Here is a 242,012-nt window from a genome sequence, read left to right as displayed (position 1 = left end):
ATCTTACTTTCTCTAAAGTTTCATGTCAATTTCCATAAGAGAACATTTTAAAACAAATGTTGAGTTTACTTATTGTAGTAACACATAACTTGAATAATCAAGCTAAAATGCCTTTCTTCTTCCTTCCATGGAAATTGATTTGCTTTCTATTTCTAGTCAGTTATTAAAATAGAAAGGAAAATTCAATCAAATTTAAGCTTACAGAAAAGTTGCAATAATAGTACCAACAACGCACATTCCCTTTACCCTGTGTATTAGTTATCTATAGCAGTGGACCAAATTACCCCAAGGTTTAGTGGCTTAAAACAAGTACTTTTTTATCTTACAGTTTCTGAGAGTCAGGAAACTGGGAGTGGCTAAGCTGGGTGGTCCTAGCTCAGGGTTTCCTGAAGTCAGTCAGGATGCTGGCAGGGGTTCTTATTGTTCTGTCACTCAGTCCTGTCTGACTCTTTGTGACCCCATGGACTGCAGCATGCCAGGCTTCCCTGTCCTTCACAGTCTCCTGGAGTTTGCTCAGACTCATGTCCATTGAGTCAGTGATGCCATCCAGCCATCTCATCTTCTGCCACCACGTTCTCCTGTCCTCAACCTTTCCCAGCATCAGGGTCTTTTCCAGTGAGTCGGCTCTTCACATCAGGTGGCTAAGGTATTGCAGCTGCAGCTTCAGCATCATTCCTTTTAATGGATATTAAGGGTTGATTTCCTTTAGGACTGACTGGCAGGGGCTGCTGTCAGTCAAAGCCTTGATCAGGACTGGAGGAATGGCTCCAAGATGACTCAGTCACGTATCTGTTGATAGGGGGCCTCAGTTCCTGGATACCAGGATGTCCCTACAGGCTGCTTAAGTGTCTTCATGACATGGCAGCTGGTTTCCACTAAACTTGTGTTCTGAGTGAATGAAAAAGAGCTAGCAGGAAGATCGGAGAAGGCAATGGCACCCCACTCCAGTACTCTTGCCTGGAAAATCCCATGGATGGAGGAGTCTGGTAGGCTGCAGTCCATGGGGTCGCTAAGAGTTGGACACAGCTGAGTGACTTCACTTTCACTTTTCACTTTCATGCATTGGAGAAGGAAATGGCAACCCACTCCAGTGTTCTTGCCTGGAGAATCCCAGGGACGGGGGAGCCTGGTGGGCTGCCGTCCATGGGGTTGCACAGAGTTGGACACTACTGAAGCGACTTAGCAGCAGCAGCAGCAGGAAGATGCAGAGCCTTTTATGACCTAAGTATTACTTTGCCAACAAAGGTTCATCTAGTCAAAGCTATGGTTTTTCCAGTAGTCAAATGTATGGATGTGAGAATTGGACCATAAAGTTGAGCACAGAAAAACTGATGCTTTTGGAACTGTGGTGTTGGAGAAGACTCTCAAGATTCCCTTGGACTGCAAGGAGATCAAGCCAGTCAATGGTAAAAGAAACTCCTATGAATCAGTCAGTTCAGTTCAGTTCAGTCCCTCAGTCATGTCCAACTCTTTGTGACCCCATGAATGGCAGCAGGCCAGGCCTCCCTGTCCATCACCAACTCCCAGAGTTCACTCAGACTCACGTCCATCGAGTCAGTGATGCCATCCAGCCATCTCATCCTCTGTCATCCCCTTCTCCTCCTGCCCCCAATCCCTCCCAGCATCAGAGTCTTTTCCAATGAGTCAACTCTTCGCATGAGGTGGCCAAAGTACTGGAGTTTCAGCTTCAGCATCATTCCTTCCAAAGAAATCCCAGGGATAATCTCCTTCAGAATGGACTGGTTGGATCTCCTTGCAGTCCAAGGGACTCTCAAGAGTCTTCTCCAACACCACAGTTCAAAAGCATCAATACTTTGGTGCTCAGCCTTCTTCACAGTCCAACTCTCACATCCATACATGACCACTGGAAAAACCATAGCCTTGACTAGACGAACCTTTGTTGGCAAAGTAATGTCTCTGCTTTTCAATATGCTATCTAGGTTGGTCATAACTTTTCTTCAAGGAGTAAGCATCTTTTAATTTCATGGCTGCAGTCACCATCTGCAGTGATTTTGGAGCCCCCCAAAATAAAGTCTGACACTGTTTCCACTGTTTCCCCATCTATTTCCCATGAAGTGATGGGACCAGATGCCATGATCTTCGTTTTCTGAATGTTGAGCTTTACGCCAACTCTTTCACTCTCTTTGACTTTCATCAAGAGGCTTTTTAGTTCTTCACTTTCTGCCATAAGGGTGGTGTCATCTGCATATCTGAGGTTATTGATGTTTCTCCCAGAAGTCTTGATTCCAGCTTGTGCTTCCTCTAGCCCAGCGTTTCTCATGATGTACTCTGCATATAAGTTAAATGAGCAGGGTGACAATATACAGCCTTGACGTACTCCTTTCCCTATTTGGAACCAGTCTGTTGTTCCATGTCCAGTTCTAACTGTTGCTTCCTCACCTGCATATAGGTTTCTCAAGAGGCAGGTCAGGTGGTCTGGTATTCCCATCTCTTTCAGAATTTTCCACAGTTTATTGTGATCCACACAGTCAAAGGCTTTGGCATAGTCAATAAAGCAGAAATAGATGTTTTTCTGGAACTCTCTTGCTTTTTCCATGATCCAGCAGATGTTGGCAATTTTATCTCTGGTTCCTCTGCCTTTTCTAAAACCTGCTTGAACATCTGGAAGTTCATGGTTCACGTATTGCTGAAGCCTGGCTTGGAGAATTTTGAGCATTACTTTACTACCATGTGAGATGAGTGCAATTGTGTGGTAGTTTGAGCATTCTTTGGCATTGCCTTTCTTTGGGTTTGGAATGAAAACTGACTTTTTCCAGTCCTGTGGCCACTGCTGAGTTTTCCAAATTTGCTGGTATAGACTTCCTTATATGTGCACACATGTTAGTTCCTAACTATTTAAGAGTAGGTAGCATGCATCCCACTCCAGTACTCTTGCCTGGAAAATCCCATGGGCGGAGGAGCCTGGTAGGCTGCAGTCCATGGGGTCGCTAAAAGTCGGACACGACTGAGCGACTTCGCTTTCACTTTTCACTTTCATGCATTGGAGAAGGAAATGGCAACCCACTCCAGTGTTCTTACCTGGAGAATCCCAGGGACGAGGGAGCTTGTTGGGCTGCCGTCTATGGGGTTGCACAGAATCGGACACGACTGAAGTGACTTGGCAGCAGCAGCAGCATGCATCACCGGGCTTCCCAGGTGGCACTAGTGGTAAAGAACCCACCTGCCAGTGCAGAAGACATGAGACCCAGGATCGATCAGTGGATCCGAAGATTCCCTGGAGGCATGACAGCCCACCTCATTCTTGCCTGGAGAATCTCATGGACAGAGGAGCCTGTGGGACTACAGTCCATACTGGTCTCAAAGAACCAGACGACTAAAGTGACTTAGCATGCACACACGCAGCATAGCATGCATCACATTCCTTCACTCGTTAAGACTTCAGTGTATATTTAAGGAAAATAATATTCTTTTATATAACAGTACAGTCACCACAGTCAAATTTAACATCGTGATACTTTAATCTGAAGTCCATAGTCCACTTGTGATAGCTATCCTTTTTCGCAATTTCTGTCAAATTGATTTTTAAACAACCGGGTAAAACAAGTAGTGGGCTACAAAGGGTGCCTTCAATTCAGTTCAGTCGTGTCTGACTCTTTGCGACCCCACGGACTGCAGCACGCCAGGCTTCCCTGTTCACCAACTCCCGGAGTTTACTCAAACTCATGTCCACTGAGTCGGTGATGCCATCCAACCATCTCATCCTCTGTCGTCCCCTTCTCCTCCCTAGGTTCTATCAGTTTTTACTGGCAGGGAATAAAGAAAAGGTCCCATCTGGGGCCAGGGTGCTGCTGGAAATAGGCTTGCTTCAGTAGAGCTCCCGGTATCCCTCAGCCGCCGCCCGTGCCACCCAAATGAAAACTCATTTTATCTCCACTCTTTCAGTTACCCACAATTTATGGAAAACGATTTCAACGTCTCCTTCGGTTCCAGTGTTTGTCAGAACACAGCGGGAGTCAGCCCTGATAGCTGAGGACGCCTGGTTGAAATTCCAGTATAACCGTATATCAGCAGTATTTCCTCGAGTATCTAACATTCAGAAACTTAAAATTCTTCCTCGGTTAAGGGCTCTATCACGGCCCCCCAGCGCCCCGGGTTGCGGTGAGGCCTGAACGAGTGAAGGGCAGAGGGCTCCCTACACAGGCAGCCCGCCCGCAGGTGGCCCCTTCCGCGCGCCGCCCGCTTCCCTCCCGGCCTCCCTCCCGGCACCGACCGCCCGGCGGCCGAGCAGGCGGGGCGCGTCACGTGGGCGGGGCGGGGCGCACTCGTCGGCCGATCGCACGATGTGACGCGCCGCCGGAGGCAGGCCGGGCCCTCAAGATGGCGGCGGGTGCCCCGAGCGGCTCGGCCCGGCAGTAGTAGCGGGACGGCACTCGCCGCTGGGGCCGGCCGCCCCGGGAGTGGCTGCAGCAGCACCAGGAATCGAGGATGGTAAAATGACCCAGGGGAAGAAGAAGAAAAGGGCCGCGAACCGCAGTATCATGCTGGCCAAAAAGATCATCATTAAGGACGGAGGCACGGTGAGCTGGGTACCGAGCCGGGGAGTGTCGGGCCGGATCTCTTTTCTGCTCCCGACGCGGCCGTCTACAGTCGCCCCTGACTGCCCCACCGCTCCCGGGGGGCCAGTATCTCGGGCTCCCGAGTCTTTCCTCTCTCGCCCCGGCCTACGACCTCCGGGGCACATCCTCCCGGATGGGGAAGGCTCCCGCCTCTCCCGCACCTGCCGCCCTGCCCTCCGGCCGCCGCTGGAGGCCCTGCGGCCTCGAGCCTACGCGCGCCGCCGCCGCGGGCAGGAATCGACGCCGGGCTCCGCCGCCCGCCGCGCCCCTCGCCTTCGCAGCCTCGTCAGCGCCGTCCAGGCCCCGCGAGGCGGTGGCCGCTCTCTGGAAGCGGCCGGCAGCGACCCTGCCCTCCCGTATGCTGCTCCCGGGGTGGCATCTGGCGCTGCGACCCCACTGGGGCCCCGTAATGCGCTCGCCCCCTTTCTCCACGCCGTTCGGGATCAGTGCTTCTGCTCTCGGCTGCGTCCGGTGCGGTAAACACTGTCCGAAGGTGGGCTCTGCTCCTCACCGTCCTCTGTCGGGACTGTGCCGGAGGACACCCGGGGCCTAGACTTAAGTGTGTAGTTTTCAAAGAAGAGTTACCACCCTCTTGTTTTAAAATCACCTGGTGTATTTTAAAACAAGAATACTCGATAGAGTTGATCATGGCCTGAGCGTTAGAAGACCTTAAAAAGGAAGACAGATTGAGGACGAGAAAAATTTTTTTTTTGCTTTTTAGAAATAGTGTCATCAAAATCAACTTTAGGCATTATGCTGCTGTTAACCGGCAGGGGAGATAGGCCTTTTAATTGAAAATAACTCACTTTTTTTTTTTTTTAATGCTGAAAATTCCTCGTTGCTCCTCTCTGGTCTTTGCTGCATTCTTTAATATCAAGTTCTGAACTAGAATAGAAAAGTGAAAGTCATTTCACTTTTTCGAGAAATGTGCAGGAATGGTTCCTTTTATTCCATGTTTGTTTGGAGCCCTCCATTGCTAGCACAGTGCTAAATGTGTAATTAGGCCACCATTGAGGATTTGCTAAATTAATTTGAAATCATTGACAACTTGGTTTGGACATTTCAGAATATGGCCCAGTCAGTATGCTAAAATTTAGAAAGCCTGGGACATATGTAGCAATTACATTATATACCTTTGAAGGTGAAAGTGAAGTTGCTCAGTAGTCTCCAACTCTTTGTGACCCCTATGGGCTGTAGCCTACCAGGCTCCTCCGTCCATGGGATTTTCCAGGCAAGAGTACTGGAGTGGGTTGCCACTCCAGGGGATCTTCCCGACTCATGGGATCGAGCCCTGGTCTCCCGCATTGTAGGCAGACACTTCACCGCTGAGCCACGAGGGAAGTCTGTATACCTTTAGTAACTGTCAAATCTATAGATGTCGTAGCTTTGACATTTGGTGAAAAAAGAACCTTTGAAATTCAAGTCCTCAGATCTCATGTTTTAATTAAACATTAAAAACATTTGATTACATCAGTTATGAATTGTCAAACTTGGTTAGAACTTCATTGATGGGAGAGAAATAGCTTGAAAAAACACTGGTGCCTTTACCAGTCATAAGGACTTAATATTTTAATTTCTTCATACAATCAACAAAATAGAAGCAGCAAAGAATTGTATTTTGTAAAAGCAATTAATATTTAAGATTAATATTGTTTCTAAAAGAGAAGCTGTGTTCAGGAAGCATACCTCCTTTTTCCTTGTTAAGTTCTATTTTGTTACCTCTCAAGTTTTTTTTTAACTCACTTTATAGCAATTAAATCTTGTGAGATTTAGAACAGGTTTTTGGAACAGGTTTTTGTTTTTAATCTTGGTATTTATTAAAGTTGTGAATTTATAGTTTCCTTTTGGACACAAAACACAATTTTTACCCCAGCAGTAGGTTTTTAAGAGGGCATAGAGAATAAATGAATGTTTCTTTTGAGGGATGTGTGCATGGGGGTGTCATCATTTGTCATTTTTGTGCCCTTATGCTGCACTTTCCATTCTCAGAGCACTGGACACCTCTTTAGAATAGGGACTTCGTTTATGCATCGTTTAATGCCACAGGGCCTACTGTGTGAATTTAAAGTGATAAAAACACATTTAGAGTGATTTTTAAAAATGAGTAGCACATTATAAAGATCATTTTTTAGTGTAACTTTATTCATTCCTATATATAATTAGGGGATATTTCTGTTTCTGGACGTGCCAGGGTAATTTTTTTACACTGTTTGTGTTTTAACCTACTCTAGCCATAAGTGAAAATGCATATAATTATTATAGTCATAAAAATTGTTTTTAAATCACATTTGTTTTTCTTCTCTACTTAAAATTGATCAGATTACTGTTATGAACACCTTGGTGTCTGAGGCTGTATGGTCATACATGACAATCTCTGAACAGTGTTTCACATCCCTGGCCAATGGTACTGACCTGATCCCCTTCCATTTTCTTCCTAGTGTTCAACAATGTTAAGATTATTTTGCTTTGTCCCCTGCAAATGGCATCTTTTTAAGCTGGATCAGCCAGTTGTAATGTTCGTAAAGCAAAATTAGTAATGAGTTGTTAATGATTTATCAAAAACTTAGCACATGTTTGTTGTAGTTTTTAACAGTTGAAGAAGTGAACCTTTCTAAACAAGCCAGGTTAATCATAAGTTACTAAATGTTTTTCTTTTCTTGAAATTGTATTTCAGTTGGCTCTGAAGCCTAGGTAAGACTAATATGTTGTCTATTTGAGTAGTACGCAATTAAGGTACATCATATGAGTGTGTGATTCTGTATCAGGAGTTCTTAACTTGGGTTTGTTTACCCTGAAGTTATTTGTAAAATTTTCTTTGTACATCTCTCTAGGGAAATTCCATAAAGGTTTCATACTTCCTGAAAGTTTAAGAACAGTTGTTTTGTATGAAAACAACGTAAGTAACTAAAGAATAGTTTCACAGGTTAAATTAAATAAATATTTACTGGGCTTCTCTGGTGGCTCAATTGGTAAAGAATCCTCCAGCAATGCAGGAGACATGGGTTTGATCCTAGATTGGGAAGATCCCCTGGATGAGGGCTTGGCAACCCCCTCCAGTATCTACCTGGAGAATCACCATGAACAGAGGAACCTGGGGGAGCTACAGTCCATGGGGTCGCAAAGAGTCAGCTACGACTGAGCGACTTTAACTGTCGGTTATCTAGTGAATACCATTTTACTGATGAAAGTAACTGTGATGTTATTGGTGAATTTGCTTTTGGAAGCATTTACACGTAGAATTGGGCTTCCCAGGTGGTTCAGTGGGCGAGGAATCTGCCTACTATGCAGGAGATGCAGGAGACATGGGTTCGCTTCCTGGGTTGGGAAGATCCCTTGGAGGAGGGCATGGCAACCCACTCCAGTATTCTTGCTGGACTATGCCATGGACAAGAGGAGCCTGGTGGGCTCCATGAGGTCGAAAGAGTCGGACACTACTGAAGCAATTGAGCAGGCACACATAGGATTACTGGGTTTAGTTATGTTTTAATGTATGTAACATTTTGCTACATCTCTTATTCATTGCAGACCACTGAGGAGAGTTAAATTAAAACTGCATTCTGACATTTTAGAATGCTTCCAGTTTTGTTGTTAAATCATTACTATGTTTTGTTGTTAGTCACTAAGTTGTGTCAGACTCTTTGCAACCCCATGGACTGTACATCACCCCACCCCACCCCCAGGCTCCTTTGTCCGTGGGATTCCCCAGGGATGGAACCGTGTCTCCTACATTGGCAGGCGGATTCTTTACCACAGAGCCTCCAGTTTGTTTATAGGTATTCTTGGTAGAGCCTAAGAGTTATTTACGTGAGTTATTTGTATTAGCAAAGATAGAAATTTTCCTTATGATTTTTGAAGTTTGCTTGTTTTTTATTCTGATTTTTATTGTTTTGTGAATACAGAGACTACATCTCTGATAAAGTGAAAATATGTAGATTTTTTTCACAAGTGAATTGGTAAAATGACTTTAAAGATCAGATAGAAAGTAAAGCACATGTGAATTGATTTATTAGAAGTACCTGACAAAAGTAGAATTGACATTTCAAATATGCCCAGAGATGCAGAGTACCAGATTTTTATTCCTGATTTCTCTGATTTTAATCACAATAAATAGGAGTCAAAAACCATTTCAGAAGTCTGGCCCTAAGCTCTGATCCTTTGCACTCTTTACCTGCTAGGGTGACTGAAGGAGTTGCAGAATAGCTCTCTGAACCCCCAGAGAGCAGCCACTGGTTTCTAGAGTGCAGGTAAGCCAGGAAGGGGGCCATGGTGCCTTTCAAAAAGCAGTTGTTCTTTGATATCACTAGCCTTTGCCTAGAATCTTCAGGTTGTACACATGTCCATGGCAAGCTTGTGGCAGGCAGAACCATGGATGATTTACCTGTCTACCTCTGTGAGTCAACACTTGCTTTAGGGTAGTAAATGAGTAAGCAGTTTTCTCCATTTGTATTTCCAGTTTGTCTTACTATAGTTTGAAAACCTGCTTCCCATTATCATCTGTGGAAATTCACTTATAGTTGAAGTGTTGAAGTTTAGGAAAAAGAATAGTTTTTCTCCAAAATCATTCTGACAAGTATATATGATTTAAATTTTCAATTATTTAAAAGCTCAAGTTGTCTTTTAGCATTATTTTGAATTGGAAGTGTCAGTTAAAGTAACAGTTGACCATTTCAGCCAGGGTACATATATCAGGATCCCTAAAATGGGTTCATCTCTTTCAGTGCCAGATCACAGTAGCTTGTTCTTAATAATGGCTCTATTTTCTCAATAGTGTATAAATACAGTTATGAATTCTACCACAGGAAATACTTATTAGGGAGTCTTTAGCAAGAGGTGGTCAATATTTCGTCACTTAGCTATATAAATTGAGTAATCAGAGATCACACTAGGACCATTCTTGAGCTCTGTCCTAGACATTGGTGACAGTTTGAGTTTTGTGTTAATGGTTTTGTGTTTTGTTTTGTTTGTTTTTAATTTTATTTTACCTTTTTAGTGAACTTTGTAGTTATTTCAACTGTGTAACCCATTCCGTGTTCATGAGGATAAGCATTTAATGTAATGATTATTTATCTTGATTTAGCAGCCAGCCACATATTTTCCTCTTAAGAATAGAGAGTGCTGCAATGGATTGTCATGTTACTTATCTTTTCAAAATTTATCTCAAAACAGTACAATCATGGGACTTCCTCTGGTGGTCCAGTTGTTAAGATTCCGTGCCAGTACAAAGGCTGTGGATTGGATCCCTAATTGGAGAACTAAGTTCCGTGTGCCATGTGGTGTGGCCAAAAAAATAAAAAGCATATGTAGCAATAACAATCTTAAGCTTTAGATCTTTTTTAATTTTTTTAAGAGTAAAACTTGATCTCACTATATTCTTGTCGAATATTTATAAGTGTATTTCATTCTATTTAGGAGCAGTCTAACCCATACCTCTTCACTTCTCTGATAATATACAAATATTGAATAGCTCTTTAAAATTGATCATAACATGTCAGTAAGTAATTTTAAAGTCTCACTGCAAATTAAGCCAAAGTGAGTTAATTAGTATTCATGCTTGCCAAGTCACTTCAGTCATGTCCCACTCCTTGCAACCCTATAAACTGTAGCCTGCCAGGCTTCTCTGTCCATGGGATTCTCCAGGCAAGAAAACTGGAGTGGGTTGCCAGGCCTCCTTCAGGGGACCTTCCTGACCCAGGGATCCATCAAACCCACATCTTTTCTGTCTCCTGCATTGGCAGAAGGGTTCTGTACCATTAGCACCACCTGAGAAGTCCCTTAATTAGTATAATAGTGTCTTTACATGTTTACAATGATTTATACCTTGAGGAAATTAAGGATCAGTTTTCTTTTTGTGACAGATGTAGTGAAACTTACCTTGCCTGATTAAAGTCACAGAAAATAAGAAAACACACACAACATGATACCAGATACTAGCAGTAAAGTCTTATTTCCTCCGGTTATTCCAAATGTGCCAGGATCCTATGAGAGCATAGGATTACAGTTACAGTATTCTCTTTAGGAATTGTTTTTTTTAGTATTCGTCCATGAAAAGTTCCAGGTCTTAGATGTCTGTGATTAAGCATTTTTGTGTGTATGTGTACACACAAGATTTTTACATTATTTTAGTTATGTTTCGTTTTATTGTCAAGTTAGTTATGTTTTGCTCAGAGAAAATGCAGGATTTCTTTCTGAAGATTTGTTTTATCCTTATTATTGTTTGTTTTTGTTTGTTGTTGTGGCCACACTTCGAGGCATGCAGGATCTTAGTTCCCCAACCAGGGATCGAACCCATGCCCTCTGCAGTGGAAACACGGTGTTGTAACTACTGGTCCTCCAGGGAATTCCCATCTTCCTCATTCTTGATTAGTAGCTTCTCAGTATTAAATTTTAAGTTCAAAATTATTCTTCTTCATACTTTATTTTGTTTTTTGTCATTTTTTTCCAACTTTTGAGAATTTTCAAAACTACAGAAAAGTTGCAAAAATAACATAATGAATATTTATTTGGCTATCCCAGAGATTCATGATTCAACAGTTGTTCACATTTTGCCGCATTTGTTTTTCCTTTCTCTGTGCGTGTTTTTTTCTTTTTTTTCTGAACCATTTGAATTAGTGGTAGACATCATGATACTTTATCCCTAAAAGGATCACCTGAGAATAAGGATATTTTTCCAGTAGTCATGAATGGATGTGAGAGTTGGACTTAAAGAAATCTGAGTGCCGAAGAATTGATGCCTCTGAACTGTGGTGTTGGAGAAGACTCTTGAGAGTCCCATGGACTGCAAGGAGATCCAACCAGTCCATCCTAAAGGAAACCAATCCTGAGTATTCACTGGAAGGACTTATGCTGAAGCTGAAACCCCAATACTTTGCCCACCTGATGTGAAGAACTGTCTCATTTGAAAAGAGCCTGATGATGGGGAAGATTGAAGGTGGGAGGAGAAGGGGATGACAGAGGATGAGATGGTTGGATGGCATCACTGACTCAATGGACATGAGTTGAGTAAACTCCAGGAGTTGGTGATGGACAAGGAGGCCTGGCGTGCTATAGTCCATGGGGTCACAAAGAGTCGGACACAACTGAGTGACTGAACTGAACTGAGTTGAACCACATAACTACAATATAATCACCACGTTCAGAAATTTAACATTGATAAAATACTCTTGGGTAGTATATAGTCCATAGTCACCTTTCCCCAATAGTCCTAATAACTACGTTATAGTCTTTCTTTGGATGTAGAATTATTACGTTTAGTTGCCATGTATCTTCTGTCTAGATTAGCTTTTTGTTTGGTTTTTAAGCTTAAAATATATCAATTGATTTTTTTTTTAAATAGACCATTTTGAAAAAAGAGCCTCAGTTTTGCTTATTCTTATGCTTTTCTCACATGGTAATATCCATTTAACAAGTAGGATTATAATGCCCAGTTACTAGTGGACTTAGTTCTTTCTCCTGGCCAAAAACCTGTATAAGTCCCTGATTCATTGATAGGACTGTAACATAAGTTATTACAGTCAATATTCTCCATAACAACTGCTGGATTCATAAACTCGTATTTATTGGGCAATTATAGACTTGGAATTTGAGAATTAGATGAGGATTTAGGTAGGAAATTAATAGTTTACCCCCTAATTGGTAAGAGAGGTAAAGTGACTTACTTAAGTCATCTGATAGCTTAATGACTCTCTTGATAAGGGTTATCTAATCCATGAGCATGAAATACCCTTTCCATCTTAGGCATTGGGCTATGCAGAGAGATACTAAAATGGTTAAAATTGGATCCCTACTCCTAGATGAATAACAGTTTGTGATGATAATACATGCGTCCATAACCACCGAAACTAGTGTAGCTCCAGACTTGAGCTCTGCAGTTGCCTGGATTGACCGCTCCATCTCTTACTTGCTATATTGGACTCTAAAGTGGAGATAGTAATATGTAACTTGAAAGGATAGGAGGGGTAAATAAGACTATGAATGTAAATCATTATAAGTCTTCAGTGATTTTTATTATTTTAATCTCATGTGTATGTACAGTAAACCCATGTGAGAGATGATACAGTATTGAACAGTGGGATATCAGAGGATGTGTGTGTGCGTGCACTCAGTCACTCAGTTGTGTCCGACTTTGTGACCCTATGGGCTGTAGCCCGCCAGGCTCCTTTGTTCATGGGATTCTCCAGGCAAGAATACTGGAGTGGGTTGCCATGCCCTCCTTCAGGGGATCTTCCTATTCCAGGGATCCAACCCACGTCTCAGGCATCTCCTGCATTGACAAGCGGATTCTTTACCTCTACGCCACTTGGAAGCCCCATCAGAGGATAGAGGATGGGGAGAAGTTGCAAATTTCATTAATGGATGTATTGCCCTTTTAACAGTGTTTAAATACAGTAACCTTATACTGAATACCTAAAGTAATAGGAAGAGGAGACTTACAGAGTAATTCATTTCTGCAGACACTTACTAAGCACTTTTGTGCTGTACATGTATTGCATGCTCTAGATTGTAGAAGAATAAAGCGTAGGGCCTGCCTCAGAGAGCTGAGCACGAGAAAGGTAAAGTTTAGGTTAGATAAAATGAAACAGATACTTTACAAAGCAAAATGCAACTGTAAAAGTTATCAAGTGTTAAAGGATAGAAGAATAAGTAGATTTTTAAAAGGCTTAGCCAAAAGCTTACGTGATGAAATGAAATATGAAAGTATGCTTTGAGAAATGGGAATTAGATTGGAGAGTGGATTCAGGGTTAAAGGGGTTTGTCCCCTGACTTCTGAGTTGAAGTTAGAGGTGACTACCATGGAACCATGTCTCATGCCTCCATAAGAAAGAAGTTACTCAGCTGAATGGACTTTTGATACAGTAATAATTATGTTTTTAGGTGGAATATCTTAGCATTTGGGGTTGGGTATGTGTTAGTTTATCCAGAATTTTTCACATTGTACCTCTTTAATTCTGTCAAGAATCCTCAAATATCTGTTGATATGATCTCATTATACTGAACCTTGTACTCTTGATGCTATAAAGATAGTCAAATATTTTCCCTCTAACCTGGCTGTTAACCCTCTTGCCCTGGTCTTTCTCCTCAGGCCATGACCTTTGTATTCGTTCCAAATTGTCCTGGAATTTTGATTATGGATTGCCATGCCATTAAACCTACCAGCCTTATGTCAAAAGTCCTACCTCGAACTTTATGTAATTCCAGACTAGCAAAATATTTTAAAAATTTGTCAATTTTATTAAGATCTTATATTACTTTTGAATTTATTTAAAACAGGATAGATAGATATGTATATAATAACAGCTCTCAAAATTACCAGTCCCTTGGGGCAAGGAACTGTCTCTCCCCCTGCCCTGCTTTAAAATATTGGATTAATCAAGAAGTTTCTCCAGTTTTTTCCATACCATCTTACACATACACCAACACACACTTTTTTCTCCCCCCTCTGGGGACATATGAGTGAATGGCTTAGGAGGGCCAAGCATATACAACTACCTATCTTTTTCCATTCTAGTTTTACACAGTAGTTTTTCTCTTAGATAAATAAAACATTTTCCTCTTATTTAAAGTACAATCATGCCTATTAGAAAAGATTTAGAAAACTCAGAACAATAAATAATTTTATGTCACTTAAAATCACTACCTAATATAAACACTATTAACGTTGAGGTTTTTATTTTGTTTTTCATAGTTGAAATTATTCTACATACACAATTTTATATCCTGCTTTGATTTTTTTTTAATTTAACATTGTCATAAACATGTTTACATGTCATTATAGATTATCCATAAACAGTTTTTGGCTACATATTATTCTATGATTTATATACCATGATTTGATTATAGGGTGTATAATTAGGTTGAACATTTAGATTTATATATTTCCTCCTATAAGTGACGCTGCTATGAACATCTTTATGGTGAAACTTTTTCTGAGTGGTTATTTCCGTGATAGAATTTTATGAGCTGTTTTATAAATTGTTTATATATTTTATAGTGTCTTAAGTGCTTTTGTATTGGTTTTCATGAATGCTTTACCTAGTTAAGATATTAATCTTTTGCTGTTTCTCGCATCTTACTTTGTTTTCTTTAAATTCAGCTAATGCTGTCCACTGGAGAAGGCAATGGCACCCCACTCCAGTACTGTTGCCTGGAAAATCCCATGGATGGAGGAGCCTGGTAGGCTGCAGTCCATGGGGTCGCTAAGAGTCGGACACGACTGAGCGACTTCACTTTCACTTTCCACTTTCATGCCTTGGAGAAGGAAATGGCAACCCACTCCAGTGTTCTTGCCTGGAGAATCCCAGGGACGGGGGAGCCTGGTAGGCTGCAGTCCATGGGGTCTCACAGAGTCGGACACGACTGAAGAGGCTTAGCAGCAGCAGTAGCAGCAATGCTGTCCACAGTTTATTGTGATCCATATAGTCAAAGGCTTGGGCGTAGTCGATAAAGCAGAGATAGATGTTTTTCTAGAACTCTCTTGCTTTTCCCATGATCCAGCATATGTTGGTAATTTGATCTCTGGTTCCTCTGCCTTTTCTAAAACCAGCTTGAACATCTGGAAGTTCACGGTTCACATATTGCTGAAGCCTGGCTTGGAGAATTTTGGGTATTACTTTACTAGCGTGTGAGATGAGTGCAATTGTGTGGTAGTTTGAGCATTCTTTGGCATTACCTTTCTTTGGGACTGGAATGAACACTGACCTTTTCCAGTCCTGTGACCACTGCTGAGTTTTCCAAATTTGCTGGCATATTGAACGCAGCACTTTTACAGCATCATCTTTCAGGATTTGAAATAGCTCAACTGGAATTCCATCACCTCCACTAGCTTTGTTCATAGTGATGCTTTCTAAGGCCCACTTGACTTCACATTCCAGGATGTCTGGCTCTAGATCAGTGATCACACCATCGTGGTTATCTGGGTCGTGAAGATCTTTTTGGTACAGTTCTTCTGTGTATTCCTGCCACCTCTTCTTAATATCTTCTGCTTCTGTTAGGTCTATACCATTTCTGTCCTTTATCGAGCCCATCTTTGCATGAAATGTTCCCTTGGTATCTCTAATTTTCTTGAAGAGATCTCTAGTCTTTCCCATTCTGTTGTTTTCCTCTATTTCTTTGCATTGATCGCTGAAGAAGGCTTTCGTGTCTCTCCTTGCTATTCTTTGGAACTCTGCATTCAGATGCTTATATCTTTCCTTTTCTCCTTTGCTTTTCGCTTCTCTTCTTTTCATAGCCTTTGTAAGGCTTCCCCAGACAGCCATTTTGCTTTTTTGCATTTCTTTTCCATGAGGATGGTCTTGATCCCTGTCTCCTGTACAGTGTCACAAACCTCATACCATAGTTAATCAGGCACTCTATCTATCAGATCTAGGCCCTTAAATCTATTTCTCACTTCTACTGTATAATTGTAAGGGATTTGATTTAGGTCATACCTGAATGGTCTAGTGGTTTTCTCCACTTTGTTCAATTTAAGTCTGAATTTGGCAATAAGGAGTTCATGATCTCAGCCACAGTCAGCTCCTGGTATTGTTTTTGCTGACTGGATAGAGCTTCTCCATCCTTGGCTGCAAAGAATATAATTAATCTGATTTCGGTGTTGACCATCTGGTGATGTCCATGTGTAGAGTCTTCTCTTGTGTTGTTGGAAGAGGGTGTTTGCTATGACCAGTGCATTTTCTTGGCAAAACTCTATTAGTCTTTGCCCTGCTTCATTCCATATTCCAAGGCCAAATTTGCCTGTTACTCCAGGTATTTCTTGAATTCCTACTTTTGCATTCCAGTCCCCTATAATGAAAAGGACATCTTTTTTGGGGTTAGTTCTAAAAGGTCTTGTAGGTCTTCACAGAACCGTTCAACTTCAGCTTCTTCAGCGTTACTGGTTGGGGCATAGACTTGGATTACTGTGATATTGAATAGTTTGCCTTGGAAACGAACAGAGATCATTCTGTCGTTTTTGAGATTGCATCCAAGTACTGCATTACAGACTCTTGTTGACCATGATGGCTACTCCATTTCTTCTGAGGAATTCCTGCCCGCAGTAGTAGATACAATGGTCGTTTGAGTTAAATTCACCCATTCCAGTCCATTTGAGTTCGCTGATTCCTAGAATGTTGACATTCACTCTTGCCATCTCTTGTTTGACCACTTCCAATTTGCCTTGATTCATGGACCTGACATTCCAGGTTCCTATGCAATATTGCTCTTTATAGCATCGGACCTTGCTTCTATCACCAGTCACATCCACAGCTGGGTATTGTTTTTGCTTTGGCTCCATCCCTTCATTCTTTCTGGAGTTATTTCTCCACTGATCTCCGGTAGCATATTGGGCACCTACTGACCTGGGGAGTTCCTCTTTCAGTATCCTATCATTTTGCCTTTTCATACTGTTCATGGGGTTCTCAAGGCAAGAATACTGAAGTAGTTTGCCATTCCCTTCTCCAGTGGACCACATTCTGTCAGATCTCTCCACCATGACCCGCCGGTCTTGGGTTGCCCCACAGTCATGGCTTCCTTTCATTGAGTTAGACAAGGCTGTGGTCCTAGTGTGATTAGATTGACTAGTTTTCTCTGAGTATGGTTTCAGTGTGTCTGCCCTCTGATGACCTCTTGCAACACCTACTGTCTTACTTGGGTTTCTCTTACCTTGGGCATGGGGTATCTCTTTGTGGCTGCTCCAGCAAAGTGCAGCCGCTGCTCCTTACCTTGGACGAGGGGTATCTCCTCACTGCCGCCCTTCCTGACCTTCAACGTGGGATAGCTCCTCTAGGCCCTCCTGCGCCTGCGCAGCCACTGCTCCTTAGACATGGGGTTGGTCCTCTAGGCTGCTGCCCCGGCCTCGGGCGTGGGGTAGCTCCTCCCGGCCGCCGCCCCTGGCCTCAGACGCGGGGTAGCTCTTCTCGGTGGTTCCTGTGCGGTCGCAGCCTGGCAGTCTCGCCGCTGCCCCTGACCTCTGACGTGTGGTAACTCCTCTTGGCCGCCGCCCTTCGGGCATGGGGTCCTCGCGGCTTCTGCCCCTGATCTAGGACATGGGGTAGCTCCTCTCTGCTGTATTTAGTGCACCGGTCGCAGCTGCCCGCGCTTCTGTGGATCACAATAAATTGTGGAAAATTCTGAAAGAGATGGGAATACCAGACCACCTGACCTGCCTCTTGAGAAATCTGTATGCAGGTCAGGAAGCAACAGTTAGAACTGGACATGGAACAACAGACTGGTTCCAAATAGGAAAAGGAGTACGTCAAGGCTGTATATTGTTACCCTGCTTATTTAACTTCTATGCATAGTACATCATGAGAAACTCTGGGCTGGAAGAAGCACAAGCTGGAATCAAGATTGCTGGGAGAAATATCAGTAACCTCAGATATGCAGATGACACCGCCTTTATGGCAGAAAGTGAAGAGGACCCAAAAAGCCTCTTGATGAAAGTCAAAGCGGAGAGTGAAAAAGTTGTCTTAAAGCTCAACATTGAGAAAACGAAGATCATGGCATCTGGTCCCATCACTTCATGGGAAATAGATGGGGAAACAGTGGAAACAGTGTCAGACTTTATTTTTGTGGGCTCCAAAATCACTGCAGATGGTGACTGCAGCCATGAAATTAAAAGACGCTTACTCCTTGGAAGGAAAGTTATGACCAACCTAGATAGCATATTGAAAAGCAGAGACAGTACTTTGCCAACAAAGGTCCGTCTAGTCAAGGCTATGGTTTTTCCTGTGGTCATGTATGGATGTGACAGTTGGACTGTGAAGAAGGCTGAGCACCGAAGAATTGATGCTTTTGAACTGTGGTGTTGGAGAAGACTCTTGAGAGTCCCTTGGACTGCAAGGAGATCCAACCAGTCCATTCTGAAGGAGATCACCCCTGGGATTTTTTGGAAGGAATGATGCTGAAGCTGAAACTCCAGTACTTTGGCCACCTCATGTGAAGAGTTGACTCATTGGAAAAGACTCTGATGCTGGGAGGGATTGGGGGCAGGAGGAGAAGGGGACGACAGAGGATGAGATGGCTGGATGGCATCACTGACTCGATGGATGTGAGTCTGAGTGAACTCTGGGAGTTGGTGATGGACAGGGAGGCCCGGTGTGCTGCGATTCATGGGGTCGCAAAGAGTCGGACATGACTGAGCGACTGTACTGAACTGAACTGAATTCTGTCCATGTTTTTTCTGAAATCAATATGCCTAAAACGAATTAATGTTTTATTCTTTCCCCTCTCCTCACTGTCCAGCTGACCAGGCAGAAACTGAAATCTTTCATCTTCGATCTTCTCTACCCTCTTCTGCTACATCTAGTCATCCCCAAACTGAGTCCTTATACTTTCTCAAATATTTTTTGTATCTATACAGTTCACTCCATCCCCACTACCTCTGTCTTATTTGTCTGATAAGTTTTCCCAGCACTGTCCTTGAGTGATTAAGTATGCTTCACTTGAAGCAGCCACTTTTAACACACTTATTTTCTTCTAGGCTTTTGGGTCCATGTGTATATTTATACACATTGTCATGTAATTATCATCTTACTTTTTATTATCATTTCCCAGTTTTCTAAGAAACTCAGGTGTTCTTGAGATATGTCTTTTATATGACAGAAGGATTTCATGGTCACATTTGGAAAACAGTGCATACTGTAGCTTTCTGGAGATTCATAATATGCATTAGTGTGTTAAAGGCCCTCAGAAGTTCTATGTATTCTAATAGGTATTGAATATATGTGATGAACAAAACTAGTTTGGAGCTTATGAAATCCTACGGAGTTTTTTCCTAACCTTGTCTTACTATCCTTGCTGTGTTTGGTACTGGGCATTATTCTTTCCTCTCTAAAACTGCTCCTTTGTCACCTGTGACACTGAATTCTCTTGATTCTCCTGATAGTTCTTTCATGGCTCCTTCTTTATTTTAATGAGTTCCTTTTCCTCTGCGCTATACAGTAGACCCATGAATGTGGGTTTGAACTGTGTGGGTTCACTTATATATGGACTTTTTTTAATAAATACATACTACATGGTCTGCAGTTGGTTGAATCTGCAGATGGGAGAGCCTGGATACAGAGGGCTGGCTGTAAATTTATACTTGGGTTTCTGACTGTATGAGGCCTAATGCCCCTAACCACTGTACTTGGTGATTCTTGACTAAGCTAGTCCACCTGTCATTTCACACTTTGTCTCACCTACTCTGGTGGTTTCAAACGTCATATTTGCTAATGACTAATTGTTTTAATCAGCCCTCAAAGGACAATAGAAATGTTTTAAGTACAAGGGCTATCTCTTATATAGAATCTGAAGTAATTTTGAGCCTTCTGGGGAAGACAAGCTAGGAAGCTACCAGCCTCCACTAGTAGACAACCAAGCTAAAAACAAGTCGTCTTGACTCTCCCTCTCACATTTGTCAGATTCTCTCAGTTTCAAATCCTGAATTCTCATATCCATTTCCTCCCCTCCAGCATCCATGCCTCACCCCTATTTCATGCCTTCATCATCTCTTGTGTGAACTGACTCAAATAGCTTGCTTCTGCATGCAGTTTGCTGTTCAGTTACATCCTTTAGAAAAAAAATCACCATGTTGTATTGAAAAATGCCAGTCTCATCACACAATTCTCTTGCTTAAATACCCTTAAGTGGTTTTCCTGTATCTCTAGAGTGAAGACAAGAACCTCCTTAACAAAGGATAGAGCGGTCTCTTCTGTCTTCCCTTTACCTTTAACTGCCATGGCTGTTGTTTACTTCATCTGCATTTTTTCCTCTAATGTAATTGTCCACACTACTTCATTGTCTTGCAATAACCTTTTCTTGGTTCCTAACTTGTATGAATTAACATCGCTTTTATTGCAGTTTTGTATAAGCAGATGATTATAATGAGACTTCTTCCTCTCTAGACTGAACTCCTTGAGATCAAGGAGTATGTTTTACTTCTAGCATCTCTGGTACTCTGTGTTTGTTGAATGAGTCTTGTACAAACTCATTCCTCGTCATGGTCCTTCAACACTTATGTCTCCCAACTCCCACCCCACCTCTGTTGAATCTAATTCCTCAGCTGCAGGTTCTACTAAGGGAGTTTCCAGGTACCTAAATTCTGCAGGTTGGGAGAGACGTCTACTTTTTTCAAATGATGTAGCACCATTTGAGTACAGAGTACAGAGAAATCCAAACCAGAGTACAGAGTACAGTGTACAGAGAAAGCCAAACAGTGTTAATATTTTGCACATAAGACTGAATATGTTGAATATGTTGCAGGAAGAGGGACCCCTTCTAGGGTCCAAGAGTGTATGTTCTTGTCTAACACTGGAAATGAATTCTCTGAGGAGACACACGTGGTGACAAAGTAAGAGATTTTATTGGGAAGGGGTGCCTAGGCAGAGACCAGCAGGGTCCGAGAACCCAAGAAAATTGCTTTGCCACCTGGCTTTCGGTCTTGGGTTGTTATGGTGATGGGGTTTGTTTTCGGGTCATCTCTGGCCAGCCATTCTGACTCAGGGTCCTTCCTGGTGGTCATGCATCGCTCAGCCAAGGTGGATTCTAGTGAGAAGGACTCTCAGGTTGGTAGGAATCAGGGGCTGGTGTCTCCGTTCTTCTTTTGACTTCTTGCAAATTCTTTTGATTGGTGATAACTTGTTAGTTTGCATTCCTTACCAGGACCTCTTTGTTAAGACAACTCATGCAAGTGACTGCTATCTTGCCTGGCCAGGGTGGCTGGTGTCAGTCAGTGTTTCCTCTAACAAATATATTTTTAAAACTTACATATGATATTGTTATATGTATTGATTAAACTTGTTTTTCTGTTACACAAACTTGTCAGTGGAGACCGAGTTAATGTTACAGGTCATTTGCATTTCTATCAATTTAATATTGTCTTTAGAAATACAAAATCCAACAATTGAAGTAATTTTTTTAATGTAATTTTATGTACTTATTTTTGGCTGTGCTGAGTCTTAGTTGCTGTGCAGGCTTTTCTCTAGTTGCTGCACGAGGGGGCTACTCTCTCTAGTTGCAGTTGACAGGTTCTCATTGCAGTAGCTTTTCTTGTTGTGGAGCATGGGCTTTAGGGCATGCATGCTTCAGCAGTTGTTGCTCCTGGGCTCCAGAGAACACACTCAGTATTTGAGATACATGGGCTTAGCTGCTTCACAGCATGTGGGATCTTCACAGATCAGGGATCAAACTGTTTTCTTCTGCATTGACAGGCAGATTCTTTACCACTGAGCCCCTAGGGAAGCCCTGAAGTAATCCTTAAGATACCTCTAAGCCGCAGTGTAAAATACTGCTAGCAGAAGCAAAAGGCAAAGGAGAAAAGGAAAGATACACTCATCTGAATGCAGAACTCCAAAGAATAACGAGAGAGAAGAAAGCCTTCATCAGTGATCAGTGCAAAGAAATAGAGGAAAACAATAGAATGGGAAAGACTAGAGATTTCTTCAAGAAAATTAGAGATATCAAGGGAATGTTTCATGCAAAGATGGACACAATAAAGGACAGAAACTGTATGGACATAACAGAAGCAGAAGATAATAAGAAGAGGTGGCAAGAATACACAGAAAAACTATATAAAAAAGATCTTAATGACCCAGATAACCATGATGGTGTGATCACTCACCTAGAGCCAGACATCCTGGAGTGCGAAGTCAAGTGGGCCTTAGGAAGCATCACTAGGAAGAAAGTTAGTGGGGGTGCTGGAATTCCAACTGATTTATTTCAAATCCTATAAGATGATGCTGTGAAAGTGCTGCGTTCAATATGCCAGCAAATTTGGAAAACTCAGCAGTGGCCACAGGACTGGAAAAGGTCAGTTTTCATTCCAATCCTAAAGAAAGGCAATGCCAAAGAACGTTCAAACTACTGCACAATTGCACTCATCTCACACACTAGCAAAATAATGCTCAAAATTCTCCAATCCAGGCTTCAACAGTATGTGAACTGAGGACTTCAGATGTTCAAACTGGATTTAGAAAAGACAGAGAAACCAGAGATCAAATTGCCAACATCCATTGGATCATTGAAAAAGCAAGAGAGTTCCAGGAAAACATCTACTTCTGCTTTATTGACTACGCCAAAGCCTTTGACTATGTGGATCACAACAAACTGTGGAAAATTCTGAAAGAGATGGGAGTACCAGACCACCTTACAAGCCTCCTGAGAAATCTCTATGCAGGTCAGGAAGCAACAGTTAGAACTGGACATGGAACAGCGGACTGGTTCCAAATTGGGAAAGGAGTACATCAAGGCTGTATACTGTCAACCTAATTGTTTAACTTATATGCAGAGTGCATCATGCGAAATGCTGAACTGGATAAAGCAAAAGCTGGAATCAAGATTGCCGGGAGAAAAAACAATAACCTCAGATACGCAGATGACACCACCCTTATGGCAGAAAGTGAAGAGGAACGAAAGAGCCTCTTGATGAAAGTGAAGGAAGAGAATGAAAAAGCTGTACTGAAACTCAACATTCAAAAAGCTAAGATCATGGCATCTGGTCCCATCACTTCATGGCAAATAGATACGGAAAGAATGGAAACAGTGACAGACTTATTTTCTTGGGCTCCAAAATCACTGCAGATGATGACTGCAGCCATGAACTTAAAGACACTTGCTCCTTGGAAGAAAAGCTATGACCATCTAGATAGCGTATTAAAAAGCGGAGACATTACTTTGCCAACAAAGGTCCATGTAGTCAGAGCTCTGATTTATCCAGTAGTCATGTATGGATGTGAGAGTCGGATCATTAAGAAAGCTGAGCACTGAAGAATTGATGCTTTTGAACTATGGTGTTGGAGAAGAGTCCCTTGGACTGCCAGGAGATGCAACCACTCCATCCTAAAGGGAATCAGTCCTGAATATTCATTGGAAGGACTGATGCTAAAGCTGAAGCTCCAATACTTTAGGCATCTGATGCAAAGAACTGACCCATTGGAAAAGACCGTGATGCTGGGAAAGATTGAAGGCAGGAAAAGAAGGGGAGACAGAGGATGAGATGGTTGGGTGGCATCACAAACTCGATGGACATGAGTTTGAGCAAGCTCCAGGAGTTTGTGATGCACAGGGAAGCCTGGTGTGCTGCAGTCCATGGAGTCGAAGAGTTGGACATGACTGAGCAACTGAACTGAACTGAAGTGTAAAGCTGATTTTGTATTGTCTTTCTTGTGTGTATCAAACCCAAGATCTCTCACATACTGCTCAGAACTTTTCTGCTTTTGAATCATGTTGGTATCTGTTATGATTCTTGCAACATAATTCATTTATGTTTTGGAATCAGTGCAGTAGTCTCATAACTTTCCTTAGTTTTGCCCCCTTTTAATCTATCTGTTACACCTTGCCAGGATGATATTTTCTGAAAACTTTGATCTGATCATGAGCCTTACTTAACATCTTTTAGTGGCTCCCCATTGCCTTCAGAATTGAGCAGACTCCTTAGCCTGGAAGTTAGCCCTGTGTGCCTCTAGCTGGTCTCTCAGTACTCTGAGTACACAGCCCATGCTCTGGGTGTACTGAACAGTAGAGTCCTGTGATTCCCGCTCTCAGGCATTACCACCATTGCACAAAAAGCTTCCTTGACTGCTGCTCTCCTCCTGCCCACTCCTACTCCTCACCTACTTCCTTTCCATCCTTTCAGCCTTCCTCCTGGAATGTTCTGACATTCCCATCCCCACCCTGGACTTCTGTTCCCATTGCACATGGTGTTTAAATAATGTATTTATTTGTTTCTTTGTCTGCCTCCATCATCTTGAGGACAGGGATAGTGAACGTCCCGATGTTTGGCAGAGTACCTATTGCATGTATGTTCTCCATGGATATTTGTCGACTGTTTGTCTACTGTTGGTAATTCTGGAGTACACTGTTAACTTTTCAAACTCTTGTTTTTGTAGCCTCAAGGAATAGGTTCTCCTAGTGTTTATCATGCAGTTATCGTCATCTTTTTGGAGTTTTTCGCTTGGGGATTATTGACAGCACCCACCTTGGTGGTAAGTAATCCTTTAACTTATTTTTCACTGACTTTAAAATCTTTTTTCTTCAATTTGGTGGGTGGGGAATGGCTTTTTTACCTTTCCGAGGTTAATTCTCCCCCCAGTGTCATCAGCCCTTTAGTGTACTGTATTTTACTGCTTTAGTTGTCTTTTCCAGCTTTCACTTCTCCCTTTTTCATAGGGCTTAGGTGGGTGTGATTCGTCTGATGAATACTGGACAAATTTAAGCGGGGGCTCAGTCCCCACTCTGTGTAGAGTGGAAATGATTCTTATACAGGCTTAGGAAAAATGATGTTTAGCCCTGAATCACTCAGCATTATCATTTTGAGATTCATATCTCTAGTTACATTTTCAAAATATAAGTTTCTTTTAGTTTAGGCCAAGTATCTAGAGGTGGCCATCTAGGAAGGTCATTCTTTCTATATCCCTAAGCTGATTTTGCTCAAATATTCCCAGGTTTAGAATCGTAGAAAAAACTTCTCTGTAAGATTGAACATCTTAGGTAATAGCTAGTTTTCTCCTATCAGTATAGAGGAGAGGAATGGAATGAAGGAAGAAGTAGTTACAGTAGAACTCTGTAACATCTTGAAAAGTGTAATCACAGCTTGCCAAATCCCAGAAGAACAGATTTTTAAGATAACTTTAAAGAGATACTTTCTTATATTTTCAAGAACTTGTGTGTAGATAACCAAAAAAGACGTTTATAAAAAGTTTATTATAAATAAATTGAATGATCATATAAGGATAGTTTAAACTAGTCTAAGAAAATTTATGTTCCATATTTCTTGACATGTTTATTTTATGGTTATATAATCATTACTGTATCTACATAAAACACTGATGTCTAACAGTTACTTTGAATATACAAGGCATATTTATAAATACTGCTAAAACAAGTTTCAAAAGAAAATGAAATCTCAAATAAATATAATTCCTTTTGTAATAAACCATGCTTTGCAAGTTATGGCAGTTCCCTGAATGAATGACAGTTCCCTGACATATAATTTTAGGAATTCTGATTTGATTATGTTTTGAAATCCTTTCTTTTTTAAAAATGAAACAACTCATTTACCTGTAATGGGCGATCAGTTTTACATAAATGAATTTTCAAACTCATTGATATGTGACATTTAAATGTCTGACTTTTTTTTAATTTAATAATTTCTGATGGGAATTTTTCAAATAATTTACACATTTCCTGCTGTCATAATCCATGAGCACTGATTTGAAGCTTAATCATATGATGCAGGTTCATTATGACATTTGTATGTACATTATACTGTAATAACCTGATGTCAAGTGCTACTGGGGTGCTATAATAACTGTTCTCTCACAGTGTTTAAATGTTTGTTTATTTGGTTGCACTGGGTCTTTGTTCCTATGTGTGGGCTTTCTCTGTTTGTGGCGAGCAGGGGCTACTCTTGGTTGTGGTGCCTGGGCTTCCCATTTTGGTGGCTTCTCTTGCTGCGGAGTGCAGGCTCTAGATACACAGACTTAAGTAGTTGTGGTTCGAGGGCTCTAGAGCAAGGGATTGTAGTTATGGCACACAGGCTTGGTTGCTCCACAGACTCTGGAATCTTCCCAGGCTACAGATCGAACCCATATCCCCTGCACTGGCAATTAGATTCTCATCCACTGTACTATATTAGCTTTCTAATATTACAGTGTGCTTATTTATAATCTACCAATTTAGCACATCAGTCTCTCTGGCTGGTGTTTAGTTTAAAGGACTTGAGCTTTGTAATAGCAAGCAGTTTGTATATATTTATATTATGATGAGTCCAGGCACAGTCTTAAGCACTATAAATACATTTTTATTATTAATCCTTAAAGGATTTCTTTGCAGCTGAAGATGGCGAAGCTCTACACAGTCAGCAAAAACAAGACCAGGAGCTGCCTGTAGCTCAGATCATGAACCTTCTTATTGCAAAATTCAGACTTAGATTGAAGAAAATAGGGAAAACCACTAGACCATTCAGGTATGACCTAAATCAAATCCCTTACAATTATACCATGTAAGTGAGAAACAGATTCAATGGATTAGATCTGATAGGCAGACTGCCTGAAGAGCTATGGATGGAGGTTTCTGAAATTGTACAAGAGGCAGTGATCAAGACCATCCCCAAGAAAAAGAAATGCAAAAAGGCAAAATGGTTGTCTAAGGAGGCCTTACAAATAGCTGTCAAAAGAAGAGAAGCGAAAGGCAAAGGTGAAAAGGAAGGATATAACCATCTGAGTGCTGAGTTCCAAAGAATAGCAAGGAAAGATAAAGCCTTCATCAGTGACCAATGCAAAGAAATAGAGGAAAACAATAGAATGGGAAAGACTAGAGATCTCTTCAAGAAAATTAGAGATACCAAGGGAAGAAATTTCACGCAGAGATGGGAACAATAAAGGACAGAAACAGTATGGACCTAACAGAAGCAGAAGGTATTAAGAAGAGGTGGCAAGAATTCACAGAAAAACTATACAAAAAAGATCTTAATGACCCAGATAACCATGATGGTGTGATCACTCACCTCAGTTCAGTTCAGTCTCTCAGTCATTTCCGACTTTTTGCGACCCCATGAATCGCAGCACGCCAGGCCTCCCTGTCCCTCACCAGCTCCCAGAGTTCACTCAGACTCACGTCCATCGAGTCAGTGATGCCATCCAGCCATCTCATCCTCTGTCGTCCCCTTCTCCTCTTGCCCCCAATCCCTCCCAGCATCAGAGTCTTTTCCAATGAGTCAACTCTTCACATGAGGTGGCCAAAGTACTGGAGTTTCAGCTTCAGCATCATTCCTTCCAAAGAAATCCCAGGGCTGATCTCCTTCAGAATGGACTGGTTGGATCTCCTTGCAGTCCAAGGGACTCTCAAGAGTCTTCTCCAACACCACAGTTCAAAAGCATCAATTCTTCGGTGCTCAGCCTTCTTCACAGTCCATCTCTCACATCCATACATGACCACAGGAAAAACCATAGCCTTGACTAGACGAACCTTTGTTGGCAAAGTAACGTCTCTGCTTTTGAATACGCTATCTAGGTTGGTCATAACTTTCCTTCCAAGGAGTAAGCGTCTTTTAATTTCATGGCTGCAGTCACCATCTGTAGTGATTTTGGAGCCCCCCAAAATAAAGTCTGACACTGTTTCCACTGTTTCCCCATCTATTTGCCATGAAGTGATGGAACCAGATGCCATGATCTTCGTTTTCTCAATGTTGAGCTTTAAGCCAACTTTTTCACTCTCCACTTTCACTTTCATCAAGAGGCTTTTGAGTTCCTCTTCACTTTCTGGCCTAAGGGTGGTGTCATCTGCATATCTGAGGTTATTGATATTTCTCCCGGCAATCTTGATTCCAGCTTGTGTTTCTTCCAGTCCAGCGTTTCTCGTGATGTACTATGCATAGAAGTTAAATAAGCAGGGTGACAATATACAGCCTTGACGTACTCCTTTTCCTATTTGGAACCAGTCTGTTGTTCCATGCCCAGTTCTAACTGTTGCTTCCTGACCTGCATACAGATTTCTCAAGAGGCAGGTCAGGTGATCTGGTATTCCTATCTCTTTCAGAATTTTCCACAGTTTCTTGTGATCCACACAGTCAAAGGCTTTGGCATAGTCAATAAAGCAGAAATAGATGTTTTTCTGGAACTCTCTTGCTTTTTCCATGATCCAGCTGATGTTGGCAATTTTATCTCTGGTTCCTCTGCCTTTTCTAAAACCAGCTTCAAATCAGGAAGTTCACGGTTCATGTATTACTGATGCCTGGCTTGGAGAATTTTGAGCATTACTTTACTAGCATGTGAGATGTGTACAATTGTGTGGTAGTTTGAGCATTCTTTGGCATTGCCTTTCTTTGGGATTGGAATGAAAACTGACCTTTTCCAGCACTGTTGAGTTTTCCAAATTTGCTGGCATATTGAGTTTAGCACTTTCACAGCATCATCTTTCAGGATTTGAAATAGCTCAACTGGAATTCCATCACCTCCACTAGCTTTGTTTGTAGTGATGCTTTCTAAGGCCCACTTGACTTCACATTCCAGGATGTCTGGTTCTAGGTCAGTGATCACATCATCATGATTATCTGGGTCGTGAAGATATTTTTGGTACAGTTCTTCTTTTTGGTACAGTTCTTCAGCGGTTAAAGCGTCTGCCTGGAAGGTGGGAGACCCGGGTCAATCGTTGGGTCGGGAAGATTCCCCTGGAGAAGGAAATGGCAACCCACTCCAATACTCTTGCCTGGAGAATCCCATGGATGGAGGAGTCTGGTAGGCTACAGTTCATGGGGTCGCAAAGAGTTGGACAGGACTGAGCAACTTCACTTTCACTTTCACTTTCACTCAAGGGTGGGGTTGCTGATAACATTAGGACCTGTACTCCTTTAATCTCATCCAGGGTAAGTTTCTTGATGAGTTTATCGGGTTCCTTTTGTCTGGCCTCAGGTGGTCTGTGCTATGGAGAATGCTGACATCTTCCATTTGTTGGGTTTTAAATCTATAAAATGACTTCCCTGGTGGCTCAGACAGTAAAGCATCTGCCTACAATGAAGGACACCTGGGTTCAATCCCTGGGTCAGGAAGATCTGGAGAAGAAAATGGCAACCCACTCCAGTATTCTTGCCTGGAAAATCCCATGGACGGAGGAGCCTGGTAGGCTACAGTCCATGCCATTGCAAAGAGTCAGACACACTGAGTGACTTCACTTCACTTCAAATCTATAAAAGAACTTAAAGATATTAATTTGTGTGTCTATAAAAGAGCTTAAAGATATTATTACTGATTTGGAACCAGAACCCTGCTCCAAGGCTTACTATTGTTTTCTGGTTTTTGGTCCCTTAACTCTGCATCCCTTCCCTTCCTGGATTGGCAGCTGTTTGAATTCACCCCATGGAACTCAGGAAAGGTCATGAAGACTGAGCAGAAAGGCTCCCCAGGTCCAGGAGCCTGTACACTGTCCTGCTTGGTTTCAGTAGTACAAATGAGGAAATTAAAGATTACAAGAGTTAAGCAGCTTGTTGTGTTCCAGTTCTCAGTCTTGGAGAACACTGGCAGTAAGTGTTCTACCTAAAACCCATGTTTTAGGTAGCTGAGGTTATTGGCAGCCCAACCACTAACTAAGTAGAGAGATTTAAATATTGACTAAACTATGCAAGCCATCAAAAAAGTTTTTTGTGATGATCCCATAATTTGTGTAGCTGTTTTTTAAATTCGTTTCTGGTTTATATTTTTTTCAATATCTCAACTTTTTGTCTAATTTTGATATCATTTCTTTTCTAATTAGAAAGAGATTGTCTTCTTTAAGAACAAGGAAGAAGTCCAGTTATTTAATATAAATAACTTACACGTTTTTTCATAGCTGTGGGAAAACTGTGCTTAATATATTCTTAACTGTTTTTGTTAATTAAAACATGGAAAGTACCTTTGATTTTGATTTTCCTGTTGCTTTCTCTTTCTTTCACTTTTTTGAATTCTAGTCAGGAAAATGAAAAGTGCTGTTTTGAGACTTAATGAATTATTTTTCCTTTGCCAGCATAAATATACTTCTCAGAATTACTGCTCTTCTCCCCCCCATCAGTATTGTAATAGTTACTGTTAATTCTCATTTGTTTTTCGTACTTGAATTTTTTAAGATGGTGAAATGATGAGTTGTGGTTACGTGGGACAGTTGTCCATATTATCATAGTCATAATTCTTTACCTTTTTCAATTTTTTACTTTATTTTTTCAAATCAAGCATTCTCTCAGAAAAAATAAGTTTCAAATATTATTGACTGTTAAGGTCAGAGTTTTATCTTTCTAATTCTTCTTTCATCTTTAACGTACATACATTTTTTAAATTGGAAGTTTTTATGCTCTTTGTTTTTTAGTTGTTTGATGGGGTAAACCTTGGCTGAAGAGATTTAGGCAAACCAGAGATTGAGTTGTAGAGATTCGATGTTTGTAAATTGGCAGAGATTGTTAAACACCAGGTATTGAATTCTTCCTGGTGTTTTGGCCTTTGGGCCTTGGAACTGCAAGAATCTTTGAAATATCGCTGAAGAAATTGTACACAAGAAATCTATATATACACAAACCTCTATATATTATATCAATGTATATATGTACTTTTTTTTTTTTTTTGCTGTGCCACGCAGCTTGAGGGATCCTAATTCCCCCACCAGGGATTGAACCTGTGCTCCCTGCAATGGAAAACGCAGAATTCCAACCAATAGACCGCCAGGGAATTACCTATATGTTACTTTTTTAATAATCAGTAATGTGTGCCTGTTGTAACCCTTAAGCAATATATAAACATGTCAGGACAGGAAAGTTCTCCTGAAGTCCTATTTATCCCTCCAGGCACCCTTCAGTTAGGCAATTTTAGCTTCAGGTTGTGCTTTACCAGCCCCAGTGAGACAGATTGGCCAACTGGAGGTAAAGATTTCAGCTTTTACAATGTTGTTGTTGTTCAGTCGCTCAGTCAAGACCCCATGGACTGCAGCATGCCAGGCTTCCCTGTCCTTCACTGTCTCCTGGGCTTGCTACTCATGACCAGGGGTAGGCTCAGGCATATGTATTTTTTAGAAGTGATTCTCATATATCTAGTATACATCACTAATTAAGAACCAATATAGTAATTCAGTGTGGGCTTTTAAAAAAGATTTTGCTCATTTTGAGACTTTCTTTGCAATTTTTTGCTGTTGACTTTATTAGCAGTCCTCTTTTCTCTGTTCTGGACTTCTACACTCACCAGTGTTGGGGTGTGGGGAGAAGTGAGTTCTGGGGTAGAAGGCACCAAGCTGTAGCACTTTGTTCTTTTTTCCAAAAATCTGTTAGCCTTTAAACATTTTACTCTGCCTCATGAGTTTTGAAACTGATCGTACATGGTGCCTGCTGGAATAGCTCTTAATGTACATCTAAAAAGGGAAGATGAGAGTGAAGATATAAATGAGTTTATTTGTATTTTATGTTCATCTCTCTTCCCATACAGAACTCTCAAAAATTACAGAGCTTAAGTATTTCAGTTTTCAAAGATACTCTTTGAATTAACTCATTTAACAAATAACCAAACTTAAGATGTATTAGTTGTAATAAATATTTGGTTTTGGATTTATAATAGCCTTTGTTTTAAAAAGTAAGGTGAAGTTAAAAGAATTAAAAAAATATTTTCATGTGTTTGCAGTTATCTTTGAGTTTGAAGCTCATAGAGCTTATAGAGTGTTGTTCTAGAATACAGTCGAAGAACACAGAATACAGTCAAAGAACAAAAGCTGTGTTCTATGTGGCGGGCCTCTGCAGGAGAGGATGGTGAAGTCTCCATGAAGGGGATGTATGTTAATTACATAGGAGAATTTTATACTGACAAATACTTTTAAGAACTGTAATCTTAACACTTTGAGAGGTTATGACTATATGGTTCATTCATCAGATCAGATCAGTCGCTCAGTCGTGTCCGACTCTTTGCGACCCCATGAATCGCAGCACGCCAGGCCTCCCTGTCCATCACCAACTCCCAGAGTTCACTCAGACTCACGTCCATCGAGTCAGTGATGCCATCCAGCCATCTCATCCTCTGTCGTCCCCTTCCCCTCCTGCCCCCAATCCCTCCCAGCATCAGAGTCTTTTCCAGTGAGTCAACTCTTCGCATGAGGTGGCCAAAGTACTGGAGTTTCAGCTTCAGCATCATTCCTTCCAAAGAAATCCCAGGGCTGATCTCCTTCAGAATGGACTGGTTGGATCTCCTTGCAGTCCAAGGGACTCTCAAGAGTCTTCTCCAACACCACAGTTCAAAAGCATCAATTCTTCGGTGCTCAGCCTTCTTCACAGTCCATCTCTCACATCCATACATGACCACAGGAAAAACCATAGCCTTGACTAGACGAACCTTTGTTGGCAAAGTAACGTCTCTGGTTTTGAATACGCTATCTAGGTTGGTCATAACTTTCCTTCCAAGGAGTAAGCGTCTTTTAATTTCATGGCTGCAGTCACCATCTGTAGTGATTTTGGAGCCCACAAAAATAAAGTCTGACACTGTTTCCACTGTTTCCCCATCTATTTGCCATGAAGTGATGGGACCGGATGCCATGATCTTCGTTTTCTGAACGTTGAGCTTTAAGCCAACTTTTTCACTCTCCACTTTCACTTTCATCAAGAGGCTTTTGAGTTCCTCTTCCCTTTCTGCCCTAAGGGTGGTGTCATCTGCATATCCGAGGTTATTGATATTTCTCCTGGCAATCTTGATTCCAGCTTGTGTTTCTTCCAGTCCAGCGTTTCTCATGATGTACTCTGCATATAAGTTAAATAAACAGGGTGACAATATACAGCCTTGACGAACTCCTTTTGGTTGGTCCATAATGGTATTCAAATAGTGATTGTTGGTTGACTAAATAATATACATTTAGGTTAAAAGAATTAACGACAGCAGGATCTATAATGCTAAGAAGTGGCTTCACTTTTTCAGTGGATTGATGGCTCTAGAAATATTTGATGTTTCAAACTGCTAGATGCACAGTCTGTTAAGGAGCAAGACCCTGGACTCCAGACCTCCTGCGTCTCTTCTGTATAAATGTCTTAGTATTCTTTGCTGAGAGTTTCTATTTTTTTAAATTGGTTAAGTCAGTTTGCATGTTATATTAAGTCATTTTGAAGGCAGAATTTTTAACCTGTTAATTATGAATGTTTAGTGAACAGTTACTATATAAAGGCACTATCTCTGAGGTACCAATAGAGATAAAAATATATTAGATACAAGGCATATATAGTAGGTATAGTGCCTTTCTATCCTTAATAAGTTTGAAATATAATTGAAATATTTATTAAATACCTTGAGAGAAAAAGTATAAGAACGAACTAACACAGAAGTGTAAGTTGATCAGTTGTGTCCAACTCTTTGCTACCTCATGGACTGTAACCCACTAGGCTCGTCTGTCCATGGGATTCTCCAGGCAAGAATACTGGAGTAGGTGGCCATTTCCTTCTCCGGGGGATCTTCCTGACCCAGGAATCCAACCTTTGTCTCCTTGTATCTCCTGCGTTGGCAGATGGATTCTTTACCTCTAGTGCCACAGGCGAAACCCCTTACAAAGCTGTATGTGAGAGTATTGTAACTGCCTATTATATGGTCCTAAAGGAGAAATAGATTGTTTTGGATAGGAAAGTTCGGTAGCAATGTGGAAGATTTGGAGGAAGACTCATTGGAAGAGACCCTGATGCTGGGAAAAATTGAGGGCAAGAGAAGGGGGTGACAGAAGATGAGATGGTTGGATGGTATCAGTGACTCAATGAACATGAGTTTGAGCTGTCCATTTAAGATGGACAGCATATCATGTATAAAAGTATGAATATTGGAAAGCACAGGAATATTCTAAAAACAGTAAAGAGACCAGATTGATTAGAATGAAAGATAGCTTGGCAAAGTGAATTGTTATCAATAGGATTGAGCATATTATAAAGTTTCTTGTAGGTATTCATTATGTCTTTCGGTCTTTGTAATACCAAACCCTTTCTTGTCCCTAAAAAAAAACTGGCTGTTAGTAGTAACTGGAAGAAAAGCAGATTTGAGTTATGAAAGGTTTGGGGAAGCTATGGCCAGAGCAAATACTGCTAGCCTGTTTTTTTGTAAATAGAGTTTGATTGGAACACAGCCATGCCTATTCATTTACATATAGTCTGTGGCTGCTTTTATTGAGTTGAGCGTTTATGACAGAGGCTGTGTGGCCTGCAGAGTTAGAACAAACTGAAAATACTTACTCTCTGGTCCTTCACAGAAAAAGTTTGCAGACACCTTCTTTAGATCCATGAGTCTTTACTATAAATAACAAGTAATAGTATTTCTAAACTACTAAGATTTCGGGCCACATGATTATTTGTCGTGGAGGGTGGGACAAGGGGAGCTGACTTGTGTACTGTAGGATGTTCAGCAGCCTTCCTAACCTCTACCCAGTAAATGCCGGTAACACCTTTCCTCTCCCTCTCCACTGCCACCCTCCTCCATCCCTCAGGTTGTGACAGAAATGTCTCTGACGTTGCCAGGTGTCCTTTGAGGATCAAAATCCCCCTCGGTTGAGAATCACAAAATATCTGAATACCATAAATGTGATTTTTTCCATGTTAGTGATTTTGAGTAATATTTCTTAATTTTATTTTTGTGTGCTTTGTTGCTTAGTCATGTCTGACTCTTTGTGATCCCATGGACTGTAGCCCACCAGGCTCCTCTTGTCATGAGATTGTCTAGGCAAGAATACTGGAGTGGGTTGCCATTTCCTTCTCCAGGGCATCTTCCCGACCCAGGGATTGAACCCAGGTCTCCTGCATTACAGGCCGATTATTTACCTTCTGAGCCACCTGGGAAGCCCAGTTTTATCTCTAGGTCTGCTTTTGGCAATTAAAATTTCTCTATTTATTCTCCTAGTCTTCTATCTTAGATAATACACCTATCTGTAAAGGGAGTTGTAAGTCAGTTATATGTAGGAAGCAGGATAGCATAGTGAATAAAGCATGGACCTTCAAGCTTGACTTCCTGCCTTACTGTGATGTTGGGTAAGATATTTAACCTCTGTATGTATCAGTTTTCCAATAGGGCTGTTATGAAGAATTAAAGGAGATAATGTGCTACAATGTGCAATTTAATGCCTTGTGATATAGTAAATGCCATGTAAATGTTTAGTATTATTAGTATTTACTCATACTCATAGTGTCATACAAACCTAAAAATGATATGAAATAAAATTCGATTGTATTATGAAGAGGCAGTTTAACTTTTACTAGGACTGAAATGTAGCATGAGCTTTTTATTGTGTTTTTATTTTTTAGGTATTACATGAAACCTTCCCTAAACATACATTTCTGATGAATGGCCTAATTCAAGGAGTAAAGGTAAGATCAGTCCTGTGTATATACATACGTATATGCATGTACACAAACATGCACACGTACACTTAGATATGTGTAATTCTGCCAGTCCCTTATGCTATTAGATCATCTGCTAAGTGTTAATTTTTACAATTGGAGTATATACCTCAGAGGATTGCTTAACACTTTTTAAATGAACTGTTTTAAATCGATTTGGCTCAGATATAGACAACTATGTATAATAATGATAAGCCACATCATAACATACTTCCCCTGTGTTTTATGTGTTGGCATTTTCATTATGGAGATCTGAACACTTCTGTAAACTAGCAACAAGCATATATATTGAAGAGAAAAGAACTATTTAAAAAATACACGAATATGAAATATATTGTTATGGTAAAGTTTGATTATTCTACATTTTCTTTACTGTTGATTCCCTGTGATCAACAGGTTTATAAACAGAAAATAAGCATCTAATATTCCTTCTAGAATTGCTAGTGTAGAGTTGTAGTCAAAAATTCATTAGAACATTTAGTATTTAATGTGCTACCAAAGCCCTGCTGATGATTCTGGACAGTCTTGGGAATTTTCAGTTATATACAGACAAGAAATAAGCTTCTTATCTAAAATTTGGTGATGTACTTCTTTTAGAAATACACTTGTTTAAAATTCTTCTTTAAAATGATTTATTTTTGGCTCATCAGTATACATAGTATATGTATTTTCTTCATTTAACTTTTTTTTAGGGTTTGTTGTCATTCCTCAGTGCCCCTCTTATTGGTGCTCTTTCTGATGTTTGGGGCCGAAAATCCTTCTTGCTGCTAACAGTATTTTTCACGTGTGCCCCAATTCCTTTAATGAAAATCAGCCCATGGTATGTACACATTCAGATTATAGCAATTAAATATTAACTGTTAATTGTTTTCTGAATATTCCCTCATTTCTTTCACTTTTTTCCATCTTATTTATGTAGGTTTTAAATATATTTTTCTAATATATTTATTCTTTGATACAGATAAAATACAGTAGCTGAATAATACAGCTAATTAAAAATATAGTAATAAGTAATAAAATATTTTGAACTTGTTGCCACTATAGAAAGCATGTAGACAACTAGCTAATCTGCTTTTGGATTTCATAGCCCAAATTTCAAAATGGTATTTTAGGGATTGGATAGAGTTGGTAACTTCTAATTTTCTTAAGTAGAATGTTTTAAAAAAAACAACACAGTTTATCATCATTATCTGTATTAATTAGGAAGAGATCTAGTTATATATCAGTTCCAAATAGTACTTTCCTAAAATCAGGGAAATTCATTGCTAATTTCTCTCTCCATGTGAAAGAAGTCTGGAGTTGAGCAGTTCAGAGCTGATATGGCAGGTCCTGGAAACTAAATTTTTTTCGTCTTCACGCTCTGCCATCCTCTGCTGTCACCTTGCTGTCCAGGATGGTTGCTTATGTGAGTTCCAGCTTGTTGTCACCTTCAGGCAGCAAGGTGGAAGGAGTGGCTTAAGAAGAGCACATTGCCTTCTTTTAGGAAAACTTTAGAATTTTCACCCAACCTCTGCTTGCGTCTTTTTGGTCAGATTTCAGGCACATCTTAGTTAAGAGAGACTGGGCTTCTTGCCACCTTGATTAGAATCAAAAGTCTTTCACTGGGGAAGAAGGGAGGGAAAACTCACAATGAGAATGATTTTCCCAAGATAATAGAGCCCAGTTTAGTTGTAGATAACTGTGTTAATTCTTTGACTAATGTTCTTCGCCACTTGAGTGTTAATGTTAGTTACTTCTACATCATAGATGGGCTGTATTTCCATGGTGTATCTAGAACCAGGGGTATTTATGGGGCAGAATCTTCCTTTCGCATAGGTGAGATATTGCCCTAAAGGCCAAACCCCTGACGAATGCTAATCATGTAAATGAAATCTTACTGAACAAATCTAGGACATGAACAAATTATTGGCTGTGAAAAGCAGCATGTTAGAAAAAAATCTAGTAAGCAGTAAAGTACTTGTGGCATGGTATTTTGAAAGTGAAGTGTAATTATACTTGACTTTAAAAACCGAAAGTCATCATTACAGCAGAAACTTCTTATTCTCAGCAAGGGATGTTTGAATCATGAATAGCAAAATGTAGTTTGCTTTTTAAAATGGCTTTTGTTCATTTCATAGTATTTATATTGGACACTGCCATATAGGTTTCTTCTATATATATGGAAACTGAATTCTTTGTTTTGGCAACATTTGAAGAGCTAAAGATAACTTATGGAAAAACGTCTAGTTTTTTATATATAAACTTAAGGTAATAGAAACTGAGGAACTAACTTGCCCCCTCAGTTTTATTTACTAAATTTTGTTTTTTTGTGTAGTACTGTGATGGGAAATGAGATGAATTACAATAAACTCTAGGTTTTTGCTATTTTTAGTAGAAACAACAACAAAGCCACTTACCCAACAGCTGGGTAAAAAATTGACCTGAAAACATTATCTAATTTTAAATATTCCTGCATAGTGGCTGAGCTGCTATTGAAGGCCCACTTCTAGCCCAATGTTTTTGTAATATCTGGAGCTTATGATTTATAGAAGGATTAATCTATGAATTGTCTACTAGCTGTTGACTGAAATTAGCTGTTCTTACATTAGTTCACTTATAAAATGAAGGTAGATCAAGGTAATGGTAATTGTTCTAACCTTTTCTTGTCAATTGTCTTTTAATCCTAGGTGGTACTTTGCTGTTATCTCTGTTTCTGGGGTTTTTGCAGTGACTTTCTCCGTGGTATTTGCATATGTAGCAGATATAACCCAAGAACATGAAAGAAGTATGGCGTATGGCCTGGTATGTTTAGTCTAATACCTTTATTTGCTGAAAAACACCCCATATTGTCTCTTATTACAAGGAGTACAGCCTTTGCATTATAAGATTTTTTTGCATAAATACATTTTATAAAAATCATCCATTAGATTACATTAAAAATTTTTTTCAGTACAAAAGCCATGTAAGTTCTGTTATTTTCATACAGAATTTGTCAGAACTGTCAGATTTGAAATTATAGTGAAATATTTTTACCTTATAGAAGTTCTTTTTAATAAACTACTAAAGGAACTATTTAATATGTAATAAGACTAAAAATTACTAATATTTAGTGGCTCATCTAAAAGATAATAGGTTAATATCCATTTCCAGGATCCCAAACCTTTTCTGTGGCTTTGTGGGCCACATATAGTCTCTCTCTCATATTCAACTTTTTAAAATTAATTTTTATTGAATAAATCTGATATACATTATTTAACTTTGAAGTACACAAAGTGTTACTTTGATACATTAATATATTGTAATATAATTGCTGTTGTATATTTATCATACTACGTAATTGTAGTACAGTATTGTTGTCTGTATTCATTTTACCTTGCATTGGTGCTCTCTGGCCTATTTACTAGTCCTTGCACGTTTGTCTCCCGTATTCTTTTGTTTTTCCTTGTGGGCATGTGTTTACATCACTTTTAATGTGAAAGAACCATTTATAGGTAGATTTAGCCCACAGGTGGTAGTTTGCCAGACACTGAACATTGTTTTGGTAAACTAAATACTTAGTGTTGGTAGAGTCTGTTGTCTGTCAAATCAAGTTAACAGATCATGATTAGATAGCCAGAAATGGGATGAGTTTCAGCAGATACGCGGCAAGCATCTCCTGTTAAATAAGCACTAGAATATCGTGTCAGGCTGAATCTTACTTTTATGAGAGACTGTTTTATCTTTGATTCAGAGGTCAAAAAGAATATTTAAAAAATCATGGAATTAAGAGGATTTTGAGAGAAATACAGTAAGAAACTTAGAAAAAACTAATCCGCTGTAAACTCAAGAGTAAATGATAAAAGGTTGATGATAGCCAGGATGTTTTTAAGCAGCTTCCCGGGTGCCGCAGTTGGTAAAGAATCTGCCTGCTCAATACAGGAGACAGAAGAGATGCCAGTTTAGTCCCTGGGTTGGGAAGATCCCCTGGAGGAGGAAATGGCAACCCACTCCGGTATTCTTGCCTAGAAAATCCCATGGACAAAGGAGCCTAGTGGCTACAGTCCATGGGGTCACAAAGAGTCAGACGTGACTGAGCATGCACACATACGTACTATAAAATTATCCATTTTATGTGGATAGATAAATCAGTTTTGTGGCCATAGTCCAGATTGTTTCTGTTTTTGCTAAAGTAATTTATTTTGTCTTAGCTAAATCCTTGAAATTAATAATTTTCAGCCTGGAAGCTTTATGTTTTAAAGGCACAACTAGGAAACGACAACTTCAGTCTCTCAAAGTTATATGGATGCAGATAAAAGAGGTTAATGTGGTCTTTGTGGCCCTCCTTCTGTTCGGTCAGGAACAAATGGCCACCAGGTGGGAAGAACTGAGGAGAAGAGAAGTGACCTGAAATAACCTACACTCTGATTAGGCCTTTTCACTCTGCCTTTGCACTGTGATCCTGAGAATATTCATTGACTTTCACAATGAGAGCCATTGCCCCTTTCCCAGCTCAGTGCCAGAGCTCTGCTTATACCCAGGTCCCTCTGAGACCACAGCCCACTACAATTAATTTCTAGAGTTACTGAAACAAAGTACTACCAGAATCCAGTTTTAAAACATTTCTATCAGCCTGAAAAGTTCCCTTGGGCACATCTGGCATCCATCTCCACTTCACCCCTGACCTCAGGCAGCTACTTTCTGTCTCTGTAGTTTTGCTTTCAATAGAAATTTCATATAAAGAAATAATGTAAACTGTAGTCTTTTGTGTCTACACTTAGCATAATCTTAGGAGGTTTATCTATGCTGATATATAGATCAGTAGTTCCTTTTTATTGTCGTATAGTATTCCACTGTGTGGGACGTACCACATTTTGTTTAGCCATTTACTAGTTGATGAATGTTTGGGTTGATAGCTAGATTGTTGATAGTTATTAGAATTTTATGTATTTGTCAGAGCTGACCACTGACAATCGAATTGCTTATCCTGAACGTGTATGATTAATAAACAGCTATAGGAACTTGCCCAGGCGGTCCAGTGCCCGAGCCCCTGCGCTTACAAGCAGAGGGCCCAGATCGGACCTCTGGGGAGGGAGCTAGATCCTGTATGCCACAGCTAAGTGTGCGTGCTGCAGCTAGAAATCCCGCATGCTGCCGCCAAGACCAGGGCCACCAAGTACATAAATCATAAATATTAAAGAAAGACTAAGCAGCTATAAATAAGCACTCCTGTGCAGGTTAAATGCTCCATGCAAAAGTCAGAAAGAGCATAGAAACAATAAAGCGCAGAGTAGTGAGCAGGAACTCATGGACCTTCAGCATTAATTTCTAACTGCCCTCTGAAGAGTGTGGTCTCTCTCAGGTGTTACGTGCCGTCACATCTACTGTTGGTTTGCAGAACACTTTGTGCAGTAGGGCAGATATGTCTGCGATTAGCGGTTTTTCTCCACCTGTGTCTCCTCTACTTTAATCTGCATCTTCAACCAGACATGTATGGACTTCCTCAGAATTTGAGAGAGACATGGTTAGAGATGTGCTCAATGTCAAGGATCAAAGCTCTCATTCTTCCTAACCCTACCACCTAATGAAGACCAAGCTCAGTTTTATGTTGTGGCTTAATACTGTTACTGCTGAAGAGATAAACTTTAAAGTCTTTCAGCTGTATTTCAGCCAGTAAAAATTCATCTAACTTTAGTATTGGGGGAGAAGCCCCAGTGGTATTGAATTTCCATAGAGTATCATTTTAGACTCTTTCCACAGAGCACCATGGGACTGTGGAGGCACCTGGGAACCAGCATGCCTGGCAGCTGGGGTTAGGGTGGGTATTTGGACAGTAATCCAGGCCCCCAACCCTTCTTCAACTAAAACAATTCTTGTTTATTTTTTAATACATTTTTACTTATAACTTTGTCAGCAGGATTTATTTAAACAGAGGGTGCCAAGGCTTAAAAGAAAGTTTGAAGCCACTATCTTAGAGGTTATTACATATTTTTAGTTAAGAATCTAATTCTTTTCTCCTCCTGCAAAAGAAGAATGTATAAGAAAACCGGCACAGGGAGGAGGAAAGGGAGCAGTAGGAGGACTGACGTCAGTCAGAGTCTCCCTGGTGTGGAAGGAATGGAGCCAGGATGTCCTTACTGATCTCTTTCTGTTGATACCGATTTGCTGCAGGTTTCGGCAACATTTGCTGCAAGTTTGGTAACCAGCCCTGCAATTGGCGCTTATCTTGGACGAGTGTATGGGGACAGCTTGGTGGTGGTCCTGGCGACAGCAATAGCTTTGCTAGATATTTGTTTTATCCTGGTTGCCGTGCCGGAGTCATTACCTGAGAAGATGCGGCCTGCGTCGTGGGGAGCACCCATTTCCTGGGAACAGGCCGACCCCTTTGCGGTAATTTTATACATTTTGGCAAAAACATGAATGTGTGATTCAGTGCAGCATTAATGTTTTGTTGCAGATGTTTCTTTGGGGAAAACTTCGTGATGGATTTTTAAAACTACTTTGGAAACTTCAGAATAGTTTTGGGGAGGATGAGAATAAACTGGGGAAAAAAAATGACAACTAGGTGTCTGTATGTACACTGCCAGAAGATACCTCTGCCTGTTCTTAAGCATAGTTCAGTGTTTTGATATAAAACCTTATACCGGTCTTTTTCTTGTTCTAGTCCTTAAAAAAGGTGGGCCAAGACTCCATCGTGCTGCTCATCTGCATTACCGTGTTTCTCTCCTACTTACCAGAGGCAGGCCAATATTCCAGCTTTTTTTTATACCTCAGACAGGTAAAATTCTTTTCTGCTAAAGTGGACTTTTCTTTCATTGTTTAGTGCCTTAATAAAAAAATTTAATCTTGATAGAGCTATTAGAGACTTTTTCAAATGACTATCATTTTAGAAATAACGGCTCACTAGAATTAACTTCCTAGTTAGTGTGACCGATGCATTTCTATTAAGACTCTTGGCTTAGGCAAAAAGAGATAATCTTCCTGTCATTGTGTGTGGTTTGAGTTTATGTGTTCCTTACAGAGGTGACGGAATGCTTTAATCCATTTACCTGCCCCAGACAGTCTCTCTGGAGAAGGAAATGGCAACCCACTCCAGTGTTCTTGCCTGGAGAATCCCAGGGACTGGGGAGCCTGGTGGGCTGCTCTGTGAGCCTGGGTCTCACAGAGTCGGACACGACTGAAGCGACAAAGCAGCAGCAGCAGCAACAGTCTCTTTGTGATTTAGAGCATATACTAATAAAGCAGCTAGCCAGAATGAGAGCATTAGTTTTTTTCTTCTTGACACTAATCTTACTTGGCAGAGATTCAGCCTTTATCAATATGCATGAAAATTACAAAGTGGTATGATATTTATTTGTAAAATAGATTTTAAATGCTTGATAGCAGTCTCCAATTTAGGAAATCAAAATTAAGGGATCAGGATTTAAATTTACTTAATCTGAGTTAAGTAGCTGTTATTTTCATCATCTTACCTTGTTATAATTTTGGTTCTCAGTGAATGCCAGATTCTTCCTTTGAGGAGTTCTTTGATTATGAATGAATTGCATTTTCTTTTCTTGGCCTATTTAATGTTAATATACAGGTAGTTATGTTAGTATGGTATTTATTCTGCTTTTATATTTATTAACGTTACTCTTTTGGAAATCCTCTAGATAATGAAATTTTCACCAGAAAGTGTTGCAGCATTTATAGCAGTCCTTGGCATTCTTTCTATTATTGCACAGGTGAGTTTCTTTTTCATTAGAGGGAGAGATACTTGAAGGTTCACAGATAACAATTCTGTTAGTATAGGTTGACACATACTAATCAACATATGATGTGTAAACAAGAAAGACAGTTTATTGATTTACACTAGAATATAGTCACCTGCATAAAATCAGAAGTTTTATGTTAGTCTTGTTCTACTGTTGAATGATTCATTCAGTAAATGTTTATTGAATATCTGTCATGAGTCAGGCTCTTGTGATATAGCACTGAACTTAACTAAATCCCTGCCATTGTAAACTTAGCATTCTTGTGGGATAAGAAAATGAATAAAGGTGTCGGTGTAAACATATCTGGTGTAATGAAAACTAGAGAAAAAGTGTATAAAAGGGATACGGCACGTGGCTAGGATAGCGTGTTATTTTATCTGGGAGAGTGAGAAGGCTTTGCTGATGTGACATTTGAGCCCAGACCCAAAGGAATGAGGAACGACCCACTAGAATACCTGGAGGAGGAGGATTCTGAACCACCAGCACAGATCTACACCTCTGGAGACCATTCCTAGATGTGTGATAAACAGCTAGGGGACAGGATGGCTCTGGTGGAGTGAACAAGGGAGAGTGTCAGGAAATTAAATCCAAGAGTTAGAGAGGGACCAGATTTGTGTGGGATCTTCCAGGTCTCCATAAGACTTGGCAAGAAGGTAGGAAGCCATGGGAGCGTTGTGAACAGAGAAGTGACATGAAGGTATTTTTATCTTGGAAACCCAGTTGGGAGCCAGTGGTTGTTTGAAGAATAAGATATTAATTAACACAAGAATCTGGATTTCCTTAGATAGTTCATCCTGACCTTTGCATTATCTCTGTTCCATACTTTCCCCAAGGTGGAAAAGATTCTCCCTTTTCTTCCTGTTTGGCTTTGATTTTCTAGATTCTGTAAGAGAGCGCACGCACATACATACATACACGCACACACACACACACACACACTTTCCCATCTGAAATCCAGCCTCCTGGTTGCAGCTTTGTCTTACTGTACTCTTAAAATGGTAAGTGAGCTCTATTTGATAGTATTAATGGATAGTTCACCATCTCCTAGGTAGGACTGCTTCTGCAGATCTCATCATTTATGAATTTCTGGTAGGTTTAGTTAAAAACTTTAAATTGTGTAATACACTTCCCCCATGACCTCACACATGCATACATATGGCACTAATTATTAGTCCTATTTTTAACCTCAGTTTTATCCTAAGAATCCTTGATCTGGAAAAACACTGCATTCCTTGCTACCAGAAATGTGTTCTTTATCTTTGGAGGAAAATACAGTATTGCTGGTATATACAAATAGCTTTAAAAAAAACACCTTTCTGAACATGAAGTAAAGTGTACTAAGACTAAAGCTTGATGAGTTATCAAATGTTAACTGACCTTGAATCCTGAGATAAATCTAGCCTGATAGTTACATCTTTTTTTTTTCATATATTGCTGTGATTAGATTTGCTACTATTTTATTTGATTTGGATCTTAAAGAGAACAGGCTAACAGTTCCTATAATGACACTTAAGAGGTTAGTAGCTGTATGGTCGTAAGTTCTGTTTCATACTTAACTGAGCATGGAAGCTGTAGGTGGGCACCTGGTAAATTTGGGCACACTGTGGACTGCTTGAATGTGTAACTGAAGGTGCTTTAGAGGAAGTTTTCCCTTTGCTCAGTAGATGGTATCAGGTACAAAGGATACAAAATTGAAAACAGCCCTACGAAGAGCTCAGAATCAGGGTGGGCAGACACGTGAACCCAGGAGACAGCCTGGTTGGGTTTGCCTTAGAAAGAGTCCTGCAGTAGCAGGTTCATGAGGGCTGGGACTCTGGGAAGGAGCACGCCTCGGCCCCGCCGGCGGTGACAGCACAACAGACACTGTATACAGAAACATGGTCCACAAAGAATGCAGTACTTAACTGACCAGTCACCTTTGGGGGCCTACGTAGGGATGTAGTGTTTGAGATGTAAAATCACATTTCTGAAAGTGAGAAAATTAGTTAAATTTCAAAAACAGGTGAATAGGAGTATGTAGATCAGTCCTGGGTGTTCATTGGAGGGACTGATGTTGAAGCTGAAACTCCAATACTTTGGCCACCTGATGTGAAGAGCTGACTCATTTGAAAAGACCCTGATGCTGGGAAAGACTGAGGGCAGGAGGAGAAGGGGACGACAGAGGATGAGATGGTTGGATGGCATCACTGACTCAATGGACATGCGTTTGGGTGGACTCCAGGTGTTGGTGATGGACAGGGAGGCCTGGTGTGCTGCGGTTCATGGGGTCGCAAAGAGTCGGACACGATTGAGCGACTGAACTGAACTGAACTGAGCCTGCATGTAAATATTGATAATTATAGTTTGTCATTATATGAATTAAAATATCAAGTATAGTTTATAGCCCTACAGGTAGAAGCATTATGTTATGTTTTCATTTCTGGCAGGTGTACAATTGAGAATGACTTCTCCCCTGTTGACCTCTCAAGGCAGTGAAAACTAGTGTCTTTGTGTCTCTCCAGCAGCACAGAGCTGCTTGCAGCTCCCCATTGGTGCCTCCCTTTGTTTATTTTCTTGCTTGCCCTTGTCCCTCTGTTCCTGCCGTGCTTACTGCCTCCCCCTTTTACAACTTGAGTGTTCCTTCTCTGCGTTCTCATATTAAGTTGCCTATATCTCTATCATGGTACAAAATGCACTGTATTATGAATTTTACCTATTTATTTCTGATTATTTTCACCTCAGTGGATCATGGATTCTAGTAGAGCTCTTAGAAGATGTGAGGTCAGAATTATATCGTAATTTGTTTTTGTCACTCTAGCACCTTAAACTGCACCTGCAGCCCCACGGGTGCTAAATCAGAGGTCACTTTTTTCCCCATAGTAAATATAGAAATGTAGCTTCTCACCCAAAATTATGAGATCTAATAACATGGTACAGCCTTTCAATAGAAGCCACGTGGTTGCCATCCCCTTGGGGGCCTTTACTCTGGTTTGCCATAGGCCCATCACTTCCATGGCGCCAGTATGCAGGAGTTCATTACATTTGCACTAAATATTTACATGAGTGCATGAATACAGTTAGTTCTGCACATTTCTCTTCCTTGGTGCTGTCATCTGGTCACCTGTGTTCTGGTGACATCCAAATTTACCAAGCCAGTGCTGTCAGACACATCTGCTGGACATCTCAAACCTGATATGGCCATGACTGCAGGCTGGCTCCCTTCCCCCCGCACTGCGCATCTCACTCAGTCCCATCAGCGCTCTCCCAGTTGTTGAGGCCAGGAACCTTGGCACCATTCTTGATTCCTTTCTTTCTCCTTCTCCTACATCCGGCCCATCAGATGGCATCTCCTTTTACCTCTCTCTCCAAAACATATTTTGGGTATTTTTGTTTGTGTGTTTGTTTTTAGACTTTTAACTTGTGTTTGTTTTTGCTTTAAACTTTTAATTCCGTATTGGAGTCCAGCTGTTTAACAATGCTGTGGTGGTTGCAGGTGCACAGCAGGGTGGCTCCGCCACACGTAGGCATGTATCCATTCTCCCCCAAACTCCTTTCCCATCCAGGATGCCACACAGCCTGTGCTGTACAGGACAGTTCCCTTGTATAATTTCTTTTTAGATTCTTCATATAAGCAATATCATACGGTATTTCTGTTTCTCTGACTTACTTCACTACGTATGATAATCTCCAGGTCCATCCATGTTGCTGCAAATGACGTTATTTCATTCTTGCAATGGCAGAGTAATACTCCATTGTGTATACGTACCACATCATCTTCATTCATTCACCTGTCGATGGGCTTTTTAGGTTGCTTCCGTGTCTTGACTGTTGTGAACAGTGTTACAGTGAGTTCAAGTGCATGTATCCTTTCAGACCTTGTTTTTCTCCAGATCCATGCCCAGGAGTGGGATTGCAGGGTCATGCAGTGGCTGTTTTTATTTTGAGGAACCTCCATACTGTTTTCTGTAAAGGCTGTACCAATTTACATTCTCATCAATAGAGTAGGAAGGTTCCTTTCTCCCCTCACCCTCTCCAGCATTTATTGTTTGTAGATTTTTTTTCATGATAGCCATTTTGACTGGTGTAAGATGATACCTCATTGTAGTTTTGATTTGCATTTCTCTAGTAATTTGTGATGCTGAACATCTTTTCATGGGCCTGTTGGCCATCTGAGGTGGATTTCTTTTAGACATCATATATATGGGTCTTGTTCTTGCATCCATTCAGCCACTCTATGTCTTTTGGTAGTGCATTTAATCCATTTGTTTACATTTAAGGTTAAGAATAGATGTAAATATCCTTATACATTTAAGGATAAGTATTGTGTTCCTATTGCTATTTTTTTAATTGTTTTCAGTTTGTTTTTGTAGGTATTTTTTCTTCCCTTCTCTTTCATTCTCTTCTTTCGTGGTTTGATGACTAACTTTGGTGTTGGGTTTGGTTGCTTTTTCTCTTCTGTGTGTTTATCTATTGTAGTTTTTGGGTTTGCTGTTCCCCTGAGGTTTCAGTATAGCAGTTTGTATATGTACCAGATTGTTTTAAGTTGCTTGTTTCTTTCTCGCCTAGAGCAGTTTCTTTAGCATTTGTTGCAAAGCTGGTCTGGTGGTGCTAAATTCTGTTAGCTTTTACTTGTCCGTAAAACTTGATTTCTCTGTCAAGTCTGAATGAGAGCCTCACTGGACAGAGTATTCTTGGTTGTAGGTTCTTCCCTTTCATCATTTTAAATATATCATGCCATTCCCTTTTGGCTTTCAGAATTTCTGCTGAGAAATCAGCTGAAAACCTTATGGGAGTTCCCTTGTATGTTATTTGTAGTTTTTGTCTTGTTGCTGTTAATATTTTTTTGTCTTTAATTTTTGTCAGTTTGATTACCATGTGTCTCAGTGTGTTCATCGTCGGGTTTTAAAAAAAAAAAGCCTGGGACTCTGCGCTTCCTGGACTTGGTTGACTGTTTCCTTTCCCATGTTAGGGAATTTTTCAGCTGTTATCTCTCCAAATATTTTCTTGGGTCCTTTTGCTCTCTTCTTCTGGGACCCATATAATGCAACGGTTGGTGCATTTAATGTTGTCCCAGAGGTCTCTTAGGCTCTCTTCATTTCATTTTTTTCTTTATTCTGTTTGTCAGGAGTGATTTCCATCACTCTGTGTTCCAGGTCACTTATCCATTCTTCTGCCTTCGTTTTTCTGCTATTGATTGCTTCTTGTGTGTTTTTCATTTCAGTTATTGTATTGTTATCTCTGTTTAGTTCTTCTAGGTCTTTGTTAAACATTTCTTGCATCTTTTCGATCCTTCCCTCCATTCTTTTTTCAAGATCCTGGATCATCTTCAATATCATTATTCTGAATTCTTTTTCAGGAAGGTTGCCTGCCTCCACTTCATTTGTGTTTGTAGGGTTTTATTTTGTCCCTTTACCTAGGACATAACCCTCTTCCTTTTCATTTCATCTAACTTTTTGTGATTGTGGTTTTCATTCTGCAGGCTGCAGGATTGTAGCTCTTCTTGCTTCTGCTGTCTGCCCTCTGGTGGATGATGCAAGAGGCTTGTGCAAGCTTCCTGATGGGAGGGATTGATGGTGGGTGTAGCTGGGTCTTGCTCAGCAAAACTTTGTTTGCTAACAGGTGGGGCTTCTGTTGGTTGGTTGGCCTGAGGTGAGCCAGCACTGGAGCTTACAGACTGTTTGTTGGGGCTGACGTTGGGGCCTCTTTAGAACTTAAGCCATTGAGTACTTCCAAGAACTGCTGCTCCTTGTCCCTGTGGTGAGCCACAGCCACCACCACTGCCCCTTACCACCACCTCTGCAAGAGGCCGTCCAACACTAGCAGGTAGGTCTGGTTCAGGCTCCTATGCGGTTACTGCTCCTTTTCCCTAGGTCCTGGTGTGCACAAGACCATGTGTGTGCCCTCCAGGAGTGGTGTCTCTGTTTCCCCCAGTCCTGCAGAAGTCCTGCAATCATCCTGCTGGCCTTCAGTTTCTCTGGGGATTCCTCCTTCTGTTGCTGGATAGCCAGGTTGGGAAGGTTGATGTGTGGCTCAGAATCTTCAGCCCAGTGGGAAAACTTCTGTAGTATAATTGCTCTCTAGTTTGTGAGTCGTGAGTCACCCACCCAACAGTTACAGAATTTTATTTCATCATGATTGCATCCCTCTTAACATCTCGTTGTGGCTTCTCCTTTGTCTTTAGATGTGGGGTGTCTTTATTGGTGGGCTCCAGCGTCTTCCTGTTCAATCACTGTTCAGCAGTTATTTGTGATTCCAGTGCTCTCTCAAGAACTGGGTGAGGGCGTGTCCTTCTACTCCACCATCTTGAACCTGTCTCCCCCAAACCTATTTTAAATCGAAGTGTTTATCACCATCTCCATTACGAGGAACCTTGGCTAAACCATGACAGTAGCCTCCATCTGGTCTACTTCCATCCCCGTCTCCCTACTGTTTGCCACTTGACAGAGGGATTTTTGTAAAGTTGAAATTGAGTCTTGTTTAACATTCTCTTTCTGTCACAATCAGAATAACATCTAGGCTCTTGACAAAACCTCATTTTCCTCTTTTCTCCATATACACTTGAATTGGAGTGCCCTTTTCCCCTGGGTACTCATATAACTACGCCCTCCTCTCATTCAGCTGTCACCTCAGAAAGGCCTTTCCTGCACGTCCTGGTTTGAGCAGCACCTCTATCACACTACCTTATTTTATTTTTTTCATAGCAGCTACAACCTCAAATTTGACTATTTTCTCTCTACTTGGAGGTGATCTAGTGGATTGGCCAAAAAGTCCGTTTGGGTTTTTCCATCTTATGGAACAAGTATTTCCATCTATGGAACAAGTATTTTGACTAACCAAACATTTTCTTTGTACTTTGTACTTAGTACTTAGTACAAATTACTTAGTTCTTTGGTCTATTCACTGTTCCCAAGTTGGTGCCCTCATTCCTAAAATCGCATATTGTATGAACTAGGCAAATATTTGTTGACTGAGTGACAAGTTGATGTCAGTTAACTGTTAATTAGCTGTGTCATCTTGGTTAAGTCATAAGTCATTTTAACTTTTGGGACTTGCTTCTTTTGGTTCTCTTGAAAATGAGAATTACATTGAATTCAATTCAGTTCAGTTCAGTCACTCAGTCGTGTCCAATTCTTTGCGACCCTGTGAATCGCAGCAGGCCTCCCTGTCCATCACCAACTCCCGGAGTTCACTCAGACTCACGTCCATCGAGTCAGTGATGCCATCCAGCCATCTCATCCTCTTTCGTCCCCTTCTCCTCCTGCCCCCAATCCCTCCCAGCATCAGAGTCTTTTCCAATGAGTCAACTCTTCGCATGAGGTGGCCAAAGTACTGGAGTTTCAGCTTTAGCATCATTCCTTCCAAAGAAATCCCAGGGCTTATCTCCTTCAGAATGGACTGGTTGGATCTTCTTGCAGCCCAAGGGACTAAAGAGTCTTCTCCAACACCACAGTTCAAAAGCATCAATTCTTTGGTTCTCAGCCTTCTTCACAGTCCAACTCTCACATCCATACATGACCACTGGAAAAACCACAGCCTTGACTAGACGAACCTTTGTTGGCAAAGTAATGTCTCTGCTTTTCAATATGCTATCTAGGTTGGTCATAACTTTTCTTCAAGGAGTAAGCATCTTTTAATTTCATGGCTGCAGTCACCATCTGCATTGATTTTGGAGCCCAAAAAAATAAAGTCTGACACTGTTTCCATTGTTTCCTCATCTATTTCCCATGAAGTGATGGGACCAGATGCCATGATCTTCGTTTTCTGAATGTTGAGCTTTAAGCCAACTTTTTCACTCTCTTTCACTTGCATCAATAGGCTTTTTATTGAATTAAGGGATACCAATTTTTTTCCCACCTAGCTCAGTCTAGATAATATAAGAAATTTCTTCCTTTATATTATTAAGAATATTGTAACATTTAAAATCATGCATGCTTTCTAAAACACTTATTAAGAACTTATACTAGGTACTGGGGATACAGAGAAAAAAATCCTTGCCTTTGGGAGAAAATGTTAAGAGTATCATATACAAAGGAAATTTTTCTTTTCTAACTGATTGCTCTGAGTGCTCTGATTGCTCCCTTTTGTGGCTGTGGTTTTTGAAGAATGTAATCCAACAAGGTTTCATGCTTTGTGGAATTCAAGTTTATGTTCAGTTGATTTAAGGGAAAATCTCAGAGAAGAAAGCTGTGAGTATTTATTGGTTCAAGAATCATGAAAAGAATACATTTACTACCCACTGGCTTATTTGAATCTGATTAAACTCTTAAATGATTGTCTCAATTTAATGAATTTTAAACTTATACTTGATAATTTTGAGTTGAATGCATCAGCCAGTCATCTAATAGTGATTTCCTGAATTATTTTCACTTCTTCCTCTATGGACTTACCAGCTATCTAACGGGGTGTAATTAACACTAAGGTACCCAAATCATTGCTGAATTTTTCTTTGAAAGAAAAGCAAGAAAATCTATAATATTGTTTATTAAATGTGCTGGGCACAATGGTAAGTTTATCATTTCATCTAACTCATATGACAAAGTTTTGAAGTGGATACTATTTTAGTGATCTTGTGAGAGACAAGATTGAGTTTCAGAGTGAAGTGACTTGCCCAGGGTCACATGATTAGAGCCAAGATTATGATTAAGGCTGCTTTTCCCAAAGCTATATTCTTATTTATTATCCTACACTACTCCCAAGTCATACTTGTTAAACTGATTTACTGTTCATAAAAGCATCATGGTTTCAACAATAGGTTAATTTAATGAAGGATATATAAGTTACTGTTCCAGTTTTCTTTAGTCAGGAGAGTAAGCATTTTGGATTAATTTGGACCTGTAAAAAATTTTTTTAAGCTATTATGTAAGAGGAAATCTCCAAACCATGAGTTAGAACCTTTCATTCCTCCTATTTACAATTTCTGATTTTAAATAGTCCTCAGTAGAAATACACTGAACACAAAGTTCAGCTTTCTATTTTCAGTTTTCTGACTTTTCCCCTGAATCTGGATCTGTCAGCAGAGGAACCTTTCATCTGCTTATTTCACCTGGTATAATTTCAAGTCTATTCAGGGTAATTGTTGCTGAAAAACCAAAATGTAGAAATAGTCTACATTTCTAAAACCAAAATGTGGTAACAGTCCTTTTATATTAGATACTGAAATAAGTAAATAAGTTACCATGTATTTTTTTTTTCTTTTCAGTGTTAAAAAGCTTATTCTGTTCTAATAAACCATTTTGATTTTTCTTATTTTCCAGACCATAGTCTTGAGTTTACTTATGAGGTCAATTGGAAATAAGAACACCATTTTATTGGGTCTGGGATTTCAAATATTACAACTGGCATGGTATGGCTTCGGTTCAGAACCTTGGTATGTACAAATCTTTTAATTTTCTTAATTGTGGTGTTTGCCTTGTTCTTATTTTTCACCTTTTTTGGGGTATAACTGACAAATTTTTTATATTTCTTAAATTGCTTCTCAAATAAGGATTAGACTTTAATCTGTCTTTTGGTATGCTCTTTTTTTTCCCCCCTCAAAATGTATATAAACAGATTTCTCACTTGTGTATTCTTTAGTGGCTTGAGGACAGTGGAGTGACATTTTATATCTAAGCAATAGATTGGGTTTTTTTTTAATGAGATTACTGAGTTTTTCAGTCCCCAATGAGCATTTAGTCCAGTTTAATTTGTTAGGAAGTAACATGTAATCCCAGAACAGCAAGGTTAGGAAAGAAAAAGTGGAGTAATACCACTTTTTTGATCATTACTGATGGCAAACCAGAAATCCAGTTGTTCTGGTTCTGGCTTCATGCCCGGAAGGCTCTCTGCTTTTCTTGCCAGTTTGGTTTCCTGCAGGGAGGTGATGGTCGTGGTGCTGCTGCGGTCAGGCTGCCCATGTACACTTCTGTGCTCAGATACGACAGGACTGAATTCCATAGTGTTTGCAGTAGTGTTTCCTTCAACTGAACACATCATCTGTTTGGGCGTGGATATGAGTAAGCACCCAAGAGTGTGTTCTGATGGACGTTGTAGTTTTCAGTCTAGCTTGTAAAAGAGATGCTCACAACTTAGTGAAAACATTTCTTTTTTAAACATCAAGCCAGAAGCACATTGAGATCAAATTAGTGCTTTTTTTTTTTCACACTGAATCACAAATCTCTGGGAACCTTGCCATAAGTTACAAGCAAACATTTGGAAACATTTAATGTTTCATTCTGTGTACTATACAGGATTCCAACATTCTCCACCCACCCCCAGTCCTGCAGAAATAATACCCAACACACTTTACCGTTTAGATGTGATATGTGATATCCCAACTCTACATTAATACCCACAGCATTCTTGTGAATAAGCGACTGTATTTCTGCTTTCTAGAAGCGTAAATAGGGTTAGACTTTTAAGTGACTTGCCCAGAGTCAGAGGAAAGAAGAGCTAGATCTCCTTTCTCCTGTACCACAGCTGTTTCTCAGTAAGAGTTACTTGATTTTAAATATGTATTTACACACAGGTACAGTGGAGAATAACAACAATGTGCTATTTTTGTCTTGCTGCTGTTGACTGCAGGATGATGTGGGCTGCTGGGGCAGTGGCCGCCATGTCTAGTATTACCTTTCCGGCTGTCAGTGCACTGGTTTCACGAACCGCTGATGCTGATCAACAAGGTGGGTTGATAGGAACCAATGATAATTACTTTAAAATACAGGATATTCTAATTCTCTGTTCTCTTTCCTAAGTACTGAAGCATATGCATATCTTCAGAGTAGAGAGTTTTAAATTGCTTCATTGTACTAAGTACTCTATTGTGATCTATATGGGAGAATCCAAAAAAGAGTGGATGTATGTATATGTATAACTGACTCACTTTGCTATACAACTGAAACACTGTAAATCAACTGCAGTCCAATAAAATTTAAAAAATAAGTTGCTTTCATTGTAAAGAGGAAAAGCAGATTCTAGGATATTATCCTTAGGTGGATATCCTTGTCTCTCAATGTGAATATGTGGCCCTATCTGTTTTAGTGATGAAGGTTGACAACCTTATTTCACTAACAGTTATTACACATTTGCTGTCATGTGTTAGATGTCTCAGGGGCACATACACTGATGAAGTGAAGTGAAATCGCTCTGTCATGTCACTCTGTAACCCCATGGACTGTAACCTGCAAGGCTCCTCCATCCATGGGATTCTCCAGGCAAGAATCCTGGAGTGGGTTGCCATCTCCTTATCCGTACCCTTTCATTAATATTGTATGTTTGTTATCTAAAGAACATAAAGAACTTATTTTTATTGTCTTATGTTTTTGTGGCAGGAACTCTTTAATTCTTAAAATTCTAATAGATGAGGAATAATTCTTTGAAAAGCTTGTTTATGTCAAAAGGAAAAAAAGGGGGCATTACAAAAGAGTAGCAGAAGTCACTTGGCTGATAAATAAGGAAAGGACCCTGGCCAAATCAAGTTGCTTTTTAAATTTAGGAGATCCCAGAGATAAAACAAAAATCAGACTATAAAAGGGGGCTTAGGGACTTATCTGGTGGTCCAGTGGTTAAGAATTAACCTTGCAGTGTAGGGGATGCAGGTTAAATCCCTGGTCAGGGAACTAAGATCCCACATGCCACAGAGCAACCAAGTCTGCATGCCACAACTAAGACCCAAGGTTGCCAAATAAATAAGTCTTTTTTTTTTTTTTTCTAATTTCATTTTATTTTTAAACTTTACATAATTGTATTAGTTTTGCCAAATATCAAAATGAATCTGCCACAGGTATACATGTGTTCCCCATCCCGAACCCTCCTCCCTCCTCCCTCCCCATACCATCCCTCTGGGCCGTCCAGTGCACCAGCCCCAAGCATCCAGCATCGTGCATCGAACCTGGACTGGCAACTCGTTTCCTACATGATATTTTACATGTTTCAATGCCATTCTCCCAAATCTTCCCACCCTCTCCCTCTCCCACAGAGTCCATAAGACTGTTCTATACATCAGTGTCTCTTTTGCTGTCTCGTATACAGAGTTATTGTTACCATCTTTCTAAATTCCATATATATGTGTTAGTATACTGTATTTATGTTTTTCCTTCTGGCTTACTTCACTCTGTATAATAAGTCTTTTTTTAAAAGGAGGGAGAGTGCTATATTTGACCAAGTGAGATCTTAAGGAGCTGCTTGGGGACAGGTTTTTTAGTATCTGTGCTTATGATGCTTATGAACCAATGCCTGATTTTGAGCCAGATTTTTTTTAGGGAAATAAATAATTCTGCTCACTTGTTTCTAAATTAGACCTATATCTCGGTATACCTGAGCTTACATTTGTATCAAGACAGCTCACTGTACTTTGTAGAGCTTATAGCGTCAAAGTAATCTTGATGCCACTGCAGTAAGTTGCCAGTGTCTGTTAAAAGCTTTGCCTTTAGAATAAGTGATTCCAGGTCTTATACAGTAGGAACAACTAAGTGGTACACTAATTTGTTTAAACAATTCAGGTGTCGTTCAAGGAATGATAACAGGAATTCGAGGATTATGCAATGGTCTGGGACCAGCTCTTTATGGATTTATTTTCTACATATTCCATGTGGAACTTAAAGAACTGCCAATGACAGGAACAGACTTGGGAACAAACACAAGCCCACAGCACCACTTTGAACAGGTAATTATAAGAAGTCCATTTGTTTGGCTGGACTGAAAGATATTTTTTGGTCATTTTATAAAAGCATTTGAGATTCTTAGATTGAATAAAAACACTTAAAACCAAAGCCCAAGGGACCATATCCTTCTATACACACATTTCTTTATAAAACTGGCTGTGTATTCCTTTCTTCCCTGGATAATTTTTTTTATTATTATATATTAATTTCTAGTTTGTCTTACTGTACCTAGTGGCATAGGTAACGGCCATTTGTGTAAACTATTTGTCTTTCATGTAAGGCTTCTGGAATGTTTGAGTGCCCTGTATCAGACCTGCCTTTCTATAGAAGTCAGTTAGGTGCTGGTAAACATCTTTGTTCACTAAAGTTCCCTCCTTAAAACTGAAATATTAACTGTGAAACATATTATCATTTTAGCCAATACAAACAACTCACTAGTTTCTGTGTATTTAGCAGAGTTCTACATTCCTCTTCTAACCAGCTAAGACTGCTTTTAAATAAAAAAGCATGCTTGTTTGTGGGCTCTACACAAGCCCACAGGTAGGTAAAACTGGCAGTGCAGGTTTTTGCTTAGGATGAATGTAATTTGGGACTAAAACACAAGTCTGTTTGATTCTTCTCATAGTAACAGCATTATCTGTTTTTCTCACTTTCAGTCACTAAAGAATATAACCACCTTTTAAAGAAAATGGTCAGTCATTCTGCTACGGCAGTTAATATTATGTATTACTTGATTTCACTTTTGACATGTCCCTGTTTTCTTCTTAAACTAAAGTGAAAGTTCATAGACTGTGTTCATATCTTATGCTCTAAGTGACAATATATTTTTGCATGTGTTGTTTTTTAAAAAAATTGGGGCTATTTCTTGGGTCAGCAATAGTGTTTCTTTTCCCTTTGAAAACTTTTTTTTTCTAACTGTGGCTTTAATGAAGAATCATTGCCTTATAATTCACAGCTATCAGTTATTCTAAAAGATAAGCAATTTCTTATGAGCAAAGAAGTCTGTGCAAAGATCTTAATTATCTTTTTCTTCCTCAGAATTCCATCATCCCTGGCCCCCCCTTCCTCTTTGGAGCCTGTTCAGTACTGCTGGCTCTGCTTGTTGCCTTGTTTATTCCAGAACATACCAATTTAAGCTTACGGTCCAGCAGTTGGAGAAAGCACTGTGGTAGTCACAGCCATCCTCACAGTACACAAGCGCCAGGAGAGGCCAAAGAACCTTTACTCCAGGACACAAACGTGTGACAACTGAAATCAGGAAGACTTTTCTATCAGTACCCAGGTCTTAGTTTTCACCTGTAGTTCTGGATGTACATTCCATTTCCATCCACAATGTACTTTTAATAAGATTGTCTTAAGAAATGTATCTGCATGAACTGCGTGGGAACTAAAGAAAAGAAAAAGAACCGGACAGTTTTCCAAAGATGTTACAATTTCTTTTGAAAAGAAATCGTTTATTAGCACCAGTTTCTTGCCACTAAGCTGTTTATTATACATCCTTTAATTAAAATTTAAAACTATATATGTAACTTCTTTAGATACTAGCAATGTCTCTGCTACCATTTCCTTCAGGTGTTGAGCTTTAACTCTATTTATGCTGACTCAACAGTGAGACAGAGTAGGTAGTATAGTGTGGACCTGTTCATTTTACCATGGTAAAATCCTGAGTCAGATTTTAATATTGTAAAATCTTGGGTCAAATAATTCAAAGCCTTAATGCAGATGCACTAAAGAAATGGTAAATGTTTGCATTTAAAAAACAAAATTCTTAAGAAAACTATACTAAATCTGAATCATGTTTCAAGCTTGTTTTTAGTAATTTTATTTTAAACATTATTCACTACTGTTTTTGAAATGAGAAAAGATCAGCCATTTAGAATTTAAATTGGGGTGTCTGGAGCCTGTAAATCTAAATGCTGGCTCGAATTTGTTTCCCAGCTACTTATACCACTATCTTTTAATGTTTGCATAATCATAAGGACCTCAACACTTGAATACATAATCTAAAAATTATATAGTAAAGCTGGTAGCCTTGAAAAATGTCAATGTGATATCTATATGTAGATAAATATATATAGTGGCCTTTCAGGACTGTCACAGTAACACTTTATTTACAGAGCTAATGTTTGTCCTAAATTTTCAGGACCCTAGAAGAGAGCTTTATACAATTACTGATGTGAATTTCTCTATAGTGTATATTTTTGTGTCCAGTTATATTATTTAAAAAAGTGTTACTTTGTAAAAATTGTACATAAAGTACTGTATAGTTTACACTGTTTTCATCTTGTGTGTGGTTATTGCTTAATGCTTTTTAAACTTGGAACATTCACTATGGTTAAATAAGGTCTTAAAAGAAATGTAAATATTCTGTTAATAAAATTAAATATTTTAATGATTTTTTTTTAAAGAAAGTCTTGATCTGTGATTCCCTTATAAGGCCTGTTTTGGCTTTGTTACTGTACTTTTACAGTAACAATATCTTCTCCCTTTGAATCCATTTCATTTCCCTCAATACTGTTGTTATAGGAAGCAAAGCAATGAAAACTTAGTCCATAAATTAACTGAAAATAATTTTCTAAGCACAGGTGCAGGTGTTATAGGTCGGTCCTATTTCTGTTTTTATACACATTTAAGTATGTCATATTCCCAAAATATTAATACTTTATTAAAACAAAGCTCAGTTTACAGAAATACATTAAATGCAGTATTTTGATTATTAACACATGTACAATTGTACACAGCAGAACAATTTCAAATAAAAGTTTAAGAGGTAGAGAAAATAATTAGCACACTCAGAAGTCTGTACTTAATACCAAAAAGTCTTTACGAAGTTGACATCAAAATGATCTCTATCCTAGCTGTTGTATCCTTATGTCATATATCCTATCTAAACCCTTGTCACAACGTTTTATATTACACAGTATTTACAATGTAGAGTCCAATATTGCCGAGAAGTTGCTTTCCAAATTAGTGTTTTCAAGTTACTGTAACTGAGTATTCTTACTAATCTAGTATATCTAAATGACACACACCAAAAAACTGTATAAAAACTAATAATGGTTACTAAGCTTTTTTTTTTTTTTACAATAGATCCCTATTTTAAGACAGTTTGCAATTCCCAGCAGTTTCAAAGTGTGAAAAGACTCAATATTGTGGCTTCACAAAAGAATTAGCAAAGATTCTCTAGTTTACTATGGAGCTAATAACATTGGTGGGTTGTCAGTATCCTGAAATGTCTCTTTGCCTCATCTGTGTAATAACATTCTTGAAAATATTTTGAAAAAGTATCACAAGAGCATTAACACTCTATAAACAAAAAATGCTTTAAAGGTTTCTTAAGAGAATGCTACTCTACTGGATGGCTGTTAAGAAAACAAAATGGAGCCCTGTGATTGTGATAAGTTTTTTTTAAATCACCTCATTTTTTCCAAGGAACAAATTCTTACCTGAAACTTTTAATTATAGGGAAGAAAAGAAAGCTGTCACTTCTAAAATTATTCACCTTGCCTACTTTACTAAGCCAACATGAAAATGAACCTATTTTGATATTATAAAAATTAATATTCATTATGCTCTTGTAAATATTTTGTGTAAGTACTAATTTTTAAAACAATATTCCACTAATACAGATTTAAGTGAATAACAAAACTTCAAATGAAAGAGAACAACTGGATGACTACAGGCTTCCAGGAAGTATTAAAATCCTATTAACTGGCTCAAATGACTTAAAGCACTTTGTACCTAATCTGGTCATGTAATTAGACTGTCCAAAATTGTTTGTATAATATATTAAAATTATAGACTTACTCAAAAGATAATTTAAAGGGTTCAAGGAAAATATTTACTTGCTATGAAGAATTTCATTCATTTAAGGTAATTTCAGGATTTTTCCCTTTAAATATCATCAATAATATATTTCAAGAGATAATCATTTTCCTTCATAATTCTCAGGTGGAAAATTTAAAATTTTATTGTACTAATGAAAATGATAAAGTGAACTGATAGCATTCTTTGGCTTCATTAAAATATTAATATGTCTGAGCAGGTTTTAATGAACTAAGATACTCAATGATCAGGCTCTCCCTTACAAGGATCAATTCTTTCCTTAGAAATTCTCAGAAGTTCTAAGGATTAGTTTAATAAAATTCATATTATTCTATAAAACACCACATTCCAAACTAAAAAGTGTCATTTGTTCAGAATCTTCACCAATTTCCAAGTACAGATTTGCTCCTCTAAACTGCATAAATGATGGCAGTAAAGGATCCAATCTAATACAGCAGTAACTCAAGTAAACCCTGAAACCTGCGTGTTCAGAATTTGAGCTATATGCTGTTACCATATTTTTAAGCCATGTCAATTTCTAAAATTTCAAAAAAAAACAACAGACGACACTAGGATTAACTGTTCTGTAGCTGCCCGGGAAAGTAAGCTGAAGATGCAGAAGGGAGCACTGTGAGTTTTGAAGATGTCTGTAATGCTCCTAAAGTGCCATCTTTCTGATGGTCTGCAAATGAGGACAAAAAAATTATTTGTATTTATGTTAGTCCTTATATAATACACTTAATTAAACCACAGTATACAATCCACACTACTTCAGAAATGTCTTCTCACCTGGATTATTAAATAGATTTTGGCTGAGTCCACGCAAAGGAATGCTATCTTCCCTTTTCTTCAGATATATGGATTCCAGTCCTAAATTTTCACCACTTGAAAGGAAAACAGTAATTATGAACTTAATTTAACAAAGTCTTATTTTCTCTACAGTAAGGTCTGAATGTTTATATACAAATAAATATATCACAATATAACTAACATTTATAGCTTTGTTCAAACCAAATCATGCTTTTCAGTGGTTTCTTAAGCAAATAATTTATCCATAAGCCAAAGTATACATCTTCTCAGTAAAAAAATTAAGATTTTCCTTTGACCAAAAGCCCCTCAAAATTTTGTGGTGCTTCAAAGTGGTCATTATTAACTGTTAATACTTACTACACTAATAAATTCTGGTCAGATGAATAAAAACATGAAATCTTGAAAAAAACAAAGGAGGGGGTATTCTGTAGTTGTACTTTCCCTCTTTCAACCACTATATTCCTTCCTTTTAAATCTGTCCACTGTTAACATTTTCTCTAATAGTACACTTGTAAGAAGTTAAAAGATCTTGTAAAGCAATGACATTTTATCTTTAAAATTAAATGATGGTCTTTTCTCAATTTTCAGAAAAAAATGGGTGAATAGGTGTTTTTTCAATTTTAATATTTTTCTTTAACCTTTGCCACTTATTACTAGCAGACTACAAATAAATTCTAAACAACTCAAAACAGCACAACAGTCCTAATTTTATAGACACGTGATTATATTGACTTTGTACCACAAATATCATTTTTTTCTGTTAAGTAAAATTGTTCTTGGTGTACATGATAAAGTTAAACATAAACATCATGGTGTTCTATTAATTCCAGGTGTTCTGGCACTTTAACAACTATGAGCTTCAGTACAGCAAACATGAACATTTCAGGACCTGAAAGAATTCTCACCTTTTTAAAAAATGGAGGCTCACAAACATTAACTATTATAATACTCATCTTGGTGCTAATTTTAGAGGAGCCAATGAATAAAGGCCAGAGACCTGGAATAAGAAGCCTCTTGGAGCCATGTCAGTAATTTAGTTTGCAACATATTGGGGATGGTGATGGCTCAAGATAATGAGTACCAGCAGACAAACCTTAAAGCAATTAAATTTTAAGTAAATAAACATAATGGTAAGAAAACAGTATTACAAACATAAATACTAATCAGACAGACAAATTTGCATCTATAAATTGTTTACTTTAGCCACAACTCACTGATTCAACAAACTTCACTATGCAAAACCACCTTAACTAAAAAATAGGCAAGGAATCTGAGTAGGCAAAATTGGCATTAAAGCTTATTTATGTTAGCTTGGCTAGGGTGCAACCTCAAAAGCCTTTTCACTCTTATTTACCACAGAATTTTAATTCTCAGAGTACACTGGAAGCAATTACTTGGACAAAGAGCTTCCAAGGGTAGACATAGCCATATAGGAAAATAAAAAAAAAAACCCGCCAACTCTGATGAATTAAAGATTTCTATCTAATTGCCCAAGAATATCTGAAAGGGTATTCTTCAGTTATGTAGGGAAATCCCTTTTAAAAAAATAAATTTTACTGCTGCTGCTGCTAAGTCGCTTCAGTCGTGTCCGACTCTTTGCGACCCCACAGACGGTAGCCCACCAGGCTCCCCCGTCCCTGGGATTCTCCAGGCAAGAACACTGGAGTGGGTTGCCATTTCCTTCTCCAATGCATGAAAGTGAAAAGTGAAAGTGAAGTCGCTCAGTCGTGTCCGACTCTTAGCGACCCCATGGACTGCAGCCTACCAGGCTCCTCCGTCCATAGTTTTAAAAAAATGAGAAACCACTTTCTTACAGATTAAAGTGACTAACTTAATCCCACTGCTCAGCAACTTAACACATCACATAAATAAGTGGTCATCACAGCTTTCAAACACTGTTAAAAACTCCTTAAGATGACTCTCAGAATTACAAACATTAAATTTTATGTCAAGAACTTACTTTTCCTTATCAGTTGAGCAGGGCATACTAATAGTTGTTCCTGACTGAACATCTCCTAGTGATGGATTTGGTTTTGTAAACTGCAAGTTAAACTGAACCTGTGAAGAGGGAAAACATCATATAACTGATTAGTAAGAACTGAGACTAAACAGGAGTAACCGAGACAGTTCTATATACAGATAGGTGGCTAAATTTTTTCTCTAATAAATCTAGACCACAGAAGTTCAACCTATATTTTATAACACAAGCACATTTTATTGAGAAGGTTTAATTTTAAAATCCTATTTCTCCTTACCCAAAAGTTCCCATTATATAAGCAAGAGTAATAGCACAAATTATTTATTTTGAAATGAAAACATGAACATTATACATTTAAGTATAATACATTATACACTGCTTTAATGTTAAAAGTAACCAAGAACCACAATGATGCATTTATTTACCACATGCATTCTGAAAATTCCCTTTCAAGAATTTAAACTCTTATCATATTGAAGAATTCTAAATGAGTGCTAGGAATCTAAACTTTGAAATAATCAAAAACAATCCAAGAATCTATACAAAAGTCCAAAATAAAATATCAAGCATATGGGATGTAGTAGCTTATTTAAAATAATAATGACTATGACTGAGGGGGTTTCATACCAAAAATATACATATGGGCTTTATGTTATGGAAATCCATAAACGTAAGTCACCATACTAATAAATCAAAAAAAAAAGTTATGATGACTTGAATCCAAAAAAAAGGCATAAGGAGATAAACACCTATTTTTTTGTTAAAAATCATAATAAAATATAGATACTAGCTTAATAGGAAAAAATTATAAATCAGAAAGGTATATGCTGCTTTCCTCAGCTATCAAGGCTTAACATTCTAAAGATAACAATTCTCCCTATATTAATCTACACATTTAACAAGATCACAAAAAATACAAGTACAGGACTTTTAAAAAGTGAAGTAAGGTGATTCGCATAGTCCTTATAGAAAACATGCAAGAGGGAAGAAAATTTTAAAAGAGCCTAACATCTTTATACATAATACAGTTTCCAGACACCAATGATAAATAATTAGAAAACTGGACAAAATAAACAAAAGAATGGTCCCCCAAACTAGCCAACAGGTAGTGCAGGACTGTGATCTCTGAGAGAAGCTGTGATCCATACGACTGACCCAGCTTTCTAATCAGAGGCACTTCCTGCCTCACTACAGTACAGACAAAGGAGGTACTGCTAAATGGAGAAGATCATCAGTTTAGGGAGGATGAGGTAGGTACCTGGAAGCTGCAAGGCAGAATTCCGATGAAAAGTGAGGTATAAAGAGAACAAGTGCCAGAAATCAACACGTGAATCCCCTTGAGTCTTTTCTGAATACTAGGCACATGCATGGGGCTGCCCATGTGGTTCAGTGGTAAAGACGGTGAAGTGGTAAAGGCGGTTTGCCTGCCAATGTGGGAAATGGAAGAGCCCCGGGTTCAATCCCTGGGTCAGGAAGATCCCCTGGAGGAGTAAATGGCAACTCACTCCAGGATTCTTGTGTGGAAAATCCCATGGACAGAGGAGCCTAGTGGGCTACAGTCCATGGGGGTCACAAGGAGTCGAACATGACTGAGCACATACGCACAGCACAGGTACATGATAGAGTAAAACTCCACAATGCTGCGCAAATAAACACAGCAGAGCTTTTAGCTGAACATTTTCCAAGATTCAAAATCATGAAGATAAAGTGGACACTCTTGGTGATCATTTAGGACATTCAGTAGGGAGCATTTGTAAGAGGGCTGAACTATCCCTTGAGTAAAAGCTACTGCAAATGCATCCGAGGCACAATTCTAAGCAAATGCATCAACTCAAGGTTCACAGAAATTCAGTAAGATAAAATTACTGCTCCACTTTACAAATGGAGAAACTGAAGCAGGACAACTAGATATTTTTGTTTGTTACTGGCTTGCCCAACTTCATACTGATAAGAGGCAAGATTTAAACTCCAAAATCTGATTCCATATTTTAACCATTATAATTGAGCAGTATATGCATTCAATTTACAAATAAATATTCAATTAGAGATTCAAGTTCAAAGTGTACTGTTAGTATTAGGGCTGTTTGGTTGCTTTCGTGAGGGATGCATACCAAAAGACTATGGAGGCCAATAATATAGGAAACACTAGAAGTCTGGCTTTGATATTTAAGAACAGGATTGTTATCATAATTCCTCCGATTCCAGAAGAGCTATAAGAAAGGTAATCTTATTATAAGTCATATTTAGTCCTACCAACTAAACAATTATCTGCAGTAGTTCTCATCTTCATTTTGAACATTATATATATATTGCTGGAAAGCTGTTTAAAAGCAATTTTGAATTTAATTATAATCCTCAAGAAAAAACTGATACCAATATGTAAGCGCACTTGAGCATACTGATATTTATGAAAAAACAACAGTATTCATTTGATTACATGTATCTAGTTTTCAATAAGCAATATAAGAAAAGCCAATTAAATGCATCTAAATACTCTTTACATAATAATATTCTACATATAAAAACTCAGGCTTAATTCTCGATTCACTGAGAATTCTCAATAGTTCCAAATAATAATAAGGCTATTTAATAAGACTATTGTAAAAAAATATCAATAACCTCAGATATGCAGATGACACCACCCTTATGGCAGAGAGTGAAGAGGAACTCAAAAGCCTCTTGATGAAAGTAAAAGTGGAGAGTGAAAAAGTTGGCTTAAAGCTCAACATTCAGAAAACGAAGATCATGGCATCCAGTCCCATCACTTCATGGAAAATAGATGGGGAAACAGTGCAAACAGTGTCAGCCTTTATTTTTCTGGGCTCCAAAATCACTGCAGATGGTGACTGCAGCCATGAAATTAAAAGAGGCTTACTCCTTGGAAGGAAAGTTATGACCAACCTAGACAGTACAATCAAAAGCAGAGACATCACTTTGCCAACAAAGGTTCGTCTAGTCAAGGCTATGGTTTTTTCTGTGGTCGTGTATGGATGTGAGAACTGGACTGTCAAGAAGGCTGAGCGCCGAAGAATTGATGCTTTTGAACTGTGGTGTTGGAGAAGACTCTTGAGAGTCCCTTGGACTGCAAGGAGATCCAACCAGTCCATTCTGAAGGAGATCAGCCCTGGGATTTCTTTGGAAGGAATGATTCTAAAGCTGAAACTCCAGTACTTTGGCCACCTCATGTGAAGAGTTGACTGATTGGAAAAGACTCTGATGCTGGGAGGGATTGGGGGCAAGAGGAGAAGGGGACGACAGAGGATGAGATGGCTGGATGGCATCACTGACTCGATGGATGTGAGTCTGAGTGAACTCCGGGAGTTGGTGATGGACAGGGAGGCCTGGCGTGCTGCAATTCATGGGGTCGCAAAGAGTCGGACACGACTGAGCGACTGATCTGATCTGATTGTAAAAAAAGAAGTATATGCCTAAACAACATAGCCAACTTATTTTTAGGTCAGCCCCAAACTAATTTGATAAAGAGTTTATAATAGCAGTTTCAAAGTCCTCAATTCTACCTTTCATAAAACAGTCTTCTCAAAAATGAAAACAGAATCAGTGGCTCATCTGGGTGGAAAATTACTGTGAAAACAATTATAATACATGTGAAAACAATGTATAAATCTAAAATATTAGTAATAATGATGATGATGAAAAACTCAAGCAGGCAGAAAAAAGCAAATGAATCAAGGTTTGGAGAGATTGCTAAGTATATGCTATTCGAGATAATGTTGTCAGAACTACATTTTATAATTTATTATAATCCTGCCAATCAGACCGTTAAATCCTAACAATGGAATCCAAAAATTTCACTACCACTAATATACCAGCAGCATGAAACTGGTAATCCTAGGTTAGGTTTGAGAGTTGTAGGAGATACAGGTAGAAGAATGAATTAAAAAATGGAGAGATAAAGAGGAATAAAAATAAGTTTAAACATACTGGTATCTAGGTTATTATAAATTATAGTGACTCAAAAAAATCATATAGTGCATTTAATATTTCCTGTAAGCATAACACACTAGACATTCATAAATATATTCAGAATTATATTCATTTAATACTAAGCAACTGATCAAAAAATAGATGTTTTAAATAAAGTAATAAATTGCTATTTTCTTTTTTTTTTTTTTAAGTGTTAAGTTATTTTGCCTACCTTTGGTCCTGAAACTGTGTGGATGCTATTTTTGGCAGATATAGGATGAGAAAAGGTATTCTGGAATGCAAACGCAGAGGAGACAGGATAACCAATCCCACAAGCTGGGTAAGTCAGTCTACCCTCAACCTAAAAATAAAAGCATAAAAAAGGCTGAGGATGAGAAATTTGTTCTAAATAGTATTTGGCGATGCAGGAGGCATTAGCATCTGCCATAATAACTAAGAGTTAAGAACACTCTCTCAGAGGCCAAACTTGCCTACCATGACACCAAACTCTGTTTCATTACATATTATGAAACTGGAATATCTTTGGCCCAGACGGCTTTTCAGAGTGGCTGTGTAAGCTTAGACCAAAACAAACAAAACAAAACAAAAACCCACTGGACCTGATTTTGAACTGAAGTAAAACAAAGACCTCTGAATCATCTTGGTTCCCTCTAGGCCCTGAATTCCTGAAAATGGAGTTCGGGGGTAGTCCTAGACCAAAAAGCCAATAAGGGATAAAATAAAAATAATCGGGCAATACCTTTCACACAGCTATTTATCATTAGTCGGTAAGATTAAGCCTGTCGTCTTTTCATGTTTTTAATTCAGTACCAGTAAGGACCACTTAAAAATGTAAGTACCACTTAACTCTGTACTTTTTCCCAAGTTAGCAGAAATCCTTACCCTTCTTTAAACATCAAGTACTATCTCATTTACTAGAGTAGATTAAAAATTCTACTATGGATTTGCACTTTAAATCCTCTGCCAATGCCCTCCAGTCAAAGACTTGGACCAGAAATACATCTATAGGTGTACACACTCTTTGCAACAAGGAAGACTGAAGACCAGGTGGAACCTAGAAAGAGACGTGTCTCTGTAAGACAATGTTAAAAAGGACTATTTATTGGACTTTGTCATGTGTTAGATGAATCAAGGAACAGTTTAAGAATGTGGGGCTATACTGTGGACTGGATGCTATCAAGAAATGGGGATAACTATATGACTAGGTATATGAATAGATTTTATCCAGTAAGGTAGGATGAATGCACTAAGACCAAAGTTATAACTGGTAATGAGCAGCAGTCACTCACTTTAGCCGGATCGGAGGATACTTGCCCATTTTTATGGTTTGGCAATGTCCTATTTTTGTCTGTGTTCAAACATGACTATGAAGTGGTCTTATTTTTGTCTTGATCCATCACAGTCAGAGAATGGCCTTACCTGGTATTGATATTCTGTGAATTTGATTATGTTCAACAGGAGAGCCTCAAAACCTAGCTGTGAGTGCAAGGCCAATTCCTAGCCAGGCCCAGGCCTAGCTGATAGTACCAAGCCAGATCCAGGTACTCAAAGCTAAAAAGCTTAACACTTGTAAATCGTTTCTTCCAGAATCTAGAGCTGACAAGCTTGGTAATAGGGTTTCTCTTTCTCTCTTTTTTTCCCAATAGAATTCAGATTAGGCTCCTCCAGTATAGTGCCAGAGCTGAGCCCATATCCTGCTCGCCCTTACTGAGGCCTCCTAAATACTTTCTGTGTTTGTTAACAGTTTTCAGCATATTTGGCCTTACTTCAGTCAATACTGAGTGATTTCTGTATCCATTAAAATGTTACAAAGTAGTGCACCCTTAAAATAGAGCCTCTTTGTTAAGAGTAAGTATACCTTTATGTCCCTCTTCCAAAGGTAAAACTACTTCAGTGCTAAAAATTGTAATAGGACTCTAGTCATATTAGGTACCAGCACCTAACAATCTGAGAATATTTTTGTTTTAGAAAATTTACCAAGACCATTCACAACATCTTAATTTAAATCTTACCACATTTGAGGTAGGAGAAATTCCACTTCTGATGGTGTTGCTACTGGAATGTACAGGTGGAGTGGTAGAAGGTCCCAATACATCTTGCTTTCTCACTAGCTGATTTTCATTTAATTCTTTATTTAACCATGTGATTACTTAAATAAAAGAACAAGAAGAAACTTAATACTTCAATTTTTCTACTAATTTTAAGTATTTTAAAATTATATTAATTTTTAAAATTTTACATTTTTAAAACTGTTATATCATAGGAAAACAACATAAGTTCATCTAAATATTTGTCACTAAATATTTTTATTTTACAACTGCCACAAGGACTCTTTATCCTTTTACTGTCTATCAGAAGCACGTATTTCTGCAAGTCAAGGATCTCTTTGAAATCTCTTTTGATTTCATTTCTAGAATATCTTCCAGTTTATTTAAATTCAAACTCTTAGTTCTCAAAATCAGTATTACAAACTGAGAAAAATGTAGAAGACTTAATCTCATATTTTTGTTTTAAATATTTGTATTATTATCAGTAGGTAAATACAGCAATTATAGCAAGTAGTAGGAAAGAATGTAAATTACAGTCAATATTTTCAACATTTACTTCTGGGTACTGACACATGTGATAGGGTTTCTTTTAATGATGGTAACTGTTTTACAGGATAGTTGATTTTAATTTACTACAGCAAAGACATTAAGATGGTATGTTTAAAGCAGATTATATGTATACAGCAATACCTTGATTTAGCTAGACTTATAAATTCAGTAAAAATTGCAGGTTAAGAATAAAACTAAAAACCTCATTTAAATGAAAAGGTAAAATACTTACACTTTTCATTATTTTTTAGAAGTTGTTTGCTTTCTTCAAGTTTTTGAACTGTAGCTTCTAATTGTTCTTGTAATTTGCATACCTAAAATACATTAATCCTTAAAGTAAGTATAATAAAGGCTAAAATAAAAACTGAAGAGATATATTACTATTCATTAAATAATTACTATTAAATATGAAAGGAATTAGCTCAGCTGTGTAATAAAATATATGTGCACATAATTATATATACACACACATATATGAACACTCAACGTATTTGAGTCATAATAACTAATTTTTCAAACTGAAATAGTTTATTAAATTCTGTTGATTGTAGTCATGTTTTCTTGGGGGAAAAAGCCAAAACTTTCTCTAATGTAACAAAGTAGAAATGTTTAAAATAAATGAGGAAATACATTAAGCTTTGCAAATAGTCAACACATACTAAATATAAAATATTAACTACCTCTTGTTCTTTAATTCGGAGAGACTGTCCAACATCTTGTAATTCTTTTTGTTCCTTTTGTAATTTTTCTTCCTTTTCAGCCAAGAGTTTCTCTTGCTGAATAGTTACTGTATTCTTCAATTTCAACTTACCCATTAAAGTCTTCAGATCCCCTTGCAGTTTTTTGATAATTTCATTTGCCTATAGAAGAGTTTCACATGAATGTCTCTACATAGTCCAATGAAACATCTCTACATAATCCAATGAAATATTCTATTGTTTTAAAAAAACAAACCTTAAGAAGTTCAGCTGATAATGATTTTATTGTAGCTTCAAGTTTTCCTAGTTGTACCTGATTTTTCTCACCATTTTCTTCCAGAGCCACCTGATATATATTTTTAAAAATGTGAACAATTAGGAAGTCTGTGTTTATTTAGGAAAAACATCATATATGTATGTGATCATCAATTTGTTTAGAAAATTTTAAAATAGACCTTTTGTTCCTGGATTGTATCAAACGCTTCTTTTGTTCTTAAAACAAGCTGGTCCTTATCCTTGATTTCCTGTTCTAAAACAGCCACTTTTGTTTGTAGCTGATTAATATGCTTTTCTTTTTCATGGCATTCAGCATCGAGTGTAGAATTTTCTCTTCTCAAAGAGAGGACTTCTTGCTTAGCCCGCTGGAGCTCCTAGACAAGGGGGAAAAAAAAGGAAAGTTGGCTGGTCTGATAATTTATAATTAAGATATTTAAAACAGGAAAAAGTCTTTCATAACTTTGAAGTTCCAGTACCAATGCTCTTTTAAAGAAATGACGGTCTCTCTAAAGGTATATGTAACTCAGATTTGAAACATAACTGTAAAATACACTAATATCTAATTCAATCACAGTAAGGGAAAATTAAACAATCCTTATGAATTACTGAAACTTTTAAAACCTAGTAACAAGAATTTTCTGCTGTCTTGAAATTTACAAATTCAAAAAATTACTTAGGTAATAAACGCTCAGGTATAACAGAATTTCAAAATATATACAATACATAAATAAAAAGAAAGTCCTATCATTCTACCACTAAAGCAGTGATCCTCTATCTAGTCTGCATAATGAAATCACCTGGAAAGCTTTAACTACTACTGATGCCTGGTATCCTGCCCAAGAGATTTTTATTTCATTCGTATGAGGTATGACCTGAGCTCTTCAACCTGTTTCTCAGGGCAGCCAAGAAATCATGAGATATTGTTAATTAATAATAAGTCAGAAAGACAAATACTACATAATATCACTTAGATGTGAAATCCAAAATATGACAAAAATGAACATATTTACAAAACAGAAACAGACTCATATAGAAAACAAGCTTATAGCTACCAAAGGGGAAGAAGGGGGATATAAATGAGGAGTTTGAGATTAGCAGATACAAACCACTATATAAAATAAATAACAAGGTCCTACTGCAGAGTACAGAGAACTATATTCAATAATACAAACCACAGTGAAAACACGAAAAAATATTTTAAATAATTTTTTTAATAGATCTGCCTTCCAATGCAGGAGACACCAAGAGAGACAGGTTTGATCCCTGGTCAGGAAAATCTTCTGGAGTAGGAAATGGCAATCACTCCAGTATTCTTGGCTGGGAAATCCCATCAACAGAGGAGTCTTGTGGACTACAGTCCACCGGGGTCGCAGAGAGTCAGACATGACTGAGCACACACACATACTAAATAACACCTCAATCATCTAGTATCAGTCCAAATGTTGCCAGTACACTAAAGTACAGTACGTAATAGTATTCCTAGTTTTCAATTTTAACAATAACTATATAAAATAATTTTCTAGTATATACCCTAGTGGTTTTAGAAGCACAGACTCTGCTATCAAGCACTGCATGAGTGCATGCTAACTTGCTTCAGTCATGTCTGACTTTTTACGACCCTACGGACTTTAGCCAGCCAGACTCTTCTGGCCATGGGAGTCTCCAGGCAAGAATACTGGAATGCCTTGCCAGACCCTCCTCCAGGGTATCTTCCCAACCCAGGGCTCAAACCCGCTGTCTCTTATGTCTCCTGCATTGGCAGGCAGGTTCTTTACCACCACAGCCACCTGGGAAGTCTACTGTGCCACCTCGAGTATTACTTAACCTCAGTAATTTCAGTTCTCTCATTTGTAAAAGAGAAACCATACCATAAATTATTTCACCTCTGCAAAAACCCTTATACAAACTCTGTTTTACGTGTTAGATGCTCAGTCATCTCTCTCTGTGACCTCATGGACTGTAGCCTGCCAGGCTCCTCTGTCCATGGGATTCTCCAAGCAAGACTAGAGCAGGTTGTCATTCCCTTCTCCAGGGGTCCTTCCTGACCCAGAGATGGAACCCAGGTCTCCTGCAGTGCAGGCAAATTCTTTACTGTCTGAACCACCAGGGAAGTTCAAATGCTTAATAAATGGTAGTAACTATTAATTTTAGGATACTAATCTCTAAAAGGTATAATTTAACATAATTACGTAAAAATACTGAAGTTTAAAAAAAGTTTTCAGGACTCAAAATTTCCAAGTCCTATGCAAACCTTGCAAGAAATATTTTGATTACATTATATGGCACCCCACTGCAGTAGTCTCGCCTGAGAAATCCTAGGGACAAAGGAGGCTATTTAGTCACAAAGAGTTGGACACAACTGAGTGACTGATCATACACACACACATGAAAATCAACATAACAAAGCACAGTTTATACACTGGCCAGTGTCAGGGCTAAAACAGAAGAAACCACATAGGATTATAATGAAGTACTCATCCAATGTGCAGGGTGAAATGTTTCACCAACTGGTGTGAAAGGTGAAGAGGGTATCGAGAAGGACTGAAGCATCTAATAGGGCAGAATGCGATGAGGATCTGAACATAAAATCAGTCAGGCTTTATTCAGAATTGGAGGTCTTGTGAGCTAGAATAACACTGTTTATTTGAACATGATAGGTTTAACAAAATCTACATACGTTTTCTAATAACTCATATGACAATAACGTATAATAGTTATCATAGGAAGGAGCTTATCATCACTGCCAAAGTATCAACAAAAGTACTACTACAGCAATATTTTTTAAATGTCTCTGTTGCCTGAAAGAACAAGACAGTATTAGAGACAGGCCAATAATAGAGAATTTCAATGGCCAGGCTTACTTGGGTAAATTACTTAAGCTCTCAGTGCCTTAGTTTCATCATCTTTAAATGGGGTAATAATAATACCTTCTTTAAAATAACTGCTATAAGAATTAAATGAGTTAATATAGGCAAAGCACTTAAAACAGTGTTATAGTTATCATCATTACTTTTATTATTATTACTAGACACGAAACTTCACACAGTTGTTTGCCATGCTGAGTAGACTGGAAGATCAGCCTGCCAATACCCTGAGCCACAACACTGGACTGATATTAAAAGTACACTGGCAAATCTGAGGGCTATGCCAAAGGGCTACTCAAGACCCTAACTAAAAGTAACCAAGTTTACTTTAGCTCTGTTTTGAATCAGCCCATTTTATTAGATTTTAGTTTCTCAATTATTTTGGGTATTCTCTGAGCTGATTATCTAAAGAGATCCTTGCAAAGCATCCAGAAGAATACTACCCATAGAAGTAATAAAGTAACCAAATTCAAATCAAGTTACCAAATTAGACCTTGCTTTTAAACTGGGCAGGGAGGGGAACCAACTCCAAGATTTGATACCTCTTCAACACCAGACAGCTTTGCTTTAAGTTCTCTGATGGTGGAGTCTCCTTTGTATTTCCTTTCAGTGAGGTCTTTATTAGCCGTTTCTAACTCAGACAATCTGTTCTGTAGCTGCTGCATGTTCCGTTGATGAAGGATTTCTAAATCTTTCTTCTGTTGTTCATGTTGCTGTTGGTATTGAACCTGGGCCTATTACATAATAAAATACAGTACCAAAATTCAAAGAAAAAAATACAAATATGAGAAGATTTGAGTAAAAAAAATCTTAATTATTCTTCTTTGTAAGATTTCCCTGCTTTTAAGAGATTCTATTTTCAATTATGGATTTTATGAAAAAGAAAGGTTAACAAAACAAAGGCAAATTTACCACTGTGATCTTGTTCATAATTTCTTCTTCTCCTAAACCCACCTGTTTAGAAGTAATGGCCTTCAATTTAAGGGAAGAATGGTATGTGTTAAGGGGGGAAAAAAGCAAATTGCAAACACTATGTATAGTGTCAAACTACCCCCATGAAAAGAAAAATGAGCAGGTACATAAGGAACTTTCAGTATTTGCTTTAAACCACACTATTCTGTTTCCGTTTTTTACAACTAGTATAAATGTTTTCTAATTAAAAAAAAAATCTAAACTTACAGTAAAATTGACAAGGTACTGCTCAGTCTTACATTTAGTTGTTAAATTTCACTATCAACAATAAATTTCACTATCAAAAATAAAAACAATACAACAAGAACATGGTTGTAACTCTGAAATCTTTGTTTACCTGTTTGTATCATATCAAAAATCTATCTTAATAATTTCTGTCATGAGACATAGACGGCATTATGTTAAGTGAAATAAGTTACAGTAAGACAAATACTGTATGATATCACTTATACGTGTAATCTAAAAAACTACAACGAACTAGTGAATAAAACAAAAAAGAAGCAGACTCACAAACAGAACAAACTAGTGGCTATCAGTTCGGAGAGAGGGAAAGTCTAGGGGCTACACAGCATTAGAGGATTAAAAACAGGATTATTATGGGATTATATAAAATTGTGTGTGTGAAACGTTTCAAAATTATAAAGCGCAATAGAATTTAAAGACTTTCATTCAATAAAAAAAATTTTAAATAATTTCTGTTGATGAACACTGCTGCTGCTGCTAAGCTACCTCAGTCGTGTCCGACTCTGTGCGACCCCTTAGACGGCAGCCCACCAGGCTCCCCCGTCCCCAGGCAAGAACACTGGAGTGGGTTGCCATTTCCTTCTCCAATGCATGAAAGTGAAAAGTCAAAGTGAAGTTGCTCAGTCGTGTCCGACTCTTAGCGACCCCATGGACTGCAGCCCACCAGGCTCCTCCGTCCATGGGATTTTCCAGGCAAGAGTACTGGAGTCGGGTGCCATTGCCTTCTCCATGATGAACACTAACAAGCCTAAATACATTTTAAAAATAAAAAATATTTTTCTAATTATGCAAGCTATACATTCTTTTAAAAGGCATAAAGAAAGAATCACAAATCCAGGGAGTCATTATAAATATTTAGGAATATTCCTTTCCAGCTATTTATATACTTAAAACTGACATCATACAAATACACATAACACATAGCTAAATTTAACAAATTGAGACCAAGCACTTTACACAATTATGCTTTTTAATCCTTTAGCACTTGCACTTCCTCATATCGATAAAAACTCTTTGTAAATACTTTCAATATCCACACAGTACCCCAATCCATGGCTATACCATAATGCAATTAACCCCTGCCCTACTATGGATACTGAGTTTCCAATTTTTCACTATTACAAATAAAACCATGGTTAAAATTTTTCTTCATAAGCATAAATCCAAATTCAGATTATATGTAAATAAATATAAAGCTTGGTACTAGTTACAAATACCACATTCCAGAAAAGTTGTATTCATTCAAAAATTCCTAACACAAAAGCAGGGGAGTGTCTCTCATAAAATACTTAGGATATTTTCCATGATTATTTTAGGACTTTCCTCATTTTTGGAAAACTGAAATGGAGAGAAGAAAGAAGCACAAGAAATAAAATAGGAAAGAGTCCATATAAAACTGAAAATGCAACCATGGAAGAAAACACTGAAGGAGCAATCAAGGGAGAAAAGCAACAATGAACAAACTGGTTTATGATGCTAACTGTAACTGTCTAAGAGGGTAACCAAACACACTGAAGGCAACAAGAGGCCAAAGACTGCAAAAATAAAGAACTGGCTTTATCCCTGTGATGATCAGAATTTCAGAACTTTTGTTTAAAAAAAAAAAAGTGTAATGGATAGAATTTCAACATTTACATTTTCTGCTTTGTTTATTTCAGGTGATTCTGATGCACACTAAAGCCTTACAATCACTGCCCTATAGAGTATCTATCAGCAGGAAGAGAGGAGCAGCTTGCTTGGTTTTAAAGTCTCAAAGCACTGATTCACAAGCCTATTAGAAAAATGCAGTAAGGAATGCAAACAAATCCTTCAGTCGTTTTTGTGTTATACACAAATATACTTAATGATGAGACTTTCAGAACCTAACCTGTTTGAAAATAGAGGCAAAAAATACTTAACAAACAATAGAAATTAATGAAATCAGATGGGAGCGTAGAGACAGTGCAGAACTAATTAATGAAACAAAGAACTGCTTCTTTAAAAATACTAAAGAAAACAAACTATCAACTCTCATTAAAAAAAGACAATTAAGAACATAGGAGAAATGGTATGGAGATTTTAAAAACTGTAAGACTGCTTATAAGATATTTTACTAATTAAATACAAACATGAAATAAATGGATTTTTAATGAAATATAAACTAACATAACTCAAGGAAAAACAGAAAATCCAACAGGACCGATAGGGACTTCCCTGGTGATCCAGCTGTTATAAGACTCCAAGCTCCCAAAGCAGCAAGCTCGAGTTCAATGCCTGACTGGAGAACTATGATCCCTCATGTCAAAACTACTGAGCCCACACGTTCCAGAGCCAACGTGCTGCAAGCAGAGACCTGCACCTACAACAAAAACCCGCCAAAGCCCCCAAAAATACACACACACAAAAAACAAAACAAAAAAGAAAAGAATAAAAAATCATGAAGGAAACGGGAAAGAATCTAAAGAAAAATGCCTTAAGAAGGCATCATACCCAAATGGTAAAAGGCTAATTCTATCAGGCCTTCAAGGAACAGATAATTCTTCATTTGACTGTTTCAAAGCATAAAGAAAACCAGAAAATGTTTTCATACCTTTCATGACACTAGCATAATTCTAATACCACAGTGCAAAACCTATCACTGTAATTAGCAGACTAAGATAGGAAAAGAGTAAACTCAAACCAATCTCACCTATGAATATATACACAAATGTTCTAAATTAAATATTAGCAAATTCATTCAACAGGATATTAAAAATCTCTGAATACATATTATTCAATGAATTCAAAGATGGTTCCACTTTTAGAAATCTATCATTATCATTAATATATTAGAAAAGTGAAAAAAACGATATTATTTGGTTCAATCTCCAAAAGTCACTCCGTCTGACCTAGCTAGCATTCTTTGGATGCCAGACAGAAGAAAATTTTCTCAAACACAGAGTAAATATCACATATAATGGAAAGATAATTTAGTTATTTATCAAAAAACATTACCAAAGTTAATATACATAAATCTCTTGCATTTCTATACAGTAACAATGAAAGATCAGAAAGAGAAATTAAAGAAACAATCTCATTTACTATCTCATCAAGAAAAATAATTATTCTACACAAGGAGGAAAAAGATCTATACTCTGAAAACTATAAGATGCTGATGAAAGAATCAAATATGACACAAACAGATGAAAAGATATACCATGTTCTTGGATTTGAAGAATCAGTACTGGCAAAAATGACTAGCCAAGGCAATCTACAGTTTCAATACAATACCTATAAAATCACAAATATCATCTTTCACAGAACTAGAACAAAATTTTTTTTAGTTTGTATGGAAACACAAAAGACCCTGAGTAGCCTAAGCAATCCTAAAAAAGAAAAACAGAGATGGAGGAATCAGGCTTTCTAACTTCAGACAATACAGCAAAGCTACAGTCATCAAAACCATATGGTACTGGCACAAAAACAGAAATATCTATCGATGGAACAAGATAGAAAGCCCCAAAATACACCCATGCACCTATGGTCAATTAAACTACAGCAAAGGAGGCAAGAATATACAAATAGAATGAAACCAGAACATTCTCTAACACCATACACAAAAATGAACTTACAATGGATTAGACCTAAATGTAAGACCAGATACTATAAAGCTCTTAGAGGTAAACATAAGCAGAGCACTCACTGACATAAATTGAAGCAACATCTTTTTGGATCCACCTCCCAAATTAATGAAAGCAAAAAGCAAGGTAAACAAATGGGACCTAATTAAAGATTCTGCATAGCAAAGAAAACCATAAACAAAATTAAAAAATAACCCAAGTGAGAGAAAGTATTTGCAAATGAAGCAGACTGTTACGGAATTTATCTCCAAATGACACGAACAGTTTATACAGCTCAACATACTAAAAACAAAAAAAATCAAAAAATGACAGAAGATCTAAGTAGATATTTCTTCAAAGAAGACACACAGATGGCCAAAAAGCACATAAAAAGATGTTCAACGTTGCTAATTATTAGAGAAATGCAAATCAAAACTATAATGAGGTATCACCCACACCAATAAGAATGGCCATCATCAAAAAGTCTACAAACAATAAATGCTGGAGAGGTATGGAGAAAAGGGAACACTGTTGCTAAGAATGTAAACTGGTATAACTGCTACAGAGAACAGTATGAGTTTCTTTAAAAAACTAAAAATACAGAACTACCATATGACTCAGCAATCCCACTCCTAGACGTATATCCAAGGAAAACCATAATTTGAAAACATACATGTACCCCAATATTCACTGTAACACTATTTACAATAGCCAGGACATGGAAGCAACCTAAATGTCCATCACAGAGAAATGGATAAAGAAGATGTGTTACACATATACAACGGATTCTTCAGTTCAGTTCAGTTGCTCAGTCGTGTCCAACTCTTCTCGACCCCATGAAGGAGCAGGCCAGGCCTCCTTGTCCATCACCAACTCCCAGAGTGCACTCAGACTCACGTCCATCGAGTCAGTGATGCCATCCAGCCATCTCATCCTCTGTCGTCCCCTTCTCCTCCTGCCCCCAATCCCTCCCAGCATCAGAGTCTTTTCCAATGAGTCAACTCTTCGCATGAAGTGGCCAAAGTACTGGAGTTTCAGCTTTAGCATCATTCCTTCCAAAGAAATCCCAGGGCTGATCTCCTTCAGAATGGACTGGTTGGATCTCCTTGCAGTCCAAGGGACTCTCAAGAGTCTTCTCCAACACCACAGTTCAAAAGCATCAACTCTTCAGTGCTCAGCCTTCTTCACAGTCCAACTCTCACATCTATACGTGACCACAGGAAAAACCACAGCCTTGACTAGACGGACCTTTGTTGGCAAAGTAATGTCTCTGCTTTTCAATATGCTATCTAGGTTGGTCATAATTTTCCTTCCAAGGAGTAAGCGTCTTTTAATTTCACGGCTGCAGTCACCATCTGCAGTGATTTTGGAGCCCCAAAAAATAAAGTCTGACACTGTTTCCACTGTTTCCCCATCTATTTTCCCATGAAGTGATGGGACCGGATACCATGATCTTCGTTTTCTGAATGTTGAACTTTAACGGAATCTTAGTTAACCATTAAAAAGAATGAATGTCATTTGCAACAACATGGATGGATCTAGAAATTATCATACTAAATGAAATAAGTCAAAGACAAATAGCATATATCACCTATATGTAGAATCTAAAAAAATGATACAAATGAACTTACAAAACAGAAACAGAAACGATTCTGAAAACAAACTTATGGTTACTAAAGAGGAAAGCTGGAGGAGAGATAAATTAGAGGAGTTTGGGATTAACAAATATACACTATTACATATAAACAGATAATAAACAAGGATCTACTGTATAGCTCAGAGACCTGTACTTAATGTTGTGTAATAACCTATGTGGGAAAAGACTCTGAAAAAGAATGGATATACACAAACGTTTAACTGAAATCCTTAGTGGCTCAGATGGTAAAGAATCTGCCTGCAACACAGGAGACCGGGGTTCTATCCCTGGGTTGGGAGGATTCCCTGGAGAAGGGAATGGCAACCCACTCCAATATTCTTGCCTGGGAAATCCATGGACAGAGGAGCCTGGTGGGCTGCAGTCCTAGGGGTCGCAAAGAGATGGACATGACTGAGCAACTAACACTTTCATTTTTTTCATAACTGAAATCACCTTGCTATATACCTGAAACTAACACTAACATTAAATCGACTATACTCCAATACAAAATAAAAAATTTTTTAAAAGACTAGATCAAGATAAGGATTCCACCATTACCACTTTCTGTATAAGGGAAAAAGGCAAACCTTCAGAAGAAACAAATTACCATTTTTTATAGTTTATCTATTTGAAAAATCTAAGACAATTAACTCCAAAACTACTAGGTTGGCCAAAAAGTTCCTTTGATTTTTAAGTAACAATAAAAGACACATTTTTCGTTTTCACCAAGAATGTTATAGAACAATGTATTCACCATTTTGTTGCACTATCTTCTGCCATTTTTCAGGCAACTTCGTAATTCCATCTTCCCAAAACCTTTTATCTTTTTGAGTAAAGAACTGATCAAGGTATCTTTTACAATCTCCCAGGGAATGGAAAATTTCTTCCATTAAGATAATTTTATAAAGACCAAAATATCATGTTGATGTTTGGTAGAAACTAATGCAATACTGTAAAGCAATTATCCTCCAATTAAACATAAATAAAGACCAAAATAAACAGAAATCTGAAGTTACAATGTCTGGTGAATACAGCAAATGAGTCAGAATTTTCCAGCCAAACTGCAAGTTTTTGCCTGGTAATCAAAGAAACATGCAGTCTTGTGGTATCCTGATGGTAGATTGTGTGTTTTCCATTGACTGATTCTGGACAGTTTTGTCGAGTGCTGCTTTCAGTTGGTCTAACTGAGAACAGTACTTGTTGGAATTAATCCAACAAGTGTGGTTTCCAGGAAGGAGCTCATAATAGATAATTCCCTTCCAATTCCATCATATTCATAACATCACCTTCTTTGGATGAAGATCAGCCTTCATGTGGTTGGTGGTGGTTCCTTTACATTGCCCCGCGATCTCTTCCATTCCACATTATTGCACAATATCCACTTTTCACTGCCTGTCACAACTGGCTTTAAAAAGAACTTTCTCATTATGCTTAAGTAGGGAATTGCATGTGGAAATATGGTCAAAAAGGTTTTTTTTTCACTTAACCCAAACAAAGTGATTAACATAACCAAGCTGATGCAAATGATTTTCAACACTTGATTTGAATATTTTGAATATGTCAGCTGTCTCCTCGTGGTATAGTGCTGACTGATCTCAAATAATGTCTTGATTTGATTGCTATAAATTTCAAGTGGAGCCTGAATGAGGGCATGGCAACCCACTCCAGTATTCTTGCCTGGAGAATCCCCATGGACGGAGGAGCCTAGTGGTCTACAGTCCACAGGTTCACAAAGAATTGGACATGACTGAGCAACTAAGCACATAATATCCTTACTTTGCACCAGAAATGAAAAGGCAAGCCATAGACAAAAAATATTCACAATGCATATATCTGACAAAGGATTCATGTTCAGAATATACAAAGAACTCTTATAAATCAATAAGGAAAACCATTAACTGCCCAATTAAAAATGGGCTGAAGGACTTCCCTGGTGGTCCAGTGGTTAAGAATCCATCTGCCAATGCAGAGGACACGGGTACGATCACTAGGACAGGAAGACTGCACACGCCACAGGGCAACTGAGCACATGAACCACAGCTACTGAGTCTCCACTCAGCCCACAGGCTCCAACCACTGAAGCCCACACACCCTAGAGCCCGTGCTCCGCAACAAGAGATGCCGTCAACCACAGTGAGAAGACCAGCACTGCAACCAGGGTAGCCCCTGCTCGCCACAACTAAAGAAAGCCGGCACAGAGCAATAACCCAGCACAGCCAAAAATAAATAAATAAAACTTTAAAAAAATGGGCTAAAGACACGAATGGGCACTTCTCAAGAAAACAGCCAAAAGATCAATATGCATACAAAAAAAAAATGTTCATTATTATGAGGTACCACTATACACCCACTGAATGGCAGTGTGACCTAAATATCCACTTTGGAAAATTGTGACAGTTTCTACGAAAGCTAAACATATGCCTACGCTAGAACCTAGCCATTCTAGTCCTAAATATTGTATATACCCAAGTAAAATGAGTACATATGTTCACAAAGACACTACAAGAAAGTTCGTAACAGTTTAATTAATAATAGCAGAATGTCAGAAACAATTCAAATGTCTACCAAGAGGAAAACAGATAAATTATGGGATATTCATAGAATAGAATCCTACACAACAACAAAAAGAACACAAGAACATAATCTCAGAGACACTATGTTACTGAGTAAAGTAAGCCACACACAAATTAGAATATACAGCATGTGTCCATTTATCTAAAGTTAAAGAACAAGCAAAACTAATCAATGATAACCAAAGTGATACGCCTTCTGTGAGAGTAAAATGGATTGGGAAGGCACAAGGGACCAGAGAGGAGTGATACAATTTTCTGAATCTTAATTTAGGTGAAAAGTAGACATAAACTGTTACCAAGTTGTACCCTTAAAAGCAAACCTTAAGTAAAGCGCATAAAAATAAAAATAAAATTTAATGTTAAGTAACAATTTAACATTAAAGAAATTAATGATATAAAAGGTATAAAATAAATCCACACTACAAAGCAGTAAAAAAAAGTCACACAGAAAAAGCAAAAGATTTAAAATATAATCCACGGAAGAAATACAAGGGGCTAAAGTCATATTAAAAGATACTTATCTTCACTAAAAAAAATCTAAGAAATGTAAATTAAAACTAACACTACTACAATACCTATCATGTAGCAGATACTGAGAAGGCTGACAGCATCAGGAATACATGAAAGTATGGCCATACGCTATCTTTGGGGTTCTATTTGGTACAGCCTTTTTGGGTGGCAAGTTTGCAATATCCATTAATATTTTATATGGATATATTGTACTCACTTCTAGGAATAAAAATGTTCACTGCAGTACTATTTGCAATAACCAAAATTTAAAGCATTTCAATCTCCACCAGTTAGGTAAGTTCTTAAATAATTTCCTCTTCTTGAGCCATTTCCAAACTGATAAAAAATGGTATCTATGATATTGTAAGGATAAAAAAAATTACAATCACTGTATCCAGTTGACCTCATTGTTGCTGTTCAGTCGCTAAGTCTACCTGACCCTGCGACCCCATGAACTGCAGCAAGCCAGGTTTTCCCATCCTTCACCATCTCCCTGAGTTTGCTCAAACTCATCTCCATTGAGTAAGGGATGCCATCCAACCATCTCATCCTCTGTTCCCCCCTTCTCCTCTTGCCCTCAATCTTTCCCAGGTTCAGGGTCTTTTTCAATGAGTTGGCTCTTCACTTCAGGTGGCCAAAGTATTGGAGCTTCAGCTTCAGCACCAGTCCTTCCAATGAATATTCAGGGTTGATTTCCTTTAGGATTGACTGGTTTGCTCTCCCTGCTGTCCAAGGGACTCTCAAGAGTCTTCTCCAGCACCACAGTACAAAAGCGAAAATTCTTCAGTGCTCAGCCTTCTTTATGGTTAAACTCTCACATACATGGGCTTCCCTGGTAGCTCAGCTGGTAAAGAATCTGCCTGCAATGCAGGAGACCCTGTTTCAATTCTTGGGTCAGGAAGATCCCCTGGAGAAGGGATAGGCTACCCCACTCCAGTATTCTTGGGCTTCTCTCTTGGCTCAGCTGGTAAAGAATCTGCCTGCAATGTGGGAGACCTGGGTTGGGAAGATCCCCTGGAAAAGGGAACCCACTCCAGTATTCTGGCCTGGAGAATTTCATAGACTGTATTATATGTAGTCCATGGCATTGCAAAGAGTTGGACATGACTGAGTGGCTTTCACTTTCGACTATATGGACCTTTGTCTGTAAAGTGATGTCTCTGCTTTTTAATACACTATCTAGGTTTGTCGTAGCTTTTCTTCCAAGGAGCAAGCATCTTTTAATTTCGTGGCTGCAGTCACTGTCTGCAGTTATTCTGGAGCCCAAGAAAATGATATCTGACACTGTTTCCACTTTTCCCCCATCTATTTGCCATGAAGTGATGGGAACCTCGTTAGCTTAGTGAGTGAAGTCGCTCAGTCATGTCTGACTCTTTGCGACCCCATGGACTGTAGCCTACCAGGCTCCTCTGTCCATGGGATTTTCCAGGCAATAGTCCTGGAGTGGATTGCCATTTCCTTCTCCAGGGGATCTTCCCAACCCAGGGATCGAACCCGGGTCTCCCACATTGTAGACAGACACTTTACCATCTGAGCCACCAGGGACAAATCTCCCAATTTATATATTTCTAAATTTATAAATATAAACAAGTATTTATAAATTATATACTATTCACATATAGAGAGAAAAATTTGGGAAAACAAACATCAGAATGTTTAGAAGTTATCTCTGGGTAGTTAAGATTTTTAAGGAGAGACAATTTTTACATACTTTTGTACTGTTTGAAAATTATTAACAAAATGACTAACAACAGTAACAAAATATTTTTCCATTTTTTAATATTCATACCTGCAAAGCTTTTTCCTTCTCATTCGTTAGTTCCTGAGAATGCTTATTTGACAATGTTGCTGTGTGCGACGCCCATTCATTCCGTAACTTATCTAATTCTTGGATCTTTTCTGATAATGTCTATAGTAGAGTTCAGTACAAAATATTAAAATTCTTGAATATGTTATTAGATTGGAACATGATCATATTTGCAAAGCATATAAAAGAAAATGAAATCACACCTTTTCTTACATTCAAAGTCTTTTCTTACATAGATTTCTCTGTATTTAAAGAAATTAAGATTAGAATAAAAGCAATTTTAGAGTTAACACAGCCCACAGTATACTATCACTAACCTTTTAGTTAAATCTGGCTCTTCACCACTCAATCCTCTCCTCTGGCATTAAGAAATAAAGCAACCCAGGGTAGAGCAAGTCAGTCATAAGTAGTACAGATGACCCTTAAACAATACACAGGTTTGAAATGTATAGATACATTTATACTCAGTTTTTTTTCCAATAAATACGTACTACAGTACTACACAATCCATGGTTGGCTGAACCTGAGGACGTGGAAACACAGGTATGGAGAACTGACTACAGACTTATACAAGGACTTTCAACTGTGCAAAGGGCTGATGTCCCTAACCCCTGCGTTGTTCAAAGGTCAACTGTAGTTTACTTATACACCTAAAAACCAGTAACACAGGTTCCCAAGATGGTCCATATGGTGCAGAAAAATTTTCTACCTGAAGCCATGCAGCTTATCAGATACTTTTATCCTCAATTTCAAGGAGAAGCTATTATTGAAATGATGATTAATCTATCAGAATTAATTCTAAACAGAAGGAAGGAAAGATTTAGAAGACAGGAACTAAAATGCCATTTAGACAAGAAGAATGAGGTGAAAAAAAGAGGAGCAGAACATGTGACAAATACTATACATTATTTAATGAAGACTTGGAGAGAATGTGTCATATACTGGGGATAACAGAAATGTTTGGAGAGAATAAGAAGAAGCACAGATTAAGACAATTAACTGGTAGGCGAAGGGTGACAAAAAGGATGAATTCAACAGTAGCATGCTTTGAAAATAAAAATACATAAAAGCCTAGACTTGATTTAAGAAGCAATTCAGAGCCCATGTTTGGATGACTTACAAAGAAAAAATCAAACTTGAATTACCTTTTGGGTGAAATTCAGTTGCCTGGTAACATCATCCAGCGATTGTGTTAATGATAATTTTTCTTCCTATTTATAAAAATAATAAAATTATGCAGCTTACAATTTAATCATCTGTAGCTGGGCTACACAAAGTACAATGAAGTATACAGCATCAGCACCAGCCTGGGCGTTTGTTAGAAAGACAGAATCTCAGGCTCCACCTCAGACCTTCTGAGTTAGAATCTGCACTGGCAAGACCTCTGGATTTGCCTAACCTTAAATCCAGAGATGTCCTGATTCATAGTATTTGACTTTCTAAAAATTCTCAAGAGGCATCCCAATGTTGTTTTCTTGAGCGTGTATTTTATATAGTTATAGAGCACTTTGTAATCTTCAAGATACTTTCATATATTTTATCTCATTTAAGATAGCTCAGAGGGTAAATATTTCCATACATATCCACAAGCTAATGAAACCAAGACACCATGAGCTTAAGTGACCTGCTCAAGGTCACAGAAAATTAGTAAAAACCCTGGGACCTAAGTTTCTTAATTCCTGATCTGTTTTATCTTCTAGTACTGTGCCTAACTAAAACAATAAAATAAAGTCACTGTGTGTTATAAAAATTTCTTGGATACCTTTAAAAAGACTTTATTCAGAAAATAAAATCTAGTAGCAATATAGCTTTTCAGTGGATTACCAGAGAGCTTTGGGACTTATTTTAAGAAAACAATTTAAATTTAAATCTTACCTTACTACATTTCAAACAGTCTGCTAGAAACTTCTTTATTTCCACATCATTTCCAGGTAAAAGTTTTAGTGAGAGGTGTGTCAGATGCTTAAAAGGATTTGTCTCTACCACATTTAAAAGAGCAGGTGAGTTATCCAAAATAGCTTCTGTAGAAACTAACTGCAGCAAAAACCTTTGAAGAGAAAGTATCACATAACACATTTATGAGACAGTGACAACTCTCCCATTGAATAATGAGCCCCACTGGATTATCAGTGATTAAAAGGATCAGCAAAGGGAGCATGCTGGAATCATAGGGGCCAACATGAAAGGACTCCCAACAGTAAAACTGGATTAGTGTAAATAGCAAAATGGATACTTATCTACTGATTGAAAACAGTGAATATATAAATCTCCATGAGTTCATAATGAGAAACAGATAAGGAGAGAAAGCAAAAGACTTAACACAAAAACAAATCAAAACCCACTGAAACCAGAAAACTAACTAGAGTAACAATCCTCACTCTGAAAACCGACAATTTAAAAATAAGAACTGAGCATTTATCCCTTTCTCTAAGAGTTTTCATAGTAATCAAATAGCTCTTACTGATGAAGGAAGTTATTTTTCATAGAAGAATTATACCTAATAAATACAGAAAGATGGAATTGGAAAAACATAATTTTGTACTTACTAATGAAATAATTCATTCAAACAAGAATCACCAACTGATGAAACTTATAGATAAAAGGTTGGAAAGCTTTACAAAGAAAGGATCAGGTGTTAGCACTAAACAAATATGGATACACTTGGACCCAAAATCTTCTTTGTCCAAGTTCATCAGAAAAACATATACTTGAACACTAACAACAAACTATCAAAAAGAGAAACTACGGGAACAATTCCACTTACAACTGCAGCAAAAAGGATAAAATGTCTAGGAATAAACCTACCTAAAGGAGAAGGCAGACCTGTAATCTGCGAACTGTAACACAAGACACTGATGAAAGAAATCAAAGACAATAGAGATGGAAAGATATACCATGGATTAATTAGTGTAAATAGTGAAATGGATTGAAAGAATATTGTTAAAATAACCACACTACCCAAGGCAACTGACAGATTCAGGGCAATCCCCATCCATTCTCCAAGGGCATTTTTCACAAAACTAGACCAAAAAATTTTTTAATTTGTATGGAGAAGGAAATAGCAACCCACTCCAGTATTCTTGCCTAGAGAATCCTGTGGACAGAGGAGCCTGGTGGGCTGCCATCTATGGGGTCACACAGAGTCAGACACGACTGAAGCTCCTTAGCATGCATGCATGCTTTGGAGAAGGAAATGGCAACCCACTCCAGTGTTCTTGCCTAGAGAATCCCAGGGACGGAGGAGCCTGGTGGGCTGCAGTCTATGGGGTCGCACAGAGTCGGACACGACTGAAGCTCCTTAGCATGCATGCATGCATTGGAGAAGGAAATGGCAACCCACTCCAGTGTTCTTGCCTAGAGAATCCCAGGGACGGAGGAGCCTGGTGGGCTGCAGTCTATGGGGTCGCACAGAGTCAGACACGACTGAAGCTCCGTAGCATGCATGCACGCATTGGAGAAGGAAATGGCAACCCACTCCAGTGTTCTTGCCTAGAGAATCCCAGGGACGGAGGAGCCTGGTGGGCTGCAGTCTATGGGGTCGCACAGAGTCGGACACGACTGAAGCGACTTAGCAGCAGCAGTGGCATGGAAACATAAAAGACCTCGAATAGGCAAAACAATCTTGAGAAAGAAGAACAGACTACTTAGACAAATCATGCTTCCTATCTTCAGACCTTACTAAAAGCTTTGAAGTCAGAACAGTCTGGTTTGGCATACTGGCACATAAACAGTCACTGATCAATAGAACAGAACAGAACCCAGAAATAAACCCACACACTTATTATTAACTAACATACCACAGAGAAGGCAAGAATACACAATGGGGAAAGACAGTCTCTTCAGTAAGTAGTGCTGGAAAACTGGACAGCTACATGTAAAAGAACAATATAGAACATTCTCTAACATCATACATAAAAATAAAACTCGGATTTCCCCAGTGGTCCCTGGAGCTCAAACAGTAAAGAATTTGCCTGCGATGCAGGAGACCAGGGTTCAATCCCTGGGTTGGGAAGTTCCTCTGGAGAAGTGAATGGCAATCCACTCCAGTATTCTTGCCTGGAGAACACCATGGACAGAGAAGCCTGGGGGGCTACAGTACGTGGGGTTGCAAAAAGTTGGACACAACTGAGCAACTAACACACACCCACCAATGATTAAGAATCTCCTTGCCAATGCGGACATGGGTTCAATCTCTGCTCTGGGAAGACTGCACATGCTGTGGGCGACTAAGGCCCTGCACCACAACCACTGATTCTGCTCTAGAGCTCACACACTGCAACTACGAAGACTGCGCCCTAGAGCCATGCTCAGTAAGAGAAGGCACCTCAATGAGAAGCCCACACACCACAACCAGAGAAAGTGCAGCAACGAAGACCCAGCGCAGCCAAATATAAATAAATAAATAGAGCTTTTAAAAATAAACTCAAAATGGATTAAAGACCAAAAGGTAAGACCAGAAATCATAAAACTCCTAGAAGAGAACATAGGTGGAACACTCTCTAACATAAATTGTAGCATTTTTTTTAATTTGTCTCCTAAAACAGAAGTAAATAAAAGTAAAAATAAACAAATGGGACCTAATCAAACTTAAAAAGCTTCTGCACAGCAAAGGAAAACACCAACAAAAGAGACAATCTACTGAACGGGAGAAGATACTTGCAAATGATATGACCAATAAGGGGTTAATATCCAAACTATATAAACAGCTTACACAACTCAATGTGAAAAAAATAAACAAACTGACTAAAAAATGGTCAGAAGACCTGAAAAGACATTTTTCAAAGACATACAGATAGCCAACAGGTACATGAAAAGATACTCGACATGGCTTATCATCAAGGAAATGCAAATCAAAACCACAATGAGATATTACATCTGTCAGAATGGCTATCATCAAAAAGAACACAAATAATGAATGCTGACAAGCATGTGGAAAAAAGGGAACTTTCCAACACCGCTGGACTGTGAAAAACAGTAGGGAGGTTTCTCAAAAAACTAAAAATAGAACTGTCATATGACCTAGCAATTCCATTCCTGGGTTCATATTTGAAATAAAAACACTAATTCAAAAAGATACATGAACCCCAATATTCATAGCAGTATTACGAAGCTTGGCTTAAAACTCAACAATCAGAAAACTAAGATCATGGCATCCAGTCCCATCACTTCATGGCAAATTCATGGGGAAACAAAGGAAACAATGACAGACTTTATTTTGGGGGGTTCCAAAATCACTGCAGATGGTGACTGCAGCCATGAAATTAAAAGATGCTTACTCCTTGGAAGAAAAATTATGACCAACCAAGACAGCAAATTAAAAAGCAGAGATACTTTGCCAACAAAGGTCCGTCTAGTCAAAGCGATGGTTTTTCCAGTAGTCATGTATGGATGTGAGAGTTGGACTATAAAGAAAGCTGAGAGCTGAAGAATTGATGCTTTTGAACTGTGGTGTTGAAGAAGACTCCTGAGAGTCCCTTGGACTGCAAGGAGATCCAACCAGTCCATCTTAAAGCAAAGCAGTCCTGAATATTCATTGGAAGGACTGATGCTGAAGCTGAAACTCTAATACTTTGGCCACCTGATGCAAAGAGCTGACTCACTGGAAAAGACCCTGATGCTGGGAAAGATTGAAGGCAGGAGGAGAAGGGGACAACAGAGGATGAGATGGTTGGATGGCATTGCCGACTCAATGGACATGACTTTGGGTAAACTCCAGGAGTTGGTGATGGACAGGGAGGCCTGGCGTGCTGCAGTCCATGAGGTCGAAAAAGTAGGACACAACTGAGCGACTGAACTGAACTGAAGATATGAAGGCAACCCAAGTGTCCATCAACAGATGAATGAATCAAGAAGATGTGGAATACACATATTCTTGATATGTATGCGTATATATATAGATACACACAGTAGAATACTACTCAGCTATTAAAAAAGAATGAAATTTTGCCATTTACAACAACATGAATAGACCTAGAGGATATTATGCTAAAGTGAAATAAGTCAGGAAAGACAAATACTACATATCGCTTATATGAGAAATCTAAAAAATACAATAAACTAGTAAATATAACAAAAAGAAACAGAGATAGAGAACTAGTGGTTACTAGCAGGCAGAGGGAATGAGGAGGCAATTCAGGGATTGAGAATTAAGAGGTACAAACTGCAATGTATAAAATAAATAAGCTATTAGGATATATTGTAAAACACAGGGAACATGGCCAATATTTTGTAATAACTATAAATAGAATATAACCTTGGGAAAAAACACATACTTGATGCTATTAAATACTTCAGGTAACTTTAATGGCTTTGTCAAGATATGAAAATTAGGGGGTAAATATTTCTGGTTTTATAAATTTGAAATTTATGAAGCTCTTTGCACAGCTTTGAAAAGAGACACAGATACTCAAAATACATAAATATTTTGCCGTCTTCTTACAAAGACTCTTCTTACAAAGAAGAGTCTTTCTTGAGAAAAGTTTAATGATAATAGTGCTCTCCTGAGACTTACCTTGGAATTTCTTTCGCGTATTCTTGAGTACACTGCTGGAGGAGATCTATGAATTTTTGTGGGAAAGCTAAGAAGTCTACCAGAAGACCTTGCTGGAATTTTAAACTACACAGAAGACAGGAAAAGAAATTTTTTTTTTAGAATTTTAATTACTGTATGTAGTTATAAATAACATCCTGAAAGGTTATTTTTTTATTTACTGAACACCCATCATAGTCAAGAACTAAGCTAGGAAACTTTGATTTTTATAGAGCTTATTCAGTGGGAGGGAAAAGGTCAATAAATCTAGATAAAGCTCCAAATTTCTGAGCTGTTTTAAACAGAATGCTAATAATCTATGAAATATGTATTTTCAAAAACAGCCTGAAACATTACAGTATAAATAGTCCAGTGATCCCCAAATACTTAATTGTTCCTAATGAGTACGTGTTTCAAAGGAATAGCACTGATACATACATAAAACTTAAAAACTTACTTATTCTTAGATTAAATATAAGATCAGAAAAATAAATTTAGTTACCTCTGAAAATCTTCCTCTGAAATAACAAGGTTATACAGAAAAAATGGATCCGCATCATCAGTCAGACGGATAACTAAATCCTAAAAGAAAGACTGTTATTTTTGATGTTTTCAGTAGATCTGGCTTTCAGAGTAGTTTCTTCCTCCATGGAAGTGAAATCATAATAGCATCAATGTATCTCTGTTATAGCTCAGAGGGCTCTGCTTTCTGGTGCTGCTGGGTTTTAATGTCTTTGGGGATTTTAGCATCTTAAACAGCAATGGATACTCTGCTCCTTGAGAGCCACATGGGGTGCAAGGTGAGAAGTGATGGGGTCTATACTAGTTAATTAAATGCTAGGAGTTGAAAGCTGACGAGTATCATTCTATCAGAGGCTTAGGAAAGTTCAGACCTACCTCTTGCTCTACTAAGATAATATGACAAAAATATTTTTTACCACTGATGTCACATTCAAGTATATTTTCAGTTTCCCTCAAGTTAATTGTCTGGTATTTCCAAAATGGCAAATACATCAGCAGAAATGATAGTCATCTACCCAGGTAAGAAAGGAGCGTTTGTTTCTCAGGCAGAGGACAGGGGTATCAGGTGACAGGTTGCCAGGGTTTCTTCCTAGAAGCATATTCTCTACCACTCCAGGTGGCCACTGATGTGGAACCCCCATCTGTTTTCAAGTTTCAAACGAAGTGAATACCTTTCACAAAGACCACTTTTCAAGTAGTTAAATTTACTGTATGGCAGATCATCACAGCATCTAAAGCCAACAGGAAAGTCCTATACTTCAGAAAACACTGGCAGAAGGAAAACAGGACTAGCGAGATGTCAGAGCACTAATAAAGCATAAGCATTCAGGTTAAGAATAAGTTTCTGCCTTGAAATAAAATCTACTTGTGGCTACTGAGGAATTGCTAAGGTCCTAGAAAAATCTAAACCACTTATGAGTAGAGCTAGAAAATAAAGAGGTACAGCAGGCATAAGGAAAAATGTAAGAATATATACTCTCTTTCCCAGAAAATTTGTGGCTCAGCTGGTAAAGAATCCATCTGCAATGCAGGAGACCTGGGTTCGATCCCTGGGTTGGGAAGAGCCCCTGGAAAAGGGAAAGGCTACCCATTTCAGTATTCTGGCCTGGAGAATTCCATGGACTGTATAATCCACGGGGGTCAGTCCATGGGGTCTCAAAGAGTCGGACACGACTGATCGACTTTCACTCTCTCTTTTTCACCCTGGAAGATTAGCAATCTAGGTATTTGCTCTGTCTCAGAAGGCCCTGTTCTTAAAGCAGCTTTATTTAAATATTTTTTTAAACCCACCCCAAGATGCTTTTATAAAAAAAAACTGAAGCTGTCACTATTAGATCCTTGAATATGTTAAGGGAAAGCTATAACACAGAGAAAACAGATGTATTTCTTCACCCTCCTTTCTGTATCACATCTCTGTTAATGACTCACACTTTTAAATCAGATAAGACTGATGCTCTTAACAACTATTGTCAAAAGGCAAAAAGATTCAAGAATATCTCCCTGCAGTGCTTCAATTCATTCTATACTCACATTTATATGAAATACCAGTTCTACAGGATAGCAATATATATTTGAGTAACTTTAAAAAGTGCAATGAGGGAATTCCCAAGCAGTTAGGGACTCCAAGCTTCCACGGAAGGGATATGGGTGTGATCCCTGGACTGGGAACTAAGATCCCTCAAGCTATGTGATGCAGCCAAAAAACTGCAACGGGCAAAACCTAAGGAGACTGTTGTCCCAATCTCCAACTCTCGCATGCTTTAGAAATATATGGTATATCATCTCTCAGTTGTTGTCTTAGATTTTACCATCCCAGATCTGCAAGTTATTAAATGGCCCAAAATTAAAAAGCAAGATGATATTAACAAAAGATCTCACATTCTTAAAGAATTAAAACAACTATAATGTACTAAATTACCATTTTTCAGAAAAAGAAAAATATTTATTTCAAAATATATAATACCAACCTTTCTGTGAACGGGGTTAGAAACTGATTGTAGTTCAATGCTCAGTCTAATACTCACTCTCCTGTATGAAAAGATATGCCCAACTATCAGAAACATTCACATGCAGTAAATTATTACTACCATTTGTAGAGCTAACATTTTCCATTTTAAGCCACAAGATCCTCCACAGGTTGTCCCTAACTTATGAATACATGTTTGGAAAACTCGATGGATTTGAAATTTAACTTCCTGTTTTTCCACAAGTCATCAGGTTTTTAACCTGATGCTAAATTTTTTCTCTCCTGTAAAAAGAGGATGTTGTGAGGATTAAATGAGATAAATGATGTGGAATGCCTATTATTAGCTTGGTATACAACCTCACTGTACTGATTTTCAAATAGCATCTACTGAAAAGCAAACCATCAGGTTTACAACGATTTTTCACATAAAAATATGAACTGAAAATAAATAAAAAATAAAAAACTGAAATGACCAAATTAATTTGAGAATTAGAATACTCTGAATGTCTACAACCAAGGAAATAAGATAACATATTCACTTTCCTTATGTACACACACACACACACACACACTTTTCAGATCCACAAACTACATTGCTCAACGGACTCTCCATACAATGTAAGTACTATCAACAATTATCTATCTAATCCTAGAGTAACTCTAAACCCTAAAAGAAAAAAAAGAAAAAACACAGCTTTTTGCTCATTCTATACTGCATCTTAGAAAATTCAGTATCAAACAGAGGCATATAAATAAAGGTGTTCATAAACATTAATCAAACTGAGCAAAAATGTTAAAAAAAAAAAAACCTCAGGAAATAAAGGGGTAATGGTGAAAATACATCTCTGCACAAGTGGTTCTCAAACTATTCTGCTAGAATTAAATAATAATGGTCTTTTCCTGATGTGCAGGGAAAATAAACTGAATTTGTTCAATATTAAGTTATTTTTTTAAAGATGTATTTTAAACTTTTTTCACATTCTACCACAGAAGTACAGACATAACAACTGAGTGTTGATGGAAAAACCTGGTAATAGCTGACTCAGGCTAGATTCAATAGTTTAGTCTTTTATGCTCTGACTTGCAGTTTACATTGGTTCAATCCATGTCATTTTAGTTAAATTTCTTATTGAACATATGACTGGATGTTAAATTTTAGTTCACATGATGCGATTACCATAATTTGTATATTAATATCTAAAAAAGAACAGTACCGGTAAACAGCACAAAGACAGGAAGAATTATCTTTAAGTAAGAAAATGTTTCATTTCTATTTTTCTAGTATCTAAAGCAATATATGTGAAAATATTGAATTCCTACTCCAATTCCATTTACGTATTCTTAGGCAGTGGTGGGCAGGGGGGCGGAGGGGAGGAACACAACAACTTTCAATTTCCTAACTTATAAGAAAAGTGAATCGAGTCAGGTTTGTGAGGGCCATTCAGCTCTACAATGTCATTATGTTTGGTTTTCATCTTCTGAAGTTTTTCCTAGTACATACTGCCATAATGATATGACACTGTGGTTGATAACTTTACACTTTTTAAAATGTGTGGGTTTCTCAGGTAGCTCGGTGGTAAAGAATCCGCCTGCCAATGCAAGAGATGCAGGAAGATCCCCTGGAGTAGGAAATGGCAACCCACTCCAGTATTCTTGCCTACAGAATTCCATGGACAGAGGAGCCTGGCAGGCTACAGTCCATGGGGTCACAAAAAGTAGGATATGACTGAGCGAGTAACACACACATTTCAAAAGCCTATATGCATTAGATGACAGGAAGAAAAAGAGGAGAACCCCATAAGTTAAAACTATTTCCCATATTCAGTTCAAAAACCTCCAGAGCAATAACTTATAGGAAAATGTGAGCTTTCAGAGGATCTGAAATCAGAAATCTTTCTCCACTGTAATGGTGAACATCATAGGAACAGTATAAAACAAGTTTAAAAAACAATTTTTAAAGTGCTGTTTCTCAAAATAAATGTCATAAATCTGCTTAACATCCTTCCTGTCAGTTAGATTTCGCATTAGGAGAACTGGATCCTAGCCACCTCTGCCACCTAATAGTTCTGACCTTAAACTCTCAATTCAAACAAAAGCTGCTCTACGCCAGGTACTATGCTGGGTGCCAGGGATACAAACAGAAATAAACATGGTTCATGACCTCATATTGAGATGATATTAAATGACTTTATCCTAGATTTGCTTCTGATGGTATTCTAAGGCTTTAATACATACACTATTAAGTGTCTGCCAGGCACCCTGCTTATATCAACTTATTTAACAACAATGTTGTTAAGTAAATATTATCTCCATCATTCAAAGAAAGAACCTGAGATGCACAGAGTTGCAAATTTGGGTAAGGTCACACTACAGAGCCCAAATCTGAACTCAAATCTTTCTCTTTTACCATGCTATCTAACAAACAAATAAGGACAATTAATTTCAACTTAGGCAACTTTGAAAACGTCCTTATAAAGAAAGAATTTAAGACAGACATAGAAGTCGTGGAGAAAAAAGCATCTGAGGTAGAAGGGAGAGCTGGAGTAAAGGTAGAGTATTAATAGAGTATCAGGTGCACTCAGAGGATAGCACGTAGCCCTGCATGACTGCTATATTGGGAAGAGGAGCTTAGGGGAAAAATAAAATGAAAAAGCAGGCTGGTGTCAAACCATGGGCTTCAAAATTTTGTACCACTTTTCTCCAGACATAGTTCTCTGAGCCCTACCACTGTCTTCAACTGAAGTTCCTTTTTCTCTATGACTTTAGTTCCTTTACTTTACTTCATGCATTAATCACTCTTCAATAATAGCTAATGGTTAGTGAATGCTCTTATGTGGGGAGCGAGCTCCACCCGTGGCAAAGGTCATGAGGAAGGAGGCTTGACATACGCAAAGGCGGGATCAAGCCTCAGGAGTCTCCCTGGAAATTCTCGAGCCATCTACCCCCAAAACCAGAATCTGCCTACTTTCTGCTTTGTGCTTTCACCTACACCTCTGACTTTACGGGGGGCTGTCCCCCACTACCTCTCTGAAAAAAGAGTTAGCTTACAGCTCCAGTTAATAATTCCTGGGTGTGACAGTGTTTCAACCTACAAACTCCCTTGGAAGTCCTCTAGCCTGCCTGAATAGGTTTTTCCAGCCACATGTGATTGCTCAGAGCCTCCAAACTGTGAGAGGCATGAGATGTTCTAAACTGTCTAAATACAGATTCCTTTGAGCAGTCAAAAGATTGATTAGAAATTGTATTGGTGAAGGGATTTTCACTTGTTGGGCCAATGTTTGCTGCTAAGTCTCCATATCCCTTACCTGCTGTGTCCCTGGCAGTGTATTGATTAATATAGTTGGTGTAAGTAGTAGCTTTAATGTTTGTAACCTGGGACCCTTGAGTTAATTCTTTTTCTTGTTATAGCCCACCACACGTTTGCTCTGTAGGAATGCAACTTTATCTAATGCTTTTTGGAGGCTGGTGCCTGACTTGAGAATAATCACCTTTAGAGAAAAAGGCCTCCGGGCCAGAAGATGATGCAAATCACCTAAACTTTTGCATATGATAAGTTTGCAGGAAGAAAGCCTGGCTTACTGCATGACTCTACCCCTTCCCCCATTATCCTCTATGCATAATTTAAGGTATAAAAACTACTTTGGAAAATAAAGTGCGGGCCTTGTTCACCGAAACTTGGTCTCACCATGTCGTTCTTTCTCTTACCTTCTGGCTGAATTATTCAGCCTCTTTTCTCCACTGAATTTCTTCACTGAGCTATCCTCATTCTATTACTCTTTATATCCTTAATTAACGTTTAATTAAGCAGTTGTTTCCTGATCCTCGCCGACGCCGTCCCCGCTTCGAATACCCTGGATCAGCCGGGGCTGGTCCCCGGCACTCTTAAGTTCCAGGCACTGTTCTAAGTACTTCATATGTATTATTTTATGCTTATAATAATCCCACAAACAGGTACTTTATTTTTATCAATTATAAGGATGAGGCACAGAGAAGTAAGAAAAACTGTACAGAATCAAGCAGTAACTGGTAAAGTAGAACCTCAACAGTGTGGCTCCATAGCCTATTTTTTTTAATGTAGAAAACAGAGGGATTATAAACCCTTTTTTTTTTTAAGTACAGTTGATTTACAATGTTGTATTAATTTCTACTCTACAGCAAAGTGACTCAGTCATACATACATTTTCTTTTGCATATTTTTCCATTATGGTTTATCACAGGATATTAAATATAGTCCCAGACCTTGTTTATCAGAGCCTGAACTCCTAACCTATGCTATACTACCTCTAAATGGAAGAACTTTTTGTTTCCTCTATTAAAGTGAGTTCCTTGAGAGCTAGAATGAAAATAGTTTTGTTGCTGTTGCTGTCATTGGAGGAAGATGCTAAGGAGAAGAGCTTTATATTCTCAGCACCTAGGACAGTGCCAGGTACACAGCAGGCTTTCATAAATACTTGAGCTGAACTGGCCTTGACTACTTAAGTCTGGACTATTTTTCCCATAAGAGGTTGGCAAACTTTATCTGTAAAGGGTCAGATAGTAAATATTTTCGGCTTTGCCAGCCATAAGGTCTCTGTCACATTTATTCATTTCTCCTCCTATACCACAGAAGGAGCAATAGACAATTCTTAAACGAATGAGAATGGCTGACTTTAATAAAACTTTGTCTACAAAAAAAGGCAATGGGCTAAGGAGCCTCGATACTGGAATTAGAAATTATGCCCCCCACCTTTCTTTCTTCTTTCTATAATCATTCTAGAACAGGGCTATCCAATAGAGATACAATGGAGCCACAAATATAAGGCACATATATAATTTTTAATTTTCTGGAAGTCACATTAAAAAAACATAAAAGAAACAGATAAATTTGTTATATATTAAATTAACCCTACATATCAAAATATTGTCATCTTAACACATAATCAATATAAAAATTGAAATGTTTTCCATTCCTTTGTTTCTCATAGTAAGTCTTCAGTCTAGTGTGCATTTTACTCTTATGTACCTTAGCTCACTTTACATCCATTTCAAATGTCAACTATAGTTGCTCCCATATTGGGCAACACAAAAGAACCACCAACTAACCTATAAATCTCCACTTACCAGCTGCTGTTCTTGGTACCATCTACTTGCCTGGCCTGCCAGTTGATTTTGAACCTAATTCTGAACTATACACCAGTTTCACATTATTGGTAGCTCAATATACCAAAGTCTTCATTTTTAGTCACATTTCCACACCTGATCCTCCTAACAAACAACCATGTAGGTAGGCATGTTATATCAGTTTTACAAATGAGACAGCTGCCACTCTGGTGGAATTGAGACAAAATTGAAGTCTCCTGACTTCTCGCCAGAAGAAGAGGAGAAGGGGACGACAGAGCTTGAGATGGCTGGATGGCATCACTGACTCGCTGGACATGAGTCTGAGTGAACTCCAGGAGTTGGTGATGGACAGGGAGGCCTGGCGTGCTGCGATTCACGGGGTCGCAAAGAGTCGGACACGACTGAGCGACTGATCTGGTCTGATCTGACTTCTCGCCAAGATCTCTCTACTTAAGCCTCAACAGCACCACCTCATTTGTCAAAGTTGTAATTCTGCATTTATCTGTGCGACTATTTCCTACCCCAATAGAATGTGAACTCCACGAACGCAAGGACTTTTTCCTGACCATTGCATCCCCAGTGCCTAGCAGGTGTTTTGCAAATATGCAATATTTGTTTAATGGATAAATGAATTTACGGTGTTCCCCAATCGTCTTTAGTCTATTAAAAGTAATTTATCTTATCTCTAGTAACTAATGTGAAAAAGAAGCAATATACCACATAGTTCATTAAATCGAAGCTTAACTTACTTCCAATATAACGCAAAAAAGAGTGGAAAAATGGCTGGGAACCAAGGCCTGAGTTCTAGTGCCCGCCCTGCGTTGAACTCGTAAGCCCTCGAGTAAATTAATTTTCTCAGCAGGAGTTCTTATCTGTCAAAAAGCAAAGGGCTATAATGTCCACGATAACGTTCAGAGATAAGTTTTTCTTTAAATTAATTTGATGCAGGTCAGCGTCCCATTCCTCACACACTTCCCTTCTCGGCGACGGAGAACTTACTTAGTGAGAGAGAGCCAGGTCCCAGATAGGTCTCTTCCCGGGGACTCCGGCTGGATACCCTCCCGCAGGCCGCTGCGCACTGGCGGGGGCCGCCATCTTTCCCCTTGGCCCAACCCCAACCGCCACCCACGGGCACGGGGTAACGCGAACCTCACCTCTCCTCGCAGTCTCTGCATTTCACCTGCAACGGGACGAGTTGCTGGAACAAAATCTGGCTCATGCTGAACCGCTGCCCTGGCCGGTGTGCGAAAAAATAAAACACAACAGGCCCGGCCCGCGATATTAGGCTGAAAGACTTCCGGGTCCTGTAAAGTTTGAGTTTGCCGCTCTGCTTCCGCGGAGGAGGCGGAGAAAGCGGAGAAAGAGAAACAGAGGAAATACAAAGGAGGTTTGGACCTCGCCGGCCACCATCAACTTCTTCCGGTTTTACGAAGCTGGGATGGTAAAGTTCCGGGTATGGCATTCTCCTGCGTGGAAGGACCTGACGCAGCCATATTTGTTACGGGAACGGGACAGGAGTGAATCTGAGAACTTTTCGTCTCTTCAGCTGATCAATGCTTGCCACCCGGAGTGAGCCCTGAATTATGGCGGCCGCTGCGCTGACGCCGCATGGAACTGTCTTTCCAGAAGAGGGGCGATGCGGTTATTTTGTGGAAAAGAAGAAGCGGTTCTGCAGGATGGTGGTGGCAGCCGGAAAAAGGTTCTGTGGTGAACACGCTGGAGCCTCGGAGGTCTGGTATCGCCTTACCCTCTCGAGGGTCGGAAATAAGTTTCCTGGTCCGGCACCTCCCCTCTGACAGATTTCTGCTTCAGCCCCCTGGATTTTGCAGCTTTTCCTGTGATAAACGCAATACTGGCCTCCCTAGGGAGAGATGATGAGCCGTAGTGAAGTGCATTGTTTTATTTAAGTAAAGCGCCAGCAGTGACCCGTTTATCTTGATACCAGCTCATGGTAATGCTAGATTTTAGTTTTACTGCAGACTACCGCTTCTTGCGCTCGGCTCACTCTCCGCCTTCCTGATGGGAAATGGTGGTTTAGAAAGAAGAGTGATCAATGAAAGAATCCAAGGTTTCACTAATTGTGTTTTCATTGTTTCGTGAACGATAATCACGTCTTGTGAATGCGGTTGAGAGAAACTTCCAAAAATTTTTTATTTAGACGTACAATCTTTTGAAAGCAACTAGTAACTACTTTGCTGAAAAGGGGAAGGAAAGATTTAAAAAACACGTAAGAATGAATTCTTTTAAAATTGAGAAGAGAAAGTGTACAGTTTTGCTCGGTTGTACATATGATTGTATTGTCAAGCAGCCTATATTTTTATGTATGTGTATTTCTTTAGGGTATATATGACAGGGCATTTAAAAACAAGATCAGCATAATGCTTATAGAAAAAGATCATGTTTCATAGGTTTTAGGAAGGTTAAGCCATAGAGAAAACCATTTGATTTCCTGCCTTCTGAATATCCAGTATTATTTACATTATTTTTCTTTGTTAGATGGTTTATCCTCCTAGGCAATATCCAGTACCAGTACCGCTGTAGAACCCTTTCATCTGCTACTGATCCCTCATAGCTATAGCTCTAACTCATATTTTGATTTAACTGATACTTGGCTGGAATGAAGTGTACTGAAACAAGCTTATTCTTTTTTTGACCTGTGACTTACAGGAACTCTGAAGTACACTTTCTGTTGTATTTTGAGAGGACCAGCAAACATCCCCTGACTGAAAAATGAATTTTATGATTGCAGAAGGATTTTGTTCTCCCTGTTATAAGGCCTGGTATTTCACCTTAACCAGACGTCCAGAAGATGACAGCAGATGCAAACAGTAGTAGAGTATGACTAGATCCTTACAGGGTAATCCATATTCCTGGAGAGGAATGACATCATGTTATTAATCTCTTGAAAAAAGACTGAAAAGCTCCAAGTGGAAACACTTTCAGTGACTAGTTTGGTTTTCAGTTTGGGGTATCCTGGGCTTGCCTGGTTGCTGAGACAGTAAAGAGTTTGCTTGCAATGCTGGAGACCCAGGTTCAATCCATGGGTTGGAAAGTTCCCTTGGAGAAAGGCATGGCCACCCACTCCAGTATTCTTGCCTGAAAAATTCCACGGACAGAGGAGCTTGGTGGGTTACACAGTGGGACACACTGAGCAACTAACACTTTCACTGAATCTTTAATTTTTGTTATGATTGAGTATATTGTTCCCATCTCTTTTTTGAAGTGTCATATATGGCTGAGTTATAAGTACAAGTATAACTTGTACTTATTTTTACCCAGTGTTTCTAATGTGGGGATGATTTAGCGTCCCCAAACAATGTTTGAAGACATTTTGGTCGTCGCAGCTGAAGACTGTTTCTTGCATCTAGTGGCTAGAGGCCAGAGATGCTGCTAAACATCCTACAGTGGGCAGGACAGCCCCCACAAAAAAGAATTATCCAGCCCCAAATATCAGTACTGCCAAGGTTGAGAAGCCTTGTTTCTAACAAATAACAAATTCTAAAAGTACTTTCTTCTTGTACTCATCATTCATTATACTTTGGGACGTTGACATAGAGTCTTCTCCTTCATGGAGTTTAGACTTTAAAGTCAGCAAATAGGGAAGAATATGTGCTATATCTTCAAAAGATATTGAAAAGTCTCTTAACTTGTTCAAGAAGTTCAGTGAACATCGTTTTGTGGATACACTAGGAGGCAGAACAGAACTGAAATAGACTGAAAAAGAAATTGTTAACACTAGTTATGAACACAGCATTTGCTGTATGAACAGCACTGTGCTAACATTTCTTTTGAAACCTATTAGCTCAATTTTTACAACACTTGAGAAGATACCTTATTCTTGTCTTTCATATGAGGCAGTAAGACTTCAGATCGTAAAGTTAGGAGCTGATAGCTAGGAACTAATAGAAAAATTAGGAATCTAAGCAGTCTGACCTCTGGTTTTGACTGTTACACTATACAGACTTGCCAACACTATTAACTATTAACTCCTTTATTTTTTCTGAGTACTTGTAGTTAAATCAATGTAACTTAGAAATGAATAGGATGTTATTATTCTGTACCAAAAGCTGCAAAGCCAGCAGAGTATGATCACGTACCAAGTGCTTAAAAGACCATATAGACGTCCCTAACTGACTGTGGTTCAACTTATGATTCTTTGGCTTTATGATACTGCAAAAGCAGTGAGTGTTCAGTAGAGAGCATACTTTGAATTTTGAATTTTTCATCTTTTCTGGGGCTAGTGATACGCAGTACTGGGCAGTGTCAGGAGTAAGGGCTCCAAGTCAGCCATAGTATCACAAGGGTAAACAACTAATATGCTAACTGTCATTCTGTACCCACACAACCATCTGTTTTTCACTTTCAGTACAGTAGTCAATAAAATACATAAGATATTCAACACTTTATTATGAAATAGGCTTTTAGATGATTTTGCCCAACTGTAGACTTTTGATAAATGTTCTGATCACATTTGAGATAGACTAGATTATGCTATAATGCTCGGTAGGTTAGATGTATTAAATGCATTTTTGAGAATATGTCAGCTTAGGATGGGTTTGCTGCTGCTGCTGCTAAGTCACGACAGTCGTGTCCGACTCTGTGAGACCCCATAGATGGCAGCCCATCAAGCTCCACCATCCCTGGGATTCTCCAGGGGAGAACACTGGAGCGGGTTTCCATTTCCTTCTCCAATGCATGACAGTGAAAAGTGAAAGTGAAGTCGCTCAGTCGTGTCCAACTCTTAGCCACCCCATGGACTGCAGCCTACCAGGTTCCTCCGTCCATGGGATTTTCCAGGCAAGAGTACTGGAGTGGGGTGCCATTGCCTTCTCCATACAATGGGTTTATCAGAATGTAATTCCATCATAAGTTGAGGAAGATCTATCTTTAGTTGTGTCTGAGACACAATTTTCCCACACATTTTAACATCTCTAAAATCAGAATATTTTTTAATATCAATGATATTATGATTACGTAATATAATCGATATGTCGTAATTTAAACCGGCAGCATTTTTTTCCTTGGTGTCCCTAGAATAAGAGCGTATATCTAGTCAGTGCTGTCATAGATTGAAAATTACATATGTAGGATTTCTCTATAACCTGTTTGAAGCTGTAGATCAATGTTATCCAAAGCAATATTTGCTCATATATGCCTAAACGAGCTACACTAAAGGTTTTTTTTTTAATTGAAGTATAGATGAAGTGAAAATTTAGTCGCTCAGTCATGTCTGACTTTTTGCAACCCCATGGACTGTAGCCTACCAGGCTTCTCCGTCCATGGGATTTTCCAGGCAAGAGTACTGGAGTGGGTTGCCATTTCCTTCTCCAGAGGAACTTCCCGACACATGGATCAAACCTGGGTGTCCCACATTGTAGGCAGACGTTTTACCATCTGAGCCACCAGGGTACAGATGTACAATACAGTGATTCACAATTTTAAAGGTTATACTCCATTTACAATGGTTATAAAATACTGGCTATATTCCATGTGTTGTACAATATATCTTTGTAGTTTATTTTATACATAATGGTTTGTACCTCTTAATCCTCTGCCCCTATAATGCTCCTCTCCCCTTTCCTCTCTGCACTAGTTTGTTCTGTATATTTGTGAGTCTGTTGCTTTTTTCCCTTATTTTCGCTAGGAGTATTATTTTTTTAGAGTCCACATATAAGTGATATCATATAGTATTTGTCTTTCCCTGTCTGACTTATTTCTCTGACCATGTCCTCCAAGTCTATCCATTTTGTTGCAAATGGCAGAATTCCAGTCTTTTTAAAGGCTGAATACTATTCCATAGGGGGTATGTGTGTGTGTTTACCACATCATCTTAATCCATTCATCTGTTGATGAATATTTACGTTGCTTCTATATCTTGGCAATTATAAGTAATGCTATTGTGAACATTGGGGTACACATCTTTTTGAATTAGTGTTTTTATGGATATGTACCCAGAGGTGGAATTGCTGGGTCATACAGTAGTTGTATTTTTTGTTTTTTGAAAACCCTCCTTACTGTTTTCCACAGTGACTGTACCAATTTACATTCCTACCAACAGTGAATGAGGATTTCCTTTTTTCCACATGACTGTCAGTATTTGTTATTTATGTTCTTTTTAATGATAGCCATTCTGACAGGTATGAGGTGATATCTCATTACACTAGAGATTTGTGTTTTAAACTCGATGATCTGATTTTGGGAGTGTTTTGTTAATGTGCCTTTAAGGTTTCCTTAATCTTGTTTTGGGATAGCATAAGCTTATGATTATACTGAAGCTGTATCTAGTATCTGTAAGCAATAAACTTGATATATTGTTAGAATAAATATGTTCTTTTTTCGTTGTTGTTTTTAGGAAGAAAATGCTCGGAAAAGAATTCTGTGTCCTTTAGATCCAAAACAGTAAGTATGGGTTGGAGAAGGGTTTTTCTGTGCTAGAAACAGTGATTATCACAGTCTTATTTTAAATAATTTTCTCTTTAAATTTAGCACAGTATATGAAGATCGACTAGCAAAGCATCTGAAAAAGTGTAACTCAAGAGAGAAGCCAAAACCTGTAAGTGTTTGGTCAGTAAAATGGAATGGTAAAATAGGTGCTATGTAATATTTATATATACTTAGTAGATTACAAATATGAGCTTTTAACAAAGCTCTTGCTTCAAGAGACTGAAATACGGTAAATACATCTGAGTGTATATAGGACATTAGACTGTGAATCCACTAAGAGTCCTAATTTAGGTAACAGATGATTTTGCAACAAAAATAGTATTCAGAGAGTAATTCCACAGTTTACTTATTCAAAAATACTTACTTAGTGCCAACGCTAGTGGTAAAGAAACCACCTGCCAGTGCAGGAGACCTAAGAGACACAGGTTCATTCCCTGGGTCAGGAAGATCCCCTGGAGGAGGGCACGGCAACCCACTCCAGCATTCTTGCCTGGAGAATCCCATGGACAGAGGAGTCTAGGGGCTATAGTCCATAGGGTAAAAAAGACTCAGACACAACTGAAGCAACTTAGCACATTAGCATACAAGTTTATTTCAATAAAATATGATCCCAGTCTTCAGTGAACTCTTAAGTTCAATGAAAGAAGTAAGTGTACATGTGATAAGAGCACATACTTGCATTAAAATTAAATCTAAGGGATCAAGAAAGACTTTCCAGAGAGAGTAACACTTGAACTGAGTCCTTTTTTTAAATATATACTTCTTTTTTTTTTTCTTTTCTGGCTCTGCTGGGTCTTCGTTGCTGTGTGGGGTTTTTTCTAATTGTGGAGAGCAGGGTCTACTCTCCAGTTGCAATATGCCAGCTTCTCATTCCGGTGGCTTCTCGTTGCAGAGCATGGGCTTTAGGGTGCGCAGGCTTCAGTAGTTGTGGCACATAGGCTTAGTAGTTGCTGCTCCTAGGCTCTAGAGCACAGGTCCAGTAGTTATGGGCATAAGTGCACCTAGATAATAATCTTCCTGGATCAGGGATCAAATCTGTCTCCTGCATTAGCAGACAGATTCTCAACCACTGGACGACCAGGGAAGTCCCAACAGCACTGTCGTTTGACAACAAATTATCCCCATACATTTCCAAATGCCTCCTAATTGAAAACCAGTAAGCCAAATGGCATAAGTTTAAAAAGAAAAAAATTTTACATTAAGATGTGTAGTAGAAAAGTGATGACTATCCCTAGTTAGTCTTTTAGTAAAAAGAATATTGCCTTTATTTTCAAGTATGCATGGAGATTATCTGGCTTCCCTGGTGGCTCAGACAGGTTCTTTAGAACCTGTCTGCAATGCAGGAGTGTTAGTGTTAGTCACTCAGTAGTGTCTGACTCTTTGCAACCCCATGGACTACATGTAGCCATCAGGCTCCTCTGTCCATGGAATTCTCCAGGCAAGCATACTTGAATGGGTTGCCATTTCCTTCTCCAAGGGATCTTCCCAACCCAGGGATTGAACCTGGGTCTCCTGCATTACAGGCAGATTCTTTACCATCTGAGCCACAAAAGAACCTGGGTTCAGTCCCTGGATTGGGAAGATCACCTGGAGAAGGGAATGGCTACCCACTCCAGCATTCTATCCTAGAGAATTCAATGGACAGAGCCTGGCAGGCTACATTCCATGGGGTTGCAAAGAGTCGGACACAACTGAGCAACTAACATTTTCACTTTCACAGGCATGGAGGTTCTCTTCCTTACCTAACTGTTAGGCTTTAGTTAAAGCAAGCAGATTGAATATGTGTTCTGAGAACAGTTTGAGAGACAAAGTGAATTTATTAAAACTGGAATACCCCTGTGAATTTCCTGGTGATCCAGTGATTGGGACTCCATGATTTCACTGCTGAAGAACCAGGTTCAGTTCCTGGTTGGGGAACTAAGATCCCACAGGCTGAGTGGCACTGGGCCCCCCCAAAAATGGAATACCCATGCACAGATTTCATTGCATGCTAGGGACACAGTGAAAAGGAAAGGGAGAAAAGCAGTGGGGTGACGAGATAGAGAAAAGAAATATAGAACAGTTTTTGTCTAGTACACTATGTATAACATGAAACCCAGGTTTTGCTTTACTAATAGTTGTAGCTGTTAATAATTTTCTGTTATAGTTTTGTCAGTTATCCAACAAAACACTCTAATACTCACTTTCTAACCTGTTCCACTTAATCAGTAGTTTCTCTTATTACCCATATAAGTAAAAGTAGCAACCCACAATTCATACATTACTTTTCTGCCATTTGTATAACTAAAGCCTGTGCATTAATGTCTAATGCATAACTAAATTACTTTACATAATGTCTCAGGAGTTGTTTTCACCTTCAAAAGAGAATTTGTAAAAAATTACACTATTTGATTCATTTATGTCTACATGGTCTAATACGTAGCCACTGCTGTTGCTGCTGCTAAGTCGTGTCAGTTGTGTCCGACTCTGTGCAACCCCATAGACAGCAGCCCACCAGGCTCCACCATCTCTGGGATTCTCCAGGCAAAAACACTGGAGTGGGTTGCCATTTCCTTCTCCAATACATGAAAGTGAAAAGTGAAAGTGAAGTCACTCAGTCGTGTCCAACTCTTCACGATTCCATGGATTGTAGCCTACCAGGCTCCTCCATCCATGGGATTTTCCAGGCAAGAGTACTGGAGTGGGTTGCCATTGGCTTCTCCAATGTAGCCACTAGCCATGTGTAACTATTTAAATTTGAGTTAATTAAAATTAAGCAAAATGAAAGTCCGGTTCCTCAGTCACACTAGCCATATTTCAAGGCTGTAGCTACCATGTTAGCTAGGGCAGATATAGAACATTTTCATTATTGAACATGTTGAATTAGATCCTTACTTAGAGTCTTTCTGTCTCTGAAAATGGACTAGAAATATCTCACTATGTTAATTTACACAACATAGTATCACAGGACATTTCTGTATTCTGTTTTAATTAGTATTTTAAAATAGAAGAAATCAGACCTAAACCATTGTAATATTTTTTCATATGTGTTTGTGGCCATGCTACCTATCTGATAAACAGCCATTTGTAGTTGGGCCTTTGTTTTTGCTTTAACAGTTAGCAAAAGTAACATCCTCAGTCTATGCTAGAGATAGGTAAAAATGTTAATAGAAATTACGAATGAATTTCTTTAGACTATAAATGTCTATTCAGATAGCCACCTCACTAGAATGTAAGATCCAGCAACACAGAGGTTTTTGTCTGTTCTGTTCACTCTGGTGAATCCTCAGCAACTAAAGCAAGTTAAGGACCAGAGTAGTCATTCAGTAATTATTTATGAATAATTTTTTCATGAATAAATGAATGGAAGAAAGAGAAGATGGCTGGTGCAGAGTATTAGAAGGAATGAATCAGTTTTTCACCTTAATTTTTGTGAACTCTTCACATTAATAACGTTTGTTATTTTGTTTTTGTTAAGGACTTCTTTATTCAAGATATTAATGCAGGTTTAAAAGATGAAACCGAAATACCAGATCAATTGGTAAGTACTTGACTTTTTAATTTTATGAGGTGTTCTAGAGTATCTCCACACTGTAAATAAGCTTACAATTATTGTTCCAATTTTTGAAATAAATTAACTATTTTGATGTAAAGTGCATTTTCTTATAGAATCAATGTTATCAGTTCCCAGACCAGCTCATGTCCCATTTTTGTATATAGGTTCCAATTTCGTCTCTCTCTGAAGAGCAGCTGGAAAACTTAATTAAGAAATTGAGAAAAGCAAGTGAAGGTAAGTCTGCCTAAATTTACAAGTTAAATTTTATTAGAACAATGAGGTAGTATATGAGTTGAACTTGCGTGGTAGCTCAGACAGTCAAGAGTCTGCCTGCAATGCAAGAGACCCAGATTCGATCCCTGGGTTGGGAAGATCCCCTGGAGAAGGGAAATTTCTCTGTGGTTTAATATTACTACCATTGCTTAGAACACTACAGTTTCACACTTGATTGTTTAGGCTTGTGTGCTTTTATTTGGCACAGGTTTGAACTGCACACTTAAAGATCAAATTATGTCCCATCCAGCATTGCATGATGCCCTTAATGACCCTAAAAATGGTGATTCTGCAGCCAAACATCTGAAACAGCAGGTATGTTTAAGCCATAGTAACTCTACTAAAAATGGCCTTTTTGTTCATTTGTCAGAAGCTAACATTCTATTTTTTCTAAAATAGTATTAATGAAATTTTGTTTAGATTATCTTTCATGGTACAGAATCTCCATTTCAAATAAGGTTGTTCAAACATATATAGAAAGTCCTTGGCATAGATAGGGTTCTGAGTACTGCATGTTAACTATTTAAAAGCAGGAGAAAAACTTTAAAGCCAAACAAAAATTACCATTGTGAACATGGTGCCCTATACAGAAATTGTCTTGCTGTTTTTCCATTTGAGCCACATGTTTTTTGTTCTAGTTTATAAAATAATCTCGTGAAGTTTGCAGGCTTCTATTTTAGGTAACATTGAAAATTTAAAGTTACTTGGTCCAAGAAGATGCTTTGTTGAATTTGGAGCAGGAAAGGGAAAATTATCTCATTGGGTTGATATTGCCTTAAAAGATGCTGAAAAAGTTCACTTCATCCTAGTAGAAAAGGTGACCACAAGATTCAAGGTAAGTGAAATCCACACTGTGGTATATTTGTAGCCAGATTTTGTTTGCACTTAAAAAGCCTCTAAAAGAAAATGAGTTTTTTGTGTTTATTTGATTATAGTTTTTTATTCTAATTATATTGGTGACTTAAAGGTAATTTTTTAATCTAAATTTCTGAGTTCTTAAAATAATAACAAAAACAAGGAGATATGTGAAAAGAGCCAAGCTCAAGCTAGCAGTTAAAAGTCTTGAGTCCTTACCTACCTCTGAAACTTACTGTTTGTTCAGTAAACATTTATTGAGCATACCACCAGAACCATGACAGATACTAAGTAGATAAAGTCAAATAATACAAGAGTCCCTATGTTCTATTATGTTCAGAGTGAAAGTGAAAGTCAGTCGTGTCCGACTCTTTGCGACCCCATGGACTATACAGTCCATGGAATTCTCTAGGCCAGAATACTGGAGTGAGTAGCCTTTCCCTTCTCTAGGGGATCTTCTCAACCCAAGAATCAAACCCAAGTCTCCAGCATTGCAGGCAGAGTCTACCAGCTGAGCCATAAGGGAAGCCCACTTATATTTAGAAAGAAGAGACAAATAGATAAATGATTATTTTTTTAATGGTGTTAAAATACGAAGGAAAAAAAAAGATGCTGCACAGAATACAGTGTGGGTTCAAAGGAGGGAGTGACAAGTTTTACTGCAGGGAAGGGATGATAAATGGCTACATAGAAAAAGTGATGTTTGAGGTCTGTCTTGAAAAGTGAGTATTTGCTAGGTACAGGGTTTGAGAAGCATTCTAGGAAGCAAGAACAGTGTAACCAAATGCCTGAAAAGACAGGGGAACACAGAAACATTTCTGTGTGATGGAAGTAATGATGTGAAGTAGAGTTCAACAGTGAGATGGGAGAGGTGGGACAGATTCTGGAAGGGGTCATATTTTATGCTATGGAAGGAGTTTGACTTTATCCTGTTACATGCTGGGGATACAGTGGAAACAAGATTTAATTCTTGTCTTCAAGAAGCTTACATCTAATGGGACAGTATTGGTTTAGTACGCTAAGTGATAAGTACCAGATATGTAAGAGTTCTACCAGAAGATGAAACACCAGCCTCAGGTTTCCTGAGGAGAAGGAAGCAGCAAAGAAGAGATTTAAGGAGTATATAAGGATTGGTGAAGTAAATAGAGTTTTAAAAGTTCCTTTTAGCAGTACCATTAAAGCTGTATCAGAAGAGTATGAAACTTGAACTAGGGAGATTAATAATAAGATACTACCCTATGATCCCAGAGAAGGCCCTGGCACCCCACTCCAGTACTCTTGCCTGGAAAATCCCATGGACGGAGGAGCCTGGTAGGCTGCAGTCCATGGGATCGCTGGGAGTTGGATACGACTGAGCGACTTCGCTTTCACTTTTCACTTTCATGCATTGGAGAAGGAAATGGCAACCCACTCCAGTGTTCTTGCCTGGAGAATCCCAGGGACGGTGGAGCCTGGTGGGCTGCCGTCTATGGGATCGCACAGAGTCGGACACGACTGAAGTGACTTAGCAGCAGCAGCAGCAGCATCCTATGATCCAGGTAAGAAATGGGCCAGAGCTAAGGATGTTGCAGTGAGACAGAGAGGAGGGAAAGAGTATGAGAAATGTAATGATAGTGGGAGCCATGAGACTTGATTAAGTAAGACGGAGGAGTTAATTCTGGTGACCTTTTGTGCCTTAAATGATTTAAGTGGTGTTCTTCCCTCAGACAGGGAATGTGCCAGGATGAAGGGGAAGAATAGTTCAGAGGGAGAAATAATGAGTTCAGTTTTAGGTGAGTTTGCTGTTGAAGTAGAACTTTCTGTTTGACAATTGGATTTGTGTGTACTCATCAGAACGGTCCGGGCCACCATGTAGATTTATCAATCATAGGTTTATGGATATAGATGAGAATGGTTGTGATCTTTCAGGGAGAGTAAGAAGAGAAGCAAGCCACAAATAGTGTATTAGGGCCTGATAAAGATAAAGGAACTGGCAAATAATCTTAGGTAAGTCAGTTAACATCTGTGAACATTAATGCCTTCATCAGTGAATTGGGAATTTTTAGAATTAAAGGAAATAATGTGTACATTATAATTTGTGAAATGTTCAAGGCTTATAAAAATGTGAGGGCTTCCCTGGTAGCTCAGCTGGTAAAGAATTCACCTGCAATGCAGGAGACCCCGGTTCAATTCCTGGGTTGGGAAGATCCGCTGGAGAAGGGATAGCATACCCACTCCAGTATTCTTTGGCTTCCTTGGTGGCTCTGTTGGTGAAGAATAACCTGCAATGCAGGAGACCTGGGTTCGATCCCTGGGTTGGGAGGATCCCTTGGAAAAGGGAAAGGCTACCCACTATAGTATTCTGGCCTGGAGAATCCAATGGACTTGTTATTTTCTGTCACAGAATATACAATTAACAATTCTACTTTTTAAATACTAAAAAATAAAATGGAAAATTATTAGCTCTGACTTTTGAAAATAAATAGAAATCTTTTTATTTTCATAAAGCTTTTTTTTCCCTTACGTGAAACCCATTGTTATAATAATGTTCTATTTGTACAGGTAGATGGCAAACACAGAAAGAAAAATTCAGTGTTTGAAAGACTTCAAATCGATATTCAACATTTGTGTTTGAGTAAGTTGCATAACTTTCAGTTTCTCTTCCATAAATCAAAGAACTTTCAAACTCTTGAGGGTTGCTTAGAAATCCAATCAGGCAGAACAGTGCTTCAGGAAAAACAAAGATTAATCCATTTTTAATGTAGAATTTTATATCTAACATTTAGATACATATAAATGGGATGAGGGTTGACACTCTAAGAAATTGTTTTTCAGGATCAGCTAGACATGAAATGTCATACTAGAGAATAGTTTAAAAATTTTGATAATATGCCCTTATCTTGCTTATTTGTGCTGTTATTACTGAGTTTGTTCATGCCGTACATTAGCCTTCTGCCCATTGTTAACATGACTTTACCAAAACTGTTATGGAAATGAGCTAGTTCTCTGCCTAACTAATTTGTGAAAGATACTCCCACAATTTTAAATTGTACCAAAGAAAATAACCCATCTCTATGGAACTTATTTCATACACACACACATACCCATGAATCATACTTTTTAATGCCCTTTTTGTACCTTTTTTAGTTTTTCACATTATTTACAATGAAAATAATACAAACATATACCAGCAACCTCTTCTGCTAATTTTAATTCAACCCTGTAATGCAACCCACCATTGGCCCATATAGTAAATAAAATTTGTTCATTGAGTTAGTAGATAATTTATAATTTTTTTTACTTGGTCTTTTAAAAATGTATTTAAGGTCCTATGTATAGCACAGGGAACTATATTCAATGTCCCCTGACAAACCATATTGGAAAAGAATATGAAGAAGAATATATGTATATATATGTTTATATAACTGATCACTTTGGTGTACAGTAGAAATTAACACATCATTGTAAATGGACTATACTTCAATTTTTTAAAAGAGGTATAACTTTAAAAATTGCACTTTAATTATCTTAAATTGTTCTAATACATTTATCAAGTATTCTGTTAGTTGCCATCTTCCTGAAAAATTCTCTCCTGGATCCTTCAGACCTGTTCCAGTCTAGACTGGGCATGCTGTCTTCTGTTCCTGGGGCACAACTGTCAACCTTAAAACTCATCATTCTCATACTGGGGATTCCCTTCACTCTTGTAGGTTGAAATTTATTTTTCCACATTTTCTTTTTCTCTTTTGGTCATCCTGGGCGGCTTTTGGGATCTTAGTTCCCCAACCAGGGATCGAACCCTCAGCAGTGAAAGTGCGAAGTCCTAACCACTGGACCCTCAGGGAATTCCCTATTTATCTACATCTTATCCCACATCTTCCTCTGTTGATTTACTCTTCTTGGGCAAAGACCTCCTCTGTAGCTTCCTGAGAAACACTTGAATTAGAGAGAAATGTGATGCCTTGCATTGTCTGAAAATATCTTTAACTTTACCCTTACACTTGATTTGGCTGGGTCTTTTCTGTTTCTGGGGCTTCCCTTGTGGCTCATCTGGTAAAGAATCTGCCTGCAATGCAAGAAACCTGGGTTTGATCTCTGGGTTGGAAACATCCCCCGGAGAAGGGAAAGGTTACCTACTCCATTATTCTGGCCTGGAGAATTCCATGGACTGTATAGTCCATGGGTTCACAGAGTTGGACACGACTGAGTGACTTTCTATTTCTAAGAATTTTGAAACTATTACTCCATTAGTATTGTTGTTCAAAAGTTCAGTGCTGTTCTGAGTCCTGACCCCTTGTATATCATCTCCTTTTTTCTTTCTAGAAATTTATAGGCTCTTTTCTTTGTCCTCAGAGTTTTAAATTTTCACAGTAATGTGTCTTGTAGTCATATTTTTACCTATTGTGTTAGGCACTTGGTATGCTGTTCTGTTTATACCAGTGGTTCTCAACTAAAGACAGTTTTGGCCATCAGGGAAAATTGACAATGTCTGAGATATTTTTTGTTGTCAAAAGATTAGACATGTTGCTGGCTAGATGGATACAGACCCGAGCTCTGCTAAATATCCTTTAAGGTACAGTACAGTTCTCCACAACAATGAATTATTGGAGCCAACAGTTAATAATGCCAAGGGTGAGAAATCCTGATTTAGAGATTCCAGTATTCTCAGCTTTCTGGGAAATTTTCTTGCATTCTGAGTAATTTCTTTGCGTTCTTTCTTTCTTAATTTTCTCTACTTCAATTTTTATTTTCTCCCTTAATGAGAGAACTTTTATGATTTAGTTATTAGACCTCCTGGAATAGTTCTCTACTTTTCTTGACTTTACTTCTCTGTTCTGTATCTTTTATCTTTTTTTTTTATACTTTCACAAATTTCTTCAACTTAATTTCTTCTATCATAGTTTTAATTTCTAAGATCTTTTTCTCTGAATTTATCTTTGTTATTTTAACTGTTCTTTTTTTCATAATGCAGTATCTTTGTGAGGATATTAACAGTACGTTTTTTAAGAAGTATTCTCCCTTTAGAGTCTGTTTGCACTCAGTTGCTCTTTTCCATTTGTTTTGGTCTGTCTTTTTCAACTTAGAGGCTCTGCTCAAACATCTGTGCTTTTTGATGGTGTGTTCATAGTAAGGATCAAGGGACTATGAACTCTTGAGTCTTTAAGTGGAATTGTTGACTTCAATTTCCAGTTTGAAGTAACTTGTTTAAAACATGACCTTTCCTCTTGGACTGATCAGGTTCCCCAAATAACACTTTTTGATCACCTGCCTAGAGGGTCAGAGTCTAGTTACTAATGTTGTGGGACCCAGTGAGAAGTAAAAGCTTCATCCATATGCATACTCACTTAATCCTGCTATTTTACCACACATCAACTTTCTGCTTCGGGCTTCCCTCATGGCTCAGACAGTAAAGAATCTGCCTGCAATGTGGGAGGCCCAGGTTCGATCCCTGGGTTGGGAAGATCCCCTGGAAACGGGAATGGCAACTCACTCCAGTATTCTTGCCTGGAGAATTCCATGGACAGATGAGCTTGTCAGGCTACAATCCACGGGGTCACAGAGTCAGACACGACTGAGCGACTAACACACACACACACACACAACTTTCCACTTCTTAGCGTCCATCAGTCCAGTGACCTCCTGTCTTAATTGCTTCAGAGGATTATCTAGTTGTCCACCAGTTGGTAAAGAGGTAATCATCAAGTGGCTATGAGATGTGGATCTGACTACTTCTTAAACAGACTTTCTGCCAGTGCACTGTTATTTATAACATAACGGTCTCAGCTCTTCTTCCAAAATTCCTGATGCCCCCAGTTCCATAAGGGCTTGCTTAGACAACCTTTCTCTTCACTCTGATATATAAGTTTCTTAAGTCACTTTACATGGGCAAACTGTTCCACTTGTTAGCAATTTCTTCTAGCATGTGATACCATCTGAAAGCAAGCAACAGAAAATTTGAAATACTTACTAAGGACCTCCATTGGACAAATAACTGTGCTGGGTGCTGTAGCTGAATTTGTAGGGGGAAACATACTTTTCATTTCAGAAACTTAGAAAAAGGAAAATGAATTGGATGGTGGGGGGGTGGGGGTGTTGGGAAAGGAAGCCATAACTGTGTGTGATGTTCTGCATTTTGCTACATTACCTTGTAGATGTCTTTTTTTTTATATATACTAATATTATGACTCTTTTATTCAGAACAGTGTGAAAAACTAAAATAATGTCTTATTCTTATATAAGATTATATCTTATTCAAGATACAATAAAAGCTATATTTTTAGTTTGATAATTTTGAGTATATAATATTGTGTAATGTAAAATGTTGGTTGTATTATTCATGTGTATTTGTCACATATATTAGTTATGAAAAATAAACCTTGTAGGGAAATTTTTTAGTCCTTTTATCAATCGGTAGTAATATTTAGCTAAATAAGGCTTCAACAGGGTAAAGTCCTGAGTCAGTATGGAATAGCACTGGCCTAAAAAATCAAGAAGCTTTAAATTAGGAGTAAAGGACCTGCTGGGGATGAGGTGAGAAGAAAAGGAAAACAAAGAACTTTTTAACTACTTCTCTCCATATCAGTAGTCATCTGTTACTTATCAAGTCACTACATCTTTGAGCCCCTTATTTCTAAGCTATAAAGTGAGAATTTTTTTGTTTGTGCCTCTTTTGGCCCTAAAATTCAAAGATTCTAGTTAGTTCTCTTTGGAAGCCCACTTAATGCCTTATCTCACAAGAGAACTAACAGTTCTTGTTTCATTTCAGACAAGATTCCTTTGCTAAGCAAAGAAAAACTACCTATTGTAGGAATTGGAAAGCATCTGTGTGGTGTGGCAACAGGTATGTAAACATATGAGTAATGTTGAGATGAACACATTAAGTTTTAGCATGAAAGCATCTCTCTTCAGTAGCTTTAATCCCTTGTTTGTAACTCATTATCTTGTTAGTAGCATTCGCCCTGTATTATATCCAGTTTTAGAGCTTTCCTATTTAGTTGCTCATTTTGGCCACTTTGCAGGATAAATTAGGAGTTTTTGTAAATGCTGTATCATAAAGGCTTCCCTGGTGGCTCAGACGGTAAAGCGTCTGTCTGCAATGCAGGAGACCTGGGTTTGATCCCTGGGTCGGAAAGATGCCCTGGGGAAGGAAATGGCAACCCACTCAAGTACTCTTGCCTGGAAAATCCCATGGACAGAGGAGCCTGGTAGGCTTCAGACCATGGGGTCGCTAAGAGTCAGATACAACTGAGTGATGTTAAAAAAGGGTGGGGGTGGGGGGAACCTTAAAGTTCTTTGGGTTATATTTCATCCAAAAAGGAAATCAGTAATTTACAGAAGCTATTATGGTTCTTTTCCTGAAGCTACTCATTTTTTTAGAATTGCTTAGGAAGGACTCTCCCACTAGAAGATGATTATTTATCAAAGTTCTAGGGGAAACAAAAAAAGAAATGTTAAGATGTGTTGTCTTAAACTTGGATCCATCAGATGTAGTATGATAAAGTAGACAGAACATGGGCTTTGAAATCAAACAGTACAGGGTTCAGCTTTGTTGTGTAACTCTGGCAGATTAAACTTTGAGCCTCCGTGAGGCCTACTTTCCACATTCTGACCCTCTTCTTCTTAACTCTTCACTGTTTCTGTGAATATCTTACATTTCAAGACTGACTCTGAACGTCACCTTCAGCAGATGCTTAGCTGATGCCTTTCTTCTTTCTTTTTTTGGGTTTTTAAGCTCAAAACTTCCCTGGAATATATATGTAGAAAACATAATTTTTTTCTTTGCAAGTCATTTCCTCAAAAGGGTAGGAAACATGAGAGCCAGTTTGAGTAGCTGGACTACAGTTTTTCAAATTTTAGATCTTAAGCTTCACATAGTTTTTTGGGGGTGGGGGGAGTTGACTTTTTGCAGAATAAATCATTAGAGAAAATTATTCAGTAATGAGAAAAGAGCAAATATGAACAAAGTTGATATTAGCACAAGTATAAAGCTAAGTAAGCTTTTGTTGTTGGGCTTTTAAAAACCATACTGCCTAATAAATGTAAAAATTACTTATTTTTAAAGATGATGTGGTTTGGGGGGGCCACATAATTGTGTTTGCAGATCTTGCATTACGATGTTTGGTTGAAACCTATGCTGCCAGTTGTGAGGAAAGGAATGAAGAACCTTTAGCCAAACGCATAAAGAATGATAAAACAGAAAAAGAAATTAACACTTTGGCCAAGGAAGGAAATGAAAAAAATATCCCAGAGAAGTGGACCCCTGTGGCTGGCATTGTTATTGCACTCTGTTGTCACCACAGGTGTGATTGGAGACATTATGTGGGCAAAGAATATTTCAGGGCTCTGGGCCTTGGAGCAGTGGATTTCCACTATTTCCAGCGAATGAGTAGTTGGGCGACTTGTGGGATGCGAAAAACGACTTTGGAAGCTTCAAATAGTTCCACAAAAAGAAGAGATAAACAGAATGATGGCAGTGAAGAGCATGATGATGGAGGATGCAGAATCACTGATGACAGCCCTGAGAGTTTGCCTGGGTGAGTGACTACTTTGAAGCGCACAGCACTAAGGCAGAAATACTTTATTATTACTGTACTTTATTTTTAGATGAATACTGCCAAAAATTCATTCATGAAAATATATTTTACCATCTAATTTTAGAATAAGTTAAAATACACACACTTTTATTATGGCATTAACAAAACGTATCTTTGAAGCATACCTATAACATACTGTGGGTTATTTAGCAGTTTGTAAATAAATAGGAATAGCTAAAATAATTTTATAAGGTTTTACAGAATTTTAATAATGTGTTTTATGTGTTTATTCAATTTAGGTTTCTTACTGGTGAAGAAAAGAAGAAAATAGGGCATCTTTGTAAATTGCTGATTGACCAAGGCCGAATCAAGTACTTACAGCAGAAAGGCTTCAGTCCCGCTTTACAGTACTATACAGACCCTCTGGTGTCTTTGGAAAATGTATTGTTAACTGCTTTACCAAATCATTCTTCATCACCAGAAACAAGTGCTTAACAGGAAAGAAATTTTGAACAACATCTGTCTTCCACCAAAAAAAAATTTTTTTAATTGTATTTTTATATTCATGGAAATACCATTTAAATAGCAGATAATGTGAACTTTAAAAATGTTTTGGCCTCGTTGAACCTAGGTAATGGCTTTGTTTTTTACTGTAGAAATCCAAACAGTAGAGAATTCACCAAATTCCCAAAGCAATCTTCTTCAACAGGGCATCTTGAATTATACTATCCATCAGCATCTATGGAGTTTGGGGAAGTAGTCGAGCAGTTGACTTGGTTACCTGAAACACATACCATGCCAACATGTAACTAGTACATTCACTTTCTATTTGCATTAATTTTAGAAACTTATTTTCCTTTGGTTTTATTTAATACTTTTTATTTTTCAAGTTCAAGATGTAATGATCAATTATCAGTTTACAACAAGGACCAATCTGAGAATTTGGTTTATGTATGGATTTTTTGTCCAGGCAGATCTGGAAAGAATAATTAATTGTGATTATTTGTTTCTATTACAAATAAATACAGAAATGTTCTCAATCAATTAATGAATTTATCTTCAGATTGCAAGAGCCATACCTGTATTTATATATTATCAAAATTTATCCATGACAGACACTAAAACTAAAGAGGTAATTGGATAATTACCTCTTGGATAATAACTAATTGGATAATTATCTAGTTAAAACTTCAAAAAGGATACTTATAAGCCTAATTCACAAATTAAATTGAAATTTGTAAATAACTTCTGAAGTTAATTAGGCATCAGTATCTTTTAATGGGTCATTTTTACATATATAAGGACAATTGCATGTATATTCTCTCCTGTTTGGGAAGATAATTTGGAATAAAGTAGAAATTAGATAGTGATACCAAAAACCTCACTTTTGGGCCTCAGCTCATAAGCAGTTTCTATGCACAAGTAAACATTAAACCAAACATATGGTAGGACTGTTAGTCTTTTCCTCATCTCATCCTTGGTTTTTTTCTGCTTTATTTGTAAAAATTGTCTTAATCATTGTACATTTGCCAAGATAAAGATCCAGAATTACTAATTTAGATATTATAATGATATTCTTAAATAACTAGTATTTGTAGGTCTGTGAGTATGTTAATTATAAAGTCTAGCACATTTTTACTTTCTGACCTTTCTACTTAGGTCTTACATATATCTCATGAGACTGCCTAGGTTCAGATCCTTACTACTTGATCTCTTTGTGCCTCAATTCCCCTCTTGAAATGGGGATGACAAAGATAATAATACCTCACAGGGTTGTCATATGAGCATTAAGTGATATAGCATATTAAAATGCTTAGAACAGTTCTAAGTACAGAGTAAGTACTTAATAAATATTATGTTTTAATAGTACTAATTCATAAAAATATTTTTAATGACAGACTTGGTTTTATTATCTCTGTTTAAGTTGTAACCTTTTTTCTCTTGTTGTAAGTTCTATGTCAAATATTAAAGTAGTTGGATTATTTTTAAAATTAGCTATTCATGCCTGCAAATTGAGACCATAAAGGAAGATGATAATACATCGTAATAATTAACCCCAATTTTGCTGAGTTAGGCAATGCTAATTTGTGTCATACAGTCTGTTTTACTTTATTCAACAATTTATGCCTGGAAATAAAAAGATATTCTACAACAGACATTATCTCTGTTATATTTCATAAAACATACATACGCACACAAGAATTACACTGATGAAGTCCTGTGGACCATTTAGCTTAATGAATGTTTCTGACAATAATACCAGGTACTCTGTGGGAAGATAAGCCATAGAGTACTTGCTGTAGATCAACATGCCAGCTGTAGGTAAAGATTATTGTTTTCCCCAACCTTGCTTATTTCCCTTAAGATAACATGAGACAGTGAATATGTGGGATATACATAGGAGCTATTTCTTGACCGGCAAAATTTGCAGGTTCAGTAAACTCCTTAAACTTTAGATTGATCTACACAACTACCTCTTCCTGCATGTCCCACAGGTACATCACATACACTGTGTTGAAACTTAAGTTCATGTTCCACTTCTACCACCAAACCAGCTTCATTTCCCCATCTCAGCATCACCAGTCATCTAGTTCCAGCCAAAACCAGATTCATCCTGGACTCCTCCTTTTTCTCATTTTCATTCAGTCATCAATTCTGTCTCCTACCTGTCTTTTATATATTTATACTCTGCTATCCAAACCTAGGCCCCAAACTATTACAAATTTTTTACATATCTTCCTCCAGTCTGTCCTCCATGTTACTGTTTATGCAACCTTGCTACAACAGATCTAATGACCTTCCTTGGATGTTGGTAAAAATATTTTTTCCAGCTGAAAATACTCTTTACCTTTTGCTTGGATTATACCTGCTCTTCAAAGTAACTGAAGATGTAACTAAATTCTGTCTTTTAACTAAAAAATTCTTCACATTTTAGTGAATTATAAAACAACGTTTTCTATTACTATCGCTTATTTTTTATTAATAGATAATTATGCCCTTTGTCCTCTTCCCCTTGGGTTAAGTCATTCTATTCATAGTTAAAAAAAAGCAACAAAAAGGTTTTAATTCTAAATTATCAGTGATCAAAATCTGTACATCAAAAACTCACATTGTAACTATTGGCTAAAATCTATGTTCTTTTGATACATTTCACTCCTAGGGACAGTAGCAAAATGTTTTTTCTTTAGTCAATTTTTTCTATTTGTGGATTATTGCAGAAAAGGGAAACAGTAGGGAAAGTAGTGTTTAATGAGTAAACTGACATAACAAACAGAATGAGGCAGTGAAGCTTTAAGAATTACATCTTCATTCACTTGGTTGTGCTTCAAGTTCTTGACCAAAGAAATTTATTTCCTGACTCTACTTGAAAGACTTCTTAACATTTTTACAACCTTTCTCTCCAAGGCTTTATCAAAATTGTGAACACATTTGAATTTCACTTTTTTTTTCCTTCAACAATATTTACTAAGAGACTAGGATTTGACAGAAAAGGTAAGATGGAATGAAACGTCTATAAAGGAGTTCATATATATATATATATATATATATATACACACACACACACACATACACACATTACTAAAAAGAATTTTTAACCTGTGTTATATACAGATCTCATACCTGCTCTCCGTGACTCCTGTATATATGTGTGCATAAACTGAAGGCCGAATAATTCCCGTTCCTCTTCCTCTTCTATGTTTTCACTGGGAGGAAGTGTTACTTCCAGTTTCAATGGGTTGTCTCGGAAGTTGACAAACCTAGCAGTTCACCAAAAAACAGTATTTTTATAGGTGCCATAGAAGTGTACATTTATTTTCCTGGAGAAAGATCAAATGATAATATACTAAATTACTCTTTTTTAACTGGTTTCAATAACTGAACATCTTGGTGAGATGTGATATATCCCAAGAATCTTTAAGTTTCTTTCCTAGAAGAAAAAAATATTAGCTTTAGACAACTTATTTTTCAAGCTTGTAAAAGCAATTATTAGTCCATAGCATATGTTTAATGTGGTATAAGTTAACTTGCAAGAGCAATCCCAATGCATCTCAAAAGTACAGTTAATGCTATGAACTTAAATTTTCTGCATATTTTTAAAAGTATGTCTTATCTATCGTATTTTCACCACCGGGTACAGGGCAATAGTTGCTAAATAAATGATTCTGTTGAAAGTTGCGGGATTTGTTGTGAATTCTAATGTCTTCTGCTCACTGTCAGGAAATTAAATTTTGGAAGATACTTGAGGAAGATCTGTTAGTAATTAACTTAGTAAAAAGTTATATTTAACATTACCTGTGTCCATTTGTAGTTATTTAGAAGGAAAATAATCACTGTTCTTACAGTTTTGGTGTTTATATCATGGATAAAGTTAGCAATTATAAAGACGATTTTTAGGAAGATGTCACTAACAGATGGCATTCCTTAAAGCTGATAAATCCCACTACTGTTTTAGTTTCAAGGATTCTTGAGTAATTTAGGCCAGTATTGTATGAATCCTATTTATAAATTATAGCACTTCAAAGTTGGAAGAGATTTTTAAACGTATGTGAATGAGAACTCAAATCTATTCATAACAGTTTCTTCATATTACTTTGTTCTGCAGCCAGAAAGGAACATGTGAGTTCCGTGTCTACAAGTTTTACCTTAGATTGGTCATCTTTTCCATACACACTGGAATATCTTGCAGTTTATTGTTGCTGAGAACAAGAGTACTCAGATTTTTCATACTGCTGATTGTTTCTGGCAAGCATGTTATTTCATTCCGTTGCAGCCATAATGTATGTAGATTTTGCATTCTGAAGAATTAAGAGGTTTCTGTGATTAATCACATATAATATGAAAACCCTGGTTCTTATTAACTTAAAAAAATTTAATGTCATACTATATAACATCTTGTTTAACCAGTCTATCTGAGTTAACCGACTTAACATTACCTGATTTTAGGGAAACTGGATCAGGGAGCTAATCTCCATCGACAGTACAACTCCCATGTAGTAGTAGAAATGAAGTCAAGGTATTCTACAATTCTTCACTATTTCATAGGATTTCTTGCAGAAGAACTGCTAAAATGTTATCTAACCTTAGTTAGAATCTTAAAAGCAAACTCAGAAATTATTAATTTGCCCATTTAGAGCAAGGCAAGTATGCATATTGTTTAACAGTGTGGGCTCAGGCCAGGGTGCAGGTGTTGATTAGTCACTAAGTCATATCTGATGCTTTTGAGACCCCAGGGGACTATAGCCCACCAGGCTCCTCTGTCCATGAGATTTCCCAGGCAAGAATCCTGGGGTCGGTTGCCATTTCCCTCCAGACCCAGGGATCGATCCCCACATCACTTGCATTGCAAGTGGATTTTTTACAGCTGAGCCACTGGAGGTTGTGGGTGCCTGGGTTCAAATCGTAGCTGTCACACTTACTGTGATCTTCAGCAATTCACTAACATCTCTACATCACTTTTCTCAATCGGTTTTTAAACTGCACGGAGCAAGCCCTAAGCAATGTTGTTATTGTGGCATATTCTTGTCAATTTGTTCATGTCAGAAAGTCCATTTTTCTGTTCCAAACCTCATGCCCCCTCCTTTTTTTTTTGTCTGCACCACATGGTTTGTGGGATTTTAGTTCCCTGGACCAGAGATGGAATCTGAAGTAGCACTAAACAATCTATTGTGAGTGATTATCTCTGGGGTCTCCTTTGTTTTGTTTGCTTTTCTTATTTGTCATAGATGGCTTCAACACATCTCTTGGTAGCAAAAAAAAAAGTTTTTTTACCTTTCTATAGTGTCAGGAAGTTGTTCAAGTCTGTTGCTTCCCATATCAAGCCACTCAAGGGCAGGCATGTTCAACACAGCAGGAGGGATTGTAGTAAAGAGGTTCATACTCAAATCAAGGTGAGTAAGCTTTAACAAATTGCTGAGCTGAAGAGGAAGGCAAAGTTTTTCAAACTGTCCACAATGTAACTACTACAACACTCACATTGGTAAAGGAGATATTTCATGTCAAGGAGTGTTTGCGTTATGCTTGGGCTTTATTTACTCATAGAAATCCATAGCAAATTTGAGAGAACAATAAAGCTAAATAACCTCCAGATAAATGAAAAGTTCTCACAGAAAGTTCATCTATTCAAAGAAAACATATCTTCCAAAATCACCAAGCTCCAGGGTTTAGAGCACCCACCTGGCAGAAGCTTTTGTTTTTCTTCCTGTGAGTAAATATGTTTTCCTTTTATCTAGTAGTCGAGATTTTTCTTGGGAACACCCAAAGTTCAGAATAATATTTATCTTTGTTAAACCCTCTTTTTTGTGCCTGATGCTTTACACATGTTATCTCAGTCATAGAATTTACTGTTTGGTAAATTCTGTTTTTTAAATTAAAATATTAATAAAAAATTGATTAAGACTAGCAGCACCAGTGTGCTCAGCTTAAGAAAGCAAATATATTGATATCACTGTCTTCTATATACATCTCCCTTCTTCCTCTTGAACGATAACTCTATCCTGAATCTGGTATCTATTATTCCCATGCATTTTCAAATGTTTTTATTACTATACATAAATGTATGTTTTCTATGTTTTTCTCTCTATATATTACTATTATGTGTATTTTTTCAGAAACAAAATTATCTTTTTATATGTTTTAAAGATGATACTAATCTTTCTTTAACTTGATTTTATCTCTCAGTGTCAGTCTTTATATGAATCCTATTGATGCATACAGCTCGAGTTTAGTCATTAACTTTACAAAGTCAGTACCTTTTTTCCCTTTTACGGACAAAATGGTTTAGAGAGACCATGGGACTAGAAATCATGGAGCTATGATGTGCACTCAAGTTTTCATGGACCTAAAGTCACAAAATTTCTAAATTTCTCTTTCTTCTGTAGTGAAAATTTCAAAATGTAAGAATTTAGTTAAGTTTTATAAAAGATTCTCCATTTAGTTAGGCAACTCTATGTTTTCTTTCTGTCTCAGGGCACATTCAGATTCATTCCACAACTTTAACTAAAACTTCAAAAAGTGCAGAGATACAGTGATTATGGGTAATGCAAAAAGGCAGTTTTCCATTTAGTAGTGATATTCCTCCAACTTTAGAATTCAAGTGATGAAAAAAAAACTTTTTCAAAACCTGTCATTAGATTTTAAATTTTTCAGATGGTTCAGAATTGTATATAAAAAGATTACTTTTGCATTAGCATAATTATGTTTGTGTGTTACAGTGTTGCATCTTAATGGCTTAGAGATACATTTCCTGTAACAGGATTTCTCAATGGTACTAAGATCCTTTGGTTCTAGAAGAATGAAGAAAGATATTACAACTATTATAATCTAAATCTTCATTTTGCATATGTGAAAACTGAGACCTAACTTAGGTAAAATGGCATGTTCAAGGCCACACAGCTACTTAAAGGCCACACTTATGGGGAGGGAGGAGGGAGGAGGGTTCAGGATGGGGAGCACGGATATACCTGTGGCAGATTCATTTCGATGTTTGGCAAAACTAATACAATATTGTAAAGTTTAAAAATAAAATTAAATAAAAAAAAAGAAAAATAATTCCAGGCTCATGATCTCAGTTCAGTATTTGTTCCTATAAAACCTTTAAGTAAAGACATTAAGGTTAAGATAGGTTATTAGACATGCCCAAATTCACTTTTTACTGACCGAACCAAAGCTAAAAACAAAATCACAATAATTAGGAATTAGAAATGAAATATTTATTGGCCTTCTCTTAGATAAAAAGAAATTGTCCCTATGATCATGATTTTCATCATAATCAAGTATGATAACCAAGATGAAGTGAATTTTATTCTTTTATATAACTCTTATCCTGCAAAATCATTGTTTTCTAGGCAAAGCACCATGGAAATTTCCTTTGCTAATTCATAAGAGCCTTAAATATGCTTGAAAAATAATACAAGAATCTGTATCTCTATGATCAGTTTACCAATAAGATATACCGATGAAAGTTTGAAGGCTTCACAAGCTCATTGCCTTGGCTTTTCCTCAGTAGAGCCTGGGAAGCTAGCAAATATACTTCCTAATCGGAAGAATTCATGTCTTTTCACTTCACCTGTATCTCAAAAGCTGATCACCTATAAAACCAACAGATAAAAAGAGTTTTTCTGTCACCACACTGCCTGTGCTTTATGATAAGGACATTCATTCAGTATTACGTAATGACTTCATACTGAGCTGAGCCTTCAATTCTGGGAATAGAAACACGATTCTCACCCTGGCCTTCAAGGAGATCACAGTCTAGTCAACAAATAATGTCGGTACTGTGCCAATAATAGAAATATCTTTTATGCTAACTAGGTCTTTCTCTAATTAAAAACATGCTTTAAAATAATAAATTGTTTTCTCTAAATATTTTCCGAAATAAAATTTATAGCACTTTTTCATTAGTATTATTTTTAGTGATCATACAGGGGAGAAATAAATCACTATTAGATGGAAAATATAATCATAGGCATTTACATCATTCTGACCTCTTGTGGAAGATCACTTATGTCTCTGTTAACAGCAAGTTCAAGTTTCTCCAAGCTGGCACAGTAACTTAGTTCCATGGGGACAGTTTTGATTCTATTGTAACTAAGAATCAGTTCCTGAAGTCTAGTGAGCAGTCCTATGGAAAAATAATACACAATAAATAGCAGAGGGATATAAAATACTGTTTCCAGTTATTAAGTATTACAGCATAACTTACTTTCCAGGTTCAAATTGGGAAATTCACATTTGGGCTCTTCCCTTTTCCTGGTATGTGTCCTGCCCCTTCTTCAGAAAAGCAGCAGATGATTTATCAGTCCATGCAAAAAATTTTTTTTGTTCTGGTTTATCTGTACTATATCCTGACCAGTTTTCCATTTGGGGATTTTTTCCCCCTCTTTTAAAGAATTTTATCTAATTTTTCTTTCTTGTCTTCAATCAGTTCCCTTGTAGAAGGAATAACTGAACTAACAATATTGTTTCCAGAATCAATACAATATTATTTCCAAAGAGACTTTTCTTGCATTAAAACCTCATCTTGAATCACCTCAGTAAACCCAGAAGCTTGGACCCCCTGGAAGCTTCAACTCAGATGTTTAGAGTTTTCTCAAGATATAGGGCAATATAAAGATGAGATCTTTATTCCATGTATCAAAAAAAAATTCTCAATAAAAAACACAAGAATAGAAGCAATCTTCCTTACCAATTCCTCGAGGTATCTCAGTAATTGTGTTTCGAGATAAATCTAACACAATAAGGTTCTGGAACCTTCCAATGAATTCAGGAATTTTCAGCAAGCCAATTCTATGAAGTTGCCATTCCTGTAGCTGATTCAGTTTTAGTAGAGAAGAAGGGAGAGTCTAAACTCAAGGAAAAGAAATGACAGGGTTACTATATTACTTAAATTATTTCAGTATCATGCCACATTGAAATGTGATTGTAGAGATATTACTTGATTTGTAAAAGAAATTAGGAATATTTTTTCTTTAATGAGTTACATTTCCAAGTGCTTTGTGCTACTTCTAAGTTTTAAGAACTTTACTTTCCAGGGGGGATGCTAAACCTTCAAACCCCAGTCAGAATAACATAAACAAAAATAAGGTATTTTAGTCAATATTGCTCACACATAGAGCTGTGTTCTAAAGATTCTTCATTAGGCTTAATGAGAGTACACATGGTATTGAAAATGAGAATATGGTGATTAATTGAAATTATAGAAGAAAAGATCATTTTAATCAGTAATTCAAACTTCTCTTCCCTTTCTTTTTTTAAAATTATTTATTTTTGGCTGCTCTGAGTCTTTATTGCTGCGTGAAGGCTTTCTCTAGTTGCAGTGAGTGGGGGCTAGTCTCTAGTTGCTGTGGCCTCTCTTGTTGAGAAGCACAGGCTCTAAGCAGGCAAGCTTCAATAGTCGCAGCACACAGAGTCAGGTGCCCCATGGCATATGGCATCTTCCAGGACAAGGGATAGAACACATGTCCCCTACATTGGCATGTGGATTCTTAACCACTGGACCACCAGGAAAGTCCCTTTCCTTTCTGTTTTGAAATAGTATAGTGTTTTAAAGACGATTTTCTTTTAAATTAAGAGTTTTAAAGTTTCAACTGTTCTGAACTTTTTGCCTTTTCTCTATCAGCCTAAAGTAGCCAAAAGACAAAATAAAGGTGGTAACCACCTAGCTAAATATACCAATGTGTATGAAGACAAACACTGAGTTAAGGGATAAAGTTGGCCCTTGTTAAAATTATACTAGGCCTAACATACAATAATTAAACAGATATCTGTTTGTATATGTGTATGTGTGAAAGAGAAAGAGAGAGGGAGGAAAGGAGAGAAAGAGAAGATAATATGAATCCGATTGTGGACCTAAGAAAAATTAATATACATTTCCATTTTATGAACTTTTAACTGAGCATTAGCTTTGGAAAGCAATATGATTTTCATTAAACAGACAGTCTTTATGAAAAATGAGGAAATGCTTATTAGAAGGATTAGTGGAGAAAATATTACAAAGGACTGAAATTTAGGCAGCATTAAAGCACACTGGTTGAATTTTTGCACAAAAAAGTTGGGAAGTTATGTTCATTTTCAGTTCCTGTTGCCCAAATTCATTTGGTATTAAACACTATTAAAATCAGAATTCCTAACTATTTCAGGCTTAAGCACACAGTCTAAGAATCATTCTCTCAACTCTCCCACACAATGCAAAATATTAAAAATATTGCTTCTATAAAGCTTACCTTCCATTCCTCTTTTTCTATCTTTAAAATGACTCTTCCATCTTCCTTGGTGACCTTTTCTCTTAGCTTGGTTAAGCATACTCGTTCTTCCCAGATTCGCACTAGCCTAGGAGACCAAGAAATCATTTTAGGTCGCAGGTAGTAAAATAGGTAGCATTCACTTTTGTATGAAAAAGTAACCCATTAAAAACAAACATTTGATTGACAGTATCTGGAAATCAGACAAGAATTATTTTGTAAGACATTTAATTTGATTAATATGATAGATGCCCTCTTTTTAAGTTTCTGAAAAGTATTATACCTCTCCTTAGATTTTTTGTACAGATTTGTTAAGATATAATTCATATACTGTAAAAATCTGACACAATTTGGTGTTTTCTGGTATATCTGCAGAGCTGTGCAACCATAACCACTGTCTGATCCAAACATTTTTAGCACTCAAGAAAGAACCCATGCCTGAGCAGTCACTCCCTATTCCTCCCTCCTTCAGCCCGTGGCAGCCAATAACCTCCTTTCTATATCTATGTATTTGCCTATACTAGATATTTCATATAAAAGGTATTCTATAATATGTGGTCTTTTGTGTAGCAGAGTTTTATCCAAAATTTGCGCATGTGTGTATCAGTACGGATTTCCTTTTTATAGAAGAAGAATATTCTACTGCATCAGTTAAGTTCAGTTCAGTCACTCAGTTATTCCAACTCTTTGCAACCCCAAGGACTGCAGCACGCCAGGCCCCCCTGTCCATCATCAGCTCCCAGAGCCTACCCAAACTCAAGTCCACTGAGTCAGTGATGCCATCCAACCATCTCATCCTCTGTTGTCCCCTTCTCCTCCTGCCTTCAATCTTTCCCAGCATCAGGGTCTTTTCAAATGAGTCAGCTCTTCACATCAGTACTAGAGTTTCAGGTTCAACATCAGTCCTTCCAATGAACACTCAGGACTGATCTCCTTTAGGATGGACTGGTTGGATCTCCTTGAAGTCCAAGGGACTCTCAAGAGTCTTCTCCAACACCACAGTTCAAAAGCATCAATTCTTTGGTGCTCAGCTTTCTTTATAGTCCAACTCTCACATCCATACATGACTACTGGAAAAACCATAGCCTTGATTAGATGGACCTTTGTTGACAAAGTAATGTCTCTGCTTTTTAATATGCTGTCTACGTTGGTCATAACTTTCCTTCCAAGGAGTGAGCATCTTTTAATTTCATGGCTGCAGTCATCATCTGCAGTGATTTTGGAGCCCAAAAAAATAAAGTCTGACACTGTTTCCACTGTTTCCCCATCTATTTGCCATTAAGTGATGGGACCGGATGCTATGATCTTAGTTTTCTGAATGTTGAGCTTTAAGCCAACTTTTTCACTCTCCTCTTTCACCTTCATCAAGAAACTCTTTAGTTCTTCGCTTTCTGCCATAAGGGTGGTGTCATCTGCATATCTGAGGTTATTGGTATTTCTTCCAGCAATCTTGATTCCAGCTTGTGGTTCATCTATCCCAGCGTTTCTCATGATGTACTCTGCATAATAAGTTAAATAAGCAGAGTGACAATATGCAGCCTTGATGTACTCCTTTCCCAGTCTGGAACCAGTCTGATGTTTCATGTCCAGTTCTAACTGTTGCTTCCTGACCTGCATACAGATTTCTCAAGAGGTAGATCAGGTGGTCTGGTATTCCTATCTCTTTTAGAATTTTCCACAGTTTATTGTGATCCACATGGTCAAAGGCTTTGGCATAGTCAATAAAGCAGAAATCGATGTTTTACTGAAACTCTCTTGTTTTTTCAATGATCCAACGATGTTGGCAATTTGATCTTTGGTTCCTCTGCCTTTTCTAAATTTAGCTTGAACATCTGGAATTTCACAGTTCATGTATTGCTGAAGCCTGGCTTGGAGAATTTTGAGTATTACTTTACTAGTATGTGAGATGAGTGCAATTGTGCAGTAATTTGAGCATTTTTTGGCATTGCCTTTCTTTGGGATTGGAATGAAAACTGACCTTTTCCAGTCCTGTGGCCACTGCTGAGTTTCCCAAATTTGCTGGCACATTGAGTGCAGCACTTTCACAGCATCATCTTTTAGGATTGAGATAGCTCAACTGGAATTCCATCACCTCCACTAGCTTTGTTCGTAGTGATGCTTCCTAAGACCCACTTGACCTCGCATTCCAGGATGTCCACTCTAGGTTGGTGATCACACCATTGTGATTATCTGGGTTGTGAAGATCTTTTTTGTATAGTTCTTCTGTGTATTCTTGCCACCTCTTCTTAATATCTTCTGCTTCTGTTAGGTCCATACCATTTCTGTCCTTTATTGTGCCCATCTTTGCATAAAATGTTCCCTTGGTATCTCTAATTTTCTTGAAGAGATCTCTAGTCTTTCCCATTCTGTTGTTTTCCTCTATTTCTTTGCATTGATCGCTGAGGAAGGCTTTCTTATCTCTCCTTGCTATTCTTTGGAACTCTGCATTCAAATGGGAATATTTTTCCTTTTCTCGTTTGCTTTTCACTTCTCTTCTTTTCACAGCTATTTGTAAGGCTTCCTCAGACAGCCATTTTGCTTTTTTGCATTTCCTTTCCATGGGGATGGTTTTGATCCCTGTCTCCTGTACAATGTCACAAACCTCTGTCCATAGTTCATCAGGCACTCTGTCTATCAGATCTAGTCCCTTAAATTCTACTGCATGGATATACCAAAGTTGTTGACCCATTCATCAGTTGATGGACATTTTTAACTATTATAAATAATGCTTCTATGAATATTCATGTAAAACTTTCAGGTAGATCTATGTTTTCATTTCTCTTGAGTGTGTGTATATTCCTAGGAGTGGAATTGCTGGATCATTTCATAAATCTACTTTTAACTTTTTTAAGCCAAACTGTGCCCAAATTGCTTGCATCATTTTCCCTTCCCACCAGCAATGTATGAGGGCTCTAGTTGCTCCATAGCTTTGCCAACAGTTCTTAGTGTCCATCTTCTTGATCATAGCTATCCTAGTGGGTGTGAAGTGGTACCTCATTGTTGTTTTGATTGGCATTTATTAAATATCTAATCTATAGATATCTCGTTTAAAAGTTTTTAAAAGGCTTGCAAATGATATAGTTCAACTTCAGAGTTAAATTATATATTACTATATTCCATTTTATCCAGATTTAGTTTTCCAGATATAAAAATGCACAAAATTCTGGAATACATCCTATTGAATTTTGGTTCATAACAAAAATACATAATGTCAAGCTATAAAAATGACTAACAAAGGTTGCAGAAGGTTACCTATTCCTATACTAGAAATTTTTCACGTATGAAAAATAAAGAATGAGTTTAGAATTGAAAAATTTACACTTTTAGCCTATTAGAATGATACAGAATAAACAAAATATAAGCAATCATCAAAGAAAAAAGGTTTAATCAATTTGAATATTTATTTACCAAAATTCTCTTGACAATCTGAGAGTTAATATATATTCTTAGCAATTTTACATACTAACTGATCTTCAGGGAGGGTTTTATTTTAATGAACAGAAAACCAAACATCTCTAAAAGTGTAATATTTGCTATCTCTGTATGTTTGTGTTTGCAAAATATTTCTATGGAGCCTGCATATTTTCATCCACTACTTTTCTGAAAATTAACTGATTTGCTAACAATTGCACTGCGGCCATGACCGTGTGTGGCCTTCCAGACTCAACAGTCGCTCACTCACGCCCAACTCTTCACGGCCCCATGGACTGTAGCCCACCAGAATCCTCTGTCCATGGAATTTTCCAGGCAAGAATACTGGAGTGGGTTGCCATGCCCTCCTCCAGGGGCTCTTCCCAACCCAGGGACTGAACCCAGGTCTCCTGCATTGCAGGTGGATGCTTTACCGCCTGAGCTACGAGGGAAGCCCTAGTAGGGAAGCTTCCAATACATGTGATTAAGTGAGACAAAATATATGATGCCTTATATTCAATTATACCATGTTTTATAAAAATAGAATTATTCAAATGGTAGACATAATGATTATTAATTACTATACTACTCACTGAGATATACACATTCCAGAGTAAGATATAATGTTGAGCAATGAGGTGTCTTACTCCCTATACTCTAACTTCAATTAAAGATCTCCATCAAGCACCTATTATATGCCAAATATTATGTTAGACTTTGTGGATACAAAAACCTCCGTCCTTAATGAGTTTATAGTGAGGGTAACTATTACCAGATAAGTTTATTTCCATTTCTTTAATGATTCACTTATTCTTTCTGGCTCTGTGTGATCTAAATCCAGAATGTATCACTTAATTCAGAGATCACAGACAAGACATCTCACTTCCAAGGATTTTGCCAATAATATATGGGGTTTGGATTAAATAATATCTAGTGTTTCTTCTAGCTCTAATATTCTGTAATTCCTACACTGCTTATTTTAAGCTTGAGGCTCTTTCAAGTTTTGAATAGAAATTTTCTACCTCCTCTAAAATCCTTTTATTATACTCTAAAGCGTTTGATGCTTTTGAAACTGTGGTGTTGGAGAAGACTCTTGAGAGTCCCTTGGACTGCAAGGAGATCTAAACAGTCCATTCTGAAGGAGATCAGCCCTGGGTGTTCTTTGGAAGGAATGATGCTAAAGCTGAAAGTCCAGTACTTTGGCCACCTCATGCGAAGAGTTGACTGATTAGAAAAGACTCCGATGCTGGGAGGGATTGGAGGCAGGAGGAAAAGGGGATGACAGAGGATGAGATGGCTGGATGGCATCACCGACTCGATGAACGTAAATTTGAGTGAACTCCAGGAGATGGTGATGGACAGGGAGGCCTGGCGGGCTGCGATTCATGGGGTCGCAAAGAGTTGGACACGACTGAGCGACTGAACTGAACTGAACTGAAAGCCTTTGTCAAATGTCGTTATATCAACTCTTACCCAAGTGCTTAATTTTTTTCCAGGCCACCTTGTATCAAAAGACAGAACAATTTATGTTTACATGTAAGGCTTGGGGGACTTCCCTGGTGGTACATGGTTAAGACTTCATGCTTCCACTGCAGGAAGCATGGGTCAGATTCCTGGTGGGGGAACTTAAGATCCCATGGTGCAAGCAAAAAAAAAAAAGTTAAACTTAAGGGTTTTTAGTTAAATCTTTAGCCACTTTTAGCTGAGAAAAGAGCATTAGATTACATTCTTATCTTTTTTTGGCCCTTGCCTGTTTTGTGCAGAGAAAATTGAAGCTGCTGAAATTAAATGATTCTTAGCCAGACATGTTTAATATTAATAGGTGAAAGTCAGGAGTAAAGAAATAACTCATGATTTCTGACCACTGTTTTTTAAAAAGTTGGATAGGATTTATTTATTAAGCGTTACTTGAGTTAAAAGAGAACAGTCTTATGGTTGCCAAGGATGGGAGTGTTGGAGGGGGGAGGTTTGGGAGTTTGGGATTAGGAGATATAAAGTAGTATATATAGGATGGATAAACAACAAGGAACTATATTCAATAGCCTGTGATAAACCATAATGGAAAAGAATATGAAAAAGGATATATATATATGTGTGTGTGTGTGTGTAACTGAGTCACTTTGCTATACAGCAGTAATTAATATGACATTGTAAATCAACTATATTTCAGTAAAATTTTTAAAAAAGAGTACTCAAGTTTGTCATAATTGTATAATATAAACATAATAGGTTTTGTAAGAGTAGTTTTACTGTAAAGGGTCAATCTAGGGAAATTTAAGACCTGAGGTTAATATAATGCTTACTGAGTCAGATTGCTTAGGTATGAATACTAGTAAATACCAGTTCCACATTTATTAGCAGTATGATCTTTGACAAGTTACCTAGGCCTATCCTTCAGGTTTTCCAACTTTAAAATGGAGAAAATAACATCACCCATGTGTCACAGAGATTGCTTATCATTCTCCAATATGTTATTCCTCTTCTTCCTCATAATAGATCCTCTAAATATAACTGGGCACAAGACTTCATTTAGCCATCCTCCCCTGCAGTTAGGAATGGGTCATGTGAAGCTTTGGCTAGTGAGATGTTAGCAGAAATAGTAATGTGTGCAACTTCCGGCTGGCTGGAATCAAGTACGTTGGCCACAATTGGTCTATCTATGTATTTCGGGCCATGAAGTAACTAAAGTCCTAAAGGAATGGAAACCATGCCCAGTTGAGCAACATGATAAAAAGCCTGAATGTCTGACGCAGTGGAGTGCTATGCCAGTCCTCTTCTTTTCTGGGAGAATACCAGTTATTTCCAAGTTTTTACACTCCCTCCAAGTTACCCAAGTATAAATCTTCATTTGTCTAAACCAGTCATACAATCTCATTCCCCTAAAAGGTTACTGGATTAAGGGTATAAAAATGACCTGATTCTGGCCCATGAGAGGTGAAGGAGAGGTTAGCTAGGGGACCTCAGAAAGGTATTTTCATTCTTAAATAAGAAACAGAAATAAATATAATTGTTCCCACTCTTCCAATAACATAATGATGTCTGGCTGCGATGCCTGAAAGTGTACCAGCCACCCTGCAACACTGAGAGAAGCTAACCTGAGGACCAAACTGGCATACCAAAATTAGCTGTGAAGGTGGAAGAAACAGAGTCCAAAAAATTGTGGAAGCTTTGGAATCGCCTAAACTCAGGACTTCCCTATTGTTTAAGCCATTTTTAGTCACGTTTTCTTTTATTAGCTGACACAAGACCATTTTTTAAAATGAGATATAATTGGCATATAACATTATATTAAGTCTAATACAACATAATGGTGCAAGTCTAATGGTACAAGTCTAATGTTCAATGGTACGACAATTCAAGTCTAGTACAACATAATGGCTTGATATGTGTACATATTGCAAAACACTAAACATTGCCATTCAATGTTTAGAAAGAGATCTAATGAGTGATAACTGTAGGGAGCTATATGGGATCTATGAGGACAGGGGCTATCCTTGTAAAAGTAATGCGATACGTTGGAAACATCCAGTGAGGAAAGTAGGTAGGTATCAATAAGGCAGAGGAAATGAGAGTCAAACTATAATCCAAAGAGAGGACTCAGGTGATCTACAGTGGCCCTGGCTGGAACTCACAGCTATTTAGTTAGGTGAGAATCAACTGAACTTTCTAATGCAAGATGTTGTTTTAACTCCTAGGGAATATAATGTTGAACAAACAATCTCTGAAAAGTAGACTGCTGCTGCTGCTGCTGCTAAGTCGCTTCAGTTGTGTCCGACTCTGTGCGACCCCATAGACGGCAGCCCACCAGGCTCCCCCATCCCTGGGATTCTCCAGGCAAGACTGGAGTGGGTTGCCATTTCCTTCTCCAGTGAAAAGTAGACTAAATGATACTAATCGAACTTTGATGAATGTTGAACAGACTCCTAGGATAATTACTAAATCCATTTGTATTTTTTGTGGCTAGAATCATATGGCCACACTTCATTGTCAGGTGCTTCCTTTAGTTATATTTTCAGTTTTCTGTAAATAAAAACTTCTATAAAATTCAATAATAAGGCAATTAATAAATACTACTTTAATAATGAAGATGTTATAAATTTTTGTTAATTCAAAATAATAAACATGTTTTAGCATACTTTTGTTGGAATTCCTTCTCTCGCTTCAGGTCTTCATTGAGTTTCTTTATTCTTTTTTCCCAAACTTCCTTTACAGCATTGACAGCCCCAGTACTAACCACATTTTCTGACATGATTTCTCCACATTGTCACAGGGTCACCAACTTCATTAAATTTTGAGTAACTGAATCACAGATGCCATCTCAAAAAGGACCTGATTGAACCAGAGAAGGTGGGGGGAAATGTGTTTCAGAATGTTTATTGAGTGCCATAATGAACAAAATAGCTTATATTTATTGAGCACATTCTATGTTTCCAAGACTATTTAATGTACTTTACATGCCATATTTCACTTAATAATTCTCATAAAAATGTCATGACATGGGTACTTTTATTGTCTTTGTATAAAGAGGAGAAAATCAAGCCCTAGAAAAGGTGGCTAAGTGGTTTACATCCTGTTTCTAATAAGTGACAGAGGGTGGAACTGATGCCAAGTCTACTTCCTTTGTTACTATTAATTCACAGTAATGAAACACTGCAACCGCTTTACATGTCCAATTATAGGGAAATATGCAGTAATGGATATACAAGATGAGCAGGCATCTTGACAGAGCTACTTAATCTAGACCCTATATACACAAGCTGGGATTCAGTTAAGTGGTAATATAGTGGGGTTGTTTGCCCTTGTGGAAAATAAATTGCAAATGGACTCATCTAACATTGAGGATTGTGACCTGAATCTTGGAAAAGAGAGGCAAACAATAATAGGGGAATGGTTATGTAAGTCACGGTAGATCTATTTGATGAGATGTTCTCTGCCTCTCATGTAGTGGTATTGATTTTTCACCAAATTAACTAGCAATAATGAAAGAGTTTGATTCACAATTAATTTAATTATGTCTTCAAAATTCAAGGAGTAAAAGATGTCCACAACTACCACTTCTATTCAACATTGTATTGAAATGCAATAGAGCAATATCGTGAATAAAATAGACAGATATACAGTTTGGAAAGGAGAAGTAAAATTTGCAACAGCATAGAAAAAAAGGTGCTCTCATACACCACATGTGACAGCGCACATTGTTACAGTCTCTATGGAGAGAATTTTGGTAATGTCTATCAAACTTAAAAGTCACACCAACACTTGTAGGAATTTACACTGAAAATATTTTCGATTTGAAAATGACACATACAAAATTATTCACTGTAGGGTTTTTCATGACAGCAAAAGGTTGGAAACAACAATAACTTTCTACCAGTAAATTACAGTAGATGCATATTATGAGAAATTATATAGCTCCATAAAGAAGGAAAAGCATGTTATAAACTGACAAAGCATGATATCCAAAATGACACAATTTATCCATTCTAATTAATGTGGATATTTAGATCCCAAATTTTTGCTCTAATGAGCAAAACTGTTTCTGAAATTCCTGTTCTTATCTTCTTGCTGCTCAAGTGGTATTATTTCTATTGAGTATACCCAGAATTAGAATTGTTAGATCACTATGTTCAAATTGATAAGATAGAGGCCAATTGTTTTCCAAATTGATAAGATAGAGGCCGATTGTTTTCCTTGTAGTTGTAGTAAGTAATTTCCAATGGAAAACAAATGGCCTCTACCTTAATTATAGGAACAGTTTCCATTGGAAATTGTTTCCCCATTGATGTATATCCTCACCCCATATTACTGCATAAAATGATATCATGATCATAATTTATGGTTTTTGAATAATTAACTGCTCCAGGCTAATAAAGATTGCCCGACTAAATGAAAGACAAAATCCTGTGTATTATTTACAAGGTCATACCTAAAACATGAAAATAGAAAAAATGGAAGGCACAAAATAGAAAAAGATCAATCTAGGTTTATACCCAAGAGAAATTAAAATATATGTTCACACAAAAACTTGTACATGAATTTTGATAATAGTATTATTCACAATGGCCCCAAAGTGGAAAACAAGTAGCTGACAAGTGTAAACAAATGGCCGTTAACTAACAAATGGCTATTAATGAACAAAATGTGACATATCCATACAATGGAATGTTACTCTGGCATGAAAAGGAACCTAAACACTGCAACATCATGGGGAAACTTTGAGTAAAATGATGTTGATAGAAGACACAAAACACCAAAAATTGTATTATCCCATTTATATGAAATGTCCAGAATAGGCAAATCCATGAAGAAAGAATGTAGATCAATGATAACCACGGGGCTTTGCTAAGGGTACAAAGTTTCTTTTCTGAGTGATGAAAATCAACTTTTGAAATAAATCGACCTATGAAAAAGCAAAGAGTATTTGTGGCTAAAAAAAACAGAATGTAATACATCTTCAAAATATAAAAATAAAAGTCCTTTTAATAGGGTGTAGAAGGATATGAGATAATAGAGGGTGAGGGAGATAAGAGATATAGTCTATACTTTATGGAATGAGAGAGATTTAAGTATTGAAGCTATAAGGCAACAAAAAAGAAATTAAAAGAGATATAACTCTATGGGAGTGCAGGTGAATTTAAGCATCATCTTTCATAATGAGACAATAGATAATGTCTAAAGCTGAGAAGACACAGCATACTGCCTTGAAAAAGAAAAAAAGTATTAAGGAGGTAACCACTGAAAACTAAATATTGAAGTAGTTAAAATGGTTACTTTTAGGGTGATAAAAAGGGTACAAAACATTGCTTTTTCACTATTAATCTCCTCTAAATTACTGATTTCTTTAAACTAAAACTATGATTTGTGTGTGAGAGACAGAAAGGCAGAGACAGAGAGAGGAAGAAAAATGTATTAAAAAAGGGAAAAGTTTAACATTTGAGGATGAATATATAATTACTGATATGCAGGAAATTATTAGGAGGAGGTCCTTACTTAAAGCAATAAATGCAGCATTCAAATGGGAACAGATTTGCAAGATCTTTCTCCCATCAAGAAACTAGGAGTATTTATGCTGATAATCCAGTCCTCTGGGTATTAATATCACTGTCCAGTTATAATTTATTGTCTCAGATGTAAGCAGGTTTGAAGCATGCATTTTATCAGATAATAAAGAATTAAAATCTCAAGTACCTACATGTAAATGTGTATTTTACTAGACATGTATAACTTCATGTGCCAATTCATTTCCCCATTTCCCATTAAACTTTGATCAACCATCAATTTTCCTATAACAGTAACCAATGTCCCTTTGAGGAAAACAAGTCAGTAGTGATATATGTATTTCTGCCTCCCACGTGGGATTGTGTTCTCTACCTTGGTTATTACAACAGAAAAACAGAAACCATGGCAGTAAAGTAAGCATGGTTGTGACATGACTGAAGAGTCAACTCCCCAGAGTCAAAAGAAAACAAAAGAACTATAATCTCTGAAGAAACACTTCTTGATTTCTGGGGAAGTCAGTTTTCCAGAGGAGGACAACTAGATGAATGACTATGAACCTCCAAAGAGACTTTTAAATTCAATTCCAACTTTAGTTGTACCTTCCAGCAAACACAGACGCAGTAAAAACATCAACAGCTATCTATTTATAAGTCAAGAGTAGGAAAAAAAATGTTTTTGAAAAATACGTACCGCGGTCAGTGCATACAGGAGCTGACATGTCCAAAGTTAGTGTATCAACTAGGAGTGGACTGAAGGCAGAATTGTTTTCAATGTGACTCCCAGTGATGAAAATCCTCAGACTGTAGCTGGGTGAAATTTAATGTCAGCCTAATTCTAATTTTAGTTCATGGACAAAGCTGAGAATAGCAAAAATCACATGGAGCTTCTGTGCAAAGGACCAACTGATAACACATGTGAGTGCATTCCGTGTACTGCAAAATGCGGTGCTGCAGGTATTATAAAACTATCTCCAGCATGCATGCTAAGTTGCTTCAGTCATGTCCGGCTCTTTGTGAGCCTATGGACTGTAGCCCACCAGGCTCCTCTGTCCATGGAATTTTCCAGACAAAAATACTTGAGTGAGTTGCCATTTCCTACTCCAGAGGATCTTCTTGACCCAGGGATTGAACACATATCTCCTGCGTCTCCTGCATTGGTTGGCAGATTCTTTATCACTAGCAACATCTGGGAAGCCCCAATTATTTCACAGAAATTCTCTAATGCCTCTATAGTGAATAAGTTCAGAGAGTTGTGGGGTTTCTCAAGATCACAGAAACAGTAAAGGAGATCACAGAACCTAAACTCTATAATCTCCCTGTCCAGAGAACTGGCACCATTCCACACACAGCTGCCTTGAATACATTCATAAGTCAACACCGAAGTTCAGGGAGGAGCTTTTTTTCCATTAAAAAGAAGACTAAATTGTCCCCTTGGAAACAATTTAGATTTATTTCTGCGTTTGGCACTGTCTACAATTAAATTTTAATTTGACCATATTTATAGGAAATCCACAAATTTCAAAGTTTCTCTTCTCTTATCTAGCCTCTTATTTTCCATAATGCAGATCCAGGAGGCAACAGGGCAGGGAGTGAGACAAGTTGAGAAGTTGTTAAACTGACCTACACTAGAGAAATGGCAGGGAGAGTGGGAAAAAAGTGAACAGATTTATGAGCTATTTATGAGGAGATTAGACAATTTTGGTTATTTGAAGACAATAAGGGATTCGAAAGGGTTTCTCTGGTAGCTCAGCTGGTAAAGAATCTGCCTGCAATGCAGGAGACCCCAGTTCAATTCCTGGTTGGGAAAATCCCCTGGTGAAGGGAAACGCTGGGGCTCCCCTTGTGGCTCAGACTGTAAAGAATCTGCCTGCAATACAGGAAACCTGGGTTTGATCCCTCGGTTGGGAAGATCCCCTGGAGGTGGCATAGCAACCCACTCCATATTCTTGCCTGGAGAATCCCATGGACAGAGGAGCTTGGCAGACTACAGTCCATGGGGTCGCAAAGAGTCAGACACGACTGAGCAACCAAGCATGCACACAAGGGATTAGAAAGAAGAGATAAGGCATGTATAGTGACTATCTGTCATTCATGGCTGCCCATATCTTCCAAACACCCTCTCCATAGCTTGATAACCCTTCCCCCCCCGCCCCCCATTGTGAATTTACTCTACCAAGATAGAATTAGGGGGAAATATCCCAATCTCCCTTGCTACTGGATTAGGGATGTGACTAAGATTTTGCTAATCATCTACTTTGATTTAGAGGCAAAGTAGGTGAAGACACAGGCTGAGTGACCAGAGTCCATTTTTGCTGGTGTGGGTACAGCAGAGAAAATATATTCAAGAGTTAGTTTGGGCAGCAAGAGTTTCTAGAACACAGTAGATGAAGCTGGTTCTGGGGACAGCCTCAACAGCCCCCTCACCAGGCCAGTTCCGTAATGTAGTTCCAGGAGTTGTTTTGTGAACTAACATCGCTTCCTTAAATCTGCTTGGGAGAATTTTGTTATCTGCATTTGAAAAACTGACACAAGTATTGTAACTATGTCTTGTTAGATTTCCAAAAATATTCTTATTCTGCTATTTATTCATTTACCAATTTCAGAATCACCTATTGACTTTGTACCATGAAAGATGAGTATTCTGTTGTCTTAAACCACCCATCATTATCCTACAGTTCCCCTTCTCCTGTCCTCTCCTAGTTCTACTATAATTTTTGTTAAATCAGTAGTGATCATTATTATTATGAAAATATTATTCATAGATGAACTAAATAGTAGATATGATTACATTTCTTTGTTTTGGTACTTTCTGTGTTTTCTGGAGTTAAGTGTACTTTTTAAACTTTTTAAATTTCCTGTGTATGTTTACCATATCTTTATACACTTGAATGTCCCAATTCCCACTGTATGTAGCTCAGACAAGTTACTTAATCTCCCTGTGCCTCAGCTCCTTATTGGTAAAATGTAGATAAAAATAAGAGCTGCTCATGGGTTTTCATGAGGATTAAGTGAGTTAAGATATGAAAGAGCTTGCTACTGCTAAGTCACTTCAGTTGTGTCCGACTCTGTGCGACCCCATAGACAGCAGCCACCAGGCTCCCTATCCCTGGGATTCTCCAGGCAAGAACACTGGAGTGGGTTGCCATTTCCTTCTCCAATGCATGAAAGTGAAAAGTGAAAGGGAAGTCGCTCAGTCGTGTCCGACTCTTAGCGACCCCATGGACTGCAGCCTACCAGGCTCCTATATCCATGGGATATTCCAGGCAAGAGTACTGGAGTGGGGTGCCATCGCCTTCTCTGATGAAAGAGCTTGGACAATGCCTGAAGATAATAAGTCTTCAATGAGGGTTTGTTATTTTTTCCACCCTCCAACAGTGGAGCCAATGGAAGAGCTGGGTGTGGATGTCAGTGCTGAAGATTGTCTAAGTTTAAAAGAATTTTCCTCTGAGTCTGAGATAAAACAATTTTTTTAAAGCCTTGATTGAATTTGTTATAACATTGCTTTGGTTTTTGGTGGCACAGCATGTGGGATCTTAGTTTCTCAACCAGGAATTAAACCTGCACCCCCTGCATTGGAAAGTGAAGTCTTAGCCAGTGGACCACCAGGGAAACCCTAAACTGAGATAAAATTAAGAAGACAGCTTCACAGTGGAGGGGAGATAAATGAGCTCATCTAGCTTAGCTGGTAAAGAATACACCTGCAAGACAGGAGACCCCAGTTCAATTCCTGGGTCACGAAGATCCCTGGAGAAGGGATAGGCTACCCACTCCAGTATTCTTGGTGGCTCAGATGGTAAAGGATCTGCCTGCATTGTGGGAGACCTGGGTTCAATCCTTGGGTTGGGAAGATCCCCTGGAGGAGGGCATGGCAACCCACTCCAGGATTCTTGCCTGGAGAATCCCCATGGACAGAGGAGCTAGGTGGGTTACAGTCCATGGGGTCGCAAAGTCAGACACGACTGAGCTGTGCTTAATAGCTAAATGGCTCCACTCTTCACACAAAGTTAGTATCTCATTTTAATGTTAAACACATTGGTCTATCCTCTCCTCTCATTGTGTGTTTCCAGCTGCTTGTTACCCAGGTTTGCATTCTGAGGTCCCTCAGGGATACGTTTCATTAGGATCCATGGCCCTGACTGTGTTCAACTGTGATGCTTGTGTTTAGAAAAAGACCATCTAGAAGAGGGACAAGTGGGATGGCCAGTTGAGAGAGGGAATAAAACACAATAAAAATACAGCTCCTTGGAAGGAAAGTTATGACAAACTTAGACAGCATATTAAAAAGCAGAGACATTACTTTGCCAACAAAGGTCTGTCTAATCAAGGCTAAGGTTTTTCCAGTAGTCATGTATGGATGTGAGAGTTGGACTATAAAGAAAGCTGAGCACTGAAGAATTGATGCCTTTGAACTGTGGTGTTAGAGAAGACTCTTGAGAGTCCCTTGGACTGCAAGGAGATCCAACCAGTCCATCCTAAAGAAGATCAGTCCTGGGTGTTCAATGGAAGGACTGATGTTGAAGCTGAAACTCCAATACTTTGGCCACCTGACGCAAAGAACTGACTCATTTGAAAAGACCCTGATGCTGGGAAAGATTGAGGGCAGGAGGAGAAGGGAACGACAGAGGATGAGATGGTCGGATGGCATCACTGATTCAATGGACATGAGTTTGGGTAGGTTCCAGGAGTTGGTGATGGACAGGGAGGCCTGGTGTGCTGCAGTCCTTGGGGTAACAAAGAGTTGGACATGACTGAGCGTCTGAACTGAACTCAAAAATATAGCATCATCCAAAAGGACTCAAAGCGAGATCATGAAGAGATATTCATACACCCCATGTTCATCATAGCATTATTCATAATATCCAGAGGTAGAAGCAACCCAAGTATCCATTGACAGATGACTGGATGAAGAAATTGTGTTCTATGCCTACAACAGAATATCACATACTACAACATGGATGAAACTTGAAAACATGATACTAAATGAAAAAACAAAGTCACAAAAGAACAAATCATCTATCATTCTACTCCCATGAAGTATCTAAAGTAGTCAAAATAACAAAAACAGAAAGTAGAAAGGTAATTAATAATATGAGGAAATGTTCATGATACTAGTTACAAGAAAGAAACAGTTACAGACGTTTTGTTCAATTCAGTTCTTCACCTGATTAGATGAGGTCCACCACACTAAGAATTACAATCTGCTTTACTCTGTCTACAGATTCAAATGTTAACATCATCAGAAACACCCTCACAGATATACCCGGAATAATGTTTGACGAGTGTCTGGGCATCCTTTGGCTGAGCCAAGTTAAAACATAAATTAGCCATCAGAGTAGGCATCCTTATTGTATGTACAAAGAAACCAAGATTAAAGAGAGTAAAGGACTTGTCAAAGACAAAGCTGGAAAACAGCTGAGCTAAATTCCAACTCAAATGGATCTGGCCCCTAAACTTTGACCATTGGGCTATTCTACTTCCTTTTAAAGACAAGTTTATGGAAGTTACACAGAATTGTGTTGGTAGGTAGATACCCATAACATCAAAACAACGTTTTAATTACTGCTTAATTTGTCTATTGAAAGGCAGTGAAAATGAAGATGGGGGAACAAATAAATGTAAAAGCAACAAGGGGGCTGAGAATAGTTCATGATACATAGTTCCATTATTTTCCACTCTATGCCATCATAACCTGTGTTAATAAATAGGTAGAAATTTACAGAAAGACTATAATGTTTTTAAACATAAAACACTAAAATAGCTACTACCTTGTTTTTCTTAGGTTGGTTTTATGAAACCTAGAGTGTTTTCCTTTAAAAAATTGTAATAAAACAAAAGGATTAACAGTCATTAGTCAAATTTCTTTCCACAAATTCTGACAAGACTACAGTACTGTAAGTAGTCATATCAAGCATGTGCCGCTGCTGCTGCTGCTAAGTCGTTTCAGTCGTGTCTGACTCTGTGGGACCCCATGGACTGCAGCCTACCAGGCTCCTCCTTCCATGGGATTTTCCAGGCGAGAGTACTGGAGTGGGGTGCCATTGCCTTCTCCAAGCATGTGCTATGCTGTCCTTAGTCGCTCAGTCGTGTTTGACTCTCTTTATCCCATGGACTGTAGCCTTCCAAGATCCTCTGTCCATGGGGATTCTCAAGGCAAGAATAAAGGAGTGGGTTGCCATGCCCTCCTCTGGATCTTCCCAACCCATGGATCGAACCAGGTCTCCTGCATTGCAGGCGGATTCTCTACCGTCTGAACCACCAGCATACAAGCATATATTTCATGTGTGACCCATTCTTTCAAATAAGAACAAGAAAAAATAATGAAACAGGGAAAAATGGAAAAAAAATAAGTATATTATCTAGGGATTTTGGACTATATCACTTTTTATGACTTTAATAAAACAAGTAAACTAGCAATTTGTCAGTATTTAGGGCTTCGAAGAAGAAACAAAATATAACTCTAGAGGACTGAGAAAAATAAATATATCAGACTTGCTCTCATTGATCAGATCAATAATTTTACAATGCTAAGAATTCTGTCTTACAAAGATAGAATTTGAAGACTCTATAATTGCACTTCAAATATTTGAAAGACAAACAAGAATACTTTTAAAGCTTTTTGTTCAGCTCTAGAACTTTCAAAAATACTGATATATATATATATATATTTTTTGGCTGCACCACATGGAATATGGAACTTCCCTGCCCAAGGATCAAACCCATGCCTCCTACGTTGGACGCATGAAGTCTTAACTTCTGGACCACCAAGGAAGTCCAACACTGGTATTCTTTAATGTGGAAATGTTCCAGGTTAAAAAAGGCTGGGTGAATGTGTGTGTATATGTGTACACAAAGTCCTAGATAACAGATCACATACTTGCCAAATATTAAGGAGTCATCTCTTCTCCACATTTTGATACCTATATTAGAAAGTTATAACTACATGCTAACTCATTTCACTTTGTTTAACAAAACAGAGCTATTTCCTGAGGAGATGGTAGGAAATTTATTAGGCACCAAACGTCTCTCCTCTGGAGCTTGAGCTCCTAGATTCCGGTCAGTCTCACATGACTTCTGCCACATGACTCTACAGAGTTGCAATCATTAATAATGAGGTTATTAAAATGGCTGGGAAAAGCATTTCATTAAAAATGTTAATTATTCCCTTTTTCTCCTATTATTAAATATGTGTTTTATAATAAAAAGTTAATGTATTTAACCAGGAATGTACTTAAAATGTAGGTGGCTTAGTTGTAAAGAACTGGCCTGCCAATCCAGGAGACACAGGTGATGCGGTTCAGTCCCCGGGTTGGGAAGATCCCCTGGAGGAGGAAATGGCAACGCACACCAGTATTCTTGCCTGGAGAATTCCATGGATAGAGAAGCCTCGAGGTCTGAGTCCATAGGGTTGTGAAGGGTTGGACATGACTTAGGGACTGAGCACACATGCACATACTTAAAATGTACTTGTGACTTTGGATTTTTGTGCTGGCTGTCATTTTTGATAGATATACACATACAAACACAAACACATCATTTCCCTAAGTCAATCAATAGTGGAGACACAAGAAAATATTATGTGAAAATAATTTATTATGGAAACAGTGAGAGACTTTATTTCTGGGGCTCCAAAATCATTGTAGATGGTAACTGCAGCCATGAAATTAAAAGATGCTTGCTCCATGGAAGAAAAGCTAGGACCAACCTAGATAGCATATTAAAAACCAGAGACATTACTTTGCCAACAAAGGTCCATCTAGTTAAAGCTATGGTTTTTCCAGCAGTCATGTATGGATGTGAGAGTTGGACTATAAAGAAAGCTGAGCACCAAAGAACTGATGCTTTTGAACTATTGTGTTGGAGAAGACTCTTGAGAGTCCTTTGGACTGCAAGGAGATCCAACCAGTCCATCCTAAAGGAGACCAGTCCTGAATAGTCATTGGAAGACTGATGCTGAAGCTGAAACGCCAACATTTTGGTCACCTGATGTGAAGAACTGACTCAATAGAAAAGACCCTGATGCTTGAAAAGATTGAAGGCAGGAGGAGAAGGGGATGACAGAGGATGAGATAGTTGGATGACATCACCGACTCAATGGACATGAATTTGAGCAATCTCTGGGAGTTGGTGATGAACAGGAGGCCTGGCGTGCTGCACTCCATGGGGTTGCAAAGTATTGGATGTGACTGAGTCACTGAACTGAACTGGAAATGGGTCAAAAATTAGAAAGTCATGGAAATGATTTAATCCTCATTTGTGTTAATTATGCTGTGAGTCTCTATAAACAATATGTTATTCAGCAAACAAAATACAAGTGAACAAAACATAATTTCTCTTATGGATGAAGTGGTTTGCCAAGGTCTTTCCCTTAAACTATCTTTCTTATGCAAGGATAATTCTCATATGAAATATAGAGCCTAAGCAGTAATAATCAATATTATTCAACTTCCTTGGGCAATTTAAACCTAACATCAGATGAACAGAGAATAAAAACTATTATAGTCTTTTTTCAAAGAAACAAAAAAAGAGAAAAAACAATAGCCCTTCCATATCTGCCAAATATTGACCCCCAAATTACACTAGTTTCTTATGTTAAGGTATTTTTAACCTCATAATACTGAAAAGATATGTTCCTTCTGCTTTTATTTTTATGCACTACTCTTTATTTCTATAGAAATGTTAAACTTTTACTGGATAATTTTATATGAATTACATAATACTTTGTTTCTAGGATATTAATCCAACTTTTGAAACTTGGTATACATTTCAATAAGCAACCACGAAAATGATTTTTTCATATGTCCACAAATACTTCACAGAACATTTAACAGCTCATAAAGATGGGAGCTATGAGAATTTTTGTTGTATTAAGAAAGTATTACAAACTGAAAAGAAACATCTTATGGAAATAACAGCATTTTATTGAAATTGGAAAGCAGGCACAAACCCGGCAGTGGCCGGGAGCCAGCAGCGTGCAGCTCCTGGCCTGGGCTGGAGGCCAGGCGTGGGGCATGTGCCCCAGAGCGGGCCCTGAGCCCCGCCCAGCGTCCCCGCGCGGTGAGGCTGGGGCAGTTGGTTTCTGTACACACGTGATTGAGCCACCTGCCAGCTGGCGCCACCTGCCTTCCCACCCGCCTCCCTGGTGCCCAGTGTGAGAAAGGAGGTGTCGCCCACCGGCCACTGGCATGCCCAGCCAGCCCTCAGCCTGAGCCCAGCGGCGCCTGCCCCTGCCCCCTGCCACTCTGTACTGCCTTGGCTCCCCCGCGGCCCCCACACTGCAGTGCAGCCAGGCCCTCTCCCCACATGGGCCACCCCCATGGCCCCCTCCTGGTGCCCAGGGCGGCCCGGCCTGCAGGGCCATGAAGCTGCAGGCTGTGATGGAAATGCTACCGCTGTGGTAGCAGCAGGCACACCAAGAACTGGAGGCCCGGCAGCCACCGCCGCCCCCTGAACCCCCAGCCCGCACCAGGGTCACTCCGGAAGAGGACAGGGAGCCTGAAAGCGCCTGGATGCAGTGGGTGCAGATGGCCGCCCTGGCCGCCATGCGCCCAGTCCCAGCTCGGAGGACGCCCCTCACCCACCCCCCCAGCTCAAAGGATGAGGATGTGGTCCTGGAGGGGGCAACGGGCTCACCCACCCGACCCAGCCGAGGCAGGGAGGCAGCCAGCCTCCCCGGGGGCAATGGCCGCTTTGAGGATGCAGGCTTCGACGATGACCTGAAGCCAAAATGGGAGGAGGAGGAGCTGGAGGAAGACCTGAGGGACGACAAAGAGGACGAGGAGGATGAGGACTATGAGGATGAGGAGGGGCTTGGGCCCCGGGGCACCGCCAGCCTGGGCCCCTCAGCCCTGTTCCCCCACAAGGCTCAGCTGCTCCAAGCCTTCCGCCCGGACAGTGGATCCCGGCACTGGGTGGCCAGGAGCACCCGGGAACTGGCCCGGCTGTCCCCGGAGGGGTTGCCCGTCCTGCACCTCAGCTGCAGCCACCAGACCACGGGGACTGGACATATGAGGAGCAGTTCAAGCAGCTGTATAAACTGGACGCAAACCACAAGAGGAAGGAGTTCCTGGATGACTTGTTCAGTTTCATGCAGAAGCGAGGGACACCTGTGAACCGCATCCCATCGTGGCAAAGCAGGTGCTCGACCTGTTCATGTTGTATGTGCCGGTGATGGAGAAGGGCAACCTGGTGGAGGTCATCAACAAGAAGCCGTGGCGGGAGATTACCAAAGGACTGAACCTGCCCACATCCATCACCAGTGCTGCCTTCATGCTGCGAACCCAGTATATGAAGTACCTGTACCCCTAGGAGTGTGAGAAGAGTGGCCTCAGCAACCCCAACCAGCTCCAGGCAGCCATCGGCAGCAATCGGAGGGAGGGCCAGCACCAGAGCTTTGGGGGCTCCCTCTTTGCCTACTTGCCGGCCGGGGCCCACAGCATGCGGTCCTCGCCCAAGCTGCCTGTGTCCTCCCTGGGCCTGGCCACCAGCACCAATGGCAGCTCCATCACCCCAGCCCCCAAGGTCAAGAAAGAGGAGGATGTGGCCATCCCCATCACAGTCCCCAGCTGCCTGCCAGTCTCCCTGGTCACCCAGTGGTGGTGGCCCAGGCAGCAGCAGCCCAAGCGGCCGTAGCAGCACAGGTGGCTGCCTTGGAGCAGCTTCAGGAGAAACTGGAGTATGGGGAACCTCCTGAGAAGAAAATGGCCCTAGTGGCAGAGGAGCAGCAGCAGCTGATGCAGCAGGCACTTCAGCAGAACTTCCTGGCCATGACGGCACAGCTGCCCATGAGCGTCCATGAGATCAACAGCCAAGCCTCTGAGAGCAACCAGGACTCAGCTACGAACCTGACCAGCACCAACGACAGCAAGAGTATTGACATGTCAGGAGAGATTAACGGAATCATGTACACAGGAGTGCTGTTCGACCAGCTGCCGGCCTCCACGCCACGCTCCGCTCCCAGCAAAGGTGGAGGCGGCAGCAGCCGGGGAGGAAACAGCGGGACCCACAGCAGCAGCAGCCGTGCAGGCAGCTAGGCAGGGCCAGCAGGGATGTCTGCACTCCCGACAGCCACCTCAAACACTCTCCATCCTGGGAACCTGCCAGACTGGGCAGGGGGGTCCAGGTGGGCCAAGCAGGGGCTGGGATGGAGGAAGATACTGGTGGGGAGGGGAGGTATCCACAGAGGAGCAACAGCTTAACACCAAAAGGAGAAGAAAAATATGTATACATATATAAAGAAAATTTAATAAAATGGGAAAACCAAGGAACACTTGAATTACTCAGGTTTCGGACATTCAGAGATGAATTGTGAGAATATCAAAGGAAATTAGAAATGAGAGAGGCAAATGTCTACTAGGGCCTGCAGCCCTGGTGAACCCATGTGGGCTGGTGTCTGGTTTCAACAGGCCAGTCCTGTTTACCTCATACATCCCTGCACTGTGTTTTTTCATTTTTATCTGGTTTTTTTCTTTGCCTTTGTTTTTTTTTTGGGGGGGTCCATTTGTCACACACTCACCACACCCAGCTCCTTGTGTTGAATGAAACCCCTGAGCCAAGATCAGTTGAATTTTTTTGTTATTGTTGCTTTCGGGAACTTTGTTGTTGTTTTTTTAAAAGAAATAGTGAAATTCAAACTCTATAGGGTTTTTAAGAGGTTTTCGGGGTTTTGTTTTGTAAATATTCTATTTTATTCTTGGGGGAGGAATCAAACCTAGGAAAAGGGTATATGTATATCTATATATTTGTATTCATTCAGGGCAACTGGACTTGAAAAAGAAAGAAAGGCAAAAAAAAAAAAAAACAAGTTAAAAAAAAAGAAATTGGAAAGCATAGCATTTATATATCAATATTTTTAATATCCACAAACTTATTTGAGGAAGTGCAGTCAGTGACAGTGGTCGTTTTAAAACATTACACCAACTCTCTGACAGTTTATCCTGCTCTGTCCACAGAACGCTTGAACCAAGGCCCTTCTCATCTTATGCCAGAAACAAAATAGGACTAAGGCCAGGTTCTGGTGCAATTTGTGAGGCACTGGTTTGCAGAGTTGTTGGTGTGATGGCTTAGCCTGTGGACTCCTCTCTGTCACATTTGAACATTTATTATGTTTCAAATTGTCAGTCATGTTCAAATGTATATTCATGCCTGCAGTTTCCAATTACTTAATTATACCTGCCATCAACCTAGTTAATCTGCCTTGGTTACTGCAGTCTAAACTCTGGTTGCATTTTTCAAGGAAATTAAATTGCTAGGTTGTTCCAGATGATTAGACTTCTGTACTGGCTTATAACTTTTGTTTTTTACTTTCCATTCTTACCATGTTTTTAGAACTATCTACATATTTTGGGCTTCCCTTGTGGCTCAGCTGGTAAAGAATCCGCCTGCAATGCAGTTTGATCCTGGGGTTGGGAGGATCCCTTGGAGAAGGGAAAGGTTACCCACTCCAGTATTCTGGCCTAGAGAATCCCATGGACTGTATGGATTCGCAGAGTCAGACACGACTGAGCAACTGTACAGTCCAGGGGGTGAGAAAGAGTTGTACATGACTGAGCAACTTGCACTTGGCACCACATATTTAGAAGCTTCTTGCAGCAAACTTCAAGTTACATAGTTTACTGCAAGTTTAATCCTGTCAGATGGCTCCCTGGGAATGCGGGCAGGCAGGAGCCCTGTGCTACCTGTGGGGGGAGGCTGCCCCCTCCTCAGCTGAGATGCAGGTAAGCCTATCTTTAACCTCCCTGACTTCCCCCCTAACTCAGACCTAATTCTTGATCTCCCACCTGTTCTAATTTCTTCTGCCGTCTCTTGTTAGGATCCACAGCAGCTTTCCCCCATGCTTTGCCTTGTAACATTCCACATGGTACTCAGTAAAAGCCTGATATAGATGGCCTCTTTCTAATAGGACTGCAATTATTCTTGTCATGCTTTGGCTTTTTCTGTGGCTCTCCTCTGGACTGTCTCCAAATTCTTCTGCTCAGTTTAGCAAGCTGGCAGAGAGTTCTCTCAGAGGACTCTGACTTGCATACAAATTAGCTTGTGGTTAGAGCCCTTCTGCTCAGTACTGGGACTGCCTCCTAATGAATTTATTTTTCTTTAATTTGGAGCTTGAGCACAAAGATTCATGTTACCTTCAATATTTGCCTACATAGGAATGCCTTCTGTCACATGAAAAAGCCTGTGGTTATTTTGATGGGACAACAATGGTAACATGACTGATCTCAGGTTCAGCATAAATAGTTCAGAGGTGACCTGGTCTGTCCGGTGAGATGTCGCTGAAACGTGTGGCAACCTTGAGTTGCTAAAGAGTGAAAACAAGCTCAGGAGAAAGGTAGATCCAGAGAGAACTATTTAGTAGACACTAGGAAGAGAGATGTGGCTGGACCTCTTGCCAAGCACACCATGATTACAGGCAAGTAGTGGGGAAGAAAGTCAGACTGCAAGGAGTTCAAGTTCACTGGTTCATCCTAATTAATTGAACTCAAGTGAGGCAAAGGCAGGAAGGAGCAGGACGGGAAGCTTGTCCCTGCAATGGCAGGTAGAGGTAACAATGCAAGAAAGAAGTGTTTCAAGTCTGCTTTTTCTGGGATTTTTAGTTCCCCAACCAGGGATTGAACCCAGGCCCTTGGCAATAAGAGTTCACAGTCCTAACCATATGGACCACTAGGGAATTCCCTGAGTCTTCTTTTAGACAGAGGGAAATTAGCTATTAAAGAGGTAGAGAGGTTTTCTGTTTGTTTTTGTTTTGATCATGAGGGGGCTTTATTTTAAAAATAAGTTTTCTCAATAACTATTAACTAGAGCAGCCCTATCCAACAGAATTTTCTGTGTTGATGGACATATTCTGTACCTACAATGTCCAATATGGTAGCCACTAGCCACATGTGGCTCTTTAAATTTATTAAAAGTTAAATAAAATTAAAATCAGCTTCTCAGTTACACTAGTCACATATCAATTGCACAATAGCCATAATAATTAAAACTTAAATTTAAATAGTCATATTTGGCTGTGGGTATTGCACTGGATAGCTTAGAGTATTATTTTGAGATTAGTCTCAAAATAAGGGTCTTCAAACAATACCAGTTTATTTTTCACCTGCACAGATCCAACCAGTCCATCCTAAAGGAAATCAGTCCAGAATATTCATTGGAAGGACTGATGTTGGAGCTGAAGCTCCAATACTTTGGCCACCTGATGTGAAGAGCTGACTCATTTGAAAAAACCCTGATGCTGGTAAAGATTGAAGGCGGGAGGAGAAGGGAACAACAGAGGACGAAATGGTTGGATGGCATCAAGGGCTCAATGGACATGAGTTTGAGCAAGCTCTGGGAATTGATGGACAGGGAAACCTGGTGTGCTGCAGTCCATGGGGTCGCAGAGTCGGACATGACTGAGTGACTGAACTGAATATGTAAACCAATTAGTGCCAGAATATGGGGTGGTGGGGGTTTCTCCACCTGTTCTGTGCTTAGTCATGTCCTACTCTTTGTGACCTGTGGACTGTAGGCTATCAGGCTCCTCTGTCCATGGGGATTCTCCAGGCAAGAATCCTGGAGTGGGTGCCATGCCCTCCTCCAGAGGATCTTCCCAACCCCAGGATTGAACCGAGGTCTCCTGCATTACAGGCGGATATTTTACCATCTGAGCCACCAGGAAAGCTCAAGAATACTGAGTGGGTAGCCTATCTTTTCTCCAGGGGATCTTCCTGACCCAGGAATTGAACTGGGATCTCCTGCATTGCCAGCAGATTCTTTACCAGCTGAGCTACCAGGGAAGCCCTTGCTCCACCTAGTCATTTGGAAATATTGGTGCTTCCCACCTTGTATGTCTGTCATTTCCAACATGCAGGCTTCGGGGCTGTAGAGGGGAAGGAAAGAGAGTATGGAGGAGCTCTTGGGAGGTTTAATGGGCCACATCTGGAAATGGTCTACATCATCTCTACCCATATTCTAATGGCTAGAAATAATCACATGGCCCTATCTGTCTGCAGGCTAAGCTGTAAAAATGTAACTGTGTGCCCAGAAGGAAAAGGAAATGGTTCTATGGACATTCAACACTGAACTTCCACATTTATCAACAATACAATTTTTTAAATTTAGAGAGTTCTGAGTCTCCAATAACTTCACCACAAAGAACTGGAAATCAATCTTAACTAGTGTGCCAAGGGACGGTAAAGCATCTGCCTGCGATGCAGGAGACCCCGGTTCAATCCCTGGGTTGGGAAGATCCCCTGGAGAAGGAAATGGCAACCCACTCCAGTACTCTTGCCTGGAAAATCCCATGGACAGAGGAACCTGGTAGGCTAGAGTCCATGGAGTCACAAAGAGTCAGACATGACTAAGAGACTTCACTTCAGTGTGCCAAGGGAATGTTAACTAGTTTTGGATACAAGGAAGACACTGATTGATCAAAATGGAATTAAATGTGGAGCAAAGGTCAGGAGAAAGGGCATTTTATTTGATAATGTTTCAACCCATCTGTTAATCTCTGTTGTTGATTAACCTAAGCCAGAGCACTTGTTCTGTTTAAGAGATAATACAATGCAGCAGCAAGCAGACTTACCTGGGTTGAGCACCAGCTTGCACTTTAGTGGCTATATGACATCACTTTACATTTTGTAGTTTTCTCTAACCTAAAATGAAGAAAATATCTTCTATGACACAATCTGGCAATTGTCCCCTAATATCCATTTTCTTCACGTGTAGTAACATAATACTTAGCTAAGTGTAAAGCCACTTATTTCCCAGCCTCCCTTGCAGCTAGGTGTGGCCCTATGACAAAAAGTTAATAGTCAGTGGGATGTAAGGGTGGTGTCCAGAGCTGTTTCTAGGAATCTTCCCTAAGAGATAACTTCTCTTTTTCCTCCATCCTGCTGTGTGGAATGTAGATGTGATGGCTGAAGGATTGTTCTGGACAGTTGAAGACAAGTATGACAAAGGAATGGCAGAACAGAAAACTAGAAGAAGTCTGATCTATAAGGACTTAATAGGGAAGAGACACCATTCCAGCTAAGGGCCTTAGAGAGAGATAAGAATTTTCTTGTTGCTTAGCCATCATTTTTGGGGTCCCTCTTAATATAGCCAAACCTACTTCTGATATACTTTCTGTGAAGTGGTGTTATGAAGACTGAGACAGACAGAGTTGAGCATGGTTCTTGGTGCATAGTAAACATTCAGCAACACGGGTTTCCTCTCTCCCTTTTCTACCTAAAGAGGAAACATGGCTGAGTGACTAACACACACTCTGGAGACAGAAACCTATGCTGGCGTCAGATTCGCTCTATACCATCAATGTTAAAGTAAAATTACAGGAAATTTTTTTTTCTAGGATAATTGAGACCCGTAGAAGATTTTCTTCCATTTTCCCTTGTCTTGGGCAGCTCAGAAAACAGCCAATCTAATGGAATAACTTTGCTTAAATACAAATTTAGGGAACTGGGAGAGTATATTCCACGGCATTAATCATACTAGGTTGGGCAGAAGTATGATGAAGTACTTAAGAGTCTTTGTTTTATGAAATGATGTTTTATGACTTTGCTTTATGAAATGATGGATGCTCACTAAACTTACTGTGGTAATCATTTCATGGTGTATGTAAGTCCAATCATAAAATAAAACTGGGGGGAAAAGAAAGAGGTTGATTTTAAAGACAGGTCTGCTTGTGTTTCCCCTCTCCACCACTTACTATGGGGACATGGGCAAGTTATCCTTTCTGAGGCTTTGCTTCCTCATCATTAAAGTGAAAAGATGACATTATGTAAGGTTGTTGTTAGGATTAAATAAAATAATGTATTAAGATGCTTAATTTAAAATGTTTCATAAAGGTAGCTATAAATGACAATACAACAATGACAATCATAATATTCTCAAATGTGGTGATTATGACTATGGACACAGTTATTTTCTTAAATTTTTTTCTGAAAGTGGCAGGGCATAAATCAGTAAATCAGTAATTCCCATATAAATAATATTGGGAAACTTGGCTGTGTTATTTCCTCCTTGACATTAGATAAATCATTGCTTTGTTTAATCACATGGTAGAGTGGCATATGATTAAACAAAGCAATGATTTATCTAATGTCAAGCAGGAAATAACACAACCAAGTTTCCCAACATTATTTATATGGGAAAACATTACCTACACTATAGATGCATTTACTATGTCAAAAAGGAGAAACTACCTAGTTTATTAACTTACTGATTTACTGATTTAATCACATAGTATAGTGACATACAGGCTTCCCTTTGTGGCTCAGCTGGTAAAGAATCTGCCTCCAATGCAGGAGACCTGGGTTCAATCCCTGGGTTGGGAAGATCCCCTGGAGAAGGGAAAGGCTACACACTCCAGTATTCTGGCCTGGAGAATTCCAAGGACTGTATAGTCCATGGGATTGCAAAGAGTCAGACATGACTGAGCAACTTTCACTTCACTTCATAGTGGCATACATGAATTATTTGTAAAAAGGCATTTTAAATAGCAAAATGCTGATCCGAGTTTTATAAAATTTAAAATGAGCTTGAAAGCACTAAACTTCCTGATTAAATGAGGAATTGCAATGAACTATGAAATAGACATACAACACAAAAATTTAAAACAAATGCCTCCTTACCAATTGTAAGATTTGAATAGATTCATTTTCCTCTAGATACTTCTCTCCTTGTAGCAAGCCATTCAGAGCCATTCCATAGATACAAGAGTCACTTTGTAGCCGTGGTTGCTTCCAATTATACTTTTCTGGGTCATTGGCGATCTTTATGCTACATTAGGACTTCATAAAAAAACATAATCTCATCCAGGACACAGATTTCTTTTTAAGTCAACCAGCACATACTGAGTACCAGACCAACTGAGCCATTGAGAGGGTTCACAGGCCAGCAGTGAAGACAGACGAACTCATCCAGCTACATCACTGAATGAGTCCTGCTGGAGTTGTGAGGAGAGAGAGAAGAAGAGAGATACTGATTCAGACCTAGGGAGGCACAGTCAGAGGAGGTCTAAAAGAGGAAGTCACTTTTGTTCTGGATTTTCTTTTTGTGGAGAAATAAGCCCAGCCAAGGCATGGAAAATAAACTGTATGTTGTTTTCAGGGAATGGGACTTGTTCATTGTGATGGGAGCTTAAGACCGCAAAGGGCCAATGTGTGTGTGCTCAGTTGCTCAGTCACATCTGGCTCTTTGCAACCCCATGGGCTGTAGCCCTGCCAGGCCCCTCTAATAAACTACTGCTACAGAGAATTCCTAATGCTCCAAACCCCTTCCTTTGGTACCAGGAGCACATAAGGCCTTTGGGCAGCATTTCAAACTGCTAAGACCCCTAAGACAAACTTTCTTCCTTTTAGCCCAATAATACCAATTGCTCAGTGAAGTGAAGTTGCTCAGTCATGTCCGACTCTTTGCAACCCCATGGACGGTAGCCTACCAGGCTTCTGTGTCCATGGGATTTTCCAGGCAAGAGTACTGGAGTAGGTTGCCATTTCCTTCTCCAGGGGATCTTCCCGACCCAGGGATTAAACCCAGGTCTCCCGCATTGCAGGCAGACGCTTTACCATCTGAGCCACCAGGGAAGCCCACAATTGCTCAAATAGCATAAAATTATGGACCATCCTGGCATTTGGAACATGAAGTGGCATATACTCATTAGCTTGTTACACTTTTAGAGTATGTTAATCCACATACATCTAAGTACAAAAACTCTGTTTCCTCATCTTTCAAACAGGGGAAATCATTGTACTTAGCTGATGCTTCCCTGGTGGCTCAGTGGTAAAGAATCTGCCTGCAGTGCAGGGGCCACAGGAAACTTGGGTTTGATCCTTAGATCAGGAAGATCCCCTGGAGGAGGGCATGGCAACCCACTCCAGTATTCTTGCCTGGAGAATCCTATGGACAGAGAAGCCTGGGGCTAAGGTCTGTAGGGTCACAAACAGTCAGACATGACTGAAGTGACTTAGCACGCACACAGTATTGCTGGAGGGATGAAATTAATTAATATATGTAAAGCATTAATGATGCCTGACACTATCATAATTATTGTCTCGAATTTTACTCAATTTTCCCCTCTCTATCAATATGAGGTGAGCATAGAGGCTAGATGACTCACTGATGTTACTTTAATCAGAAGCTATTTTATATGCTCTGAAAATACAGTGCTCAGATGGTACAACTCTCATGTATTGCTCCTAAATGAATGTCTAGGGTCATGTAGGTGTCCCCTCTGCTGCTTGCCTCATGAAAAGCAACCTTTAAAAAAAATTATTTATTTGGCTGCACTGGGTCTTAGTTGCAGCACACAGGATCTTTAGTTGTGGAATGCAAATTGTTCATTGTGGCCTGTGAGATCTAGTTCCCCGACCAGGGATTGAACCCTGGTCCCCTGCATCGGGGAGATTGGAATCTTAGCCACTGGACCACCAGGGAAGCCCCCAAACTATAACCTTCTGAAGAGCGTGAATGGCCTGTGTGGCCTAAGGATAGAGTCTATCTTACAATTATGTGTATGGTTTGTGAGGCAGAATTGATGAGGCATGGCTACTGTGTTAAGGAGACACAATGATCCAGTCTTGGTGAGAAAACAGTTTATAGGGAAGAACAAAACCACCACTAAGAACTGACCAAAAATACAACTCAACTCTGGAAACACTGCTCTTCTCTGTGTTACTGGCACAGACCCACTTCTGGTGAAGACATTAATTGCCAGCCAGAGCTCTCGTTGTGAGGGGAGAAACATCATCTATCTTCTCCATCTTTATCCATAATGTCTATCCCAGGGCCTGGAACTGAATACATATTCAGTAATCAATGTGTGCAAAGTAATTAATCAATTACAGGGTGAATGTTAAAGAATTCTGAAGACTTCAAGGAAAGGTTTTATACTTTTAGTGCTGCAGGATAGTGCTAAGCGAGTGCCATCTATTTCTTAGACTATAGTTTACTTATAAATCAGCAAAGAAACCCATCAAGTGATCTTTGGGACCCGCTTTGACTGGAAGCCACAGGAAATGCCGAAACAGGCCTTTGGGCTCTCTTCCTACATAACCACTTCTTGGAATGTTTCAGGATTTGGTACATTTTGATTTCTAAAATGAAAATTAATACCACTTGAGCTTCTGACCTGCAAACTTCCTTCCTTATTGTGCTTCTTTTTCAGAATCAGTGGAATGTGCTACATAATGAATGGAACCTTGATTTTCTTGTTGGGCACTCCCAACAATAATTTGGGGCCAATAACTTTGGCTTCTCCCCCATGGACATCTTGTATCTCCCAACCGCCCAACATGCTAGTGAAGAACTTGAATCTCCTGAATTCTCCCCTTAAATTTCAACCTTTAGGAAAATGGTCAAGGCCCTGTTCTACCTAACTCCCACCCTATGACGTGTGGAGCTCCGTGGATCAGCACTGCTGCTAGGACTGTGCCCCTGGCCCCCTCCTCCCTTCCAGGGGATCCTCTTATCTTAAAGGTTGCACACACAATGGGAAGCCAATCCTTTACCGAATTCTCAAAGGATGAGACAAGAGAGAAGGTGGTAATGGCAGGGATTTGTGATAGAATAGATAGCTCAAGTATTTATTCTGAGCCAATGATGCTGGACTGTTAGGGGAACTTATTACATACTCAGGCTTCCCTGACGGTTCAGTGGTAAAGAATCCACTTCCAGTGTAGGAGACACGGGTTTGATCTCTGGGTTGAGAAGGTCCCCTGAAGAAGGGAACAGCTACCCACTCCAGCATTCTTGCCCAGAGAGTTCCATGGACAGAGGAGCCTGGAAAGCTACAGTCCATGGGTCACAAAGAGTTGGACACAACTGAAGTGACTGAGCTGCTGCTGCTAAGTTGCTTCAGTCGTGTCCGACTCTGTATGACCCCATAGACAGCAGCCCACCAGGCTCCCCCGTCCCTGGGATTCTCCAGGCAAGAACCCTGGAGTGGGTTGCCATTTCCTTCTCCAATGCATGAAAGTGAAAAAATAAAGTGAAGTCGCTCAGTTGTGTCTGACTCCTAGTGACCCCATGGACTGCAGCCCACCAGGCCCCTCTGTCCATGGGATTTTCCAGGCAAGAGTACTGGAGTGGGGTGCCATCGCCTTCTCCGAGTGACTGAGCACACATTACATATTCACTTCAAAACTCCTATTCTCCTAGTTTTCACATTTCTTAAGTGAAGGAGAAATTTTTACTGATCATGCCTTTCTTCACTTAAAATTCTGTAAATGCCATCAATACAGAATTGGTTAACTTATGGTACACCCCCTCCTGAGTTTCCCAGATGAGATCAATAACCTCTACTAGATGCTCTCATAGCACTCTGTTTTCTCTTCTTAGAGGTTAACTATATCCTTATTTTTATGATTATTAAGTATCTGTCTCCACCCCAGACTGTAAGCCCAGTGAAGGCAAGAACTATGAGGATAGGCATTGTATACCCACTACTTAGCACCACACTTAGTATACAGTTAATATTTAGATGTATAACAAATGTAAATAATAGAATACTATGCAGCCATTTAAAAGGATTATAATATAATATGGAATCGTTTATTGACTGATAATATAATGTTAAATTAAAAATCAAATTATAAAATAATAGATCCAGCACGATCTCATTTTCATAAAAAGAACAGCCATGTATACAGATACCTTGATCTAACTGTTAATAGTGGTAGGATTATGGATGATTTTATTTTCTTTGCAAGTCTTCATATTATCTGAATTTTAAAAAGAATAACATTCATTAGACCCATTATTTTGTGACTTACACATGATTTCCATTTTGAAAAAAATCAAAAAGACATTAAAACAACTTTTTCTGTCACAAAACTTCACTTGAACAACAGGATTCACTTAGATAATATCAGAAACAACCTGACTTTCTGATTCAAGTGGGCTTCTTAAAAAATGATCATGAGGATACCTTTATTTCTGTGCAAAATTTATTATTTTATTTTAATGTCCATAATTACCCATTAGTCTTCTCTCTCCCCTGATTCAAATTCCTTCTCAGGATATGGAGAACGGAACAGACTCTAATTTCTTAGTCTATCCTTTTTAGCTGAAGACCAAGAAATTTACTTTAACTTTTACTTTAATTATAAAATAAAAATATAATTTTATTTATAAAAATAAAATTAAAAGGTAATGGATTTCTCAATGTAAGACAATGTCAGTGACTGGTACATTTCAAGTACCTTCCTCACATTGAAGCAAGGTTGTAAAAGTGAAATTTCTCCCAATAAAACACTAAAACATTACCAAAATTCTAAAAGTTTATCCACTTTAAACAAATACTTTCAATGGCCTTATAGGTTACAAAACTATAATTGGACATTTTAAGATGAGCTTATAATTTTCACTTTTAAAAGACATTACTTTATACAAATAAGACATTTACAGATGATAATAGCTACAGAACAACAGACTCCTGGGTATCTTAAAAGGTTAATGTAATTGCACTTACTTCATAAAATAATTTGCATTATTGTGGGGAAATAGAAAATATATTTGCATATAAATTCCTTTTCCCAACTAAGTGTAATGAAACTCTCTAAGTTTCATTAAGAGTCAGTTTAAAATAAAATTTAAAAATAGAGAGAGAGAGAGAAAACAGGGCAAATACTGTATATGGCTGTCTGTCTCAGTAATATTCACTGTGTTGTTCCTGCCAGTTTCAATCCATGGACACAAAGACCTCAGCACCATATTAAGAAGTTATACTGTGACCTATAAAATGTGACAGACCTGGGAGAACTAGTACACCATTATTCCTTTTCAGTAAAAGCCTAACACAACAATTGATCCACTTTGTGCCTCGGAACCATAATCATATGTTACAAGTCATTTACAATACAAACTGCAATGAGGAACGTGTGCTGCACAGCTGGGCTCTTCGCGTTCTTTGGAAGCTCAGAAAGTTCAAGGATGTCTGATCAATCTTCATTTCAGATCTAGTAGCATAAAAGCTGGGTTTTCTAAGTAGGATTTCCACAAATTAGAGAAGCGTGACACTGTAGCGCCATCGATAATTCTGTGATCAGCCGACCAGCTCACATTCATTATCTGGGCCTTACAGACTTCCCCTTTCTCGTTAAATCGGGGAAGGGCCTACAAATAAGGAAAATAACAAAGAGTCAGCCTTCACTTGCACAAAGTAAGCTCTAGCAATAGCAATGCTGAAAGATTAGGCAAATCTCCCTCCCTATAACAGAGAAGAAGTGGGCATCCCAACTAACTTTTGAAAATGCTGACTCCTACCTTTCCCATCTTTGTGAGTGTGTGCTTCAAGCTTTCAGAGTTTCTCCAAGGAATTTCCTGTCCCCTGTATAATTTCTACATGTACGGTATATTTCATTTCAGATTTCTCAATTATTTAACAACTATTTACCAAGTACCTACTATGTACCAGGTACTTTCTAGACTCTGGGGATAAAGCAATGAATAAAACAAATAACAATCCTCACCCTCTTGGAGCTAACATTTTATTACATAATGTTAAATAGCGAAAAGTGCAAAGGAAAGTAAAGCACTTTGGAACAGAGAGAGAGATTGTAGGCAGGAGGTGGGAATAGGGGAGAAGGTATATATATATATATATATTTTTTTTTTTTTGACAGGCAGGCAGGGAAAGCTTCACTAAGAAGGAGTCCTCACTGTAAGCAGTGGGGAAGCTAGCCATCTGGACACCTGGACAGACAGAAGGGAAGCTTGGCTGGAGCACTAGAGGACCAGCAGAATCAGCGAGTCAGCTGCAGTGGAGGGGCCGGGTGAGAGACGGGAGGTGAGGTCACAGAGGGAGCAGGCTCAAAGTGGGGCATGTTGTAAGACAACAGTGATGGCTCCCAGTCTGTCTTTGATTTTTTAAAAAACAGATTAAAAAAACTCTAATTCATTGTAAGTATTTTAAAATATATATTAAAATGAATTACTAAAATAAATATAAAGGTATACAAAATACAAGACCCATTTTTTATTGATAGGTTCACTAGACATAAAACCACTCTGTCGAAAGGCAGTGATTTTTTTTTAAATGCTAGGCTATCTACCAGCTAATACAGACTTCTGTGATGGCTGCATTCCTCATGGAATATTTAAAATTAAATATTAAAGCTGGAATGTTTAAAAGCTTTCCATCTTTTTCCCATTTTAACATTACCTAATAAGCAGACAACTTTCTGAAAAAAACTGGAGATCATTCTTTCCTGGTCAGTTATTCTTGGCTGTGGTGATGATTAATCCCTGGAAATTTGCCCCATTCCCAAATCACAATTAAAGAAGTGATCTGTTTTTGTAAGTAGCTTGTTATTCTTGATAATGTAAGTCTCCACACCCTACTGTTGAACCTGGCATGCTCCATAGAAATAAACCTAAAAAGATGCCTCTGGCACATTTGATGGACCTGAGTATTTAAGACTCACACTGGGGACTTCCTCGGTGGTCCAGTGGTCAAGACTCTGAGCTTCCAATGCAGGGAGTGCGGGTTTGATCTCTGGTCAGGGAACTAAGATCTCATATGCTGCATACCTCAGCCAAAAAAAGAAAGACCCACATTGGAAGAATTCTCCAAAAATAAGCCTATCTTTCCACTGTGATTTGTCAGTGTAATTCTAACATTCCTGGGAAAAGTATATAAGAATCTCATGGGCATAAATACTGTCCATTTATATACTTCATGCCTATCATCTGAATTTACTAAAAATGAATCAAATTAATTTATAACCATTCTGCCTTTTCTACCTAAGCTAACAAACTTCTTACTGTGTTTTATTCGGGGAAAAAGGCGAGAGCTGGCAATGAAAATTTCTAAGCCCTACCCTTTTTCTATAATTAGTGGTAGTTTAGTTGCCAAGTCGTATCTGACTCTTGCCACCCCATGGACTGTAGCCTGCCAGGCTCCTCTGTCCATGGGATTCTCCAGGCAAGAATACCCAGGAGTTGAACCTGGGTCTCCTGCGTTGCACGCAGATTCTTTGCCTACCCTCTTTCTGTAATTATCTCTTCATAGCCCGGATATGACAGTCACGGCCTGACACGGGTCCCCCTCACACTGAGTGGCACCAGCCTAGGGCCATGCAGGCCACTGCAGCTATTTTCCCTTCCCTTTGGAGTGAGGTGAGAAGCCATTGGAAGTTTCTGAGCACAAGGGCCAGTCATTGAAAGGGGACAACTTCAGGAGGAGCATGTGTGAGGATGGGTGGTAAGGGAAGAAGCAGGAAACTGGAGACGCTTTACTAGACTTCGAAGCAGGAAAGATGAGTCTGGCGTTCAAAGGAGAGATCTGGTCTGGAGATCTAAACTTGGAAACCATCAGCATCTAAATGGTATTTAAAGCCACTGGGACTGGATCAGACAAAGAAAAGGGCTGAAACTGAGCCCAGGGGTACTCCAGCGTTTAGAAATCGGGAGATGAGGAGGTATGGGCAAAGGAAACTCAGAGAGAATAGGCACTAGACAGGGAGAGAAGAGACCAGCAAGGTTTTCCTCATGTTACAATGAAGAAGGTTCTCCAAAGAGGTGGTACTGATCAACTTAAGTGTAGCTAATAGGTCAAGAAAAATAAGGACTGAGAACTGAGAAATGTGGAGGATTTCATGTTTTAAGATTATTTAGTGACCGTTTGAAATTTACACTGAAAACAGAAAATAGCAAAGGAGAGATGACACAAAGGGAGAAAAAAATGAAATATTATTTGTCCCTACCCAACAAAGATTAGTAGCTCTATTAAGTTGCTATGAAGATTTATCCTCTAAGAGATATACTTCATAGCCTGAGAACACCTTGGGTAAGATGATTCTGGAAAAAATACATCTCACACAGATCACTGTACACCAATGTTCATAGCAGCGTTATTCACAATTGCTGAAAAAGTGGAAAAAGCCCAAATATTCACTAGAGATGAATAGATTAACAAAATGTAGTATATGCATACAGAATTTCAGTTTGGGATGATAAACGTAGCTCTGCAGATGAACAGTGGTGATGACTGCAAACAATGTGAATGTAACTGTTGCTGCGACCATATACTTAAAAATGATTAAAATGGTAAACTTTGTTATGTATAGCTTACCACAAGAATATATCTATGTGTATAGTTCAGAAGAAAACAAATCACTTTCAGAGGAGATGGGAAAATAAAACTTTGTCAAATAGGTATGATGGCTTGTTTATAAACTGAAAAAGGTCAGAAATTAGTGAGAAACAAATGCTGAATTCTTGCTGGAGGGAAAGTGAGTAACTGAAATTATCCCTTAGAGAAACTCCTGATTTGGATGGAACAGTGTCATGTATGTGTTCTTATTTTTTCTTCCCCATCTCCTCTGTGTGCCAGAGGGGAAAACAGAGCTAGAAGAGGGAGCAACTTCGCAGCCAAAGTACCACCTGCTAGAAAACAAATCAAAGGCTGACTGCGAGTTTCTGTGAATGTTTTGGATGCCGACATGAAAGTAATAAACTCATGAAAAACAAGTCTAAGAGATGCTCCATGTGGAAGCATTACAAATACAGAGAAGAAAGGTTTTTCTGAAAACATGAAGATCAAAATCAAGGTTAATGTAGTGACAATGACATTTAATAATGGAAGCATTGAAATGGTATCTATGAGCTTATTTATTTAACTCTGGTGGTTCTCAACCCTGAATTAATGGGGATACCCAAGCCCAAGGCCCCCAAATTCTGGTGCAGTTGGTATAGGGTGAGCTTGGGCATTTTTTTCACACCTTCCAGATGATTCTAATGTGTAACCAGGGTTAAGAATCATTGTAATTCTTATTCTAAGTCAGTCTCCTATAACAGGGCCATAGTTCACTCATGCTGGAACCACCTGTGTTCTTGTTTAATATGTAAGTTTTGGAGGCTCTGTCCCCAAGGCCAAGAAATCTGCATTCTTAACTAACATTGCCAATGATTCTTGAACAGAGCAAAGTTTGAGAAAATTGCTCTCAGTGGTGTCTCATCACTATAAATAATAATTTGGATTGGCTTACTGTTATTCTTTGGCATTATGAAATTAAGATATTTTGATAGACTCAGACTGGCTACATTTGTGATTACTCATAAACACACACATTTGTGCCTGGCATAATCCACAATGGTTGATCCGTACAGAAATGATCCAGATCACGAGTATTTACTCTACAGAGCAGTGTAGGCCTACTGCTTCTGAAGAAATAACTGGCTTATTAAGCCCAATACCATACTTGAACCTATAAAGTGAGGGGGAAAACCTCAGATATAGTTACTCTTTGTTTTCACTTTCTCAATTTGCTTAAACTCTTCTGTCAACTATTTAACAAACATACCTTAATTGTTCCCAGGGCCCCAATTGCCACTTCAGGTGGAAGTATCACTGGTTTGGCATAGGTACCACCGATCTAAAAAAAGAAAAAAAGTAAGAGTAGAGAAATTAAGCTTTTGAGGAACAAATGGCAAATGAAAGTTTCTATTTTTAACTAAGCATATGATCACAATTCTTAAGTTCTGGTTTATGTACTTCAACACTGCTACTACTCACTGATCCAATGTTGGAAAGAGTGAACGTTCCTCCTATAAGGTCATTAGTGCTGAGCTGACCCGCAGAGCCCAGTTTCTGGAGGCGGTTCAATTCAGTGGCAATCTCAAATATGGAGCGGATCTGAACATTTTTCACATTAGGTACAATCAAGCCCTGCTCTGTATCCATCGCTATTCCAATGTTATGAGAAGCCTAAAAACAAGCAAACAATTATATAGTAGCCGTTTCACAGGCTAACAGAAAAGAAAGGCTCAATCCTCACTGCCTTATGAACTTAACTATCAAAACCTATTTTCACTAGATTGATGGTAATTTTTTAAAACTTTTCATTTATTTTTATTTATTCATTTTTGGCTGTGTTAGGTCTTCACTGGCACACGCAGGCTTTCTCTAGTTGCAGTGAGCATGGGAGCTACTCTCCAGGAGTGGTGAATGGGCTTCTCATTGTGGCGGCTTCTCTTGCAGAGCACAGGCTCTAGGGCACATGGGCTTCAGTAGTTGCTGCTAGCAGGCTCTGGAGTGTGAGCTCAATAGTTGTGATACACGGGCTTAGGTTGCCCTGTGGCGCATGGAATCAGGGATTGAACCCATGTCCCCTGCACTGGTTCATTGATTTTCAAAAATAAATGAAAAGTTTTAAAAAATTACCATCAATCTAGTTTTTAGGTGGATTCTTATCCCTTGGACCACCAGGGAAGTCCAGTGATGACTTAAAAGAAATGATTTTAAAAGGTTTTTTTGAAAAAGATAAACTAGGGCAACAGATTATTTTTACACATTATTAGTGGAAGTGTAAGCTGGCACAGACTTCAGGGAGAACATACAACATTAGGTACCAACATTTACAAAAATGTGTGCTAAGGGGATAAATGCTGAAGTATGTAGAGATGCACAGAGATGTTGAGTCAGATTATTTCTAAGATGGAGAAACTGCACATGATCAAAATGTTTGTCAGTAAGTCACTGGCTAAACAGATGATAAAGCTGTATTTATTGACATACAATGATGTCTAAAATATATTATATGGAAAAGAAAATAGTTAAAAGAAAATTTTAATTAAAAAACTATAATATTACATATATATTATATATAGAATTCCATATCTTTTTTAACTGTATAAAAATAAAATCCTAGATAGACATACATCTCAGCATAAACAGCTATCTTAGGGTCACGGGACTGAAGGTGAATATCAATATTTTTTGGTTTGAATTATTTGCAACAAGTATATAGTTAATGAGAAAACTGTATTAATCATATGGAAAGATTTTAGATTCAACCCCTCCTCCCCGCCCCCCTGAATATAAAGCTCACTTCTTGGTTGTATATTTCTAATAAGAATAATAAGTAAGAGCCAACATCCTCAAAAGAGTTCTCAGTCTTCATAAACTTTGACTTCAAACAGAAGAGTTCACTCAACGGAATTTAAACTTTCATTAATTTGCAAGTTTAAATTGGTCTTGCTTTTTAAAACTGCAGGAATTCCACTTCAAGCTCTCTTCTGTTTGAGGGGAGTGTGTGTAGTGTGAAAAATGTAACCCACTGCCTCATAGCTGTGTATTTCTAATATTCTAACCAGAAAACCAAAAGGGGTTAAAAATGGAAATCTGCATATCTGAAGAGTGTTGTTAATTATTAACCTACAAGCACATTTGCACTTTTATTTAAACAAAATATTTTCACAAAACATAGCCAACCTTGTATGTTATGTTCTGGCAGTTTTCATCCACAGAAGCATTAAGAATAGGAAACTGTAGTAATCCCAAGGAAGCAGCCTGTTTAAGAGGGAGAAAATGCAACATTAACACTTCTGACTCTGAAAGGATAGGAGATTTGAAGTGTTAAGAGGTGAAAGATGGAGGGAGAGAACTCTTCTGTAAATTGAGTTTAATCTCAAATCTACAGGTACCAGGCATATTACTCCTAACTTATCGTTCAGAAATGTGGAACTAGGTTATCCTTACCAATTAAGAATAAAAGATAAAAGTAGTCAAGGTAGCTTGTACATGCTAAGGAGATTTTCAAAATAACTATGAAGATTGACCAAAACACCAAAAGTCAAGTCTAAATTCTAGTGTTTTCCGAGTGTTAAGATTCCCATGAGAAGAAAACCTGCAGTTCAAAGAAACATTGTTAATTAAAACCTCAAAAAGCAGTTAATTATTCCCCTGTGTAGAAAGAACACGTGACGAGGATTTGAGAAGCTGGGGTTGTAGCTGGTGTCCCTGGCCAAGAAAAGGGCAGAGCTGATGCAATCACTGACTTTAGAGCTCGTCTCCCCAAACTGATGGCATTTCTGTCTTCCCATTCTGTCTTTCCCTGCTTTAATCTCTCTCCTTTGTTCTCTTCTGTCCATATTCAGATTTCCCTGTCTCCAAAATGTTCTCTATAGCCGTTTCTCTGCCCATTCGGGATATAATAAAGTCAGACATCGCATTTGGTTGTCATGCCTTGCAATCAGTTTAAAAACTAAAAAACTAAAAATGCTTAAGATTGACGGTAAAAAGAATTCCTTCCCCCACCACCTTCATCTTGTCCAATTAACGGTCCATTATATGCATTGTGCTGTGTTATTTTTGTCTGTGGGTGGGTGGTCTTGACAAAGAAAAAGAAGTCATATCCCTGAACTGGAAAGTTAAGGAGTTTTATAAAGCATTTTATTTGATAACTTTAATCTTCTTTATTTAAAAAAATTCATTTAGTTCAGTCAGTTCAGTCACTCAGTCATGTCCGACTCTTTGTGACCCCATGGACTGCAGCACGCCAGGCTTCCCGGTCCATCACCAACTCCTGGAACTTGTTCAAACTCATGTCCATCACGTTGGTGATGCCATCCAACCATCTTATCCTCTGTCGTCCCCTTCTCCTCCTGCCTTCAATCTTTCCCAGCATCAGGGTCTTTTCCAATGAGCCGGTTCTTTGCATCAGGTGGCCAAAGTATTGGAGTTTCAGCTTCAGCATCAGTCCTTTCAATGAATATGCACGACTGATTTCCTTTAGGATGGACTGGTTGGATTTCCTTGCAGTCCAAGGGACTCTCAAGAGTCTTCTCCAACACTACAGTTCAAAAGCATCAATTCTTTGGTGCTCAGTTTTCTTTATAGTCCAACTCTCACATCCATACATGACTACTGGAAAAACCATAGCTTTGACTAGACAGACCTTTGTCGGTAAAGTAATGTCTCTGCTTTTTAATATGCTGTCTAGGTTAGTCATAGCTTTTCTTCCAAGGAGCAAGTGTCTTTTAATTTTATGGCTGCAGTCATCATCTGCAGTGATTCTGGAGCCCCCCAAAATAAAATCTCTCACTGTTTTATTTCCCCATCTACTTGCCATGAAGTGATGGGACCAGATGCCATGATCTTAGTTTTCTGAATGTTGAGTTTTAAACCAACTTTTCACTCTCCTCTTTCACTTTCATCAAGAGGCTCTTTAGTTCTTCTTCGCTTATAAATTATTTTGAGTATAATCCAAATTTTGTAAAAGGAAAAACAAGGTATGTGTTCATAGATATGAGGTCATTTTTTCTCCTGAACAATACTTTAACCATCATTTGTATCTATGCCCTGTCTGCCTTAACATATTTTTTCAGGTTTTCCTCTTCCTCAATTTCTTTCATTCCCCAAACCCAACTAACAGCAACCAAGATTCAACCTCAGCAATCCTTTATTTAGTAAGTTCTGGTTAACCTTTTCTTCTCTCTTGGTGTGGGAGGCTGAATCAAAAGCCCCAGTCTTGCACGCCTCCGTATACAAATCCTTTGGCAGTGCTCTTGCAAGCTGATTCTGAGCTAAGTTATATGACTCGCTTTGGTCAGTGAATTAAAAACAAACTAGGTGCAGTGCAGCTTGGGGAAAGTGCTTACATTCTGCTTCCTCTCTTCATCTGCCAGTACTGAGCCCATGTGTAGGCTGGTATACTGGGCAGATAGGAGAGACATGGGAAGAGAAATGAGTCAAGCTCACTGAGGTCATCCCACAGCAGCTGGTCCCTTGGCCAACCTACTAGCTGTCTGTAGACATATGAGTGGGCTCTGCCAAGATCAGCAGACTGGCTGTGCTCATGAGAAAGAATAAATGTAGATTGTAGACTACAGAGAAATAGACTGTAGACCCATGAGCAATAATAAATGGCTAACTGTTTCAAACCATCAAATCTGGGGGTGCTTTGTCATTCAGCAATAGACACACTTGGCTTTTAAGTGACTTCTTGGTTCTGCCATCATCAAACCACTGACCCTACTCACCCTCTGCCACCGCCTAGGCAACTCAACTTCTATCTACCTCTTAAACACTGATGGAAAACCCTGAGCCTTCTTTTCTTCTCCTTTGCACATAATTTGAGTGATTTCATCCATGAGTTTCAACTGCTGTGCCTCTACAGATGACCCTCAGAGCTGTAATATAGTCTAGATCCCTCATTATCGGACCCTACTACATCTCATGTTTATACAGCATCTCTTTCCTTGTTAGGGTAGTTGTTAAAAAGATGGAGATACAGGAGAACAGCTTCTGTCTTACAAGACTCAGCATCAGTGAAGAGACAACTGAGGATAAATACTTTCAGTACACTGAGGTAAGCTGCAATGTGAAACAAAAAGCTTGTTTAATTCAGACTATGATAACCACCAGCTTTTGTAGGAAGCTACACTGGAACAAAATTTGGTGTTTAGGATGTACACACATTTGATCAAAGGAGGAGGCAGTACTTCAGGTAGAGTTGTATATTCCAGGAGCTACACATAGCTTAATCTGACTATAGCGGGGGGGCTGGAGGGGGGGGTGACTGAGAGAAGACATGAAAAGTGGGCAGCAAAGGCACATAGAAATATTCTATTATGCCACAATAAGGCATTTACAAACTATCCGGAAGGCAATCCTGAAAGGGAACCACTGAAAAGAAACAGGGGATAATACAGTAACTTGATTTACAGGGGAACAGTCTTGGTGGAGTGTGCCAAGTGCTTGTGGGAAGCCGCACTGGAGTTAGAGACAACAGTATACACTTTTTAAGAAAAATGGACCAGAATGAAAACTTAACTTCTCCACTTGTTATATAAATCCTTGACAAGTTTGTCAACTTCTCTGAGTGCCAGTTTCCTTAAACGGAAAGAGGGCATAGCAATTATTTACACATTAGCATTATTCTGATAGTTAAAAGAGATCATATATGTAGCATGCTTCGTACAGAGTTAGGCAGAAGGCAGCTGCTTCCTGAATAGTGGTTAGTGAGCTATGCAAGCTCAGCTGATGGTCTTATTCTTTTTATATTGGTCCCAAGGTCCTAGAAATGATTCCTAGAAGCCTCATATGTTCCTTGAAAAGTGAAAAATCAATCCTGAGTCTCACCTTTGTTCAAATCAGGACTTTGCTGTCATGATTCTTTCTGAATTAAAGGCTTTACCTACCTGGCAGGACAATCCCAACCTAGTTCAAAGAGATAAGTAGATAAAAATCTGACACAAAAAATTTCAATTTTATAAACTTCTGTGAAACAAAGAGAGTATATCTGTACATTTTTCTAACTATGTGATATCATGAGAAATATTACTTTTATTCAAACCCATAGTTAACACACTGGATATCTGCAAAACAAAATTTATATGTCTAACTCAAGCCTTGCTTGAAATGAATGAAATCTTACTTTTAAGAAGAAGGGCATAAAGGAAAGTTTAATTCCACGAGCAAAAGCAATGGGTTTTAATTCTTCTCGTAGCTTAACCAGTTCAGTAAGGTCAACCTCATCACAATACCCAAAATGAGGTATCTTCAGCGCTGCAGACATGGTCTTGACCATTGCTTTGTGAAAGCCTAGAAAAAACATACATATTTGTCTTTATTCTTAAAACCTTTGATCCCTTCAACAACTATAATAGAAGGTTCTCTAACGTCACTTCAGTTCAGTCAGTTCAGTTCAGTCGCTCAGTCATGTCCGACTCTTTGCGACCCCATGAATCGCTGCGCGCTAGGCCTCCCTGTCCATCACCAGCTCCTGGAGTTCACTCAAACGCATGTCCATCGAGTTGGTAATGCCATCCAGTCATCTCATCCTCTGTCGTCCCCTTCTCCTCCTGCCCTAAATCCCTCCCAGCATCAGTTTTTTCCAATGAGTCAGCTCTTCGCATGAGGTGGCCAAGGTATTGGAGTTTCAGCTTTAGCATCAGTCCTTCCAAAGAAATCCCAGGGCTGATCTCCTTTAGAATGGACTGGTTGGATCTCCTTGCAGTCCAAGGGACTCTCCAGAGTCTTCTCCAACACCACAATTCAAAAGCATCAATTTTTTGGTGCTCAGCTTTCTTCACAGTGCAACTCTAACACCCATACATGATCATAGGAAAAACCATAGCCTTGACTAGATGGACCTTTGTTGGCAAAGTAATGTCTCTGCTTTTTAATATGCTGTCTAGGTTGGTCGTAACTTTCCTTCCCAGGAGTAAGCATCCTTTAATTTAATGGCTGCATTCACCATCTGCAGAGATTTTCGAGCCCCCAAAAATAAAGTCTGACACTGTTTAGCCATCTATTTCCCATGAAGTGATGGGACCAGATGCCATGATCTTCGTTTTCTGAATGTTGAGCTTTAAGCCAACTTTTTCACTCTCCCCTTTCACTTTCATCAAGAGGCTTTTGAGTTCCTTTTCACTTTCTGCCATAAGGGTGGTGTCATCTGCATATCTGAGGTGATTGATATTTCTCCCGGCAATCTTGATTCCAGCTTGTGCTTCTTCCAGCCCAGCGTTTCTCATGATGTACTCTGCATAGAAGTTAAATAAGCAGGGTGACAATATACAGCCTTGACGTACTCATTTTCCTATTTGGAACCAGTCTGTTGTTCCATGTCAAGTTCTAACTGTTGCTTTCTGACTTGCATATAGGTTTCTCAAGAGGCCGGTCAGATGGTCTGGTATTCCTATCTCTTTCAGAATTTTCCACACTTCATTGTGATCCACACAGTCAAAGGCTTTGGCATAGTCAATAAAGCAGAAATAGATGTTTTTCTGGAACTCTCTTGCTTTTTCGATGATCCAGCGGATGTTGGCAATTTGATATCTGGTTCCTCCGCCTTTTCTAAAACCAGCTTGAACATCTGGAAGTTCAAGATTCACGTATTGCTGAAGCCTGGCTTGGAGACTTTTGAGCATTACTTTACTAGCATGTGAGATGAGTACAATTGTGCAGTAGTTTGAGCATTTTTTGGCATTGCCTTTCTTTGGGATTGGAATGAAAACTGACCTTTTCTAGTCCTGTGGCCAGTGCTGAGTTTTCCAAATTTGCTGGCATATTGAGTGCAGCAACTTTCACAGCATCATCTTTCAGGATTTGAAATAGCTCAACTGGAATTTTATCACCTCCACTAGCTTTGTTCATAGTGATACTTTTTTCCAAGGCCCACTTGACTTCACATTCCAGGATGTCTGGCTCTAGGTGAGTGATCACACCATCATGATTATCTTGGTCGTGAAGATCTTTTTGGTACAGTTCTTCTGTGTATTCTTGCCACCTCGTCTTAATATCTTCTGCTTCTGTTAGGTCCATACTATTTCTGTCCTTTATTGAGCCCATCTTTGCATGAAATGTTCCCTTGGTATCTCTGATTTTCTTGAAGAGATCTCTAGTCTTTCCCATTCTGTTGTTTTCCTCTATTTCTTTGCACTGATTGCTGAGGAAGGCTTTCTTATCTCTTATTGCTATTCTTTGGAACTCTGCATTCAGATGCTTGTATCTTTTCTTTTCTCCTTTGCTTTTCACTTATCTTCTTTTCACAGTTATTTGTAAGGCCTCCTCAGACAGCCATTTTGCTTTTTTCCATTTCTTTTCCTTTGGAATGGTCTTGATCCCTGTCTCCTGTACAATGTCATGAACCTCTGTCCATAGTTCATCAGGCACTCTGTCTATCAGATCTAGTCCCTTAAATCTATTTCTCACTTCCACTGTATGACCATAAGGGATTTGATTTAGGTCATACCTGAATGGTCTAGTGGGTTTCCCTACTTTCTTCAATTTAAGTCCGAATTTGGCAATAAGGAGTTCATGATCTGAGCCACAGTCAGCTCCCGGTCTTGTTTTTGCTGACTATATAGAGCTTCTCCATCTTTGACTGCAAAGAATATAATCAATCTGATTTCGGTGTTGACCATCTGGTGATGTCCAGGTGTAGAGTCTTCTCTTGTGTTGTTGGAAGAGGGTGTTTGCTATGACCAGTGTGTTGTCTTGGCAAAATTCTATTAGTCTTTGCCCTGCTTCATTCCATATTCCAAGGCCAAATTTGCCTGTTACTCCAGGTGTTTCTTGACTTCTTACTTTTGCATTCCAGTCCCCTATAATGAAAAGGACATCTTTTTTGGGTGTTAGTTCTAAAAGGTCTTGTAGGTCTTCATAGAACCGTTCAACTTCAGCTTCTTCAGCGTTACTGGTTTGGGCATAGGTTTGGATTACCGTGATATTGAATGGTTTGCCTTGGAAACAAACAGAAATCATTCTGTCATTTTTGAGATTGCATCCAAGTACTGCATTTCAGACTCTTATTGACCATGATGGCTACTCCATTTCTTCTAAGGGATTCCTGCCTGCAGTAGTAGATATAATGGTCATCTGAGTTAAATTCATCCATTCCAGTTCATTTTAGTTTGCTGATTCCTAGAATGTTGACGTTCACTCTTGCCATCTCCTATTTGACCACTTCCAATTTGCCTTGATTCATGGACCTAACATTCCAGGTTCCTATGCAATATTACTCTTTACAGCGTTGGACCTTGCTTCTATCATCAGTCACATCCACAACTGGGTATTGTTTTTGCTTTGGCTCCATCCCGTCATTCTTTCTGGAGTTATTTCTCCACTGATCTCCAGTAGCATATTAGGCACTTACCGACCTGGGGAGTTCCTCTTTCAGAATCCTATCATTTTGCCTTTTCATACTGTTCATGGGGTACTCTCAATTAAACTCTTTCTCTTGGACCTACCATCTTCATTACATATATTACATAGCTTGAAAGCCACTAATTTCAATGCTGAAGCGTGGACTGTAGCACAACACCAGTGTCAAGTGTAATATATAATAGGTGAGTGTTGCTAAGTCACTTCAGTCACGTCTGACTCTTTGCAATTCTATGGACTGTAGACTGCCAGGCTCCTCTGTTCATGGGATTTTCCAGGCAAGAATGCTGGAGTGTGTTGCCATTCCCTCCTCCAGGGGATCTTCCCTACCCAGGGATTGAGCCTGTGTCTCTTATGTCTCCTGCACTGGCAGATTCTTTACCAGTAGCACCACCTGGAAAGCCCAGTAGAATAGGTAACTGCTTTCCAAGCTGTAGTGTATAAAAAATTCAAAAGGATGCAAGCCACGTATTTACACAATGGCTTTCTTGCAAAGTCACTTCTGGAAGTTAATCATCCTAAGAGTTTGTACATAAATCAGAAGTACTTGTTTTGAAATCTAACAAAAAAATAATAAATATTTAAAATACTCTTAACAAGTCTTCAAATAGAAAAATTATCTCCAAAATCATTGCAGATGGTGACTGCAGCCATGAAATTAAAAGAAGCTTGCGCCTTGAAAGAAAAGCTATGACCAACCTAAACAGCATATTAAAAAGCAGAGATATTACTTTGCCAACAAAGGTCTGTCTCGTCAAAGCTATGGTTTTTCCAGTAGTCATGTATGGATGTGAGAGTTGGACTATAAAGAAAGCTGAGCACCGAAGAATTGATGCTTTTGAACTGTGGTGTTGGAGAAGACTCTTGAGAGTCCTTTGGACTGAAAGGAGATCAAACCAGTCATTCCTAAAGGAAATCAGTCCTGAATATTCATTGGAAGGACTGATGCTGAAGCTCAACACTTTGGGCACCTGATGCGAAGAACTGACTCATTTGAAAAGACCCTGATGCTGGGAAAGATTGAAGGCAGGAGGAGAACGGGACGACAGAGGATGAGATGGTTGGATGGCGTCACCAATTCAATGATCATGAGTTTGAGCAAGCTCCAGCAGTTGGTGATGGATCGGGAAGCCTGGCACATGCTGCAGTCCATGGGGTTGCAAAGAGTTGCACACTACCGTGCGACTGAGCTGAACTGAGCAAGTCTTGAAACATAGAAATTATCTGTAGACAAGTTTATATGCTAAGAAACCTGCTAACATATTACTCCTCAAAAATTATCAGTATATATTAAAGCTTTTCCTAGAAAAATGATAATTTCATAATGCTGAAGCAACTTCCCCCCAAATAAATGGCACTATTCCTTTACATTACTGTTATTATTACCTTTCACGGGTTCGGTTCTGTCTTTGCCTATGAACACTGGAGGCTTTGATATTGGAATAGGAATAGTTCTGTCTTTTGGTTTTGGTGGAGGTGGCATAATTTCAGCTTTTGGTGAAGGAGGAAGTATAGCTCCTGTTTGCTTTTCCAGATAGTTGAGAATATCTTCTTTAAGTATTCTGCCATCTTTTCCTGAGCCAATAACTTCACTCAGCTTAATCTAAAAAAAAGGATACCTTTTTAATGCTAAAAATAAAACTACCTAAAAATGAATAAATCCATCATATGGTCTCTAAGTGGAATTAAATGAGCTGAAGGTAAAGTATCTCTGACCAATAAATTAATATAAGGAAATAACACTTTCTTTATCCTAACAGAACACTATAAACTATAACATTTTCATCATCTCAATAGAATACTAGAAACTACAGCTACACTGGTCATTTGTTACTTTTCTACATACTGTTCATTTACCCATGTAGTAACAATGTAATATCTACATTGTATATAGCTACTTTTGAAAATATATTTTTAAACAACTATTTCTAAATGTCTTGCATAATTCTTATTGGATTTTTTTTTTTCCTTTTCCTGATGACTACATAAGAAGAACTGAGCATTTAAAGGAGAGTTAAACACTGTAACAAATGCAGACCAATGTTTCTGACCCTGGCTACCAGTATACACACAATGACTAAAATAATCATCCAATAAAAGCTCTCTGTAACAGCTACACTCTGCTATATTTAAAATGGATAATCAACGAAGACCTAATACATAGCTCAGAGAACTCTGCTCAATGATATGTGGAAGCCTAGATGGGAGGGAGTTTGGGGGAGAATGAATACATGTATATGTGTGGCTGACTCTCTGCTGTCCACCTATATCTACCATAACATCATTAATTGGCCATACTCCAATATAAAATAAAAAGTTTAAAACAAAAAAGTCTGTCAATTAGTTTTTTCCTGATGGTTCTTTTAGAAAGATCAGTACAAAACACTGAAATGAACTTTATTGAGGCATATTTGGAATGTGACTTCCTCAGCCCAAGTTAAGGATCAACACCTAAGTTTTATTAAGGTATTCCACAGAATAAACAATAGATGATGTAATTCCACTTTCTACTAGTTACTCATGATACTTTTTGGAAACATTTATGATCTGGCTTTATTTAATCACTTCCTATGTTTGGTTACAGAGATAAAATATTTTCACTAAATTGAATTCTACATAAAAAGACATATAAGCTTGGATGATACCCTCCTGCATAGTGTATATTAATCTCTCAAGGCTACGTCCTGCTTTATTTATATTAGTGTTTCTCTAAGAATGATTTCAAAATAATAAAGGACTTTATCACATCAAACATTTAGTTTATAACAAGTAAACTCTAAGAATTTAAATAATTTTTAGGTAATTACAAACTCTGAGTGCCACTGGTTTTAAACTCTATTTATTAATATGCCAATGTCAAAAAAAGGCGGGGGGGAGAAGAGTTGTTTTGTAATAATAAATCTGCTATATAATTTCTAGTAATTATACAAATGCCCTAATTATATACATATATATATATCTTTAGAAAGACACAGGAAAGCAACATCATACATTTCTATAGGTAGTCCTTCTATATAATTTTTTAAAATGGTAAAATGTTTATGGCTTTCAAAGCAATATAGAAGATCATTATTTCATCTAATACCTTAACAATCTAGTATTCCATAATACTATTTCTATTTCTCTATTTCAACAAATCATCTTCATATCTCAACACATTTAATGGCTAATAAATTTTCATTAAAGGTAGAGAACATAATTTTCCTAAGCATTTCCCTGATTTTGACCACATATGTGCCTTCTAGTTTCTGGCTATACAGAACACTTGGAAGAATATATCCTAGATGACCTTCCCCAGTGGTAGGATAACTAGCTGAAGAGATATGAACATTTTAATGACTCTTACTACATATTCCCAAAATGTAGACATTTTTTCCCACTGTAACTAAACTACTTCTCTCAAAAAGAGACAAAAACCCTGCACTGTGGGGCACAGTGGAAAGAACTCAGGCTTTGGGACCAGAAAGATCTGTGCTCACATCCCCAGTTGAGCTATTTATTTGATTGTAGGCAACCCAATCAACTTCTCTTCCCTTTCTCATCTCATCAGAGAGAGGATAATCCAAACCAGCTTGCAGGGATACTGTGAGGATTAGTTGTAACGTTATGTATGGCGTCTGGCTAAGAAGTGCTCAAACGATAGAGGCAACCATTGTTGAGGCAGTATTAATAATTGAGAGCACTGGTTTTAGAGTCATGGAGATTCACTTTGGAATCCTAGTTCTACTATTGTGTTAGCTATGTGACCTTGGACCAGTTATTTGACCTCTCCAAGTCTTATAAAAGTCTGTTATTTCACAGAGTTGTGAAGATTAAAAACAAGATGACATATGAATTATTAGCACAATGCCTAGGAGCCATCTTGCTTTGAAGATTAAGCATCAGTGACTGGCAAGTAAGAGGGAACACAAAAGACCAGCCTCCATGACTGAAGTCAATACTATGGTGTTTTCCATCTCCCTGGGATCCAGCAGACCCTTGAGACCATAACCGTGCCTGGACCATTTCCCATTCCTTCCCTGCCCTGCTTCCTTTCTTCCTAGTAAAGATGATCACTCTTTCAATTAATCAATCACATGTTCCCAAACCCCTGTCTCAAGCTATGCTTCTAGGGTATCTGATCTATGACTCTAGTATTTATAAGTATTCAATAATCAGTAGCCCTGACTTTTATTAGGCTCTCAGAAAAAACAAAAAACCCACACTTCTCACTTAATATGAATAATAAGTTCACAATTTTCTTCTCATTTCTCATAAAGACTAACCTTTTAGTAACTTGAGCTGTGTTTTCTTTAATCCCAACTTGAACCAACTCATTATGCAATATCTGGGCAATTCTTCATAGATACACATGGAGACCTTCTATGTGATCTCACACTTAAATATTAAGAAAACTTACATTGTTTTCCATTGCAAGGCGACGAACTGCAGGAGTCGCCAGTGTTTTCTGGCCCTTTATCTCTTGGTGTGTGTGTTCATCATGGGACACAGCAGGGGTTTCAACAACATCTTCTTCTGAATCTGGAAACAAGGTAAAATATTACTGTTTAGTAGAAAATATTAAAACAACAAGCTTGTTGTTCAGTCCTTAAGTTGTGTCCGACCCTTTGCAACCCCATGGACTGCAGCATGCCAGCATGTCCTTCACTATCTCCCTGAGTTTGCTCAAACTCATGTCCATCAAGTCAGTGATGCCATTCAACATCTCATCCTCTGTTGCCCCCTTCTCCTTTTGTCCTCAATCTTTCCGAACTTCAGGGTCTTTTCCAATGAGTCAGTTCTTCATGTCAGGAAGCCAAAGTATTAGAGCTTCAGCTTTAGCATCAGTCCTTCCAATGAACGTTCAGGATTGATTTCCTTATTGACTGGTTGGATCTCCTTGCAGTCCAAGGGACTCTCAAGAGTCTTCTCCAACACCACGGTTAAAAAGCATCAATTCTTGAGCACTCAGCCTTCTTTATGGTCCATCTCTCACATCCATACATGACTACTGGAAAAACCATGGCTTTGACTAGACAGACCTTTGTCGGCAAAGCGACATCTCTGCTTTTTAATATGCTGTTTAGGTTTGTCACAGCTTTTCTTATAAAGAGCAAGCATCTTTTAATTTCATGGCTGCAGTCACCACCTGCAGTGATTTTGGAGCTTAGTGTCTTATAATATACAAATAAATTTCATTTAAAATATATAGTCAAAAAGTATGATAGATGAGCTACTTCAGAATGGAAAAGCACAACTTTAAAATAGAAAAACAAATAAGGGTACTAGAGTGAGTGAGAGGGGTGTACTAGTACCAGGTACTGTTTAATGATTATGATTATCTTCTACTTACATCACTTCTGTTAAAATTATGTAGCAGCTACAAGTTAAAAAATGAGTTTCTTTCATAAATTTTAAAACATGTAAACATTTTCTTAATAAATTTCTCACATTCATATATATGTACACTATATATACATTTGTATATATACAAACATATGTATATATAGCATGAATTAAGAATCAAATGTGAGGTAAATTACATGAATCATGTAAAATCTGTGAGAATCTTAAATGCTTTCCTAAGATAATTCAGCATTTAAATTTTTTTCTCTGCTTTGAATGCAACAAAGAATGCTTGGAAGGTTTTATTTTCATGGCTAATACTAATTTGGTAGTTTTGTTCTCTGCTAATACTAATTTGGTAGTTTTATTCTCTAACTCTAGAGTAGTGGTATAAGAAAAATAATCTTGGGCTATTAGCATTCATTTTTGCAACCAAAAAAGCTTCTGAGAGCATTTAATTGTCAAGGTTGGATGCTAGCAAATCAATACTGAGTACAGCAGAATCTCTGTGGGAATAAGGAAATTAGAGACAGTCTCTGAACATCAGCAGGCAACTGAGTTATCTTTGACATTAAATTCTAAGCAAATAAATTTCCACTGCTGCAACTGTGGAAAGACATTCTATTCATTCACCCCCCTCACTAATCTATGAACTGGCCCAGTGGAGCTCTCAAAGTTCCCCATATGGGTAAAGAAGAGAAAAAAGAAACAAACAAAAGCTTTGTATTGAACGTGAAGGGTAGTAGAAAATGTGACGGTTGGAGTTCAGGACATACTGCCCCAAAATATGCCACTCTGGTGTACTGATTATTTTGAGCTGCATGCAATTGGAAAACATCAAACGCAAGGAGAGGTTAACTGAACTCTCATTTACCTGAAGACATCCAAAAGGAACTCAAGTGCCATAAGCTCCCTCCCCAGAAGACAGTCTGAGTTCTAGAGAAGATTGACTCTTATCACAGAAGTGAAGTGAAGTGAAGTGGTGCAGTCATGTCCGACTCTTTGCGACCCCATGGGCTGTAGCCCACCAGGCTCCTCAGTCCATGGGATTTTCCAAGCGTGAATACTGGAGTGGGTAATTCGTAACACGGACAGACAAACTTTTGTCACAAACTATCATCAGTCAGTCAGTCCAGTCGGTCAGCTGTGTCTTGCTCTTTGCGGCCCCATGGACTGCAGCACGCCGGGCTTCCTTGTCCATCACCAACTCCTGGAGTTTACTCAAACTCATGTCCATCGAGTCAGTGATGCCATCCAACCATGATCAAACTATCACACCTCCCACATTTTCCACGAAGAGCCCGTTTATCTTTCCTAAAAATGGTTTACTCTCCCTTAAGAGGCTTCCTTCCCTCCTACTCTTTTACTTTAAAATACTGTATTGTCCTGGCAAACATCTTTAATACTATAAACTCTATACAACACCTAACGTGTTGTTACCGCAGAATGTACGAACAGACACGTTGTTAGAAATGTAGTACCAGTGTTCTAGGTGCAGAATGGAACTGATATTCCATCTCTGCAAACAATTTTCAGTGTAATAAAGTGGTTTGGAACATGGGTTTTAGAATTAAACAGAGTTGGGATCAAATCATAGCTCTACCAATTACCAGCCATGTGGCCATGGGCAACTTAAACCTCCATGTATCTCAATGTTGCATGTGTCAACTGTGGATAATGATCTGTATGGTTTAATGAGTTTACATAAATATAGCACATAAGCACAGAGAAAGCATTCAATCAATGATAGATGTTCAAGTTAAAGGGTGAATGCAATATAATGGCAGAAGTGAAGAAGTAAACTGAAGTTGCTCAGTTGTGTCCAACTCTTAGCGACCCCACGGACTGCAGCCTACCAGGCTCCTCCGTCCATGGGATTTTCCAGGCAAGAGTACTGGAGTGGGGTTGCCACTGCTTTAAGAAAGAGCAAAATACATAGGATTTTAAAAAATAAAACTAATGAGTCCCATTAAATGAATTGTTTTGAAAAGTTTGGGTTCAAAATGTTTTAGTTGTTTAGAGAAGTGAGGAGTAATCTTACCTTTTAAAATAGAGGTTAGAGAAAGTCAAGTTAGCTATAAGGAGAACTCACAGCAATAGTCTAAAAATTGAGTTTATAGTAGACAGCACACTGAGGCATGAATCAGCTTTGATATAATCTTGATAATATTAAGTAACTAAATCATCAATTTGTAATTGTAAAGAGTATATGCTTTTTAAATATCACAGATACAAGTTGGCATAAGTGAGTCTGGTGAGGTCTCTTCAAGCAGAGGTCTGTCTACAGCCAAAGCACTCATAAATAGGACTTGGAGGTCACAAATACATTTTTCCTTATCAAAATTATCATGATACCCCAATCTTAAAAAGCAGGTTGAAACACCATGTTACAAAAGATAGTACCATAGAATATTATTTAAACAAGCATTAAGACAGGATTTTGTGTCCAATATTACTACTAAGATTTCTACTCTTGATCACTTGCACTCTAGATGCAATTATTTTCTTTACTTGAAAAATGTACAAAAATAGATGTTATACTCCTAAAAAACTTTTCATTAGGTAATTTTCTTACTCATAGTATAACTGGTTTTCTCGACACTAGAACAAGGAATAATACAAACAAATTCAGTATTACTATAATTTTTTTTTTTTGGCTGTGCTGGGTTCTAGCTGTGGCATGTGGGATCTAGTTCCCCAAACAGGGAGTAAACTTGGGCCCCCTGCATTGGGAGCATGAAGTGTTAGCCATTGGACCACTAGGGAATGAATACCTTACTATAAATTCTTGTTTAAGACAAGGTACATGAGATATTTAGAAACCTTTTCCATTTCCATAATTTAAAAAGAGGCATATATAAATTTCTTAAAAAACAATCCACTATTCTATAGGCTCGCTTATTTGATATACAGGATTATGCTTCATAGTTATTCTTACAATAAAAGATTTAATACAAATTATAAAAAATATAAATATAAAAGCAAAAAGGTACACACAGAAAATAAAACTAGCATGCAAGACAATTACTCAGAATGCACTATGAATAGCAAATGAAATAGTTAGCAATGATCATTTTTCTATAAGGAAAATTACCAGATAATTTTTACTCTTGCAATCTATCCAATCCTGTTAAGTTTTTATAAATAACACATTGCACATACAAAAAATATAAAATTTGTTGAGTGTTGAAATACATATATATCCATAACCATCACTGCAATCAAGTCACTGGATGTATCTACCACCCCTCAGAGTTTCCTTGTATTCCTTAGTAATTCTTCCTTCTCAAACCTTCCCGCCTCTCCTTAGTAATTCTTCCTTCTCAAACCTTCCCGCCTCCCTACTCTATCAGCAGGCAACCACTAATTGGTTTGCTGTCATTATAGATTAGTCTGGATTTTCTAAAATTTTATTAATCTCCAAAATATATAAGCAACTCATGCAGCTCAATATAAAAAAACAACCCAATCAAGAAATGGGCAGAAGACCTAAACAGATATTTCTCCAAAGACACACAGATGGCCAACAAACACATGGAAAGATGCTCAACATCACTCGTTATTAGAGAAATGCAAATCAAAACTGCAACAAGATATCACCTCATACCGGTTAGAATGGCCATCATCAAAAAAATCTATAAACAATAAATGCTGGAGAGGATGTGGAGAAAAGAGAATCCTCTTGCGTTGTTGGTGGGAATGTAAATTGATATAATCACTATGGAGAACAATATGGAGGTTTCTTATTAATTAAAATTAAAACTACCATATGACCCGGAAATCCCACTACTGGGCATATACCATAATTCAAAAAGACACACGTCTCCCAGCATTCATTGCAACACTATTTACAACAGCCTGGACATGGAAGCAGCCTAAATGTCTATCAACAGATGAATGGATAAACAAGATGTGGTACATATATATATAATGGAATAATATTATTCAGTCATAAAAAGGATCAAACTTGGGTAATTCGTAGTGATGTGGATGAACCTACAGTTTGTCATACAGAGTGAATAGGTCAGAAAGAGAAAAATAAATACCATATGTTAATGCATATGTATGGAATCTAGAAAAACGGTACTGATGAACCTATTTGCAGGGCAGGAATCTAGATGCAGACGTAGAGAACAGACTTGTGGACACAGGGGAGGAAGGAGAAGGACAGATGAATCGAGAAGCTACTATTGATATACGTATACACTACCTTGTGTAAAATAGCTAGCCAGTGCGAAGCTACTATATGGCACAGGGAACTCAGCTTGGTAATCTGTGATGATGACCTAAAGGGGAAGGATGGGGGTGGAGGGATGGGTGGGAGGGGATATATGTCCACATATAGCTAATTTACTTCATGGTATAGCAGAAACTAACACAACATTGTAAAGCAATTATACTCCAATTAAAAACTAAATTAATATACATAGAATCATATGGCATGTTCTTTTTATTTCTGGTTTCTTTGACTCAGAATAATTTTTCAAGATTCATCCATGTCATACAGGAAATTAATTTCTGTAAAAGAGTTATTTAGAAAAACATACCCCTCGCCTGAAAAAGTTTTTGATTTTATAATTTGCTATATCAAGACTTACTAAGTTGGATTTCACTGGGGATACCAAAAGAAACTTTAAAAATAAAAGCAAACAATAAAACCCCCCTCAAATCCCAATTGCTCACTTGTTCATACACAGGCATCCCTGGGAATCCACAGGCTCTAGATTCATGGATTCAACCAACTGTTGATTGAAAATATACAGAAAAAAATTCCAGACAGTTCCAAACAGCAAATCTGAATTTGCTGAATGCCAGCAACTATTTACATAGTATTTACACTGTATTAGGCATTACAAGTAATCTAGAGATGATTTAAAATATAGGCTATATGCAAATACTACAGCATTTCATATAAGGGAGATGGGCATCTGCAGGTTTTGGTATCCGTTTGTGTGCGTATGTGTCTTGAACCAATCCTTTGCAAATACCAAGAGACTACTATAATCTGCTTTTGTGAATGGCCGAGATAGATACCTAACCTGGTCTACAGCACCTGATTGGTTATTCTAACTTACTGACATCCACAGTAATGTTTAGCATCTTTGCTTGTTTCAGTTTATATCAAGAATATAATTCTTTCCTTTTAAGGTCTTAACTGAATGATTAAAAAAAAAAACCTGTATCTATTATCTTATTTACACATCAAAATAATTCTGTACTTATTTCAGGTAATTAAAAAAATTATTTGCTTATTTCTGGCTGTGTTGGGTCTTCACTGTTATGCAGGCTTTTCTCTAGTTGCAGCAACCAGGAGCTACTCCCTAGTTGCGGTGTGCGGGTTTCTCATTGCAGGGGCTTCTCTTGTTGCTGAGCACAGGCTCAACAGTTGTGGTGCATGAGGCTAGTTGCTCCGCAGCATGTGGGATCTTCCCAGATCAGGGATTGAATCCGTGTCTCCTGCATTGGCAGGAGGATTCTTTACCGCTGAGACAACAGGGAAGCCCCTATTTCAGGTAATTTTTAAAGATAAAGTCTTTCTTGTTTTTAATATTCCTAAATCGTGCCTTTCAATAGAAATCTGAAATCAAGACAAAAGGAAACACCCCTAGAACCCAGATCATGGTCTTTTATGCACTGCACATTAAAAGAACAAGAGCTCCTAAAGGAAGAGATGATTCCAGGTCTAGGCAGGAAAAGTACAAGATGATGCCAAAAGCATGGAAGTTTTTGAAAATTAACAGGGTCGTGTTAAAACACACAGCAACCACCTTGAAATGGTCACCACTATTAATAATTAGAAATCAAATAAATAATAAGAAAGCTTCAAGAAGTTTTGGATGCAACATGTTATAGTGAAAAATATTCTGGACAAAAACTCAGGACATCTGAGTTCTAAATTTGGCTTTATGACTGCCATGGGCAAATCACCCAACACAGAACTTCTTAAACTGGATTACCTCATGAATAAGAACAAATAAAACATTAAGCGTGAAACATTTTATAAACTGTGAAGTGTGCCTATGACATTAGTTATATTATTGTACAGACTGAAGGACTAAGAGTCAGCCAACCACTGTAGTTCAGACTCCTTCTAAACTTCCCAACTTCACTATATTGAAAGGGCTTCATCTCAGCACTTCCAGAGAGATTGCTGGCTTAGGTTTGCATCACAGAATTATGGTCCCCCCTGCCCCTCCTCCACATCAAAGCTTCCTAGATGACAAAACCTTGGTATATCACACCAATGCCAAACGGAACTTCTGATGTAGAGGGTCAGCTATTTGTTAGCATAGCGACAGCGCACAGCTTTAATTTTCCTATAACATTCTCATAATGAATTCCCTTTTGTCAGAACACCTAATGATTATAAGTTCCATGGCTGCTGCTGCTTCTGAGTGCTAGTTTTGCTTCCCACTCTGGTTTTCCCTCTTTTCTACTTCTCTTTAAAAATTTGGCTTTCATAACCACCACCAATGAGAATGTGTTTTGGTTTCATATCAGTGGCAAACAGAGCAACCCCATCATGTGAGATTTAATCTTTGCACATTCCAATTTTTATTAGTGACCAATGTTCAAAGCTTGAATCTTTCATTCCCAAGAGAGTTTGTTGCTTCTTTGAACATAAGGTTTCCAGAAGGCAGACCTCCAGATAAATAAAGTATTACTATACATGCTTTTTTTTGGAGAAGGCGATGGCAGCCCACTCCAGTACTCTTGCCTGGAAAATCCCATGGACAGAGGAGCCTAGTAGGCTGCAGTCTGTGGGGTTGTGAAGAGTCGGACACGACTGAGCGACTTCACTTTCACTTTTCACTTTCATGCACTGGAGAAGGAAATGGCAACCCACTCCAGTGTTCTTGCCTGGAGAATCCCAGGGATGGGGGAGGCTGGTGGGCTGCCGTCTATGGGGTCGCATAGAGTCGGACATGAGTGAAGCGACTTAGCATACATGTTTTTATATCTAGTAATACTGATGCTTACTCCTTAGAAGGAAAACTATGACAAACCTAGACAGTGTATTAAAAAGCAGAGACATCACTTTGCCAACAAAGGTGTGGATAGTCAAAGGTGTGGATAGTCAAAGCTATGGTTTTTCCAGTAGTCATGTATGGATGTGAGTTGGACCATAAAGAAGGCTGAGTACCAAAGAATTGATGCTTTTGAATTGTGGTGCTGGAGAAGACTCTTGAGAGTCCCCTGCACTGCAAGGAGATCAAACCAGTCAATCCTAAAGGAAATCAACTCCGAATATTCATTGGAAGGACTGATGCTGAAGCTGAAACTCCCAATACTTTGGCCACCTGATGCAAAGAGCCAACTCATTTGAAAATACCCTGATGCTGGGAAAGATTGAAGGCAAAAGGAGAAGGAAGTGGCAGAGGATAAGATGGTTAGATAGCATCACTGACTCAATGGACATGAATCTGAGCAAGCTCCAGGAGGTGGTGAAAGGCAAGGAAGCCATGCGGGCTGCAGTCCATGGGGTTGCAAAGAGTTGGACACAACTTAGCTACTGAACAACAACAACAAATACATGTTTTTAACATGGTAACTGGTCAAACGATAATCATGTATCACAGAATACCTTTCTATTTTCCTTATCTCAGTTCTAAACCCTCAAATCAAATCCTGTAAATTATTCAAGGGAAACTCCACTTTGAACTGGTACCCAATGACAAAAGAACACCATTAATCAATTTGGCAAGATAGATAAACATATACATATATATACAGTACCTTTTAAAGCTTCCGTTTCTATGTCTACTAATGGCTTTCCCACATAGGCAGTATCATCTAGATTATAATACAGTTTTTTAATGACTCCATCATAACGACTAGTGATAGTAACAGAAGCTTTATCACTTTGAACTTCACAGATGCTATCAAACTGAGACACTGTATCTCCTTCTTTTACATACCTAAAAGAAAAAGCCATAAGACACTTTTACATGAACCATAGTACAGATCATCTGAAACAATAAAAATGCTACACTGAATTAGATGAGTATCCATGGAGCCCAGTATTGAGTCCCAAATGATACACTGAAGGATGTTTCAGAAGAGACTACAATGGCTTTCAGAGGTTCTTTGATGCTTCTTTAAGAAGTATAAATTTTTAAAAAACAATGAAATATTTGTAATTTATAATCCAAAAATTTAATTAATGTATCAGGTTTTTCTGCCTCACCCATTTCTTAGATGAAATATGAAAAATGTATTTTAAAAGTGTTATTTTCTTTTATTGTCTCAGCCTTCATCACATTTTAAGGGATACCTATTATTTCTAGAATTAAATTTTAAAAACTGATGTCCTCAATATACATTTACTATACTTTTATAAATTGTAGTTTGAGTTCTTTGTCTTTATCTCTAACATGGCTAATTAATTTCAGAGTCAGCCTCTTCTGACCTGAGATCCATCACTCTTTCCTTGATCCCACAATGCCACAGAGACACAATTGCAAGGTACATTTCTGTGATTATGGTTCTCTCCTAACCTACAGAGCAATTATAATGAAAACTACAAGGAAAGAATGTTTAGGTATCTAAACGAGGTTCTTAAAAGGATCTTTAACAGTATAAAATTGTGGGAGACAATCTATTGACTCACCTTAACTGCTAGTTCTTGAAACCTTTGAAAATTAGTTCAGTACTCGGAGGTGTTTCTGTTTTTCCAGAAAGGGAAAGAAAGAAAAGGGGTAGAAGGATGCCTAAGTAGAGGTCTTTTTAATTTTTGTTTCAAGCCTCTTTCTTTTTTACTTTTTTTTAAAACCTTTGAAACAGTATTCTTTGATTCATGTCTTTTGTTTTAATATTTTATAAAAATATAGGCAAACTCTCAGGTAATGGTGAGTCAAATGTACTTGCATTCTTGCTGAAATCATTTTTAATAAACACACCTTAGACTACATAACGATTTTAAAACAGTTTGGAAAGAAGCTCTAAGTTCATTCATTAACAGCTTTTCAAAACACATGTTCATATCAACTTAGCATCTTTTAGAGACTAATTTATCTATTTTTAGCTGAAGTGAAGAGTAGGCAGTGAAAAAAAAACTTAAAAAGAGGAAAAAACAAACCTTAATAAATTACACTGAATAAAATGCCCTGATGTATGATGAACTGTGCCACCAGTATATTGGCAACATAAACTAGATTTACCTTAAAGCTTAAAAAATATATATTTTATGTTATAAAGAAAGGTATTTCAATTTAAATAGATTGCTATTTATTTGTACTCAAATTACTTTTATACTTACTTAAAAAAATTTCAGAATAACTTACCATTCTTTAACAGTTACTTCTCTAATACCTTCTCCAATGTCTGAGAGTTTGAACTGAACAATCTGTCCCTGGAGAGCTTCCAAAACAAATAAGAAATGATGGTCATTAAATACATAATGTACTGCTAATAGACAGATACTTTAACATCTAAAATTAGAAAATATTCTCAAACAGAGGCAGAAACTATTCTATTTCATAGATTCAAAACAGCATTTTATAATGTTTAAAAGCATAACCATCATTCATAACCATCAAAGATTTATATAAATTACTCAGTGACAAAGACCTGTTGATACTGCCAAAGAATTATCATTTTCCAATTTCCAAAATAATGTTGTTTTACAAGAGTATAGAAGGCCGTTCCAACAAATGAGATTTTGCACTAATAGCAATGAACAAAAAATAGAACTGGATATTGTACAAAGGCAGATTCAGCTGGATTTCCTTGCTTTATGTTATGAAACTATAATAAACATTAATGACCCGCTCTTAAAATCTCTTGTCTTCATATAACTCTTCTCACTCCCAGTGCCTAAAAATCAGGCAGATCCATATTAGAAGACTTGGGAAATTCTTAATCTGCCCAAATAATGTTCTGCCAGCTTATTAAATTTTAGTTTTCTATGTCATCTTTCCATTTTTTTTTAAAACTCCTTTTTGAAGTTCTACATCCTTTTTATGACACATAGATGCCAATGATACTTTATGGTAATTATTCCCAAGACAGACATTATTTCTGGTCAACAGAAAGTGTGTATGGATCCTCTCGCTTTTCTAAATTAATGAATAGCTCTGAAGTGACTGAAGAATGCTCCTCTCTCTTTTTCTTTGTTCAGTCGCTCAGTCATGTTCAACTCTTTGGGACCCCATGGACTGAAGCATGCCAGGCTTCCCTATCCTTCACTATCTTCTAGAATTTGGTCAAACTCATGTCTATTGAGTCGGTGATGCCATCCAACCATCTCGTCCTCTTCTCCTCCTGCCCTCAATCTTTCCCAGCATCAGGGTCCTTTCCAATGATTAGAATACTATTAAACAAAATTGCTTATAAAACACATGTTAAGGTAGGAAACTTTTCTTTAAGAAATATGAGATTAGTACTTAAGAAATACAAAAATATTTTGATAAGAATGGCCTTTTGTTTCCATTCCAGTAAGTTGTGTTCTCACAGCCTGCTGCTCATAGTATAAATGCGAACCCTTTTGAAAAACAGTTTTGGCATTAAGTATCAAAAACCTTAAAAAAAAAAAAAAAAACTCTGTATCTTTGATTCCATAAGTAATTTTAAGATTTTTTTCCCCTGAAGAAATAGAGAGGTACACAAAGATTTCTGCTCAGGAATAGTTATCATGGAGTTACATAAGAACTGGAAACTAACTGAAGTAACCAAAAAATGACAAGTAATTATACCATGGCACCTCTACAAAAAGCAATATTATGTAAGGAACAGCTTGTGCAAGGGCATGGAAATACGATAACGTAGAGCATGGTCAGGGAATGACAAACAGTTCTGTACAGCTGATGAAAGGATACGTGGCAAGAAATAAGCCCGGGCTTAAGACTTTGTGTGCCATGAGGAAGTGGGGTGTTTGGAATTTATCCTAGAGGTAATCAGGAAAGTGAAAATGCAAGTTGCTTAGTCATGTCCAGCTCTTTGTGATCCCATGGACTATACCCATGGACTACACAGTCCATGGAATTCTCCAGGTCACAATACTGGAGTAGGTAGCCTTTCCCTTCTCCAGGGGATCTTCCCAACCCAGAGATCGAACCCAGGTTTCCCGCATTGCAGGCGGATTCTTTACCAGCTGAGCCACAAGCGAAGCCCAAGAATACTGGAGTGGGTAGCCTATCCCTTTTCCAAAGGATCTTCCCAACCCAGGAATCAAACCAAGGTCTCCTGTGGTGCAGGAGGATTCTTTACCAACTGAGCTATCAGGAAAGCCCAGGTAATCAGGAATCAGTGGTAAATAAATATGGTCTTAAATTCTTTTGAAGCTGTTCCCCAAAACGGTAAAGTTTACTTTACCACTACTTAAATCTATGCTGGCCCATGACTTGTTCTGACCAATAGAATATAGCAGAAGTAAAGTGTGAGTTCTGAAATTACAAGCCTCCCTATGACCTCTCAGACTCCCCCTTCTTTCTCCTGGAATGTGTCTTGAAATCCCCACAGAAGGAAGCTGGTCTAGGTTACTGGAGATGCTAAGTGGAGGAGAAAAAAGAGATGCCCCAGCCAAAACACAGCACCAACTGTCAGACATATGAATAAGACCACCTTGAACCTTCTAACCCAGAAGACCTTGTAGCTGAATCTAGTCACACTAGTGAGCCCAGGTGAAACCAGCAGAGGAACTGCACACCCAACCAACCCCCAAGGTGCTAAGGAACAATAAATCATTGTTCCTGTAAGCCACTAAGTTGTGGGGAAGGTTATTATTTAGCAATAATTAGCTGATAAGGAGTCTCATCTACAATTTCACATCTGTAACTTTGTATCTACAATTTCAGAGAAAAATATCCTTGGCAGGGGTGTGATAGAAAAGGTTGGGAAGGGGTGCAGAGAAAACAGGAGGTTATTGTAGATAAGAAATTGAAGTATAGAATTTAACATATTTATATATTTTCAAAGCTGTCTGAAAAGGAGAAGACAGGTTTAAAAAATATACAAGATATAATATCACTAGATCTTTGTAGTCAACTCGATATGAGACAAGAATCAGGATGGCTCCAGGTTTCTAGCTTAATTGTTTACTGCGTTAGGGAATAATAGGAAGAGGATATATCCTAAGTATGTACAGCAATGCCCTTGGCACATAGTAGGTGATCAATCAGTTATCTGTGTTGAATGGCTGTACTCTCACAACAAAACAAAGTTGTATAATACTATGATTACTCTGTTTCCAGATGATTAAACAGACAAATTAAGTAATTTGCTTATGGTCACATAGCTAGCACCTGGTAGACCAAAGAATCCAAAGCCTGGGTCCCTTCACTGTTCACCCAAAACTATCACAACATTGTTAATTGGCTATATTCCCCAATACAAATTGTTTTTGGTGTTAAAAATAAATCAAATTAAAAATAAATAAATAAATAAACCCAAAGCTTGTGTTTAGAGACTAGAGTAAGAAGTTGGAGTTTCTGCTTGAATTGCCTTTATTTTCTCTGAGAAGAGAAAAGATCAACTTTTAAAAATAGAAATCTTCTTCTTAATGGTGAAGATATGGTTTACATATTTTCGGGTGCTGTGGACGATGACATACACAAGGAATAGGAGGACTAATTTATATCAGGGGTTAGATTCCACTGAAATCCTTTTTTCTCCCCCCATCACCAGCACAGACTAAGGCACCAAGTATCGGTCAAAAGCTTAATGATGGAACAAAGGTCTAGGGTCACCAGGGTTCTAAATAGAACCCTGAACAGAACAGCAGAAAAAAAATGTTTTTTTTCCTCCTTTTGCCATATCCAATACTTAAAGTCTCAAGTTCTTTGCAAGAGTAGAAAAAGTTGAAGAAAGGTAATTAAGTGGTGGAAGCCAGAGAACTTCCTCTTGACGAGCACCTCACATTGCTTTCATCACGCTATCTTAACATGACAGATTGAGTGCCTCAGAGAACAAAAATAATAATACAGTGAGTAGAAGGACATAGTCCACTAAATCAACAACTTAAGTCATATCAGTGCTGACTATTGCATTTAGGTAAGTCATATGATAAAGAACAGAGGACCCAAGAGAACACTTAGATGTTAAACACAGAGAACACATTCACAGCATTATAGAGACCCAGTATTAAGGGAAAGTATGTGAAAGGGGAATGGGAGGTGGGGGTGCAAAAAAAAAAAAAGAAAAGAAAATGAGAATTGGATAGATGTGTGGAGAGCAAGGAGGGCCAGACTAAAACTAAAAGGTCAACTCTTTTACTGTGGTAAGTCTTCAATTACTGAATAAATATACAAAACATTTTTTTGTATAGGCTATTTTGAGATCATACTTACCAGCAGTTGTTTTTAGCCACTGATATGGATGACTGTACTTGAATGGAGGATAACCAAAGAAACACACATATTTTGGCTTCAAAACATGAACATTACCACATGTTTGAAAGTAGCGGACACAAATCTAGAGATGAGAAAACAAAAAATTAAGAACTTTAAAAAAAAAAAAAAGAGCTTTTAGAAATTATCTTAATGGCTTGTCTCTAAATATAAACTGAATTTCAAGTTTATTCTAAAAGTAGAACAATCATTATCACAATGCAAACAATATGAAATAATTTAGGCCGAAATCAGAATACTTGGCATCAGTGATGAGTTTAGAAGTATTTCTGGTCAAGAAACCAAAGGAATTCAAACCCTAGCACACAGAATATATTGTTGCTCATTTGTTTAGTAAAATTATATCCTTAGAGTCTGATTTCGGAGAAGGCAATGGCAACCCACTCCAGTACTCTTGCCTGGAAAACACCATGGGCAGAGGAGCCTGGTAGGCTGCAGTCCATGGGGTCGCTAAGAGTCAGACACGACTGAGCGACTTCACTTTCACTTTTCACTTTCATGCATTGGAGAAGGAAATGGCAACCCACTCCAGTGTTCTTGCCTGGAGAATCCCAGGGACAGGGGAGCCTGGTGGGCTGCCGTCTATGGGGTCACAGAGAGTCTGACACGACTGAAGCGACTTAGCAGCAGCAGCAGCAGCAGCAGTAGAGTCTGATTTGCCCATATGCTTATTATCCTTGACTAAAAATCCCTATGAAAGTAAAAAAATTTTAAGTGTATTCTATATAAACACATCAGTGTAAGTATATTTGAGTCATTAAAGACTTCCTGAAATAAAAAGTGACTGCTACTTATTTACAACAGCCAAGACACGGAACAACCTAAATGTCTATCAACAGATCAATGGATAAAGATGTGGTACACATATGTAATGGAATACTACTCAGCCATTAAAAAGAATGAAATAATGCCATTTGCAGCAACATGGGTGGACCTACAGGCTTTCATAATGAGTGAAGTCCGTCAGGCAGAGAAAGACAAATATTGTACGATACCACTTATCTGCAGAATCTAAACAAAAAAAAGATACAAATGTACCTATTTACAAGACAGAAACAGATTTCCAGACTTAGAAAATGAACTTATGGTTAACAAGGGGAGGGGTCAGTGTGGGGTAGGGACAGATGGGGTCTGGGATTGACAGGTAGACACTGCTAAATTTAAAATTAATAACCAACAAGGACCTACGGTATAGCACAAAAAACTCTGCTCAATATTAATGTAACAACCTAAATGGGAAAAGAATTTGAAAAATATATAACTGATTCACTTTGCTGTACACCTGAAACTAACACAACATTGTTAATCAACTATACTCCAACATAAAATAAAAAAGTTAAAAGTGACTGCTAGCATTTAAATACACTGAAAAACACATGTAGTATTGTACCCAAATGTTTTCTTACAGTAATTCATAGATTAAATTTAACTATTTTATATAAAATTTTAGTATAATACAATGTTACAGAAAAAAAAATTAAAGTAGGGCTGAATGTATTTCATTTGATAAATCATATATATATAATCTAAGTGTGTAAAAGGTACAATTTTTTTTGAAAGTTAACATTTCAATGATATGAAATGTTATGGCAACACACTATTCCAAAAATATTCCAGTATTTTTGCCCAGGAAATCCCTGATTAACTACATCACACTTTTTAAAATTTTTATACAATTTAAAAATATTACGGTTTAAAATTATTACAAAGTTTTGACTATATTCCCCATTTTGTACAATACATCCTTGAACCCATCTTATATCTTCCATACTCCTACCCTACATTGCCCTCCCTTCCACTGGAAACCACTAGCTTGTTCTCTATATCTTCAAGTCTGCTTCTTTTTTTGTCCTATTTACTAGTTTATTGTATTTTTTAGATTCTACACATCAGTTCAGTTCAGTTCAGTAGCTCAGTCGTGTCCAACTCTTTGTGACCCCATCAATTGCAGCACGCCAGGCCTCCCTGTCCATCACCAACTTCCAGAGTTCACTCAAACTCATGTCCATTGAGTCGGTGATGCCATCCAGCCATCTCATCCTCTGTCGTCCCCTTCTCCTCCTGTCCTCAATCCCTCCCAGCATCAGAGTCTTTTCCAATGAGTCAACTCTTCACATGAGGTGGCCAAAGTACTGGAGTTTCAGCTTCAGCATCATTCCTTCCAAAGAACACCCAAGAGCAATCTCCTTTAGAATGGACTGGTTGGATCTCCTGCATCCAAGGGACTCTCAAGAGTCTTCTCCAACACCACAGTTCAAAAGCATCAATTCTTCGGCACTCAGCCTTCTTCACAGTCCAACTCTCACATCCATACATGACCACTGGAAAAACCATAGCCTTGACTAGACAGACCTTTGTTGACAAAGGAATGTCTCTGCTTTTTAATATGCTGTCTAGGTTGGTTATAACTTTCCTTCCAAAGAGTAAGCGTCTTTTAATTTCATGGCTGCAATCACCATCTGCAGTGATTTTGGAGCCCAAAAAATATACATAAAATCTACACATAAGCAATATCATATAGTACCTTTTTCTCTCTGACTTATTTCACTTAGCATAATGCTTTTCAAGTCCATTCATGTTGTTGCAAATGGCAAAATTTTCATTCTTTTCTATAGCTGAGTAGTATCTCATGTCTTCTTGAACCATTCATCTGTGGACAGACACTTAGGTTGCTTCCATATCTTAGAAATTATAAACAATGTTGCTATGAACATTACAGTATATGTACCTTTTCAAATTACTGTTTTGTTTTTTCAGATATGTACCCAGGAGTGGCACTGCTGGGTAACATGGTAGTTCTATTTTTAGTTTTTTGACAAACCTCCCTACTGTTTTCCACAGTGGCTGCACCAATTTACATTTGCACCAACAGTGTATGAGGGCTCCCTTTTCTCCACATCCTTGCCAACATTTGTTTTTTGGGTTCTTTTTGATGATAGCCATTTTGACAGGTGTGAGGTGATATGATATCCCAATGTGGTTTTACTTTGCATTTCCCTGATGATAGCAATATTGAGCATCTTTTCATGTGCCTGTTGACCATCTGCATTTCTTCTTTGGAAATATGTCTATTCAATTTTGCCCATTTTTTTAATGCTGAGTTGTATGATATGGCTTGATCAAATTTATCAAAGGCAGCAATGAAAGGAGCTCAAGGACCAAATTGTTGATGACGGGAAATGTGAGATCGAGGAGTTTGAACTCACACATTATGGGTTATTGTGAGTATGTATGTGTATATGTGTTTATTAGATTATAACAGTAAAGCCTGGAGGGGCTTCTCTGTTGGCTCAGTGGTACAGAATCCACCTGCCAGTGCAGGAAATGTGGGTTTGATCCCTGCGCTGGAAAGATCCTCTGGAGAAGGAAATGGCAACCTACTCCAGTATTCTTGTCTGGGAAATCCCATGGACACAGGAGCCTGAGCTACAGTCCATGGGGTCGTAAAAGAGTCTTAGTGACTAAACAATACTAACAACAATGCCTGAAGAGAAAGGACAAAGTTAAGAAACTATTATTGTATTTGAGTCATGAAATCACAGGCTCTTTGCTGAGATAATGACTGGAAAAAGAAAGAAAGCAACATAAATGCAAAATGATTACTAGCAATTGGATGTCTATTAAGAGAAGGCTAAAACACAGTAGTGAAGCTGCTGACTAAAAGGATAAAAAGGAAGGGAGAAGGAGAAAAAAAATTTTTCAAGTAGGGAAAGACTTTTTTTATACAAACAACACAGCAAAAAATAAAAAGTAATGAAAAGAGGATTTAACAGACTCTCATAATAAGGAAATAAATTAGTAATAATTCATTAGGCAGTCGTTGAGCACACTATAAAGACAGGATTATTCTGCACTCATGAATTCAAAGCTAAATAAGAAATAGAATAGTTTCTGAATTCAAATTACTGCAGGAAGACAGACAAAATAGATAAATTCAGGATGATAGGGTAAGTAATCAAGAGTCAAATGCATGATGCCATAGGAAAGTATAAACATAATATAATAAGGCTTTCTTAATAATTTAGGTGGTAAGATCTCTTGCTGTTTATGATTTTTTTAATAACACATGGAAAAAAACAGACTTTTTTACTAAGCAGTTCAACAAAGGTTCACTGAGTACCTACTATGTGCCAAGCACTTAGGATCAGAGAACAAAATTGCTGTGATTCCTTCCTTTATGGAATGTGTAGCCCATACTATGAAAGATAAAAACAGGACTACCGGTAATTACAATAGTGTCATAATGGGAGAAGGGGAGAAGTAGTGTTAAGAAAACACAAAGGAGAAAACTTACCTGGAGAAAGTGAAGCAAGACCTAAGGGATGAGTAGGAGTCAGCCAAGGGGTAAAATGTGTTGCAGATAAGGCTATAGGGAATTAAGGCAAGAGTCTTTGGAACAGAGGAAATATATGTGCAAAGGTCTGGAGGATAGAGAAGAAGGGAGAACAATGTGCTTAATTAACTGAAATTGTTCAATATTCTTCTAGCATAGCTTAGAGTGAGCTAAGGGTGACGTTTCAAGACTGGGTTTTAGGTGCCTGGAAAATCCCATGGATAGAGGAGCCCGGTAGGCTGCAGTCCATGGGGTCGCTGAGGGTCAGATACGACTGATCGACTTCACTTTCCTGCATTGCAGAAGGAAATGGCAACCCACTCCAGTGTTCTTGCCTGGAGAATCCCAGGGATGGGGGAGCCTGGCGGCTGCCGTCTACGGGATCACACAGAGTCGGACACGACTGAAGTGACTTAGCAGCAGCAGCAGCAGTAAGGAACGAAGCCTGGAGAGATTGGAAAGATTCAGATCATAAATAGCTTCATAGTCATTTGAATTCTGAATATTTTGCTGAGAGCAGTTTTAAGCAAGGAAATGACACTCTTAAATTTATGTCCTACTTTATAAAATGACTCTGGCCATGCTCTGGAGAATAGGTTGGAAAAGTACAACATTAGAGGCAGAAAGTCCAGTTGAGGAAGGTCCAGGATATCTGCAGCTGGCGACAAGGTGTAGAACAATGACTAGATTTTTGAGAGACTTCTAGGCTAGAAGAAACAGGTTTGAGGGTTTAGTTCTAGAGCCTAGAGTCTGATGTATCTTGGAGGCATTATAGGAATCACTGTGAAACAGCTAAAGGCTAGCCCTTCCAAACTCTCTTGGGCTAGTAGTGGCCAAGTAACATCACTATCAATGAGTCTGGCTGGTACCTCCTCTTCCTCCTTCCTGCCCTGAATACAAAGTTGTAGAGCCCTGATAATGATGAGCCACTTAATCAACCCCAGCTGCCATCTAACTTTCATATGCTTTGTATACACAGATAATTTCCCATTTACTGGTTGGGTTTATTACCTACAGCTGAAAAATACCTAATATACATGACATTTGGAGATTTTCAGGGCAGTAAGATATATGGGTCTGCAATAGAGCTGGCTGGAAGACTGGGGGATCATCAACATATAAATGGCAACTAAAATTCAAAGTGGATGAGGTAACCCAGGAAATGCAAGAAGTACACAGATGGCCAAAGTCACAATCCTGAGAAACACCAGTGATTAAAAGTTGATTAGGGAAAGTGGAGAAGATTGGGATGAAGTGTTCAGAGATGTAGGAAGAATACTGGGAAGCTGGTGTCACAGAAGCCAAGGATGAAGAACTTTCAAAAGAATATCTAGTGAGGTGCTGCGGAGAACTTATTTCTTCTGGTTACCTCCTTTTTGTGTCTGTGCTCAGTCACATCCAGCCCTTTGCAACGACATGGACTGGAGCCCACCAGGCTCCTCTGTCCATGGGACTCTCCAGGCAAGAGTACTGGAGTGGGTTGCCATTTCCTCCTCCAGGGTATCTTCACCATCCAGGGATGGAACACTTAAAGTCTCCTGCATTGGCAGGAGGATTTTTTTTTTAAACACGGCGCCACCTGGGAAGCCTTATCTCCTAATTAGTTGTCACAAATCTCAAATTACATACGATCCATTGGGAAACTTGTGACCCCCCAAGACCCCTTCTATGTGTTCCTGTAGTTATATGTACTTGCGCCATCTTTTCACGCAGTGCTGTAATTGTTTGTCTAATGTCTCTCTCTCTCTCCCCGCTATGCCCCACCACAAAGATGTAATTAAACTCTGAGAGGGCAGAGATCAGTGTCTTTCTTATACATATTTCCATCCCCAATTCCTGGTACCTGGTATAGAGCAAGCTTTTGAAAGGTTTTTGTAAGATCAGGGATCAAACGCTGTAGGAAAATCCGGAACAGCGGACCCAGGAAGAAAAAAAAAAAAAAAAACTCTATGCAAATAGATGAAACACTACGATCACTGGGATGTTAACTGTTTGGTGCTAAAAGGCTGTATGAAAGGGGAGAAATGAAGGGGAAATGTTGGTGGGTCGTAGCTCTGGTGATTTAAAAGGTTGGAAAGATACTGGTGCAAACATGGGAGACAAGTCTAAGTCCAAAGAAGGAAACGAGCCTCCTAGATGCTCGGAGGCAAGGGCCTATGGTGTTACGGTTTTCTTGCCCAGTCTCTTCCTCTAGATTGTAAATTCCTCGAGGAGAGGGGTCGTATTATCAGTTCTGAAACAAAGTGGTGCTCAATAAATGTTTGACGAATATAGTATATTTCAGTATCCCCAGTGCCAAACACAATGCCCGGTACCCAGATGGTGCTCAACGAAAAGCTATTGGGCAAAGACCAGCTGGGCTTTGGGGTGCAAATGAAGCGGGAGGGAGAACGAGTCACGATAGATGGGCGCCTTGGTATAGATCGAGAGACTGGGTTTCCAGACAGGTTGGTTCGCCACCGTCGCTGCCCTTGGTTTTGCATACATCCCTCCACCTCTCCATCACGCGAGCCCTGTACGCGAGGCACTCGGAGGAAAAACCAAATCATCTCTCCCAGGCAACTCCAAATAAACCACTCCGTCCCAACCCCAGATGGGCCCAACGTACTTACCAGCTGCCCCGCAGCCCGGCTCCAGGTCCTCAGCACAAGCGCTGCAGCCATCTTACGCCGGAAATGGCAACTGCTCTGAGGTTGGAGGAGTTGCCTCAGCCGCGGACAGACTGGGGGCGGGGAGGCGCGCCCCCACCTGACAGCCAACCAGGGAGCGGGGCGGGGCTGAGAAAACCCCCAGGGGTGGGTGGAGGGCACTGCTGAGGGGGAGGGGAGCGAAGTGGGGAGTGGGCCGTCCCAAATTTAATTTCAGGGAAAAAGTTGGGTGGGGCACTGCTGTGCAAGTACTTATGCGCCAACAACGATCATCTTTTCAGCCCAAGTAATGGGGGAGATAGAGTGTGTTAAGGAAACATAAAGGAAGGGCACTACCTGGAGAAATTTTGGTTGAACTAAGATCGGAAGAGTTAAGTAGGAAACAAACAAACCTTCCTTCAACTCGTATTGTAATCGCTTGATTATAGAAAACGGGACATTTCTATACATGCAAGACTCTGTAGAAGCAAGTGTTAGTCGCTCAGTCGTGCCCGACTCTGCGATCCCGTGGACTGCAGCCCACCAGGCTCCTCTATCTATGGGATTTTCCAGGCAAGGACACTGGAGTGGTTTGCCATTTCCTTTTCCAGGGGATCTTCCCGACCCAGACTAGAACACAGGTCTCCTGCACTGCAGGCAGGCTCTTTACCGACTGAGCTACCGGGGGAGCTAGTTGAATCAAGTCTATACTAGAATACTTCCTAATAACTGGCATTTTTCTTACTGGCATTGTGAGCTTGGTTACCAAAAGTGGCTTTTTTTTTTAATGGAAAATGAACAAGATTATTATATCGAAGACAAACGTCATCAACATTATCTTTCCTTCTTAGGGAATTTGTCAGATATAGCTGCCCAGCATATGCAATATACGTCACAGGCATACTACCTTGAATTATTTGCCTCTGGTAGAAATGTCAAATTGAGCTCAGTGGAAACAGTAAGGACAAGATCAGAGCTTTAATGGTCAATCCTCTTCACAGCAACTAAGAAATCCGTTTCTAGAAATGTCCAGGATGATATTTGTCTTTTTTCCTTCTTACATGGGAAAGAAAATCTGTACAGAAGTTTACAGCACTACAGAGAAAAACCCACAACAAAGACAAAATCATAAATCTCAACACTGAAGATTAGTGGCTCTAAAACAAAATCTCAGGTATTTCACAAATTCACTGTCTATACTACTCAAACTCAAACTTTCAATTTTGCCTTATGTGCCTTTCAGTATAGTTCTTACACACACACAACTGTAAGCAATAAATCTAAATAATTACCTTTATTAGAAAATCTGGGATAGTCAAATAACTTTGATTTTTTGTTTTAGCATTTCCCCTAATAAAACTAAAGAGCCTCTTGATGAAAGTGAAAGAGGAAAGTGAAAAAGTTGGCTTAAAACTCAATATTCAGAAAACTAAGATCATGGCATCTGGTCCCATCACTTCATGGCAAATAGACAGGGAAACAATGGAAATAGTGAGAGACTTTATTTTTCAGTTCAGTTCAGTTGCTCACTCGTGTCCAGCTCTTTGCAACCCCATGGACTGCAGCATGCCAGGCTTCCCTGTCCATCACCAACTCCCGGAGCTTACTCAAACTCATGTCCATTGAGTTGGTGATGCCATCCAATGCCTTATACTTCCTATAAGGTGGCCAAAGTACTGGAGTTTCAGCTTCATCATCAGTCCTTCCAACGAATACTCAGGACTTATTTCCTTTAGGATTGACTGGTTGGACCTCCTTGCAGTCCAAGAGACTCTCAAGAGTCTTCTCCAACACCGCAGTTGAAAAGCATCAGTTCTTCGGCGCTCAGCTTTCTTTATGGTCTAACTCTCACATCCATCCATGACTACTGGAAAAACCATAACTTTGACTAGACGGACCTTTGTTGGCAAAGGAATGTCTCTGCTTTTTAAAATGCTATCTAGGTTGGTCATAGCTTTTCTTCTAAGAACCAAGCGACTTTATTTTGGGGGGGGGGCATCCAAAATCACTGCAGATGGTGACTGCAGCCATGAAATTAAAAGACAGTTGCTCCTTGGAAGAAAAGTTATGACCAACGTAGACAGCATATTAAAAAGCAGAGACATTACTTTGCCAACAAAGGTCTGTTTAGTCAAAGCTATGGTTTTTACAATAATCATGTATGGATGTGAAAGTTGGACCATAAAGAAAGCTGAGTGCCAAAGAATTGGTGCTTTTGAACTGTGGTGTTGGAGAAGACTCCTGAGAGTCCCTTGGACTGCAAGGAGATCCAACCAGTCCATCCTAAAGGAAATCAGTCCTGAATATTCATTGGAAGGACTGATGCTGAAGCTGAAGCTCCAATACTCTGGCTACCTGATGTGAAGAACTGACTCATTTGAAAAGACCGTGATGCTGGGAAAGATTGAAGGCAGGAGGAAAAGGGGATGACAGAGGATGAGATGGTTGGATGGCATCACGGACTCGGACATAAATTTGAGCAAGCTTCAGGAGTTGGTGATGGGCAAAGAAGCCTGGTGTGCTGCAATCCATGGGGTTGCAAAGAGTTAGACACGACTGAGTGACTGCACTGGACTAACTAACAAAACATTTTATAGACATTAATAATATGTTTCGTAATACTCCATGCATGTGTTTGTATAAAAAGATTAAGTACCTGTGGCCTTGAACTGAATTATTTTTCTTCCTAGAGTCCCTATAATACCTTTTTCTTCTAACTTTCCCTTTATAGAAACTCTTGGTTTTGAGAGGACAAGTACCCTTCACCTCAGTCTTTTTAAGTTATTCTTGCCCTTTTGTAATTTCATAGAAACTTTAGAATTGGCTTGTCAAGCTCTTTAAAAAAGTCCTGGTGGGCATTTGATGGAATTTTATTGAAATTATATTTTCAATAATATAGCTAAAGATTCTTCAGGGTTTTATTTGTAGATATTCATATCATTTGAGAATAATGATGGTGCTGTTTTTGTCTGTTCAGTCTTGTGTCTTTCATTTCTTTCTTGTAGAATCTGGCTAGACTCCCATCATCTGTTGAAATTATGGCTTAACAAGCCACAATTGTAGACATTCTTATCTTGTTTTAACTTGAATTGGTGTCTTACATTTTACTATTATTTACTGTCATTAAGGAAGAAATTTTCTGTAGGATTTTCCAGATGTCCTTAATCAGGTTAAGGGAGTTTACATTCATTGCTAGTTTTGTTTGATTTTGTTTTACCATAAATAGGTCTTAATTTTTTTCAAATGCTTTTTCTTCATCTACTAATGTGATCTTAGGTTTTTGATATATTATCATAACATTTTTCTGTTAGAATGATAATCTCAATTTGGTTATAATATACAATATTTTATAAACATTGTCGGATTTATTTGTTACTATTTTGATTGATCAGGATGCATCTAAATTTATAAATAAAATTGGCTTATACTTTTTCTTCTTGCTGTCATCTTTGTCTGGTTTTGGTACCAGAGATTGGGTGGAGTATATGCATTCCCAGAGCTTTCCCTGTTACAACAATGATAGAACATTGGGATTAGGATCATTAGGAGACAATGATGTTCACATCAAAACACAGAGGTTCATATCCCAGTATTCCTTAACAACTGTGTAGCTAGCCTTGCAGCAAATTGTTTAACACGTGCAGCTGTAAATGAGTAAAAACAGTAAATATTTTAGCAGGTTGTGCATGCATGCACCGGCCAAGTACTCAATCAATGCTGGCTGTTATCTGTATGATTTATCATATTCTAATTGCTGCTCCCTCTTAACTGTAAGATAGGTACAGTATATTTTTATCCTTAAGAAGATTGACATCATAATTGCTTACTTCTCAGTCTGTCCAAAATACTTCCAATATCTTCGGACAAAGAATACCTTACTCTCCTTTGCTTACATAGAAAGGCTTGCACGTGATTTGGTACTCAGTTAATGTAGGAATTGAACTACAGCGGAATCAAGAAGCTGGTTGTCCTTTCTGTCCTGGCCTGAGGTGAATTACGTTAGTTGCACTGTTCATTGCCGCCAGGAGCTTGTACTCTTTCTCCGACAAAGTGGGGTAACTTTGGCTTTTTGATAATTATACTGCCGATTCTGATTCTGTCCTTTTCCACTCATCCCCGAAGAATTGATGTCTCACAGGAGAAAAAAAAGATAATATTCTACACACGCGCGCGCACACAGTAACAGACACCAGTGAAGAATAAGAGGCTCATGGGTATCATCAATGCGCCAGGGAAACACATTTCAAGGGCTAGGCTGCAGAGAAGGCAAACCCGACCAGAGAGAAGGTGGTCAGTGCATTGCAGGGACCTTTCCTACTCTTCGGCTTTAAGAGTTTCCAGTTTTGGTACGGCAGGATCCCCGAGAAAACAGTGATAAACACATTTGCACAAGCCTGCGAGACAACTGGAAGATACGACTAGAGGTGAAAGGGAAGCTTTCTGCAATTTGTACGTTTTGCTGTGTTCAGGGTGCAAGTCTATTAGGAACAGATTTCCTAAGACGCTCCAGGGTACCTCCCCGGCCACCACCCCTTCTGCCGGAGAGCTTCCGATTTGTCGGAATTTTCTGGGCGCCGCCTCTTTAAGGGGCGCGCGGGGCGCGGCGCGCACGCGCACTGGTTGTGGGCCTGAAGAACCCGGCTTCTGGGCGCTGTGCGTCAGGGTTCGTGTCTGCGGAGTTGGGCGTTCCCGCAGCCGGCGAGTTTCCTGCTTTTCCCGGGAGCCCGGCGGTCCTGAGCGGGGAGCGGGGACCCAGGCTCCGGAGCTGCAGGGCAGGAGTCCGCGTATCCTCTTTCTCCGGTTCCGGCCGAGGCTAAGTCGCGGGGGGCCGGGCCCCAGCACGCTCCCCATGGCTGGGCCGCGGGTGGAGGTGGACGGCGGCATCATGGAAGGGGTGAGTGCCGAGCAGGAGGCCTGGCGCGGTGCGGCTGCCGCACGGGCTGCGGCGGAGGGCTTGCGGGTCTAATCTCTCTCTTCTTTCGGCACCAGGGCGGGCAGATCCTGAGGGTGTCTACGGCCCTGAGCTGTCTGCTGGGCCTCCCTTTGCGGGTGCAGAAGATCCGAGCCGGCCGCAGCACGCCGGGCCTCAGGTAAGTCGGGGCGCCGGGGAGTCTGGTCGTGGGACTAGAGGATGGGTGGGTGGGACGAGGGGAGAAGAGGGGACAGGCCGTGGGACTGGAGGGTGGGGGTCTGGCGCCTGGTTAGGGATTGGGGGAGAAGAGGGGATAGGCCGAGGGACTGGAGGGTTGAGGGGGTGGTGCGCAGGGCCGGGGACTGGGGGAAAGGAAGGGACAGGCCCTGGGACTGAAGGGTGGGTGGCGGGGAACAGGCCATTGTTGGGGGGCAGGCGGGCGGGACGTGGAGCTGATGGTGATGCTAAGATCCCTGCCCTAGGATTGAGGACTCTGCGGCCCAGGGATGGTGCTGTGACCTCGGTAACTGGGCTTGGGTGCTTTTGAAAGCCTCAAGGAGCAAATTCAGAAAATAGGTCCATGTTTTCTCTGTTTAGCTAAAGTTGTCTCGTTTCCTGATGAGTTATATTTTAAAATGTTTCCCACCTCATCGGTCATTACAAGTACTCGGAAAGCTCGTACCAGCCGGCAAGGTAGATCAGGGCAGAACAGCTTCTGGGGCCAAACAAAAATTCCACTATTTTAAACCGGGCCTTTTTCTGCGTTCGCACGTTTTAGTCTCATAAAGAGCCTGAGATGCCTATTTCCGGCTTTCATTCAGACCTCTAGGAAGCTGTGGATAGGACGAGGATTATCCGTTGTGAAGAGGGGAAAATGTTGACAGTTGACCGTGTTTCATCTGGAAGCTAGGCATACCACTAATTTAAGTCATGGTGAAGCCAAACTGATTCCTTTGTGCTTGTACTTTGTATATATTTCCTTCTAGCGGATCAGCTGTCTCTTAGTTTTTTATTCAGACTCCATGTTGAAATTATTAAAAAACAGTTACTGCTACGTGTGAACAGTAGTTCTCTTTGTCATGGCAGTAGTTTGCAGTAACCCATTTCATCAATAGGGAAATTAATTCATTAAGGCTGTGTTACGTACTTTATTAGTTTTCTAGGGCTGCAATAACAAAATACCACAGACTCTGTGGCCTGAACAACCGAAAATTGATTTTTGCAGTTTTGGAGGCTGGAAGTCCAAGATGAAGGTGCTGGTAGGGTTGGTTTTCTCTGAGGGACCTAAGGGAAGATTCTGTTCCAGGCCTCTCTCTTTGCCTTGAATATAATCAGCCTCTTGCCACCTCTTCCCTGTGCTCATGCCTCTGTACATATGCCCTGCTGGTGTGTCTTAATCTTCCCTTTTTGTAAGGACACCAGTGAGAATGGGCTGGGGCTCATTCTGACTGCCTCTTTTAACTTAATGAGCTCTTTAAAGGCCCTATTTCCAAATACAGTCACATTGTGAGGTACTTCAGCATATGAAATTTAGAGGATCACATTTCAGCCGGTAACAGTTATGTACATTACTCAGTGAAGTGCAAGTGAGACTGATGGCACTTGGGTTGTTTTATTAGTTTTACTCTTTTGTTTGCTTCTAATTTGCAACAATATTATCAGCGTATGTGTTTATAGTTAAAGTAACATGTGGAAGGAACCCTTAAAAAGATACCTACCAGCAGGTAGTCCAGGTGCCTAAAAAACCAGAAGGACACTCTGGCACTTACTGTGGTTAGACCTTGCTGTTTTCTTGCCATTGCAGTTTTATAAATGTGTCATAAAGTGTGGGGATATAGGCAGTCTGAATGCACACGTTTTGATGCAGTATTATGACCTGAAGGCCTCAACATTTATCTGGACTGGAAATGATTCGAGATTTGTGTGATGGGCAACTGGAGGGGGCAGAAATCGGCTCAACAGAAATAACGTTTACACCAGAGAAGATCAAAGGTGGAGTCCACACAGCAGATACCAAGACAGCAGGGTATGTGTCACTTACATTCCATTTTACTATATGTTTTTGAATTAGACCTGGATACAGATACAGGTACTACCACTTCCTGGACAAGTTGCTTAACCTCTTTGAAGCTTGTTTTCCTCACTTTTAAAATGGACATAAAACACATTTCAGAGTTAGAGATCCTGTGTAAAGTTTCAAATACCTAATTGCTTATTAATTGTAGCTGTTACTGTAGTTATTACTGTACCTATCTAGAATTTTCTCTCATGTATCAGTTCAGTCGCTCAGTCGTGTCTGTCTGATGCTTTGCAACCTCGTGGACTGCAGCACTCCAGGCTTCCCTGTCCATCATCACCAACTCCTGGAGTTTACTGAAACTCATGTCCATCAAGTCGGTGATGCCATCTAACCATCTCATCCTCTGTCATCCCCTTCTCCTGCCTTCAGTCTTTCCCCGCATCAGGGCTTTTCCAATGAGTCAGTTCTTCACATCAGGTGGCCAAAATATTGGAGCTTCAGTATTAGTTCTTCCAATGAATATTCAGGACTGATCTTTAGGATTGACTGGTTTGATCTCCTTGCAGTCCAAAGGGACTCTCAAGAGTCTTCTCCAGCACCACGGTTCAAAAGTATCAATTGTTTGGGGCTCAGCTTTCCTTGTAGTCCAACTCTCACATCCATACATGACTACTGGAAAAACCATAGTTTTGACTATACAGACCTTTGTTGGGAAAGTGATGTCTCTGCTTTTTAAAATGCTGTTTAGGTTGGTCATAGCTTTTCTTCCAAGGAGCAAGTGACTTTCAATTTTATGGCTGCAGTCACCATCCACAGTGATTTTGGAGCCCAAGAAAATAAAGTCTGTGACTGACTCCCCATCTATACATCTTCTCTCATGTATAGTATAGCATATTTGTTTCTTTAGTTTTTATTATTTAGAAAATGAATATCTGAAAGCACCTGTACTTTTGTGCTTTGTAGTGATAAGTAGTCTTTGTGGTGTAGTCTGTTTAGTTCTTGGTTTGCAGCTAATTATGAACCCTATTTTACTTTTAGTCTAGGTATTTTTGTCCTCTTAATAGAGACTTATGCAACTATATATAGAAATTTTTGTATGTGATCTTCTTTTTATCCTCATTGAAAAATGGATATTTAACAATTAAGTTGAGCCTTTATTATTTTCCAAAAATCTCTCCTTTTATTGATAAAATATGGAGAACAGTTTTTGTGTTTTCTGTGTTATTGGCTGATGGCTATTGTAAGCAGCATCTTTTTACCAAAATCTTATACATTTACTAGGAAATTTGATAAAATAAAGAATAGTATTGTAAATGTGATGCCAGTTTGTTTCAGAAATGACTGTTTCAGTAGATTATGATTTTTTTTAGCTTAAGGAAATGTTTAGTGACAATTGAGGTTTCAGTTATGATGTGAATAGATTTATGTTAAAAAAGGCCTCTCGTAGGCCTCAGGTGAAGGTTGCCAAATGATAACTTTCTTAAGGGGATTAAACCATTCTGAAGTATCTTTATTTTGGGGGGCTCCAAGATCACTGCAGATGGTGACTGCAGCCATGAAATTAAAAGATGCTTACTCCTTGGCAGGAAAGTTATGACCAACCTAGACAGCATATTAAAAAGCAGAGACATTACTTTGCCAACAAAGGTCCATCTAGTCAAAGCTATGGTTTTTCCAGTGGTCATGTATGGATGTGAGAGTTAGACTATAAAGAAAGCTGAGCACCGAAGAATTGATGCTTTTGAACTGTGGTGTTGGAGAAGACTCTTGAGAGTCCCTTGGACTTCAGGAGGTCCAACCAGTCCATCCAAAAGGAAATCAGTCCTGAGTGTTCATTGGAAGGACTAATGTTAAAGCTGAAACTCCAGTAGTTTGGCCACCTGATGTGAAGAGCTGACTCATTTGAAAAGACCCTGATGCTGGGAAATATTGAAGGCAGGAGGAGAAGGGGATGACAGAGAATGAGAGGCTTGGATGGCATCACTGACTTAATGGACGTGAGTTTGGATAAACTCCAGGAGTTGGTGATGGACAGGGAGGCTTGGCATGCTGTAGTCCATGGGGTCACAACCAGTTGGACACGACTGAGTAACTGAACTGAACTGAAGTATCTTTCTTATTTCAGGCATTCTTTTGTACAAAAAGGGGAAAGTTATAGTTAGCCAACTATCTAAAACTTAGCGAACACAGAATCATAGAATTTTGAATCTGTAGGAAAGAAGATAGAAACCATGTATTCCAACCCTTCCTTTACTTTGTGAATGAGAAAATGAAGACGCAGAGGTCATTGAGTCAGGGTCAGAACTAGAATTAGAATCTAGACTTTCTGGCTTCTAATCCACAAGAATGTATGAGAAATGAGTTTAAAGTTGATAATCCACTTCCCTTCAGTAGACTAAAACAAGCTTATTTCTAGCAACAAAACACATTTTACATAAGTGAATTATAGCATTTTCATCCCTGATTGTGATTATAGTACTATGTTTTTTCAAATGTCTACCTTTGTCTTTGCAGTTCCTTGTGTGTATGTGCTTAGTCACTCAATCGTGTCCAACTCTTTGCGAACCTGTGGACTATAGCCCACCAGGCTCCTCTGTCCATGGGATGCTCCAGGCAAGAATATTGGAGTGGGTTGCCATTTCCTCCTCCAGGGGATCTTCCCTATTTAAGAGATTAAACCTGTGTCTTCTGCATTGGCAGGCAGATTCCTTACCACTGAGCCACCTGGAAATCCCTTGCAATTCCATACGTTTTTAAAATTAAGGTTTTCTTTACTCTTCTTAGACTCTGATTTTATTGGGTGGAAGAGAAACACTTTAACTGTATTGGGTTTCTCAGAGGGTATAAACAGAAGTTCAGCAGTTGTAAACCTATGGTTTATGGTAAACTGAACATTTCCAAGTCTTTTTCACTTGCCCCTAGGCTTAACTCCTAAAGAGAGGGATTATATTATATGCAATTTCTCTTACAGTGCCTAACATTACACAATGTTAAGTATTTACTGAATTAATAAAATACAATATCAGTGATAGAGACTGTATAATTCAGTACCCATGCATCATTCCCATAGGACAGTTAAATGAAGGCTATCTTTTGGTATGTAGAGGCTATGTTGGCATTCCCTTTCGAACTATGCAGTCTGTGTATTAATATGATTGTTTTCTCCTGACTTTGGAGAAGGGAGATGATAGCTCTTTTAGGAAATATGACCATTTTATTTCATAAAATGCTACATATTCTATAATTATTTCTTATGATTTCTCACATTATTTGATTCTAAGGACCAAAACAGTAGCTACCCTGGTGGCTCAGTCCGTAAAGAGTCTGCCTACTATGTGGGAGACCGGGGTTCGATCCTTGGGTCGGGAAGATCCCCTGGAGGAGGAAATGGCAGACCACTCCAGTATTCTTGCCTGGAGAATTTCAGAAGTGCCTGTGGGCTACAGTCCAGAGTTGGACATGACGGAGTGATTTTCACTTCACTTTCTAGAACCAGACAGAGTTGAGTTGTAGCAAGGATTATCTCCTGAGAAGTTTTTTTGATGTGAAATATTTGGCTGTCAGTCCTTTAAAATATTACTCTGTCTTATCACAAATGCCATGATGGTAGGAACTCTATCTTAATATATGGAATGATCCCTTGTGCATGGTGGAGACTCAGGTACAGTCATTAGAATATTTGCAGACCTTGACAGTTTTGAATGCAATTACATAAAGTGTTACTTTTAAGAATCCGTTTATAAAAACATTGTAAAGATGCTTTTATTTTTAATTCTTTTTAATTTATTTGTAATATAAACAAAAGTATTAGAACTTAACCTACAATCACACAGTGGGCTTCCATGGTGGCTCAGTGGTAAAGAATCCACCTGCAGTGCCAGAGATGCAGGATCAGTTCCTGGGAGGGAAAGATCCCTGGGAGAAGGAACTGGCAACCCGCTCCAGTATTGCCTGGGAAATCTCATGGACAGAAGAACGTGGTGGGCTAACAGTCCATGGAGTTGCAAAAGAGTCGGACATGACTTAGCAACTAAACAACAACAAAGGTCATATAGCTAATATATTTAGTATTGGATTCAAACCCAGATTTGCTTATTATTTAAGGCCAGTTCCTTCTATTGTGAAATATCAAGCTTTCTTTTAAGATTTAGGATGTTATCATTCAGTCAGTGGGAGTGTCTTTTAACTTTAAAGTTGAGGGCATGTCAGTTGTTGAGAAGGCAATGGCACCCTACTCCAGTACTCTTGCCTGGAAAATCCCAGGGACGGAGGAGCCTGGTAGGCTGCAGTCCATGGGGTCGCACAGAGTCGGACACGACTAAAGTGACTTAGCAGCAGCATGTCAGTTGTCTGTGCTTCAGCTGATGGTAATACGTAGTAATGTCTCTTTCTTGAGACTTCAAAATGAAAACACAGCTAAGCCTGTTCTGCCTTCTCCTTAGGAGTGTCTGCCTCTTGATGCAGGTCTCAATGCCCTGTGTTCTCTTTGCTGCTTGTCCATCAGAACTCCGTTTGAAAGGTGGGACTAATGCTGAAATGGCACCACAGATTGATTACACAGCCATGGTAAGAGCTTTTGTTACTACTGACCAACTAAGAGGATCTCATATAGTCTTCTCAAACTCCATTCTCTGTTTAAATACATCCTGAGTGTTTTTGTGTACATACCTCTTTATTTCTTAATGGAGTCTGGTTCTATTGTGGGAGAGGATAATTTTAGATTGTGTGTTATATCTTAGGACAGTGTTCATAGTGAATTCTTTAAAAACCTCATGTACATTAGATTATTTATAATGCGTATACCATATTTTACTTATCATATAAGTTATTTTCTGAATATAGGGATTATAATTTGAAAGAAAAACTCAAAATAAGAATTAAATGCTATGTTTGACAGGATTGGTGAGGATATGAAGAAATTGGAACCTTTGCACACGGTTGATGGGAATACAAAATGGTGCAGCCATCATGGAAAACAGCATGGAGGTTCCTCAAAATATTAAAAAGGAAACTACCATATAATCCAGCAGTCCCACTAGGTATTATCCAAAAGAGTTGAAATCAGGATCTCCAAGAGCTATTAGCATTCCCATGTTCATTGCAACACTATTCATAAAAGCCAAGATGTGGAAACAACCTAAATGTCCATCGACAGATGAAAGAATTTAAAAAATGAGGCATACAGAAAACATATTAGAAAAATTTATTTAAAGAAGTAGTGTATGCACACTGAAAGATAGTCTCTGAAGGTAGTAGCCACTGTTAATAGTTTATTTCTTTAAATTTTCTTCAACAGATTTTCTATCTATACATTTACTATTTTTATGTATCCATGGGAATATAGGGAATAAAGCTAGGGATATACCTTTATCCCTATTTATCTGTCTATCTGGCCCACTACTTGTCCTTGTAAATAAAGTATTATTAGAAATTTTAAAAAATGTGTTATATATGTACAGTGGATGACTAGCATTAAAAAAGAAATTCTAGATCATGTGACAGCACAGTGGAACCTTGAGGATGTTGTGGTATGTGAAATGAGGCAGTCAGATAAAGATAGTTACTGACATGATTCCACTTACATAAGATAGCAAAAGAAGTTAAGTTATGGACTCAAAGAATGGAATGGTTACTAGTGGAAGAGGGAAACTGGGGAGTTAATAATCAATGTGGATAAATTTTCACTTAAGTAAGATGAATACGCTTTAGAGATCTGTTGTACACATTGTAAGTTTTTGTCAACAGTATTATGTTGTACTCGTAAAAATGCGTTGAGAGAGTAAGAGCTCAGATTAAATGTTCCTACCATAATAAAAAAAATTTTTTTAAATAACTACCATATTTTGATTATGAATTTTTAGAAAGTAAAATTCAGTATTGGCATGCTTATATAACTTGTGGGAGGGGAAGGTGGTATCATCATTTTCCCCTAGGTTTATTAAGGTGTAGTTATTTATACTAGAACTCACCTTTCTTAATGTGAGGTTCTTTGATTTCTGATGTATGGTTGTGAATCTGCCACCACAATGATGATAGAGAATTACTGTAAAAAAATTCCCTTATCCCTCTTTCTAGTCAGTCCCACCCACTCTGGCCCTGGCAATCAGTGATCTGTTGTCTCATAGTTCTGCCTTTTTTCAGAGTGTCATATAAAGAAATAATACTGTATATATAGTCTTTTGAGTCTTTTTTTTTTTCAGTTATAATAGCATCTGTTTAGGGGGAGGAGAGTGGAGGAGGGATGGATTGGGAGCTTGGGATTAGCAAATGCTAATTGTTATATGTAGAATTGATAAACAACAAGGTTTTACTGTATAGCACAGGGAACTATATCCAATATCCTGTGATACACATAGTGGAAAAGAATATGAAAAAGAATGCATATATATATATATATATACACACATATAACTGAATCACTGCTGTATACTAGGAATTAGCACAGCATTGTAAATCAGCTCTACTTAAATAAAATAAATTAAAAAATACATCCGAGAGTTACCCATGTTGCTTGTATCAGCAGTAAAAGCTAAATAGTGTTCTATTATATGGATGTTTATCTGTTCATCAGTTGAAGGACATTTGGACTATTTCCAGTTTTTTGCACTTACGAGTAAAGTTACTGTAAACACATCCAGGTTTCTCATCTGGACATCACTTTTGGTTTCTCTTGGGTAAACAGCTACAGAGGATTTGCTCAGTTGTAACAGTGAATTTATGTCTGACTTGATGAGAAACTGCCAGATTGTTTTGGCATCCAAGGTGGCTTCGTTGTTTTGCATTTTCACCAACACTGTAGGGGAGTTTTAGCTGTTTTCATCCTTCCCAGCACTTGATATTCTCAGCTTTTAATTTTTTTTTCCATTTTAATAGATGTTATAGTCTTTGAAAATTCAGTTTGATGGGATATATAATGAAAATTAATCTCTGTTCACCTAGCAATTTCACTTTTAAGGAAATGACCCTAATTAAACATTATAAAATGCAGCAAAAGATAATGTTAAAGGTATTAGAGCAGGGTGCTGTGTACTATAATTATTGTTATATATATAGTTATATAATAATGAAAACTTGGAGAATGGTTATATAAATTATGCTGGATTGCCATGTAATCATTCAAATTTTTTAGGAGGAATATTTTATGATGTTGGGAAATGCTTTTATTTATAATGTTAAATGAGGGAAAAAGGATAAAATATTGTATATGTAGTGAAATTTCAACTGTATAAAAAAAATTGAGAGAACAGGATGGAATGCTTTTCAGCACCCCAGATTTCTTATGGTACGTTACATTAAGGTTAGGAAATGGCTTCTGAAGTAAAACTGCAAGGATCAAGAATCCTGAGTTCTGGGTTTTGTTATGTTTTTTTTTTCCTCATTAAATAGGCTTGCACAGCCCTTATTAGTTAAATGTTAAACTTCTAATTTTAGCTGCATGTCATTTATTTTATTTAAAAAATAGAATTCGCCTTCACATTTTTATATCAATGTTTATCTACTGTGCCTCATTATAACCTCAGTACAGAGCACATTTGTTTACTAAGTATACTTGTTGAATCAGCAAATACTGGTATTTAACAATAAATTGATTTTTCAGGTTTTCAAGCCAATTGTTGAAAAATTTGGTTTCACATTTAATTGTGACATTAAAATGAGGTAAGGTGCTTATTTCTTAACCCTCTGAGCCATTACTTGTGCTGAAAATAGTGGAAAAGTTAGATCCTGGAGAACTGTCTTTCTGTAGTCCATTTAATACATTTTTTATAGGAAATAATAGTATTTTGTGGCTTAAAACAATAAACAGCAGGGGTGTGGGTACTTGGAAGCAGCTGCATGCTATGTTTGATGTTTGTTTTGGCAGAATATTTTTTGAGGGAATGGCTGCACCCAGTGTGGAGTTATCTGTGTTGGGCGTAGACTGGGTGCTCACTGTGTGCAGACTCCTGGAGTGGGGAACTGCAGGGTCCTGAAGGGGCTTCTCTTCCACCATGCAACCAGAATTCTTTTCCTAGGAGACACATTGGGCATTCAGGTTATTTCCCTTATAAGGCTTGCCTTCTGCCACAGAGTAGCAAGGCCACATTTCTTGGTTCTTGGTGTGGCATTTAAGTGTTTTGCAGTCTTATTCCAATTTACCTTTCTAGCTATTTTCTCCCTCCCCTCCTTTCAGCATACCATGTATTCTAACTACATGATTGCTGCCATTCCCTAAATATACTTTGTACCTTCAGACTCCCATACTTTTGTTCATGTTTTTCTTCTCCTTCTAAAACTTGGAAATTCTGTATCTCTTGAAAATGAAACTTGTAATTTCTTGTGTGAATTGTCAGTGATTGTGCCTCAGTTGGAATTCATAGTTGCACCTCTGTTTTAGTCCTCTTCACAGCCTGACGTGTGTTCTAGTTACACGTGAAGCCCATCTTACCAGATGGGGAGTTCTTTGTGGATAGGAGTATTGTCATTCTTATCTATGTGTTCTTAGCATCTTCTGGACAAAGACAGTAAGTAACGTGAGTCAAAATTTTATTCAGAGAAGGCAGTGGCACCCCACTCCGTACCCTTGCCTGGAAAATCCCATGGATGGAGGAGCCTGGTAGGCTGCAGTCCATAGGGTCGCTAGGAGTCGGACACGACTGAGTGACTTCACTTTGACTTTTCACTTTCATGCACTGGAGAAGGAAATGGCAACCCACTCCAGTGTTCTTGCCTGGAGAATCCCAGGGACAGGGGAGCCTGGTGGGCTGCCGTCTATGGGGTCGCACAGAGTCAGACATGACTGAAGCGACTTAGCAGTAGCAGCAGCAACAGCAAAATTTTATTAATGGTTCAGCTACTAAATATTCATCATATATTTATTGAGCACCTATAATGTGCCAGACATTGTTTTAGGGCACTGGAATATAGCAAGAAGAAAATAGACCAAGCTGCTATCATTAAGTAGCTTTTATTCTAAAACAGCACTGGTTGAATAGAACCTTCTTCTTCATTTAGCTGTCCCGGGTCCTAGTTGTGGGATGTTAGATCCTTTAGGTGTGGCATGTGGGATCTAGTTCCCCGTCCAAGGACTGAACCCCAGCCCCCTGCATTGAGGGCATGGAGTCTTAGCCACTGGACCACCAGAGAAGTCCCTGAATAGAATTTTCTGCACTAAGGGAATTGTTCCCTGTCTGTCCAGGATGATAATCATTTGCTACATATGACTGTTGAGCACTTGAAAGGTGGCTAGTTGGACTGGGGAGCTGAGTTTTAAATTTTATTAAATTTAAATAAGGAATTTTCTGGCAGTCCAGTGGTTAGGACTCTTCACTTTAACTGCTGAGGGCACAGGTTCAGTCCTGGATGAGGAGCTAAGATCCCCTCAAGTCTTTATGTGTGGCAAAGAAAATAAATACATAATTTTAGCTCATTATTGACCAGGGATTTTTGTAGAAACCTAACACCTGTGGCTGGCAGTTTTTATTTTGGCTGGATAAAAATTAATTTTGTTATTTTACTAACATTTCGTGGGCTATTACATTCAGTAGTTACACCTGACACACCTGTTGAGTCTTCTAGTTTTTGTGAAATGTTGTCTGCAGTCCACTCTTCTGTAGAAGCAAAGGAGCATTCTCTAGCACCAGGAGTTTCATTTTCATTTTCTGTATCAGAATGAATCACTAAGATTATTTATTGGCTTTTGTCTGATATTCACATTGTCTGAATCAGAACTCTATTCTGAGGAACTGTCCTCTTCTGAGACACTAGTGTATATGTCATGTGGACAGTCAGAGAAAGTATCTGCATAAAATTTACCAAAAAATTTTTCACTCAAAATTTTATGATATGTCATTTTCAAAAAATTTACATGTATAATATTCATAGGGTAGAAACAAAAGCTTAATGGAGCAAAATGTGAATGATAACAACCATCACAAGTTGTATAATGAACCCTTCATCAATTTTAAGCTCTAACAGCTTCACACACTGATGTTAATTGTATCACTCTCTAAAATGAATTGATAGGCCTCTGGTCAATACTGTTCTGGTAACAAAAGATGGATTAACATATCTCTGGTCAATAATGGGTTAAATAGTCACATGAACTGGAGTCTTTCTTGCCTGGGAAATCCCATGGACTAAGGAGCCTGGTGGGCTACAATCCATGGGGTCACAAAGAGTTGGACATGACTTAGCAACTAAACAACAACAAGCCCTGAGTCTACCATATGGGAAAGCACAAATCTAAAACATTATTTAGAAATGTAAAACATGAATTATATAGTTGGTATTACTCACATGTTATTTTATTGTAAATATTGAGCTTTATTTTTTTGTCATGCAGTCAGTTTATGTGTTTTATCATACTTTTCACAGGGGCTACTACCCAAAGGGAGGTGGTGAAGTGATTGTCCGAATGTCGCCAGTTAAACAGTTGAGCCCAATAAATTTAACTGACCGTGGCTGTGTGACTAAGATATATGGAAGAGCTTTTGTTGCTGGTGTTTTGCCATTTAAAGTAAGTTGTCTGATTCACTTTACTGTATAAAGTAACACAACATTGCAAATCAACTATACTCCAATAAAAAAATAAAATAAGGTATCAAAAAATAAAGTTGTCTAGATGATCTTAGAAGTATGTGTTTGTCTTGATAAGTATTATATCATCTAAATTTTGAAATTATTGAGATAATTTTTAAATAAATCTTTTCATTGAAAGTTTTTCTTAAAATTCTGTGCTTACTTTACTCTTTAAAATTGAGTTTTTATATGATGCATGTAAAAATGATTAATTCTCTGTCTTTGAAGGCTTGAAAGCAGCTGTCAAAATAATTATTAATTTATTCTATTTTTTTGTCTTACCAAAATAGGTAGCAAAAGATATGGCGGCAGCAGCCGTAAGATGCATCAGGAAGGAGATTAGGGATCTGTATGTTAACATCCAGCCTGTTCAGGAACCTAAAGACCAAGCTTTTGGCAATGGAAATGGAATAATGTGAGACAATATACTTTTTCCTGGATGTTGGTTAAGGGCACCCTGAAATAGTTATCCTATTTAATAAAATGTTTGTCATTTTAAAATTTGTAGTTTTAAGGCATATTTTTTAAGGGTATTCCTACCTAAAACAACAGTATGATGAATTATGATAATTTTATTCTGAATTTTTTTCTGAGGATGGTTTACTTTTTACTACACTATCAGAGCCTTTTTGTTTATATAGTGAGCTTAAATGTTTAAGCTAATCAGAAGTTAGCCTTTGAAGATTATCCTATGAGAAATATTTCCAGTTGCTTTTCTGTATCTCAAGTGTGAATTCAGTTTACAAGTTAATATTAGATGTAGCAAAGGTTGACTTAGAAAAGAAATATTGTATATTTTCCCATTAGGAGTTATTAAGTGTTATAAAAATCCTTTAATATTTTTAAAGAATAAAACTATCTTTTGTGAATATTTAACTTTTAAACACTTTTTCATAGCTTCTATTAAGGAGTTTAAAGTAAATGCATTTTCTGCATATAATACTGTTCTGAAAACTATTGATATAAAAGAAAACCAAACATCTCTGTAGAAACACATTTACATTTAAGATTATCAGTATAGCATGCCTCTGAAATGGTGTCACTTAGTGCTGATGACATGATTTCTGGGAAGACCATTCCTTACCTGTGTGTGAATCAGAATCTGGTGTGACTTCTTGTCAGAAGTGCTGAAAGATACTAATGCCCTGATGACAATGGAGAACGCTAATCATGTTGCTCTCTGTATGAAGAATTTCAATTTTGCAATATCCTAGCCAGATCTAATGCTGTGTATTTAACAGTCACTGTTCTCCTGTGTTGTATTTGCATGTAATACTAGAATATTTATAGCACAGATAGTAATACTGTTTTCCCCTTATACAGCATCATTGCCGAGACGTCCACTGGCTGTCTGTTTGCTGGATCGTCGCTTGGTAAACGAGGTACAGATAAATGAAGGGCACACTGTTCCCAGTTCTGGTGTACAATTCTTTAATCATTCTTTAATTATCTGTCAGGATTAGAATATTATAGAATTATGGATGACAAGTTAAAAAGGAAATGGTTCAATTCAGTTCACTTCAGTCACGTAGTTGTGTTTGACTCTTTGCAATCCCATGGACTGCAGCACGCCAGGCCTCCCTGTCCATCACCAACTCCCGGAGTTTACTCAGACTCATGAACATTGAGTTGGTGATGCCATCCAGCCATCTCATCCTCTGTCTTCCCCTTCTCCTCCTGCCTTCAATCTTTCCCAGCATCACGGTCTTTTCAAATGAGTCAGTTCTTCACATCAGGTGGCCAAAGTATTGGAGTTTCAGCTTCAGCATCAGTCCTTCCAGTGAATATTCAGGACGGATTTCTTTTAGGATGGACTGGTTGGATCTTCTTGCAGTCCAAGGGTCTCTCAAGAGTCTTCTCCAACACCAAGTTCAAAAACATCCATTCTTTGGTGCTCAGCTTTCTTTATAGTTCAACTCTCACATCCATAGATAACTATTGGAAAAACCATAGCTTTAACTAGACGGACCTTTGTTGGCAAAGTAATGTCTCTTCTTTTTTAATACTATTGTCTAGGTTGGTTATAACTTTTTTTCCAAGGAGCAAGCGTATTTTAATTTCATGGCTGCAGTCACCATCTGCAGTGATTTTGGAGCCCCCCAAAATAAAGTCTGTCACTGTTTCCACTGTTTCCCCATCTATTTGCCATGAAGTGATGTGACTGGATGACATGATCTTAGTTTTCCGAACGTTGAGTTTTAAGCCAGCTTTTTCACTCTCCTCTTTCACTTTTGTCAAGAGGCTCTTTAGTTTTTCTTCGCTTTCTGCCATAAGGGTGGTGTCATTTGCATATCTGAGGTTATTGATATTTCTCCTGGCAATCTTGATTCCAGCTTGTGCTTTATCCAGCCCAGCGTTTCTCATGATGTACTCTGCATAGAAGTTAAATAAGCAGGGTGACAATATACAGCCTTGATGGACTCCTTTCCCACTTTTGAACCAGTCTGTTGTTCCATGTTCAGTTCTAACTGTTGCTTCTTGACCTGCATACAGGTTTCTTAGGAGGCGGGTCAGGTGGTCTGGTATTCCCATCTCTTGAAGAATTTTCCACAGTTTGTTGTGGTCCACACAGTCAAAGGCTTTGGCGTAGTCAATAAAGGCAAAGTAGATATTTTTCTGGAACTCTCTTGCTTTTTTGATGATCCAATGGATGTTGGCAATTTGATCTCTGGTTCCTCTGCCTTTTCTGAATCCAACTTGAACATCTGGAAGTTCACGGTTCACGTATTGCCGAAGCCTGGTTTGGAGAATTTTGAGCATTACTTTACTAGCATGTGAGATGAGTGCAATTGTGCGGTAGTTTGAGCATTCTTTGGCATTGCCTTTCTTTGGGGTTGGAATGAAAACTGACCTTTTCCAGTCCTGTGGCCACTGCTGAGTTTTCCAAATTTGCTGGCATATTGAATGTAGCACTTTCACAGCATCATCTTTTAGGATTGAAATAGCTCAACTGGAATTCCATTACCTCCACTAGCTTTGTTTGTAGTGATGGTTCTAAGGCCCACTTGCCCTCACATTCCAGAATGTCTGGCTCTAGGTTGGTGATCACACCATTGTGATTATCTGGGTTGTGAAGATATTTTTTGTACAGTTCTTCTGTGTATTCTTGCCACCTCGTCTTAATATCTTCTGCTTCGGTTAGGTCCCTACCATTTCTGTCCTTTATTGAGCCCATCTTTGCATGAAATGTTCCTTTGATATCTGTAATTTTCTTGAAGAGATCTCTGGTCTTTCCCATTCTATTGTTTTCCTTTATTTCTTTGCATTGATCTCTGAGGAAGGCTTTCTTATCTCTCCTTGCTATTCTTTGGAACTCTGCATTCAAATGGGTGTATCTTTCCTTTTCTTCTTTACCTTTCGCTTCGCTTCTATTCACAGCTATTTGTAAGGCCTTCTCAGACAGCCATTTTAACCTTTTTTGCATTTCTTTTTCTTGAGGATGGTCTTGATCCCTGCCTCCTGTACAATGTCACGAACCTTCGTCCATAGTTTTTCAGGCACTTTGGATATGGTTAACTGGTTCTGTTTTAGAGTCAGTTAAATTTTAAGTGTTTCCTCCAACTTTATACTTTGAAAAATTTCAGTCTTACAGAAAAGTTGAATGATTAGTGAATGTCCATACACTGCCTTCCTAGATACACTGGTTATGAATATTTAGCTACATGTTGTGTGTTTCTGAACCATGTCTGTGAAAGGTTGCAGGTACCCAGTTTCCCCGCTGAATACTGCAGTGTGTTCATCCACAGAATAATACCTGCATCATCACATGCCACTTTTTTTTTTTTCTTTAATTGTTTGACTGTGCTGTGCTGCTTGTGGGAATCTCAGTTTCCTGAACCAGGGGCTTAACCCGCACCCCCTCCCTTGGAAGTGCAAAGTCTTAACCACTGAAATCCCCCATTACCATTTTTATACCTAAAGAATCTGTCTGTTATATTTAGACACAACCAGTTGCCTCCAAAATATTCTTTAGAACAATTTGAGATGTTTTGTTTTGCTTGTTTTTGAGCACACACAGCATTGGTTATCATGTCTGTTTAGTTTCTTTTTTAACTGCAGAATAGTTTCTTTGCCTTTTTTTTTTCCCCTTTCATGATATTTACATTTTGAAAACTCCAAGCCATTTTCTTACAGGATTTTCCATTATGTGACTTTGTCTGATTATCTCATGATTAGATTTATTCGGGTTAAACATTTTTAGTAAGACTCTTGCACAGGTGATTTTGTATATATTCTATTCTATCACATCAGTGAATGAGTGAGTGCTCAGTCATGTCAGACTCTTTGCAACCCCATGGACTCCTCTGTCCATGGAATTTTCCAGGCAAGAATACTGGAGTGAGTTGCTATTTCTTCCTCCTGGGGATCTTCCCAACCCAGGGATCAAAGTCATGTCTCCTGGGTCTCCTGCATTGTGGGCAGTTTCTTTATAGCTGAGTCATTAAATCACATCAAGGTGCTCATAATGTCAGTCTCTCCTTTATCAGTAAAGCAGATTGTGGTCACTTGTTATGGTGGTGTCCTCCAGGTCTGTCTGCTACAAAGGTTTCTCCCTTTTTTCTTCCCCTTCTTCTTTTTATTGTTTTTGCCACTGTAGTGAAATCGTGGAGTCCTAACCCCTGAACCACCAGGAAATTTCCCCTTTTCCCTTTGTATTATAATTCATAAATACTCTGGGATAATACTTTGAGACTATCTGATTATTCTATATCAGTACAACTTTCCTCCAGTGGTTTTAACATCTGATGATTCTTCCCTGCATCGTTATTACAGTGTTGATTTCAAAATACTGAATGTTTTTGTGAAAGGGAAATTTCTGTAGTACTTCGTATATTTGGGAGGGGAGATGCATGTATGCATCTGTTAGTATTTAAAGTTACTTTTGCTATTGTGTGTGTGTGTGTGTTCTGTTGCTCAGTCGTGTCTGACTCTTTGTGACCTCATGGACTGTAGCCCACCAGGATCCTCTGTCCATCAGATTTCCCAGGCAGGAACACCGGAGTGGGTTGCCATTTCCTTCTATTAATAGTTGAACTCCTCATTATTTGTGTGGTAGTTGATTGCTTTCTTCCTACTTGATAACATCTTTAAAAGATGCTTACACTCATGCCATTTAACTACATTATTACTGCTGAATACACAAATTTAGGTAATTTTAGTCTGCTCAGTTGGAGATCTAGACAGTAGTTGGGTGTCACATTTAACCAGTGTAATAGAATAGGTAAAATCAACATATTTGGTTGATCAGACATAAATGAATTGTTTAAAACTGTGCTATTCAGTTTGTGGTTGGCGGACAGGTAGCATATCAGCATCATCTGGGAGTTTGCTGGAAATACTAGTTCTGGGGCCCACCTCATCTGTATGAAACCAGACTCTTTGGGGCCCAAAAATTTGTTGTATAAGCTCTCTAAGGTATAATAAAATTTGAGAAATAGTGATCAAGACTATATATGTAGTGTATATTCATTACTTGTTAGGTGCAGTGAGGAATCAACATGGGTGGTGATAACGCAAAATATAAAACAGAGACTAGGAGCCCATATGTCAGAAATTGTGCCGTGCTTGGCAGGCACTGAGTGAAATGTGAGTTTAGTTTGTATTATCCTTGAGTATCAAGACCTGCTAGGTACTGTAAATGAAGGATTCAGAAGTGAGAACCACCATTTCTGCTGCCTGGCTTAGTCTGGCAGAGGAGACAGACCAGTGCTGTGATTGTTCTATCTCCAGGGCACCTGGGAACACAGAAGAACAGCTAATTCTTTGGGGACTGAGTGATCCCCAATCTGTCTTGTGCTGTTCAGTGATCCTCCAGTGGGTTCTATAGAGAAGTAGAAGTTAGCCGGATAGAAAAGTGGGAGCTGGGACTTCCCTGGTGGTCCAGTGGATAAGACTCAGTGCTTCCACTGCCGGGGCATGAGTTCAATTGTGAGTCTGATCCCTGGTTGGGAACTAAGATCGCTTACGCTATGTGGAGTGGCCAAAAAAAAAAGGCTGGGGAGAGCTAAAGAAGAGGACAAAGGAAAGGGCTGATGTTGTTTTGGCAACTACAAACATAAGTGATGAGTAGAGGATCTGGAACAGGGAGGAACAGAGATGAGATTAGAGAGGTCAAGATTTTGAAGAACTTTATAGGGCTTATAAAGGAGTTTGGGTTTCATCCTGAAAACAGATATTTTAAGAAGGGATATAAGACCAGGTCTTTGGAAAGTAAGTAGCTGTGTAGCAGATTAGAGGGAAAACATAGTGGAGTCAGGAAGACAAGTCTGTTATATCAGTTCAGATCAGAAATGAGGGCCTATACACCAAGGAATGCAATGACTAAGGCCAGAGAGATGAGTACTGATACAAGGGTATTTAGGAGGGTGAATAGACTGGTGATCAGCTGGATATGGAAGGTGAGGGAGGCAGTGTAATGACCTTGATTTCTAGCTTGTGTACCTGGAAACATTTACAACTTTGTGAATATGGGAGGTAGAGTTAGTTTGCCAGTGTAGATGATAGTTTTAGATATGTTGCAATGATATCATAAAAGGATCGTTGCTCTGTTATCAGCAATACTTTGAATTAACTCTACTACCAGCCCAGAAAAATTTTCTTTCCTAATATTTCATCAGCATTTTTTAAACTTTGTCATATGATGGATAATACGCATATAGAACGCACAGTTCTTATTTTTAGAGTTACAGTGGTGGGAGGGATTAGAAGGTAGAGTTGCTTACTTGCTGAAGTTGCCTAACTCCTGGTGCCTGCCCTTGTGTCCAGTCAGGCACTCAAGTTAAATGGGATGTAACTAGCAAATGCAGAGATACCTTCGGGTCTTCTCTCTCAGTGTGTCTGCTCAGTAGCTTCAGTCATGTTGACTCTTTGTGACCCTGTGGGCTGTAACCCACTAGGCTCCTATATCTGTGGGATTCTCTAGGCAAGAATACTGGAGTGGGATTCCATACCCCCTCCAGAGGATATTCCCAACCCAGGGATCGAACCTGCATATCCTGTACTGCAAAAGGATTCTTTACCCACTGAGCTACCTGGTGGTGATGGTTTAGTCGCTAAGTCGTGTCTGACTCTTGCAATCCCATGGACTGTAGACCACCAGGCTCCGCTGCCCATGGGATTCTCTAGGTGAGAATACTGGAGTGGGTTGCCATTTCCTTCTCCAGAACCACCTGGTAGGTAGTCTATATATTAAGAGGTCTCAAGAGAATGTCATGGCTCCCAATATCTAGATCTCTTTTTATTTCTGATTTAAATTAACTAGAAAATTATCGGACTCTGAATCCTAATGTTTAAGCATTATAACCAGAAGCAACACTGGCTGGTTGTCCACACCACCATATATATTACAAGCAGTAAGTTGTAACGAGTCATATTTTTGTCCTTGTCTCAGTTACTAAAACTATTTTGATCTTAGTTTCTTTATCTGTTGAGTGAGAGACTTACTTAGTCTGAAGAATCTCTGAAATCCTTCCAGCTATAACTTTCTTTAATCCTGTTGCAAAGGTGAGATTTGACGGTTTATTTTATTTTTTTTTTATTTTTTTATTTTTTGAAAAAATCTTAGCAGTTTTAGATAGAGGCAATGTATTATAACAGAGCACTAAATTGAGAGCAAGAAAACCTAAGTTGTTCCTATGTTTGCAATTATGTTACGTGGTGACTCTGCTTTCCTTAACTGAAAAATGAGATCAGACCATTATCTACATACAAGAATTGTTTCTACATTTATATGATTGCAATATGGACAGAATATATGTTTTCACATTGTTCAATATCTGTGTGATTTGTTGACCACTCATCTTTCAGTTAGTTCTGTACTTTACTATGGGACAAATCAATCTGCTAAGATGAATTATACCTCTGGCTTGTCAATCTTGTTTCTTATGTATGGACACTACTAGTTTATAGTAAGCACTTTCTTTTCCTCCTTTAATACATGTAGTAATTCAGAGCATGTCTCTGATGCTGTAGTCAGTCCTTTGGCTTTCTCTGTTCAGTTTTGTCCTTTTAATGAGCTAGAAGAAACCTCAAATCATTGAATATTTTTTTAATTTGTTATAAACTGTCAAAATTGAGGCCATATTAAGAAACCTCTAAAATGCCAGAAGAGTATTTGTCAGAAAAACCTTAGGTTTTCCAAAGAAATGAGGATTTTGCTCTTTTATTTAGAACACAGTACTAATAAAAAAAATTCTCTTATTTACTTCATTTTGCTCAGTTACCATAGACTGCTACTAATAGCTGGTAATGTTGTAGGTCCATTCATAGCATCATTCACTGTCAAGGCAGCTGGGTGGGAAGGAATGTGCATGGCTCTGAGAAATAGTTTGCCACTTGGCAGAGAAACCTTGAGAAACCTTAGTGCAACTACTGTTCTCTAGTACTACAAAGCCAGGAATTGCTTCCTTCTTCTTTTTGTACTCCATGGAAATTTTAGCTGTTCTTCAATGACTCAAGTCCTTGAAGTCCTTTCCTGCTTCATGAAACATTCTCAAATTATTCTGGAACTTATAATTTCCTTTTCTGAACTCTCATTGGATATATAGTTAATACGATAAACTTAGCACTTACCTCTGTTTTTTTGGTGCCTCCTTAGCTAAGGAACCAGTTTCTGTCACTTAGTATGGTACATACATAGCATCATGTGTGTTATCAATAGTAACTATTCTTATTAACAGCTTATTATGAACTAGTCTTGAAATTAGAAGCTTTGTAAATATTATCTCTGATTTTAACAACTTTGCAACTAAGGTATTATCATCTCTATTTACATCTAGAAGAAGATACGGAAGAGGCAGAGTCGTTTACCAGAAAGTCAAGATTCATACATGTTCCAAACCATTTCATTCAGTCATGTAAATGATTGATTAATGTTATAAGGATAGTTTAATGTATTACATTGTTATAATGACTTATGTAAGGGAAAAAATGGTTAAAATTTGATTTCTATTTTCTGCGACATTTTATCAAAACATGTATTTGGTTTGGTGAATTTCCAAATATAAAATAAAAATGAACCACATTCTCATTTTTCAAAAGCCATTTTCATTTGCAGCCAAGGGTTAATTTTGTTCTTGTTGCTTAGTTGCTAAATTGTGTCGGACTCTTTTGTGACCCCATGGACTACAGCCCACCAGATTCCTCTGTTCATGAGATTTCCCAGGAAAGAATACTGGAGTGGATTGCCATTTCCTTTTCCAGGGGATCTTCCCAGCCCAGGGTTCGAACCCACGTCTCCTGCACTGGCAGGTGGATTCTTTACCACTGAGCCAGCAGGGAAGCCCATAGGGTTCTTTTAATTTAAAGTAAATAAAAAGAATCATCTGACATTCCACTACATTTGATGGATTTATTTTGTATTTAGCATTGTACCAGATATTTGTGGTATATGTAGAGAAGCAGGAAGGAGAACAATGGAATAAATATTCTTATTTTTAAAATAAGGTAATACCAGGGAATTCCCTGGCAGTTCAGTGGTTAGAACTTCCAGGGCCTGGGTTCCATCCCTGGTCAAGGAACTAAGGTCCTACAGGCTGTCAGTGCTGCTAAGAAACAAATAAGGTAATACTTGTTCGAATCTTAAAAGAATAAAACTTTGTATATTTAACCTGAGAATCTTTATCTCCTCTTTCTTAGGTGAAAATTATCTGAACTTTTAAAAAATCCTTTAGTTCTAATAGAATTGCCTGCAGACCAATTATAATATATATGAATTGTGAATTTAAAATTTTAAAATCAAGGCATAGTATTATAGAGTATTATAGGGTATCATATAAATTGATTTTATAATTAGTACTTCTTAAACAGGGCCAAGGCCTGTTCTCCTCCCCCAACCCCCCTCACTGGTCCATTTAATAAAGTATTTGCATATGCTTAGCTCTCAGAAGATTCAGTACATGAAGATCTTATCCTAAAAGTTGCAATGGGTGAGTTCAGAGGCCTAAAAGATGTTATGCCAGTGCTAACTGGGATATGTGAAACTTTTTGCCTCTTAGTAATTAATTAATTTTTTTTTTACATTGTGCCTGTTGCAGGTGTTAATGCAGACAAGGTTGGAATTGAAGCTGCTGAAATGCTGTTAGCAAATCTTAGACATGGTGGTGCTGTGGATGAGTATCTGCAAGACCAGGTAATGACACTTTAGGATAAAAACCTCCAAGCCTGTTAGATTTGAATATTGGGCAGTTAGATTGAATATAAATTTTAGTCATTGACTTTCAGACAGTGATTGGTATGTTCTAATTCAGCACATTTTTAAAGTATTATTCTAGAATTTATATACCACAAATTTCAGTTTTCATCTTACTCAACCTGGCTGTAGCATTGGGCACACCGAGCACTCCTTCATTCTTGAAATACTTTCTTCTCTTGATTTCTGAAATACTGTTATCTTTCTCTATCGCTAGCCATACATTCTAGTCCCTTTGCTAGTTTATTATTATTGTTGTTTGCCTCTTCTCAACTTCTAAATTTTGGAGAGCCCTTGTGCTTAAGCTCACACCTCTTTTTTTATCTGTTTTAGTCTCTCAGGTAACTTTTCCAGTCTCACGCTCGAGTACCGTCTGTATGCTGATAGCTTCTAAATTTGTATCATTGGCCCAGGCCTTTCTCCTTAGCTCCATATCCATTGTGTCCCTTACACCTGTCAGCGTCTCCACTTAGATATGTCATACACCTCTCAAACTTAACACATCTACTCATGTTGAGAAATGCTGATGAATATTTCCAAATGCAGTCTTTTTATGGTCCACTGTCTTGATAGATTTTCCTTTCTACCAATTTTCCCCCTTAATCACAATCAGATGTCTGCTTAGAAAAGTATTCTTCAAGGTTTTTTGACCAGTTTTCTTAAGACAGTTTTCTTATTTCTAGTCTCTTCCTTCTTACTCTTCTACAGTCTAGTAATTCTGTATTAGTGTATTTGTTTACCTGTTAAAATGTTGTGATTTTAGAACTTGTAAAGAAACTTGTCAGTTTATATATACTAGCTTGCAGGGACAGGTGGTCTGATAAAATGTATTAATTTTCAACTCTGTATTCTTAAACATTAAGTTTATAAACTTACTAAGCATTTTGTGCTATTCAGACTTTTGGTGACACTGGTTTTCTGTCATCTTAGGATTTTTGTAAACCTAAAGAAATGGAAATTCTTTTTTAAGCTAGGAATAGTTATAGTGTGAAGTGGTAATGTGCATGTGTGGTAAGTCACTTCACTCATGTCTAGCTCTGTGTGACCCTATGGACTGTAGCCCCCTCCAGCTCCTCTGTCTATGGGATTCTTCAGGCAAAGATACTGGAATGGGTTGCTGTGTCCTCCTCCAAGGGATCTCCTTGATGCAGGGATCGAACCTACGTCTCTTACGTCTCTTGCATTATCAGGCAGGTTCTTTATCACTTAGAGCCGTGTATGACCCAGCAATCCCACTACTGGGCATATACCCTGAGAAAACCATAATTAAAAAAGACACATATACCCCAGTGTTCATGGCAGCACTATTTACAGTAGCTAGGACATGGAAGCAACTTAGATGTTCATCGACAGATGAGTGGATAAAGAAAGTGTGGTGTGTGTACACACACACACAAACACACGCACGCACAGCACTGAAATATTACTCAGCCAGGAAAAGGAATGCATTTGAGTCTGTTCTAATGAGGAGGATGAACCTGGAGCCTGTTACGGAGTGAAGTAAATCAGAAAGAGAAAAACAAATATTGTATATTAATGCATATATATGGAATCTAGAAGGCTGGTACTGATGAACCTATTTTCAGGGCAGCAGTGGAGACGCAGACACAGAGAACAGATTTACAGACACAGTTGGGAAGGAGACAGTGGGACGAATTGGGAGAGTAGCATTGAAACACACTTTACCACGTGTAAAATGAATAGCCGGGGGAGTTTGCTGTGTGACTCAGGGAGCTCAAACCTCGTGCTGTGTGACAACCTAGAGGGATGGGATTGGGTGGGAGGTGGGAGGGAGGTTCAAGAAAGAGGATGTGTGTATACCTACGGCTGATTCATGTTGATGCATGGCAGGAACCAGCACTATTGTAAGGCAGTTATCCTCCAATTAAAAAATAAACAATTTTTTAGCTATTTTGATATCTAGTATTATTTTCGTATGGAAAGCAGTAGACTTTTAACTCCAAGTATAAGTAAATGTGTGAGAGTTTCCTTCTTTGTGTTTTTCTTTTTAATAGCTGATCATTTTTATGGCATTAGCCAGTGGAATTTCCAGAATAAAAACAGGACCAGTTACACTCCACACCCAAACAGCTATACATTTTGCTGAGCAACTAGCAAAGGTGAGTATTCCATCAGAAAGAGTGATTGATCTTTATTATGGCCAGTTTGGAGTCAAATTTTAATAAACAGAAAACTTCAGTAGTAATTGTAATTGCTATCATTCAGTGAATACTTTCTGTGTGGCAGATACTGAACTCACTCAGCAGTAAAGCTGAATCATCTTACTCTGCATGACCATTGTGGGTGGCTATTTATTGTTAATCTCATTTTATTTATGAGTCATGTGAGGCAGAGGGATTAAATTAATTGCTGAAGACCAAATACTTTCTTAGGGGCAGGACTGAGCTTTGAGCTCAGAACCTGGGAGAGCATCCATCAAAGCTCATATGTGGTAGGTACTGCCTTACAGTAAGTGAAGGCATTTTAATGGGAACTATAAGATCACATCACAAGGGATTTGTAGTTGGCTAAGCTTAAATTATTATATAAAAAATTTATATATTTTATTTCCTTGTGATTTTATTTTGGTAGAATAGAATATTTGCTGAGATTCTAACGTTGCACCAGTCCTTTCAGCTTCAGAAGAGTAGCTGTATATATATGTTAATGCATTTTCAAGTTTGGCCATACAGTGTGGTTTGCAGAATCTTGGTTCCCTGACCAGGCATCTAGCCTGGGCTTTAGCAGGGAAAGCGCCAAGTCCTAACCACTGGACTGCCAGGGAATTCCCTAGATGTATAATTTTTAGTGAAAAAGAATTTAACATGAATAATCTCGTATTCATACCTTGTTTAACAGGATTCTTAAAACAAATGACGTGTGTATTTCATCTGAAACTAACTTCTTTATAGAAAGTTTAGAAAATAGAGGAAAACTCCTGTCCCTCACTGCCCTTTGCCAGTAAGACCACTGTTGACATTTAGGTATTTTCCTCCTCTTAAAATTATTTCTCTTCTCTATTCCTTTTTTTTAACAGCTAACACATACAGCATCGTTTCATTCATTTTTCAGTGATGTGTGGCATATTTCTATTTTGCTACAGTCTTTATAATATAAGTTGATAAAGTAATATAAAATTTATAACTCAGAATTTTATGAAGGAACGTGTTGACCTTAAGCATTTTAAAAGGTTACAAAAATAATGTACATAGTAATAAGAAATGAAGCATAACAGAGGTGTACCAAGCACAAAACCACTGTTACCCTACTCTTCACATTTTATTTGTATGAATCTTAATATGTACCTTTTTTGTTATTAGACAGGATAGGTAGGTTTTGATTAAATTGTGGGAAAAGGCCCAATAGGAGGCAAAAGCAAATTATATTTGATTCAAAAGATAGTTAACTGTATTTTTTATTAATTCTACTTATGCTTTATTTTGTAACTACTATTAGTCTGTCTCCCCGTGTAGACTGTGATCTTGATAGCAGAGACAGGGTATATTCATTTTTTCTACAGTACTTTGCACATAGTAGACACACATATGTTATTTGAACTGAATGCACAGTGGAAAGTGCCATGAACTGGATTTTTTTGCTCTGGTTTCTCGTTCAGCATTGTTGTGTTTTAACGCAGTGACCTGGGGCAAGCTGCTTCATCATTCTGTGTCTCAGTGCAGGTAATTCACCAGGAAGGTCAGAGTCTGTGTCCCTTATGGCTCCTTCCAACTTTATATGTAGGCTAGAAATTATTTCCATAATTGTTACCTTTTTTCATATTTATATACTGCTTGTAATTCGAAAAAAAATGTATATACATATGACTAGTCTATCTAGCTCATAATTCAGGTTCATTGTTTATTCATACAACAATAAATTTCAGTGTCCATACAATCTAATCCTAAAACTGGAATCATTTTTAAATATTGCAGTTCAACAGGACCTTGGAGAAGTAGTTTTCAAATTGTATTTCAGAGAATCCTAAGGTTTTATGCATACTTCAAATCCCTCTGTCACAGATTCAGTCAGCCTCCTCCGTTATTTTGATTTTAATTCAATTTTCTTAGAATGAATATATTTGCTTTAAAAAAAAAATCATGTTTCCACAATATCGTGATAGAGATCAGGTGTTTCAAAGCTAAACTTGAATTAGTTAACAAGTAAAAAGTACAGTGTCAAACCCAATAATGATGAGGGAAGATGTTAATTGTCAACTCTCTCCACCTGTCTCCTCTGAACTAGATATTTTAAATACTGTATTTAGGGAATTAAATTGGCAAGAAAATTTGAGAGAAATTAAAGGGTAATTTGATATTTGACAAGATAAAAGAAGTTTAGATGCTTCAGTCCCATGTTTTAGAAAAAACTTAGAAAGTAGGTATTGAGATTTAAAAATTGATATTTACTTAAAGCTGCACTTCTGAGGAGTTCTGATTCAGTGGGTAAGAAATGGGATCCAGGTTACATATATTCTGGCAAAACTCCACAGACTCGTATACCTCTGAATAAGGACCATGCCTCTGGAATAAAGTATTTCATATGTAGGCTATTGAATTTCTCATGAGTCATTTAATCTTTCTATCTCTAGCTTCTTCAATAAAATGAGTTTGGTATTAACTGCCTACCTGTTAAAGCAGGTGTTATGGGCTCTCCCCTGTGTCCCTCTTCATATTACTTATAGACTAAATGCTCTTCTGGTTTCAGGCTAAATTTACTGTGAAGAAATCAGAAGATGAAGAAGATGCCTCTAAAGACACTTATATTATTGAATGCCAAGGAATCGGGATGACAAATCCAAATCTATAGGGTATTTGCCTTTTAAATGATACTTCAATGATGTTATTGCACTAATCATTTCATAAATATTATAGAACAATGGAATAAGATGTAATTTATTAAAGGACCTAACTTTAATTGAAGTATAGAATGTTCTAGATTTGCTGAGAATGCTTCATCCAATTAATCTCATTTTGACTATCTTCTGGGATAGAGACAGTGAATAAGTTGGTGGATATGTATAATAGTTGATTTCGGTATTAAAGTATTACAATAAAATATTCTTTTCATCTAAAGTGTGTTTTTCTTTTTGATATAATGTAATAAGTTAGGGATATAGGTTTGATCTGAATTTGTATATAATTCTAATCATTGCTGGGGTCTCATAAAATTTAGTGAGACAAATTTATACACATGTACTTGCTGTGTCAACAGTAACATTTCATAAGCATTGTCTCATTATATGTATCTTCTCATTATATGTATCTGGGTACTAGGTAAATATTGGCTTTGAATCTGTTGAATATGTTGTGAAAGCTAAACAATGAGAATTGCAAAATTCTATCCCTTGTAAATTTGGTCATATCAATTCCAGGTATTTTTTTTGTTTGGCTTATAGTATTAAAAATAATTGAGTGTCTTTATTACAGAATGCTTTTCATTACTCCCTGTTATCTTACACCTAACCTGTTCCACATTTAGATTACTTCCTGGTCCCTGTAGGCAATTGAGGTTGTGACTCAAATGAAACTAGTTTTATGTAATAGTTAAATATGCTGTACTGTAATATAGTGATGAATTCATTCAGACTTAGTTCTTTCTTGAAATTTACCCACTAAATGATTAAAACAGTCCAAGATATAGATACAGAGGTTTATATTATAAAACATTCAGAAAGTGGAGAATTAGTCTGTATAAAAAAACATAATTTAAAAATTTGCTCCATGTACATAATTGTAATTCTTGTCAGTGATTTCTGTGGCTTTAGACAGTTGGGTTCAATTTGTTTTAAAGATGCTGATGATAGTATTGCTTCCTCTTTGTACTTAAGGAAGTAAATTTTATAAGTTCATTTTTATAACAAGACATAAATGTCTCTTTTTGTTTTTTTTTAATTATTTATTTATTTTTGGCTGTGCTGGGTCTCCGTTGCTATGTGGTCTTTGCTGTAGTTGCAGCAAGTGGTGGCTGCCCTCTGGTTGCGGTGCTCGTCTTCTCATTGCAGTGGCTTCCCTCGTTGCAGAGCACAGACTCCAGGGTGCGCGCAGGCTTCAGTAGTCGCAGCACGTGGGCTCACTAGCTGCAGCTCCTGGGCTCTAAGGCACAGGCTCATAGTTGTGGTGCAAGGGATCTTCCTGGATCAGGGATCAAACCTGTGTCTCCTGCTTTGGCAGGCAATTTCTTTACCACTGAGCCACCGGGGAAGCCCTGTTTCCCTATTTTGGAGTAAAACTATGCTGATAGTACAGTTGTTGGAGGGATTGTGATAAATTTGGGGTCTTAAGACTAGTGATGATATTTCTGACAAGCTGGGCAGCAGTGTTACAGAGGTAGGTTGGAATGCAAAGACTGGGAATTTTGGAGCAAGAGATTTAAGGTCAGCTTTGTACATGATGAATTTATGATTAATCTTAGCTTTGACTGTTAAGTCAAAACTTGGATACAATAAACGTGGGACTACTGCAAAGAAATTTTTATTAGAAGAAGCAGATATTTATTCTCCCCCCAAAAAACTGTATTTCTGTTTCTACTCCTATATCTAAAATTGTATTTCAGTATGCTTCTCATTTTTTTTAATAACCACCTAATACAAGGACTAATGTTGATTGTACCCTATATGTGCAATGGTCTTTAAAAATATTCTTTGACTAGTGACTTTCAACAGGGGTATTGTTACCACTTGAGTTTCATAAAGCCTTCCCATGAATTTCAAGTTTGCAGATGTCATTAGTTTTTAGAGGATATATTTCTGAATTTCTCTAATTATGTATTTTTTTCTAAAATAGAGTTGCCTGTGGTCAAAGTAGTACTTTGCAATTTCTCCTTTTTAGCTTCTCTTTCACAGCCTCCGTTTCTCCTCTTTACAAAAAATAAGGTAACTTTTTATCCAACTTAATTTTACTATAGTGCATTCCCTTGGAATAAAAGAAAATTTCAAAGGCACTAAATAAAGGGACAATTTGAAACAGTCTCTGAGAAGTTTACTCAAACTAAGAGATAAACCAATGCCTTATTTTATATATTTGTGTGATTTCAAGTAAGGAGATGAAATGTTTACTTTCCAAAAATAAACATGATACCTTTAAATAAAATGTACTTTTCTGATTATCAGGAGAAATATTTTCAATATCTTTGCCAAAAGGCTACTAGAAAATTTAAATTTTATTTCCTTTAAACTTTGGGAGATTACTGCTTATTAAGAATTATAAGTTATGTCTCTGCTGTCTATTCATCCCTACCATGTGAAGTGTGTTGTAGCTTCTATAATCTATATTATTAACAATAATATTAATTATTAATAACCTACCTATATTAATAATATAATAATATCAATAATCTATTATTAATGATATACATGAGTATTAATATATATTTTTAAGCCCCACACTTGATAATATTTTTGTTATTGATTTCCATTGAGCTCCATCTCATCCCAATAATTGACATTGTCCACAGATATATGATCTTATTTTGTTTTAAAGGAACATAAATCTCATTAACAGATATTTCCATAAATTTTACTTTTATATTTAGTAGTATATCAAAACATATATTTTTATACTCCATTGTATAATGGTGCTAATTACAATTAATCAAGCCGGAAGAAATTTTTAAAAATTTGAATTGTGTACACTGAAAATTTTAAAGTACAAATTAACATACATATTTTTATTCTAGAGAAATGTGACTGTGAACTTTTAAGCATAAAATTGTGGGTGAGGTGGAATGTATTTTGAAAATGGAGATGGTGGATATTAAACAGCTATGATTTTTAGAGTCTAATGGATAAATTTGGAGTGATGGAATAGTTTTATTTTAAAACGACAATATGTATAACATTGATTAAGTTCTTTGCTAGAACTGTTGAAACTTAGGATGAGAAATCTTGAATCCCACATCTGTTTAAACAGTATTTTTGGTGTGTCTGTGAGAGGGTTTCCAGAAGCGATTAACATTTGAATTGGTGAACTGAGTAAGGCAGATTGCCTTCCCTAATGTAGATGTGCTTCATATCATCCATTGGGGGCCTGAAGGGAACAGAAAGGTAGGGGAAGGTTGAGTTTGCCCTTTCCCTGATTGCTGGAGCTGGGACATCACTGTTTCCCTGCTCTTTATGCTCGTGATGCTTAGGCCTTCGGACAGACCGAAACCTATACCACTGGCTCTCTGGTCTTTGAACACTTCTGGCCTTCCTGGGTCCCCAGTTTGCAGATATGGGGCCTCTCAGGCTCAATGATCACATGAGCCAATATCTGTTAAGTCTCTCTCTATATGTGTAGGAGAAGGCAATGGCACCCCACTCCAGTACTCTTGCCTGCCTGGAAAATCCCATGGATGGAGGAGCCTGGTAGGCTGCAGTCCATGGGGTCTCAAAGAGTTGGACATGACTGAGCGACTTCACTTTCACTTTCTCTGTATGTATATGTCTTTCTGTTTATCTTTCTTGTATTGGTTCTATTTCTTTGAAGACTCCCTAATACTAATTTGTAAGCCACTCCAGTACTCTTGCCTGGAGAATCCTATGAATGGAAGAGCCTGGTGGGCTCTAGTCCATATGGTTGCACAGAGTTGGACACAACTGAAGCAACTTAGCAGCACAGCTTTGAAGGAGACGCTCTCTGGAACTGATGATCATTTCTCAAGAAGGAGTACATTTCAGCTGATTTTCAGACCTCAGAAGCATTATGGTTGGTACTCAGACTTTTAAAGGAAGGGGATGTAACCCGACAGGTGCTTAGATGGTTCAGGTGGCATGGTACAGCCGGTGAGGAAGCACAGTGGATCGAATGTTCTTAGTGCCAAGGGAGCACAGCAGGGTATGTGGCAGGGCCAGCTGAAAAAAGCTCGAGTCATAGTTGGCAGTGGCAGCAGCAGCTGCTGCTGCTGCTGGAGCAAGCCTGACAAGAACTGAAAGCAGGAAGAGTCCTTCTTCCTCTTTCCAAGCTCCACTGTAGGCTTCTGTTTTGCGGAATCTAACCAGAAACTGGTTGGCAAGACATCGGGAAATTTTAGTACATACACCCAAACATCATGAGCAGAGTCTTGAACGGAGTGCTTGGAGCTGAGAGTGAATAGCTAGCAGAATCTATTTTTTTGGTCATTTAGTATCTATTTTCGTGTTTGTGTTTTACAACAATGATGTCCTTTGGTTTTGCTTAACAAGATGCTGCTGTCTTTTTTACAAAGCTATTTCCATCCTCTCCTTCAAAGAAACCTAAAGGGCTTCCCTAATGGCTCAGTGACAAAGAATCTGCCTGCTAATGCAGGAGACATTGGGTTTGATCCCTGTTTGGGGAAGATGCCACATGCCATGGAGCTACTAAGCCTATGCCTGCAAGCTAAGTCGCTTCAGTCATGTCCGATTCTTTGTGACTCTGTGGGCTGTAACCCACCAGGCTCCTCTGTCCGTTGCCATGCCTTCCTCTAGAGGATCTTCTCAAGCCAGGGATCGAACCTGTGTCCCCTGCATTGGCAGATGGGTTCTTTACCACTAGTGAGTGCCACCTGGGAACCCCAACTAAGCCTGTGCTGCACAACTATTGAGTCTGTGCCCTACACAACCCGGGAACTGCAGCTACTGAAGCTCTCGTGCTCTAGAGCCTGTGCTACGCATCAGGAGAAGCCACGCAATGAGAGGCCTGTGCACCTCAACTAGCGAGAAGTCCCCATTTGCCGCAACTAGAGAAAGCTTGCATAGCACCAAAGACCCAGAATAGCTAAAAATAATTAAATTTTAAAAAGAAAGACACCTAAAGTCCCAGTAGTCACCGTAACTATTTCTGGATGATGTTACTATCTATGCTACTCAGTTCAATCAGTCAGTTCAGTCCCTCAGTCATGTCTGACTCTCTGACCCCGTGGACTGCAGCACGCCAGGCTTCCCTGTCCATCACCAACTCCCGGAGCCTACTCAAACTCACGTCCATCATGTTGGTGATGCCATCCAACCATCTCATCCTCTTCCCCACCTTCTCCTGCCTTCAATCTTTTCCCAGCATCAGGGTCTTTTCCAGTGAGTCGGTTCTTCACATCAGGTGGCCAAAGTATTGAAGTTTCAGCTTCAGCATCAGTCCTTTCAATGAATATTCAGGACTGATTTCCTTTAGTATGGACCGGTTGGATTTCCTTGCAGTCTAAGGGACTCTCAAGAGTCTTCTCCAACACCACAGTTCAAAAGCTATTCTACTCAATCCCAACTAAGTAAATACTCTGTAACATGCAGATTAAATTGGAAAGTTAATCACCAATAAAAGCCCTTACAGAAAATAAAGAGGGACAATAGGGAAGGAAAAAATAAGTGGGAAGGAAAAAATAAGTAAATATATATCATTGTATACATAAGAAAGGGAGATTTGCATAGCTGCTGCAGTCATGTGTGCTCATTATCTGCCCTAAAATCTATGTTTCCTTTGCCCTCAACTGCCACCACAGTCAGTCAGGGTTCTTTTCATGGTGGAGGCAATCCAAATCTTTACTCCCAAAGGATCTGAATGTTAGTGGTCTGTGTTTTTTTGTTTTTTTTTTTTAAATATGGACAAATAAAATAATGCTTTATTCCTACTATATAAAGAGTATTCTAATATAACGTTATTTCAGGAGGTAAATCCACATGTTTTTCTGTATTTTCATATCATTGCACAATATAATTTAAAGACATTGGAACATGTGTCAGTACCCTAAATGTGTTCTTAGTGGTCTATCTTTAATATGTTGCTATAGTTTTGCCTTAACTTGTACAGCCACGTTTGAGAGAAGTCAAAGAATGCCTTGGGCTCCAGACAGAGTCCTATAGCAGACACTTGGTTTACCCTTAGTGGTTGGGAGCAATTGCCCCAGGAAAAACAATGATCTCTTCTTTGTTATTTCAGTAGCATGAGAATTTCAACTTAGCCAGTGGAAGTCTTATCTTCCAGTTTACTGGAACTATTGTCGTGATCTCTGATAGGAGCATGCTGCCTTAAATTAAAGCCTCTAAAACCAAGAACAATCAAACTTGCAAAGATAGAAAACAAAATTTTGGGGGGTTGTAATGAACTATTGTAGTGGAGGATGCTCTCCCAGATCTACTCCTTATTTAATGTATTCTCGCTATGGAAGAAAACAGTACCCTATATTAGTTTCAGATCCCAAGAATAGCCCACATCCTACAGAATAGAGCCCAGTCTTTGATTGCATTGTTCCCCAACAGGTGTTCTTTTTTTTTTTTTTCAGGTGTTCTGACTGATTTTTCACTGGGCTCCTTTATCAGTTCTGCTACTTCTGAGGGTGTCTTAACCTGACAGAATCAGTAAACTCAGTGGGCATGAGCTCATTGGCACACTTTTTTAGCTAAGAAATGAGTTCCTTGTTCAGAAGCAATATTGTTTAGAACAACCCATAGATAATCATTATATCTGTCTGTTATGACATAGCTGCTGCTGTTGCTGCTGCTAAGTCGCTTCAGTCGTGTCCGACACTGTGCCACCCCATAGATGGCAGCCCACCAGGCTCCTCCGTCCATGGGATTTTCCAGGCAAGAGTACTGGAGTGGGGTGCCATTGCCTTCTCCGGTTATGACATAGTAGGTTGCTTCAAAAAATTGCAGCTTAAAACAACAAATACTTATTTTTCACAATTCCTGTTGGTCAGGAGTACAGGACCAGCTTAGTTGGTGATTCTGTGCATGCATGCCCAGTCATGTCTGACTTTGTGACCCCCATGGAGTGTAGCCTGCCAGGCTCCTGTCTATGGGATTTTCCAGGCAGAATACTGGAGTAGGTTGCCATTTCCTCCTCCAGGGGATCTTCCCAACCCAGGAATTGAACTCGCCTCTCCTGAGTCTCCTGCACTTTACCACTGAGCCACCTGGGAAGCCAGACTCATAGCATTTCCTGAAGTTACAATCAAGCCAAAGTACTGGGTAAAGCAACAGTCATTTTAAGACTTGACTAGAGTTGAAGGATCCACTTCCAGCTTCACTCGTAGTTGTTAACACGCTTCATTCCGTTCCTTCTAGGCTGATAAACTGTGGGCCTTTCCATAGGGCTTCTCACAGCAAGACAGCTTGCTTGGTTTCTCTAGTGTGAGTAGAGAGAGATAGACATTGGCCTAGAAATGAAGCCACAGTCTTTTTATAATCTGATGTCACCATGATATCCCAATCACTTATGCATATTAATTAGCAAGCCACTAGTCTAGCTCATGGGCTTCCCCAGTGGCTCAGGAGTAAAGAATCCATCTGCCAATGCAGGAAATGTAGGAGACCCAGGTTCAGTCCCTGGGTAGGGAAGATCCCCTGGAGAAGGGAATGGCAACCCACTCCAGTATTCTTGCCTGGAGAATCCAAAGGACAGAGAAGCCTGGTGGGCTACAGTCCATGAGGTTGCAAAGAGTTGGACATGACTGAAGCGACCGAGCATGCATGCATGCATTCTAGCTCATACCCAAGGGGCTGGGATTAAGGGCATAAGTAATAGGAGGTGAGGATCATTGGGAACAATTTTAGAGACTGACTACAACAGTCATACGAGCAAAAGCACAGAGCACTGGGGTTTTGGAATAGATAACTGTTCTTTTCAGAAACAGATCTTGGTTTGCTACTGGATCCTGGTAGAGACTGAGCTTCTGATCTGGACGTCTAAGAGACCTTATGACCTGAACTTCCAATGATGAACTAGATGTTTTCTTATCCACCAAGAGATCAAATTGCCAACATCTGCTGGATCATGGAAAAAGCAAGAGAGTTCCAGAAAAACATCTATTTCTGCTTTATTGACTATGCCAAAGCCTTTGACTGTGTGGATCACAATAAACTGTGGAAAATTCTGAAAGAGATGGGAATACCAGACCACCTGACCTGCCTCTTGAGAAACCTATATGTAGATCAGGAAGCAACAGTTAGAACTGGACATAGAACAACAGACTGGTTCTAAATAGGAAAAGGAGTGCGTCAGGGCTGTATATTGTCACCCTGCTTATTTAACTTCTATGCAGAGTACATCATGAGAAACGCTGGGCTGGAGGAAGCACAAGCTGGAATCAAGATTGCCGGGAGAAATATCAATCACCTCAGATATGCAGATGATACCACCCTTATGGCAGAAAGTGAAGAGGAACTCAAAAGCCTCTTGATGAAAGTGAAAGTGGAGAGTGAAAAAGTTGGCTTAAAGCTCAACATTAAGAAAACGAAGATCATGGCATCTGGTCCCATCACTTCATGAGAAATAGATGGGGAAACAGTGACAGACTTTATTTTTGGGGGCTCCAAAATCACTGCAGATGGTGACTGCAGCCGTGAAATTAAAAGACGCTTATTCCTGGGAAGAAAAGTTATGACCAACCTAGATAGCAGATTAAGAAGCAGAGAGATTACTTTGCCAACAAAGATCTGTCTGGTCAAGGCTATGGTTTTTCCAGTGGTCATGTATGGATGTGAGAGTTGGACTGTGAAGAAAGCTGAGT

The 242,012-nt window shown here is 38.6% G+C and overlaps 6 protein-coding genes and 1 pseudogene across 23 annotated transcripts; 4 read left to right on the top strand and 3 right to left on the bottom strand.

The window, feature by feature from the left end:
• Positions 1 to 4,316: 4,316 nt before the first annotated feature.
• On the top strand, positions 4,317 to 58,100 carry MFSD14A (major facilitator superfamily domain containing 14A). Of its 3 annotated transcripts, none has more exons than XM_059884453.1 (12): positions 4,317 to 4,538; positions 24,416 to 24,511; positions 35,284 to 35,346; positions 36,072 to 36,199; positions 38,046 to 38,160; positions 41,506 to 41,724; positions 41,999 to 42,112; positions 42,987 to 43,058; positions 52,322 to 52,434; positions 53,628 to 53,725; positions 55,544 to 55,707; positions 56,362 to 56,737. In XM_059884453.1, the coding sequence occupies exons 1-12, from the start codon at positions 4,455 to 4,457 to the stop codon at positions 56,386 to 56,388; spliced, it is 1,293 nt and encodes a 430-aa protein (XP_059740436.1). In that variant the 5' UTR covers positions 4,317 to 4,454; the 3' UTR covers positions 56,389 to 56,737. The 3 variants fall into 3 exon arrangements, with proteins under 3 accessions (XP_059740436.1, XP_010801468.1, NP_001095508.1); NM_001102038.1 differs by lacking the exon at positions 56,362 to 56,737 and adding an exon at positions 56,744 to 57,983 and having other exon boundaries at positions 4,396 to 4,538; XM_010803166.4 differs by lacking the exons at positions 24,416 to 24,511; positions 56,362 to 56,737 and adding an exon at positions 56,744 to 58,100.
• A 248-nt stretch (positions 58,101 to 58,348) lies between these two features.
• On the bottom strand, positions 58,349 to 99,596 carry SASS6 (SAS-6 centriolar assembly protein). Of its 3 annotated transcripts, NM_001192026.1 has the most exons (17): positions 99,289 to 99,451; positions 93,036 to 93,096; positions 91,049 to 91,128; positions 90,529 to 90,633; positions 85,893 to 86,064; positions 85,163 to 85,228; positions 84,000 to 84,119; positions 73,241 to 73,432; positions 70,014 to 70,208; positions 69,815 to 69,904; positions 69,541 to 69,720; positions 69,093 to 69,174; positions 68,276 to 68,412; positions 66,475 to 66,603; positions 62,301 to 62,398; positions 60,320 to 60,414; positions 59,285 to 60,212 (listed from the first exon to the last, which is right to left on the bottom strand). In NM_001192026.1, the coding sequence occupies exons 1-17, from the start codon at positions 99,351 to 99,353 to the stop codon at positions 60,106 to 60,108; spliced, it is 1,974 nt and encodes a 657-aa protein (NP_001178955.1). In that variant the 5' UTR covers positions 99,354 to 99,451; the 3' UTR covers positions 59,285 to 60,105. The 3 variants fall into 3 exon arrangements, with proteins under 3 accessions (XP_024841400.2, XP_010801458.2, NP_001178955.1); XM_024985632.2 differs by lacking the exon at positions 73,241 to 73,432 and having other exon boundaries at positions 58,349 to 60,212; positions 99,289 to 99,596; XM_010803156.4 differs by lacking the exon at positions 84,000 to 84,119 and having other exon boundaries at positions 58,349 to 60,212; positions 99,289 to 99,596.
• TRMT13 (tRNA methyltransferase 13 homolog) lies at positions 99,595 to 119,910 on the top strand. 5 transcript variants are annotated; one of them, XM_010803227.4, is made up of 12 exons: positions 99,776 to 99,864; positions 100,802 to 100,970; positions 104,487 to 104,533; positions 104,621 to 104,687; positions 108,036 to 108,098; positions 108,278 to 108,347; positions 108,595 to 108,701; positions 109,054 to 109,221; positions 111,783 to 111,855; positions 115,987 to 116,061; positions 117,322 to 117,754; positions 118,054 to 119,910. In XM_010803227.4, exons 2-12 carry the CDS (start codon positions 100,944 to 100,946, stop codon positions 118,247 to 118,249), a joined length of 1,326 nt encoding a protein of 441 aa, XP_010801529.1. In that variant the 5' UTR covers positions 99,776 to 99,864; positions 100,802 to 100,943; the 3' UTR covers positions 118,250 to 119,910. The 5 variants fall into 5 exon arrangements, with proteins under 5 accessions (NP_001039995.2, XP_024845461.1, XP_059740830.1 ...); NM_001046530.2 differs by lacking the exon at positions 100,802 to 100,970 and having other exon boundaries at positions 99,595 to 99,864; XM_010803228.4 differs by lacking the exons at positions 99,776 to 99,864; positions 100,802 to 100,970 and adding an exon at positions 99,998 to 100,085.
• LRRC39 (leucine rich repeat containing 39) lies at positions 118,275 to 139,643 on the bottom strand. 3 transcript variants are annotated; one of them, XM_005204187.5, is made up of 9 exons: positions 139,594 to 139,643; positions 136,139 to 136,233; positions 128,476 to 128,581; positions 126,939 to 127,095; positions 126,238 to 126,374; positions 123,524 to 123,669; positions 122,398 to 122,550; positions 121,376 to 121,512; positions 118,275 to 118,535 (listed from the first exon to the last, which is right to left on the bottom strand). In XM_005204187.5, exons 2-9 carry the CDS (start codon positions 136,141 to 136,143, stop codon positions 118,480 to 118,482), a joined length of 897 nt encoding a protein of 298 aa, XP_005204244.1. In that variant the 5' UTR covers positions 136,144 to 136,233; positions 139,594 to 139,643; the 3' UTR covers positions 118,275 to 118,479.
• An 8,196-nt stretch (positions 139,644 to 147,839) lies between these two features.
• LOC531899 (AT-rich interactive domain-containing protein 3A-like) lies at positions 147,840 to 151,052 on the top strand (annotated as a pseudogene).
• Positions 151,053 to 160,392: 9,340 nt separating this feature from the next.
• DBT (dihydrolipoamide branched chain transacylase E2) lies at positions 160,393 to 200,943 on the bottom strand. 7 transcript variants are annotated; one of them, XM_059881431.1, is made up of 13 exons: positions 200,883 to 200,938; positions 198,232 to 198,715; positions 194,479 to 194,628; positions 193,878 to 194,001; positions 189,876 to 189,951; positions 188,329 to 188,510; positions 179,666 to 179,787; positions 176,653 to 176,869; positions 172,034 to 172,200; positions 168,088 to 168,165; positions 166,390 to 166,581; positions 166,178 to 166,249; positions 160,393 to 161,987 (listed from the first exon to the last, which is right to left on the bottom strand). In XM_059881431.1, the coding sequence occupies exons 3-13, from the start codon at positions 194,599 to 194,601 to the stop codon at positions 161,820 to 161,822; spliced, it is 1,521 nt and encodes a 506-aa protein (XP_059737414.1). In that variant the 5' UTR covers positions 194,602 to 194,628; positions 198,232 to 198,715; positions 200,883 to 200,938; the 3' UTR covers positions 160,393 to 161,819.
• A 4,627-nt stretch (positions 200,944 to 205,570) lies between these two features.
• On the top strand, positions 205,571 to 233,647 carry RTCA (RNA 3'-terminal phosphate cyclase). 2 transcript variants are annotated; one of them, NM_001046055.1, is made up of 11 exons: positions 205,571 to 205,791; positions 205,887 to 205,987; positions 207,692 to 207,835; positions 212,272 to 212,395; positions 215,427 to 215,485; positions 218,183 to 218,324; positions 218,677 to 218,801; positions 219,710 to 219,768; positions 228,421 to 228,515; positions 230,591 to 230,695; positions 233,280 to 233,647. In NM_001046055.1, the coding sequence occupies exons 1-11, from the start codon at positions 205,747 to 205,749 to the stop codon at positions 233,379 to 233,381; spliced, it is 1,101 nt and encodes a 366-aa protein (NP_001039520.1). In that variant the 5' UTR covers positions 205,571 to 205,746; the 3' UTR covers positions 233,382 to 233,647. The 2 variants fall into 2 exon arrangements, with proteins under 2 accessions (NP_001039520.1, XP_005204156.1); XM_005204099.5 differs by lacking the exon at positions 205,571 to 205,791 and having other exon boundaries at positions 205,899 to 205,987; positions 207,677 to 207,835.
• Positions 233,648 to 242,012: the final 8,365 nt, after the last annotated feature.

The sequence above is a fragment of the Bos taurus genome, chromosome 3 (genome assembly GCF_002263795.3).
Source record: "Bos taurus isolate L1 Dominette 01449 registration number 42190680 breed Hereford chromosome 3, ARS-UCD2.0, whole genome shotgun sequence".
NCBI classification, from domain to species: Eukaryota; Metazoa; Chordata; class Mammalia; order Artiodactyla; family Bovidae; genus Bos; species Bos taurus.
The sequence above is the reverse complement of the archived record's forward strand: the minus strand, read 5'-3'. Positions and strand labels throughout refer to the sequence as shown.

What these genes read in the sequence shown, in the direction of transcription:
- MFSD14A (NM_001102038.1), top strand. Translation starts at nt 4,455, where the DNA reads ATGACCCAGGGGAAGAAGAAGAAAAGGGCCGCGAACCGCAGTATCATG. An exon ending in GCCTAATTCAAGGAGTAAAG is followed by an intron (nt 35,347 to 36,071) that starts GTAAGATCAGTC and finishes ACTTTTTTTTAG; the next exon opens with GGTTTGTTGTCATTCCTCAG. An exon ending in AACAGGCCGACCCCTTTGCG is followed by an intron (nt 41,725 to 41,998) that starts GTAATTTTATAC and finishes TTCTTGTTCTAG; the next exon opens with TCCTTAAAAAAGGTGGGCCA.
- SASS6 (XM_010803156.4), bottom strand. Translation starts at nt 99,596, where the DNA reads ATGCCATACCCGGAACTTTACCATCCCAGCTTCGTAAAACCGGAAGAA. An exon ending in TATCAGCTGAACTTCTTAAG is followed by an intron (nt 69,721 to 69,814) that starts GTTTGTTTTTTT and finishes ACTCTTCTATAG; the next exon opens with GCAAATGAAATTATCAAAAA. An exon ending in ACACAGTTTCAGGACCAAAG is followed by an intron (nt 62,399 to 66,474) that starts GTAGGCAAAATA and finishes CCCTCTTCACAG; the next exon opens with GTTCAGTTTAACTTGCAGTT.
- TRMT13 (NM_001046530.2), top strand. Translation starts at nt 99,718, where the DNA reads ATGGCGGCCGCTGCGCTGACGCCGCATGGAACTGTCTTTCCAGAAGAG. An exon ending in ATTGAGAAAAGCAAGTGAAG is followed by an intron (nt 108,348 to 108,594) that starts GTAAGTCTGCCT and finishes TATTTGGCACAG; the next exon opens with GTTTGAACTGCACACTTAAA. An exon ending in AGCCCTGAGAGTTTGCCTGG is followed by an intron (nt 117,755 to 118,053) that starts GTGAGTGACTAC and finishes TATTCAATTTAG; the next exon opens with GTTTCTTACTGGTGAAGAAA.
- LRRC39 (XM_005204187.5), bottom strand. An exon ending in GAAAAGATGACCAATCTAAG is followed by an intron (nt 121,513 to 122,397) that starts GTAAAACTTGTA and finishes GTGAACTGCTAG; the next exon opens with GTTTGTCAACTTCCGAGACA. An exon ending in ACAGGAGTCACGGAGAGCAG is followed by an intron (nt 118,536 to 121,375) that starts GTATGAGATCTG and finishes TATGTGTTTCAG; the next exon opens with GTAACCAAGTCAACTGCTCG.
- DBT (XM_024984452.2), bottom strand. Translation starts at nt 200,933, where the DNA reads ATGGCTGCAGCGCTTGTGCTGAGGACCTGGAGCCGGGCTGCGGGGCAG. An exon ending in GCCTTGCAATGGAAAACAAT is followed by an intron (nt 176,870 to 179,665) that starts GTAAGTTTTCTT and finishes CCTTTTTTTTAG; the next exon opens with ATTAAGCTGAGTGAAGTTAT. An exon ending in GCCAGAACATAACATACAAG is followed by an intron (nt 166,582 to 168,087) that starts GTTGGCTATGTT and finishes GCTTGTTTTTAG; the next exon opens with GCTTCTCATAACATTGGAAT.
- RTCA (NM_001046055.1), top strand. Translation starts at nt 205,747, where the DNA reads ATGGCTGGGCCGCGGGTGGAGGTGGACGGCGGCATCATGGAAGGG. An exon ending in CGCAGCACGCCGGGCCTCAG is followed by an intron (nt 205,988 to 207,691) that starts GTAAGTCGGGGC and finishes TATGACCTGAAG; the next exon opens with GCCTCAACATTTATCTGGAC. An exon ending in ATCGTCGCTTGGTAAACGAG is followed by an intron (nt 219,769 to 228,420) that starts GTACAGATAAAT and finishes TGCCTGTTGCAG; the next exon opens with GTGTTAATGCAGACAAGGTT.